At 33.5% G+C, this 288,358-nt stretch overlaps 19 protein-coding genes, 1 long non-coding RNA gene and 2 other non-coding genes across 24 annotated transcripts; 11 read left to right on the plus strand and 11 right to left on the minus strand.

Annotated features, from left to right (window-relative positions):
• Window positions 1-5,544: 5,544 nt before the first annotated feature.
• Window positions 5,545-6,999, plus strand: LOC149484831 (uncharacterized). Its single transcript, XM_089700799.1, has one exon. It carries the CDS (start codon window positions 5,563-5,565, stop codon window positions 6,997-6,999), a length of 1,437 nt encoding a protein of 478 aa, XP_089556925.1. The 5' UTR covers window positions 5,545-5,562.
• Window positions 7,000-25,227: 18,228 nt separating this feature from the next.
• Window positions 25,228-27,437, plus strand: LOC149484832 (tRNA (guanine(37)-N(1))-methyltransferase). Its single transcript, XM_089701201.1, has 2 exons — window positions 25,228-25,367; window positions 25,957-27,437. Exon 2 carries the CDS (start codon window positions 25,961-25,963, stop codon window positions 27,260-27,262), a length of 1,302 nt encoding a protein of 433 aa, XP_089557327.1. The 5' UTR covers window positions 25,228-25,367; window positions 25,957-25,960; the 3' UTR covers window positions 27,263-27,437.
• Window positions 25,228-33,265, plus strand: LOC149484833 (bifunctional FAD diphosphatase/FAD synthase-like). The gene is made up of 5 exons (XM_089701229.1): window positions 25,228-25,367; window positions 29,487-29,563; window positions 29,826-30,182; window positions 31,116-31,237; window positions 31,482-33,265. The coding sequence occupies exons 2-5, from the start codon at window positions 29,495-29,497 to the stop codon at window positions 31,681-31,683; spliced, it is 750 nt and encodes a 249-aa protein (XP_089557355.1). The 5' UTR covers window positions 25,228-25,367; window positions 29,487-29,494; the 3' UTR covers window positions 31,684-33,265.
• Window positions 33,266-33,581: 316 nt separating this feature from the next.
• LOC149484834 (GPN-loop GTPase 1) lies at window positions 33,582-36,870 on the minus strand. The gene is made up of 9 exons (XM_089701216.1): window positions 36,662-36,870; window positions 36,464-36,589; window positions 36,058-36,225; window positions 35,674-35,870; window positions 35,067-35,258; window positions 34,787-34,839; window positions 34,511-34,599; window positions 34,056-34,202; window positions 33,582-33,713 (listed from the first exon to the last, which is right to left on the minus strand). The coding sequence occupies exons 1-9, from the start codon at window positions 36,702-36,704 to the stop codon at window positions 33,631-33,633; spliced, it is 1,098 nt and encodes a 365-aa protein (XP_089557342.1). The 5' UTR covers window positions 36,705-36,870; the 3' UTR covers window positions 33,582-33,630.
• Window positions 36,871-42,384: 5,514 nt separating this feature from the next.
• omd (integrator complex subunit 5 omd) lies at window positions 42,385-54,516 on the minus strand. The gene is made up of 17 exons (XM_089701119.1): window positions 54,219-54,516; window positions 53,804-53,951; window positions 53,320-53,430; window positions 51,687-51,859; window positions 51,366-51,486; window positions 50,703-50,879; window positions 50,017-50,175; window positions 49,391-49,709; window positions 48,924-49,101; window positions 48,508-48,622; window positions 47,665-47,888; window positions 47,146-47,304; window positions 46,455-46,571; window positions 44,101-44,995; window positions 43,171-43,310; window positions 42,788-42,872; window positions 42,385-42,581 (listed from the first exon to the last, which is right to left on the minus strand). The coding sequence occupies exons 1-17, from the start codon at window positions 54,432-54,434 to the stop codon at window positions 42,442-42,444; spliced, it is 3,477 nt and encodes a 1,158-aa protein (XP_089557245.1). The 5' UTR covers window positions 54,435-54,516; the 3' UTR covers window positions 42,385-42,441.
• A 4,014-nt stretch (window positions 54,517-58,530) lies between these two features.
• Window positions 58,531-67,247, plus strand: LOC149484836 (uncharacterized). Its single transcript, XM_089701120.1, has 10 exons — window positions 58,531-58,825; window positions 59,377-59,692; window positions 60,121-60,367; window positions 60,661-60,986; window positions 61,416-61,582; window positions 62,601-62,729; window positions 64,676-64,787; window positions 65,944-66,084; window positions 66,513-66,671; window positions 67,144-67,247. The coding sequence occupies exons 2-9, from the start codon at window positions 59,401-59,403 to the stop codon at window positions 66,650-66,652; spliced, it is 1,554 nt and encodes a 517-aa protein (XP_089557246.1). The 5' UTR covers window positions 58,531-58,825; window positions 59,377-59,400; the 3' UTR covers window positions 66,653-66,671; window positions 67,144-67,247.
• A 4,943-nt stretch (window positions 67,248-72,190) lies between these two features.
• Window positions 72,191-76,163, minus strand: LOC149484837 (DNA sliding clamp PCNA). Its single transcript, XM_089701228.1, has 7 exons — window positions 76,031-76,163; window positions 75,660-75,784; window positions 75,279-75,385; window positions 74,596-74,753; window positions 73,950-74,066; window positions 73,105-73,280; window positions 72,191-72,390 (listed from the first exon to the last, which is right to left on the minus strand). Exons 2-7 carry the CDS (start codon window positions 75,771-75,773, stop codon window positions 72,280-72,282), a joined length of 783 nt encoding a protein of 260 aa, XP_089557354.1. The 5' UTR covers window positions 75,774-75,784; window positions 76,031-76,163; the 3' UTR covers window positions 72,191-72,279.
• Window positions 76,164-76,682: 519 nt separating this feature from the next.
• On the minus strand, window positions 76,683-78,519 carry Naxe (NAD(P)HX epimerase). Its single transcript, XM_089701227.1, has 4 exons — window positions 78,343-78,519; window positions 78,034-78,245; window positions 77,547-77,870; window positions 76,683-77,285 (listed from the first exon to the last, which is right to left on the minus strand). Exons 1-4 carry the CDS (start codon window positions 78,376-78,378, stop codon window positions 77,057-77,059), a joined length of 801 nt encoding a protein of 266 aa, XP_089557353.1. The 5' UTR covers window positions 78,379-78,519; the 3' UTR covers window positions 76,683-77,056.
• A 240-nt stretch (window positions 78,520-78,759) lies between these two features.
• LOC149484839 (transmembrane protein 115) lies at window positions 78,760-82,196 on the plus strand. The gene is made up of 4 exons (XM_089701213.1): window positions 78,760-79,299; window positions 79,594-79,789; window positions 81,171-81,347; window positions 81,721-82,196. The coding sequence occupies exons 1-4, from the start codon at window positions 78,762-78,764 to the stop codon at window positions 81,938-81,940; spliced, it is 1,131 nt and encodes a 376-aa protein (XP_089557339.1). The 5' UTR covers window positions 78,760-78,761; the 3' UTR covers window positions 81,941-82,196.
• A 1,525-nt stretch (window positions 82,197-83,721) lies between these two features.
• Window positions 83,722-89,312, minus strand: Hakai (E3 ubiquitin-protein ligase Hakai). 2 transcript variants are annotated; one of them, XM_089701215.1, is made up of 8 exons: window positions 88,851-89,312; window positions 88,319-88,506; window positions 87,949-88,023; window positions 87,488-87,589; window positions 87,191-87,292; window positions 86,269-86,421; window positions 85,288-85,417; window positions 83,722-84,337 (listed from the first exon to the last, which is right to left on the minus strand). In XM_089701215.1, the coding sequence occupies exons 1-8, from the start codon at window positions 89,059-89,061 to the stop codon at window positions 84,192-84,194; spliced, it is 1,107 nt and encodes a 368-aa protein (XP_089557341.1). In that variant the 5' UTR covers window positions 89,062-89,312; the 3' UTR covers window positions 83,722-84,191. The 2 variants fall into 2 exon arrangements, with proteins under 2 accessions (XP_089557341.1, XP_089557340.1); XM_089701214.1 differs by having other exon boundaries at window positions 85,288-85,420.
• Window positions 89,313-102,664: 13,352 nt separating this feature from the next.
• On the plus strand, window positions 102,665-102,783 carry LOC149484841 (5S ribosomal RNA). Its single transcript, XR_016316334.1, has one exon. It is a non-coding gene; the product is annotated as a 5S ribosomal RNA (ribosomal RNA).
• Window positions 102,784-111,290: 8,507 nt separating this feature from the next.
• LOC149484842 (uncharacterized) lies at window positions 111,291-111,718 on the plus strand. Its single transcript, XR_016316243.1, has 2 exons — window positions 111,291-111,566; window positions 111,627-111,718. It is a non-coding gene; the product is annotated as an uncharacterized LOC149484842 (long non-coding RNA).
• Window positions 111,719-139,135: 27,417 nt separating this feature from the next.
• Window positions 139,136-139,254, minus strand: LOC149484843 (5S ribosomal RNA). The gene has a single exon (XR_016316335.1). It is a non-coding gene; the product is annotated as a 5S ribosomal RNA (ribosomal RNA).
• A 30,669-nt stretch (window positions 139,255-169,923) lies between these two features.
• LOC149484844 (uncharacterized) lies at window positions 169,924-171,392 on the minus strand. The gene has a single exon (XM_089701121.1). The coding sequence runs from the start codon at window positions 171,359-171,361 to the stop codon at window positions 169,925-169,927; it is 1,437 nt and encodes a 478-aa protein (XP_089557247.1). The 5' UTR covers window positions 171,362-171,392; the 3' UTR covers window position 169,924.
• Window positions 171,393-173,689: 2,297 nt separating this feature from the next.
• On the plus strand, window positions 173,690-196,645 carry Lk6 (MAPK interacting serine/threonine Lk6 kinase). The gene is made up of 8 exons (XM_089701194.1): window positions 173,690-174,056; window positions 186,227-186,415; window positions 188,161-188,402; window positions 191,025-191,294; window positions 192,495-192,716; window positions 192,989-193,179; window positions 193,471-193,637; window positions 194,407-196,645. The coding sequence occupies exons 1-8, from the start codon at window positions 174,020-174,022 to the stop codon at window positions 194,526-194,528; spliced, it is 1,440 nt and encodes a 479-aa protein (XP_089557320.1). The 5' UTR covers window positions 173,690-174,019; the 3' UTR covers window positions 194,529-196,645.
• LOC149484846 (uncharacterized) lies at window positions 181,338-183,871 on the minus strand. Of its 2 annotated transcripts, XM_089701231.1 has the most exons (6): window positions 183,355-183,871; window positions 183,092-183,184; window positions 182,690-182,755; window positions 182,419-182,487; window positions 181,997-182,071; window positions 181,338-181,863 (listed from the first exon to the last, which is right to left on the minus strand). In XM_089701231.1, the coding sequence occupies exons 1-6, from the start codon at window positions 183,446-183,448 to the stop codon at window positions 181,727-181,729; spliced, it is 534 nt and encodes a 177-aa protein (XP_089557357.1). In that variant the 5' UTR covers window positions 183,449-183,871; the 3' UTR covers window positions 181,338-181,726. The 2 variants fall into 2 exon arrangements, with proteins under 2 accessions (XP_089557357.1, XP_089557358.1); XM_089701232.1 differs by lacking the exon at window positions 181,997-182,071.
• Window positions 196,646-198,437: 1,792 nt separating the features above from the next.
• Sec24AB (Protein transport protein Sec24AB) lies at window positions 198,438-213,515 on the plus strand. Its single transcript, XM_089701123.1, has 16 exons — window positions 198,438-198,613; window positions 198,778-200,092; window positions 202,304-202,406; window positions 203,296-203,422; window positions 204,570-204,757; window positions 205,038-205,191; window positions 205,525-205,682; window positions 206,970-207,043; window positions 207,394-207,545; window positions 207,916-208,069; window positions 208,403-208,578; window positions 209,231-209,341; window positions 209,589-209,767; window positions 210,529-210,728; window positions 211,786-212,022; window positions 212,622-213,515. The coding sequence occupies exons 2-16, from the start codon at window positions 198,789-198,791 to the stop codon at window positions 212,731-212,733; spliced, it is 3,429 nt and encodes a 1,142-aa protein (XP_089557249.1). The 5' UTR covers window positions 198,438-198,613; window positions 198,778-198,788; the 3' UTR covers window positions 212,734-213,515.
• Window positions 213,516-213,523: 8 nt separating this feature from the next.
• Window positions 213,524-215,739, plus strand: LOC149484848 (uncharacterized). Its single transcript, XM_089701125.1, has 3 exons — window positions 213,524-213,966; window positions 214,136-214,394; window positions 214,492-215,739. Exons 1-3 carry the CDS (start codon window positions 213,775-213,777, stop codon window positions 215,724-215,726), a joined length of 1,686 nt encoding a protein of 561 aa, XP_089557251.1. The 5' UTR covers window positions 213,524-213,774; the 3' UTR covers window positions 215,727-215,739.
• An 18-nt stretch (window positions 215,740-215,757) lies between these two features.
• On the minus strand, window positions 215,758-217,755 carry LOC149484849 (uncharacterized). The gene is made up of 2 exons (XM_089701124.1): window positions 217,318-217,755; window positions 215,758-216,916 (listed from the first exon to the last, which is right to left on the minus strand). Exons 1-2 carry the CDS (start codon window positions 217,443-217,445, stop codon window positions 215,758-215,760), a joined length of 1,287 nt encoding a protein of 428 aa, XP_089557250.1. The 5' UTR covers window positions 217,446-217,755.
• Window positions 217,756-219,730: 1,975 nt separating this feature from the next.
• Window positions 219,731-222,042, minus strand: LOC149484850 (UPF0728 protein C10orf53 homolog). The gene is made up of 3 exons (XM_089700800.1): window positions 221,871-222,042; window positions 221,121-221,206; window positions 219,731-219,955 (listed from the first exon to the last, which is right to left on the minus strand). The coding sequence occupies exons 1-3, from the start codon at window positions 221,953-221,955 to the stop codon at window positions 219,731-219,733; spliced, it is 396 nt and encodes a 131-aa protein (XP_089556926.1). The 5' UTR covers window positions 221,956-222,042.
• A 1,333-nt stretch (window positions 222,043-223,375) lies between these two features.
• On the minus strand, window positions 223,376-227,328 carry LOC149484851 (cytochrome P450 6a2-like). Its single transcript, XM_089701126.1, has 2 exons — window positions 225,925-227,328; window positions 223,376-223,634 (listed from the first exon to the last, which is right to left on the minus strand). Exons 1-2 carry the CDS (start codon window positions 227,276-227,278, stop codon window positions 223,459-223,461), a joined length of 1,530 nt encoding a protein of 509 aa, XP_089557252.1. The 5' UTR covers window positions 227,279-227,328; the 3' UTR covers window positions 223,376-223,458.
• A 3,734-nt stretch (window positions 227,329-231,062) lies between these two features.
• LOC149484852 (dual specificity protein phosphatase 14-like) lies at window positions 231,063-234,152 on the plus strand. Its single transcript, XM_089701127.1, has 4 exons — window positions 231,063-231,327; window positions 232,549-232,777; window positions 232,984-233,120; window positions 233,677-234,152. Exons 1-4 carry the CDS (start codon window positions 231,224-231,226, stop codon window positions 233,864-233,866), a joined length of 660 nt encoding a protein of 219 aa, XP_089557253.1. The 5' UTR covers window positions 231,063-231,223; the 3' UTR covers window positions 233,867-234,152.
• The last annotated feature ends 54,206 nt before the right edge of the window (window positions 234,153-288,358 follow it).

A 288,358-nucleotide genomic window follows, 5' to 3' on the forward strand; every position in this document is an offset into this window, starting at 1 on the left:
ATAATTAATAGTCTTCTTTTTTAATATTAGGTCATGGCGTATCATTTTCCATATCTTTCAAAGTGCACACACATTTTGATTAATAATTTTATAAAACAATATATAAGATACAGTTGAGAAATTTTTAAAGTAAGTATAGACGTCTCTCGCTAGTTCGAATCCAGCTTCGTGATCGAAAATTTTCTATTCTTTAAAAATTTCTCATTTATCCTTATAAATGAGAAATTTTTACTAGGTTTCCGCCCGCGGCTTCGCCCGCGCAGTCAAAGAAAAACCCGCATAGTTCCCGTTCCTGTGGGATTTCCGGGATTGCGTTATTTTCCCGGGATAAAAAGTAGCCTATGTCCTTTCTCGGGTATCAAAATATCTCCATACCAAATTTCATGAAAATTGGTTCAGTAGTTTAGGCGTGATTGAGTAACAGACAGACAGACAGAGTTACTTTCGCATTTATAATATTAGTATGGATTTGAATGCATTAAGTATCAAAAATAAAATAGTTATTTAGCCATGCAGGTTAAAGAGTAAGCAAACAGACCTAAAAGTCCCTTTGGTCCACTACAAAGTTGGTGTGTCAACCCTATTCAATGCAGTTCTGCCACAGTTCTGCGGGCTCCAGTGGAACCCGAGGCCATTGAACAACTTTTATTCACACATAAACAGTTTTCACTATATTTCTTATATGACACACCGTTACCGTGCTTTATTTCAAGTTCTTCGTACAAACTTTACGTTTTGTTGGTAATAAAAGTCTGTTACGTGATACCTAGAGGTGCTTATAATACACGACAAAATTATTGATCGTTTTCAATAATAATGAAATTATTATTCGTTCTAGAATATCTTATACTACGCCATATCCTGTATCTTTCTTTAATGGATCATTTTTGAGAGATCCTATATAGATAGATACTCTAATAAAAATACTTGAGTACCTGTATACTATGAGTATAGATGTTTATATCCACTTTGATGGAGCAATATCTAAGTGACATGTAATCGCTATGCTTCATACCTCGTACAATATCTTCTTCTTCTTCTTCTTATATATAAAAATGAATCGCAAAATGTGTTGGTAAGCGCATAACTCGAGAACGGCTGAACCGATTTCGATAATTCTTTTTTTATTATATTCCTTGAAGTACGAGGATGGTTTTTATGTAGAGAAAACGTAAATATGTACCACGGGCGAAGCCGGGGCGGACCGCTAGTATTTTCATAATTATAGATTATGGAAACGGATACAGAATTAATTAAATTTTTATTGAATTTTTTACGAATTCAAAACCTCCTCCTTTTTAATTTTAATTTGGTTAAAAATGAATAAGTTAAAAACGAATTTCAACACTCTTCTGACAAAATACAGAATACCTATTTAAAAAATACGATCCCCTGATTAAATATTGAAAACCGTTACAAAGAGCAGGTGACTTAGGATCATAACTTTGAAGACTCCATCGCCATAATTCGAGGATCAAATTGAATGAGGTATATTATGGGATATGGTGTAAATTGTAACGCGGTGCGAACGGCGGTCATTGCTAGCACTTGGGTCACTTGACGATGGCCATAATGTAGATATTCCGAGATTTTAATATTCTACAAACTTATGGAAAACTTGCAGAATGATAAATCACTTGTTATTAGTACTTTATTCAAATTGAAATTTGTTTAGTATCAAAATAAATTAATGCTTTTCAACATGAAGCATATAATGTAGTAAATTGTAATAAAAGTAATGGTTAAGATTATTTATAAATTTAAGATTTCACTATTTATAATTAATAATTTCTTTGGTACGTGAGTAGCTATTAGAATTTAGACAACAACCTATGCAAAAGCTCTTTGATAGAAGTTTCCTTCAAACTGTCCACGCTTGTTGCAAATTTTACAATGATACATTTTTAAAGTTCCATACTAATCTTTCGCGAGCACCCGGGGTGAGATCGCCCAGTTTCATCCTGCCCCCGGCGGCCAACTGACATTATTTATGCCCCTGAGGCACCCTAACGTGACATATTTTAAAGCAACCGTTTTAATAAGTCGCCGTGAACCTGCGACTTTCGGACATAGATTACGTGAAGAGATAATGGAAATAATGCTAAGTTTTGTGATTTATGTAATTTAATTCTCTATGGATGAACCTTTTTATTTTGAAAAAAGATTTGTATTGTGTTGGGATGTTTTATCCATTATAAAGATTTTCGAACCACGGAGAAAAAAGACACAGTCTCAGGTAATATAATCACCCAAGCGGCACCTGCAAACAAAATACATATTTTATTTTGCAATTCATTCACGAAATAAATATAACAAGGCAATTTATCGATGTCATAATACTGAAAAAGTAACTGATACATTTGTTGAGAATATAATATAAACATTAAAAGCAAATTTAATAAACCACACCGACTGGGCAAAATATTTAAAAAATCTTAAATAATTAATAATTACACATATTCCAGTGCACTAATTCTTCGTCGATCCGTAACGTGGTTGCCATATAACTTGCGTGGATTAGCCGCACCTCCTAACACCTAGAGGCATCTGCTGCTAATTGATGTTACCTGCGGGGAATAAAAACTGCCCCATTATGTCTAACCTTTATTATCTTTAACATTATTACCGGAATTTTGGGATAAAACATACTTAGGTAATTTATTTGAGTAATTATGTACTTCCGGACTTGGAAGGATACGATACTTGAATAATATTTGGGTAAAGTGTATAAGAAAGTCATTTTCTAAATAAAGGGTATTTTAACGTAAAAACTGATAGTAAGCTTTTGTACAGCTTTTGTAACCAAATATGATTCATAAATTATAAATAAGTATTGTTGTACAAATAACACAAATATTTAAAATAATTGTTTCTGATTTGAGCTGTTATTCTTTTTGGTAAGAGATTTCATAGGAAAAAGAAAAAGTATTATTTACTTTCATTATTTATATGAATCAATCACTCATGAACTTAAAATTATTTCCAGTGATGATTTTTCTTTTATTAAACCATATTACAAAGCAGATTTATCCGCGTCCGATGTTTTCACGTCTTAAATCTCACGTAGATGTTCGCTCCATCAAAATTTAAATCTGGCCACAACTTTCGGAATTTTCAATTGAAGTAAAATGGAATTCCCATCTAAGTTTCTTGTAATAGTTCACGATGCTATACAAACTATTTGTAAGAGTTACTCCCTTTGAGAGCTACTACATGTTATAAGATTAAAATGTATAGGATTAAAAAGAAAACATGTTCCTCCTTTTTTCCTTTATCTCTTACGTTTTTTTCCATATTATTCAGTAATGCATTTTCATGTTAAACATTTGACAAAACAAAGACATGTAAATATTACCTATATTGGGCTTTTTTGTGTAATCAAGTTCGACCGTGAATAAAGAATAGTGTCGGTCTTGCGTATACAATTCTAAAATCACTTTCTTAAATCTTAATTTCTACCTCAGGATATAGACTGTGTTAGCCTGTTAAATGATGATGCTTTCCATGTCTGCGTCTGCGATGCGTTCAATAAACGATTATATTTTTTTTTTTTGTATTATTTTTTACCTACAATAAGCAATCTTTATTGGTGCTTAAAAAAATTACACAAAATAGGAAAATCCTTTATCGTATTCAAAACACATACCTATTACTCACATAAAATTTATCTGCCGTCTAAATCTGATAGGATAATAATTAAAATTATACCATCACCAATTTTCATTAACAACGGCTCGTGTTGCTTACTGCATAATTTCCTATTTAAATCAAAGCCCTTCGGCATTTATGGTATTTTATTTTCCCGTCCTTGAAGACCTTTAGGTCAAGTTTGTTCAGGACCACCGCAAATGGTAAATTGTTCCAAAGATAAGCCATACGCTTAAAATCATACAAAAACCCTACTCAAGTATATTCAGGAAGTGATTTACTTTCTCTTTTCCATAATCCTCTAAACGGTATGTTTAAAAATATAATTTATTTAGTGATTTTATTTTGTAAATTTTTGCACTTACAAAATATTCCATATTAAGTGCGTTCTTACTTTCCAAGCGCCGCTCTTGAACAATGCATTCGTTCATATTCTCTAAATATAACGAAACATTTAATGAATTTGTTATAAACTGTTTGTATAACTTCTCTCCACAAATTCATAATCGTCTTAGCTTGCTGTATATTATAAAAATTAAATAAGTAAAGTCGCTAAGGATATTCATATCAGGAAAACATAAAACTCTATATTTTATACAATATGCAAATCTTATGCTACGGCCTCAAACACAAATAACGTTTATCGATGCTTTCGATACAAATTGATTCCATATTAAACCTTAAATCAAACTTAAATTATTAAAAAAATAATACCTTCCTATACCGACGTTCCCGAAAATTGGCAATATGGAGGTCTTCAAGAGTGAACAGGTACCTACATTTTAGGGCAGCGCGCTCCATCTTAGGCCACATCTCAGCTTACCATCAGGCGAGATCGTGGCCAAGCACTCCCCTATTGTACTGTAAAAAAAAATATCTTATTCCACTTTAAGCATTAGGATTGACCAACAATAATCGTATTCCACAGTAGAATAAAGAATTCCTTAAAAATGTAATTTGTAGAAATCTACGGGACTGGTACGAACTCCAGTTAACAAGTTACTATGACCAGGTGGTTACAAGTAATATTTTAAAGTATTTAATCCGAAGACAAAAGGTAGAATAGAACTTTTAAACTGATCTGTAACAAGTTCAAATGTTACAAAACCCTTAAGAAAAAGAAAGTTTGAAAAGCGCGGACAAATTTATTAAAGTATTTTACACTATATTTTGCACTAAATCTAAGTAATGGCTGATAACGTTCGAGCGTGCTGGTGAAAAGTTATTAATTTCAACTTGGAAGAAATATTATGGTTCTATTGTTGTTTTAAGTGCTGTTGTAATTTAAAAGTTGATCCTTTTATATCTAGGAAACTGTTGAATCTTGTCTTGTTTATCTTTTTCTTGATTACATTGAAAATGGGATCTGTAATCGACTTATAGGATTTATTTATTTTCTTTTTGCTCCTTTCAATGGATTACAGATTGCATGTAGCTAACGTACAATATTTCTACTGTTTTTCACCAACAACTACTAAACTTCTACAGCCGTACAAATAAAAACTTGCTTATTCAAACCTTATGCAATGCATAGATATGATATGGATATGATAAGAATAAATAAAGAATAAGGATGTCATAATTTCTTACAAATAAATTTGGAATAACGTCGATGTAACCATGGTCACGCTATGCAATAGGCGCGAAGCGGCAACGTCACAATTCATTCACAAAATTATGAAAAACATTGAAATTGTCTACGGTTAAGCCTTGGTGCTGTCATTTTGCTGACGCTCGTTTGACTTCGTCGAAGAGACTTTGACATTTGGCGTGATTTCTGTCACACGTGTTTGGGTTATTAATTTAGTGTTTTGGCTATTTTAACAATAATATATTCACTTTGAGCTGTTTTGTGTTCGTCTTTAAGTGTTTAGTCTGTGGTTATAGTGGTAAGTGTACTAACAATTCACTAATATGGGCCCTGATCCACCCGATCCTAAACCCCCGGACGTCCAGGAAAGAAGCATGGAATTGGACATCTCTCAGAATAAGAGGCAAAGGTGTCCGTCACCTGAGTCTACAGATGAATCTCCAACCAAACGCTTTGTTCCATCTGATCCCATTTCACTTGTTAATCCGTCTATATTTGTTGATCCTATTTTAAATAATCCTATAAGATATAGTGGTGATGAAGTTGGACCATACATTGTCCACGTATCTCGCATAGAAAACGATCCTTCTGCCGGCCTGTCCATCCGTCCGATCAAATTTGGATCTTTCTTATATAGCCAAAAAGTACCTAATATTTTAAGAGACGGAGTAAAATCTGTTGGCCGCAACAGGATATCGGTTGAGTTTGCATCAGCTGAGGATGCTAATAATTTTTTATCTTTACCTGCTTTGGCTGAAGCTAAATTTAAGGCATTCATTCCTACCTATCATATCACCCGCATGGGTATTGTAAAAGGAATACCGATAGAATGGACCATGGATGATTTGGTGGAGTGTGCAGAATTCCCTAACAGGCACGGTCGCATACTTAAAGCACGTAGACTTAACAAAAAAGCTAGCCTTGATGGAATTACAACTTGGGTTCCATCCCAAACGGTGGTTCTAACTTTCTTAGGTCAAGCAATGCCATCAAAAATCTATTGTAGATACACTTCACTTCCTGTAGAAATTTACCATTACCCTACCATCCAGTGCCACAAGTGCTGTCGCTTTGGGCATATCCGCGACCAGTGCCGCTCAAAAGAGAGGTGCTACAAATGTACACAAAACCACTCGGGTGACTCCTGTCCCATTCTTGAATCTCAAGCACTATGTGTCCATTGCAATGGCACTCACTTTGCCATTGACAAAAATTGCCCGGAACACAGCCGGCAAAAGTCAATTAAACTTTTGATGGCCACAGAAGGTATCTCATTCGAGGAAGCCTCTAAGCTTACCCCTTCAGTGTACAGACCCTTTTCGGAAACAGCCAGTTTCGTTTTTGCGCCTAGATCACAACAATCACCTGTTTTCCCCACCCCTTCTATGAAACAATCCAATAGTGTTCGTCAAACTCGTCCTCTTAATAAAACTTCATACAAAAAGACCTATTCGATACCCCCTCGCACTCATGCACCACTAGGTAAAACATATGATGTAGCTGCACACCGCCAAATAACTCAGGAATTACCCTCTACTCAACCGAATGGTTGCGCTTTATCCCAAAACCCAGACCCCCCGGTGGTACTTAGCTCTAATGTTGAGCTTTATGTTTCAGCCTTAGAAACTTTTCTTAAAAAAACAGATTCAATACCGACCAACGTTGCCCATAGACTTATAAATCTCATCTCCCTATTTAACAGTAATGGCCCTCACAATCCTCCAGTGGAACGCTCAAAGCATTCGTCCGAAATGTCATGAAGTACTTGACCTTATTTCAACCCACAACCCTATAGCTTTTGCCATCTCGGAGACATGGCTAGTTCCCGGAAGTCACTTTCGGATTCCTGGCTTTTTCTGTCTGCGAGATGACAGAGCCGATGGGTATGCTGGAACAGCACTTTTACTTAAACATTGTTTAAATTTCTCTCGTATTCTATTGCCTATGCATGATCAGCGTATTAACGCTGTGGCTGCAAGATGCAATAATGTCTCTATTATTTCTGTCTACATTTCTCATCCTCATCCTTCTATTATACCTGATCTTTCACTTATATTTTCCTCCGTACCGTCTCCTCTTTTAGTATTGGGCGATTTTAATGCTCAGCACACTTCTTGGGGATCTTCTGTTTGCAATACATTTGGGCACCTGCTAATGGATCTGCTTGATGACCTTGACCTCTGTGTAATTAACGATGGATCTCCCACTAGGAGAGTCCTTCCTAATCAGAGTCTCTCCTCTGTAGTTGATCTATGTATTTGTTCTTCCTCCTTGGCTCCATCCCTCACCAATTTAACTCTTTCTAGTACTCATGGTAGCGACCACTTTCCTCTTCTCTCTTCCCTTTCCCAGTCTGTTATCCCATTGACTTCCCCTTTCCCACCCCTACTCATGTATAGACTGTGTAAAGCAAACTGGCAGGATTATGCTACTGGTCTTGACAATCTGGTTGAGTCCCTTCCTTCCGTTTCTCTTCATAACAATTTATGTACTTATTCTGACTTTGTGGATTGTATTAAAAACGCAGCAGCGAATAACATCCCTCTTAAATCCGTTTCCAACTCTGGTTCTCGCAAAGTCTCTCCGCCATGGTGGGACGATGAATGCTCAACTTCTGTCAACTCAAGGAGAGAGGCCGAAATTCAGTACAATGCTTCCATGTCCGTTGAAAATTTTATACATTATAAAAGAATAGCCGCGCGTACCAAGCTTTTTCTTAAAAATAAAAAGAAAGCAGGCTGGCTATCATTTTGCGAGAGTCTGTCGCCTAGAACACCTGCATCAGTTATTTGGAAGAACATACGTAAATTTCGTGGCTCTCTTTCTTGTAACGACATAGATTCCAATGACTCCTCAGTGTGGCTTGAAGAGTTTGCTGATAAGTTCTCCCCTCCCTTTGTTCCTTCTTTAGATTCTTTTCCTATGGCCACTGGTCCGCTCGTCTCATCTCATGACAACAATATGGAAGCCATATTCTCCCTGGAAGAGCTAAATGTATCCCTTAGCGGCCTTTTAGACTCTTCTCCCGGATTAGATGGCATTCCTTATTCTTTCATACGCCAATCCGGTCCCATAGCCAAGCAGTACTTTTTAAACTTAGTAAACTCCTTTTATGAATTCGGTTACATCCCTGACTCTTGGAAATCACATCTCATAATTCCTTTACTAAAACCAGGTAAACAAGCCTGTTGTGCCGACTCATATCGACCAATCGCTCTTTCTTCGTGTCTGTCTAAGATAGCTGAACATATGGTTAAAAATAGACTCGAGTGGCTTGTAGAAAATAGGAGACTGTTATCCGGGTCTCAATTTGGATTTAGAAAGGGTATGAGCGTACTGGATTGTTTAGGCATTTTATCCACTGACATTCGATCGGCCTTTGAAAGAAAGCAGTATTTGGTAGGCGTTTTTTTAGATATAGCGTCAGCCTACGACAGTGTACTTCTTCCGGTACTCAGAAACAAACTGTTACAGCTGAGTATCCCAGTGAGGATGATACGATTTATCTGCAATCTTTTAATGTCAAGATCCATTCAAGTGCGTCATAACTCTCATATTTCTTCCACTAGGCTTACCTGGAAGGGGCTCCCTCAAGGATCGGTATTAAGTCCTCTCCTATATGCTATCTACACTTTCAACTTGGACACGACGGTCACATCATTCTGTGACATACTTCAATATGCAGACGACATAACCTTATTTGCTCAGTCCCATGACATGGATGAAATCACCTCGCGCCTTAATTCAGCTTTGTCGTATCTTCGTGATTGGCTGTCGGATCATGGTATGACTGTATCTGTACCAAAATGTTGTGTTGTAGTTTTCACTAAAAAGCGCCACATTCCCGCACCAACCTTAATACTGGGCGATGAACCAATTCCAGTCACTAATAAAGTTAAGTATCTAGGCGTTATATTGGATTCAAGGTTATCTGGTTCCCCACATGTTAACTACATTAGTCAGAAATGCGAAAAAGGGATTAATATATTACGATCTCTGGCAGGAGTATGGTGGGGGGCCCACCCATACTGTCAGAAACTTATTTATAATGCTGTGGTGCGTAGTCACTTAGACTATGCTTCTTTCATACTCGATCCATGCAATAAGACGGCACTGAATAAACTAGACAAAGTGCAATCTCGTTGTCTACGCTTGATTACCGGTGCAATGAAATCTACCCCGGTTAACGCCCTGCAGGTTGAGTGTGTTGACCCTCCCCTAGCTCTCCGCAGACAGTATCTGTGTGATAAATATTTTTTTAAATCCATCTATAACTCTTCCCATATCCTTTGGCCCAAACTCCATAATCTCCTTCAAATCTCCACTAATCAAAATCTCCGACCCTCTGCTAATTTTTCTTGTTTACTAAAAAGCTTCATAAGATTCACCCGTCTGCCTGATCCTACTGTTCAGTTTGAACTTTATCCTCTCTTCTCCGTTAACTTCCAGTCACTTACGTACAATCCACCCATACTTTTAAATTGTGGCATAACTAAAGATACAATTAACGCTAATGCTACATTTAATGAAATTGTAGCCAATAAATGGCCCAATTGGCACCTCTTTTTTACCGATGCCTCAAAAATGTCCGATATGTCATGTGTGGGAGTCGCTGTTTGGTACCCTCAATCCAGCATTATTCTCCAGTTTAAGTGCCCCCCTTTATCCACTGTTTACACTGGTGAAGCTACAGGCATTCTCGAAGCCCTCAATTTCATTAACTCTCACAACCTTGATAAAGCGGTTATATTTTCCGACTCATTAAGCTGCCTCCAAGCCCTTCTATCTAACCCTTTTCGATCTAAATCCTGTCACCCCTTGATTTTAAGAATACGTGTGGTGCTTCTAAATTGCCTCAATAAGGGTCTCCACATTCAAATCACTTACATACCAGGTCATACTGGTATAGGCGGTAATGAGATGGCTGACTCTTTGGCTAAGTCTGCTACGCAAGTGGGTTGCAATACTCACTTCAGTAATTATAGTCAAGACCTTGTTCCACTATCAAAACTGCGTTTGGATGGGAAGTGGTTGAATCTTTGGCAAGAGTCCAGCCGCACTAAAGGTAAATTCTATTGGGATATTCAGCCTACTATTCCACACAAACCGTGGTTTTTCCGTTTTCGCAAATTTGACAAACTAGTAACATCCACTATCTGTCGACTCCGCTTCGGCCATGCGTGTACTCCTGTCCACCTGGCGAAAATTAGAGTACGTGATCACTCTATTTGTGAGTGTGGTTTGGATGAAGGTACTACTGACCACCTATTCTTTGAATGTACCAAGCTTCGTTCTTCATTACTGGATGTCCTCCCTCCTGAAATCCCTCGTCCCACAAATTTTAAATGTTTGTTGACATTAGTGCCTTCCAAATTTGTTGAAATTCTATCTAAATTTATTTCCTTTAACAAACTAAAGTATTAACCCCTTATTATATTTATAAACTATATTAGTGTATCCTGTAGTCTGTAATATATATAACCTGTATTGTCTTATGTGTTTGTTCTAGCCGCTCCAAGTTGATCAAAATTTCTGCATTTTCCCACTCAGTTCCAAATGTTAAATGTCACAACCGAACAAGTCTAACTGGCTGAAATTTGAGTCCTGTCTCTCCCATATATACTGGACATTGGCGAAGTCCCTTTTTATTGGGTGGAGCCATTAATTAAGAGAAGAAGAAGACTTCGTCGAATTTGTTGTGAATTTCATCATACGATGTTCTGTTTATTTATTTTTTAAATATTTATTTGAAATAATTTAAATATATCATTAAATATGCAAGCAAATGAAAGAGAACCCTATCTAATATCCGGAGAACAGAAGATAAACCCACCTTGAGATAGAGAGTTGCCAAATAACTGGTACTCAAAACATACAACTCCAGGCTTAGAAGATTCATATTTTCAACGAAAGTGTATATTATTGTGATAAGTTTAGAAATAAGTTTTATGTATGTATGGTTTGGCGCATGTTGTAAATAAATAAATCATTATAAATATCAAAAGGGTTTTTCATAATTTCGTATATTTTGACATTTCATACAAAATTTTCCATTTCAATAGGTACGTAATGAAATTATTAATTTGCTCAACTTTTTCTACTTCTCGTATTACTCTCATTGCTATTATCTCAAATTAAGATTGAAAATTGATCTAAAACTTGTAAAACACAGCACAATGTACTAAAAGATATGTTATAACTCGGTTATGTCAGACTTATACTAGGGTGGTAGCCGTAATAAGGACGGAATAGCATTAGTATGAATACTTATTACGAAGTTATACTAGGTTACATTTATTTCGTATTTATTTGTATGATTTTTCCTTATTCTTAGTTTATTCTTTGCATAAAATGTTATAACTCGTTTATTTGTACGGCTGCTAGTATATTTGGTATATTTAAGTAAATTTCAATCCTTGTAAGTACGCCTGCTGTTTGATCTTGAATTAGATCCGTATAATTTAACCGAAACTATATTACATATATGACAAAGCTTCATATTTGCTTATTGCAATATCGTTGAATATTATGCTTAAGGTATCAGATGATTGTTCATTACTGATATGCCGTGTGCAAAGTACACCTTCATTATCTAAAGCAAAGACAAATACGTTAAGGCTGTGTACGCGGTCCGTGCGCTGTTTGGCTCAAATATGTGATTTTTCAAACCAGATTGTCCATCAACCACTTATCTTACAAACATATGAATTACTAATAATTTTAGGAAATTTTATTGTCTATGTAGTTAGTTAAGAGTTTTTTTCAATTAATACAGTATTTCTGAATACCATCAAGATAACTGATCCGATGATTACTTGATTTCACTTTTAGTGTCAATTTCGAAGCTAAAAATATCTGAAATTGCTGACAGATCTAACACACAATTATTTTTAACTAACTGCAAAAATCCTTATTAAAATAGTTAGTTAAAAGATTTTTTTATTTTGGACTCCTAACTTACGAAATTAAAATCCGAACAATGTGAATTTTTTTAGAAATTATAGTCGACAAAATTATTATTTTCACCAAGATATTTGACTTTATTGAATATAATTTATACATATTGCTATAAAAGAATGTCTTACTTATAAGATAAAATTTAAAAAATCAACTAAGGTACCTCTATTATTTTTCTACAATTTTTTTTAAAGTACAGTAGAACCTCGATAACATAAAAACCTCTGTAACTTCAAAAAATAATATGTTCCCTTCCCATCAGAGCCCAAAACCTCTTTAACTTAAAATACGCAACCTCTATAACTTAAATAAATAATCTCTGTATTGGCCCTCAGTAACTTAAAGAAATGGGTCCACAACCTTTATAACATAAAATTATTTGTCAATGAGTCATTTTGAAAGAGTGTCAAAACAAAAGGTTTCTGTATTTATTGCTTGCACGTGTTTACTATGTATTGTTAACGTAAACAATACATTACCTATTGTTTGATTTATCGAAATTCTTCAAAGCTTTGCGGCGGATAGCTTTATCACAACGACTTTCTTGCATCATAAGTTTTTGATAGTTGTCCTGGAAACATCTCTTTACTTACTGTGTGATAAAACTGGCTTAAAATGAGTCCAAAAAGAAAACTAACAACCCTCATCTACGCTGATAAATTAAAAGCTATAGAAGCAGTGAAAAATGGATAGACCCTTGATAACTTAAAACCTCTATAACTTAAAATATTTTGTGTTTCCCTTGGACTTTAACTTATCGAGGTTCTACTGTACTATAAAACACTGCGCGCGACCCGATTAAAATCAGTCGGCAGCGAGCCTTTCCAGAGAGAGGATATGTTGCTCGGCGCTCTCCTGTGGACCTATGCTGTTCATAGTAAAATGATAGCGCAAGCCGCGATCTATCGTAATAGATCGCGGAGTTTTTGACTTGCGTTAAATAGAATATGCGCTCTTAATTCACAATGCATCTAGGTATATTCTATGGAACCAAAATATATTGTTAACGTTACACGAAGTTGCCGTGAAATTGAAAAAGTTTTGTAACATTTTAATTGGTTTCGTGCGAGTAATAACAACTCATGTGGTCTGTGACTATATGCTAGTCTAGACTGTGTATAGTTTAGTGTTACAAGTTTTATTATTTCATTGCTCACGTATTTGTTTAGGTGTCTATCATTATCTCAGATCATCATCATTATTGAAGAGGATTAGGTAATAATTATACTCTAAATAACTTGTATGAAAAATTTAACTCGTATTAAATTTATTTAAAATATGGATAATATTCTCGTGATTATTGCTAGCAATTCAGTTCAAAAAGTAAAAACTTGAGCACAGTCGTGTTGAAATAACTTCAAGAAATTCAATTTTCCAAGTCGATTTCGAGATATTTTAAAGTAAACGAACTAGTATGAAAGTATATGGTGTATCCCAAGTCCGGGATTGTATGGGATTTCTAGGGATTTGTCCCCTTATGACGAGAGCGGACGGGATTTACTCAAATAGGGATCCGACCATCCTTCAGGAGTAATCTTGATGTATGGATACGCGTTATGTAATTGTATAAATTGTATAAATTGTTTACCCGATCTGTCTTATGCGACATTATTGAGATACGAATATGTTAGAGAAGCTTTGGGCAAGATGTTTGATATTGTTATTTATTTAATATTTATTTTTTGTAAGTAGCGAGCTACGCGTAATAGGCTAAATCCATGTTTACTACCATACGATATTCAAATTATTAATATTAAAAATATGCTTTAGTTTACGATTGCGTATAATTATATTAATAAATTGCGATACATAATAGTTAAGTAGGTATCATTTAACCTCAGGAAAAGGTGGGTTCACACTTGATCATTTTCGCGTATCAGATCTCCGTCGCGTAGCTGGTAGCATCGACGCGTATCATGTTACCTTTAGAAATTTTCAATAAGGTTTTAACTTTAAAGACATCTAAGAAATTTAAAGCCAAGCAGAGTTCCTTTTTCCCTAATATACAATACCTACGTAAAATAAACATTTTTACGTACCTCAAGAAAAATCTGAATCTACATCTTATTCAATAATTATTTGTTGTACATTTTCTGATTAACAATACAGTAACGAACTACAACAATACTATTCTGTAATCTCATAATCTCCTCGTATTCAATATCTTTCTTTACTCAGCTTATAATAAATTCAATACAAATTATACAATCGCGTTGTTAAAACAACGTGGCTTACACGTGGGCCACGTGACACGAAATGGCTCTGAACACATGTTTCCCAATTTTGTCTACTCTGTGCTGACCCATGTACGTATAGTATTATATTATCTGTGGCATTATTATGTTTTGTACCACAATTCTAGTTATTGTATATCAAGCTGTTGTACAGAGCAGAGTACGCTCTTAATTGAATTCGTGATGGTTGAATGTAATTTTTGATAAGGCTATTTTTTTATATCATAACTGCTTTTTCTTGAAATATATATACGTATATAGCTTTCTTATTATGAAAGAATTTTTCATATTGGTCCAGTAGATTCGGAACCTATTCAATGCAAAGTGCAAACTACTCTTTATAAAAATAATAATATTACACACAACTGTATTTTCGTGGCTCGCTCTTGGAAAGTGAATACATATAACTAATACATCCAAATAATTCGTATTAATGAAGGTAATTATAGATGGTTTACGTTCCATAATGAACGTTTCTGGGAAATTTATCAGTTGATGTAGCAGTATTTTGCGAACCATTATTACATTATTAATATTTAAATAATAACCGGAAATCTCGGGTATGTTTCCACAAATAAAGGGAATTGACTTTTAGGTTCTATAATATTTTGTACAATACTTACTTGTACTTCGTACGGGTAGTGTTTAGTACGTCATAATAAATTTCTTTTTTTGGTTACGCCACTCCAGGAAAAGCGTATAAGCTTTTGGATGTTCTATCCCGGTTGCCGATAACAACATGTTTAAAGGTTTACGCCAAATTAGTATATCAGTATGTCACATAATATTTAGCGACATATATCATCAGTTGCCGTCCATTATTTACCAATAATAATAGCAAAATGGAGGGTTACTAGAACTAGACCACTTAAACTAGGCAAAAATACAAATGATCATTGCTTTTTGGTAACGCTACATCAAAACACTTTAAAAAATGCTATATATTGAACATCGTCATCACATCAAATTCTTTTAAAATCAAATCAGGGCGCTGCGCGCCCATCGCAAAAACTATTCCAAAGCACGGCCAGAATAAATATTCGTTTCAAAATATTAATGGATATTGGAAAAGTTGCTCTAGTAATCAATATGTGCATGTTGGTAAAAATATTTGAAAACCAGTGACTCGTTTAGCTATCCATTTCGATATTAAAGTGTTTTCGTAAATTCAGTTTAAACGTCAATACTTGAAACTAAAATACGGTAGGGGAACAGGGCTACCACATGCAGGGATTTGGTGCGATCGGTCAAAATTTATGAACTACACGTGAGGTTTCGAAATGTTAGGGCTTCCAATACGTTATATATAACTCTAATAATATTTTATTATAAGAGCTTTTTTTAAGACAGCATAATAATTTATAATCATAATCGTTATAAAACAAAACGCATATCATTAAAATCATAGAGTTGTACACTTTTCTGTAAAAATAAGTCACATTTTTATTATCAATGAATTCAAATCTGGTAACCCTAGACGGAACTCACCTGCGGTTACAGTATATCTAGGTTTATTGGTCCAAACTTGGCTTATTTGGCTGAACATAGTGAGTAGTGACTCAGAGGAGATTTCAGAGTTTAGCGAATGTGAAAATTTAATTTATTCCAAATACGTAAATACTAGCCAATATAGAAAATAGTAAATGTGTTGAATTGATAAGAAGTCTAGTAAGGCATAAGTCAAGGCATGTTTTATTTAAGGACATAAACTAAGGACATAAAGTTCTTTTGATGCATTTACTTAAATAAAATGAAAGAAAATATGTATGTAATGAAATTTGTGTAGCATTTGCGTGTGAAGTGTGTGGTTATAGTAAATGCCTTATGCCAAAAATCTGGAAAATACCTATCGTTGAAGTAAAGGTCCATTTGTATATTACTAATTTGAATAATTTTTAACGTGAACCAGATTTTACCCAAAGTACGTTTCTAGATATTAAATATCTGAAATGATATATAAACATTTTAATACTAATATTTCATGCCTTTGTGGTTCTCGTTGCTCACAAACCTTTTGAAATCAGAGAATCCCTTTAGGTTTATGAAACTTTGCGCAACGCTAATCATATTGTAAGGAATAACCCTGAATAGCAAATCATATTCTTAGTACACAAGGTAAAATTGTATTAGGTAATATAAACTGTATAAGAACACAAATAAACTGCTCTAATCATGGCGTAGGTTAGTAGGTAGTTCAATTAAATAAAGGTAAACAATAATTAATAAAATTAAATAAATAATTTGGAAAATCCAAAAGTGCACGCCTCATAATTTTTTTTAATAAATATTTTTAATTATTATTTTTGTTTATTTAATAACAATTAAACCACATCGAATCAGACCCTGAAAAATGAAAGGGTTCTATTCCTGAGCATACTCAAGCGTAAGAGAAAAAAAAGACTCGATTAGTAAAGTATTTCGGTCGCTATCGTGTTAACAAGAAAAAGGATCCGCACATACAGACACACGGACGTCCAAGACAGAACTTTTTTAAACTGTTTTTTAACTAGTTTAAATAACAAAAATGACATCAAAAATATCATGAACGTTAAAAATAGTGTTTTTTCTTAATATGTGTGTGTATGTATTATCTTACAAGTGCAATGTATGATACATAAAGACATTTTAAGTTTGAAAAATCAGATGTTTTGCGCGAAGCGACAGTAGTACCCACCTCAACGCTTCGCTTATGAGGCGTGCAATAATAATACGATAAAATAAGAAACTAACAGAAAAAAGGATGCTAAATTAGGAGGAATTTTAGCGCAGGTATTTGTTTAATCTAATACAAATATGAATGTTACTGCGTCAAATTATCTCTAGTAATAAAATCGGATGAAAACAATGTCGTGTTAACTACACAACTAACGGAAATAAACAACACTGATACTCAAATAAATATCCAGAGAGACCTACGAGTGTTGCGTATAGATAATCATTTTGTCAGTCATCATATGGAAGTAACTACAGCATAACTGGATGGTCTACGATGTAAGTAGACCCGGCCGTCAATTTACTAGGCCATAAACATGCTTTACGAGGACCCTGACAAACGGACAGTATTTCATATACGGAAGCTGTTAACAACGTGTAACATTCCGTTCCCTAATTCGCGTTTGCGTAAATGTGCTTACGCGGGCTAAGACCATTTTCATAGCCAGCCTTTGCCATTTGAATAAATTGTGTAAGTGCCACTTGTTTACAATAAACGATCATTTCTGTATGAATATTTTTCTTATTTCTTAAGTCTACTCTACGAGAGTCATTCCTCATGCATTCAATTGATAAATACAAAGTTGTATAATAATGCAAATTTTATATCTAAATCCGTCCAATGGTTCAAGCTCAGTATCTATTATATACCTAACACAGACAGAATTACTGTGCATATAAACATTTTGACGGACAAGAAGATAGAAGAACCTAACAAAAATAAGCTGGAAATATGGGCTCCAGTAATGTATCAGAGAAAATCATACAAATTCTTTATCATTATATTATTATGAACTCTTTACGCATACGAAAATGACTAAATTCGTGCTGATGCTATAGCATTCATAGCTGAAGTCGAAGTAATTAGTATTACTTTTTAACATAATACTTGTCTTACCTATCATCACATCAGAAAGACCTTTAATAGCAATTCCTTCACCATTTGTATAAACAGCTATTGCAACCCAATCATTACAATAATTCAAGCGTTAGTCGAGCCCCGAACATAAATCTCAACTGGGAAATGGTAATAGAGATTTATTTTTATTTATTAGTTCCATTCGGCAACATTCGCTTACAATAATATTTACACAATATCCACAAAGGGCTGTTAAATTATAGCTTAACCCTCAGCCCACAAGTTGTCGATGGAGAACACTTCGAGGGCCCAATTCCCCAATTAATTACAGCCCGCAATGAAATTATTACGTACGGCTTGTTAGGGGACGTGGGAGCGTCCCGGCTGAAAGAATTAATAGAATCTTTATAAGGGTTATTAGTACTGCCTTGTTTTGTTCAATGTATTTAATAGCGGGAAACGTTAACACGCCGTTTTATCGCGTCATGTTCACACTGGTATTGTTTGGGCCGGGATAAGTCTAACCGTTTTTCTTAATTATTGAGTGCCAAGATTCCTTTGTTTTTCCATTTGTATTTATGTAGAGTGCTTAATAGAGAGCAATACTGAATCAGCCTACATAATATGTATTTATGTATTATATATATCGTACTGAAAAGCAGATCATGCTCCAGAAGTAGATCATAACATAACAGAAAATGTATGTAGGTATCTTTCGCACAAATTGTATCTGATGGGCCAATCAAACACGTGTCTTAAAATGTATTTATACATAAGAGAATACAAACAAGTAATGCTAACAATTTAATTATAATAATATAAACGTGACATGATTTCTATCATCACGAGTCGTGATCAACAAAGAGAAAGAGCGTTACATCAGAAAAAGTTCTGTTAATTAAGGTGACACAGCGCGTGCAAACTTTGTTGTATCGCTAATAGATAATGGTGATATGGCAGTTGGATCACGTGCGGACAATTTAGAAGGGAAAACGTAAGTTCCAGACGGGATGATATAGGAAGGAACTGCGGATAAACGCTTCTACGTGTTGGGTGAAGTACAGGTGGGGATAATTAACACGCTGACTTCTATCTAGCGTGAGACGTGATCGGGCAGGCTAGGCGCGGGCGGTGGAATTGAAAAGGCCTATTCAATTGGGTTTTTATTAAGTTTAGATAGTATACTTTGATTGGAATGTAAAGTTCAGGATGGTGATACCTACGCTACATGATATCTCGACATAGACTTCCTTCATAATTGTATTATCTTCAACGAATAATATTGATTGTTTATTAGTCACTTAGTAATATACCTATGTAAGAGATGGCTCAGCAAGACTATGGTATTCACCATTCTCATCTGCATATATTGTGCATGTTCAATGCATTTATTATAGCCAGAGTAATAAAAGTGACGGAAAAAAACAAAAGAAATTCATATTGCACTTAAATTTCTGATTTCTGAATCTACGCCGCGTAGCAGCCAGTTGCGCGTAAATTTTCTTACTGTCAAAAATAATGTTAAATGTGAAAAGCATATGAAAATATTTATTCGAGCGCGATGTATCGCAATAAAAACGGGCCATTTACATTAAAACAAAAGCGACTATGATTTTTATTCGAAGTTAATGGTAGTATAAATCACGACGATAAAATTTTGTATCAGATGTTTCTATACGGTAACATTGGATGATGTATGATTCGAGGTTTTTTGCACGAACATTACACAATTTAGGAGTTTTTATATTAGTTTTTTGTTTCGTTTAATACAACTTTATTGTTGTGCCTTTAAAAGCTTGTGAACCAGCTGTTGGAATATGTATTTGGAAATTCGAATCCTTGATTGATGCGTGTTAAGATTTTATCTGAGTACTTACCTACATAATATGCTTTTATTTATCCTGGCATGATGGCGCCCAATTTTGGTACCTAAAATTACTATTTTTAATACTCATTGTTTGCGAACCGGCTAACCATTCATACAAATGAACTCATTGAATTTAGCAAAGTATTTTAATCTGATACTACAGACACAATTGCATCCATTTCTCATATGTTTAGACATCGTCTAATTACAAAGCACCACAAATACAAGAAACACCGCTTAATCAATAATGAAGATACCGCATAATCACAATTTTGCTGCCCCATTGCACGCCGCGCAACCACCGACCGCAATCTTACAACTAATGAACCCTTTGCTGGGTAATGAAACCTGTAATTGTGCGTAATTTTACGTGGTCGACCTGTTTATATGGTACCTTTTGATATTCTTGCTCTTTAGTTCCTTCTAGTGTTTTTATTTCAAATTCTTCTAAACAGATTTTCTTAAAATTTAACATACCTAAATGAAATTATTAGTTGTTAGATTGTAACATGTTTTTATCCATTACTGGCTGCCCGGGTAAATGCTTATCCACCAGGACACATATTATAGGTATTACTTATGGGTATAAGGATTAGTCGACTACCCGAACCTTGACCTATAGAATATACGAAACAAATATTTATTTCGTACTTAATCATCTTTCATAAAAAGCCACGAAAAACTTAAAATTATATTATATTTCGTAGCATTTGCTACGAATTATAATATGAGAAACAATTAGCATTTCAAAGCAATGCCTGAAAGACTTACCTATATTATTATTGATGGCAATCAATACAAAATCCAATTAATTGTTATAAATAATAATATAGAATTATACCAGTTAATATTGTATTAATTTCAGCGTTTATCATCAACTAGTGGTCCACCCCGGCTTCGCCCGTGGTACATATTTCGCAATAAAAGGTAGCCTATGTCCTTTCTCGGGTATCAAAATATCTCCATACCAAATTTCATGCAAATTGGTCCAGTAGTTTAGGCGTGATTGAGTAACAGACAGACAGACAGACAGAGTTACTTTCGCATTTATAATATTAGTATGGATTAATCGAGACTATCATTCTAATAAAAAAATAATTAACGTTCCATATTAATCACAGACAATTACATATTTAAGGAGCGAAGTCACGTAATTCATTACATTGCCATAAAGACACGAATAGCTTTCCACAGCCACATATCGTTTATTTAGAGGAAACTCATACCATTGCAGCGGGCTTCGCAAATGTTGACATGGGGCAATATTGCCAGTCTCTTTTTGCACTGTTTGCCGCCGTTTATTGAAATGAATCAACGTTTTTACTACACGCTCTATGGCGTGTGAAAGTAATCGAAAAATTTTCAATTCTGAAGTCTGTGCATTTGCGGAAAATGTATTCTGTATCAGTTTGTTATTTCAAGATGATTCCATTTTATTTTTACTTGTAAAGAAGGTAGAGACGTTAGTCCACTTAGTACTTGGAGCAACGTGATCTGTGGTATAGAGTTTGAATCATAGACAAAAAAATACATAGATTTTTTTTACTCCCTTTTTTTTAAGTGAACTGTGGTATAGAGCTTGAATCATAGACAAAAAATACATAGATTATTTTTTTTACTCTACTACTTTAATTAAGTAAGATATACACAATACGTCTAACAATTAAGTATGTTGTATTTTATTTGAAAGCGCAAAGAATACAAAATTAAAATGTAGAACCGTATAATACCATTTTAATGTCATCCGTCTGTCTGTCAAAGTCCTGCCCCTTGAGATATGAGATTTCTCTTTGAAATAACAACTTGAAATTAATTTCATATACGTACCTAGCTGTAAGCTCTTGAACTTTGTTATAGCTATAACTGAAACTCTAAAATGATTTATTTCGTACGTGGAAAAAGTGTTTCATTCGTGTATATGTAGTTTTCATGATATTTTTTTTAATCTTCATCGCCGAATTAATGATATAAAGTAAACTGTAAACTAAAAGTTCGTTCAGTTAAAGTTCATGCTCTTGATGACGGATATGTAACTACTGTGACGATAGTTTTCGTTCTCGCGCTACTGGCTTTTAAAACCAGCCCCCCTAGTCAAGTGGCTTTCTGTTAGCGTAGCGTTCAATAGAATAGACTACGAATGTATGAGATTGACGTAAGCTGTAGATACGTTTATCTACAGCCTACGAATGTATGAGATTGACGTAAGCTGTAGATACGTTTATCTACAGCCTACGTCAATCTAATACATTCGTAGTCTATTCTATTGAACGCTACGCTAACAGAAAGCCACTTGACTAGGGGGGCAGATACAGGAAGTTTATGAAATTATTATACAGTATACTTAATCTCCTCTTCAAGCCAATACACGAACGCTGATGAAAAATCATTCTTACCTTACGTGAATTCTTTACAACATAGGTACCAATGGGAAAATGAAATCATTTAAGGAATCTCATTTTTACCTGCATTAGAAAAAGTATCAGTTTATAACCCACAATAATGGTTTTATAAACTTTTTTACGTTCTATCCCGTCTTTACTTCGTTTTATTAAGAGTTCCTCCGGTTTACTGATGTAGTAAACATTTTTATAAGGAAATTGGATACTTACGTGGCGTTCTGTTAGCATAGTGCTCACAGACCTTCCAACCTACTTAATAATAATGTGTAATAATAGTAATCTGGTGAATAATTTATAATTTTGGCTCTTATGCGCTCGATATTTTCTCCATGCAAAAGCTCTCGCCTGTTTCCTCCCTGAATATCGCGTCGATCATAAAGCAATGATTAACATAGAGAAAAAAAAATTTTGTGTGGTTTTATGAAACCACGGTAAAAGTGAAACTTAGGCACAAAATTATCGTATTTGTACGATAATTATCGTACGGTTCCGAACACTGCTTTATACCTACTCGGCAGCCGACCGTCACGCGACATGCGCTACACAGACCAAAAAGTTTGAGACGATGTAATAAAAGTTTCACTTTAATAATTATTATCTAATCTCTTCTACATTTTTTGGCGGTACTTTATTTTTAAGCACTAGAACCCTCGAAATTGCCGGCAAAGTCCGCTGTCAACAACGACTAAGTGTGCACTTTTCTATTATGAGTAGAATTAAAATTAGAAAATGAAACCTTTATAAGGACATAAATATTAAATACCACATAATATGATAATACCACACAGGATAATATTAGGTATAAAGTTAATTGTATAGCATTTTTATTCTGACTCAAATTAAGACTGATGTGTGTGTAGCTTGGTGTGTAGTAATTATTCATTTCACAAACTCTTTTATTAAATTCACAGTCACTACAATTACGAATTCCGCCGAAAACAACAAAAAAACACCACACAATTTCATAATTTACACATTGCTTACATTATATGTTGTCTATATAGCATTCGTTAACCGATGGAAGAGCGAAAATTTTAAAAATAAATAATCCGCGTACGTAAACAAACAGTGACTTTTCGATGCAGAATAAATTACATAAATTCGCGCCAAATTGTTGCGTAAATTTGGCACAGACGGAATAAATAAGTAATAAACGTGAATGCGAATAAAATCTGATTACTTTGTGCTCGGTACATTTTATAAAATTACACAACTCAATCATTTATTTAAAATTAACGATACATACTTATTATTATAAATACCTCTACGCATTTGCACGTAAACAAACTCCTAGATTCAAATTATCAAATGAGTTGTGAATCGAAATAATTTGGATGTTATCTATCATATAAATATATGCCTACAGTCCTATTTTATTATATTATATTATATCGTAATTGATATTATGTACACGATACGTACCTATATTTCAAGTTGAATAAAACAAAACTGCTATCTATAAATCTATTAAATATAAAACATTACTATTCAATGGAATGTTATCATTATGAGCGTTTCTGAGTAAATATTCTTCTGTAATTGTTCAATTTTATAATATTATGATGTTAAAACTTAAATTATTAGCACTAGTACCTACAGATGCGAATGGCTAAAACTTCATGTCTTCTTAGAAAGCACCAAGAAAAGCACCAATACAACCTTACCAACAAAATATATATTATAAACCGTACATAGGCGTTAACATAAATTGTAATAGGCTTAGGTAATAGGTAATTCATTCAACGCATTAAAAATAACAAATCAGAATGAAGTTTGTATTTAGAAACACTGTAACCGGTTACCGGAAACCACCCGGAAACGATACAGGGAAAAAAAATCTCATGCCATATTATCACAATAATTATTATTCACACCGCTAATCATACCTTAAGTATTTACATATTTAAATTACAACTCAAAGGGTACATATAGGTCTACCAGAATCTGATAGCATATTTATATTTATGAAATAAAAGATTTTCATGTGGCAACTTATTTGACAACTATCAAATTAGTTGTCAAATTATTTGTCTTTTTTGCAGTTGTTATATAATTTTTAGGATTTTGTCTAAAAAATCTTCGAAAATGTCGAAAAAGCCGCTGTGATCACAAGCAAGAGGTGTTGTTTATAATGTGTATAGAAAAATATTTGCTGAAGAAGGGTCAAACACATCACAATTTTCAATTTAGAAGATTTTATTGGTAAATTGGACTTACCCGCTTTGATACTTTCAATTAAAAATATTATATGTAGGTACTTAACTATAATATTGTTTGTTGATTGGAATATAATTTTATGAAAACTTATTACAGGAGTTTCCAATACGGCTATTCGTCAAGTCCAAGCTGTCCAAGTCAATTTTATAATGTGTGTATCTGTTAATACTTACGAAAATAAACATAGTTTTATTTTATTTTTATTTTATTTTATAAAAAATTATAAGCAGTCTAGTTTTCTATCGATATAACATCGATATTTTCACATGGCATAATGATAATGAACATACAAATATAGGTATGTGTAAATAATAATATGTATTACCTGTTTAAAAGTAATATGTATATTATACATGTAAGTATGTACCTACATAATATTAAGTGGATATCTCATTATTAAGTACAGTATTGTCCACTTATGTAATGTGACTAATGATATTGAGAACAAACTAAAAAATAAGCAGTATCAAGATCGTTCAGTCCATTTTCCCTAGGGTTGCACACTCAAAATTTTGATTTCCCTAATTGCCATCAGATTCTGGTTTACCTATAGTACATTTGTAAAAAAATATTTGTTACAATCATACACACAATCATACAATTGTCTACTATTTCATAATTATTTTCTTAGCAAGGTGGCAATAATAAAGTTAACTGTCACATTCTGTACAATCTGTCATTACTCATTTGTCAAATTTATACTCAAATCAAATTGACAAGTCGAAGTTTCACGCAAGTTCTAGGTTTGCTTGGTGTTTATTTTAAAATTACTCAAATAAACTTTATTTCGATCTTCTGAAATATTATAAATACAGTGTGTTTACTGTTTGACAAATCTTCAATGAGAGGCTGATATTAATCAAGTGTGTTGACCTTGGACTAGGTTAGTATGCTATAGTCTGTCCACTATAAGAATTGCTTTTTGACAGCTCGACGGGTGATACCAGAAGTGATGTTCAAAAGATTATCGATTGTGATACCATTTCAATTATAAATTCAAAATATTATCATAAATCGAATCAGGTACGTAAATAATAATTACAACGTAAACGTACTAATAAGATATGTAATAATAAGACCACATATCTATGCATTGTATGTTAAAAGTAAACTAAACTAATATTTTATTATTTATTGGTTTCTATCTTACAATTTGGTTGTCTTTACGTTTAAATTATATAACATAATAGAAGAGTTTTTCTGTATCGGATATATTTTACAGAGTATTTCTATCGATTATTTTAATCTATCGACCCATCATTGAATAATTCTGTGTAGGCATCACTAAGTGGGCGGGACCTGTCCATGAAGTACGATAATTATTTGTATGACATTTTAACATAGACAATACAATCCTACATAGGCGTGAAGCTGTCAAAAAGAAAATAATATAATGGACAGAGTATAACTGTTATATTCATTTGAGTTATGACCATAACCCACATTCGAAACTTTTTACGTTTTTTTACCAGCAAAATGTGCGAATCGAAGGTTTCATTGATGCCGGTTGGTGTTCGTGGTATGCGTGTTTTGGATCGTGAAAAGTTCATACAAAAAGTGCGTGTGCCAGTGATTGTGGTGACTGAAGACAAGATTGCCAAAACAAGTAAAATAATGAAGAATTATTTTTTCAAAATGGAAAATTTTAAGCCCGTACAAGACTACGTAATGAACGATTCGATTAAAAAAAAGAAAATTTTTTGCCATCCAGAAAAAATTGCACAATGGACAGACATATCTGAGACAGACAGGACTGTTCTCAAATTAAACGAAGTAAGTGAAGATAATTTATTATTTGAAGATGTTCAGCTCACTTATGACAATTTGAAGATTGATACAGTGTTTAAAGCAGTACTGCCAGAGAATGAAGAAATAGTCAGTAGTTTTTCTCAAATCGGGCACATCATTCATTTGAATTTAAGAGATCATCTGCTTGAATACAGGCAACTCATTGGTCAAGTTCTTCTCGACAAAATCAAGCTGTGCAGGACAGTTGTAAACAAAAGCAACATAATAGACAATACATATCGCAATTTCAAAATGGAGGTAATTGCTGGAGACGAGGACTTTCTGGTGACTGTAAAAGAGAATAGGTGTAGCTTTCAGTTTGACTTTTCCAAGGTGTATTGGAACCCTAGATTGGGAAAGGAGCATGAAAGGATATTGTCATTCTTAAAGCCAGGAGATGTTCTATTCGACGTGTTCTGCGGTGTAGGCCCATTTGCCATACCAGCGGCAAAGCGACATAGTATTGTATTTGCAAATGATTTGAATCCCGACTCTTACAAGTGGCTGGAACATAATGCAAAACAGAATAAAATTGACAAATCCCTCATTAAAATGTACAATTTGGATGGCAAAGATTTTATTTCTGATATCTTCAAACAATACATTATAGATTTATGTAATGGTACACATATATTAGAGAGCCAAGCAAAGATTCATGTCACAATGAATTTACCAGCCTTAGCTGTTGAATTTCTGAAGTATTTCAATGGTTTGGTTGATAAACAATTGTGTGAGAACATACCCAATGATATAATAGTGTATGTGTATTGTTTTGCAACTGGGGACAATCCAGTGAGCACCGCTAAGGAAATGGTATTAACAAACATTGGTGTGGACATATCGGAGAATATAATTGATGTGTTCAATGTCAGAAATGTTTCACCTAAAAAGGAAATGATGAGAGTAACGTTTAAACTCACTAAAGAGGTGCTGAGTAAAAAGGTTTTAGTGGATAGTGATGAGCCACCAGTAAAAAAACTATGTGTTTAATAGATATTGCTTTTTTTGAATTTGTGAAATATTAAGCATTTAATAGTGTTATAGTTTTAAGTAAGAATAATTAATTGTGCAATTAACTAAAAAAAAAGTGAAGAAAGATGTTTGGTAAATTTAAAGTTCATTAAAAATGAAGTAAATCGGGAATCTAAATTGGCTATAATTAAAAAAAATTGTTACTTTAAGTGTAAGAAATATTAAAATATGTTTCCTCTAACCATTTTCTTTAATTTAATCTCACACATAATATAATACCATGAGTATCTTGCATATCATATATGTTTTTGTGACTACCAGTGACTACCTGTTAGGAAATCTATTTTAAATGTAATAAAAATCCAATCAATTTAATTTTAAAATAAGACGATTATGAACTAAGATGACTTATACAGATTATTATATACAATGTAAAATTATATTCTGGTTTTATATACATAATTGTTATAAATTTTGTCTTAATCTGTGTGAAGGTTTTTAAATAAAAAATTATAAGTACATAAATTGAAAATGACCAAAAACCATGACAATATAAGTTAGATTATTAGATCTCCGAGTTCCACTTTTCCCACCTCTGCCTGTGTGTTGTATCCAGCTCATATCAGCACTCTACTGTTGACAAAATTTCATACGTCCAAAAATAAAATAAGATGTCATGCAATAGAATACTTAAATCACGTATTAAATAAATTATTTAATTTCAATTTTTTTTTTTCGTCAAATGATTTACTCGTGTCCATGGCCATGAAACTAAACTTATCAATTTCTATTACGACAATCAGCGCGTGATTTAATCAAATCCACGAAATTACAGACTGACATCACATACATAAAATCTTCAATCTGCTATCAATGAGTAATTTGACGTTGTACCTAATCTTGTATTGATAAATTTCAGGGAGGTATGAGATTTCTAATTTATTTGTAACCAACCGCGTGTTTGGCTTGCCGGTTGACCTGTAATGAAATGAGTAGGCCACGTACATATGGTAAAAGAATTATTTAAAGAGTAATTTTTTACTTAAATACATACATATATGCATATTATGTTATAAAATTATTTAAAAGAACAACTCCAGAGATTCTTGCCTGCTTCTTCTCTGGATATTTGTAAAAACTGCTTTCCGAACCGGTGGTAATCGATAAGACATGTTCAAAAGTGCAAATTATACACTTTTTTGTTGAAATTGATAAAATCTTATATATAAAAATGAATCGCAAAATGTGTTGGTAAGCGCATAACTCGAGAACGGCTGAACCGATTTCGATAATTCTTTTTTTATTATATTCCTTGAAGTACGAGGATGGTTTTTATGTAGAGAAAACGTAAATATGTACCACGGGCGAAGCCGGGGCGGACCGCTAGTATATTATATAGATAGTTTTTAGGAAATACCTAAATCGATTATTAAATTAATTAGGAAAATTATTTAATATATGTATACTTATTTATTTGCTCTATATCTCTTATTTATTTTTGAATCGAATTAATGTGTAGAACAAATGCACCAGAACTTATGCGATTTTTCACAGATGAAAATCCAATTTTACTAAAATTAATGGCATTTTCGATGTGATATGGTATTTTAACTATTTTTCTCGTGATTCCTTATTTCTGATAATGCAGGTAAATTTAGAACTCACGGATAGACGCACCTATATAGCTTCTTTTAGTTGTTTCAATAATAATGCGCTAAAATGTAATGCGTTCATGAAGATAATAGCATTAATTTACATTCTTATTAAGATTTCAATGCATGATGAACAAAAGTGATGAGTATTGAAGGACGTCCATTAATAGATTGCTTGCTTATTTTATAGTTACAGATATATCGACTGACGACTGGATCTGTGGAAAAGAAAATGATTAATCTTATCAGATTCCAAGAGCCTATATTTGAAGAACAGATAATGTGTTATAAAATTGCTTGACCTTCGTAGTTCTGCACTGAAAATCAACAGTAGCGGTTAAATAATAATTTGAAAAATACATGTCCTATAAATCGATGTCCAGGAGTAAACGTTAACTTTCGTATAAACGGCTGATTAAATCTTTTTTCTATAACGTTCTGGGATTGTTTTAAAAAAATAATCTAATCTAGATGCATTAGTCATTGATTTTTGGCGCAATGTTCATTTTAGTCATATATTTTACAGTTGACTGACGCAATGATCACAGTTTGTGATTCTTTTTGTAATAACAGTCTGGTATTTGTTCCAGTACGCAAAATGCCGAAGCGAGACGATGTGATTACAAATTATGAGGACACAGCAACTGTGATAGCAGAATCTGAACAGGTGCGTAAATTTTTAATTTTTATCGAAACTTAATTTAGAAATATCGAGCTTTAAGAGATAGCAAAGCTTTACGCTGCAGGAGCGGTTTTGTAGAGTCATGTGTTTTATTTTTTTTTGTATGAATACTTATAGATATGTAAAGATGATAGAGAATAGAGAAATTTTATCTCCATTGTTAATTACCTACTTATTGTTAAAAGAAGTTTTATTCTTATTGAATAATATTGTACTTGTCTAGTCTATGATACTTAGTTTTTTGCAGATACTAAGGCAATGCTTCTCGCAATTCAGGTTAGACGAAGTTTTCCTATCGTTCAACGGCGGGAAAGACTGCACAGTTCTACTAGATCTCACAATAAACATATTAAAGGATATATTTAACAAAGAAGAAGTAGCAAAAGATCTGAAAGTCATATACATGCGTTCAAATGGCCCCTTTAGAGAAATGGAAACGTTTATAGAAGAAATTGAAGCGCATTATAAAATTAAATTATTAGTGGTTGAGGGAGAAATGAAAAGCGTCTTAGAAAATATTCTAGAAAACGATAGAAGACTCAAGGCCTGTTTAATGGGAACGAGGAGGACGGATCCGTATAGTCAAAATATGAACTTTCTACAGGTATTGTTATTAGAATTTAGAAATATCCTTTCTATTGATGTCACGAATTACTTTGTAAAGATAAGGCAAATGTTTTGAATAAAAATAACTGCGTTAAAAACAACCGACTTCATAAACAGAAAAGTAAAAAATAAAAAAGATTTGATATTATTAATTACTACATATTATTTATTAAATAGGTTTGAAGTCGGTGCCAAACACTAGTATTAAGCCCGTGCAATAATAATTAATAATATCAAATCTTTTTTATTTTTTACTTTTCTGTTTATGAAGTCGGTTGTTTTTAACGCAGTTATTTTTATTTAATACTTTTTAGTGTTTTTATCAACACGAATCAAACGAGCCCAATCTCGATATAATTGAGTCAATATATTACTGAGTTCCTAAGGCCACCTTCTGATTCCATCATCAAATCAGCTCTATGTCTATGATAATGTTTCATCGCTATCCAATTTACATAAGTATACAAAATTTCAGCTCAATCGGTTACCGGGAAGTGAATCAAAGTTACTTGCTACATTTCAATGAAGTCATCGAGTACAGACAAAAATGCTCATAAAATAAAAACTACTGGGTTTATCCGAATAAAATTTTTATGGGACCAATTCGACACCATCCCGCATCGAACAAAAAAAGAATCACGTAAATCGGTTAAGAAACCTAGGAGTAATCGGTGTACATACATCCAAAAAAAAAAAATTATACCGGCCGAATTGATAACCTCCTCGTTTTTTTGGAAGTCGGTTAAAAACAATGAGATCATTGTCATTAATAATAATAATATCTAATTAATAATTATAGATATTGTAGGGGCTAATATTTAGTACACGATTTATCATTTATCGCAATTATACATCTAGTAGGTATGCAAACATAAGGTATTTTTTTTTCAATCGTATTATACCGACATTTTAAACCTCCTTAATTTTTCAGAAAACAGATCCATCCTGGCCTCAAGTAATTCGAGTATCACCACTGTTAAATTGGAGTTATCATCAAATTTGGACGTATATTCACGAGCGACATGTGCCTTATTGCAGTCTTTACGATATAGGGTAAGATATTTTTACTCAACGCTCCCTCAAAAATATAGATCTGATAAAAATATATATAGTTTCAAACATTCATTGGTTTGAAAAATTTTCACTGCCAAAATACTACGTATTAATGTGAATTTGCCAGAAATTGGAATAAAATCACCATCTATATTATTATTGCAGCAATTATAACTTAAATTAGCGTAGTTAAGATCACCAACAAACCCAGAATAATTTATATACTTACTGATATTTTTTTCAGATACACATCAATAGGTAATACATATAACACGTTGCCAAACCCGTCTCTAGCATACCACGTGAACGGTCACATAGCATATCGACCAGCTTGGTTGTTAACCGACCCCACACTAGAAAGAGCGGGAAGGAAGTCCACACAACCCAGTGTACAAAATGGTCACAATATACCTATTAGTAATGGTCAAACAGCACAGACATTATAGTTAAACCTTTGGACTGCCTTGTTTTTTGGCTTTATGCTGTATAAAATATTTTTTTTTTCTTGTTACACAATGTCACAACTTATGTATGATTCGGTAAATATGGTACCTTTTGAATAACTCTTTGTCGTGTTATAAATCCGTGCTTTTAAAATCTAGTGTAAAATATGTTTTGTCTAATACTTTGGTAACAAAACATATTGCCAAAGTTTGGTAGTTGTAAAAAAGGTAATAAGTCAAATCTACCTATGTCTAATGACTTATATATTTTTGCGAATTTGAAAATGAATAAACAACTTTTGAATTTGCCCATTCGCTTTACTTATAAATTGAAGAGGTAGCTTTAAATATATACTTCAAAAGTGACTTAATATACGTATTTTACGGAATATACCTGTATAATTAACCTGTGATACTCTCGCAATGTGTTGTGTTCTCAGACAAAGGCTCATATTATGTGGTACAAATTAATTTTTTGTGGTTACTGAGCCGAGATATTTTTGTAGGTCAATGATTAGTTCAATTTAACAAAATATACGCAGATTCGTTAAATTATACTGCACGTTTGATACGTGTTTAGTTATTTAATCGTACTTATTAAAATTTAACTGACTTATTTTAAGTTCTGAAATTGAGCGCGTAGGATCTGTTACAGTTCAAATTACAAATAAGCGATAGACATTTTCACCTTTGCCTATGCTTTTTGGAACCTGAAAATAACTGTTCTGTGTTGTGTACAATTATTATTATGATATTATGTTGCTATTCAACATTATTTTGTAACATTCAACTAAGTATCTACTTAAAATTGTTTTGCGAGTTTTTAAAAAAAAAATAGTTTTATAATATTACAGCAGTTTTCTTATCCATTCTGCCTTTGTTGTTTATTTGGTTACTAGTTTAACCGTTAAACTTATTTTTATTATTTAATCACACATTTAGTATCACATTTTTGTAACTACTCGGCCAACTAGCGTACTTATACTTTACGTTGAACAGGGATTTATTTTAATTACACATTAGTAATTATTTATTTATGATCACTTATTTTTTACTGATTGCATCCAATGTACCTTTATAATTTAGATTTAAATCACGCTTTGAATATTTAGCAATTGTTTGAATCAAATCCTAGTGATAGTAGATTGTTATTAACAATGCATTTTATTTTGTGTATATTTTAGTTCCAATCTCGAATTTAGGTTAGTTATAATTAGATAATTGTTATATTTATTGACAGCAAATACCATCAGAGATTTAAGGCTTCACCGTACGAATATCACAAATAGTTTTGTTTACTAATTCTTTATACTTAGTTACATATAAGACTCATAACATCCTGTCTCAATATATTGAGCTCAGAATAATTATAATTTTTTTGCATCACGATTTTTGTATTTTATTTACATTTAAGTATATAAGTTTTATAGAAATACCTATAAGATATTAGGTATCATTTTTTTCTTAACTAAATAAAATACACCTCTTACATTTCTGATGGTATTATCATGTATTATGCAAACTTAATAATTTTCAAAATCCAATTAATTAATAATGGTATATGCAATTTCCTATTATGCCTACCTCTCTGTGAGTTTTAATAAATATAATTTGACCGAAATTGTTGACTACTTATTTAAATCTTTTACAATTTACAAATCATATTTAACATTTTTTTACTATTTATTAACTAATACGCCTTCCAAAGTATTTATCTGAATTATTACATAATAATAAACATGTAACATTAGATATGAGATTCTTATCATGCCTTTATTTACTTTAATAAAACTTATACTAAATCTTCATATATTTTAAAGAACTAACGCTTCTAATGTCTATGCAGATGAAATAAATTGTGTTGAAAAATCATTGCAATGATAAAGTGAAAAGAAACTAAATTATAAAAAGACATTATACATATTTATTAACCGCTTATATACAATGGTTTTAAGTATTATTTTCACTCTGATTAGGTTTTACATGTTTCTTGATAAATTCTTGAAAAGCTAACACATCTTCTGGCTTGTCATCTGAAATTCGACAACAATTAATTACTTTAATTAAATACATTTTTAAATATTAAAAACAGATAATAGATATTTTGACATTTATATTTATTTACTAGCTGCTTGCCCCGGCTCCGACGTGATACGCCATTTTGGACCTTTGGTCAAACAGATTTACTAATTATATTTAGAAATGCCTGTATAAGAATTAAAATAACCAGCTTCAAATAGGGTGGTTTCTAATTTCAAATGTTTATTTTTTTGTATGTTCACCAAATTCATCATTTATAAGCCAGTCCTAACAATAACTATCAAACTATTACGTCTATACATCATAGAATAACATTTATCTATATAAAAACATACCCATCTCAGGTTTTTGGTCTTCCGTACCCTCTTCGTCACTAGAGCTCTCATTGGCGGGATGCTTTAGGTACATATCGCTTCTCTCCCTCCCAACCATCACTTCCTCTATGAGTTTCTTCTTGTCTATCACTGTGTCTTTGTCATCAACTAAAAAATAATGATGAAAAATAATAAAATATCGAAATTAAATTTATTCTTTAAAATATTATTCGTTGATGAAGCTTTTTAATACTACGAAACTAAAAATCTACGAATCAAGATAAAAAAAAAGACGGGTTGCACTCCGGGAGTGCCGGCAGAAGTGAAAACTTGATTATTAACGTTGAGCATGTTTGATATCCATCCGTCTTACGCTTTTTCGATCAGGCCACGTGTCCTGACGCGAGTTTAAGATTTTATACCCAACGCCGCTAAAGAAGTTTTCACTTCAAAAATCATAAAATTTTAAATCATACCTTGTTTATCCTCTTTCAATTCCTCCTCTTTCCTCTTTTGTTCTGCCAATTTTTCCTCTCGCATTTTCAGCCAGTCCGCTTTGTATTCCCTGCAATTCAAAGGAGAAATTAATAAATAAACTAAGTATAATGTATTTATCATGAAATATTCTCTATACCACTATAATAATATGTACATAATTGTCGTAATATTTAAATTAATAACCACTTTAGTTAATAATGTAAATTGTTGGAAAACTTTTTATATCATACCACTTATTATTATTAAGTATTTACCTCTCATACTCTTCAGCGGCCTCATCAACCAGTTTAAAGAACTCATCAATTCCCTTAAAATAGAATCAAAATATAACATTAATTGCATAATTCATATAATTTCATGATGATAAAAGTGTGGTTTAGAAGGAAACTCAAAATCGATTTTAACTTTCTTGTTATAATAACTGTATTTATATGTTAACGGTACAAATAAATATATTTTCTTTCTTTCAAAAATAAATTGTGTATGATGAGCTAATTAATATTTTTCTATAGCTTAAATAACAATAAATCTCACATCGCCAGTATGAGCACTAATGCCGCAACACCTAAGGTCCGTATAAAAGTGGTCAAGCGCGAGTGCCAAGGAGCGAGTCAAGTTGCCCACATACGAACTGCCTTCCCCTGACCCCTCTGCGTCTAGTGCTTCTTGGAACGCTTCGAAATCGCGCATCCATTCTACTGCGAAGGCATTGTCTACTACATCTGTCTGGAATTGTGGATGAGATATTATTTTAGCAATGAAATTTAAGAAAAATATACAATTTATTGTGTTATGTTAGTAAACAATATGGTAGTCATTTCTAAAATTCATTAAAATATGTTTTATAGTGATTGTGTGGTTAATTTACAGTGTTTTGAAGACTTGAAATTGTAACATGTTCAAATGAACATCAAGTAGAATGTTATAATTGGTAAGAAAATCATACTTCTTTGTATGGAGAGGCAAAAAAGTTCTACCACTTATTCCTATAGAAGTATATACAACAAAATAGTTGTGAAATACTTCCTATAAGCTTTTTATGCAAGCCAAATAAATAAATAAATGTTAGTTAATAATGAGTTATTTGTAACTTAAACAATCAGGAATAGTGTATGCTATTACATAAACAGTCAAGACTTACCTTATTCATAACAACAATAAACGGCAACTTCGTCTTATACAATATAGAGCAAGCATACAACATATTAGACATAAATGTGACTGGCGAGACACTCCTCACTGTGTCCATGACATACACAACCACAGTAGGACATGAAGACGCTAAGGTTTCTGTCAATATGGTGCCTGACGCTGACCATGTGAATACTTCTATTTGACCTGAATATTATGGAACAATAACAATAAATAATGTTTAAAATATATGAATAATATTATGAATGAATAAATGCTTAGCATTTAATATTATAGCTCCAAAATATTTGTTTAATGTCATTTGTTCCAAGCAATTTGCAATTCCTTTAAAATGAGTACAAACTTGAATAAAAAGAAATAAGCAAACACTTACCTGGTGTATCAATAACACAATACTTATGTTTCTTGCCAGCTTTCTCAATTAGTTCCACAACTTGATCAAACTTTGTAGTGAACAAGTTAAGAGCAGTCACAATACCACCATTAGGTCCAAGGCCATACTGTTTCATTACCTCTTTATAATCAACTGTGTCTCGAATATCTGAAATATTTTTTTGTTGAAACGTGCACCGATACGAAAGTTCATTAAAATTTGCAATCATTTATTAGATTATGGAAGAATAAATTCAAAAACAAACTTTACGAATCCTGAATGTGAATGTTTTTCACAGTAGCAATATTTGTATTCCTTTATACATCAAAAGGCCTTTATAAGTAGATGTAACAATATGTACTTAATATATTTTTGTAACGTAGTTACTTTTACATGTTTAACTTACCAATATTAGCGGGATATGGGACTTCACGACAAGCCGGATCCAAATTAATTAAATACGGTCGTGAGCCATTTATCACTTTACCAGCTAGTCGTCTGGTAAATGAAGTTTTCCCAGCACCAGCCATACCTATATAAAAATTGATTAAAACCAAAATACAATGTAACAAACACAAACATTCAAAATAATAACAAAACTAACCTAAAATTATTAGGCATACTGGTTTCTTCGCTTCTTCTTCCATAGCTTAATCAAATGAAATCCTCAATGGTATAAAAGATATCTTAAATTTTAATTTTGCATGGATTTCAAATTAAATGTAATAATTAATAAATGTTTACTAGAATATACATTTGCGAATCAACATCACATCAACATCGCAAATCGCAAACTTGAAACTTTGTTATTTTGAGTTTTGACATATGACAAGTGGAATGTCAGACCACAGATGATCAAAATATGTAATGTGTTACCAGTTACCACGCTAAATCAGGTGAAATTTTTGATGAAAAAGTAGTATAGGTCTACCACTTAGATCATTAAGTAATGGATAACACTCGCAGGCGTTTCCCCTTTTGCTGAGGTATAAGATTATTCGAATCGAAAAATCTTATGCTTTCATAAAAACTACTTGCGTAATCGATTACAAACACTCTGCGTATTCGTAAAACATCGAAAGGACGTCTGCGAGTGCTCCGCTAAAAATGCCGTTTTGCACTGTCAAGTCTTGCAGAAGCAATTCAAACATGTCGAATATTAAAAAAGATGGAATAACCTTTAATTTGTGTATATTTTTTTATTTTTTAACGTACATTTCTAATTAAATGCAATTTCTAATAATCGTCGATGTATCATTTAGCGATATGATCAAGACAAATAATCGAGTCATGTTTCGAGAGAGAAAGAGACGAGACTATCATGGAAAGAAAATATACAAATTTAATCTTTATCTACTAAGAGAGAAAGTTGAATTTAAAACGCGATAATGAACCGCATTCCTTACGAGACTATCTTTTAAAGAAATACAAATTTAATCTTTATGATCTAAGTTATAAAGTTGAATTTAGAACGCGATATTGAACCACACTCCCCACGAGACAACTTGGAATGAAATACAAATTTAATCTTTATGAACTTAGGGATAGAGTTGAATTTAAAAACTCGTCGCTTAAAAGGTCGTAAATTTTTACGACTTTCGTGACACAAATTATTTTTGTGAATGTGTGATTGTGTTTCAATAGTGTGAGTTGCCCTCCCCGCACCAAAATCAGCAGAAAGTTTAGTTAGAACATTTGCCAGCGTACTCCATCCATTACTTAATGATCTAAGGTCTACCAGAATCTGATGGCATATTTATATTTTAAAAATAAAAGATTTTCATGTGGCAACTTTATTTGACAACTATCAAATTGGTTGTCAAATTATTGTGTTGATGATTAATTTTTAGGATTTTGTCTTCAAAATCTTCGAAATGTCGATAAAACCGCTGCGATCACAAGCAAGAGGTGTTGTTTACAATGTGTATAGAAAAACATTCGATGAAGAAGGGTCAAACACATCACTATTTTCAATTTTAAAGCGCGTGAAAGATTTTATTGCTAAGTTGGACTTACCCGTTTTGATACTTTAAATTAATAATGTTGTTTGTTGAAAAATATAATTTTATGAAAACTTATTACAGGAGTTTCCATTCTTGGCTATTTGTCAAGTCCAAGGTGTACAAGTCAATTTTATAATGTGTTAATACTTACGAAAATAAACATGATTTTATTTTATTATTGTTTTATTTTATAAAAAATTATAAACAATCGTTAATTAATATAGTAAATAAGTTTTGATCTGCATTATCATTACATCCATATTTTCACATGCCATAATGATTTTTTTTTTTTTTTTTTTTTTTTTTTTATGTCAGAGCAAGCAAAGGAGCAGATGGGCCACCTGATGTTAAGTGGTCACCACCGCCCATAAACACTTGTAACACTAGGAGTGTTACAGGTGCTTTGCCGGCCTTTTATGGACAAATAAGCTCTTTTCTTGAAGGCCCCAATGTCGTAGTTGTTCGGGAACACCGCAGGTGGCAAATCGTTCCACAGTTTCACCGTACGCGGAAGGAAGTTGCGGGTGAAGCGGACAGTGGTGGAGCGCCAACCATCCAGATGGTGCGGATGGAACTGGTTTTTACGGCGTGTGGTCCGGTGGTGGAACTGTGCGGCTGGTAGTAGGTGGAACAATTCCTCAGAGCACTCCCCATAGTAGATTCTGTACAGTATACAGAGACACGCAACGTCTCTTCGCACTGACAGAGGATCGAGCCTATCGGAAAGCCTACGGTCATCGACAATTCGAGCTGCTCGACGTTGGATGCGGTCAAGAGGAAGGAGTTGATACTGTGGGGCTCCGGCCCAGAGATGAGAACAGTACTCCATATGCGGTCGCACCTGAGCCTTGTACAGCTGAAGTCGGTGGGCCGGCTTGAAGTACTGTCTCGATCTACTGAGCACACCAAGTTTTTTCGAGGCTAATTTAGCCTTCGCTTCCAAATGACTGCGGAATTGAACGTCACTCGAGATTTCGACTCCGAGGATTCCGATTTTCGGCGATATACTAAGGGGAGTACTCTTAAACCGAGGTTCTACGACAAATGGGGTCTTTTTAGCGGTGAACGCGCAAACCTGTGTCTTTAGGGGATTGAACTCGACAAGATTAAGTTCGCCCCAATCCGAGACTTCTTGGAGAGAAGACTCGACTTCAGACACAAGTTTGTTTCGACTCTCATTGAGGCTTTCCTTTGAGGTGTTTGCACGGCCGGGATAAAGAGCATCCCCCGTACTGTCGTCCGCATAGCAATGAATATTACTGATTTGTAACAAATCATTGATATGCAGAAGAAACAGTGTAGGAGATAGCACGCAGCCTTGTGGGACACCAGCATTCACATGAAGAGGCTTAGAGCAAGAACCGTCGATAACGACCTTAATGCTCCTCTCTTCCAGGAAGCTGGCAACCCAATCGCATAACCTCGCAGGAAGTCCGAAAGATGGTAATTTCGCTAGAAGTGCCTTGTGCCAGACCCGATCGAAGGCTTTCGCTACATCCAAACTTACAGCCAATGCCTCCCCTTTACTCTCAACCGCCTCCGCCCATCTGTGAGTGAGGTACACCAAAAGATCACCAGTCGAGCGACCACTACGGAAACCGTATTGCCGGTCGCTTAACAGCTGGTTCTCCTCCAGGTACCTCATGAGCTGGCAGTTAATAATGGATTCCATTATTTTGGAGAGTAAAGAAGTGATGGCGATCGGTCTGTAGTTAGACGGATTTGAGCGATCGCCTTTTTTAGGGATTGGGTGGACAAGAGCAGTCTTCCACGAATTCGGAACAATGCCTTTGGCGTAAGAAAGCCGAAAAAGACGCGTTACAACCGGTGCCAACTCAGGAGCACATGTCCTAAGCACAATAGGGGAGACTCCATCCGGCCCTGACGACTTATGGATGTCAAGGGAAAAGAGAGCATTTCGAACGGCACGTTGTGTGAAACGTATATCCGCCATTGAATGGTTACACCGCGGGATGGTCGGCGGTGTCTTTCCCCTGTCATCAAGAGTCGAGTTCCTAGCAAAGAGAGCGCCCAAGAGTTCGGCTTTCTCTTTAGCGGAATGGGCCAGAGAGTCTTCGTCCTTGTGCAAAGGTGGAAAGGATGAACGACAGAAGTTACCTTGGATGGCCTTGGCGAGGGACCAAAACGCCCGTGTTCCCGAAGGAAGTCGCGTCAGTCTATCGCCAAGTGCACCAATGTAACTAGATTTAGCCCTAGCGATTTCTCTCTTGTAGGATCTGGAGGCAGAGTTGTACTTCTTCCTGATGAGACCAGCGCTTGGATCGCGACACGCCGTTGCTGCAACCCAGGCTTGAAAAAGTTCCTGTTTCTGGCGAGACGCCATGTTACAGGAACGTCCAAACCAAGGCTTGGATCTGCCACCGACGGGCACAACAGAGTATGGCACAAATAGTTCCATACCCTGCAGCACCACGTCAGTGACAGACTCAGCACAAGCGTTGGGATCTTCCGAGGAGAAGCAAACAGGCCCCCATGGGTAGGAAGCGAAAAAACCACGCATTCCGTCCCAGTCTGCCGACCTGTAGTGCCACACACGGCGTCGAGCTGCAGGTGTCTGCTGTTTCGAACCCATAAGTGGCACCACACTCCGTATCAGGCAATGGTCTGATGACCCCAGTGGGGCCACGACGGAGACCTGATAGTTTTCGGGGTGTGTGGTCAGCAGAAGATCCAGAAGAGAGGGAGTATGGCCCTCCACATCCGGTATTCGCGTAGGCGATGAAACCAGCTGTGTTAGGCCATAGGCTAGAGCAAAATCGTGCACAGTTCGTCCCGCGTGGTCAGTTGTACGCGACCCGAGCCATTCAACGTGGTGGGCATTGAAATCGCCTAAAACCACAAGCTCTGCAGAAGGGAACTGTACAAGCAAAGTGTCGATCATCTCTTGGATGTGCTCAAATAAACGGTCGGTACCAGTATTCCCGCTGTGGGATCTGTACAGGCAAACATAGACGCGAGGGTGGTCGCCGCAGTCAATATGCAGCCAGATAATGGACAGATCCTCACCTTCAAGGGTGCCAAGACGTCGACAACAGATATCCTCCCTAACGTATGCGCATACCCCGGCACGCGGTGCAAAAGTATGCTCCAGCTTAAAACCAGGGTATGTGAGATAAGATACGTCGGCCGGAGTTGATATCTGAGTCTCAGTCAGGAAGAGCAAGGCCGGCTTAGCCGTCTCAAGATGGTAGTGGACGGCGTTTAAATTAGTGTGCAGCCCCCGGATGTTACAAAAGTCCACCGTGAGAGTGGAGGGGGGTGATTTTCTTCGCTTGCTCTGCGAACCCCTTGGCACATGACCGAGCGGAATTATGCCCGCCCCAGAATACGACGGGCTGCCGCAGCGCAGGCGCTGCGGGAGGGATTCTCCGGCACCGCAGGTGCCGGTACCCTCCTGGGGTATTCTGCCTGATAATACCGCGTTCATATTTGGGGGTTGTTTTTGGGTCTCCGGACCCCTCACTCACCGTACGAAACACGGTAGCATACTGTTAATATGCCACCATTTCACGCCGGTTTTCTGTGAGGGTGTGGTAACTTCCCCGGTGCGAGCTTGACCCATTTCGTGCCGAAGCAATGCTCGACTCCCACTATAAAAACCTATAATTACATATTATACATTACATTTATACCCATTAATACCTATATTTGAATATATGTATGATATACATATATTCAAATATAGGTATGTGTAAATACATAATATTATGTATTACCTTTAGAAAAGTAATATGTATATTATACATGTAATAAGTACCTACATAATATTACGTGGATATCTCATTATTAAATACAGTATTATCCACTTGTTTAATGTGACTAATGATATTGAGGACAAAATAAAAAATATGCAGTATCAAAATCGTTCAGTCCATTTTCCCTAGGGTTGCACACTCAAAATTTTGATTTCCCTAATTGCCATCAGATTCTGGTTTACCTATAGGTGGTACAATTTATAGTAGTTAAGCCCGTGGCTTCGCTCGCTTTCGAATTGTAAATCCAAAACCGATCTCGAAGTCACAATCAATACAAAAAATAAAATTGTGGAAGACCGTTGTCCGATTTCATGCAAATATTACTATTTAATTAATTAATTATTCTCATTTTGGAGAATTTGATTTGAATTTTAAGCAACGCACATGCGATCAAAGTCGCGGGCAATGCTAGTATGAAATACAACTCAAAAGTCAAAGTAGCTTAGTAGGCTGTTATGAAAAAATTAATATTTCCATATTTTAAGATTCAACTTTAAAATTAATTGTAAATCAAGAAGAGTAAATAAAACAAAATAGAAGTACTAATTACAGGCACTTTATTACTTAAACTACTAATTACAATATTTACAAAAGTGATGACTTAATTAGGCATCTTTTTCGAGATTTAAGAACATTATTGGATACATATGACCTAATTTTGATATTCTTTTTTGTATAATAATACGAAACGTATCCGTGTATGAGGTAGGAGGCTTGCATGTTGAGGGATCCCGCCAATGAAGACCTGTGAATAACAATTTAGTAAATTATAAAAATTAGTTAAATATAAAAATTTAGTTTTCTATCCAATAACACTAATTCTAGAGTTGTAGACTGTAAGAATTCTAAAACTATTTAAACAAATAGAGTAATCATTTTAATCTGTTATGATTATTTTATTAAATAGGCACTTATCATAAAAAAATGATTTAGGGATTTCTTTATGCATACCTGTAGCATCACAAGTAAATAATGCAGGCGACGGCACGTGATCCCTCGTGTAGTTCCATAAACAATCTCGCAATACTTGAACAAGCTAGAAAAAAAACAATCATTTTACTCGAGGCTTCTTAACAATTTTATCCTTTAATATAAAAAAAAGACGGGTTGCACTTGGGGATTGCCGCGGTAAAGCTATTGCATAGCATGCCTTCACTTCAGCCACACCTCCGTGCCCGTCGGAGTGGGGAGTGTGAGGTTTTTTTTCGTTACGGAATTTCTGGATTCGGTCCCCTACGCTCAAGGCCCACGATAGTAGCTATGCAATAGCTTAAAACAAAATTTTCTTAGGCCAACAATTATATAAAATTCTGTAATAAAATATCCTAACTAACCTCACTAGCTGTCAATTCTGGCGCCAATTCTAACATGTGACTCAGTGGGTGTGGCAACAATTGTCCAAGTGTCATTATTGACAGCAGTTCTGTCAACGCGGACAATTCGCGCGCCAACTCTGGTGATTGTGTATGCCGATCTGAAAACAAATGGGATTATAAATTATGAAAACGAGCAATGAATTCACTTTTCTCATAGTTTGAAGTGTATTTATTTTAAAAGTAGGTAAATGAAATTTGAAAATTACAAGCTTTGAATTCATTTCTCGTTTGAAGTGTAATTTTTAAAAATAGGTAAGGTGTATATTTATCTAGACACTAGCGGTCCGCCCCGGCTTCGCCCGTGGTACATATTTTCGTTTTCTCTACATAAAAACCATCCTCGTACTTCAAGGAATATAATAAAAAAAGAATTATCGAAATCGGTTCAGCCGTTCTCGAGTTATGCGCTTACCAACACATTTTGCGATTCATTTTTATATATAAGAAGATGTGTGTAGGAAATAAATTTTATTTCCTTCAACGAAAAAGGGAGGATAATCGACCAGTCCCTTTCTTGGTCGGCCAGTAAGACCCCGATTGTACATGTCGGGAACTTGAATTTGATATTTCTGGTTTTATAGAATTCAAATGCTTTATAAATATAGATTTAAGATTTAAAAAAGAATAGAAAAATCTCGCCCGCCTCTCGATCGAATTTTTCTATTCTTTATAAATTATATGTCGGGAACTTTTGATATAGGTAGAGTTGAGATGGGGGTCTTCAAGCGAAGAGTGAACGGGTACCTTCTAGGGAAGCGCGCTCCATCATAGGCCACATCTCAGCTTACCATCAGGCGAGATCGTGGTCAAGCGCTTCCCTATCACACAATTAAAAAAAAATCATTTTTAAAGTTCCCAAAAATGCAACTTGCAACACACAACACTGACCCAAGTGCGCCCGCAGCCTGTGCAGCAGCGTGGCGGCCGAGGCCCGCAGCAGCGCGGACGCCAGGCACAGCGCGGGGCGGGCCAGCGCCACGCGCCGCAACACACAACACACAACACTGACCCAAGTGCGCCCGCAGCCTGTGCAGCAGCGTGGCGGCCGAGGCCCGCAGCAGCGCGGACGCCAGGCACAGCGCGGGGCGGGCCAGCGCCACGCGCCGCAACACACAACACACAACACTGACCCAAGTGCGCCCGCAGCCTGTGCAGCAGCGTGGCGGCCGAGGCCCGCAGCAGCGCGGACGCCAGGCACAGCGCGGGGCGGGCCAGCGCCACGCGCCGCAACACACAACACACAACACTGACCCAAGTGCGCCCGCAGCCTGTGCAGCAGCGTGGCGGCCGAGGCCCGCAGCAGCGCGGACGCCAGGCACAGCGCGGGGCGGGCCAGCGCCACGCGCCGCAACACACAACACACAACACTGACCCAAGTGCGCCCGCAGCCTGTGCAGCAGCGTGGCGGCCGAGGCCCGCAGCAGCGCGGACGCCAGGCACAGCGCGGGGCGGGCCAGCGCCACGCGCCGCAACACACAACACACAACACTGACCCAAGTGCGCCCGCAGCCTGTGCAGCAGCGTGGCGGCCGAGGCCCGCAGCAGCGCGGACGCCAGGCACAGCGCGGGGCGGGCCAGCGCCACGCGCCGCAACACACAACACACAACACTGACCCAAGTGCGCCCGCAGCCTGTGCAGCAGCGTGGCCGCCGAGGCCCGCAGCAGCGCGGACGCCAGGCACAGCGCGGGGCGGGCCAGCGCCACGCGCCGCAGCGCAGCCCGCGCCACCGCGCACCGCTCCACTGCGCCGCGCATGTACAGCTCGCGCTCTATGCTCACTTGCTGTTCGTACCGAATTAATTCACTTTACTATACACGATTAACATGCACACCCAAAAAAAGGGATTAAGGGTGCGTATAAAGCAAAATTACCAATCTTCTATTAGATGATACGTGTAATATTCAAGACCAAATCTAAAAAATAAAATATATATCAAACTAGATGATATGTTCAACGATTCTGTTCAATCAAAAACATAAAATATTAAAATTGACTCGATAAAAAAAAATCACCAAGTTAGCTCTAATTTTCACACTTTTACGTTTTCTACTTGACATGGTAATACTTATTATGATTTTTTTTTCATAAACAATTATATTAAAACATTTGCAAGATATTTGTCAGAGCATTTTGTGTAATTACTTTAAGTTTTGATTTTATCTGCGATAAACCACTTTTGGCGCTCTTTTTTTCTCGAGATAAACGTTTGGTTTTGTCACGATAAAAGTGGTTTATCGCAGATAAAACCAAAACTAAAAGTAATTACACAAAATGCTCTGACAAATATCTTGCAAATGTTTTAATATAATTGTTTATGAAAAAAAAATCATAATAAGTATTACCATGTCAAGTAGAAAACGTAAAAGTGTGAAAATTAGAGCTAACTTGGTGATTTTTTTTTATCGAGTCAATTTTAATATTTTATGTTTTTGATTGAACAGAATCGTTGAACATATCATCTAGTTTGATATATATTTTATTTTTTAGATTTGGTCTTGAATATTACACGTATCATCTAATAGAAGATTGGTAATTTTGCTTTATACGCACCCTTAAGGGCTGATTTTTCAATACTTGGTAAAACTTATTCATCGAATAACGTATTAAAGTACCATTTCAAAAATGTTATCTAATTGTCCGTATATGACAGTTTACAGGCGACATTTTAAAATGTTCGTGTGTACTTTATTGGACGGATAAATTTTAACCAAGGATTGAAAAATCGGCCCTTAGATTTATAAAATAAAATATAAAAACAAAACTATTTTATCGGAAAGCTAGGACGTTACTACTACTACCAGACAGGGACAAAGTGACGTGTTAGAAGCGAGTCAATGTTTAGGTGAAAATCACATTAGACACGGAGCGCTTACGAGCTGAATTGAACTTTATTGCTTAGTTGTAAGAGTTCTTATTTTTATATTAATTGTTGCGCGTATTGGTGCTTCTGTCTCATTTTTCCTGTTGTTTATTGCAAAACGGTACAGTTCGTTTTATTTGCAGTAATTTTAATAAAATTATTTTGTTTTATTGCAAGTTTTTTTTTGTGTATAAAATCGAAATAATATCATGAAAATAATAGTTTATGATAAGCTAAAAAAATATAACTTTATTCTGGGGAAAATTCGCATTCTAATAACTCTCTTCCTCCTGTGTTGTTCTACTTCTGTTTCAAAAATCAAGTTTTTTCGAAGATTTTTTATTTTGCCTATACTTACATATTTATCTATCCATACATACCTTAGTAAAATCTTCATCAGGCCACGGTAAGCCATTATACATCACATCTGGCGACACTAACTCCACTAATAGTAAGGAAACTGACGTTGCTCCTTCAACAATGCCGCTGTTGCCATCCTAATGATAAAAAATGTCTAAATAATAAGTATTGTTACAGTTTTTGTATATACTTTGTGTTGTAGTAAATAATAAATATGCTTTACACGATGATATTTCATCACAGTTAAATTTCGTCGTTACTGAGTTTGGAATAACACGTTTTCGAGGGTCCTGTAAAACACTCGGGGTGTGTGTGTGACATAGTTATTCATCATTATTATCAATCAACTGTTTAAAAAAAAATAGACGGGTTGCACTCCGGGAGTGCCGGCAGAAGTGAAAACTTGATTATTAACGTTGAGCATGTTTGATATCCATCCGTCTTAGGCTTTTTCGATCAGGTCACGTGTCCTGACGCGAGTTTAAGATTTTATACCCATTACAGAAAAAGTGCTCAACGCCGCTAAAGAAGTTTTCAATTCAAAAACATTTCTGTTTGGTCCTTCGAGCCTGGACCCTTTACGGGTCATATGTTTTATGACGTTAATCTTTTATCAACAAGCCACAGCTTGTAAGTCATATTAAAATAAGCCAGTTCTAACCCAGACTACATTATATCTTAGCACCTAAATTCAATAGTAACGTAACTTACCATACAAGACATCAAAGCTCCCATCAAGAGTTCATTATTAGTAGTCAATATAGGTGGTATTTCGTTGTCATCTTGACTGCCTTGCTTCCTCACTCCCTTGCCTATTATACCAGCGTGGAATACTGAGGTGTGGCTTTGAGTTAATTGCGTTATTGGACCCTGGATAAAATAAATAATAAATATGCGCGTTGAGAGTAAAATTTCAAGGTCACGTCATGGCAATACCGTCACGTGATGGAGTTAAGGCGACGATATTGGTATCTTTGAATCTTTCCAGAGAAATTTCACTTCAGACTCAATAAAAAACTCAAAGGAATGATATAAGTACGAAACTGCATTAGTTTCAAAGCTAAATGGAGGAAATAATTTATGGCTTGTATAAAAAGGACTTTCTGACTTTGTTTTAGTAGCCTTTTTCTATCTTTTACATGAATATAAATTGTATATTGTAATAAATTGTGAAAAAAAAATTGTGACTGTAATAAAAATAAGGTTCAGTATAAAGTAAACAATACTCACATGTTTCTGATTCATATAAATCAATAAATCATCATTAGTCCACTCCTTCGAAGCGGCCAATAAATTCGGTATAACAGGTTTACTGCCGAAAATCCTGTCTTCCCTGAACATGGCAGTTTCTAAGAGATCCCGTAACGCGATCGCACGAGCTAGCTTGCTGTGAATACAGAGTTTCCGGAGTAACCGACTGGCGGACTGAACGCCGCGGAGTTTAGCCATTAGGTCTGAAATTTTATTTTTCTGTGAGAAATATTGTGTTAAATAGTGCAGGTAAGTGATATATTTATTTTATTGTAATTAAGATAATGGGTATATTCGGACATGTATTGTACACACATACATGTTAAATTGAATTTTTTAAGAAAAAGAGCAAGTAAATAATGTTGACTTTTCTTTATCTTCTTTATAAATAAAAATGAATCGCAAAATGTGTTGGTAAGCGCATAACACAAGAACGGCTGAACCGATTTCGATAATTCTTTTTTTATTATATTCCTTGAAGTACGAGGATGGTTCTTATGTAGAGAAAACGTAAATATTATGTACCACGGGCGAAGCCGGGGCGGACCGCTAGTTGAGTATGAAAATAGATAAACAAACTAGAATAAAACATTTTCATTTTCATATTGCTGTTGTAGCTGTTAGTATAGGTCAAAAGTAACAGAAATTGTCGCCTTAAATAACGCTCTGACTAAGAATTTGAAAATAATAACAACATTGTAGCTGTACATTTAACACAATAAGAGAAATCAGCGTCTTATTTTAGAAAATCATTCTTAGTTCTTAGCGTTTTAATAAATCTCATTACACATTCGAAGTTTGAGTAACATTCTTAAAACTTACCTTTTTCATGTAAACATCTGAAGAAGTATTTAACTACCGCTTGAACAACTTTCAAAATGACTTCAACACTAGGAGGAGGAGATTTCGTTCCAGATAGATCGACTTTATCCAATACCTGAAATTTACCACTTAAATAAGGACCGACTGACTTTGTTACATTAAAAGCATGCTTTCCTGTACATTATTAATGAGAAAACAACCTTTGTGATTTGATTATTTTAATAAAACGTAATATAAATCAAATGAGTATTTTGAAGTGAAACTTTTTAGACGCGTTGAGAATAAAATTTCAAGGTCGCGTCATGGCAATACCATCACGTCATGGAGTGAGGCGACAATTTTGGTATCTTTGAATCTTGCCAAAGAAGTTTCACTTCTGACACGTGTGCTCGGCATACACGCTCTTTTTTTTTTACCTGCGCAATAGCATGACAAGTGGGCATTTCATACAATGTTGCCATAGTGCAGGGCGTGCGCGCGCGCAGCAACGACGCGTAGTGTTGCAATGCGTCACCAATACGATATAAATTCGCTTCAACCGCGCGGCATATACTGCGTGTGCGCAACGCTGACACGCGGTTTGAGTTCTCCCACCTGTGTGAAAGTATAGGAAAAATTTTAATAGTGTAAATTTGGTGTAAAAAAAAAGGTTTTTGGTTACATATGAATAAAGTTCGTTCACTTTACGAGACGAAAATTGCCAAATTTAGCATCTTAAATCATTGTTTCACCTTTTTTTTCCGTCATTTACACTTTAGTAAAGGTGAAATAAAATTATGGTCAATGTCAAAATTAAGGAGTTTCAATTTTTTTCTAAAGTTAAAACAAATACAGTGTGAACATAAAAATAAACATTATTAATATACTCGATACATATACGAACCTCAACAATTTAGTGATATTCAAACAAATATGATGCATATACGTCTTCTGGTCGATCGACATTTCGTGTTCGTTCACAACGAAACACTTCTTAATCTGTTCGTCAGAGAGCATAGAATCCCGTAACGCATATTCGACTCCTGTTTTGATGAAATTCTGGTATCTTTCCGTATCCATATTTAAATCCGTGGAATCGTTTGGTGTATGCATTGTTATTGTACCAGATATTATACGAACAAGGAGCGATAATGTTGTGTCGTTTCGGGAATATTGGAGGAGGTAACTGATTGTAGTGACGAATTCGGATGGTTGAATGTAACCTAAAAGAATTAACTTGTTTTGTATTGATAGCAAATTAAAAAAAATCTAGTATAAAAAATTATCTTTATTCTGTTTATGAGGACCTAGTACAGTACCCTGTAGAACACCAAGATTATAAACATTGCACTATAAAGTAATCACTTAATAAATACTTGAAATAACATTTTTAATTTATTAACAAATACAATGATATGATGTGTTATTATTGAATACAGTGTCATATACAATTAAAATTATAATACAATCCATTTTTCAGCCATAGTTAATTAATAAAAGGCTTATATAAAATCATTCTTCAATACTTACAGACTAAAATGAGTATTCTAGCTATAGAATACTGTTCCAACTGATTTCCCACTAATAGCTTTTCTCTTACAATATTTATTTCTTCTGCAGTACTTGTTAATAACGGAATTGGCCGTTCAGGAGACATTACTTCAAATTCTAGTTTTTGTAAAAGGTATTCTAAAAACATAATATGTACATAGTTGGCATATTATAATAAGGAAATTAAAACTGGATTTAAAAATTCAAGAGGAATATGTTCGTTTTAGAAACTCCAGGTAGACTATTTTAAAATTTCTATATTATTTGAGGGTAAAATAATAAAATTTTTAAGTATTCATTGATTTAGACAATTTTACGATTGCATTGCTTTGATACGCGTTTTCGTTTAAACTTTATCACAATTTAATCAATCAATTCAATTAACAACAATTTCGAAACATTTTTATCTCAATAAAACAATATTACTTATTGAAATTGATATTTTTTGGTTTTATGGCATTCAAATGCTTTTTAAATATAAATTTATAAAGAATAGAAAAAATTCGATTGCTCTGGCGGGTCACGAGTGGCTGAATTGGTCAGGCATCCGCCCCGGAATGGCGCGAAAGAATGCGGGTTCGAGTCCCGCCTCGTGATCGAATTTTTTCTATTCTTTATAAATTTATAATATTACTTATTTTAAATAAAAGAAACTAAAATCTCACCCAACAAATGCCTACAAAACAAATTAGTCTGCGCATATTTCAGCAGCATCATAAAACAGTGAACATCGGTACGTAACAACAAAGTCACCAATGACGCTGGCCCGACCCCCTCCCATGAACCACTGTGACGGTATATCGAGCATATTGTATATAGTCTATCCATTACTGCGTCTGTCACTATAAAATAAAATTTAGTTAGTTAAGTTTTTGTCTGTCATTTATTTTTTTTTTATTCTACTAAGGGCCGATTTTTCAATGCTTGGATAAAACTTATCCGTCCAATAAAGTATTACACGATGATATTAAAATGTCACGTAAACTGTCAAATACGGACAATTAGAATACGTTTTTAAAATGGTAGTTTTATACATTATTCGACGAATAAGTTTTATCCAAGCATTGAAAAATCGGCCCTAAGAGTTACTTTATTTGTCAAAGTTTATGTAATTTATATTATGTAGGTATAGATATAAAACAAATATTTAAAATTATCCCCCCATCTAATTGTAAGATATTTGCAGTAAACATGGAAATATCAAAAATCCAGACTGCATTTAAATCTTAATTTGTTCACTATTTTTCCAAAATTACAAGGAAATAAACATTACTCTTCAATTCTTCTGTTATAGTTAGGTAAAAAAATAGTAAATGTCTATTACTTACAAGTTGTTTCTATGTCCTGAATGAGAGCTTTTAGTACGATATCAGACTTTGAAGCCAGATTTAATAAGTATGGGATCACATCTCTCTTTTTATCTGATTTTGGATCTTCTTTTATTGCTTCCTGAAAATAAATAAGGAAGCTATTATTTTAAATATTTATAAATAATTAGTGTTTGTTGTATGTGTATACATTTATGCAAGATAGGTGTTTTATACTGTATGTAATATCTTGCATGATGATAATTTGCCAAGTTTTGATTGAAAGTGATAACAAATTGTGTTTATTATTTTTACTTAAATTCCTAACTTAAACACACTTACTTGAAACAAATCAACGAGCGCAGCTCGAACATGCAACAACGCCGGCGGGTGGTTCGCCAAATGAGCGAGCACAGCTCTAGCTGCTTCTGCGCCTAGCGCTAGTGCTCTTGGTGCTACGAGACCGGGCTCCGCGCGACCCACCCACCCCACTGCCCAGGAACACGCGCGGCAACCTGTGAAAATGTAATGTCATTGAGTTACTATGTACTACGTACTAGAGAGGCCATCGCTACTACACTTTTTCTAACACGAGTTAGAGTCAATCGTCTCAAACCATTTTTTATTGTTACATTGATTGGTTTTAATTGATAAGTTTATTCATATTTTTTTAATATGATAAACAATATTTATTTGTTACATTGATTGGTTTTTATTTATAAGTAATAATAAGCAGAATATTTGCATATTGTATGACTCACTAGCCGCCCCGCGCCGCCGCGCTTGTCGCACAGATTTTGTTTGTGGTGTCCTCTCTATCATAATACCTCAATGTGTAATGTTAGTTTTTTAGCAACTCGTCAGGTTGTTGGCTACCTCCTTGGTACAGTGGTTGACGCGTGAGCGTAGCACCGAGTGGCCCTGGGTTCGATTCCCGGTGGAGACGAAGAAAAAAAAATGTCTTGGTCTGGCAAAACACTGCAGGCTGATCACCTACTTGTCCCAAAAGAAAATCGATCAGTGAAACAGATGTATAATGCATCTGCCCCTTAACCCACTAGGGGACATGGGACTTCACTTTTTACACAGGTTGTTGGGGTGTTATATACTTAGTATTTTATAGTATGTACTTGTTTTGTTGTGGTATGTGTCATTCTTGTATGGTAGAATATATAAAATTATTGATTTTGTTATTTGAGGAGCTTCGGAACAAAAACCGCTAAATCCACTTTCTAAGATTTTTGACAAATCGGAAAAAACGTTTTATTTCTTTGTTTTTTTAGGTAAAAGAGAGTAGAAAATCTTAATATATCAACATTAGCAACATTGTTTGGTGGCCAAAACAACAGATTCGTGTGTGAAGTAATAAACGAAAAAAAAAATAAAAAAAAATGGATATAGCGGTTTTTGCTTAGACTATCCGGATTTATCGTTTTTTGAAAAAATCAACTAAGGATTTATCGCTATGTGAAAAAACCATTAACATTTTTGGTTAAAACTAAGTATATGAGGAATTAAATAATTAAAAATAAAAAATTGATATATCGGTTTTTGTCTCAACCTTATAAAAATCTATCAAATTTATGTAGGATTTATCGGTTTCTGTTAAGATATCAATTTTCTTTTACCTCATCAGTGGATTTATCGGTATCTGTATAGATCATTTAACTTGAAGCGCATTTTTCTACTAGATTCATCGGCTTTAGAACAGATTCAATAAGCTTATCATGTAAAATTATGCAAAAGCATCGAAATTACAAAAAAGAAAAAAAAATACAGCATGTCGTTTATCGGTTTTTGTTCCGACCCTCCTCATTTATATACTATTATTCCTGCATAAATTTTATGCTCCTCATGATGCTCCTGATGTCAATATTCCCGATGCAAAAAACCTTTTTTATTCCCCAAGGCTTTTAATTTAAAGTTTTCTCTTATTCAACTAGCTAGAATTCATATCATTAAACAGAATTCTTACCTAACATCATATCAATGCACTTTGCTCTTTCTTCTGAGTTGAGAAGCATCAGATTCTGTGTTGTTATATCAAGTAATATCCTTACTGGCTCTGTGTTTTGTAGAGTTGAGTCTGAAAGAGGTCATCAAAAATATAACACTACACCATAATATACAGACAAATTTAATACAAAAGCATAACCACATCAGGAAAAACTTACAAATTTATTTGAAACTAGTGGTCCACCCCGGCTTCGCCCGTGGTACATATTTCGCAATAAAAGGTAGCCTATGTCCTTTCTCGGGTATCAAAATATCTCCATACAAAATTTCATGCAAATTGGTTCAGTAGTTTAGGCGTGATTGAGTAACAGACAGACAGACAGAGTTACTTTCGCATTTATAATATTAGTATGGATGAAGACTGTAGACATGGATAAACATTTCTATTTTGTATATTGGAATTCTTCTAGAATAGTACTGGAATTAGAACTGACATAACTTACTTGGTAAATTAGCTTTGTCTGTAGCAATATCCATAATCAAGGTAATGCACCAGGGAGCTACAAAAGGGGCCCAAGATTCACCAAGACTACATAGTTCTGGGCCAATCATACTAACAGCTTCTAAGGATCCATTGGTGTTTGAATCAACCTGAAACAAATAAAGTAAATAGCTTCAGATTCTCCAAATTAATATAATGAGTTTAAAAACAAAACTTAGTATAATAATGTGCCTCAAGATACTAAAGAATTCCCAATTGTATATTCAAAAAATATAACACTTAATGCTTATACATTTGAATAATCATTGAGTATTCAGTGTAAAACTAGCTAATTTCAAGTGAAGGTAAATAAGTAATGATTTCATCTATGATGTCAAATACTTAGGTACAAATTATGTGTATGGCAAAATACTTACTTCAAAATCAACTTGGTTCACTGAAATATTAACAGCATCATGAAAAACCATCGCAAAATATTCTAAAACGGCATCTCTAGCTGCTGGGAAGGATTTCAGCAAAGATATGCCAGTTTTTGTCAGTTCTGGAGCATTTTGAAAGTTTTTTCTTGAAACTCCATATATGAAGCTATTTAAATCACTGGACAGTGAAGTAGATTTTGTTGGGTTATTCATTTTTGTTGATTATTCAGTTAAAAATAAATAAATCCTCACGCCGACAGGCGACAACAAGTGATCGAGGCGATGTGTTAATATGTCAATGTCAATTTGTAGATGTAGCTTCAAGCTTGTCAACATACTGTCAAAAAAATAACGTTCATTAACAAAAATGTTTCTTAGTTAAATATTATCATATTTTCATAACTAGTTATGAAAGTCTATAAAGAAATTATTATAATATTGTCTGAACATATTTTATTATATATCTTTTTAATTTTACGGGTTTTGTTTAATTTCTAAATTCGTTCAACAAAAGCATACATATTTTGAATGTAAGGCGGGATTAATATCAGATCTTTAATTACTATACAAGCTTTTCGTATGCATATTGACATCAATTATGTATCATATTTATAATTAATTATTTTATACCAGAACAGTGAAACGGCAATAGTATTTTCGTAAGTGGAATGATAGCAAAAGCCAAAAATACCACCCTCACCACTTCACCTCACACTCCGCCTCGACGACAATAGGTGAAGTGGTGAAACCTGAAAGGTTACTCATTGCCACACAAGAACTATGAAAGTTTTGCAATCCACTCTAGACGTTTTATTTGACCGTTTGTGATGGAAAAGCACCTACCTACTCTATGTTGTAGGAACTTGAGCTTTAGCAATAAGTTGGATATTTTTATGTTTCGATTATTGATTAACAGGAAAATGATCTGTGAAAGATATAAATGATTTTCTTTTAATAAATCAAAACGCTTTTAGGTTCTGCTTTAACATTCTTATCGTGTTTTACTTTATGAGCCGTCACGGTAAAGTTGAATTACTTAAGTGTTTCTACACTTCGAACTTTCACACGATCGAAGGATCCTGGGTTTGATTCTTGGCCTTATCTAAGAGGAAAGTGACATTACTATCTGGCTAAAAACAAAAAGAGGATATGTGTCTGCCCTAAACGGTATACCATGGGGACTGTTTTTAGGGTTCCTTTTTGCATTAAAAACCTAACTTATGTAAGTTCCTATTTTACGGAACCCTCATGCCGTAAAGAGAAATACTCGAACATGCCTCTAATGACTAATCTGTAGACCCTGTAGTTACACACCATTATTATTTACTAGCGACCCGCCCCGGCTTCGCACGGGTGCAATGCTGATACTAAATACACTACAGAAAAACTGTGAACGTTGTACCTATATAAAAACATAGCGGCCTGCTGCCGGCCAGCCGCGCCGCGGCCGGTACCGCCGCGGCCGCAAACGCTACGTCCCGCAATTTTTAAATCTGTAATATCTTCGAAAATATTCACTTAAATCATACGGTGTAAAGGGCCATATAGATCTATATTAAATGAACAATGTATTCAAGGTATTTAATTGGTTAAGAATTAATGCTGTATTGGTTAAAATCGCATCGAAAATTAGCCATTATTTGTCGTAAAAAGTAAATGACAAAAAAAAGTTATTGTGGGTTATCCATAAGAGATAGACATATACCATCGCGGACTTTTCTGTAGACCTTTTCAATGTGTATAATACTTAGTACATTATTTTGATAAAACTCGTAGGGTTCAGCCTGCGTTTGCAATATAAGCGGAAAACATGTAATTTTTTACGACATCACATTAGAAACCTCAAAAATAACAGTACTTCTCCACTATTTAATGGATGTTATTATACATATAAACCTTCCTCTTGAATCACTCTATCTATTAAAAAAAACCGCATCAAAATCCGTTGCGTAGTTTCAAAGATTTAAGCGTACAAAGGGACATAGGGACATAGGGACATAGGGACATAGGGACAGGGAAAGCGACTTTGTTTTATACTATGTAGTGATTATAATACTCGCTGTGACTCGCTCGGCTGTTTCGAGAAAATTTGGGATAAATTAAAATTCTCTAGATGCTATACATAGAATATAAATTACTTATAAATTACTTCCAATTTAACACATTAGTAATCTAATGTCTAATTATTATAGAAAAACAAAAAAATATGTTTAATCCATATCAAATTAATATGATAAATACATATCTATAAATAAATTACCTTCAATCACTGCTTTTCCGGTACCTTCGCAAGACGACAATATCACAGTATTACAATATTTCCTATATTGTAATACTGTGACAATATCGTCAAATTGAATTTGTTTGCGCTAATTTCTGAATCGACTAAACCTGTAAAAATTTGTGCTAAGTATTTCAAGTAATGTAACGCGTTGTTCTTTGTACAATGCTAAAACACATCGAATATTTAATTTAAAACAGTAGATATAGGTACTTACTAACATACAAAAATAAATTACGTACTTATAGTAGAACTGCAGCAAGTTGATAAGTGATAACTTACAGCAAAAATTATTCGCCGAATTTAAACACGATTGCATAATATGTATGTGGATTTATGAAGATATCTATTAATAGTTATTCCACCCTATGGCCTGGGGGTGACGTTGATCGCGTGCGCAGAATTTATTGATTTCCCGCCCCCGCTCCCTGCACCCACGCATACCCCTGTAGTGACTGGCTTGCACTAACGCATACACCAATAGAATGAAAAATATTTTCACGATAGACTATTACGGATAATACACGACGAAAGCTCTATATGATTATTTTGATAAATTGCACATTGTAAAATAAGAAATGATAAAATGACCTTTTCAACTCAATCGATAAAAAGTAACCAGCTATTCATAGAATTTTCATAAATTATATTATGTCGAGTATTAATCAGAAGGTACGTGTGACTACATTTTAATTTAAATTAAGTACTTGAGTTCTCTTGAGTTTATTTTATATAAATCTTCTTCCGATATATTCATTACGTTTGTTACCTACAAAGCTTTTGAAGCACACTTTATTCTTGTTCTTATTTTCTACGTAATTTAAACGAATTCTCGGAAATAAAAAATAAGACACACGAAAATATAGGTATACACGCGCGTTCTTGCACCAAAAGACATCCTACAGCATGCTAAATAGTACCTACTACCTAGCTATGTTAAAGCTTTTTTTAACCATAGACCTACAGGCTACAATATATGTATTTACATTACATTCACATGTCGATATCTACATTTTATGATTTTGTTTTACTAGCTAACTACTATTAAGTATTCCGTGATTTTACCTTAGTAAATCACAATCCTTATTCCTTACGACTCTAATTTTGATGAAGAGTGAAAATAATAATTACCTACACGTATCTTATTTAAACCGGTATGAACACACTGAGCCGGGAAAAAAAGAGCTAGCTTGATCGATTTTCTTTGGAAATAACATCAGACTAAGATCAGACTTGAGAGCTTTTTGAAATTTAGATATCCTATAACTAATCATAGATCGTCAGTGCTTTAATGAAAACAACATTTACTATAATGATAACTTCAAAATAAAAATGTATCGCTATAAACAAAGCATTGCATTCGAAAATGTATCTATTAGCTTTCAGTGCTTATGCGTCTTTACCGCCTCTTGAAGTAAGCTTTCAGGGTTTAAAAGCTATCTAGATGTACAGCTGTTTAGTATTTACTAAAAGCCTTTTGTGCAGTAAGTACCTAGTTATTATGTCACTCGCAGTTTTTGGAGGTACCTATTTTGGAAATAAGTTAAGCATTGCATTAGTATCCTTTCGAACAATTTAAATTTATATTTACGCTCGCGAGTCAAAAAGAATGTAATTTTATTTTATAAAATTAGCTGGTCAAGTACATGATAAAACATTCAGAGCGCTATATTTTTTTCTTCAGGTTCAATGACCTTGACGCGTTGCGTCAATTTGAAAATCAATAAAATCTATCATAGGTAGGTAGGTAAAATGCATTGTGCATACATGAATGCAAAAGCGAAATTCCAGGAAGTGAATGTTATTCCTATTTGTTGAAATGTAGACTTTATGTCCAGAATTTTATGAATTCTCGATGATTCTATCAGTGACCCTATTTTCCGAGCTTTTGGTAAGAGAGTTTGCGCGTGAACAGGGTGGCTTCGGGTAGGAGCGCGGCGCGGCGGAAAGGTGGGTGCCGCGGCCGCGTCGCCGCTCCAAACCTATGCGCGGCCGCGGCGCTCCCCTAGTCTCTGCCGCATACGCGCACGCGCGCGCAACCGACGCTACGCGTAGCCCCTGCCGAGCGTGCCCGAATCGCGACGTCAACCGTGGATCGATGAGATAAACGCGCAACCCCGCTTTGCGTTAAATCAATACCATATCCATCGATTTTCACAGCCGCAGCCGCCGCACACCGAACTTGAGGGTCGCAAGCGGTGGTTGCGCGTGTTTTATCATTTAAAATGTGTGAAGCTGAAAATTGTGCTATAATTATGTTCATCTAGATCGCTGGTATTGCTATCGAAATGTTCGTAATATTCTAGATTCGAAGTGTTTTGAGGTAATTTATTTAATATTATGTTCATTGAATTAAACACATACGTATACCGTATATAAAGCATATAAGATCAGAAATGCTTTATATTGACATGTTATAATTTCCAACTTATTTTCACGATTGTTAAGTTTATGTTTAAATTCGTGCACTTTTTTTAAAAAATAATCGGGATTTATTGTTGATGTTTGCGACTTTGCGTTTAGAAACGTTACATAGATAAACCAATAATTATATGTTACAACTTATTCAGTAATTATTAATTTATTAAAACGTAGGTACATACATTTAAATGATTCATAAAAACATATATTGTAATTCATGCATTATATGAAATGAATTTAAATATTTTGAAAGTTAACGCTTTTGTTAGCAGAAGTTGAACATGTTTGCCGAATTGATAAACGAAATGAGAATTTTTTTTCGTTTGTCATTGCCTATTGGCGGGCTTTTCGATGTTTGCAGTGAGAATTGTTTTATTTTCTAATTAACTTATAATTTATTGAATGTTGTTCGTATACAGTTGGAGTGGAGAAAGATAATGTTTTTTGGTACAGATGGTGTGAATCTGAAGCGGCAAAATGACGTCAACTGATACGTATCAGTTAAAATGGCATTCGCACAGTTCACATTTGAACGGTTCTGTGGCGGCATTGCTTCGCTCGGAGAGATTTACGGATGTTGTTTTGTGCACGATGGATGGATCGCAAATACCGGCGCACAAGTTCATCCTAAGTTCTTGCAGCGTGTACTTAAGCACGTTGTTCGAAGGTCAGCGGTCGGTAACGAGAATGGGTGGCATGCTGTATGTCGTGCTGCCTTCGGAAATATCTACGAAGGCGCTGAAAATTCTTGTGGAGTATATGTATAAGGGTAAGTTGATCCGCCCTTTCATACTGATTTAACAAAATTATTTGTACTCCTGAGTCTTTTATAAAAATATCCATACATTAATATTTTTATATTCTACTAGCGGTCCGCCCCGGCTTCGCCCGTGGTACATGTTTACGTTTTCTCTACATAAAAACCATCCTCGTACTTCAAGGAATATAATAAAAAAAGAATTATCGAAATCGGTTCAGCCGTTCTCGAGTTATGCGCTTACCAACACATTTTGCGATTCATTTTTATATATAAGAAGAAGATACCTAATGGTAAACAAACTACATGTTAAATTTAAGTTAGTTTAGTTCAGTCTTAACTACATGCTTATAGCGATTTATTACTTATATCATCTTATATTCAAGGTCAAATATAAAAAAAAAACTACAGATTGTAATTATTATATCCATTTATTTCAGGTGAAACAACAGTATCTAATGAGGTTTTAGATATTGTACTAAAAGCTGGGGAGGTTCTAAAGATCAGGGGTCTCTGGCGACAGACAGATGAAGTTGGAGGAGATTCCACTCCAGCGGAGAAAACCACTACAACTGCAAACACTGCAAATAAACCACCAGAGAAAGCTAAAGAAGTGCCGAAAATAACTTTGAAAAAGGATGACAAGTTACTCAAAACTTTTAATCCTGTTCAAGGGCAGGGGAATAGGTAAGATTAATTAATAAGTAAATAATTAATAATAGCATTTATTTACTGATTATTACAATTTGAATATTTATAGAAACAGATGGGATTAATTTGATTTTTTTTTTACTCTTAAGTTTATTTCTTATACGTATACAGATATATTACAATATTATGCTAACCAAATATTTTTTTTTTCAATTTTTAATATAAATTAATTACTGTTAAATTCTCTTGATGTTGCAAGGTTTTTAGTATTTTTGTATAGAGGAAACACTACAAATCTACATTTAATAAAAATATATAATTTTTTCCAGACCAATGTTCATCGGCCCACCAAAGCTAGTATTCATCAAGACCAGTGACGGCACAACACAAGCAGCCATACGTCCAGGAGTACCCAAGGGTCAAACTATACTGGTTGCCCCTGCACCGTCCACAGAGACCACTTCAACTATCACCATGGCAACGTCCACGGTTACCATGGCAACATCCACGGTTACCATGGCAACGGATGATAATAGTGAAGACAGTATACCAACTAGAGTGTTGAGACGGAATGCTAATGAAAGGAAATATGGGAAGAAACAAAAGACTGACGCTGAAGATGGGAAGGATGATGATGCAGCTTCCACCAGTTCAAGTTAGTATAATTTGTATATGCTAATTTTAAGTTTGCACTTGTGTAAAATGTTTAGTATTAAAATTTTTATAATTATTTTTGATTCTGTGTACTTATTAATTAAGAAAACATATCTTATACATATTTCCGTATAAGATATGTACCCTAGACGTGACCATATATCTCAAATAAAACTTTTCTATATAATATTCAATATCAATATTAGCTTCTATTATTGGTAGATTAATAGTAATTAATTAATAAGTATAAGCTAGTATTTATATTATTTATCTTCCAAACACATCATACAATTTCTAAAAAATAATATTCAATATCCATTCAATAGTTTCTATTATTGGTAGAATAATAGTAATTAATAGTATTATATAAGCTAGTATTTATATTATTTATCTTCCAAACACAATTTCTAAAAAAATACAAACTTTACAGAGAAATCAAACCAAAGCAGTACCGTCGAAGTCCAAGTTAAAGAAGAACCAGATTGGGACGCAAGCAGTATTGAAGAGGAAGAACGGTCAATAGCCGAGATGTTTCAAGCGGAAATGAGTGTTAAATCCGAGCCTTGTGACGAGGTAGACGTCGAGGAGGAAGGACTGGTTAGTTATTGCTTTTAATTTTATTTTTTATTGTTGTATTGTTTGGCGATATCACAAAACAATTAGATATTAGTAACAAAAAAGAAATAGCTGAGATGTTTCAAGCAGAAATGAGTGTTAAGTCAGAGCCATGTGATGAGGTAGACGTGGAGGAGGAAGGACTGGTTAGTTATTGCTTTTAATTTTATTTTTTATTGTTGTATTGTGCGGCGATGTCACGAAAATATCTTTAGAAATAAAAAAGATTTTTGGTGACAACGCCAAACACATAAATTCAACGCCAAAAATCTAAGTATAAGTTTCACTTCTGACACGTTGCAAATTGTGACAAACGCCAAACACAAGCTTCAACGTGTCAGAAGTGAAACTTCTTTGGCAAGATTCAAAGATACCAAAATCGTCGCCCTACTCCATGACGTGACTGTATTGCCATGACGCGACCTTGAATTTTTACTTTTAACACGCCTAGAAGTTTCACTTCAAAACTTACTTTGTTTTGTCAAGTTATGTTTCAAAATAACATGAAAAAAAATAAATATAGAGAGATATCGCTTCTAATTATTCCTATAAAAAAACAATTTGTTTCCAGTCAATTTTTTTTACAAAATACATTGTTATAAAACAATTTTTTTTCAAATACACTGTATCAAAACAATTTTTTTTTATAAAATACATTTTTTTTTAAACAATTTTTTTTACAAAATACATTTTTTTTAAACCATATTTTTTACATAATACATTGTTTTAAAACAATTTTTTTTACAAAATACATTGTTATAAAACCATTTTTTTAATACACTGTTTTAAAACAATTTTTTTTTACAAAATACATTTTTTTAAAACCATTTTTTTTACAAAATACATTGTTTTAAAACATTTTTTTTTTTTACAAAATACATTGTTATAAAACAATTTTTTTTTACAAAATAAATTGTTATAAAACAATTTTTTTTACAAAATACATTGTTATAAAACAATTTTTTTTACAAAATACATTATTAACTAATTTTTTTTCCAGCTATACAGCCCGCTGTCCTGCGAGCTGTGCGCGGAAGTGTTCACAGTGCCGGCGGCGTGGGTGCGCCACGTGCAGGAGCACGCGGACGGCGACGGACAGCACGCGAGGAAACGCAAGCGGCGCTCTGCTGTGAGTATATATACCGTCCGTAGGGCCCTTCCGGCCTCCTCCATTCAAGCGACAGCCCAAGCCGAGGTTCGAGATCCCCGTCACAGAATACATAATAGTAGCTAAACGCTACAGAACGGTTACTCCGCTTCCCGCCAAAATTAAACACTTACCTCACCCCGCACGATCAGTCTAAAAATGGTCCACATTTTTCCACAGGGACGATACGCAACGAAGATTGACAACATTAGTCAAATTGACTTAAAGTAATTTTATTATTTTGGATTTGTGATTATCGTTTTTCGTAGAAAATTGTTAGATATTGTGCTGTTTACGGATGTATTTCAACAGAAAAACGCGAATTTTTTTTTTACGCTAGTTAAAAATGTGCCAACCATAAAGCGTTAACACACACATTTGCAGTCTCTACAGTCCGACTGTCAAAACGATAATTTTGTATGGAGTGTCCGGGGTGTGTCCCCGTGGCGAGGGGACGCCCTTGCACATGTCGCTACCAGGGTGAACATTCAGTTCACCCCCGCGTCCGCGTTAAAATGTAGAAGCCCTTCTGGCTAACATTGAGGAACACCACACAAAAAAAAATATGTTACATAATAATTATTAGCTCTAGGTAGAGCGAGAAGACTTTGGTCCCAGTGCTAGGTAGAGCAAGAACAGTTTACTTAGTCCCGGCTCTAGGTAGAGCCAGTGCATGCTATACATATAGACTGGCACTAGCACTAGGTAGAGCGAGAACAGCTTATTTATTACTGTGATAACATACATATTATGCGGTGCCGGCTCTAGATAGAGCGAGAGTAGCACACTTGGTCCCCACTCTAGGTAGAGCTAATATCAAACATAATATACTCAGTGCCGGCTCTAGGTAGAGAGAGAACAGCATACTTTATGCTGATAACGTGAGTACGGTGTTGCTCTAGGTAGAGGGGGAGCGGCATACTTTGAGCTGCTACAAACACGCAGTGTCGGATCTAGGTAGAGAGATGAGCATCATATCTTTTGCAGCTTACATAACATACATGCAGTGCAAGCTCTAGGAAGAGCGAGAGCAGCTTTCTTAATTGTCACAGACATACCACATGAGTAGAAAGACGGAACAGAGACTAAGCTTCTTAAGAACGTGCAAAATTGTTACCTATTTTGGTAGGGTTGTCACAATAGGTTAAGACAAATTAAACAAAACTACCTACTACAACCCAACCTAGGTATGTACACACTTACAATACATACATACATACTTACAAATGCTAAACTTGTAATAATAATGAAAGGTAAAAACACACCGTGTACAATTCTCATCTTATTAAAAAAGGACCTAATAAAATAAACGCAAGTAGGTACTTACTTGAAAAAGTAATAATCAAAATATTTACTCACCTATTGTACTCCTTGAGATAGTTCAAGTATGATATATTTTTAGTTTTTCTACTATTATTCATACACACAGTACAATAAACAACCATTTTTGACAATGAAATATTACGTTTTATATTAAAATATTCAAACTTGCAAGTTGCAACTAATAAAACAAACAACGTGCGTCGTATCAACCCTGAGACTGTCCTATGCCTGTGCAAGCGCAAACCGGTTTTTTCCAGAATCGCTGCGTACGTGACAAGCGGCCTGCGGTCACACACACATGCCCCGCGTACTTGTAGTAGTGCAATCGATTCTCGCGTTTGTTTGAAGCTTAGTCTCTGTTCCGTCTTTCTACTCATGTGGACATACATTAAGATGTTAATTGTACTGCTAACATACATACACGCAGAGGAAACTGTAAATAGAGCATCTGTAACTAGAGCATTTTGAGCGAGAGGAACATCTACCTTTTCGTTATTTTACAAAGTATTTGTATATTTTCCCGCTTGCTAATAGCAGATTTTTAATTCTTATACATCAAAATACGATTTCCTGCCCTGTGTTTTCAACTTTATTACTTATTTCAGAGCGACGACACAGAAGAAACAACAGCTCTACTACGTTGCGATCTCTGCCAGAAGCATTTCCCGAATCCAGCGGAGTGGGTGCGACATATTCAAAGCACACATACTGAGACTGGTGCGTGTTATTTTAATATTATATTTATTTTTAAAATTATTTCTATAACTAGCTGCTCAACCCGGCTCTGATCGGGTTATTTTTTATTTTTTGAAAATTTTAATTAATATAATAATCCAACCAAATAAACATTAAATCATCTTGAAATGTAAATGGTGTAATTACTACGACTTTCTTGGTCGAAATTAAAATTAGTAAACTTAGAGAAAAAAAATAGTTGATTAACGTTATTGAAGGTTTTTTTTTATATTATATAGCACATGCTATTAATAATAATATGACACTATTCTGATTTGATATTTGAATTAAGAGGAATTTTTTGCCTATTTACTAGTAGATTTTTTTTATGCAACGACCATTAGAAATTAGTAAATAGTATCTTACAATAACCTAGTTATTTTACCTACTTAGTGATTTTATTTTATATAAAAAAAATTGCACTTTCAATTTTTTTAGCAGTATCGTATTATCAATTAATCTTATATTTTATCCTATATTTTTTTAATTTATTATTATTTATTCACATAATATATAATAATCCTTATACAAATATTTTGGTATGTTCATAATATTATTTTCAGATATTATGATGTGCTACTAACTACTATATACCATTGTTATACTAACATAGCTGATTGATTGTTATGTATGTGGCTAATTCTCGACGGACACAACATCAACTCAACCATTTTTTTTTTATATTATAATAATAATAAATATATTAAAAACTCCATGCTATTCTCTATCTCTGGTTCCGTGTTTTATTTTTGCTATAAGTGTTTTTTATTTAGCAGCACAAACGCAGTCATGATAATCACTTCAGTTATGTTGACATTGTAAACTTGGAGTTTTTGTTTTGCAATTCATCGGTGTTGCCAATTTGCGATGTTTTTACCCCCAAATTACCTAGTTTTTTTTTTTAATTTTCTGTTTTTTTTCTCGGTGTAACCTGTTGAATGAATTTACTAAATGTTGTACTGCATGCTAATGCTTAAATGTGAACTCGCGCAAAAACGTCAATATTATTTTTTATTTTATGTGATTTTTTGTGATTTTCTATCGTGTAACGTGATTGGCAACGTTGATTGCAAGGCGGGCCCCATTAGTCCACATGATAGTGTATATCTAAGCGTCGGTTCGGTGTTCGGTTGTCCAGAATTGGCCATATCAAACAACAGTGCAGCACCAAAACGTCACAATCGTTTCACAGACGGCGAGCAAAACAAGACGTGTGGCCACTGCAACAAGAACTTCCCGTCGCATGCGTCCATGCTCATACATATGCGCACGCACACAGGTTTGTGTGGACTTTTTTCTATAAAACGTAAAAAAATAAGTTTAAAGTGAACATTGAAAATCGGTGAATAGATTTTAGCAAAATATTTGGGTGGAAATCAGTTCAATAAAAAACAGATTTTAAAAATTTTGGGTCATCATTGAAAATCATTTCAGATTTTTCATGTTCGAAATACCAAATTTAACTTTTTTAATTTAAAGTTCGCATACAGTAGAAAATTATAATAATGTAGTACCTACTTAAATCTAAGTTGTAAATTCACTTCATCATCTTTTTTTATGACTGCCTACTTTTTATTATAACGCGTACGCGACGTAGTCGCGTCACCTAAACACCACGCGTTATAAAACCGCCCATTTCTCCGGCGACACATTATATTTTCGATTTTTTTTTTATCTGTGGAAATATTTATTATATTAATCCTACAGGCGAGCGTCCCTTCGTCTGTGGGCTCTGCAACAAAGGGTTCAACGTGAAATCGAACCTACTACGTCACTTGCGCACTCTGCACAACCACGTGGTGAGCCTCGACGAGCCCGGCCCGTCGGAGCTCAAGCGGGAGGCCTGAGCCAGGGGAGGGGGGGCAGGTGAGCATATAGATAATAAATAAATATTCAGGACTATTTTCACACACGGCACGATCTGATCCAATACTAAGCTTTCGCTTGTGTTATGGAAACCAGATGGCTAATAAACATACATATATAATTTTAAATACCCGAATGTTCTGTAGCATTCTAGTTAAAGAGGTCTAGAGAAGTGCGAAAACTCTCTTTCTAGATATACATTTATTTAAATTATGGTTAACTAAAAATATAACTTTTTATAAAAGTGCATAAAAATGTATTAGACGTATTGAAATATGGATTTTTTAAGCTATTGCATAGCTTCTATCGCGCGCCTTGAGTGCGGGGACCGAATCCAGACGACGTGTGCCATCCGCCAAAAAAAACTTGGCTAGCGTGGTGGATTATGGCCTGTACCCTCATAGGAGGCCCGTGTCCCAGCAGTGGGAACGTATATGGGCTGATGATGATGATACTTTTGTATGTCTCACAGGTAGAGGGCGCGGTCGGCCCCGCTCCGCGTACACGCTAGCGATGGCGGCCGCCAACCGGCGCGCGAACAACAAAGCCGACGCGAGCGCGCTCCGCAAGCAGAGCTACTCGCTGTTCCTCAAGCAGCGCGCCGTGCTCTTCTCCGCCAAGAAGTGGAAGTAGTGCGCGACACGCTACCCGCGCGGCGCTTGACACGTTCCACGTTTGAATTTTGACGTTTCAGTTTTTTTTTCTTTTTTCTTATGTGCCAGTAATATTGGTTATGAATATCAAACCTGCTTTTGGTTGTATTTGATGTGTATTATATCCAACGATTATAAAGCGCGTCACACACGGTGAAGGTACTATAATAGATTCTCTAAGAGCTAGCGCGCACGAGCAACATTATCTCCGCAACTATTTTGTCTCTCCCATCAATTTGTATGGGGAGTTGCGTCGCTACGTGCGCGCACTTTCATACTAGCCCATAGGTGGCAGAGACAAAATAGTTGCGGAGACAAAGTTGCTCGTGCGCGCACTGTCTTATATATAAAATATTACAGTATCTTAAGGTATCCGGTATCAGCGTTCTGACCATCATTTTTCTTTTTGTCATTGCGTACTAAGACCCCTGTAGACCCAAAACACTGACACAAAATTTCGGGTCGATCATAACATAAAATATTATAGTATCTTCACCGTGTGTGACGCGCTTATGTCATGCGCATCGGCATGGGATGTTCTAAAAACGTACAGCACGTAAAGTTGAATGTCTCATTGAACAATAGATACATAATTAGTAGATACATACCATTTTACATAATAGTAAATTAAACTATTCCATAACTGTTGTTAGAAATTGTTCTAGCAAAATCATGTCAATATCAGAAAATTCATAGTTATAATTCTATTTACCATGGATGGAACACACGGCCATAAGAAAAAAAATCTTTGAAAACGTTTAAATGTGATTGGAATTGTGTCAAAAATAAATTAAAAGCGTCTATGTAGGGGTAGCAAAGTGTTGCGTTACTACATGTCCTGCCCTTCCTCCTTTAATTTTATTATTTTTATAAGAGTGTATTTATTTTTTATAACTAGTCTTAACTAGATCTCATTCTTTTAATTAAAGATTTAATTTTAAGTCAAACATGTAGTCAGTCGGACATACAAGCAAGTTTTAGGATTAATCATAGGTAATATTTCTCAGTATCAATATAATATTATGTAGCTGATATCCAAAGATAATTTGAGATTTTCTATGGGTTCATACTAAATATTCTTAGACCAGTAAACACACTTAAACCGCATTTTAATACATATGATAAGAAATTTCATATTTGGTTTTATTGTTCAATGATAATATCTAGTCAGTATGGACCCTAAATAACTTAAGTAGTAGTGTAAGTTTTACCGTTATACTTGCTTGTGATTGGCTAAATTTAATTGTAATTTTAAATAGGTTTTAGAATAGAAGAATAATTTATGTTATACCTCTTGCATTTATAAATTAATTTATTTGATTTGAACATTCCGTTTGTGTGATACAGTAATGTAGTTGCGAATGTATTTAAATACTCATGTGTAACATGGAGTCGGTATGATTAATGTTTGTACTATTTTATAAAATAGTATGCGAAGAATAAAATACTGAAAGAAAAATATTCGTTTTATTTTCTTAACCACAATTTATTTTGTTAAATGTATATGTACGTATACATTAAAAATTAAAAAAAACCCCCAACACAATATATGACCTTTAAAAAGTAAAAAACACGAATCCACACGAGTATATATTTTGTGAGCATTCAGTTTTTCTTACCCTTTTTCACCCCCCATAACTATTAATTCAACAAAATTGAAAATATATGTCTCAGGACACCCGCACACTTATGTGTACGCATTTAATGTAAAAAAAAACTAAATTGTAATCGTTTCAGTTGATCGTGAGATTTGATGCCACAGATAGACAAACACACATACACATGGCACACATCAAACTTATGACACCCCTCTTTTTGCATCGATGGTTTAAAACATCAAATATGATACATGGTCAGGACCGTCATAATGGCTGGCGTCCACTAGGCGGATCGGGCCGGGCCGCATCGCAACGCAAAAATACGCCGGCCTATGTTTTGTATGAAACATCGTCCATTAGCGACGGATCGGGCCGGGGCGGGCCGCAACGCATTGGTGGATATCGCTTCGCAGGCGGATTTCTGCCGGCGGTGCGGCGTCTTTCCAAACTATACAAGGCCAGTACGCAACGGTGTGAAACTAATCACGTATAGTTTGGAAATAACTTTTTTACAAAGTTCTTCCAATCTATACAACAGCAGTACGCAAATACTTGCAAATACTCGCGTATACTTTGTAGTGAAATAAGTAAGAATAGCGCTCCAAAACATACAGCGCCAGTACGCATGCGGACTAATCGTGTATGTTTCGGAGTAAGCGCGGCGTCTCTCCATTGCTCGCGTTTATATTATTGTATTGCTGTTTTGAAATCTATTATTAAAATGCATGTGTATTGTGTATGTAATGTTGCGTACTGATCGTATATTTTTTGTATCGAGGATGCTTGTGTCTTCGTTCCCGACTATACTGCACGACTTACAATTGACAATAGTGCTAAAATGTAAGAATCTAATAAGTCCAGAAGAAGACGGTTGCGAGGCGACGGAGTCCCGCTTCACGGGGCTCCTATTTTTGTGTAGTTAAAAAAAACACGAACCTAACCTAACCCATAGGTAACCCTTATATCTGTTACCTATTTATTTTTCTAAGCTTACGTAATAATATTTTTATTCCATATTTTACTGAATCAATCAAGAAGAATAAGGGCGCTTGTGCACTACAAGGAATTTTACTGTCCGGCATTCCGATTTTTTACGGTCCGGTTTGGCATGAAAAAACCGATGAATTGGCTTGTGCACCTGTCCGTCTTTACTCGGATCAGTGCGGTACAGTTCAAGGAAATTTGGCGGTATAATGCTATCATAAATGGTTGTTTTTGCATTTTACAAGAAACGAGTAAAAAATATAGAAGATGAAATATTTAGTTTATTACTTCGTTATAATAAAAAGTAAAGTTCCGTAAGAGATTTAAAATGCGTGTTTCACTTATTTATTTTAATCGGTGACGAGGAGCTAAAGCTATTCCCACTTGAACTTTAACTTACCAACACTTACTTAGATAATAATTATAGGTCAATGCTTGGTCAATGTATATAAAATAACAATACCGACTTCTCAAATCTCATTGCCAACTAAAATAAAGTAAAACAAGAGCTTGCTTTTAATTGGCATATGCAGTAAAAACAGTAAAATCCAAGCAAGTGGGCATTCGAAAACAATTATACCTACAGCGACTCGTAGACACAAAAAACCATCCGGAATAGGGAAAAGTAAAATGTCGGACAGTAAAATTACGTATAGTGCACAAGCTAGTATATAGATTAATGGCGTGCCATACCGGACCGTAAAAAATCGGAATGCCGGACCGTAAAATTCCTTGTAGTGGACAAACGCCCTAAAAGTAGATAGATATAGCTGTACAAGTCTTTGATTGTCTTTGATTGAAGTCTTTCTATATATTTATTATTTCGGTCAAGCGTAAGTGGTGTTAGCTATATTTAGTTATACATATTTTGCGTACTGATCGTGTATAGTTTGAAAAGAAGAAGCAAGCATCCGCTTTACAAAGTATACACGATCAGTACGCAAAATTCGTGTATATATTGTAATAACAAACTTAAAAACAGCATTACAAAGTATACACGAGCAGTTTCCTATGGTTGCGTTCTGGCTATGTATAGTTTGGAAATACGCGGCGGTGCGCTGCGGCCCGGCCCGCCCCGACCCGTCTAGTGGACGTAGGCAGGCGGATGTGAGCGGCGAGCGTCTGTTAGATAAAATCCGCCTAGGCGGTCCGCCGCGCCCCGTACAGGTGGACGCAGGAGCAAACAGCGCGTCCATTAGAGACGGCCCGTTGCGATGCGGCCCGGCCCGATCCGCCTCTAATGGACGCCTAGCATAAGACGTACTGGATATGTTAGGCGCTGTGGAGCTCCTTAGACTATTTTATTTCTCTTCAGAGATATAAATAATAATTTAAATTTTGGCCTTATAATATAAGCTTATACAAAAAAATTACATCTATTCATATCATGACCGAGTTAGTTTTGTTTTGCACATGGAGTAGAAACTATAACTAATGGATTTAAATTGAACTTGCAGCAACCACTTGAGTCCTTATATTGTTTGCACATTTTAAAAGAAAGTTAGAGTGCAAGTAATATTTTGGCTGGAAATTCATAAGTACCAAATGGCTGGATTCACTTTTTATCATGTGTGTCAAAATTAAAATTTATAGTAAAGCATGATCCACGCTACAACTAAATGAAACAATATCCATACTTTCAACAGCGTGTCCCGTCCGCGGTTCGAGCCACTTTCAGGTATAAATCAATACTAAAAATTATTTATGTAGCCTATGCGTTAATTCTTGATGTAAGCTAAATAACAAAATCAATTCATTGGTTTGCATCTTAGGTTTGCATATTACTTGGTTTTCGCGTGAAACAATAAAAATTATACGTTCATAATAAACTTTTACATCTGTAACATTAGTAGGATAACAACAATAGATCGTATTTTTATAAAATTTGGCACTGACTGATTTTTCATATTATAATGAATTAGTTTCGAAACGGATCAATAAGATTTTGCTGGAAGTTCATGCAACAAGTGACTTGCATTTGTAAAAATTGCAGTCAGTGGAAAGTTTTCAATTGATTTTATCAAGTTGAAGTTCCTTGCCAGTGGATTGTGTGTAGTAACTGTGATTGGCATTAGCCAATTAAATTTTAAGTTTGAATAAACAGCATTGCATTTATGAATGTATGAGGTATTTTCGATCTAAACATTCCTTTTGAACAAAAAAATTGTACCCTACAGCATACTGTAGTTGCGATTTTAATTGATTTAGTCATATGTAAATATGCAGTCTGTATTCTTTTCATTTGTACTTTGTAAAATAGCATGTGAAAAATAAAATACGGAAATTTGAAAAATAGTTTTATTATCTTAACCACAATTTAATTGTTATACAAAAGTAACATGATAGGCACATCGGTACGGAATATTAGATATTTTAGTTATCGTCTTCTTCGATTTTCGGCGCCAAGTAATAGCGAATATGGCCGATGTCTGGAATGCGGTACTCCACAACGAGGGGCACGTCCGCGGACATTGATAATTGCACCTGAAACAGAAATATTATATTTTTGATACATATTTTTATAATATTGTAATGAAAATGAAAAAGTGTGGTGATAATTAAGTGTAATATAATCCCAATTTATTTAATCACTAAATAAGAAATGCTTAATTTTTCTATTTTTATTATTTATAACTTTGTAGCAAGCAAATATACAGATTATTTTGTAATTCTGTAACTTATTGTTGTGAATGACTTCATAGCATATTATAACATACTAGCTTACCGCCCGCGGCTTCGCCCGCTTTGTCTAAAACCTAATAAATTATATACTAAAACCTTCCTCTTGAATCACTCTATCTATTAAAAAAAACCACATCAAAATCCGTTGCGTAGTTTTAAAGATAAAAAAAGCATACAGCAGGACATAGGGACAGAAAAGTGACTTTGTTTTATACTATGTAGTGATAACTACAGAGCAAGGAAATGTAAGGATTATTGTGTAATTCTGTAACTTATTGTTGGAAATGAATTCATAATATCCATTAGCTGCATTTATCAGTATAATTTAACATTTACAAAATAGTATAATTGCAATGTAATAAAACCAAAAATATTTTAAATATTTTAGTTTTGAATATATTTAAACTACTTCTACTTAAAAATATATCAATCTATAAACTCCACAATTATCTCCTATATTCAATACAAATCAAAATTATTTCTACATTCCAACTTAGTATAAAAAATATACATTACCTGTGGACTCAAAGAAGTAGCCTTAGTGAAATAGTTAAGATACTGGCAGGCGAATGTAAGTGTAACAGGTTCGTCCATTTCAATGATAACAGCTTCTTCCTCTTTATCGATGGACGCAGTTTGTGCTAACTTAACGTTCGCTGAACCGATGTCGCCGCTCGCTGAGAATTTTACTCCTGCAAAATGTGATTTATTAGTTATCTACTATATTTTGGCCGCCTCCTATATTTCGGGTTCGATTCCCGGTGGAGACAAAAAAAAAATGTCTCGGTCTGGTAGGACACAGAAGGCTGATCACCTACTTGTCCCTAAAGAAAATCGATCAGTGAAACAGATGTATAATGCATCTGCAGAACTTCACTTTTACTATATTTTAGTTCTTTTTTTGAAATAGATGATATTAATTATGTACTAGGAACATAATTTTAAAATAAATACTTTACAACTATTATAATAATATCATCTGTGTATTTTTTTTTCAGGTATTGTACAATATTTTTTTTATTTTATTCATAAAAGAATCAATAAAATGAATTGAAGAAAAATGTTATTAGTGAAAATATATTATGGTTTTAGCAAGTGCTGGTAAATTTTATAAAGTAACTAGCGGTCCGCCCCGGCTTCGCCCGTGATACATATGAAAAATAGATGTTGGCCGATTCTCAGACTTACCCGATATGCACAGAAAATTTCATGAGAATCGGTCCACCCGTTTCGGAGGAGTATGCAGACTAACATTGTGACACGAGAATTTTATATATAAGATGTTTATGTGGGATTTGGTAATCAAAAGCTATTTTAGTAAATAGAAAAAATAATACAAAAAATAGTTATAATAAACTTACCCTCCTTTGTGCAAGATATGACCATGGACTCCCCAAATTGTGAGAGATCTCTGCAGATGCGCGCAAACTCTGCACTCGGCATGCGGATTGTGCAACTGTATTCAGTTTCGGGGATTCCTGTAATGTAGAAAATTAATTTTATTACTTACTAGTGGTCCGCCCCGGCTTCGCCCGTGGTACATATTTCGCAATAAAAGGTAGCCTATGTCCTTTCTCGGGTATCGAAATACCAAATTTCGTACAAATTGGTTCAGTAGTTTAGGCGTGATTGAGTAACAGACAGACAGACAGAGTTACTTTCGCATTTATAATATTAGTATGGATTTAGATTATATGACAAAAACTTTGTTAAAAATGTGTTAAGTCCAGTAGATATAAAGATAGTATATATAAAAAGCAAATGCAACATAAATCACTGATTGATTGTGGAAATATACACTTTTAAATAATAGAAATATGAGGAAACATAGTTTTAGGTATTAATTTGGACGGTTTGTGTTATATTATTTAGCCCTGTCATATAAATCATGATATGGCCCCATTTTCACATACATAGAATTTTTAAATATAAATTAAACAAGTCGCTAAAATAAAAATACTACACAAGAAAAATTTTTTATACTTTAAATTTCAAAATATTCCTTACCCAAATGCTCTAAATCTAAATTCATGAGTTTCATTTCATAATCGGAGACTTTCTCCTGGTTGGGGCTCTCGAACACAAATGTGACGGTGTCTGCGTTGTCCTGCGCCTTCATGGTCACTGTGTCTTTGTCGCCCGCACATTTCAGGATTTTTGACATACTGAAATTATTAATGTTAATAATAAAATATGTGAGGTAATTTTTAAGTGGGAGTAAAGAAATGTTTCTTGGTTATAAACACGAAATATACAAATTACTATGAGTTACTAACATAGTTTTGCCAGTAAACAATAGGAACAAAGGAATACAAAAAAAATGTTGTGTGGTTTTATGAAACCACGGTAAAAGTGAAACTTTCCGAACACTGCTTTATACCTACTCGGCAGCTGACCGTCACGTGACATGCGCTACACAGACCAAAAAGTTTGGGACGATGTAATAAAAGTTTCACTTTAAAATTAATTGAGAATGATTGTATAGAATTTCAGTATAAAGTACTTTTATATTTATGAAGGTTATAAAGTATGTGTGTATAAAATCATCTGCACATCAATGTAGCTTGTTTCAAGATTGAGATTTCGCTGGTTCATGTTAAAACATTATCAAGAACCTAAGCTATTTATTTTTTGGTTACAATTTTTCCAATACATTTATTTAAGTTAACAGTCTTAACTATCTAGCTTACCTTCCCAAGTTCATTCCCATGGATATATTTCTGTCACATCTATACTTGTCGAAGCCATCTGCCCTCAGCGAGAGAGACACCAGTGAAACATGGGAGTTGTCCATAGCCTGGAAATTTTAGCATAATAAAATATGTATCAAACACTGCTTTACCAATTGATACTGATACTGTACTATTACAAATTATCATCCAAATTCATGGATACCAAATTTTTTTGTCTTGGGTTGTTTATTTATATTAAACTGCAACTGAAATGTACTATCAAATAAATATTGTAATTGTTCCATAAATAAATGATTCCGGGACTTTTCAAATAGATGTTGGTTGGAATCGTGAATTGATGAAATTGTATTGATATAATTCAGTTAATATGAACTATACCTGTAATTGGATACCATTGTCATCGCAGTCAAATGTAGCTTGTGTGAGCAGATCCTTAATGGCTTCGAGGACTTTCTTCAAAATGGAGCTTCGGAGTAAACGTGCTTCAAACATCTTGATTTATTCTGTTTCAATGAAAGATTCTATTTAAATAGTGCGAACAGTCACGAAATATTATTAAGACCACTGTTTTATTCTTTAAGTGAATAATACAAAGCACATAAACTGAAATCACATAGGAAGTTTAACGGTAACAATGTTGAACATGCAAATCGGTTACAAACAAACAAAAGTTTGAAGGTGGTCTGAAGCATGGGATGTCTTGAAATTGTTAAAACAATATGATTCATGTATATTATTAATGAACTTACATTGTTTATAGTATAAAGTAATATATTGGACGCTGGAAGCACTAAATACCGATAAGATTTTTTGAAATGCAAGCAATTATGTCGCTGACCTCTTCAAAATGTGACAGCAAGGCGCAAGCCGGCGACAGCGGGAAAAAATACCGCGAAACATGGAAAAACAACTGTCAACGTCAACTTCACAATCGGAAAGTCGAACTAACAATTCATTCGTACAGTTGATTGTGTATTCGATGATTACATTGTTTTATTTTATTTTAGTCTAAGATTTTAGTATATAAATTACTAGGTTTCCACCCGCGGCTTCGCCCGCGCAGTCAAAGAAAAACCCGCATAGTTTCCGTTCCCGTGGGATTTCCGGGATTGCGTCATTTTCCCGGGATAAAAAGTAGCCTATGTCCTTTCTCGGGTATCAAAATATCTCCATACCAAATTTCATGAAAATTGGTTCGGTTGTTTATGCGTGAATCGTGATTGAGTAACAGACAGACAGACAGAGTTACTTTCGCATTTATAATATTGGTAAGGATTTTATTTTCAGATTTATGGTAATTAAATAGTGGATTACTGCATGTATTATTAATTTATTCTTTATTTTTTTTTTATTAGTATTGTAAATCTTGTAATAAAGAATATAAGCGTGTAGTTTATCTTTTTTTTATTTTGGGCGCAAGTCAAATAAATCTGGATATTTTATAAACAAACAGATTTTAACAATATCTACGGCCGATGCCGGTTTTGAAATATATTAAATACAGCATCCTCACATAGAAGTTTACCAAATAAATATTCGAGCTTATGTTATATATTGAGCCTTAAGCTTAGATCAATAAGGCCTTATGCATATATATTATGAGACTTCAATTCCGAGTTAAGGAATTTAATGTTAATAAAAATGCATATTATAAACAATTATGAAAATTAATTCTTTTTTATCTTAGTACCTACTAAATCATCACCAATAGTTACATTGCACTTATCCCAATTTCAAACAATATACCAGCAATGTATTAATTAACATTTTTTTTTTTACAATTCTACAATCTGATCTTGACTAGGGTATGGTGGTAGAGTCAAATTGTATTTCTGCAAGATACCAGGAGGAAGAAATCGTCCCCCTAGATAATGTTTAGCATCTTGAATAAATTCTTTTTTTGCACATAGTTTAGGAGCTGACAGAGAAATCAGCAGAGCAGGTTTTAATGCATGGTTTGAGTCTGGGCCTTTTTCTACATCCCAACCACTTGGAATGTCTACACTGAAATAAAATGGCAAAATTAATGTTTTATTAATAAAGTATATGTATGAACTTTACATTTTAAATAATAATATTGTATTCTTTTCTAGTAGACATGAACTAGAAACTAGAAATAGGGACAGAAAATTGTGGGATTTAATATTGCTTACACTCTTATATCTTGAAACATGATTCTAATAATTGAAACAATAATAACTAAAATAAAACAATTAACAGCAGATAATTAATTATAATATTATAATATCCTGTATCTGGTCTTACCTACAAACTGGTAGCCCAGAATCAGTTAATGCATCCAATGCTGGCTTCAATGCTTCCCGCACAGGTGGTTTGAAACTAAATCCAAATAGGGCATCAACAAGAACTTTATATTGGTTCTTTAGTTCATTTGGTGGAGGTAATGAATCTACAATATTAACTCCGAATTTCTCACATTGCCATAGAAGGTTCTCATACAGTGGTTTTGGTGTGCGTTTAGGGTAGTAAACTGATACTGAATAGCCAAATAAAGTCATATGTCGTGCAGCTACTAACCCATCTCCTCCATTGTTGCCTGGGCCACATATTATTAATGCTGAATTATGACTGAAATAGTAAAAATACTCATGATTAATAATAATTAGAAACAGACATTTAGAAAACAGTTGTATTGTATTTTTACATTTGTTATTATGTAGTTAAAGCTACAAAAATTAAACACTTTTGAATTCTTAATCATTGTATTATTTTTTTAGTGGTTATAACTTACGATGTTGTTGGGAAAACTTTAGCAACTGCAGTAGCCACACTTAATCCTGCCAATTCCATTAACTGATCTACACTAAATTTGTATTCATTAAATAGGTCCTGGTCTAAAGCTGCTGCATTTTCCTGGCTTAGATATGTTATATCTCGTTTGACATTGCATTGATTTCCAGCGCAAGACATTTCGCTAAAACTCCAAGTATTTGCTACTCTTAACTAAAACATAACGATATAGCTATAAGGTAAGTCCAAACAAAGATTATGTTTGCTGGTGAGAGTAGTTACGATATTATTAATATGAATATAAACATACCAAAAAAGCAGTTCGTATAAACCGATTGAATAACATTTACTCCTATTGACCTATTCTTTTAACTTAAATATCTAACCGGCTTTTATTTAAACTATTTATTAACTAAACCTCTCAATATTATATTATTTTCATTAAAAAATAGCAACAAGAAATAAGAATCGACAGCTGATATTATAATTATGGCACCGATGACATTGATGATTGATTGATTGAATTGTCAATTATTTTTGCAACCGAGCAAATATTTTTAGAACCGAGACCGTGATTGTGATTATTAATAATAGCAAATTCGTAGCTTACTATTTTATTTTATATAAATAATTATAATATTCTTTTCCTATGTCTGTTTTAACAAAATCCAAATAATATATTATGGGCTGCATTCGCAGTATAATCTGTATGTTTTGACACTGTAGATTATGACATCACTGACATTTGTAGTAAAAATGGCTGCGCTTCGAGTGTTTAGTCGTAATATACCATATTTACGACAGCAATTTTCAGCATTATTAGGAAACACATCGCCATCAGTCAAATTTATTTGTGTTGTTGTAGTCATAGGCTATATATTATCGTTTTCCGAAGATGTTGTCAACGTACTTAGTGTTACTCCAGGCTACTTATTACCACCATCTTTTCAATTGTGGTCCACTTTCACGTTTTGGTTTCTTGAAATACACTTGTGGGAGGTGATTATAGACGTTATAACAGTTGGTCTTTGTGGAAAATTGATAGAACCACTATGGGGTCAAATAGAGATGATGAAGTTCTTTATGCTGACGAATATCGGAGTTGCGTTCTTGACGACGTTTTACTATTTGATTATATTTTCGTGGACCCAAGACTCATCGTATCTCTTCGATATACACGTTCACGGTCTTGCGGGTTATCTGGCTGCAGTGTGTGTTGCTGTAAAGCAAATACTGCCAGACCATTTGTTGATAAAAACACCACTTGGTAAGATTTTTGTGTTGCATACTTTTTGTTAAGTTATTACATTAAACGCTCTGTTTATATACTAAGATCTTCTCTAAGAGTAAAATTACAAAGGTATTTTACTTTGTATGTTTTATGTGAAGAATCAATGTAAAATCGAATGAAGTGCATGCAGCATTTTAATTAACTTTCATTTGATTAGATATTCATATCCTTGTTCCACTGTACACTTACTAGCATACAGATGTACCTTTAAGGCCAAAACAAAATAAGATGCACTTAACATGTATTCAATACTATTTTTGATTATTTTAGGTAAATTAACGAACAGATCTTTGCCATTGCTGATTCTGATATTGGCAATAATCTTCTGGGCGGTAGGAGAATTGGAGGGCACTTACCCATGCATGTGGGGAAGTGGGACTCTACTCTCGTGGATATACTTGAGGTTCTGGCAGAGGCACAGCAATGGATCAAGGGGCGATATGGCTGATAATTTTAGTTTTGATAAGTGAGTATTCTATGTGTCTATGAATATAATTGTATATTCTATATCCATACAAATATTATACATGCGAAAGTAACTCTGTCTGTCTGTCACTCAATCACGCCTTAACTACTGAACCAATTTGCATGAAATTTGATATAGAGATATTTTGATACCCGAGAAAGGACATAGGATAGGTTTTATCCCGGAAATCCTACGGGAACGGGTTTTCTTTGAAAACGCGGGCGAAGCCGAGGGCGGAAAGCTTATTGTAATACATTTAATATATACAGTAGAACTCCAATTATCCGAATTAATGGGGACCGGGACCATTTCGGATAATCAAATATTCGGATAATCGGATTTAAAAAAAAATATTGCCATTGGAGAGAATAAAAGCTACGTTTTGATATTGCACTATTTTTTTATTGAATTAAATGAAAGAAAAATGAAATTTTCACATGTTTTAAATATTTTTGCAATCATTTTTCTTATTTCCTCTAGTGACAACGCATCTTTATCATCATCATCCTCTCCATATTCTTGTTAGGGGAAGAATAATAGCGCACTTGAACTTTTTTTGGACAATTTTTTGTGATTCGGATAATCGGCGATTCGGATAGTCGGAGTTCGGATAATTGGAGTTCTACTGTATATGTATTACAATATGCAGTCGCAAAATTTAGGCTAATCTTGAAGGCTTAAATGATGGGAAATAAGGAGCAATGTTTTGCAAGAAACTGGCCGTAGAAACCTACTGAAGTAAAATGTCTTGCTTTGAGCTGTTATTGATGAGTTTTATTTTGTATGAATATTGTATTCTAAATATTGTTAGCAGTTGTCAGTCACTACTATCTAATTGAGTGTGAATTGAATATACCAATATCACACTTTATGAAATATGTTAATAGCTTGTATCAATTGAGGTTGTAGACCAATTACTAGGCAACCAAAAGTAGTTTCTGTTTTATTGATCATAAATTCGTAAAACTTTAATTTATATTTTACTAGCTTTCCACCCGCGGCTTCGCCTGCTTTGACTAAAACCTAATAAATTATATACTGAAACCTTCATCCAGAATCACTCTATCTAAACTAAAACAAAAACCGCATCAAAATCCGTTGCGTAGTTTTAAAGATTTAAGCATACAAAGGGACATAGGGTCAGAGAAAGCGACTTTGTTTTATACTATGTAGTGATTTAAAATCCCTACTGACTTTTTAAGTTACAAAACTAAAAATAAAAAATGTTGTGTGGTTTTATGAAACCACGGTAAAAGTGAAACTTTCCGAACTCTGCTTTATACCTACTCGGGCAGCCAACCGTCACGCGACATGCGCTACACAGACCAAAAAGTTTGAGACGATGTAAAAAAAGTTTCACTTTAAAACTATCTCGTTCCAGTTTCTTCCCAACAGTCCTGCAGCCAGTCGTGCGGGGTGTGATCGGGCCGGTGCACAGGTGCTGCGTCCGCATCGGCGTGTGCTCGCCGAGCCCCCGGCGCGTGCACCTCGCGCTCAGCCCGCGGGGCGTCACTATATCCATGCCGGGGGTCGAGCCGCAGGATATGGAGAGGCGACGGTAAACTTACTACCCTTATTTAATGTTGACTCTTAATTTTATGTACCAACATACTTTTCAAAATTATATAGCTGTTTAAATGTTTTTACTTAATTGACACATTTGTTGATAGAATTTCACGTATCTCGATGACACAATAACTAAAAAGTCATCTAAATACATGGATAATGAAAGTTAGGTACAATTTTATATACTTTTACTACCTGTTTCCTGCCAAAGTAACCACAACACAGACTTGATAATCGCTGGTCGTTCTTATTTGTATAGGAGACATATACAGACAAACTTTCAACTTTTCTAAAATAAGAAATGTCTGGCTGTCGTGGGCTCTAGATCTAATACTTTTAACCAAAAATATAAACTTACATTTTAGGCAAATAGCACTCAAGGCGCTTAGCGAGAGATTATCCAAGACATCCGAACAAACAAGGCAAAAGAACTTATCTACTAAAGTCAATATGGATGCAGTGAGGAAGATGCAAAGTTCACACGTCATTCCGCAATTCCCAAGTGAACCGGAGACCAACCCACCTCCCGCAGAAGCCACACTCGTTGATATAAATGAGCCACCACCAACCACCAAAACTTCATGATCGTCAATTAATTAGAATATTGAATAGATCGGTTTAAAATGTATCAGTTATTTTCAACTGTAATTATGACCTCTGTAAAACGATTAACAAATTTTAATAGTGGGATAGACTTAATGAATTCACACTTGAGTATTTATTTTGAGTTGTCTCTAAGTAAAATAGATTATATTTCTTTTTTTATAAATAATTATTTACAATTTATTTACGATTTTATAGGGGTCCTTATAGTAATTTCCATTATTAATCTCTGCACATATACAGGGTGTCCAAAAAAGTAGTAATGAACGGAAGCTGGGAGGTAGAGGACCTAGAGGGCTATCCGAATCACCCCCATGTATGTGATGCGATTTTTCGTATTTTCGGAGTTATGACATTTTTTCAATTTTTCATCTATCGCTGAGTACAATGAGATTTTTATTTATGGTAACGTGAATTATTGCGCTAGATGCTTGATTTTTTTGTGTGCTAAGCTGAAAGATAGGCCAATTCAGTATGGTAACATAACCACAAAAAAAATCAAGCATCTTCCGCAATAATTGACGTCACCATGAGTTAAAATATTTACCTATGTATTCACCGATTCGGATAGCCCTCTTGGGTCCCAGACCTCCCAGCTTCCGTTCATCACTACTTTTTGGGACACCCTGTATAAATGATGAATGACGCAAAATAATTGCTGTGATCATAGTCATTTGTTAGATACTTCCACAGATTCCTTATTTATCGAATAAGTTTACATATATCACAGTTTCAGTGTAGGAATGTGAGTGTTGTGAAATCATACAGGAATTTGACTGATAGGTTAAGTGAGCCCTAACGTAAATTTGGGGAGAAAGGAAATGTTTTGGAACTCATTGCTATGTCAATAATGCATTCAATATTTTATATAATAATAATAAATCACAAAATGTGTTGGTAAGTGCAAAACTCGATAACGGCAGAACCGATTTCGTTGTTTTTTTTATAATATTCCTTGTAGTACAAGGATGGGTCTCGAATCAAGATATAAATAAGCGAATGAAAAATGATTTGAACAAGTAGAAATTGTATTAATTATTAACATTGTTTATTAAATTGAAGTTGAATCGTAAAATAATACAGTGTAACATGTGTTGATATTTGATCTTTATGTATTTATTACATGAACTCAAAACTCAAACTCAAACATTTATTCATTCAATTAGACTTCTTATAGAAGCACTTTTGAAACGTCATTACATATTTTAAAATTTACCACCGATTCGGAAAGCAGTATCTACGGAGAAGAACCGGCAAGAAACTCCATAGTTGCTCTTTTAAATCATGTCAGTTTTACAGTTTTACAAAATACATATGTAACATCATAATAATGATACATAATAATTTATTGTTAGGTTCAGCAACGTTATACTTTACATTTATGAATGTCTGTAGAAGATAATGTTTATTAATCACAGATAAAAATTATATAATGTGTTTATAAATGACTTTACCAACAAGATAAGGATGTTTTCTTAATTTTTTATTAAAATGAGAGTAGGAATGAAGCTAACAAATATTTTCATGAAATCACAATTTAGTAGAATGCTTGAGAAATAAGAATAGAATTAAATCTTGAATTTCGTTGTAAGAACGAAAGTCCTACATTGCAACTGTGTTACATTTTGTAAATACTTTTCTAAACTGAAATTATTTATATTTCTGATACAGTTATTTGTGGTATTAATATTTTTGCATTTGTTGTAATGTCTGTTAATGGTATTTGTGAATGGATGTATGTTTGTAAATATTATAATATAGTGTTAAATAAATAACTAATTGATTTTAATGTATGTTTTATTTATACATATTTTAATATATGCATCAATAGTGATGCATTTCTTGATAAACCTTAGTATTTAATATAACATGGAGATATTTCTAAACTTAGAAATGGTTTATTTCATTTTTCTTTACTGCAGAGCAAACAAAAATAATTATAATTGAGTGAATGAGTTTATAAATTTTACGTATAAGTAGTCAACAGTCTGGAAGCAATCACATATCATTTTGAACAGTCAACGAATTTGCTGTCTTTTTCAAGACATTTCAAACAGTATTCTATAGTTTCAAAACTATCAGTGCACAGTACACAATTACAAACTGAAACCAGTCAATCTTCAGACGAACTTCAAGTCCAAAGTCCATCACATATATTCTATATATTGCCAACTGTTTCATACCACAATTATATCTATCCATAGTTCTCATCGAAGTAGTAATCGTCCGTATGCTACCTATAGTAGTGGTTCTGCGGCCACTGTACCGAGGCGGGTTGTTGGTAAGAGTCTGGCCAGCGGGAAGTGTCCATGTTGCTTACTGGCATAGGTACTGTTGGCATCGGTGACACACCAGACACGTTTGTTGTCATTGTTGTACCTGTTAGAAAGAGAAAATTCAAATTTATATGACTGAATAATAAATTGTGTGGCGAAGTTTTACCAAAATGAGCAGGTTAAAAACTGAATGATACAAAAGAAAATAAAATAGATCTGTTTCAGTATGTCACAGTCCGTATAGGACTGTGAGATACTGAAACAGACTACAATATGGACGATAGTATTTATACACCTTGAAAAAAAAAAATAAAAACACCAATGGCATATCAAAATGATAGACAGATTATTCACAAATAATATTGTCCTTTGCCCTTTAGGCAATATCTCCGCTCTCTGACTCTCACGCATAAATCAGATTGCACCTCGTTCGCTTAAAAGTCGGGCAATTACCCGAATTTCGTATTACCACTTCAGAGTGTGTATAACATATCTATGGCTTTAAAAACATTATAGGTAGAGATTGTCTAATCTAAAAATGAACGCCCCTCCACTGTGTTTACGCTCACATTCAAAGTACGTGTATAGACGCAATACACACAAATTGGTCTGCCTCATTGGTCGTTCAGTCCTCCAGTCCAGTCCATGCCCGAACGACAGGACCAGTTGGCCAACTAGTGCATAAATGACGCGATGCACGACAGAACGGACGTGTCATTCCGTACATAGCGCGCTCTCCCCGCCATACAATGCTAGGCACCTGAACTGATCGCCCGATTAGTTGACAAATCAGTGCGCGAGAGAGTCAAAGTTTGCAGTAGAATCGCAGCGCGCACACATATAAAGTGGTTCAATAATTATTTGTCCTCACACATTGAAACAATTAAGTTTAGTGGAGGGGCGTTCATTTTTAGATTGACAATCTCTACCATTAACAGTAACCTCTTTCAAACGTTTATTTATTTATTTATTCAATTAGGCTAGCACTTTTGAAACAAAACATAGTTTTACCAATTACACTTGATTCGGAAAACATTTAAAAATATCACATACCGGGTCCCACATAACTATTGGGCGGTGCGGAGTAGCCCGGCGCCGCGTAGTAGGGCGGCGGCACCGCCATGCTGTGCAGCACCGACACGCTCGACACCGGCACCGCGGGCGGCGGCACCGGCTGCGGGCTCTGCTAGAGATAACAAACATTTAACATAAAAAAATGTGTGCGTTTACTAGTCATACTAGTGTACACACGTAAGAAGTGAAACTTCTTTATGACCTTATTTTTCAAACAATAATTTACTATAATAATTAACATGCAACTTTACAGAAATACGTCAAATCACGCGTGGTAGGGATAAGAAAAAGATGGCGCGTAACGGAAAAATGTCACGCGTAACGAAAAAATGTTACACAAAATTTTTTTCCAACCCCGATAAAGAAGTTTCACTTCAAAAAAATAGAATAAAAAATCACCTAATAAACTGTACTTAAATACAATTTTTTTTTGAGAAAATAAAATTAGCATTTTTTAATATACAGAATCACTACATAGCTATAGTATAAAACAAAGTTGCTTTCTCAGTCCCTATGCCCCATTGTATGCTTAAATCTTTAAAATTACGCAACGGATTTTGATGCGGTTTTTTAATAGATAGAGTGATTCGAGTGGAAGGTTTAAGTATACAATTTATTAGGTTTTAGACAAAGCGGGCGAAGCCGCGGCTAGTACAATTTAAAGAGAAAATAAAATTAGCATTTATTAATATACAGAATAACATATTGATTGTTCATTTTGAGAATGTTGGTGCAAGATTTTAAAAAGGTTAACATTTCTCCACACAGCTTTGTGGAGTGAAATGGAATTGAAATGATCACATTGAAAAACTGAGAAGTCTTGACTCCTGAATTAAATTTTAAAGTGTAGCATAAATAGAAGTCATAGCTGGCAAAGCAAAAATAAAGCAGCGAAACAATGTCCATAATACAAACAATTTGATATTAATTATTAACAATTTGATACAATGTTTAACTAACCTGATAATAATTATAATAATTGTGCGGTTCATGATCATGTATAGGCACCGCAATGAGATTGGCCCTGGAAGCCCTTGGTCTCTCTGAATGAGGGTGTGCGTGTGATCCGATACTTGCGTTGTGAGATCTGGGGTCACCAGCTTTGTTTGGAACCTATAAAAATTATACTTTAATCTTAATACTATTATAAAGGCGAAAGTTTGTAAGTGTGGACGTATGGATGTATGGATGTTTGTTACTCTTTCACGTAAAACCTACTGAACCGATTACAATGAAATTTAGCACACATATAGAGGGTAACTTGGATTAACACATAGGATAGGTTTTATCCCGGAAATCCCACGAGAACGGGAACTATGCGGGTTTTCCTTTGAAAACGCGGGCGAAGCCGCGGGCGAAAATCTAGTCTTAATATATATAAATCTCGTGTCACAATGTTTGTCCTCAATGGACTCCTAAACCACTTAACCGATTATAATAAAATTCGCACACCATGTGCAGTTCGATCCAACTTGAGAGATAGGAGGATGGTTCTTATGTAAAGAAAACATAAACATTTACCACCGGCGATGCCGGGGTGGACCACTAGTATATAATGAGTTTTTTTAAACAAATCACTACATTGCATAGTATAAAATAATGTAACTGTCTGTCTGTCAAGTAACAACACAACTCTTTATAATAACAGAACAGATATTGATGAGATTTTTTAAAATAGATAGAGTGGCTATTTAGGAAGGTTTGAGAATATAATTTATCTCTTCTAAAAAGCGAGTGATGCCACGCGCGGAAATGTACTGTATTATAAAACAAAAGAACATTGACAACGAAAAGTTCTTTTTTTTTGTAGTCACCAACAAAAGAGCAAGCGAGTGACTTTTTTTTTCTTTCGAGTTCATGAAACATATTTTTTTATACTTACAGATAATGGTTTAACTAAGTTGACAGAGGTCTGTTCAGGCTCAGGTTTCGCTTCACCACCAGTAGACACATGCCTGTGATTTATGTGTGCTTGCAAATCCCTCTGGAATAAAACGTAAAATGGATTAATTTACTCTGACTTTTTGTACACAATTATTATAAAGGCTCAACTCATTCACAAATACATATATATATTGAAACTACAATCTTTAATACTTTAATTTCCATGGATTTCTTAAACAAAAAAAGGCAAACTCATTTTATAAAAAATTTATAAGTACACTAGTTTTACACATACCTGAGATAAATATGTCCTTCTGCAGCCAGTATTGCCGTACCTCGATCCTGAGTGTGTGCACATAAACACAGTCCCCAGACCTGTTTGCTCCACTCTCAATACCTTAAACACCATTTCACACATATAAATTACAGATAATGAAAAAAAAACAAAGGAAAATAGTTATAAATTCAACAAACTAATCCAGACATAAATAAGTCTAAAAAAAATGTTGTGTGGTTTTATGAAACCACTGTAAAAGTGAAAAGTGAAACTGTTCGAACGGTTCCGAAAACACTGCTTTATACCTACTCCGACCGACGGCAGCCGACCGTTACGCGACATGCGCTACACAGACCAAAAAGTTTGAGATGATGTAATAAAAGTTTCACTTTAAAAATTATTAAGTAGTATTTTTATAATTGTAGAATACACATCTATGACAAATATAACTTTAGATACATAAAAAATAAAATGCATACCTTTTCTCTACACCTTGGGCAGTGAGTGTGGTCCGCTCTCGCACATGTCAAACAAAACACATGCTTGCATGGAATCTGAAACAATAAAAAGCATTATCAGTATAATCAATGTAAATAAAAAAGAGCGAGCAATATTACATACTTTCCTCATATTTCTTTATTTGCTCATGGACATGGTATAAACGTGGTAACTTTGAGTGAACAGCATTTTTAGATGTTATTGAAAAACACCATCCAAATTTTTAAGTAAGTACTTACAAAAAATAAGAATGTCACATAGCTCTAGTTTGCCAATAATTAATGGTACTTAGATAAATCAATGAATGTAATAAATAAAACTCTACAAAATATAATTATCTGATATAATTACCATTCTCCCATAAATGAGTATGGGTTTAGAGCAAGTATCGCAGCAGTATATCATGGGGTTGAGCACTTTCTCCCCAATGAGGTTGGCTCGGTGGTCCCACTCTAGCCGCAGCATGGGCTCTGGGGGACCTCGCTGTATTGTTGTGAACACTGGTGCTTCTAACTGCGATATATCGGAGGGAACCTCCACTGGAAAAAGGATATTTATTATAGTAGATTATTTTTGTTAAGTATTAATGAGTGGAAATGTTAGCAGTTTGTAGAAATTATAATTTTAATATTGTACATATACATTATGCGAATTAGATCAAGTCGTAGTCTGTAATTACTTTTATTACATTCTGCAATTAATAGGCAAAGAAAATATTGTGACTTAGCATTGCATGTATAAGCTTTTCAACTTAAAAATAGTTATAATACTTGCTTGTTAGTAAATTTAATAATAATACATAACTGGACTCATACTCATTATATGCAAAAACAAACAACTACAAAAATGTAACAACTACACAATTCTTAAGAGTTTAACTTACATTTTGGCGGTACATTCTGTTCGTTTTCCTCTTTAACTTCCTCCTGAACTGGCTCTTCTTGTTCCTGTGCAGTTTCTTCCATGGAACATTCTTCTTCGTCAGAAGACATCACTTTGGGCACTTTCTTGCCTCGACCGCGGCCACGCCCTCGCCCACGGCCACGGCCACGACCCCGTCCCCTTCCACGGGCATTTCTCTTTTCACTGTTCATTTAGATTGATGAAACAGCAATGTTAACAAAATATAACAATAACCTCACTTGGTGATGCGTCTATGAAATATTGCTGCTATATGCGTAACTGCTGCAAGTTGCTTGATAAGAATTAAAAGAATTAGAAGCTAGAGTTTAACGTTTTAAGCTTCGAAAATCAGAATTTGTACATTAAATGAAGAATAATGTTAGTGAGACTCTTAAAAATGACAGTTTAGGACGCAACCATGGAGAAATTTTAATAATATTGACGTATGTCATATGTGAGACGTCAATAGGTATTCACAGAGTACAAAATGACAACTGTCATGACATTTAAACAGATAACACAGATTTTTAAATATAAATTGATAAAAATCACTGCTTCTCGAAAAGCTGCAATGTCTTCCCATCTTAGGGAGTATTCAGAGAGAAAGCTTGAAACTTATAAGCGCTTATCGGCGCTTGTCATGTTCATATATTTTCCTGCGCGGGTTGACAGCACTGACAGGAAAATATATGAACATGACAAGCGCCGATAAGCGCTTATAAGTTTCAAGCTTTCTTTCTGAATACGCCCTTAGAGTATATATTACAGTAGTATAGAGTGCGTGTATTGCACAATACGAGCGCGCGCGGCGGGAACGTCGTGTTGTTCCCACCTGTGCCTACTGTTCCCACTTGGTTGTTCGCACTCTATAGATACTATAATATATACTCTAAGCTTCCCATTCTCATTCAAATAAAATAAATGTATTACAATAAAACATTTTTAAGAAAGAAGAGAAACTTTAGAATAAAATATGTCGCGGAACGTTGATTGAATAAAATTATAGACAAATTAATAACATCTATTTAAAAGCATACTTACGTGCTTACAACCCAAATAAAATAAAAAAATTACAATCCAGTTCAAAGTAAGCACGATACTGGATACCCAAGTGGATACCTAATAAAAAATATGAACTCTGTATTTTTCCCGACTGCGAAAGAAAGAGTCAAAAGGGTTATATTTTTCGAGTGTATAGTTTGGCATGCCTTACATCCATTTTTGTTGGTTTTTTGTTTGGTCGATTTTGATTGGACGGATTTGTGATTTATGAGGTGTCGTTGTTATAAGTTATCATCAGAATTGTGGTGACTGACCTATGTTACATAAATTAATAGTGGGTTTTTTGTTTTCATAATAATACAAATTGTTTTGTAGAACTGTTCCTAATAAATATAATCTTGCGAATATTCTAATAAAAATGGATCACTGACTTGCTAGCTAGTCTAAGAGCGTATACGCACTATGCGGGTAGCCGCATTGCGGGTAGCCGTCCGGCTGACCGCAAGCACAATTATGTACGTAATATTCATTTCTATGCGCACTGTGCGGTCTGCGGTAGCCGCATCGCAGTGCGCATAGAAATGAATATTACGTACATAATTGTGCTTGCGGTCAGCCGGACGGCTACCCGCAATGCGGCTACCCGCATAGTGCGTATACGCTCTAAACGAATTATATTTTTAAATCAAGGTATTCTTCGATCGTACTACGGCTGAAATCATACCTTTTAAAATTAATATTGACGTTAATTGAGTTATAGAAACGTTAGTAATGGACCAAGGTTGAATTTACAGCTACCGCATAGTATTTTTAGAACTAAGTGAATTTGTCTATCTAAAATGATATAAAAGGATAGAAGGTACCTTACTACGTATTTGTGAAACTATATAGCCTCTCAACGACTCAACCACAGATTAGATACTAGGCTCTAGCTAGGCTCAACCCTGCTCCGCCAGTCGACCAGACCAGACCGAGACCGACCAGAAAATTCGAAACTAGAAAATAGGTAACTAGCATTATGTCATTGAGAAATGATGAAAACATTCCCTTGGTAAAAGAAGAAATTTCAAAATAGGTGAAAATGTTGTTTTTGGGTTTAGCCGTTAGAAATGTACTTACAAATGAAAATGTTTTAGCGTAGAATTTAACTCATTCGTCGTTTCAGAATCATACGTCTACTTATAGTTATGAATATGTATATTGTATTTCCATAATTATACACATGTATATTGCGTTTCATCACAGATCTAGTACAAGATCTGTGCGTTTCATTAAAGAAACGAATCTTCAATGGCGGCCAAAGCTGACACTGACGTAAGGTAGGGTCAGTAAAAAAGAAAATAAAAATAATGTAAATGGATAATTATTTTATTAATTATTTCAAATTGTTTGTTGACAAACTTTTTTGTTATGGTATTTGTGTATTTATATGAATTATCATATTTACGTATACAGAATGTAAAAAAATCCCCATAATATTTGTAATGAGCCCATAAAACTGAACAACTTTTCCCAAAGAACATATTTTGTCAAATTCCAATAAAATATTATTTACTTTCGCAAATGCATAATTGTCATTGTAAAATTATGATAAAAACTATTATAGGGAAAATCAAATATGTACATTTTAGTGATTTCATTTTTCCATTTTTTTTTGCATGCCGTACGGCCGTGTGTAAGCGAGAGGGAATGATAAGCGCCGCCATTGAAGATTCGTTTCTTTAATGAACTGCGTTATAATCATATCACGAAGTATTCTAACCCACACATCAGTGTAAAGACTAAAGAGTAAATAATGAGTAAATATCTGTATTACGTAAGTGACGTGCATCGTAAGAGGTAGATGGCGACCACAAAGCGGTCACGGCCGGTTGACGATCTCTGAAGTCGTTTTGTTAGGATGGTGGTACAATATGATCTTGTTCGATAAAGATTACAGGAAAGAGTTTCATAACAGACAAAAATTAAGTATACATTTTGCTTTGTTCCTTCTAGTCAGACAAAGATATATAATGGCCTAAGCTAATAAGCTAGATCGCCAATATTTTGTAGAACATCGTGAATTGGAGAGCCGAATATGATTAATTTTAAAGATTTTAATATTTTAATATTTTAACAGTTTTTCCAAATAAGGGGACAACTCATTTATAGATGTTGCCTTTATTTTTCTTTAGGCTTCAACGTATAAAATAACGAATCATCTAATGATTTGAAAACAGAGCCATACGATTGGTAAATATTCTATACTTCTATAGTACATAGACAACATTATAAACTAAAATATAATATATTAATGTATAGGTGGTTACCAACTATAGGAAGTAATCTTTATCAGTGGCCAGATGTGTACACAAGAAAAATTAAACTAATAATAGTCAGTAATAAAAATACGTTTTGGCAAACTCTCATTTCCTTGAACTGAAGAACATTCGCGAAGGAATAGTTCCTTGACTGTTTGGAATAATTTTTTATTATGATTGTATTTACAGTTTACACGTACATCCTACCATGAACACTGCCCTGTTTTGATCTGTTTATTATTATTATTTATTGAAATTATTCTTACAAATTATTACAATAACTTAAGTCTAAGTCCCACAAAACTGCACATGCAGTTTGTCTGTGGGATTTGCCTATAACTAAATATATTATACGAGAACTAAATACCTATAAGTAATAGCACAGACTAATAATAATATACTACGTGTAATAGGATGGCCGTCGGCCGATGAGTCATGGGCAGGTCATTTCAGATTTCAAGTGTTAAAAATCTGTACCATTTAGTAGTGGCACCAGTGGCACCTATGGCAGTGCCTACTACCTACAACAGCTAACAACATACATTTCACTATTTTGTATAGTTTTTTTGTCAATTTACTTTTCATTATTTACTAACTCTTTAATTTACCGTTTGCTGTCGACTTAATTATAGTTCGACACGCTATTAATGTAATATCATGTATTTAGACATATTTAGGAGAATTAGGTAATTAAGTGACATAAAAATATAAACATGTTAAATCAGTCATGTTTAAATGATGGTTGGCTAGGTGCGTAGGTACCTACTACCTAGTAGGTACCTACTTAGCTAAATAGCTAGGCACTTAATAACAGTGTTTCTAATGTTTAAAATAGAATACGTACTTTCTATTAATTATATTTTTATGCGATTATGTGTATGTATTCAGGTGTAGTATTTCTCATGCTCTTAGCATTAATATTCCAATGTCCTCATAGAAATAACTGAACCGTCAGGTGAGGTCAGCGCTCAGTAAAATGATCACGCAAGTTTGTTGACTGCTACCTACTAAACATTTGTTTATTTTTTAGCTCCATTTTAATTTCATTGTTAATAAATAACCAATTCACCAAAAATAGTTATAGCACATGACATGTTAGAATTTAAATACTCTGTATTAAGTACAGTGTTTCCTAGTGATGCATTATAAATCACTGATCTAATTTATTTTACGGATATGTAGGCGATTGGAATGCTATGACTATTTTTGAGATTGAAATTACCAGAAGATTCATAGAAAGTAAGTATCAAAATCTATGAAGTACCTATCTATTATAAATTGCGGACAATGCGTAGGACAGATCACAAATGTGAAGAATAAATACGATCCCTACCCAAGTAGGTACTGCAAAGATATCACGATTCACAAATGAATGAGTTGTTGACTATTGTAATGACCTTTAAATGAATAGCAATTAACATGATTTTCCACTCAAACGATTAAATTTCCAAACATATTACATCGGATGTTTTATAAATTTGGCGCCAGTCGGTAAATATTATTACTTATTAGTGCACTAAGTATTTAGCTTTGTTAGTATTTGATTTATTATTAAGTGGGAAATTGTTTGGCATTGGGCGAATAAAGTGCAGTTGAACTGTAAAATACCTTGAACCTAGTTAAACTAGACAAACACAACCTAAAATGCGATTTTGATTGTCTGAATTTTAATAATACCACGAACCACTAATAATATAATACCTACTATACTAGTAGGTACCTATAGGTACGTGATATCAAAATCTTTGAAGTTTATACACAAGTGCAATCATATTCACGATCATTCGTATACAGTATACACTTTCAGAATAATAAATAAGGAGAAATATAATGTACATAATATCCTTATTGTATTTTTATACGGAGAGTTGCATAGAGTAACAGTAAAGACTATACCTAACTACTAGACCGTTACACCGTAGAAAATAGAAATATACTAGGTATAATGGACAGTGGATATTGATATACATTTATGTGCTCCATTCTGAACTTTCTATCTCATAGCTAGTATCTTATCTGTGCTTATAGTTCATTACTACAGGTGCACAGTCACACTAACAACACTAACACTCGTATAATATAATCTATACATATAATAAAATCGTAGGAAAGTCAAAACTGTACATTGAATATTTTTTTAAAAGAATACATAATCCATGATCTATAATCGATATAGAAGCCAAAAACATAGTTTTTAGAATTTTTGTCTGTTTGTCTGTTTGTCTGTTTGTCTGTTTGTCTGTATGTTTGTCCAGGCTAATCTCGAAAAGTACTGCATAGATTGACTTCAAATTTTGCATGAATATTACTAACAGGTCGGGTGAGGCTTTTTTAAACATATTATCATGCTATCACCTCCGGGGGAGGAGCTGTGAACCTTTTTTTTTCTTACGTATTCCGTGTATTACGACAGCGTACAATCTAAAGACTCATGTTTAAATGTTGGTTTCGGGTAAGCCATGCTATTATCTAGCTTTACACAATAAAAACTATGTCATTTACGTAATTTGGGCAGAGAATCAGTTTAATGAATTTATTAGTATACAAATTTGAAACAGCGCCATCTATGAGATTTCGTAAAAATCAAATCAATTTACATGTTAACACTACTGAACACAATGTTAAAAATTAATAATTTAAATATAATTATGTTATTTATTTATTTAACTCTTTAACCCATATCTTCCCTTCCCTATAAGGTGCGCTTATAATTCGTGTGAATATACTACATTTTTAAAAGTGAGGGTAGATGTTTATTATTTTAAGTCAAACTAGACACCATTACAGTTAATCTAATATTGATTGTGTTCATTGGTTACATTTTTAAAAATCTTCGTGTTTTAAAAATTCGATAACGAGGCGGGACTCGAACCAGCATTCTTTAGTGGTCGAATTTTTTCTATTCTTTATAAATTTATTGTTTATGAATTTATATTTATAAACAATAATACAAAAAGGTTAGTTCGTTGATAATTATTATTCCATCATCATTTACATGTTGTAAGTAAAAATATACTTTGACTGTTAATACTTTTGTTCAGTATTTACCTGTATGATTATTGCTTGGTAATTAATATATTTTCATGTCGTATACCTAATTAAAAACATAAGTTTGATGTGAAACTAGCTGGATTTATTTTTACACACTCACAGTCTTATATTTTGTGTTAATGTTAAAATAGTATTAATAGTGTAAATCATAATATTTTTTCACAATTAAAAATATTTCCTTTTTTTGATGGTGTTGGCATCGAATTAAACCGCGCTGTCGTTTCGTTCACAAAAAGTGAAGTTATGAGGACCGAATATGTAGCCGCCTCAACTTACGGAAACGAGAGTAACCTGCGTTGTCTGTTAGTTATTGTATAGTCGAATTTAACGTTACATGGAAATTGGCATCTAATTATATGTATAATACTTATATTAAATCTGTAGAGGTCAATTCTGTACATGAAATATATTTCCTAAATAACTATCACGAGGTGATTAGGGATCGACACTGACGCCAAAAATTTTTGTCCATCTGTCTGTCTGTATTACCGTTATAGAAACAAAAACTACTCGACGGATTTAAACGAAACTTGGTACAATTATTTTTCATATTCGTGAGGAGAGCAGTAACTCCATTTTTAAGCTTTCGTCGCGTGTGCAACCTTAAGGGTTAAAGCTACACAGAAATCAAGTATAAAAGAAATGTTCTCCATATTATATAAAAAATATCTCCCGACATCATAATTAATGTCTATCTTTTATGGTTGAGCTTAGGAGTTCAAAGCTTTCTGATTATATTTGTCTACTAGCTGTGCCCGCGACTTCGTCCGCGTGGAATAGTGACTATGGGACCTATGACCATGGGCTCAGGGTGGGGCAACAATAATTGTTTTTATTTTCATGCTTCCACTCCCACGCCCACTCCCAGGCCCACGCCAACGCCCACGCCCACTCCCCTTCACAATTGGTACCTACCAGATCAAAGCCAGGGTAAGCGCCCCACCCAGCCCCACCGTGGCTACGCCCATGCTGAATTACTACTTAACATACAATTATTGAGTAAATACGTACTACCATAAATAATTAAAAGAATTGTTATTAAAATTTCTTACTAAACTGAGCTAAAAAACTTACGCACCAACTTATTAAAGAAAATCAAGAAATGAAATGCCTAACCTATACCAAATAGTTACTACATAATATTGTAATTAAAAATTATGATTAGTATATAATATCGAAAATCAAAAAAGAAATGCCTAACTAATTCTACGTAAAATTCCTTTTAAATTATGTCATATTATTTTTTAGGAACCAGGGGGGGAGAGGAGCAAATTCTATTTCCTTCCTTTCTTAAATGGATGTTTTTAATAATGTATGGTGTAGCCACTGATCAGCTTAATCGATACTCAATTTTTATCAAATCCAGCAACAAATCCAAATTAGATGTTTCCTGTCTCACGCACGTAACTAAAGGCTGAAGAGAGAGAGACGTAACTTAACCGTTTAGACGAAGAAAAGTGTATAGAAAAAGGAATAAATAATTTCATAAACTTCCCAACGATCTTTAAAAATAAATTATTATATCATTTTTTTCATTCCCACTTTTACCCCTATGTAGGTATAATAAGTGGATGAACCGATTTCGATACAATTTATCTAAGAACCAGCGTCGGAAAATATGCTGCCTAACAAAAAAAAGCCGCATCTAATTCGGTTTACCTGTTAGCCAGCTACGGTGCCATAGACAGACACACACACACACACAGAAATACATAGCAGTCAAACACATAACACCCGTCTTTTTGCGTCGGGGGTTAAAAATATAATACGACATAATTTAAAGGACATTTTGTGTGGAAAATTTACCTATTAGAAGTAACCATAATGTTAATTTGACCCCGCCCCCCCTACTACCTCAGCTTACCCCCAAACCCTTGGGGAATTTTGATATGATCATCTGGACATGTAAAGGAATAACTGTAGCGTATAACAGATAAATTACGTTTTATCGTACACTGTACAGTGTACAATAGAATGCCTTAGCAAATGTTCGCCGTGATTACTTATAAATTGTCATAACTTTTTTATTTATGAACCGATTGACATGAAATAAACACTAACTGTTAAATGAACATTACCACAATACATTAGTGAAATCCGCATCTAAATCGGATAAGCCTTTTCTGAGATTAGCGTGCACAAACATACAGACAAACAGACAAAAAAATTTTTAACTACAGTTTTGGGTTCAAGATCGATTTAATAATAACACCTGCTAATTTTTTTCTACATATTTTCATTGTACAGACATCGCTTTTCCACAATTTTATTATATGTATTGATGATGATGATGATTGATGATTATAACACTCTCAGTCCGTTTTAACTTAATTTTTATTTACTCGCATCAGTGCCACCTAAAAAATCTTTATATCGAAATTCGAGCAAAGCTAAGAAAATGAGAAATAAGAGTTCTCAAGGATCGTTAGAGGTAAGAGGCTTACTATTGACCGAAAACAACATATTGTGTTATGCCGAGAACCTGAAACCGCTTCACAACGAGAATTGCGGCTCACAGCTGCGCCGCGCCGCGAACGGCATGTACTATCCTGTGAGACCGAAACCTTCACTGAGAGGGTATAACGTCTCACAGCTGATCGGCCCGTCTTACTGTAGACAGATTTCGACAGTCTTAATGACTTAAGAGGTAAACATAGAAGATCAATCTACGAATTCGGTGGTGTGGTCCGACAAATATAAAAGTGGGTTTGCTTATAACCTCACAATTGATTACAGATCATCTTCTGTATAGGCGATATTAACGTAGTATGTTCTTTTTGTAATGCTTTAAAGAGGAGTAAGGAGTCGGCTTTCGTTTGAAGATACACCAGAACCTTTGAAATCACTACTTTTAGAGGAACATGTGCAATCTAAACAGTTCTTAGACAATATTCGCTCTTATAGTAGGGCGTTTTAAATGATCCTTTGGTGCTCAACAATTATCAGAGGATCCTTTCATGCTTACTTTTAAGATACAAGGTCAAGTTTATCATTTGATAGGATCCCTTTTGCCTGAAGGCCAACCTAAGTTTCTTCAAATATATTTTGTATTCGACTACAACGAATAGTCGAATACAAGAAATCAATATTTCTCGAATTTAAAATATTACAATTTTTCCTACAGTAGGGCGACGAATGTATTTTCTCATAGCAACGGAGGGGAACTCGCAGGGGGTCAAGTGACGCGGGCCACGTACCACAGTCCACAAACATGCTTAGTTTGTTGTACCGAGCGCGAAAGAAAGTCATCGTGTTTTTAGTCAAATTACTATGTAAACTAACGTAATTTAATACTTAGGTACATATTATATAATGATGCGCTCAAACTGTTAATCTACATTTAATTTAGATTATTATTTGAATTACTAAGTAATGTAGAATTTAAATCAAATTCACTCATGTTTTCCTCAGATTTTCGATGTCCTCCGATTTTAAGATTTTCTTATCAGAGTATTCAATTTTAATGTAGTTTATTTTTATAAGAGACAATTAAGAACATTCAAAAATAAAGTGTCACGTATTTTTTTTAAACGACGAATGACGAAAAACGACGTAATCGCGGACGAAGTCGCGGGCAACAGCTAGTTAAATCATATTAAGACCTGCTAATTGCTAAATACTATTCCCTAATAAGTAAGCTTAATTATGATGGATTAGCACATTGACTTCTCTGTAGGTAGGACCTACGTCCTACGGGTATTAGCCATTGCCTACCATGCGAATAAAATAATTATACAATAGGTATAAGGTAGGTAAAAATAACGCATCGCACGCCGCACGGGTCTACATTTTATGTAGGTATAAAGTTTACGTGCACTTGTCATAAAGGACATTTATTTTTGTGCTATAATAAAAATAATAATTCCATGTTTAAATTCTAGTAGATTTCCGGCACGCGGTAACAAAGTTCCGTCATTATTTCGTGAGAATAGCGCTTCTGAATGGGGCAGTCAAAAAAGAGTGTTTCAAAAAACTCCAGCTCATAACAACCTCGAAACAATACCTTACGAAGAGCACAATTTCGAACAACCGTATCCTACAGTACAAGAGCTGCGACAATTGTATTTTTTTTCTCTTTTATTACAGATTTATTTCAATTGTTTATGATTTAAAAGGCACGGTAACAAAAGAGAGGTAATTTAAAATGTAATCTGAATAATATACAGTTAGTGTTTTTTAGTTATTTTCAAAGTGAATTCTTTACAGTTTACGAGATATGTAAAAATAGTATCTACCTACTATTGATCTTTTTCCAGCGGTTCCAATTTAATTGTAAGGACATATTTTGTAAAAGAAAAGTACTTTTTCTGCGCTGCATTGTAATAATTGCATTATTGACTTGCAATGAGACACATCACGTCACGTTACAGAATAAAGTTATAAGTGCGGGCTTTATGCTGCGAATATTGAAATCTTTATTATTGTCAAAAGCTAGCTATTGAATGGTGAAAATTATAAGATTTGTTAAATAAACAATGCTTAAGGCTGCAGTCTAGCAAAATTGCGTTTTCAACAAGTTATTTGACAATTTTTTCCCGGCTAATGAAATGATAAACTGATTTTTTTTTTCTTGTTTATCAATTAGTGTTATATACGCAATGCGCGTGAATTTTTTCACATTTATAAAGTTACTTTATGTTACCTTAATCAGGCCTTCAAGATAAGTCTCTTTCCCCCAAAGACATTTCGAGCTAAGTTTGTGCACTCACTACGTTGCAACCGATTACAATTTATACAATCTGATCAGCGCATTATTATCCTTATATAGTCGTTATTAAAAAGTGCTGAATACAATTTCCAAAAATCTTATGATTTTCTTAATTAGAACGTTATAAATTCATTAAATTTCCCATTTTTTGCCTTACAAAATCTATTGATAAATACTGCTAAAAGTTATTTTTTCCATTAATTTATTCGAGTTGGTTGAAGACCAATGAGTATTAATCCTTTAAAAAATTTTTTTTTTGAATTTTGATAATTCTTTAAATATTAAAAAAATATTTAAAATAATTAGGAAAAATCCTAGCGAATTTCTTTAGTCGCGCTCCTTGGGCCGGAGCGTTCTGACGTGTGCTCTACGCTCGATTTTCCTTCATACCGAAGTGAAAGTTGCTCTACTTCATTAAATTTAATATTTTTGTTAATTGATTATTTTTATCTTAGTTTTGTGCAAATATTCGTATTTTTAAACACTTGATTTCGATATGGAAAATAACACGAAAAAAATACGCGTGTAACTACTAGAAAAAAAATTATCTTCGAACATAAAGTTAATGAAACCAAATAGATTGCAAAGGTGATTGGCAACAATTTCTTTATTTTACGGGGTGTCAGTAAAGGGATGTATATTTCTTTAAAACTAAAGTAAGCTCATAAATTTTCTTATAATATATTTTTTTTTAAAGTTCCAAAAATGAATAAACATTTTTGGAACTTCATTTTCGTTTCGTTTGAGAAATACGAAATATAATATAAACTTGTATTGAGAACTTGAACTTCCCAAGTTCATCCGGGGAAATCCTCATACGGGGAAAATGATTTGTTTACTCCAAAATTATATGCCGAGGTGTTTTAATTTTTTCTTCTAGTCATTTTCAACGTAGCGGCATGTTGTTTGATTATTAATTTTGTAACTTAAATACAGGATGTTGGTTTTATATTCTGATCTTACAGATGCGCTGACAAATTTAGTCCGCCATTTCTAGTTTAGTCCACCAACTCTAAGTACCAATATTAAAAATGGATTATCATCACATCATCAAAACTCAGATGTAATGGAAGATCACAATAACATAGAAAATTCAGTGGGTGATGAGAACTAAACAAACACAAGTAACAGAGACGCGAAGAATAAAAAAAGAGGACGAAAACGATAATTCGTTGATGCTTTCCCTTTTCGACGTATTGTTACTTGTTAGGGTACATTACATCACCAATCTGCAAAAAACAAAACTGATGATTCCCAATTGCTGATTAAAAATGAAAAACAAATAATCGACAACAGTGGTGAAAATTTGCTGATCACAATGAAACATCCTTCAGTGGTAGCAGATTTACTCATTTAAAATGTATCGGTGAACAGCGTAAAGGAGAGGAGGACAGGAAAACATTATGAATGTGGATGGTGGATTGTATACAGGGTGTAATCGTTAAGTATGTGCAGGCGATTATGACGTTATTATTGCAGGTATCAAAAAACTTAAAACTGATATCGAAATTACTTTACCTAATGAGCAAAATGACAATAATAACTTTTTAAAAGTATAACGAGAAATATCTAAAAAAATTACTTTATACACTCCCATATCAAAAAGGGAAAATGGGACTAGTAGAAGTTAAATGTCTAATTCCGGCAAAAGACATGAATGCGGAAGATGCGGTTAAAAATAAAAAAAAATAATATTTGAAATACAATGCAAAAAATAACACTTTTGAAATACAAATAAGCAGACTTCTGCTTCTGCAACTAGACGTTGCAGAAGCAGAAGTCTTTGCTGTTTGGACTGGAGTGAATCATTCGTTAAAAATAGAATATATAAAAAATTATGTAACGTTTAGGCAAAATAAAATGATGGACCATTATCAAGATTTTACATAAATTGCCTACTGTCAGAATTGATTGATTCGAGACTTCAGCATTCGATGCCCATCAAGGACCCATCCTATATCATTCAAGCGATTGAAAAAAAAAAGAGATAAATCCAGTGCAACCGATAAAGCATCAGAATGCTAGCAAAAGATTTATTAGGTTTATCAATATAAATCTATATAATATTATACATAATATAATAAATCTGTAGAAGACGCGAAGACCGACATCCGCGCGGACGGAGTCGCGGGCGGAAGCTAGTTAGAAATAAATATCTTTTGTTCTCATTTGCGTATTTTTCTATTTTATAATTTTTTAACACAAACATTACATTTTTTTATTATATACAAAATTTGTTTATCCGTTTTATTAGTTAAACTGAACAACTTTCACTAAGAAACTTAGGTCGAAAAAAATGTATAGAGTTATGTATTTTGTATGGAAAGCTTATTTTTTTTTTATATTTCGTCCAAATTTAAAAAAAAAAGTTGAAGATATCAATAGAAAGTATTCGCAAATTTTGTGTACTGATAAAAAAAATCACCCGGTGTAATTTTCACGAAAATTGTTTCAAATTGTCATTTTTGGTACTTATTACGAATATTAAATTATGCATACGAATGATTTAATTTTTAAAAATTAAGTGGAGCAACTTTCCCTTAGTACATTTGTATTATTTACATATAGGATGACAGGATGCATTTGTTTGCACTACTAGACCAAGCCCTTAATGCGTAACTTTTATTTCCTTATTTTCAGCTACATCTAAGTTTATGACGACGACGCGTCGTTGAAGTAAGTATTAACAATATTATAGTAGTCAATGTGATGATTAATTTATTCTTCATCATCGCCAACGTCCATACCACGTTGAATACACCGGTTCTCGTCCGATCACCGAAGTTAAGCAACGTCGGGCGCGGTCAGTACTTGGATGGGTGACCGCCTGGGAACACCGCGTGATGTTGGCTTTTTGCCATTTCATTTTCTTGAAATTATATATTTTTAAAAATCGTTTTATACCATCATTTTGTAACAAGGATTATTTATTTTAACAGTTAATGAGTACTTACAGACTACAGTTAGTATAAAATATCTATGAAGTTCATCGTGCACGACCGGCCCTGAAGTCAATAAACTATAAAGGTCTGTTCCTTCGTGTCTGTAGGTAGCCTTACAATCTGGGCCGCTAACCTATTCCTTCTCTTTAAAATTCATCAGATCGTTTCACGGAGTTTCAAATAAAACACTTTCTTCCTCGCAAATATAACTTCATAACACACATCTGGACATATTTGAGAAAAAATATTGCACGCCTCATAAGCGAAGCGTTGAAGTGGGTACTACTGTCACTTCGCGCAAAACATCTGATTTTTCAAACTTAAAATGTCTTTATGTATCATACATTGCACTTGTAAGATAATACATACACACACATATTAAGAAAAAACACTATTTTTAACGTTCATGATATTTTTGATGTCATTTTTGTTATTTAAACTAGTTAAAAAACAGTTTAAAAAAGTTCTGTCTTGGACGTCCGTGTGTCTGTATGTGCGGATCCTTTTTCTTGTTAACACGATAGCGACCGAAATACTTTACTAATCGAGTCTTTTTTTTTCTCTTACGCTTGAGTATGCTCAGGAATAGACCCCTTTCATTTTTCAGGGTCTGATTCGATGTGGTTTAATTGTTATTAAATAAACAATAATAATCTTATATATAAAAATGAATCGCAAAATGTGTTGGTAAGCGCATAACTCGAGAAAGGCTGAACCGATTTCGATAATTCTTTTTTTATTATATTCCTTGAAGTACGAGGATGGTTCTTATGTAGAGAAAACGTAAACATGTACCACGGGCGAAGCCGGGGCGGACCGCTAGTAATTAATAAATATTTATTAAAAAAAAATATGAGGCGTGCACTTTTGGATTTTCCAAATTATATTTATTTGTTGTCCAACGGTTTTCCCCATATGGTAGTTAGTAGTTACCAAAAAGAAAAAAATACTCGTTTTTTAATTGCATAATATTTATACACCAGCAAAAAATAAGCCTTTTTAAAATAAATAACAATATGCATCAGATGCAGCAAGTAGTTTTTGTCTTATGTTAATACACCAACGGTTGACTCGACGACAATGTTTTTTTGAAGTGAAAACTTCTTTAGCGGCGTTGAGCACTTTTTCTGTAATGGGTATAAAATCTTAAACTCGCGTCAGGACACGTGACCTGATCGAAAAAGCGTAAGACGGATACCATTCCAAAATATCAAACATGCTCAACGTTAATAATCAAGTTTTCACTTCTGCCGGAACTCCCGGAGTGCAACCCGTCTTTTTTTACATAGAGATAGGTATACACCTAGAGGCGCGCAAAGGCTGCTATTTGTCGCAAAAACTTACAGAGGCTGAAAAAGTCAGTAGAAACAGGCATGGGAAATGGTTGCTATGTGAAAATGATGAGATAACGTATAACAAACACACTCTAGCTACCCGAAAGCGTCAATAATACTGCAAGTTGCAATACTTCTTGCCTTCATTGGCCTCAGTATTAATTCAATTTGTAATTGTTCAATATTTATATGTAATCCAGAAAAAATATGTAGATTTTTTCGGTCTTACATCACATCAAAATATCAGAATGATGGAATACAGAGTGCTCTTGACTTTTCGCACATTCTATTATAATTATTGTACTTCATATTTTAACAAATTCTCTTGATACAATTCTAAGGCCTGATGATGTTAAGTCTTTGCCTATGTTGATTTTTGACCTGTGATTTAATTCAATTCAATAATTTATAAACCATAGATGGGTTAATTAAAAATGATCAGCCTATGTTATTTCCCCAAAACTGACTAAGTATAATAATTTATAATATTATGTCTGCAGTTGTTATCGTAGAGATAGTGTATGTTTATATATAAATTCAAAATGTTTAATAAAAGCTTCGGCTTAGTGCAATAATTTGATTCAATTGCAATATAGTTCCATACAGATAATGTTGTATTTTGTAGTTAACCCTAACTTGTCATGACCTTTTCTATATTCTGCCATCTGACGCAATATATTACTTTTAAATGTGTTTGCACCGGCCGCGGCACATTGTATGTTACTATCTAAATATATTATCGACATAATATTATAGCCTGTACATATAAATACGAAGTGGATGTAAATGTATGGATGGGATGTCTGCTTGTTACTTGTATACGTAGTATTATATTTTTTTTTTTATTCTTTATAGTATTATATTATGTAGTATATTAGTCTGTGTTGTTACTCTTTTAAGCGCAAATCACTGAACGGATTTTGATGAGACTTGACAGTGATGTAGCTTATGTATTATTGTATCAGAATAAATCCCGTCTAGGCTAGAATAATACACGCCTGTGAATTTTATCATTTTTACGGTAGTTAATCTGATAAATAGTTTAATAGACAATAGACATTTAAATTCTGATTACAAAATTTGTATAAGTAACTAATTGCCAACGTCCATACCACGTTGAATACACCGGTTCTCGTCCGATCACCGAAGTCAATTAATAGGAATAATAATTTTAACTCTACTCTACTCAAATAGAACTCAACGATAACAAATGAAATAAAACCGGCCAAGTGCGAGTCGGGCTCGCGCACAAAGGGTTCCGTAGCAGCAAATATAATAAATTACAGTTAAATCAACCTATCTCAAAAACTATAAGAGATACTTTGATCAAACCAAAAATCGTTGAAAGAGTTAATTAGCATGCATCACCTCTATTTTTTTTAGAATTTTATACCCCGTAGTTATAAAAATAGAGGGGGGGGGACATACTTTTTACGACTTTGAGAGCTGATATCTCAAAAACCGTTCACTTTAAGAAAAATGTTTTTTAGAAAACTTTATATCATTTTAAAAGACCTTTCCATTGATACCCCACACGGGTATGTACATCGAAAAAAAAAATTTCATCCCTCAGTTACATGTATGGGGGGCCCCACCCCCAATTCTTTTTTTTACTATTTAGTGTCATATTTTTGTAGCGGTTCATACAACACATATTCCCATCAAATTTCATCACTGTAGTACTTATAGTTTCCGAGTAAATCGGCTGTGACAGACGGACAGACGGACAGACGGACAGACGGACATGACGAAACTATAAGGGTTCCGTTTTTGCCATTTTGGCTACGGAACCCTAAAAATCTAAAAGCCTCGTAAAAACAAAACACATTCATAACGCACTTGATAATTTTCAGTTTATTTAATCATTCTTTGTCTGTGTTTACAGAAATGATCGATATTGAATCGATAATCCGACCGACATTGACCCACTTGACTTTCGAATTCCGATTATTTACATAAACACAAGTATTGGGATTAGGTAGGCACGCGCACGTAAGTAGGTAATTGTTAAAATTTCGTATTCGTAATTTACTTACAAAGGTAACTACCTAAATAGATTAGATAATAACTATTTTATTTTCTATCCATATTCCTTAAATAATCTAGATTAAAGACTATTCTGATGTTTATTTACTTATTTTCAAGAATTATTGAATAATGATGAGACATCTACAATGTCTGACTGTCTGACTGTCTGACTGTGACTACTCAAATGAACAATAAATGTATTGAATTTACGCCTTAGATTTACGCATATTCCTTAGCCGAATTCTTCACGATATCTTTCTAATTTGTTTCCTTTATTAAAATTTAAAAATGTGTCATAATACATTTTAGTGTAATTTTTGTAAATTTTATTAGAACACGCATTTACTCATTGCATTTTCCACCTATTTTTAAGAAAAACAAGATATTTTTATAAATATACAGTACCCAGGGTACATAGAGCATGTACTAGCACATTACGATTACGGTCACCTTGAATCTAAACCCGTTTCTTCCTTGACCCGATAACCGATTGTCGGCCATTATTGTTGTCGCGCACTGGTATTTAAGAAGCCATAAAATGGTCAGTCTAGCCAACTGAAGCAACTATATTATCTACGTCATGAATTAGTTTAATATACATTGACACGTTTTGCGAAAATTAAAAAAAAAATTATCTAGTTTTGAATCAATTTTTAAAACGACTTCAAAAAAAGGAGGAGGTTATCAATTCGGCTGGTATATTTTTTTTGTCATTAGATTCTTTTTTTCTTTTGATTCAGCATTAGAGGTAATAGGTATTAAGTCCTCATTACTTCTCCTTTGAATACATTGGATTTTCTAATCTGATAATACTTATGTAATCATTTAAGATTTTCGCGATGAATTATAACACAATATCAATTATTGATTACGAACACAATAACAAAATTTGGCTAGAATAACACAGCAATTTGAGGATAATTGGTACAAATAATAGTTAAAGAAGTCATTAAAAATTATAAAACACGCATTAACTAGGTATGTAAATGTAAAAAAGGCAAAATTACGCGCCACACTTCTTTCAATGGAATCCTGCGACGTAGGAACGTGTTAATAATTTATTAAAATTTATTCATGAATTCGCGTAAACCATTTCCGGCACGCCTTTTAAAAAACTGTTTACCTACTGTTTATATTACAGCAATTTGAAAATAAGCAAATATATTTATTTTTTATTTAATAATATTAAAATCCAACTGGACTCTTTTTATAAATAAAGCACAATATTCAAAAAGTTATAAATTTCAAGTTTGTTTGCAATTTCAAATGATATTTTCTGCCCCTTGCATTGCAGAATCGAGAAGTTATGAAGTATACAGTAGTTAATATATGAATGAATTATTTATTAATTCATTAATTTATGAATGGATGATTGTTTCATTCATAGACTACAAATATATAGGTAGGTACATATAATAGCAGTCTACCAGGATTGTCTGCCAAAAAATCGCACATAACGCGGGCGAAGTCGTTGGCGTCGGCTAGTACTTCATAAAAACGTTTCACAAGCATTTCACAAGAGTGTTTTGTAGGTTTCAATGCGAAAGTTTTAATTCCACGCCGGATCAAACGTGATATAGAGGGAAAACAGTTTACAGCGTAGTGTAAAAATAGGAATGGCACATGCTAATTCACGCGACTCGTTAATGTTTTTCTGTAGAACACGAAAATACATTGCACAATAATTAGTGGCTATATTACTTTGAGCATTTCTCTTATTCATTTTGTTTACAGTATGTTGTCCATCAGGAGTGAAAATGGTTTTGAGATCATTTATTTTTTTAATATTTTCATACTACAGACCTAGTTCAGAAATGGTGTCGAAAAGAGTATGAAAGTATAGGTAAATCGTACAACCAAGAATAATAATATTAAATTTCAGCAATAATATCAGTTTGATAGCCCCGTCTGTACTGTAATAGTTAAGTAGTAAGTACTATTATGACAAATGATGATGAATCAGCACAAATACGAAGAACAACAGAAAATTGCGTGTGATGGTAACATAACACGGCCCTTCGATGACCTCGCATTAATAAAATTTATAAATTATTCTCAAATGAATAATTTATATAAAATAGCAAAATATACGGAAACAATTTAATAATAGATTTCTATTTAACCCACAGAAATTTGGCGACAATTTATTTCACGCGTAGGTAAGCTGCGCAACAAATTTTGATTTGGAGGACATGTGTGCCAAAATAAATAGCTCTAAAAAATATCGCTAGATTAAAAAAAATGGATTTCCGTGTTTATTTTTGCCCCATAATCGCCAAACCGTATATTCGTCGCTGTTATATATTTGTGGTATGGTTACTAAAGTCGTAAATTTTGAAAAGTGACGCAACTTTTTCCCAGTTGAATTAAAGACGTGATTATATGTCGCATCTGTAAGGGTTTTCCAGTTTCTGAAATATTTATTACAGTCCTTCCCTTTGCCACAGTAATTCCTTCAGGCCAGGCAATGTAATCTTATATATAAAAATGAATCGCAAAATGTGTTGGTAAGCGCATAACTCGAGAACGGCTGAACCGATTTCGATAATTCTTTTTTTATTATATTCCTTGAAGTACGAGGATGGTTCTTATGTAGAGAAAACGTAAACATGTACCACGGGCGAAGCCGGGGTGGACCGCTAGTAAGTTATAAAATATAATACGTAAAATAAAACTATCGTGTTTCAACCGAAAAAAAGTGTTTATTAACGGGAATTTTCTTTTTTCCATTTCTACATTTCTTTCCAGTTTTATTTTCTGGAATCAATTTTCACCGGTGACAATATTAATCTCCATTAAATCTATACTTACTTACTAATATTATAAAGCTGAAGAGTTTGTTTGACTGTTTGTTTGTTTGAACGCGATAATCTCAGGACCTACTGGTCCGATTTGTGCTCCGCTCCTGTTGGTCTTAGCGAGGTGATATATAACTACTTCCTCGATAAATGGGCTATCTAACACCGAAATAATTTTTCAATAAATAATTTGAATTTGAATTTGAATTCAAATCGCCAGTCCGTAGTTACCGGGATTAGCGAGTTCAAACAAACAAACTCTTCAGCTTTATCTTAGTATATGTACATATAAATCTTGTGTCACAATGTTTGTCCTCAATGGACTCCTAAACCACTTAACCGATTATAATAAAATTCGCACACCATATGCAGTTCGATCCAACTTGAGAGATAGGATAGTTTAAACATGTAGGTACCACGGGCGAAGCCGGGGCGGACCGCTAGTCTTATATATAAAAATGAATCGCAAAATGTGTTGGTAAGCGCATAACTCGAGAACGGCTGAACCGATTTCGATAATTCTTTTTTTAATATATTCCTTGAAGTTCGAGGATGGTTTTTATGTAGAGAAAACGAAAGTATGTACCACGGGCGAAGCCGGGGCGGACCGCTAGTATGTATATATAATGTACCAACGTCCAACAGGCATTTAACTGAAGATGAATATAAACTAACACATACAACTAAAATAACTATAAAATGGTAGGATAATTTAACTAATTTCCTATCTCACCTTTCTTTTTGTCATGTTCCGCTTTTGGCACGGAATCATTGATCGATATATCTCGGATATTGCATAATAATGTCTAGAATTTAATGACAAAAAAATATACATATATTTCATCAGCTAATCTGCCCACCAGAGACTAAAGAGCAAGCGCGGATCCAGGGGGGGGGGTCACGGGGTCATGACCCCCCCCTAGATATAGGATAGGTCCACGACCTAAGTGGACCACTAATTTAATATTAACTTTTTTAAATTATTAACAAATTAATACTGTTTAATATGATGTTTTTATTGAATTTTGAGACATAAAAGTAATACCTATAGAACAATGAAATCAATTACAAACGGTAACGGAAGAGAATATAACAAATATTATAGAAAAAGTTTTATTAGGGTCGACCTGTGGTCGTAATTTAAGGACAAATAACAGGTTTTTCGATAAAAAAAACTGTAACTGCGGAATAAAGTGTACCTAATGGTAAAGTTGTATGTAATTAATTTTTTTTCTACAACTTTTGCTGTTACACTTTTCCCACAAAACCTCAAATATCGAAATATCCCAGTTCGTGGATAAGACATAAAATAGCAATTTTTTTTAAATGAACAATAGAAAATACAGTCAAATTACAACAAAAAATCGGTGAAGTGCGCGTCGGACTCGCGCACCGAGGACTCCGAGCAAACATATTTTTTCATTATGTTGTATCTTACAATTTTGTTTAAAGGATTTTTTTCTTTATCTGTGCTTGTAAGTGCTTAAGTCGTTGCTTTTAACCAAATTTCAAGACTGTGTTCACGGGAAGTACCTTGTAGGTTTTGATTGATGATTCCCTTGCAAGTAATTGCGAATTACAGAATATGCGGCTCTAATTGCTTTTTCTTCAGATTGCGTTGACATAGAATTTGAATTAAATAACAGATTTAAGTTATTATAGACCCGAGTTCTGATGTGAATATCAATTAAATACATGTAGACGTTCATGAGTAAAGGGATTGTAAGTTTAAAATTATTAAAAAAAATATTTTTATTTAATTTAATTAAATAATTAGGGTTTTCGCAGTTATTACTACATCTGTGCTATAACACGATACTTTTTACTCAATTTCAAGACTGTGTTTACGGGACAGGGTGCTCCCTGCAGGTATTGATTCCCTTGCTAATGTCGAAATCCTACAGTCTACAGTCCCTTGATGCTGAGAAAAATTCAAACGTTTTAGCCAACGCAATCAAAAGATGCAGCTGTAATTGCTGAAATGTTTCGACACTCCCTAAGAAATCAAAACCGGTAGTTCCCGAGTACACAGAGTCATGAAATTTAGTACAATCAAACGTCTTATAACGCAGACTAGCTTACCGCCCGCGGCTTCGCCCGCTTTCTCTTAAACCTTTTAAATTACATATTCCTCTTGAATCACTCTATTTTTAAAAAAACTGCATCAAAATTCGTTGCGTAGTTTTAAAGATTAAATCATACATAGGCACAGAGACAACGACTTAGTTTACTTATTGCGAAAAGCATGAATTTTTCCTTAGATTATAATATAACAAAAAATTTTAACTTAGAACCCTGTTACTCATGAACGCTGACATGTATTAACTTGATATTCATACCAAAAACTCAAGTCTATAATACCTTTACGCTATAATAAAATGAAACTTCTATGTCATCGAATCAGAAGATACAGCCGTAAATGCCGAAAAATTTCGCAAATTTCGACATTCGCAAGGGAATCAAAACTCAAAACCTACAGGGTACTTTCCGTAAACTCAGAATCTTGAAATTCGGTACAAAGCAACATCTTATAGTACAGATACAGGAATAATTGCAGAAAATATATATTTTTCAAGTTTGTCTGCCTGTCGAGACCTTTTTTCTCAGGAACGCGTGGAGGTATCAATCTGAAATTCATACCGAATACTCAAATCTACGGTTCCTTATAGCTGTGAAAAAATCAAACTTATAAGCCAACGCAATCAAAAGATACAGCCGTTTATGCCGTAAATTATCGCAAATTTCGACATTATAGCAAGGGAATCAAAATCTATAGGTGTTGTACTACTTCCTGTGAACACAGAGTTCTGAAATTTGGTTAAAAGCAATGTCAGCACAGATGGAGGAAAAATTGCTAAAACATACATTACATGCTTATCAACATTAGCAAGTGTTGCCAGGAAACAAAACCTACAGGGTACTTCCCGTGAACACAGAATCTTGATATTTAATCTTTATTTAATAGAAACTTACGTCTTATAGCACCGATAAAGGAAAAATCGCAAAAAGCATAAAATTAATATTAAAACATATAAAATTGTTTGTACGGAACTCTTGGTTCGCCAATCCGACTCGCACTTGACCATTTTTTTTAATCTACGCGTGTCTACGCATCAATTAAATTACCAAAATATAGCTTTTGAAAATTGACCACGTCTATGTGACCCCCCCTGGCACTAAAGCTGGATCCGCCCTTGCTAAAGAGCAGTAACAGCCCTTTTGTGATTTTTCGTTTTATTAGTGATTCTGAAAGCGGGTTTCTTAAGCTTTCTATTGAATTAACTTACTTATTTCTAAGACTATAAGAATGGTTTTTATTTAACAGTTTTCACTTACTGCAAACGAAAAAAATTAACAATTTGGCGTGATTTCCCAACTAAAATACAGTATAAATTATACTGCAGATTAAATTTTAAGGTTTCATAACTAAAATGCAGTAAGCAATATAATTTTACAGTTCTTTAGATAGTTTTATATTTCTGGAAAAAAATTAAAAAAAAAAATTAATACGCAGTAAAATTTACCGCCATACAAGCTATTTTTACTGCAAATTAAGAAAATACAATTTATTGTCACGAACTCCCAACTAAAATGCAGTAAAATCAAAGCTTGTCGCATTTTAGTTGTGAATACTTAACATTCTTTTATCATTATAAACTGACTAACACGCAGTAAAATACAGCATTACTGCAGATTAGTTTGGATAGCATAATGACACAGATATGATTATTCCTAGCTAAAGTGCAGTTAATGTTTTAAATACTGCAACTGTGAACTAGCTATTTTTCTTACTGCACTAGTAAATTGAACACTTTTTTCTTAAAAAACTAACTAAAATGCAGTATTTTTTTGACCTTACTGCATGTTAGTTGGGTTTCTTGACAAAATAACTGATCCAAACGCAGTAATAGGGCTTTTTGCTGCATTTTACCATGGACTAATAGAATCTAAAGAGGACTGATGATTGTCATACTAGAGATCGTACCCCGTAATTTCAGCTTATTGCTAGATGGCGCTCTCATTTGAGCTTATTATTTAATTTGCAGTTTTAAAAGCGCCACCTAGTGACCAATTTTAGAACTAAGGAAACAGCAAACTATCGATTTTCAATTATTACATCTAGAGGGCGTTGTTTTAAAAACTCCGGTGTTTTTGAATTATTATTTTAGTTTTTAGGGAGCATCTAAGGAAGTGAGTACCTCTATTACGATTTCGACACCCACTACAAACATTCGACATAGTGATCAGAGTAGTGTATATAATATAATTATATTATATATATTCTTTATTTTCTGTTAAAAAAATGTCTATATCTTTTTTCTTCTTAAGTATTCCCTTGTAAACAGTATTATTTATATGACCATAAAATACGGGAAAAGAAAAAAAAATGTGGATGTACAGCGATGATGTTAGTACTTTTAGAAACGATTAAAGTTTTTATGTAAATAAGCCGCAGTTCACGACAATAAAATTAAAACAATAGTTTTATTCAACGCTTCAAAAAAATACTTTATCGAGTTTATACTAACGATGAACGTTAAGTTTTACATTTATTACATAGGTAATATTTTAATTTACAAGACAAATGTGAAAAGTAAATCGTAATAAACATTATAATTCAAAATAAATAACGTCGAACAATTCGTCGAACACATTCATTCAACTATGACATATGACGCAGGACGCTTGCAAGAGAGATAGATATATGTGTCAAAACAGAAACTTTTACTTTTATTTCTATTTATTCGGTATAATTACGACTTAATAGTGATAAATATGATCATTATAAATACAAATAGGAATTAACAATATCACGAACACGTGACACAACTAGTATTTTACCGATTCCATACGTGGTCATACATGTTTCAAAAGAATAACTTTTACTATTATTTCAATTTATCCGGTATAATTAAGACTTAATATTGATACATAATATGATCATTATAAATACAAATAGGAATTAACAATATCACGAATACGTGGCACAACTAAAATTTTACCGATACCACCCGTGGTCATTCTCCTTTATGCTCTAATTGTTCGAGTATTTCTTTGATAAATACAGTTCATAGCAACGCGGTGGTGGAGCATCATAGAGTAACTTATATAGGATTGTGGAGCATCTTAAAGAAGAGAGTACCTTTAATAAGATTTCGACACCCACTACAAACATTCGACATAGTGATCAGAGTAGTGTATATCTTTATAATATAAAAATGAATCCCAAAATGTGTTGGTAAGCGCATAACTTGAGAACGGATTAACCGATTTCGTTAATTCTTTTTTTACAATATTCCTTGAAGTTCGAGGATGGTTCTTATGTAGAGAAAACGTGAATATGTACCACGGGCGAAGCCGGGGCGGACTGCTAGTCTTATATATAAAAATGAATCGCAAAATGTGTTGGTAAGCGCATAACTCGAGAACGGCTGAACCGATTTCGATAATTCTTTTTTTATTATATTCCTTGAAGTACGAGGATGGTTTTTATGTAGAGAAAACGTAAATATGTACCACGGGCGAAGCCGGGGCGGACCGCTAGTAATATATATTATTTAAATTCTTTATTTTCTGTTAAAAAAATGTCTATATCTTTTTTCTTCTTAATTATTCCCTTATAAAAAGTATTATTTATATGACCATAAAATACGGGAAAAGAAAAAAAAAAGATGTACGGCAATGATTTGAACCAGCATCTATCGGTTTTTAAGTACGAGACTCATCAATACAGCTACGGGCACCTATACATCTTACGTTGAAATTTATGTTCTAATTGTTCGAGTAATTCTTTGACAAAAACAGTTCATTGCAACGTGGTCCATGGTCTTAGATCATTAAGTAATGGATGGAGTACGCTGGCAAATGTTCTAACTAAACTTTCTGCTGATTTTGGTGCGGGGAAGGTAACTCACACTATTGAAACACAATCACACATTCACAAAAATAATTTGTGTCATGAAAGTCGTAAAAATTTATGACCTTTTAAGCGACGAGTTTTTAAATTCAACTCTATCCCTAAGTTCATAAAGATTAAATTTGTATTTCATTCCAAGTTGTCTCGTGGGGAGTGCGGTTCAATATCGCGTTCTAAATTCAACTTTATAACTTAGATCATAAAGATTAAATTTGTATTTCTTTAATGCCTCAGCCCCCGGAATCACAGACACAATAGAAAATCTATTGTGTCGTGGGCCGTGGTCCGATCGGGCCGCTCGGTGGTCAAGGGGCTAAAAGATAGACTCGTAAGGAATGCGGTTCATTATCGCGTTTTAAATTCAACTTTATCTCTTAGTTCATAAAGATTAAATTTGTATATTTTCTTTCCATGATGACGCATCAAATACATCGACGATTATTAGAAATTGCATTTACATAATTAGAAATGTACGTTAAAAAAATATACACAAATGAAAGGTTATTCCATCTTTTTTAATATTCGACATGTTTGAATTGCTTCTGCAAGGCTTGACAGTGCAAAACGGCATTTTTAGCGGAGCACTCGCAGACGTCCTTTCGATGTTTTAGCCTAGGAAAACGCAGAGTGTTTGTAATCGATTACGCAAGTAGTTTTTATGAAAGCATAAGATTTTTCGATTCGAATAATCTTATACCTCGACAAAAGGGGAAACACCTGCGATGATCTAAGTCCATGGTGGTCACGAAGTCACTCTCGAACAGCGATGAACGAAGTGACAAAAATAGGCGGTCCATCCTAAGGAGCGCTGGTGCAGTGAACTCCCATAAACAACTAAAAAAAATATATTATTATAAACAACTAAAAAAAATTACTAATACAGCTTTATTTAACGAGAAACGTGCATTTTTTAGTAAAAAAGTTAATGACCAGTTTACTAATCCACGTATGCTCTGGAAAAATCTCAAAAAGTCGCTCAACATAAATAAAAAACCAGAAATAGAGATCCCACCACATTTAAATAATCCAAATCTTATAAATGCGTCATTTCTTAAGGCTGCAGTCTAGCAAAATTGCGTTTTCAACAAGTTATTTGACAATTTTTTCCCGGCTAATGAAATGATAAACTGAATTTTTTTTTCTTGTTTATCAATTAGTGTTATATACGCAATGCGCGTGAATTTTTTCACATTTATAAAGTTACTTTATGTTACCTTAATCAGGCCTTAAAGATAAGTCTCTTTCCCCCAAAGACATTTCGAGCTAAGTTTGTGCACTCACTACGTTGCAACCGATTACAATTTACACAATCTGATCAGCGCATTATTATTCTTATATAGTCGTTATTAAAATCTGCTGAATACAATTGCCGAAAAACTTATGATTTTCCTAATTAGAACGTTATAAATTCATTAAATTTCCCATTTTTTCCCTTACAAAATCTATTGATAAATACTGCTAAAAGTTATTTTTTCCATTAATTTATTCGAGTTGGTTGAAGACCAATGAGTATTAATCCTTTAAAAAAATTTTTTTTTGAATTTTGATAATTCTTTAAATATTAAAAAAATATTTAAAATAATTAGGAAAAATCCTAGCGAATTTCTTTAGTCGCGCTCCTTGGGCCGGAGCGTTCTGACGTGTGCTCTACGCTCGATTTTCCTTCATACCGAAGTGAAAGTTGCTCTACTTCATTAAATTTAATATTTTTGTTAATTGATTATTTTTATCTTAGTTTTGTGCAAATATTCGTATTTTTAAACATTTGATTTCGATATGGAAAATAAACGAAAAAAATACGCGTGTAACTACTAGAAAAAAAATTATCTTCGAACATAAAGATAATGAAACCAAATAGATTGCAAAGGTGATTGGCAACAATTTCTTTATTTTACGGGGTGTCAGTAAATATTTTATTAAATAATGTATATTTCTTTAAAACTAAAGTAAGCTCATAAATTTTCTTATAATATATTTTTTTTTGAAGTTCCAAAAATGTTTATTTTTCGTTTGAGAAATACGAAATATAATATAAACTTGTATTGAGAACTTGAACTTCCCAAGTTCATCCGGGGAAATCCCCATAAGGGGAAAATGATTTGTTTACTCCAAAATTATATGCCGAGGTGTTTTAATTATTTCTTCTAGTCATTTTCAACGTAGCGGCATGTTGTTTGATTATTAATTTTGTAACTTAAATACAGGATGTTGGTTTTATATTCTGATCTTACAGACGCGCTGACAAATTTAGTCCGCCATTTCTAGTTTAGTCCACCAACTCTAAGTACCAATATTAAAACGAATGGATTATCATCACATCATCAAAACTCAGATGTAATGGAAGATCACAATAACATAGAAAATTCAGTGGGTGTTGAGAACTAAACAAACACAAGTAACAGAGACGCGAAGAATAAAAAAAGAGGACGAAAACGATAATTCGTTGATGCTTTCCCTTTTCGACGTATTGTTAGGGTACATCACCAATCTGCAAAAAACAAAACTGATGATTCCCAATTGCTGATTAAAAATGAAAAACAAATAATCGACAACAGTGGTGAAAATTTGCTGATCACAATGAAACATCCTTCAGTGGTAGCAGATTTACTCATTTAAAATGTATCGGTGAACAGCGTAAAGGAGAGGAGGACAGGAAAACATTATGAATGTGGATGGTGGATTGTATACAGGGTGTAATCGTTAAGTATGTGCAGGCGATTATGACGTTATTATTGCAGGTATCAAAAAACTTAAAACTGATATCGAAATTACTTTACCTAATGAGCAAAATGACAATAATAACTTTTTAAAAGTATAACGAGAAATATCTAAAAAATTTACTTTATACACTCCCATATCAAAAAGGGAAAATGGGACTAGTAGAAGTTAAATGTCTAATTCCGGCAAAAGACATGAATGCGGAAGATGCGGTTAAAAATAAAAAAAATAATATTTGAAATACAATGCAAAAATAACACTTTTGAAATACAAATAAACAGACTTCTGCTTCTGCAACTAAACGTTGCAGAAGCAGAAGTCTGCTTATTTGCTGTTTGGACTGGAGTGAATCATTCGTTAAAAATAGAATATATAAAAAATTATGTAACGTTTAGGCAAAATAAAATGATGGACCATTATCAAGATTTTACATAAATTGCCTACTGTCAGAATTGATTGATTCGAGACTTCAGCATTCGATGCCCATCAAGGACCCATCCTATATCATTCAAGCGATTGAAAAAAAAAGAGATAAATCCAGTGCAACCGATAAAGCATCAGAATGCTAGCAAAAGATTTATTAGGTTTATCAATATAAATCTATATATTATACATAATATAATAAATCTGTAGAAGACGCGAAGACCGACATCCGCGCGGACGGAGTCGCGGGCGGAAGCTAGTCAGAAATAAATATCTTTTGTTTTCATTTGCGTATTTTTCTATTTTATAATTTTTTAACACAAACATTCATTTTTTTAATTATACATAATATATACAAAATTTGTTTATCCGTTTTATTAGTTAAACTGAACAACTTTCACTAAGAAACTTAGGTCGAAAAAAATGTATAGAGTTATGCATTTTGTATGGAAAGCTTATTTTTTTTATATTTCGTCCAAATTTCTTTGTAAAAGTTGATCAGTTATATAAACATGAAGTTGAAGATATCAATAGAAAGTATTCGCAAATTTTGTGTACTGATAAAAAAAAATCACCCGGTGTAATTTTCACGAAAATTGTTTCAAATTGTCATTTTTGCTACTTATTACGAATATTAAATTATGCATACGAATGATTTAATTTTTAAAAATTAAGTGGAGCAACTTTCCCTTAGTACATTTGTATTATTTACATATAGGATGACAGGATGCATTTGTTTGCACTACTAGACCAAGCCCTTAATGCTCCCGGCAATAATGTTATTGGCATTGACATTATTCAGAAGTTCAGTAATTGTAGATATGGAGACTCTAAATTTGACATCCACACAGTTTCCCAAAATGAAGTAAAAAAGGTTATTGATTCTTTACATTCAAATGCGACAGGTATTGATGGTATTAACTTGCATATGGTAGCTCTAACTATGCCTAATAGCCTCTGTACTATAACTTCTATAATAAATAAATCAATTGAATCACACACCTTTCCAGAATTATGGAAAAGGGCTATAGTAAAACCATTGCCTAAAAACAATGAACCGGTGAATGTGAAAGATCTAAGACCAATCAGCATTTTGCCATGTTTATCTAAGGTTTTGGAACGTTTAGTGTACATGCAGACGATCTCATATTTGGAAGAAAATAATATTTTACCGTCACGTCAGTCAGGCTTTAGAAAGCGTCATGGTACAGCCACTGCACTCTTAGATGTTACTGATAGTTTGCTGACTGCTCAAGATCGCGGGGAAGGGTCCATCTTAGTACTATTAGATTTTTCGCGTGCGTTTGATACAATAAATATTAATCTGCTGCTTGCTAAATTGCATTTTTATGGATTCGAACCTGGGACTATTGAGTGGTTTAGGAGCTACCTGTGCGGTCGAACCCAAGCTGTGGAAGTTCGTGGAAGCGATGGAATGGCCGTTAAATCAGACCTACAGCCGCTTATTAGAGGAGTGCCGCAAGGCTCTATTTTAGGCCCTTTGCTTTTTATTCTTTATACAGCAGAGGTAATAAATGAAATTCAATATTGTCAGTATCATCTCTATGCAGACGATATTCAAATATATTTGTCCTTTAATCCTAATGATACATCCAGTGCCGTGGTAAAAATTAATGAAGACCTGGATAGGATAGCAGCCTGGGCAGATTCGGTATCTTTAGCGTTAAATCCTAGTAAAACAAAGTTCATGGTATTGGGATCTAAAAAACAAATAAAAGATATCGTCAGTAATAATTTGGACATAAAGGTACAAGGTGTTCCAGTGGAAAGAGTTTTAGAGGTTCGTAATCTAGGACTTATTTTTGATCATGAGCTTCGATTCGAAACCTACATACAAAATTTAGTCAGGAACTGTTTTTATCGTTTAAAAATTTTATATCAAATTCGTAATTTTCTCAGCACTGATATTCGAACTAGGTTATGCGAGGCTCTTGTTCTTTCTAAATTTAACTATGCCGACTGTGTATACGGGCCTCGACTTCTTGCAAGAACAGAGCGAATAGTGCAGCGAGTGCAAAATGCTTGTGCAAGATACTGTTTCGACATACCTCCTCGCACTCACGTGACACCTTACCTCAACGAGAGAAACATTTTAAAGATGTCTCTCAGAAGGGAACTCCACATTGCCACTTTGCTCTTCGGTATTGTGACCAGTAAAAAACCAACTTACCTCTACGAAAAACTGGAATGGTGCAGCGGTATTGTTAACACTCGTCTGGTAAGCAACCCGGCACTGCGTTTACAGCGGTATAGCACGGCGGCTTTTCGTGGTAGTTTTAGATACGTTTCGTGTAAGTGTTGGAATAACATTCCACCTCCCATTCGTAATTTAGGATCTGTCTATCCATTTAAAAAACACTTAAAAATTAAATTAAATCATCACCAAAATCAGTTTCCTCCTGGCTCACGCGTTCTTCCCACTTACACGGCGTATAATATTACATAACTGCTGTACCTGCTTGCTTCATCAGTGTCTGCATGTTGTCGGCGTATTTATTTGTTTCTTGTGTAGTTGATAGTAGTGAATGGTGCTAGTTGTATATATAATTATATATGTTTGTATGTATGTATATTATATGTGTATGTGTATATGTATTATGTACTTATAAGCGATTATTTGTTGTACAATATATTATATAAATACTATATTCGTTAAGGTTATATTGACTGGCAGTCGTGCTCTGTTATTTGAGCCGCAAGTTATCCTTATCACCGGTACTCACTGAAAACCAGTGTTACAGAAACACTCTGTAACTTTTGCTGACGTGGGGACCGTTTTGGCATCACACTAATTTTATCTTTTTTTTAATTTTAATTTTATTTTGTATTTCTTCTTTTTGTTTGTTTTTATATAATTACCTTATTTCTGTATAATGTGGTGCCAAATAAATGAGTTTGAGTTTGAGTTTGAGTTTGAGTTAAATAATTATAATAAAGTTGTGCTCATTCATTTAACAATTAATATATCTATAATTTTAAATTAAATTTATCGTATACCTAAACTCCAATACGAATATCAAATGCCTAAATACGGAATCCAATAAGAGGTTAAGAGAAATTTTCAGTCCTTCGCGAAACAAAAGATCACGTAAACATAGCGCAATCCATTTTATAGATCATCTTCATACTTGATAGTATTATTTTTTTACATTTTTATTGAAATTGATTCCAGAAGATAACTTTAAAAATTCATTTTGTTACTTTTATTAGTAGGTACGATCCTTATAAGTATTTTAGTGTATTCAACCAACTTAAAAAAGTGTGACTATTTTACAACAATTTGAATATGAATTGTATACAATATCGAAGCTTTTTAAGAAATGTATAAAATACTTTTTTAAGAATTATTATCATACATAATATTATGATACCGCCCCGGCTTCGCCCGTGGTACATATTTACGTTTTCTCTACATAAAAACCATCCTCGTACTTCAAGGAATATAATAAAAAAAGAATTATCGAAATCGGTTCAGCCGTTCTCGAGTTATGCGCTTACCAACACATTTTGCGATTCATTTTTATATATAACTAGCGGTCCGCCCCGGCTTCGCCCGTGGTACATGTTTACGTTTTCTCTACATAAGAACCATCCTCGTACTTCCAGGAATATAATAAAAAAAGAATTATCGAAATCGGTTCAGCCGTTCTCGAGTTATGCGCTTACCAACACATTTTGCGATTCATTTTTATATATAAGAAGAAAATTTAAGATATTACTTTGTTCTCATGCTTTGAGTTAAAATTGTACCGTAAAATAGCGTTTTTTGTTAAAAATCTGTAATAGCACCCTTATTGTGGTGCTTTTTTTTTGTAATGAATTTACTACGCTACTGTATTTTCTTTGTTTTAGACTTTAGTTCAATACTTAATTAAACACCCATACAATTTTGTCACGAGTCGCCTCTGGTCAAACTAACCGTTATTAGTGTTACGTTTACTCAAAACACAAAAATGAAGAAAGTATTATTTTACGCTTATTAAATCTTTAAAACTAAAACAAAATGATGTGGAGGTAGGGAGGTGGATTTCCTCAATCGAAAAAGGGAGAGAGTCTACTCGACCGGCCGGCCGTAAAGGCCCCGATTATTGATGGCGGAAAGTTGTATATATGCTCTGTAGCGAAAACATTTCGCTTGCGCGATTCAGAGCAAAAAATAACATTTAAATAAAAATATTTTTTTGCGTATTATATTTTACGTATTATATTTTACGTTATAGTTTACGTTTTTTGCGTATTATATTTTACGTCAAGATACTATTTGGCACATTGATTTTTTTTGTAGCGACATCTCTTAGCTTCATTAAACCGACTTAATGCTCTAAGGCGACATCTAGTTCTTAAACGTATAAAAAAGCTTATAAAAATGCCAAATGCTACTGTGAGTGACATCTATCGACAAAATTGGGAACTGAGAAACGAGTTACGTTTTTTACTATGGCGATTGTAAGTCTTCTTGAGTAATTATAGTCCTTTTCACCTATGATGATTCCTGTGACACTTCATCGTGTTCCGAATTACGTATTTTATGTTTAAAACGCCAAAATAATTTTACTGCATAATATTTTTATTTTATGGCGGCATTATTACCAAAAATATAAAAATGAAACATCTTAAGCTTATAAATCAAAAACAGTATTGTTAAGTTTAATATAATGAAAAATAAAATAAAATGACACAAAAATATAATACCTACGCAATTCATGTACATGAAATGGATCGTTGAAAAATCATAGAGTTGGAAAATCATATAATCGGCGCCCATCTTGTGATCGTTTGTCAATCGAGTCAATCGTCTGTACGAGTACGTCAGCCTTGTATACAAGTTGCATTTTTATATTTCTACTTTACGTGGTATTCTGTTATTGTTACTAATTGTTATTGTTGACTTTTTGTTGCTGTTGTTTGCTAAGTTTCCTTAGTTAATTGTTGGCGAAATGCCGAAAAAACTAATTTTGGTACTTTATTCAAATCGATTTCATTTCCATATAAAATATTATCGATTATCGGAAATAATTGATATGATTTCAGTATAGACATCTCTACACGTGTCAAAAATCGATGTGTCACAGGAATCATCTTAGGTGGAAAGGACTATAGTCTATGGTACTACTGTCACTTCGCGCAAAACATCTGATTTTTCAAACTTAAAATGTCTTTATGTATCATACATTGCACTTGTAAGATAATACATACACACACATATTAAGAAAAAACACTATTTTTAACGTTCATGATATTTTTGATGTCATTTTTGTTATTTAAACTAGTTAAAAAACAGTTTAAAAAAGTTCTGTCTTGGACGTCCGTGTGTCTGTATGTGCGGATCCTTTTTCTTGTTAACACGATAGCGACCGAAATACTTTACTAATCGAGTCTTTTTTTTTCTCTTACGCTTGAGTATGCTCAGGAATAGAACCCTTTCATTTTTCAGGGTCTGATTCGATGTGGTTTAATTGTTATTAAATAAACAAAAATAATAATTAATAAATATTTATTAAAAAAAAATTATGAGGCGTGCACTTTTGGATTTTCCAAATTATTTATGTCTACTATAATTGTCACTTCTCCCTCTGTGGTCGTTTATTTTATCGCCGATTCCTTGTAGGAAGTACACGAAGGATACGCGAATTGACAAAAAGCAATGTGTTGTACATATATTTATCGACTGCCGGCTGTGAGGACGCTTAATTTCGTTATTTTAATTGCTTGTACATATGTAAAAATGTGGTTCCTTAAACGGATATGAATAGTGATAATGAAGTGTAAAATCGACATTACCAATAAATAAGGGAATTTATTACTGTTTAAAGAGTGTAGTGTAGTTAAGAGATGAATGATTCCATTGTTCGTAGATAATTGTGCAGTGTAGGATGTGTTTACGTTTAGTGTCGATTGGAGTTAATTGAATGTTAAATGCTGCGCTATAAATGAATAATTGTTACGATTTTCATGGATATAGTCTTTATATCATATACTTGCGCATATATTCATTTAATTGAAAAGGGTTCTTAGCTATTTGGGTACGATGTTACATCATTGTAAACGTAGCTGTCATATTTTCAGAGGCATGCACATCCATATTCCCAGACTCTACAGAAAGATTTATTTTGATGGGCTTTATTTTAAAATGTATAACTTAGGCATACTGGTAATACATGTGCAAGGAACGCATAATAAGATTTATGCCAAAGGACAAGAGGTCATGTAAGGTTTTTCACTTTAAAAAACCAAAACTTGGCACGGTTTATTATTTCAAATTTATCTGTCTGTATGTACAGTTGGTAATAAAAGAGGGTTTGATTTAGATAGTCTGACGGTCTGTAGCCTGAACCTATTGTTTGAAACAATTGCTTTCAGAGGGATTCTAAAATAAATTGGGCGAGATAGCCTTTGTATACTTACTGCAGTACCGCGACTCAGATTTCATTGCGTGATTCTAAACAATGAACGCTTCACAGTGGTTTGTTCGCATTTTTGACACAGTAACACATGGTCGACCCAATTTCTAACATTGTTTAAAATGTGTACGCGGCGCGGCGCCTAGCCAAGTCTATTTTGATTTTTATCTACGTGTTAGCGCTCGCGCAGATCGATCCATAAGTATTTTTTGCAATGTTTATTTTCCCGTATAGTAAGCCAATATTTCGTGGAACGTGCAAGTCATTTTTTGTCATGATAATAAACGAGCTGTTTACACAAGTTCGTACTTCGTAGTGCATAATAATCACTGTGTAAATACTGTCAAGTAATAATGAAGAAACTATTCATAACATTGTCTAAAATTGGTGCAATGTAGGAGGACTGTAGGTGGCAATGAAGGTTGACTATGGAATAAGTGTGCACTTGCAACAGAACGAACCTCAACAATCCTGTTATTCTATGCAATATAGATGATAAGCTCTAGAAAGAGAAACATCAAATTGATTCAGACTCAGACTTGCACAGCACGGTGGATTACAGTCTAAAATTTCCTATGAGTAAATCAAATATGTCTTTTTCTTTCGGTTGACACTAAAATAAAACGAGTTAAATTACTTTGAATTTGAATGATTCAACAGGTGCGTTCATTGAAGAAACTTCTTAATATTTATAAGCCGCGGAGCTTTCTTGAGACCATGAAGTTTTAAGAGTAGACGACAAAGTTTTAAATGTAGATTTTGCCGTATCTACCTATGTAGTTAATAACTACGTTATACGTATATAAAGTCCCTATCCCCTAGTCCCTGCAATATCCGTTTTTTTGAAACATAAATTAAGAGTTAAATTGAAATAAATTTGAAAAATGTTTACTTGCTTTGCGACATTACTCCATTTAGATGTTAATTTAAAACAAAACTAATATTAACGGAATCTTGTTATTCATAAACCAGAGGTGCGCTTGGCATTGTCCCAGAATAATTGCTCTTATTATAATTTATAATACGGAATAATGAATATTATAAAGTAAAAATAATTTGCAAATGAACGAAATAACCAGCTCTAATCTACTTGGTAAAGTTATTTGTTTTGATTGTAAATTGTATTTGATTATAAACGTTTTGTAAAGCAAAATAGGGTTTGGGTGGTAAATACCAAGTAATAATTTCGGTTATAATAATGAGCTCTTTATTTGATTCGGTACTCGGAAAATATAGTATAGAGAAAGCCAGAGTAAATACACATCACATAATCACATAATTGTTGGATATCACTCGACTAGCATGAGTCAATAAATATAATAAATTATAAATGCTTACAATGTAAAACTCTCGCAGATAATTTCATAAAGAAATTAGTCTAGAGCCTTTGTAGCCGAGTTTCTTTACAATGGTAATTCGTGGCCTAGTATTATTCGAAAATATAATAAGAGATATTGTATTATTTATCTGTTTACCAATTCTCAGCCAAATACACATTGTAGACTCTGCCTGAAAGAGCAACCAATTGTAATAATATTAAGGAGTAGGATTAGTAGGACAAGAAACATAGATCGTAAGATCGATAATATGTACATTGTACAAACTTGATGACTATAGTGCGTGCTACCACCTCTTTAACTTTGATGTGATTTCTGGGTGAATATGAATTATTTCACGTGTGAAATACGTGTGAACATATTAATAAACCGGAATGCTAACGAAGTAAGGGAAATATTATACCTATCTGTAAAAATTAACTGGGCGTTTACAGAATACTATTTTAGATTGAACGTCACAAGGACCAGAAATTCAGGTTAAACACGCTTGTTTTACGGTATCTTGTAAATAACGACCGTGTTCTTGCCAAAACCTATCTGATTTATTCGATATAGCCAGGCCTCAAAGATATATTGCATGAAGAGATAGCAAAAACATTTCTTTTTTTTGAAGAAAAATAAAATGTAAAGAAGAATTGCATGTTTTGGTTTATTATTTACGATTTGTTATTAAAATGTTAGGAATTTCGTATCAATCCAGGACAGAACAAATTTCCATAATATTTTAATTTATAAAGATTGGTGAGAAAATGAGAAATAAAAAAAAAATTTGCGCGTGTACTAGTGTTATTGTGTACACACGTAAGAAGTGAAACTTCTTTATGACCTTATTTTTAATATATGCAACTTTATAGAAATATGTCGAATCACGCGTGGTAGGGATAAGAAAAAAATGGCGCGTAACGGAAAAATGTCACGCGTAACGAAAAAATGTTACACTAAATTTTTTTCCAACCCCGATAAAGAAGTTTCACTTCAAAAATAAAGAAAATCCTCCCCTATGAGAAAACGATCGCCTGATTATATCATATCATCATATGCCTATATGACTGAGGGAATTTACTTGACCTGATTATGATTATGTACCTAGTTACCCAGGTCCAAGTACATAAACTTATCCGATGTTTACTGCTACATTTTAAACATAAGATATCTATCACTCACAAGCCCCAAGACTTTACAAGAGGAGCATCCCTATTCCATAACAGACCCTGAGATCCACAGTCCGCGTTATACATTACATACATTACCACATGAATAGTAGAATGAATTATGTAGACTGTCTGAACTGTCACTTTTTTGACTTGCATTGTAACTATTTATATTAGTGTGCTTGTACAATGTAATGTGTTATTAAAAAAGTGATTGACAATAGGTAATGTTTGAGACTCAGTGGTAGTGTTCTAGAATTCGAAGACGTGATCTGTTTAGGAAAATCTTTTTGTTTAATAAATAAATGGTAATTTAGTCTCCGTATACACATCGTTCTCTCTAATGTTCGTTTGAGTGATGAGCTTGGATCTTTGCCCAGCCAATTTCAATTTTGCGTCAAATCCATTTGTGTACGGATGTATTGAGCTTGAGCCTCTCGTGGTATCATAAAAATATTGTTTGAGAAACTTTCCTCCAGGGAATTAGATTGTTTTCATATTATCGTACGCCGTTTCCCGTAAATTTCCACCCCCTTTCACCATCCGCATTTCAATGTTAAAATGAATCCGATTTTTATACTCTGAACATTATAATTTTTCAATTTTTTTCCTGTTCAATGTTTAAGTTACATGTGGTGTATTTACTCTGTAAAGTATATTTTCATTACATTATAAAAGATGCTAAAAACTAAAACCAAAAAGTTTTATTAACTTACTCTGTATACGGTTAGATACCCTCATAGGAGGCCCGTGTCCCAGCAGTGGGAACATGTATGGGCTGATGATGATGATGATGATGATACGGTTAGATAGTAAGTACGTACCTATAGATACTTTTACATTTAAACATATTACAACCTATTCTAATATACAATAAGAATTTGTTATTTGTTGTTCTTATTTGTTACTACCGCCTCTCCATCTGTAATCTGCTATCTGCCATCCATCGTGGTATATGTATGATGATGCTACACCAATATATAATAATTAATAATAAATGGTTTGAAAATCTTCCTACATTGTAAGTGTCAATATCCTACTGAATACTTGCAGACCGTTTGTCTGTAGACTCTCGTGGAATCCATCCAATATTCTCGTGGTAAACATCAGAATTTGGTCTGCCTTAATACGAAGACATGGTCTGAAGGCACGAAGTCTAAAATAGTAGACTGAATAATGCTTTAATGCAAAAAAAATACTCATCAGACCAATGAATTATAATTAGTTATTTTGAATTGGGAGTCAAATAATTGCAAACTGTAATATTTATTTTTGCACTTGGCACATAGCATGTCTTGTAGGTATGGTACGTTAAAAAATTGTATGCAGTGCATTAATATTGATATTGGTTCAATACCAATCTATCGAGTGTCTGTTGCAAATACAAACAGTTCACTTTGTTATGAAAACCCACGGATTCGAAGAAGAAAAATATATTTAGTAAGACTATTGGGTATCTTCCAAATAATCCAAGTGTTTATTGCATTTATCCGGATTTCCCTTACCATGAGGTTTACACTTCACGCTATTTGATAAATATTTGTATGCCTTATACAAAATATACATCGTGTTTCTCGCAAAAAAACATTTCAGAGAGTTGTTTAACATTCGTACAAGATACATTTCAAATAGTTTACTGTTTACTACTCATCGTTCATGATAATTACCATCCGTTTATATTCAAGTTACAAACAATATTTGTTTTGTAAATATTTTGAGCTCTCAAAATCAAGCGCACGAAATCTCGGCATGATAGATGATAGCATGATCTCGATTATTACCAGAATAAAATCTTAATTGTGTTTACAAGAATGTAGTTTTCCAATGAACAATATTGTTCAGTATTGCTACATGTCTTACACACCAGCAGTTAAAGTACCAACTTCCTGCAATTTCCAGAAACGATTGGCAGAAAGCCACTGGATCAACGACTTTGTAATAGACCAGTTAGAAAAATCTATTTTAACGTAAGTTCATTTGAGATGTGTCGATGACTGTGTGTCATGGACCTGATACAATGAACTGTATTGTGTAATCTATGTACGTCCTAGATGCATGCATGTTAAGGATCTCTGGGTTGTTGTAGCTGTGATAATATGCATTGGTTTTAATTTAAAAGTTACAATGAAAACGCATACGTATTCTTAACTATATGAATTGGTAAGAACGAAGAATAAAAATGTATTAAAATAAATACTATCAAATATATCTTACATGCTTTTAATTTAATATATGAATTTAAAATACAAATTACCTTATCTTTCATGAACATGTCCATAAAATGGTTAACACACCTAATGGTTAGGTTTGTTAACCATTTCATAACTTGTAATCAAGGGCCTGATCAATTTAACAAACTCTATAATAACAGTTTTCATGGGCAAGAACAAGATGGTCAAAAATCCTAATAATTACGAAGAAATGACAAAGTTTCATTAGCATTAACAAGAAGCAGATGAGTAAACAGCACCCAGATTGAGTTGCAGGAACCACTATTTTCTTAGAAAAAGAAGTTGCCAACTTTCTGTGCGTAGGTAATACGTGTAAGTATTACGTATCCTATTATAATAGTTCCGAAGTTCATACATCAAGGAGTAATGTACCTATTTACGTCTTAGCAACTGTCCACAAAATAAAAATTTTAATTATTCCTAAAAAGAAACTTTCCATATCTCCTGCAGCGATATTCGGTGCCAAAGTTTTAAGTCTATTTCGGAACATGCTCTGACGCAAATCTTCGGTCAAAGCTCTGTGATGTCTATTGGTTTCTTGGAAAAAATAGGATTAGTACAATATTATGTGTGTCTAATGTATATTTATTTGAAATAACACAAGAGACATAATGTCCACGATTTCTGTCGTGTTATGTGTATTTTAAATTCTAAATCTTCAAGAGAAAAGACAGTATCTACAGAGCGCATTACAACGATGCCCAATGTATAAAGAAATTCACATTTTTTATACATGATATATTTTTTATAGATGAAAGGCGGAATGACAGAAGGCATGGGAAATAGATCGTATATTATAGTAGGGGAGGCCAAGAGGGAATTTTGGGATTTACTCGAGCGCGTCAGATTACTATAAGGGACGGTACCTTAGCTATTCATTAGTACCTCTAGTCAATATGAGCAGTTATGGTTGGTGGGTGCGCTCAGGGGCCCCGCTGGAAAATTTGAATAATCCATAATTCCCTAAGGTTGAGCTCGAATCGTCAGATTAGCGAAATGCGATTAACCCCCCCATATATTAATCTGACGTGCTCGAATAATATTACTTTAATTTTTTACCCTTTCTTCATAGCGATTAAATCGCCACTTAAATCGTCAGATTAACGTATACTTTTTTTCAGTGACGTCCTGGAGCATGCAAAATATCAATATCTAACGCGCTTGAGTATTTCCAAGCCAATTTTTTTCTTTTTTAAATTAAAAAAAATCAAAAAACCCTTCCCCACCGCTAAAAGTGAAAACATTATAGGACCTTTTTTTCTCGCTATGGTCTAATCTACCAATTCTAATAGGTTCCCGTGACGCTCGAGTAAATCCACATTTAGCATCCTGGGCTCCCCTACTATTATCTTATTACTACATAGTATAAAACAAAAGTTGCTTTCTCTGTCCCTATGTCCCTTTGTACGCATAAATCTTTAAAACTATGCAACGGATTATGATGCGGTTTTTTTAATAGATAGAGTGATTCAAGATGAAGGTTTTATATTATCTTAAATTTAATATTCTTCTATTAATAAGAATAGGTACTACACTTTCTGTAACCAAATTGTCGTTCTGCAGAAACTGCTTGAACAGGGAAATATACAGGTAAGTACCAGTAACTGAACTTACGAGTTACGTTTAGCTCGATCATCTGTGCGTAATTTTATTTAAAAATATAATCTTTACCAATTAGTTAAGTTAGTTTAAACTTTAAGGTGATTTTTTTCTCAGGTAATATAAATTAATCATTATAATCATATTTAGCTCTAACGTAAGTAGTTTAGTAGCTGTGGCAGTAGGTACCAATTGATTATAGCCTTGCAGCAAATAAATTGACGTGACTTTGTTTCTAACCAGTTAAATTGTGTCCGAACGACTTAAAACTAGTTAGATTTATACTTACATAGAACACTGAAATTCCAGCATCCTATTAAAACCAATTGTTCCGATATATTAATTGAAATGCATCATCAAAATTTGATGTGATTGAAAGTAAATTGAGTAATGAATTATCACAGATCCGATACCACCTATTATGACATATTATTTTCCATCAACTAAATTAACAAACGCACTTCTTATTCCTCGTAAAATAATAGCTGAATACTCTTTTTTTACAATCGGCGTAAAGATTGGCAAAATAGAAAATTATAGATAACAAATGTTTCCTAATTATAGCTTTCTACGTCGTAGATTTGCTTATAAAAAAAGCAATAACAATTCGAAGTTCGATGGCGCGTGACACTCCCAGGCTCTGAGCCAATACAACGTAGATGAGCTTGCCCTGGTTTTGATTTGGGAAAATGGATAGAACGCACTGTAGGAAGACCAAACTCGAAATAAATAATAAATAAATCTCCTTGGGTCTTCGAGAGTGATCATCCCTGTTTTCCAATGCGATGCAAACAAATTTTAGCAAATAATCCACGACATTTTAATTGTTTTTGTGTGATGATCATAATTTATGTTGAGTCGGCGTAGGCGCGGGCGACACCGAGTCTGACGCAAAACGAAAGTATGTAAACATGACTGTCTGGTAGGATTTTGTCAAAAATCAATGTGTTGACTTGAATTGTTTCATTAATTTAGAAATTAAAAACCTTTACTGGAATTATTGTAATTTTAAACAAATATTTAAGTTCTTTTTTAATTGATATACTTCTTTAGGCGCGTTGAGAGTAAAATTTTAGGTTCAAGGTAGCGTCATGGCAATATCGTCACGTGATGTGCTCGGCACACACGCTCATTTTTTTTATATTATTTCTACCAAAAATTCAAGGTAGGTCTTAGAGGTAGGTACTTTATGTATTTTATCTATGCTACATCATGCAAGATTAACCCAAACTTCAGTTTCAAGGAAATGACTAATTAAGCCTACGTACACGGTACACCTGTGACATCATACGGTCATTGTCTCTACTCATGAGACGAGCTGGGATATAAACAAGTGGGCGGCTAGACGATTCATACGAACTCGAACATGACTATTCAATACCTCGACTGAGTAATTACACGATTCGGTTTAAGTTGACTGAGCATCTAATTTTGCATACCGTTTCATGTGAATGTCTTGTAACTGAAATATGAGATTTGTACATATGACGATGCTTTGAAAATGGGGAAATATAGCTGATATATCGCCGTCCCCGGAGAATAAAATGATAACTGCAAAAACACAACTTTTCAGGAAAAATAAAAAACCGATAATTGACTATAACTTGCCAAGCAATAGACGTAGAGAGTAAAAAACATATTATGTTTTTTTTGATGTCGTATTCCTGTAGCTATGTTTTTTTCCCATTTATAATTAAAAATAATATAATTGTGAGTGAATGAATGTGAAGTGAAAAGTGAATTAAAATCTGATTATTAATTTAATGTAAACTTATTGGACATGCATTAAATTAAATATGTACCCATGAGCATGGAAAGCAATCGATTCAAGATAAATTACAATGGAAATTGCCTCGTTAATTGTTATATATGAAAGCATGGAACGAATCTGTAGAATGATAGATAAGTGAAATTCCAGTTTTATTGCATCACTTATTAAAAATGTTTAAAAATCAATAAAACCAAAACTATGTATGTAATGTGTATCAAAGTGTTAGTCATAGTAACATTTAATATAGCGTGATAATGCTCACATTTTTTAACTTTTGACTCATGCTGTAGCCTGTACAGTGTAGAAAATTAATTTCTTTCCAACGTTGTTGAGTCATTCGAACGGTGACGGGACATTGCAACTAGATAGGTGGTGGTGAAATAATTTATTTTAAAACTAGGGGTATAAATAACCTATTTCATAATAAACCTTGTTTATTAAATAAATTGAATAATAAAGGTTTCATTTTATTCAATTTATATATTAAACAAGTATTGTACGTTCGTTAATGCAATTTTGTTCGTTATTTCGTATTTTTTGTTTGTTCATTTTGCACGCCTCATAAGCGAAGCGTTGAGGTGGGTACTACTGTCACTTCGCGCAAAACATCTGATTTTTCAAACTTAAAATGTCTTTATGTATCATACATTGCACTTGTAAGATAATACATACACACACATATTAAGAAAAAACACTATTTTTAACGTTCATGATATTTTTGATGTCATTTTTGTTATTTAAACTAGTTAAAAAACAGTTTAAAAAAGTTCTGTCTTGGACGTCCGTGTGTCTGTATGTGCGGATCCTTTTTCTTGTTAACACGATAGCGACCGAAATACTTTACTAATCGAGTCTTTTTTTTTCTCTTACGCTTGAGTATGCTCAGGAATAGAACCCTTTCATTTTTCAGGGTCTGATTCGATGTGGTTTAATTGTTATTAAATAAACAAAAATAATAATTAATAAATATTTATTAAAAAAAAATTATGAGGCGTGCACTTTTGGATTTTCCAAATTATTGTTGGTAGGTATATAGGCTATAGCAGAAGTTGATATCACTAAATAAAGAAATACGATAAAAGTGGAAAAATATTGTAAATTTACATATTTTCTGGAAATAATTTTAAAGGCTCTTTCTTACTGCAAACTTAGAACTCTCGGCTCTACATTCATTGCGAGCTACAGGCTACAGCAGGCGCTGTTCTCTTGAATACATTTAAATTTTTTTCATGTGTACATTTTAATATTATGTTTCGCTTATAATCTTTATATCCAGCTATAAAACTTTATTGATTTTATTTGCAGCGAAAAACAGCCATGAACTTGCTAAAATAAGGTCAATGTTTTCGCCTGGTATATAACTGTGTATGCTTGTCATATTATGTATGTATGTATGTACGTCATTACAGTCTACAGATGGACGAATTTGTCCTTATACATTTATAAGCTTTTTGTTTACTCTGGAACTGTAAGCGTTTCAAGATTACAGTGCTAAAATAGAATGTGATTTCTTTGATGTTTTAAATACTTAAATAAATTAAATAAAAACACTTTATTGTACAATGCACAGACACACAATGTTTTATTAATTTAATATTTTATTTTATATATAAAATAATTATTATGTAGTTGTATGTATGTATATATATGTATACAATATGCACATATTGTTAATTGAAAGAATATATCCTCGAACTGTCTATGTGTCATGTGACTGTAATTCCTCTTTTATATGTTCTGTGGTAATTCCTATTTTCGTCTATACAAAGTAGTAGGTATAATATAGAATATTTTTCTTGTAATCTACCATTCTGATTGGAATTACTAAATGCTATAAAACAAATGGATGGATTAACAACGATTAACCCGAATGCCAGTGTTATCAGCCATTCAGCCAATAATTCTACCTAACTGCGCAGTAGACAAACAATTATTTATTATTAAATAATAACCAGATAAATAATATATTCTCTTGACAACGAGACAGCTGATATTATCAGTGCTTTATTGAAAATTTGTCATTTTAATGGTTATCGATAGCGTATTTCAAATTAATGACGATAATGAATTTAAATGCATTTTAGATTCTAAATGTGGAGATTCACAAGTCTGAAGATGTAAATAATACGGAGACGGAGTCGTTCTCATTTAAAGTCGGTATTTAAATTACACTTGCAGTAAAACGTTTAAAAAATTAAAGCTATGAAGCAGTCCTCTGCAGAATATTTAAGTTTGAATAATTAGCTCACTGCTTTTTTATTTAGGATTTTAAGATACGCTGTACGCAAGAAAATAAAATTAAAGTACAATAATTGTACCTACTTAGGTAGTTAAATTATTAATCTCTGATGTATTATGCAACGTCTTATTTCTTTACATTTTTTTACCAAGTAAATTAAAATTAATTTCCCGTCGTTGTCTTTATAAATTAAATAAACATGAAACAATTTTCCAAACAGTAACAGTTTACCGCATTTTGCAAGAACATAAAACACAGAAACTTCTGGATTCTTCAAATGTTTCACCTCAATTTCTTAAGAATCGATATATGTATATCTAACTATATTGTAATAAATTGTAATTGTAATTGTATGTATGTATGTTTAATAATAAATAAATTTGATTTGAAATAAATAACTCCGACCTTCATCGTTCAGCGAGTATTGAAAAAAATGTGCTAGTTATACATGTGTGCCTCGATGGTAAGGCCAACTAACCTCTTGCCAAGCAATACTGCGAAAACATTACGGATTTATTTCTGCAAAACGTGTAAGTGCGCATTATTTAGATGCCTACAATCAAAAGGAACGTGTTTAAAAAAGGTTTAAAATAATCACGCTCTATAAATTTAGGTTTACTTCATCATTTGACTTGAGTCTTGAAAAGCGACGAATGAAAAGTTTTGATGACCGATTAAATTCTAATTGATTGCAAACTAATTAGTTATTACTTAAGATTTGATATTAATTCTCAGTCTTTACAAGTCTTTAAAGATATTAGTCATCGTTCTTGTTTAAAACCTATGAAATATTATTACGTTTGTGATTAAATTTGCTAGACAGTTAACATTTGATTATCGTGTGTAAAAAATATTTAATCACCATTATTTACCAATTGAAAACAGATTGAAATTCAAGTACATATTAAGAGATAAGTGGAAAAGTACGGCGTACGCCAAACAACACACGGACATCTAATTCAATATTTGGAGACTCGATTGTTTCCGCACCGTTCAATATTTATGTCGGTTAATGTGCCTAGAAACAAATATATTATGAACCTCAAGGCTTTATAAAATATGTATATTGAAACTAGTTATCCACTCGGTTTCACCTGTCGACCCTCGGTTCCGTAACGCTCGGCCGCATTGGTAAGTTTTTTCGACTTTCTTTTTTTTTCGACGGGATAGTATGCCTAATTATCAGGTTCTTTTATTACGGACCGCCTAAAAAAATGTTCTAAGGACTCTACAAGTACGATGTATTAGAATCTGGTAGTTACGAAGAATATACAGCAATTAGGTAATATTCAACTTTATATCATCTTCCATAAAGGTAGTTTAGGTAGATTTTGTTCAGTCAATTCTGGTTGGGTTTTAGAAATGTAATGAAGAATCTTAAAGATATGTTATAAATTATTATAGTCATAAATATATTGTGGACGTGGCTATCAACACACAAAAACTGACAGTAAGTAATTACATAATTATTATGTTGTGTAACAAACATTATTTTATGGGTTAGGTTTAGGGCGTGAACACGTAAAATAATGGACAAACAGAGTAGGTATTATTTTTATTTGAAGCTAGTGTGCCACGTGTGGTGCCACGCGATCTATTTATAATAATAATAATATGTAAATGGTTGTTTTTGAAGAATCGACTCTATATGTATAATAAATAACCGGATAAATCAATATGAACGATGACGAGAATAAATAATTTAAATTTAACCACACTAACCGTAACATGGATTTACATATGTATAAATGTATACATAACCGGTCTTGAGTTCATCATTGTAATTATACCAATTTTGATTAAGCATTCGAAGATTCTCGAACATTATTAGCATTAACCAACATGGCCGTCGCCATATTTGCACGTGACCTGCAATAAAAACTAGACTAGCGTGTCCCTTGCCAGAGTAATGACACGATAAGTACTGTTTATTTACCTTATAAAGAAGTATATAGGTATCATATAGTGCAAGTTTTGACAACTATTCTACATAAAAAAGTTGTATCTGTGAAGTGTGAGTAAGAGTTGTATATTTTAGTGATAATAATATTTTGTCTTATCCGCCAGGGTCGCATTTCTAAACCTAATAAATCTGTAACAAACAGTTTTTTCTTAGAAGAAGCATTTTTGTAAATTAATAGCTGACTTAGGACTCAGGTCTCTCCTCTACTCTATCTACCTCATAACAATATTTAGCTTGTGGTTATAGATCACGAAATAGGTAGCTATAAAAACAAACATTTACTTTCAATAAACTCCACTCTAAAAATAACTGTTCCTATTTCTGTGGCCTAATTAATACGATGTGTTTTTGATTGTATTATCCAACTCTATGCTTCATGATGGTGAAGTTTCCTCACAATTAGGTGATGGGCGGTTGTTGAAATATAGGTCATGTCCTCCAATGAAAACAGCAAGGTTTTGCTTTTCGGATTTGTGTATGAGAAATTGTTCCTATAATCAAATTTTTAATATGGAAATACAAATTTAATTTTGTGGTACATATATATTATATACGTTTAATTACAAAGGGTACTTATTTCATAAAATAAAATAAAATAAGTATAAAATTAAGTTGGCTAAAAAGGCTCGTTATATTTTTCATTGAAATTTGTAATGAAGCAGCGGACAAAAGACCATGAAATTTTCGGAGTATTAGAATTCTAAAATGAATGCAAATTCCTATTGTGTTCAAATTGGACAATGACTGTTACTTGATTACAATTTACAATTCCGTGCCGCGACACGAAATGAGTCATGTGGGTGTTATGAACAAACAATGAATGAACATATTTATTAATTTACATTTTATTTGTGTGTATGTACAGGTGTGTAACAGGTGTAAAATTCGTGAAGAGTTGGCCATTTTTGAAACAACGTGTACGAATGTTGGCTCTAGCCTCTAGGGTGCTGGAGATTTTATGGTAGTTTAAAAGCTTTCATTTGTGGCGGTTAAAGTTTAAACTATACATCTCACTATTTTATGTAGTAACACATCAAGTTCAATTTGTTCAGACGGGATACCTATTAGTCCACGGTAGACCACTGTACCAATATAGTTCCGACTTAAAAATTAACTTACAAAATTAACTTTAAAACAAGTCTGAAGCCAGATAAAAGCTTAAATAAAAGTATACGAGATGTGATAAACATCATTACCTAATTAAAAGGAATTTATAGGTGTGTAAACCTGCCATGCCAAAATGTCTGAGAATGTAGGTAATTTGTGTAAAATTATCACTTCGAGATGATTCTTGCTTCTAAGTAATATATCTGATATTCAATGTAATGCCTTAAACGGTTGTGTGAAAAATATTGGTAATATTGGTAAAATTTGCATGCCATTATCATTTACCAATCAATCCAATATGTGACACGCAAAAGTGTGACTAGAAAGAAAATCAATAAATCCGTCTCTGTTGTTATCAGGACTAGTTCAAGTGGCGGACTAAAAAATGAGTAGTTTGAGAAAATAATCAAGGTGTCCAATAATCGCATTGTCAAGGAAAATTACAGCATCACATAACATTTTCTCTTCCAAGCACAGGTCTTGAGTCCAGACTGACTATTGACTAAGGTCCAAGATGCTTCGCGCTTCGGGAGGCTGCTTGCTCTGTGGGGATTCATCTATTGAGAAGAAACGATAAATTGCATATTGACCTAGGATTTCGATGATTCTAGGTTTTATTTAACATTTACTTGCAATTACGTAGAATTTATAAATTTTATTTTTCAATATGTCTTTATTAAAATGTTGTTAAATAATTGAGAACAGTAGTTAGTAGTTACAGGTGTATCCTACTTAATATAAAACAATATTATTATATTCTATTGTAGAAGTAAGCAGAACTACAATCTACAATATTGTAGGTCGATGTCACTATATAAATAATTATATTATACAGTATAAATAATTTGAAAGTACCTATGTATTATCATGGACTTATTTGTCTATTATTTAATTGTATCTATTATTTAATTCAGTGTTATCTGTCTATTATTTAATTCAGTGTTAGACCGAATACTTTATTAAAAACTAGCTGCACACTTTATTAAAAACTAGCTGCGCTCCGCGGTTTCACCGCGATGATATATAGCCTATTATAGCCTCGATGAATAAGCTATCTAACAGTGAAATAATTTTTCAAATCGGACCAGTAGTTCCTGAGATTAGCGCGCTCAAACAAACAAACTCTTCAGCTTAATAATATTATTAGTATTATTACTATAGATTGTGATAACATAAAATTAACTTCACTTTCTTCTCTCCCATTACAATTTTTTTACAACAAAAAGCCAACAGCACGCGGTGTTCCCAGGCGGTCACCCATCCAAGTACTGACCGCGCCCGACGTTGCTTAACTTCGGTGATCGGACGAGAACCGGTGTATTCAACGTGGTATGGACGTTGGCGACAGCCTGTATTAAAAAAATGTTCAGATTTTTCATTTTGATAAAACCACGTGACTAAACTTATCATCTCAAACTTAATTTTTTCATGGTGGATATTCTATGAAAAATATAAATTTAACGATTTATTTTCATTTCTGTCCATCTAAATTAAACAGTATACTCACATACAGTAGTGAACAATGTCTATGATTTGATATTGATTTCATGTTTCTAGCTACTTTAGTTAGATATTATTAAGGTCGAATTTAGACAACTGGAGGACTTCTACTTTACGTAAACAAGTTATGAGTGCTCAAATACTGGTTAAAAAAATTCCATAAAAAATATACTTACGCTAAAGCAATAAGCATAGAGCGACGAAAACATTTCAATTAACACATCATGGTTCGATGCATTTCTATTTGTAAGAGGTCGTATTTTAGTTTTTATTTATTCTTTAGTAGCTGATGCCCACAGCTTCTGCCTGTCCGACTGTCTGTCAGTTTCTTTTTCACCTCTAAACCACTTTTTTAATCCTATCCTATCCTACTAATATTTTAAATGCGAAAGTTTGTGAGGATGGATGTATGTGTATGTATGTAGGTTTTATACTCTTTCAGGCAAATACTACTGAACCGATTGCAATGAAATTTAGCACGCATATAACACATAGGATAGATTTTATCCCGGAAATCCCACGGGAACTGGACGGTGGACCTGTGCGGGTTTTTCGTTAAAAACGCGGGCGAAGCCGCGGGCGGAAAGCTAGTATATTGTAATATCTTTATTTATTTATTTGTTACAGGTTAACACCTAATTTGAGTTCTTTTATAAATATGACAAATTGTATCCAGAAAGATCACTGTTATCGATTGAGTATTTAAACATCGATACTCGAATCAAACATGCTAATATTGACATAAAGAATATGTATTCGTGAAGATACTTTACTACTTTTCATATATGCCAAAGTGGAACTTACAGAGAGTTTTACAGCTTTTCAAACTACTATTTCTAGTTCACCTTTTTATTTTACTGTTGCGCTGCAACTTTTGAAGATTTTCTTTGTATATTTTTGGGATGTTGAAAATAATGCATAATACATATATGCATACTCGTAGAACTTGTTTCTGGAATAAAATAATTAAGCCCGTAAAGGACTTTGATAGTTTTCATAATAAAATACCAATGCATTTGGTACAAAGTACTTACGTCCGCGTCGTACGTATAATGAATTTTGCCCCATTATATTCAACCTAACCTTTAACTTTTATTATTAGGTAAGTTCAATAAAAACGACATTTTAAAAACTCCAATTATAATAAGAAAATTATTTAAATGCTAATACATATCACCTAATATATTACAATTTACAGCCATACAAATTGATCGAAAATTCTTTTCCATTCCACCGCGTACACAAATTCGTTAAATATTACCTAGTAAGAAAACCTTGAAAATTTTCCATTACAAGCGATACTGATATATCATGCTTAACTTACGAATTGCTGGCATTTATCTATTTTACAAATTAACAAAACAACAGGAAAGCCACCTGCCCCTACGAATGTGATGTTAACTTTTACAATGAAAAGCGAAAGGTGCGATCCCAAAACTAATGCCGCATTTTTAAACAAATATCTTGAATTGTTATCTGCTTCAAATAAAGTAAATACACATTATTCAACTATTTTTGAGATATGCTGAATGATGTAACAGAGAAAGAGTTTTGTTTTTAAAAATAATATGTAATATACCTACCTATTTTTGACTAATTTAGATGGTCTAGAAGTGAAATCAGGTAATAATAATATCAATCAGCAATATTATAAGTTATAACATTTTCTGCAAAGCGAGGAAAAATTTTCTCATTCAACCAATATAATTACTTAATTTTACAAATACATGTTATGGTATAATTTTTGTTTTACGCAATAAAGTTGTTTCCGTTCATTCTGTATATTGCAGTCGATTATCATGACAGTTTAAAAAAACTACGCCGTAATACCACGTTATACTTTGTCATATTAATAAGTTTCACCTTTTTAACTACATACTTGTATGTTTGTTTGTACTTTTCTTTTCTGGACCGAATGTAAAAATTCGGCTAAACTATTCCTGATTGATAAACCATGTATGTATAAACCATTGGATAAACCATATTTATTTTATTTTCATCCCGGTTCAACCCTTAGGCAAGGCGACAAGCATATTACATAAAAAATATGTTCTTAACGAAAAATTAAATAATAAACAAAGGTTTACAAGGTGAATAACACAAATAATAACATGTAAACAAGGCCGTGCGTACGTGATCCCGACAACGGCTACTCGCAGTAGGGTGACAGCTTCATTATAAATGGGGTGGTAGCTGAGACCGCGCGAAGAAAAATGTGTTTTACGAGTGTATTATGTATTTAGCCACTCATAAGGACCAGGCACTGCTGGGTATTACACTGGGGATATTATTATAGGGATACGCACACAGCTTGTAGAGAGAAGGGATATGAGAAAGGAAAATACATTGTCATTAGAATGGGAAATGTTGCATGCAACTGACATTTTAAACAAGTATTTCGTTCTACGCATATAATAGATAGAATCTCAACCTCATTAGTATCAAATATATTTACTTAACAATAATAAACAATATAATACCATGGACTAATAATACTTATGTATAATTGAAATTATTTTGTTTTTTTCTGGTAACACGAGTTCTCACCTGGTACTTGTGTTATTTTAGTACATATACAATATTCTTATATGCTTATCTCTACAACTAATTTCGATTATTTCGAATGACAAAAATGAAAAAACATGAAAAATTAAAAATGATTACGTTGTTGTCCCGTGTTTATCTTAAAGTGTTGTTACACTATTTGACCTTATTCAGCTGATGATAGTTCACTTCAACCCACTAATTACTTCTGTAATTTGTGACGGTATTGCAATGATAGATAGGCTTTAAGGAAAATACGATAATATTGCATTTCATTGATAACACATTTTGTAACTGTGTTATTTTTTGTAGTACTTTTAAAGTCGTTAAGAGAAAAGGTCACTCACCTTGTGCTGAAATATAACGAAATGTACATTTATTTTTGGCGTCGATGAACGAAAGCTTTGTTTAAAAGTTTAAATGATGAAATAATATACATGTACGCTTTTTGGGAACAAGATGACATTACAAAAAAGTAAAAACATAACACTTATATATAGTACTTAAGTCTGTATATGAAACCATTTACTATATACAGCGAATTCACTTCCCAAGTAGTTCCTGAAATTGGCTCGTTCAAACAAATTCTTCAGCTAAAATAATCAAAAAGATAAGTAGGGATAAACTTGCAAATTTTACAATTCTTATCATATCATCAACATTATATTATCTATCTATTGTTATACCTATAGGTATTTATACCATAATATTATCAGCATGGTGCACAGATCTTAAGTTTTAAGCAAACATTTCATCATTTTGTAAACAGCATGATGGATATAATGTGTCATACAGTACCTATAAACGAACACAAATCACTACCTACATAGTATAAAACAAAGTCGCTTTCTCTGTCCCTTAGATCATTACTTAATGATCTAAGCTATGTCCCTATGTATGCTTAAATCTTTAAAACTACGCAACGGATTTTGATGCGGTTTTTTTTAATAGATAGAGTGATTCAAGAGGAAAGTTTTAGTATATAATTTATTATGCTTTAGACAAAGAGGGCGAAGCCGCGGGCGGAAAACTAGTATAGTATATTTTAGATATTTCCTTCTCAATTATACAGACATAACTAATATTTCATTATTTACGTCTTGATAATAATACACACTCAAGATATATTTATTTGACCAACTTTTTTATTTAGTTCAAATCGTTTATTTATGCAATCAGTGGCAGAAATAAGGTATGATTTTTTTACCATTTATTGATAGAAATTAGAAACAAATAAACATACATTAAGCATACAGAAGAAACACCACATAAATCGACACGATTTGATCGTGGTACTGTACGCATGCATTCTAGACGTCAAACAAATGAAATTACCATGAAATTTTAACAATACACAATACATTGAAAAATACATATTTTATTAATTTACAGGAGTTATGAAAATGAATGTAATTGAATAGTAAGGTAATGGTAATGTAAAAATTCGCAACTATTACAAAGTTTATAATTTATATTATAATTCGTGTATATATGTAATATGTATATAATATAACCTATGTCATTATGTTACAAAAAATTTAAACACTGGCATATTGTTTTTGTTGATTAATGACCATTGATAGCGACATGCATCGTTAATTTATCGTTAGTGAAAAATAAAAATATATAGTCTAAATTCGATACCTCCGCTAAAGATTTAAAGGAAAACTTGAATATTATAATTATTATTATATAATAAAATATTAAAATATCCAGATAATAAGCAAACCCCGTTCACCTGACGAAGGGTGCGGGTTCGTTGTGCTCGTAGCCTCGAGGTTGTTGACCTCCAACCGTCAGCTGTTGCACACAGCTACATGCGTTTGACCCACTTCGCACACAGACAAACGTTTGTTATGTAACTAGCGTATTCATCAGCTGGAAACGTGTCGAATTAGATTTATCTTGGGCGCTTGGAAAATTTTGTTCATCGAAATAATTGACCTCTTATTTTTGTCATCATGTGAATATAATTGATCGTTTTTGGGCAGAACGAATGATTTTTTAATTATTTTTTTAGTACATATAAGATTACGTTTTCTAAAGAAAAGAGTTTCCAGTGAAGAGATTTTTTAATGCTGGTCCAAATTCGGACACTTAGAAAATCTTTCATAAATCTTTATATCTGTTGTATTCAGTATGTACTGATAAACACTAATAAATTTAATACATCATAGCACTATTGCTAATCATTAGATTATAATTATTTCGATAAACATAACAAAGCAAGAAAATATAGCACACAGGTGACACGTACGTGCCTTAATTATTTTGCTTCCCCAGGCCAGGGCCGGATTAGGGAATGTCCGACGACCGCAGGGCGCAGGCTGTAACCTATATAGAAAACTGATAATACATAATTAAAATAATTAAATATTAAAAGCTAATTAGAATTAAATAAATTTAATTTTTACAAGGGCATTAATCATTGATTATTTATATTCTTTTTGACGTTCATTTATTCACATTTTGCATACTTAGTTGAAAAGAAGTGAGCGATAATTTTTATTCTTTTATTTTGGATTCATACATTCAATTTTTGTGTTCTGTTTATGACTTGATAATATATAGGTAGCAACAGGAAGCAGCTTGCTCAATGATGTCATAAAATTTAAGAGCCATTTCAAAAGACCAACTGCGTTTTCCTCAACGTATTTTAATGAAAATATCTTAGCCCCTCAGAGGCCCCAGTTAAGCAGCGCCTTCAGTTGCAGACTGTCATTAAGATAAGACATAATAAAGCTTATTTTATTGAATAACGGATAATATGGGACACACGTAATACATGTATGAGCAAAAATGAATAAACCATTTTTGCTCTAGTGATCTAATTCCTACATTATTTTAAATCGCTAGTCTTTCACTTAGAAAACCTAGAGGAGCAAATTAACCTGCATAACTAACGTTCCTTTTTAATACAAGATAAATTGTGTTTTCTTTTGAAACTGCATCGGGTTTATTAATTTCAAAATAAGAATGAGTTATTTTTAACAAATTTTTAATATCTGTTTGTAAACATGTCAATAATGAGTGGCATGTTTTCATAACTTTAAACAGGCGGTTATTTTGCGGATGCCCATAGGCGAGTGCACGTACTGCCATAAAAATATATTAAATGTTCACCCAGGTTCCTCATTATCAACGTCCAAATATAGCAACACTGCGATATAATGATTATATCTTATCACGATACGCCGGTTTATAATATTTTACTTATATTTTGTACGTATGATGAACGTGTTTGTTTCTGTGTGGTTCATAACATAGACCGGGAGATACTGACACAAAATTTCGAGTCATTTGTAACAGGATGGCGGTTCTACAGGGTTCTTAGTACGCAATGACAAAAAGAAAAATGATGGTGTGAACGCTGGTACTGGCGGCTTAGTCGCGTGGGCGTTAGTCGAACTCGTCGGAAAATAGCGAAAGTCAAACGATTTGTAACAGTATGGCACTTATTTTTCCTGTAAGTTTGAGGATCAACGAATATAAATACAAAATTTCAAAGATCTAGGTGTTGGAAATCTTCACTTATATAAATTAATAATAAATTTATTTTTCAAGTATGACAGCACTTTTTCCCCCTACTAGAAGTATGGCAAATATAATAATGGTCACATTTTATCAAATACTCTCCAAAAAGCCAAATGCAATACTGGTACAAAAAGATAGGCGAAATAAAAAAAATTTGCAGATTTTCGGCGGTATGGCGACCATTTGGAATCGTCCGAAAAGTATGGCATGGCGATTTTCGTAAATGGCTGCACGACGATGGTTACCTGTGCAAAAGTTAGCTTGGTACAAATGGTTGAATAATTGTTTTTTTTAAATCAACACATTCGCGTCGGTATGGCGGGCTGTAAGTCATACCGGAAAAGTATGGCATGACACTACCGCCTACTTCTTTTTTATGGGCTATCGGTAAATTCTAAAATTTTTGTGTTACAAATCGTTTGACTTTCGCTATTTTTCCGACGAGTTCGACTAACGCCCACGCGACTAACCCACCGGTACCAGCGTTCACACCATCATTTTTCTTTTTGTCATTGCGTACTAAGACCCCTGTAGAACCGCCATCCTGTTACAAATGACTCGAAATTTTGTGTCAGTATCTCCCGGTCTAACAAGACTTAAGACGCGTTTTATACGGCTTTTGGTAATAATTATACTATTTATATGTACAATATTAATATGTATAATATTTATATGTACCTACTACAGAATTGTAATGATTGTGCTACGTAGTTGGAGTTTATATTATGCATTGGTAGTTTTGAAACTAAAATCACTTGTTATTTAATTCAGCAAGTATGAAGCACTTATAGTAGTAGTACTACAAATGCATGAAACTAAAATGTGGCTCCAGATATTGAATAGACGGGTCCACACAGAGCGAGCAGCCTCGCGAACAAATTATTGCAAGAAGCAGCTCGGTCGGTGTGGACGTGGCTCGGCCGAGGAAACCGACCGCAGCGGCACTAATTATGTTTTTCTCGGCCCAATCACGTCCACAGACCACATAACCTTTTTACTCTTTGTGGACCCGGCTATTACCATTATACCTATCACACGGTGTTTATTTCTTGAAACATATCTTGTCATCCCAAATGACTGATACGAAAAAGTCGCCTTATTATTAGGATGGCTAATTATAACTTGTCGATTATATAACAGTTGTTTTCGTTACATTATAGTTATTGCTTGAAGGTCGAGCATGATAAAGTATTAACGTTTGAATATTATTATTTACGTATATGCACGTTATCAATATTTTGCGTACAGTAGGTAACAGGAATTTATTAGAATCACGTTTTATAAAACAGATAATGTGAAGCGTTGTTACAAACTATTAAATAACAACCTTTTTGGATCAGAAATGTACCTACTGGTAGTGCTCAGTCTGCTCAAATTAAAAAAAAAGGTGCGATTTGATGTTGAAGAGAACGCTTCAGGATGATGAGATGACACTAAGTGATAGGTATAAGTATAAAAAAAATGTTTAGAATTCGAACCATTTGTTAGATATAAGAAATTGATGAAAATTCAGCCTAGATATAGAAAGTGGATAATGATGACTGTCCGAGAAGACGATACTTTATAATTAAATTATATAAGATTAGGTGCCTTAGATACAGACCAACAATATCGAACATTAAATATTACTGTCTGTTAATAGAATGTACGTTATTTGAATTTTGAACTGCTGCTCAATAAAGACCTGCTGATATTAGAAATGATATAAAAAATGTTCGAGTTTATTCCCCATGGTCACTCGAATGGGTGTGAAAATCTAAAAAAATGTAGTCCCATTTCTTCTAATATTTATGTTCCCATGTTCACTCGAATAGTCACAAAGTAATTTAATGTCACATAAAGAAGCATTATAAATCCATGATTCCGCACTGCGAGCATCAAGGACATCCGCACAACACTGAGCTAAATGTAATTCTTGTTTAATTTGATCTTTTGGGTCACGCCAGCGTTCATTTTTAACATTTAGCAAGCATTTAATTTAAACAACGTATTTAGACTATTTGAGTTTGAAAACGGATGTGTAGGACGCCTTCATAACTTCAAATTTATTCGAATTCCGGCATTATATTTTTCATAACACTTCATCCATTTAACGATAATATTCTAGTAGTCTCTACGAAGATTGCTATCAAATCTAGGGATGTCAAGAACAAGAAGGCTAAATCAAAGAAACCGAGAAGAAGAATTCTTGCTAAATAAACGATCTGAGTGTTATAGTTGGTTTGATTTAGTGACACACAAGTAATTAACGTCTTCGTCGATAATTACAGATCAACTACACTAGGATCGTGCAACATAAACAACATGCCTCCAAGCGGGTCAGGGCCTGTGCGTCTGCGCACACGCACACAATGAAAACCTAAGACGCTTATACGTGAGGTGTTTAATGGATCACGTTCGGTTACAATGTTTTTAAATGAAGCCAAGCGTGTCATTTTTAACCGAGTTAAAGACGGTAGTTTTTCAATTCCACGTGTATTATTCTTTAATTTTTTGCACCTGTTTCAACCGTTTACAAACCTTTACACCGAGTCTTAACCGTTTCAAGTCAGACAGTTTTAGCAAAGTTTTTACAGCAGCTATTCTTCTATTGCAAACTGCATAATAGATGCAAGTTGGTGCTTAGCACACAATTTGCCCGAGCAAGAGTCATACCTCGTGACAACAACAGCTATGATTGCAAATGTATTTTTAAAGTGATAATAATCATGATTCAAAGATTTGGGAAATCATTGATTTTCTCTAAATTTAATAAGAATGAATGTTTAAGTATACCATGATTCCTCTAATACGCAGAAATATGAAGAAAGAATCTAAATTCAGCAATTATGATCAACCAGATCTTATCATAGTGATATGACTTTCCTCTGCACGAATTTTCTCTGCAAACTGAAAGCAAAAAAATATTATGGTATATCTTCCAACCATTGAACCATTATTGTTCTTATTGCATTTGTTGTGTTTCTAACCCATTGAGCCCCGAACGGCCAGATCCGACCGCGACACAATAGATTTTCTATTGTGTCTGTGATTCCGGAGCCTGATGGGGAAAAAGATTCATTACCAAAAACATAACATTAAACATTTTAGGTGCCTGATATGTCCTATAAATGAAAAATCTATTTTACGTTCGCCAAAACGAACTCAGCAACCCCAAAGACTTCAGTAACCATTTTCCGAATGATATAATCATTCGTGATAACGTGATGCAAATTCAGTACATTGTTATGTGTAGTTATTTAAGGAATAGGTTATCAGTCAGGCCAGGTTACCGAGCGTTGTAAGCAATTACCTACATTCGTGTAACGTGTTTATAATTTATTCTATTCAGATTATGCTGTTCCGCTTTATGCTCGAAATAAAAAGAGATATAAAAAGCCACAATATTTCAATAAATAAAATATAATTTCACAAATTAACTTATAAGTACTTCATAGCAACTTCATTATCGCACGTACCTCACAGAATTTGATTTTCGTAATTCGTATTAAATTTAAAAAAAAGACGTGTGGCACTCGGGGACTGCCGCGGTAAAGCTATTGCATAGCATGCCTTCAAGCCACACCTCCGAGCCCGTCGGAGTGGGCAGCGTGAGGTTTTTTCGTTACGGAATTTATCGATTCGGTCCTCGCGCTCAAGGCCCGCGATAGAAGCTATGCAATAGCTTAAAAGCCTACGATAGAAAATATATGATGTGAATATAGAAATATTATGATCAGATAACACTTCTATTCGTATAGGAGCTACCAACGTTGACAAGAGAGCATTTTAGTATAGTTGGTTCTTTGATATACTGTTCCTCTTGCTATTTCGGTTAGAGTCCGGGCTGTCTGGCTGGTCGCAGTGGTTGCGTTTTTTAGTGCGCATCTCATCTGCACAGGATAATTTCCCTAATTTGAAGTCATTTTTTAACGCGTAATTTTTAATATTTTACCTTTAGATAGATCCATCAGACATAATTTTTTTATTGCAAGACGTTTTTTTCGTTGTTAAATAGGTACCAGACGCAATTTTTTATTTCGTTTTTATAAAAAATTCAAATTATTTTAGAATGTCTGTAAATTTCATATTATGTTCTTCAAACATAATATAATCTAAAATTAATTAGCCAGACGCTAATTCGATTGTTAAGTATTAAATAATGTGTATAAATAAAAAAAAGTAATGAAGCATGCAGCTCATCAGCTAGTGTATTTTAACTTTGCGACAGGAAATAATTGCAAGAATACAATATTATTTACACTTGTTCTTATAAATAAAAGCTAAAATGAAAAAAAAAAACATAAAAGTGAAAAATAAATTAAAGTTACCATACATTGAAAAGAATGGAATAAAAACTATATCAATGAAGGTTAAACAATTACATTGTTAAATTTAAAAAGCCATCTTCATAATCATCATCATCATCATCTTTCCTCACACTGTCAGAATTATTTATGTTATCGTCTAAGGAATTGTTATTGTTTTCCAATATTCCATCATCTGTAAACAACTAGAAAGTTTGTTTCAATATTGATGTACACACGTACACACACACAACACACACACACCACACCACACACGACACACACACGTGAACACACACACACACACACACACGCATGTTTAAGTTTGTATTGAATTTAACTAAAGTTAAACTAAATACTTTAATTTAACTTTAACTATATGGCCTTTTACACATGGATTTAAGTGAATATTTTCGAAGATATTACAGATTTAAAAATTGCGGGACGTAGCGTTTGCGGCGGTACCAGCCGGCCGCCCGGCTATATCTACACTAATATTATAAAGAGGAAAGCTTTGTTTGTTTGTTTGTTTGATTGTAATGAATAGGCTCATAAACTACTGGACCGATTTTAAAAATTCTTTCACCATTCGAAAGCTACATTATCCACGAGTAACATAGGCTAGGTTTTATCCCGGAAATCCCACGGGAACGGGAACTATGCGGGTTTTTCTTTGAAAACGCGGGCGAAGCCGCAGGCGGAAAGCTAGTATTTTATACCCGTGCGAAGCCGGAGCGGGCCGCTATGTTTTTATATTCAACGTTCACAGTTTTTCTGTAGTGTATTTAGCGATTATTGCACCCGTGCGAAGCCAGGGCCGGGCGGGTCGCTAGTTAATATTAGATATATATTAGAAAATTTAACTTGTATTGGCAACACTGTATTTTGTTTGTGGTTCTTTTTCTTCTTGTACGCGGTGTGTAATGTGTGGTATTAGGCAATGTGCTATTGGAAACAATATACATAAGTTTATGTAATCGCTGTTTTCATTTAAACCCATAACTTAATAGATAAGTAATAAAAAAATTGTTTTGTATAGAAGATTGTTGATGTACCCTAATAGTTTATTTTTTAGCCTAAGGAATAAAATGTACCAATGGAAGGTACTTGTTCCCACAACACAGGGAATCCTAGAGTAGGAACAATTCAATTTCTATGCATCTTAGGTATATTTTCGAAAAAAAGAAGTTATTTTTTATTGTTATTTAATTTTCGCGGCTGACCCTTTCTATCTCTCTTGCACTTTAAACTATCTCTCCATATACACAATCATCAAATTGTTATACTTACCTACTTTCACTACGTTTTTATTTGTACATATTTAATACTTAACAATCGAATTAGCGTCTGGCTAATTAATTTTAGATTATATTATGTTTGAAGAACATAATATGAAATTTACAGACATTCTAAAATAATTTGAATTTTTTATAAAAACGAAATTAAAAATTGCGTCTGGCACCTATTTAACAACGAAAAAAACGTCTTGCAATAAAAAAATTATGATTGATGGATCTATCTAAAGGCAAAAGTTTAAAAATTACGCGTTAAAAAATGACTTTAAATTAAGGATAATTTCCTGTGCAGATAAGATGCGCACTACTGAACGCAACCACTCCGGCCAGCCAGACTGCGCGGACTCTAACCGAAATAGCTAGAGGAACAATATATCAAAAAACCAGCTATACTAAAATGACTTCTTTTTCAACGTTAATAGCTCCCGTACCATATAAAAAAGAATAAACTTCACTTCAAGAAGTGCACCAAATGCGTCAAACCCGTGAAGCGAAATGGTCGCATTTCATGAAATGGCCAACTTAGTTTGATCAGATCGTTAAAGCTGGGTATCGACTTCGCGCTCCTGGCGCGCGCGCCGTGAATGACCGCGCCGAGAGTGCGTTCCGCGGAGCGCGTTCCAAATAAATGAAGTATATCAACTAAGCGCGCCTGGCGCGCGTGGCAACTGTTCCAGTGTTTGACCGTTCATCATGGAAGCTAGTCGTGTACGAGCAGCAGCAGCATTTTTTTCTTTAACTCCGGCACAGGGACTCCCATTTCACTACTGATTTCTCTCCAACCAATAAATCGCTTAGAGAAGATCTCTAAGCGATTTATTATGATGCGAAGAAATTTTACTGTTCCACAAAACTTCTTTCGTACCATATAGCTGAATTAATTTACGGCAACTTTGTTTATTTATATGTATATTATATCCATAATTATTACTCGGAGCGCAACAAACACAAAAAATACGACAAACCCGTCTCCATTGGCGCGCGCGCCACGTTTGATGCGCGGTAAAAAACCGACACCCGATGGAACGGACCGCTCCGCGTTCGACCGCTCCAACGAACATTTTGGCGCGCGTTCCAAACTGGTATCCATTTCACGCGGCTGGAGCGCGCGCCAATGTTCGATCTCTTGGAGCGCGAAGTCGATACTCACCTTAAATCGTCAACGTTTCACGATTTGGCCATCCACATTTGGCCAGATCGTATAAAATATGGAGAAACCATAAAATATAAAAAAAAATCAGAATATTTTAAGAACTTGTTTATTGTCATTTAAGTTAGTGCCGCGGCAGCGGCAAGTGAATGCCAGAAGCGAATGGTTTTTGCAATAGAAAACAAAACGCACGAGCCGAGCGAGCAAAGCGAGCGTGCCGCGGCAGCGGCCGCCGCGGCCGGCCGGCGAGTGCCAGAAGCGAATCGATTTTTAAAAAAGAAACAATGATAATAATAATATATATAAATATAGTTATACAGAGGATTTTAGACGCATTTTTTCTTTGATATAAGATATCCGCATTTTCCATAGTACTCGAACCTCTTCGTCGTAAATTCTTTGCTATGACTTTCTTCATATTGTTATTAAACGAATTATGAAGTTTTTAACTGCGAATAATTACATTTATCACATAAACACAGCCCTTGCAGCGCCTCTACCAATGATTAATATAACTATTTTACGATATGATCAAATAATTTTGAAAAAATAAAAAATATATATTTGAGCAATTGCTTCGCGAGGCTGCTCGCTGTGTGAAGATCAGCCTATTGATATTCTTAATAATTAAAATCATCATCTAACATTTACAAACTTGTTGAGATTAGATTTTGATCGATTACTGTACGTCGGCAAGAAACAATTCTATATGAATTATAAACTATTGTTAATTAAACAAACATTTTTATCGGTCTTGGCTCACCTTACATAACGTAAAAGGAAAACAGCATTACATAACTCATTAGGAGATTAAATAACATTACTTTACCTACTTTTGCGTCGCCATACTTACATTTCTAGAAACGCATGTGCGGAATATATCACTAGTTAGTAGTTACCTACCTTCATTTATATTAATTTTAACAATACATATATCTATATATCTATAGATATGTTTAGACACCTTCATGCCACAGAATCACAATAGTTTAAATTGATATCAATTAAATTTAATGTTACGACATTTTTCTATAATATGTACTGCCAATTGCCATCATGAAATGATCTGTCCGAACAATTTTAATTAAACAAAATGATTAAAATAAAAACTATTTATTTTCTTCTATTAATATAAAAAATAGTATAACAGTATAACAGTAAGCATCTGATAACAAATAACAATTGAAACAGCTGCTTCCTTATCGAGTGAAGACTGAAGATTATCACATGAAATATTAAAGTAGGTCGATCAATTTCATGAATATGTATGTGTACATTATTATAGTATTTCGTATGTGTACGCAACACTCAAAAACTAGTAAGTTTCTATCAATTTTTTTTACCTGTATTGTTGAGCTCTATAAATTATAGGCCAGTTACAACTTACAACTAACGAGCAAGTTGTTGTTGAGTTGACAAGACATTGGTTGAAATAAAAAAGAAACTACCTAATTATTCTCTCGTACTCTCTTGGTTCATTTTCATACATGCGCGTGGGTATAATATCACTATTACAACATTCGGGAAATAAATAGTGCACGCAGAATACCTACAATTCATACATAAAAGATTACACTATCACTTCAGCTGATTGCTCGACTACAAAATATGTTTCACATTGCCACATCAATGAATTACAAGAATGTGCCTATTGATCTTTTATTTTTGTTGCTGTACGGAAACAATAGAGGTATTATTGTTTTATGAGACAGCTTAGGCTTTGCTTAGGCTTTGAAATATGTATGAATAACTATTTTATTTTTATTTCTAAGCAATTTTTAGGTATGAAGTTAGGTACTTAATGCAGGTGTAGTTTATAAACTTATTATACTATAGCTGTACAGAAAATTTTCTCAAAATAAGGATACGTGAACTGCGTGTAGAGCGTGCTGCGTGCAGCTTTGATGCTCCTGAGACCTGGTGCTGGGCGCATTGGGTCAACCATGGCTAGTAAAAGTAATAAAATGTAATTAACTGCTCTTAATCACATTTTTCAGAAAGTATTTCGATAGGTATATAATATTATATGAACTTAATTATTATGATAATACCAAAAAAGCCATTAAATTTATTTATATTATTACCTATGCAAGTATAGATAAATATGCTGAATTCTTTATTACGTAATTAAGAAACCGAAAATAAAAATAATTTGAATATTATTAACATTTATACATATTGGCATTAAAATGCTGATAAGTAATTATGTAAATAATAAATTAACTTATAACTTTATCTTCGTTCCACTGATTGTAGAAGATCGAGACATAAGTTATATATCAGGAGTCACAAAAACAAAGCTTGATAAATATTCGAGAATAATAATATAGAAATGAAGTAGGTAATAATTCGATTAGCGTAATCTTTGTTGTTATTTAAAATATATCCTTGATCGAAATCGACACGGGACCGGTTGATACTGTAAACATTTTATAAGACTCGCTTATTATTTGGTGCTATCAGTGAACTCGTAACAATTACTTACCGAATAAGGTAGATTTAGATCTAAAACAATCCTCGAGAACCACTATACCGTAAAAAACGTCAAAATCTATTGCGTAGTTTTAAAGATCTAAGCACACATAGACAAACAGCGGGAAGTGACTTTATTTTATACTATGTAGTGATTATATAATATATTGCATATAAAAGCTCATAAGTGAAGTCCCGTGTCCCCGTAGTGGGGTAGGGGGCAGATGTATTATTCATACATCTGTTTCACTGATCGATTTTTCTTTAGGGACAAGTAGGTGATCAGCCTTCTGTGTCCTGCCAGACCGCGACATTTTTTTTTTTTCGTCTCCACCGGGAATCGAACCCAGGACCCCTCGGTTCTACGATTATATAATATATTGCATATAAAAGCTCATAAAAGTCCGCAATTTTCTGGTACTAACTGAATTTTACCGTGCTAACTCATTTCTTTTTATAATTCGCTCGGTCTATTCAATAGTCGGTAAGTGTACTGCTGCAGGCCGCGATTTAAATTTCAAATGTTTTCTGAATGCCCATGGATGATGGAACTTTCCACTTGTGTATGGTGTTTACCAATATGTAACGATAGCAAAACATACGCACACTCGTTAAGTTATTCTAAAATGTTCCCGTAAATTGACAACTTCTTGCTTAAACGTAGGTACTAGTAACGAAAGTTTGTGAAAATTATTTGTCTTGCTGGCTTGTTGGATTCCGATAGACGAATTGGTAAATAAGTTATAATGAAGGGTCTTCAAAAGTATAAAATAATTTGGAAAATCCAAAAGTGCACGCCTCATAATTTTTTTTAATAAATATTTATTAATTATTATTTTTGTTTATTTAATAACAATTAAACCACATCGAATCAGACCCTGAAAAATGAAAGGGTTCTATTCCTGAGCATACTCAAGCGTAAGAGAAAAAAATAATTTGGAAAATCCAAAAGTGCACGCCTCATAATTTTTTTTTAATAAATATTTATTAATTATTATTTTTGTTTATTTAATAACAATTAAACCACATCGAATCAGACCCTGAAAAATGAAAGGGTTCTATTCCTGAGCATACTCAAGCGTAAGAGAAAAAAAAAGACTCGATTAGTAAAGTATTTCGGTCGCTATCGTGTTAACAAGAAAAAGGATCCGCACATACAGACACACGGACGTCCAAGACAGAACTTTTTTAAACTGTTTTTTAACTAGTTTAAATAACAAAAATGACATCAAAAATATCATGAACGTTAAAAATAGTGTTTTTTCTTAATATGTGTGTGTATGTATTATCTTACAAGTGCAATGTATGATACATAAAGACATTTTAAGTTTGAAAAATCAGATGTTTTGCGCGAAGTGACAGTAGTACCCACCTCAACGCTTCGCTTATGAGGCGTGCAAAAGACTCGATTAGTAAAGTATTTCGGTCGCTATCGTGTTAACAAGAAAAAGGATCCGCACATACAGACACACGGACGTCCAAGACAGAACTTTTTTAAACTGTTTTTTAACTAGTTTAAATAACAAAAATGACATCAAAAATATCATGAACGTTAAAAATAGTGTTTTTTCTTAATATGTGTGTGTATGTATTATCTTACAAGTGCAATGTATGATACATAAAGACATTTTAAGTTTGAAAAATCAGATGTTTTGCGCGAAGTGACAGTAGTACCCACCTCAACGCTTCGCTTATGAGGCGTGCAATAACAGTAACGAGGATGAAAACGAGCATTATTTAATTCTTGCCTTTTAAAGGCCTACCAGAACACTCGTTGGTAAATGATAAATCTGCCCTTATTTTGTTGTTTTATAATCATCGTAATTGTAATAGGTAGAAATAATCCGAACATAAATAACTGAAATGTTAACACGTACACCAACAATCTTCAAACAAGTTAATGGTAGGTACATCAAACATTTACTTGGCTGTAATGAGCGATGACATCATGTTCTATTCTGGCCAAGCTTCTTATGCTGATTGTTGATCATGAATACACAGTTATAAATATAATTAAATTTATATTATCATCTGTGCACTGTGTTTTACATTCACGTGGGGATTATACATACATGTGTATAAAAGTGTATAAAAGTTATTAGAATTTAGAAGTACTTACCTCCAAATTCCAATACGTCAGCGGATCATTTGACATTTCGATTTTCGACGTTAGTAAACAAATCAATTTGGCTAGATTTTAAATAGTATCTCTAGAGATCTTGAATTTGGTATAATTTATTTTAAAGAATACAATTTTGCATTCGTAATGCGTCTATTAAACGATTCTATATTATATTTTATACATATAGTACTCCAGTCAGTCTAGACATTCAATTCACAATAATTCCAAAAGTTTTCAAACTTCAGTCAAGTGAATGGTACATTGGGACGACAATAAATCCCATTTTGCAACCCTGTCCGTAGTCCGGAACTGCAATTAAATTATTTTTTGCTGTATGGTCCTCAAAAAAATTCCAAAAGTTCTGCAAACTTGGGGAAGTTTTCGATATAATATTTCATATCACGTATTAAATTTGCAACCAATCTCAGTGTACGGAACATCTTTTAATATTGAATATTAATGTTTTTTTTTTTTATTAAACTGAATGAGGTTGCAAATTTGTAAATGCACCAGAATAGATGTTTTCGAAGTTTGCAACCAAGTTACAAACATTTTGTAATTATTCCGAGACCACCTTACTCGAAAAAATGACCACGAATTAAAAATAATTATAAATAAACATGTTCCGGTCAACGAAAAAGGTTGCAAATTTATACAACCGTTCGGTATATATTTCCGATATCTGTGTTAAGTTTGCAGAACTTTTGGAATTTTTTTCACGACCATACAGCAAAAAATAATTTAATTGCAATTTTAACAATGTTCCGTACACTTAGATTGATTGCAAATTTAATACGTGATATGAAATATTATATCGAAAACTTCCCCAAGTTTGCAGAACTTTTGGAATTTTTTTCACGACCATACAGCAAAAAAATAATTTAATTGCAATTTTAACAATGTTCCGGATTGCGGACAAGGTTGCAAAATGAGATTTATCGTCGTCCCAATGTACCATTCACTTGACCGAACTTTGAAAACTTTTGGAATTATTGTTAAATTCTCGATTTTCAATGTCGATTCTGACTGATCTATAGGTAGGTATCATAATATGAATTAAAACAATAGGTACCTAAGTATAATTTTTAAAGGGTAGTATTTAAACGAGTGACTGTAAATTAAAGTTTTAGTTATCAAAAATAATTAATTGGGGTAACAGAATTACTAAGTGAGCGACTGACTGCGAGCGATGAAAAATTAATAGATCAGCAACTAACAAACATTAATTTGCGTTACATAAAATACAAAATGAGCAGCTTCATAATATTTGAGCGACCTAATATTAATTGTTTGAGTGACAAAATTACGTCTTGTATTATATTTGGCATATGATTTATTTATACTGAGTGGCATTTTATCTTAATCGAGGTATTTCGAATAGAAAAATAACTTTGAAAAATACTATAATGGACAGAGTAGGTACTAATCAGTTCAATTTGTTTTAAAAGTTTTATCAAATAACTATTTGAACAATTTATTCTAGTGTTTTTAGTCGCTCTAGATGAGCGTAATTTAGTCGCTCACTTAGTAATCTATTCGCTCAACTAGTAATTTAGTCGCTCATATAGTAATGTAATCACACAGTTAGAATTCTAATATATCAAATGGATTAATCACAATCCTCCTTTAGTACGCTCAATCTGTATTTTATTATCAACTAATATTCGTTGCTTGTTTAGTTTATTTGTCGATTACTTAAATTCATACCGCTCAAGTTATTAAATCAGTATCTCATAATCAGTCGCTCACTTTATTTTCAGTCGCTCGTTTTATTATTCCCCATATATAACATTTATAAATTTTGAATCTACTCTGAAAACATTTTAAGCGTAATTATTTATGTAAACGATTTTGTAATATGCATTTAGAATTAGTATTCGTATCTGAGACAAAGTAGAGCACAAAAGTGCAATGTCATATCCATTCAAACCAGTTTATTAAGTAACACCGAGTAAATGAGATAAAATTTGATATTATCTTATGAACCGGCATTCAAAACAGATTTCTGTATAAGACTAGATTTTTTCCCGTTGCCAATTATAATTTTAAACGATTCAAGATTCTACAATATGTAAATACCTAGTTAAATCATAAATCCTTATAAACAATCTGAGTAAACCTTAGAGTAAACACTTTCTGTTTTATTTTTCACGGTCAGTATCATTCTTGTTATTTGTATAACTAGGAATTAGGAATATGTTTCTTTTTTCTTGAAGTTCAAACAGCTTTAAATAAGTAGGTAGGTATAGTTTAAAAATCTTCAAATTTGAAATTATGATACGATGTTATCTGCTCAAAATTTGTTCGTTGAATCACTTTCACGGCCATTGAACTGTATTTAAATTCCCCCACAAATGTTTTTCATCTGAAATTCTAATATCTATTGTCCTTGACCATAAGATGCTACAATAATACAGTTTACAGGTGAAATAAAACTGCCAAGCGAGCGTTTGATATGATCAGTGAATATTCCGTAGGTATGCAACATTAAAAAGTAACTGGTCAGCTAAACTTTTCCTTACCGTATTCGGTATCTATGTACATAAGTACCTAACTGCCTGCTTAGAATCCACCTGGTTACCAGAATAAAAATAATGTCTTCCTAATAACGTTAAGGGTGCACTCACACACATCAGTCACCGTCAAGTCACCGATGACTGATCGGTGACGGTTTGTGTACGTATCCACAAACACCAGTCACCGTCATGTTGTCCGTCAGTCACGTCGCCGGTTTGACTGAATCGTTGAACACATACATCAGGTTAGTCAGTGATTAGACGTGTGTCACGCTAGAGAACATGTAGCAATTATTGACGGTAGCACGACGCTGACTGAACTGAGACGTGACGGCACCGGGTGAGTGGGGATAAAAGTATGATACATGTATGGAAAGATTATTTGACGTGCCTGACCGGTGACGTCACTGATAGATTTCGTGCCGGCGACTGTCGTGTGGGAACAGAGTCATACTAGAACTATTGATACATATTTTTTTTTAATCCTGTCCGGTGACGTGCCGTGACGGTGACTGATGTGTGTGAGTGCACCCTTAATGTCTTAAAAATAACTTACAACAATCAACAACATGTTTTTTTGTCTGATTATTTGAGTAGTCTACCTATATATTACAGAAATTAATAAACTATATGTTACAATAGAAGTTAATATGATAGAACCCTAAAATGTGATATGATGTTTAGATTCATATGTCAACATAATATGAACATAATAATACCTATGTTATAGATCTTCATGAAAACAAACCATTTTGGCCAACAATTTTCATGATAAAGTATCAGCAGTAAAAAATGAAAAGAATAATGTTTTGATCCCAAATGCTTAACATCATGTTAACATGTAAAATCTGAAACAATTGATAATATTAGATATAGATAATAATATGTCAAACAAAACAATCGAGACGTGAGCACTGAGCGTGTAACGGCAATCAATAGGAAAAGTTTTGGAACTTTGTTGTAAACATAACGAGGGACGTTGACATCAAGGACATAATCTAAATAAATAAACACTAATCGTGTTATAAATTTATTAACCGCAGTATAGGCTTAAATTACACATTTATCGCTTGCTAATTAATTATTTGTACCGAGTCGCGGTTTACCACCACAACATGACCCGTAATGATTATAATATTATATTGTCAACTACGCAGTTACCGTAATCATTATTGTATAAAGACGTCATTAAAACTGTATACAAAGTGAAAACTGTAGTATAAGCTGTTAAAGATAAATAGAAATGATCTTATTCTGTAATGTGATTTTTAACCTTATACTTTATAGGTGATCTTGATTTCCTTTATTTATTTTTATACTCGTACGTGCAGAATGAAAAACCTATTTCCCCGCTTGACTGTATTATTTAATGAACAATGGGCAGGAATGGAAATGTTCTTAGCCTACTAGTTATTATTCTGTGGCTTAGATATAATCAATAGGTTCTAAAAAATAATGAAAGAGTATTTAATTATGAACTTATCTTTACAAAATAGGTATACAAATTATGATGTGATGATCAAAACTTATGAGATGTATGATTACACTTATTGTTTTGTACCAATGTGGGATCCTTACCAGATACGCTAGAATCAACATCTTTGATGTGTTAGAACTTAGATGCCACGTAGGAACCAAGGTAGGAACATTGCATTGTTAACAGTATAGAAGGACGTTATTGTTTAACGCTTTTGGCAATGTCTAATCTATTATTGTTTATATTCTGTTTTCGCGCAATGCAGTTGCCAAGTCGTTGACCTCAGCAATTATCGATATAGCTATTATCTGAACAGCTATAATTGAAACTTCGTGCTTGTTCTGTAATTTTCATTCGTAGAATTCATTAAAATTTACAATTTACTAAGCAAGTCTTCATTTTTTATTACAATCACAGAATATAATTCCATGATTATTATGTATATAGTATTACAATATTGTTAGTAGTTTATTCTCACTACTTCACCATAGTTACCTAGGTAGGTAGTTTTTCTGTGCTACTGCCCAGTGCCCTGTATATTAATTGATAAGTTAATGATCTTCAAAGCTTACTTGATTTAATATTCATGAATGTTTAGATAAATTTTTGATGGCTGCCTTTCTTTTCATTATTTGCGGCTATAACAAAGTATTTGTTTTCGAGGAAAATAAGACAAAAATTATCTATGTTTATCGCTATTTTTCATGCATTATATGATATATCTAACGGCAGCTTCGGCTGTATACCATTTATCGTGTTTGATAATTTATCGATAACATGGCTTGAGGGTTGATACACATAGATTTTCAGTAGCTAAGATTTTTTGTAGCTTTATCAAGCTAGGTACTTCTTACGATACAGAGAATAGGTAGTAAGTAATATAATTTAATAATTTGATTCATATTTGCAATTTGTTCGCGTAATTGAAATATTTTATAAGTATTAAGTACCTACTTACTATAATTATAAAATATTTTAAAATAAATAGTTACTCTCAAAGTAACCTACAAAGTTTCCAATATAAAAAAGACTTCCTATCGAAGAACCTACATAATAACTTCGCAGTAACATCGGCGCTACTTCCTTGCCAATATTACAATCAAATGACGTTTCAACAATTATTTCGATTGTATTCCTACAAACAGTTTTAAGACGGTGCCAGTCTGCGTTCATACAAAAAACGAATAAAGATTAAGCATTTCTCCATTTGTTGCTCGCAATTCCCAATGGAAGACTGCCCTAACTCTAAAATTATTTAGATGCTTGCCACTGAGGTTGTCGGCACTGGTATCTCGACTCATATTATGTTTTAAACATTAGTGGGTTCCCGCAAAAAGTTCAAATCAGCAATGCAAATATGTTTTTCGTTAACCTTGAATGTGAAAAGAACACGTTCAAGCTACAGAACGTTTTATGTTACTAGGTACATATTTATTATTGTTACGTAACCATTATCGGATTTACAAAAACTTACTGATTAACATACAATCGAAGATGGCTTCACATACTTATTACTTATCTATGTTTATCTTTATACATCTACGCCGAATTTTTAGCGAAGTTTTCGTTTTCATTTTTACATGAATATCAAATTGAGAAATAAAAGTAAAATACTCAAATCGTTAACAAAAAAAAAAATCATATATTATTTGCTACTCTGTTAAGGCTTCCACTGAACACCGACCTATAAGTATTATATTTATATCACTTACTATTACCACGCTATGCTATTACGATTAAACTAAAGGTATTTACAAACAGAACAGACTGCATAATATGTTCAATCTTATCTGACCTTGATCACAATGGCATAACGAAATGTTAACACAAACTGAACAATTAGATTTGCATTCCACAATTATTTGCATTCATGTTTTGTGATAACTCCCCGCCAACTAGATTGTAAGACACACTGGAAAAGGTTACATTAAAATGTAGAAATAATTCGAGTCAGCAATAACAGTTTCTTGGTAACGAATATTATATATTATTTGGTAATTAAACAAACGAATTTATTTGAAATCGAAAAAATATTTACCTACCACTTTTCACTTAATCTGAAACATAATTTCTACCTACGACTACATTGTACCTTGGTAGTTGGTACTAACTGTTCACAAAAACACCAAAGAAAACACCTTATAGACCGGGAGATATTGACACAAAATTTCGAGTCATTTGTAACAGGATGGCGGTTCTACAGGGGTCTTAGTACGCAGTGACAAAAAGAAAAATGATGGTGTGAACGCTGGTACCGGCGGCTTAGTCGCGTGGGCGTTAGTCGAACTCGTCGGAAAAATAGCGAAAGTCAAACGATTTGTAACACAAAAATTTTAGAATTTACCGATAGCCCATAAAAAAGAAGTAGGCGGTAGTGTCATGCCATACTTTTCCGGTGTGACTTACAGCCCGCCATACCAACGCGAATGAGTTAATTAAAAAAAAACAATTCAACCACTTGTACCAACTACCAGGCTAACTTTTGTACAGGTAACCATCATCGTGCAGCCATTTACGAAAATCCCCATGCCACTTTTCGGACGATTCCAAATGGTGGCCATACCGCCGAAAATCTGCAAAAAATTTTTTTTTCTTTCACACCATCATTTTTCTTTTTGTCATTGCATACTAAGACCCCTGTAGAACCGCCATCCTGTTACAAATGACTCGAAATTTTGTGTCAATATCTCCCGGTCTATTATCATAATTGCAATGAATTCCACATTATTCCACTTCATTTCACATGTCTCTTTTTTGCTTTTATTATTCATAAACTGTACTAAAAATAGATGTGCGTATGGTAACTAGCTATGCACTGCTGGTTTCTATTCTTATTTCTTAACTAGCTTACCGCCCGCGCCCCGCGGCTTCTCCCGCTTTGTCTAAAACCTAATAAATTATATACTAAAACCTTCCTCTTGAATCACTTTATTAAAAAAAAACCGCATCAAAATCCGTTGCGTTATGCGTAGTTTTAAAGACATAGGGATAGGGATTAGAAAGCGACTTTTTTTATACTGTGTAGTGATGACTGATGATGATGATGTATTTAGAACTAGGTGTTGCTATATTGTGCTAATTATTGTACCTATGTAATATAGCAAGCAAGCATGAAAATGTGAATGGTGCATGTTTATTTTATTTTTGGTAATATAATATCTCTGTGCTAAAATATTTCATTCAGATCCGAATATCCGTTTTTGCGTGAAAGAGAAACAAACATGCATCAATGTCCCCTAATCTTGGCGTTCTTCTCTATCTTCACGTTAGAAGTAGGATTGGCAAAACAATTATTTAAGTAATTACTTTTTCGTACGGGAAGATGTTTGTCTTTGTCCTACGTTTAAAAAAACGTGTACTGTGCGAAAGCAACAAATAAAACAAAGTATTCGGTACTGTGGTATTAGGTACTAAAACATTAATATAGAAAAATCCATGTTCGATTTCCAAGGTATAATGAGTAAGGAATAAGGATACTGATGTACTTCATAAGTTTTTTCGTATGAATTTACTTTTTAATTCCTGATCGGCTTTGTCCGGTTCTTATAAAAAACTGTAGTAAACATAATTTTATTTATTTTTTGCTTATACCTACACGGTTCCATGATGTCTTCAACTCTTCACCATCTCGCAATTTTATTAGCTTTTATTTACTTATAGCTTAACTAGTGGTCCGCCCCGGCTTCGCCCGTGGGACATATTTCGCAATGAAAGGTAGCCTATGTCCTTTCTCGGGTATCAAAATATCTCCATACCAAATTTCATGCAAATTGGTTCAGTAGTTTAGGCGTGATTGAGTAACAGACAGACAGACAGAGTTACTTTCGCATTTATAATATTAGTATGGATATAACAGCTATTATTATTTATTCGTAAAAATATACTACGGTACACACGGTTGACAGTCTAATTTGATATACTTGTACACATTATATTGATTATTGATTGAGTATAATAAGAAGTCATTGATAAAGGTTAGAATTGCAAAATTTCACAAACTTAACCGCACACGGCACACACAAACATACTGCGCTCATCGAATAAATTAAATCCTCTATTGCACACATTGCGTAATAAATTCACTCTTCCCTTCATATGAATTAAATTATTGCCTAACGGCTGCCGACCGTACCAAAACATTGAGTAACAAAGAAACAAACCCTATTGCTTTGTCTTAGAATTCAATTTTATTTCTTAACTTGTGCAAATGCTACAGGAGTCGAAAATTGCGTAGAGGTATTGTCTGGCTAACGAAAGATGAGACTGGAAAAAGGCGGCAAATTCAAAAAATCAACATATGGCAACTTAGGTTATAGTTGGAAATATAGTTTTAATACTTTTATTTATTATTTTCTTTTACGAGCAAAAAAAAAACAACAAACTCTTCATCTTTATAATATTGTTTTATGTAATATAGTACAGTTAAGTGATACTTACAGATAGACAAAAAAGAACACCGAATGAAAGCAAGAAAAATACAATTAAAGTTTGTTTAATCAACATAATCATATTAAATCTAAAAATTCAACCGCGAGTGAATAGTAAGAATCACTATCATTATCTTTGACTCTTATTATGAACTCTTCCATTTCTGCAGTTATTCCATCTCGTTTTTTATACTATCTTCAACACGAATAACATGGTCCGGTCATAGAAGAAATCTCGTCAAGATACTGATTTTGTGTCTTTAAACATTTTGAACGAAACAGATCATTCAATTTTTTTTTATTGTTGCTTGAATAGTTTATAACTGGACTATTGGTATCATCCATGTTACCTGCAAAATAATAAATATTAAACAATGCAATCAAAATGAATAGTATCAAAATATCAAAGTCACACTTAACAATGCATTGAGATATTTCACGTAAACACTCTTGTTTTTCCTTGAAAACTACATCTCTTTCAACTTGTTTCTTTTCAAATTTACTAATCATAGTAAAAAGAACCTTTTTTAAGTGGCTTTTCAATGTTTTCGTCTCGTTTTCAATTAGAAATCACTAAAATCGCGGAAATAATTTTCACTTTGACACATCAACAACTCAGGTTTTAATGACAATTACGTAATTATAAGTGTTGCCATATAAATTTTCGAAATAAAAAGCCAGTCTCATCTTTCGTTAGCTTTAATCCTGTAGTTAGTTTTAATCCTGTAGTAAAATTTTTTTGTTCATCCTCAAAAAGGGTCTACTTCTTCTTCTTCTTCTCTTAAATAATGGCTCCACCCAATAAAAAGGGACTTCGCCAATGTCCAGTATATATGGGAGAAACAGGACTCAAATTTCAGTCAGTTAGACTTGTGCAGATTTGACATTTAACATTTGGTACTGAGTGGGAAAATGCAGAAATTTTGATCAACTTGGAGCGGCTAGAACAAACAGATAAGACAATACAGGTTATATATATTACAGACAACAGGAAACACTAATATGATTTATAAATATAATAAGGGGTTAATATTTTAGTTTATTATAGGAAATAAATTTAGATAGAATTTCAACAAATTTGGAAGGCACTAAGGACAACAGACATTTAAAATTTGTGGGACGAGGGATTTCAGGAGGGAGGACATCCAGTAATGAAGAACGAAGCTTGGTACATTCAAAGAACAGGTGGTCAGTAGTTCCTTCGTCCAATCCACACTCACAAATAGAGTGATCTCGTACTCTGATTTTCGCCAGATGGACAGGAGTACACGCATGGCCGAAGCGGAGCCGACAGATAGTGGATGTTACTGGTTTGTCGAATTTACGAAAGCGGAAAAACCATGGTTTGTGTGGAATAGTAGGCTGAATGTCCCAGTAAAATTTACCTTTTGTGCGGCTGGATTCTTGCCAAAGATTCAACCACGTCCTATCTAAACGTGATTTTGATAGTGGAACAAGGTCTTGACTGTAATTACTAAAGTGAGTATTGCAACCCACTTGCGTAGCAGACTTAGCCAAAGAGTCAGCCATCTCGTTACCCCCTATACCAATATGACCTGGTATATAAGTGATTTGAACGTGGAGACCCTTATTGAGGCAATTTAAAAGAGCCACACGGATTCTCAAAATCAAGGGGTGACAAGATCTGGATCGAAAGGGATTAGATAGGAGAGCCTGGAGGCAGCTTAATGAGTCAGAGAATATAACAGCTTTATCAAGGTTGTGAGAGCTGATGAAAGTGAGGGCTTCGAGGATGCCTGTAGCTTCACCAGTATAAACAGTAGATAAAGGGGGGCACTTTAACTGGAGAATAATGCTGGATTGAGGGTACCAAACAGCAACTCCTACACATGACATATCGGACAATTTCGAGGCGTCCGTAAAAAAGAGGTGCCAATTGGGCCATTTATTGGCTACAATTTCATTAAATGTAGCATTTGCATTAATTGTATGTTTAGTTACGCCACAATTTAAAAGTATAGGTGGATTGTACGTAAGGGACTGGTAGTTAACAGAGAAGAGAGGATATAGTTCAAACTGAACAGTAGGGTCAGGCAGACGGGAGAATCTTATGAAGCTTTTCAGTAAACAAGGAAAATTAGCAGAGGGACGGAGATTTTGACTAGTGGAGATTTGAAGGAGATTATGTAGCTTGGGCCAAAGGATATGGGAAGAGTTATAGATAGATTTAAAAAAATATTTATCACACAGATACTGCCTGCGAAGAGCTAGGGGAGGGTCAACACACTCAACCTGCAGGGCGTTAACCGGGGTAGATTTCATTGCTCCGGTAATCAAGCGTAGACAGCGAGATTGCACTTTGTCTAGTTTATTCAGTGCCGTCTTATTACATGGATCGAGTATGAAAGACGCATAGTCTAAGTGACTACGCACCACGGCATTATAAATAAGTTTCTGACAGTATGGGTGGGCCCCCCACCACACTCCTGCCAGAGAACGTAATATATTAATCCCTTTTTCGCATTTTTGACTGATGTAGTTAACATGAGGGGAACCAGACAACCTAGAATCTAATATAACGCCCAGATACTTAACTTTATTGGTGACTGGAATTGGCTCATCGCCAAGTATTAAGGTTGGTGCGGGAATGTGACGCTTTTTAGTGAAAACTACAACACAACATTTTGGCACAGACACAGACATACCATGCTCTGATAGCCAGTCACGAAGATACGACAAAGCTGAATTAAGGCGCGAGGTGATTTCATCCATGTCATGGGAATGAGCAAATAGGGTTATGTCGTCTGCATATTGAAGTATGTCACAGAAAGATGTGACTGTCGTATCCAAGTTGAAAGTGTAGATCGCATATAGGAGAGGACTTAATACCGATCCTTGAGGGAGCCCCTTCCAGGTAAGCCTAGTGGAAGAAATATGAGAGTTATGGCGCACTTGGATGGATCTTGACATTAAAAGATTGCAGATAAATCGTATCATCCTCACTGGGATACTCAGCTGTAACAATTTGTTTCTGAGTAACGGAAGAAGTACGTTATCGTAGGCTGACGCTATATCTAAAAAGACGCCTACCAAATACTGTTTTCTTTCAAAGGCCGACCGAATGTCTGTGGATAAAATGCCTAAACAATCCAGTACGCTCATACCCTTTCTAAATCCAAATTGAGACCGGGATAACAGTCCCCTATTTTCTACAAGCCACTCAAGTCTATTTTTAACCATGTGTTCAGCTATCTTAGACAGACACGAAGAAAGGGCAATTGGTCGATAGGAGTCGGCACAAGAGGCTTGTTTGCCTGGTTTTAGTATAGGAATTATGAGGTGTGATTTCCAAGAGTCAGGGATGTAACCGAATTCATAAAATAAATTTACTAAGTTTAAAAAGTACTGTTTGGTTATGGGACCGGATTGGCGTATGAAAGAATAAGGAATGCCATCTAATCCGGGAGAGGAGTCTAAGAGGCCGCTGAGGGCTACATTTAGCTCCTCTAGGGAGAATATGGCTTCCATATTGTTATCATGAGACGAGACGAGCGGACCAGTGGCCATAGGGAAAGAATCTAAAGAAGGGACAAAGGGAGGGGAGAACTTATCAGCGAACTCTTCAAGCCACACTGAGGAGTCATTGGAATCTATATCGTTACAAGAAAGAGAGCCACGAAATTTGCGTATGTTCTTCCAAATAACTGTTGCAGGTGTTCTAGGCGACAGACTCTCGCAAAATGTTTGCCAGCCTGCTTTCTTTTTATTTTTAAGAAAAAGCTTGGTACGCGCGGCTATTCTTTTATAATATATAAAATTGTCAACGGACATGGAAGCATTATACTGAATTTCGGCCTCTCTCCTTGAGTTGACAGAAGCTGAGCATTCATCGTCCCACCATGGCGGAGAGACTTTGCGAGAACCAGAGTTAGAAACGGATTTAAGAGGGATATTATTCGCTGCTGCATTTTTAATACAATCCACAAAGTCAGAATAAGTATGTAGATCATTATCAAGAGAAACGGAAGGAAGGGACTCAACCAGATTGTCAAGACCAGTAGCGTAATCCTGCCAGTTTGCTTTACAAAGTCTATACATGAGTAGGGGTGGGAAAGGGGAAGTCAATGGGATAACAGACTGGGAAAGAGAAGAAAGAAGAGGAAAGTGGTCGCTACCATGAGTACTAGAAAGAGTTAAATTGGTGAGGGATGGAGCCAAGGAGGAAGAACAAATACATAGATCAACTACAGAGGAGAGACTCTGATTAGGAAGGACTCTCCTAGTGGGAGATCCATCGTTAATTACACAGAGGTCAAGGTCATCAAGCAGATCCATTAGCAGGTGTCCAAATGTATTGCAAACTGAAGATCCCCAAGAAGTGTGCTGAGCATTAAAATCGCCCAATACTAAAAGGGGAGACGGTACGGAGGAAAGTATAAGTGAAAGATCAGGTATAATAGAAGGATGAGGATGAGAAATGTAGACAGAAATAATAGAGACATTATTGCATCTTGCAGCCACAGCGTTAATACGCTGATCATGCATAGGCAATAGAATACGAGAGAAATTTAAACAATGTTTAAGTAAAAGTGCTGTTCCAGCATACCCATCGGCTCTGTCATCTCGCAGACAGAAAAAGCCAGGAATCCGAAAGTGACTTCCGGGAACTAGCCATGTCTCCGAGATGGCAAAAGCTATAGGGTTGTGGGTTGAAATAAGGTCAAGTACTTCATGACATTTCGGACGAATGCTTTGAGCGTTCCACTGGAGGATTGTGAGGGCCATTACTGTTAAATAGAGAGATGAGATTTATAAGTCTATAGGCAACGTTGGTCGGTATTGAATCTGTTTTTTTAAGAAAAGTTTCTAAGGCTGAAACATAAAGCTCAACATTAGAGCTAAGTACAACCGGGGGGTCAGGGTTTTGGGATAAGGCACAACCATTCGGTTGAGTAGAGGGTAATTCCTGAGTTATTTGGCGGTGTGCAGCTACATCATATGTTTTACCTAGTGGTGCATGAGTGCGAGGGGGTATAGAATAGGTCTTTTTGTATGAAGTTTTATTAAGAGGACGAGTTTGACGAACACTATTGGATTGTTTCATAGAAGGGATGGGGAAAACAGGTGATTGTTGTGATCTGGGCGCAAAAACGAAACTGGCTGTTTCCGAAAAGGGTCTGTACACTGAAGGGGTAAGCTTAGAGGCTTCCTCGAATGAGATACCTTCTGTGGCCATCAAAAGTTTAATTGACTTTTGCCGGCTGTGTTCCGGGCAATTTTTGTCAATGGCGAAGTGAGTGCCATTGCAATGGACACATAGTGCTTGAGATTCAAGAATGGGACAGGAGTCGCCTGAGTGGTTTTGTGTACATTTGTAGCACCTCTCTTTTGAGCGGCACTGGTCGCGGATATGCCCAAAGCGACAGCACTTGTGGCACTGGATGGTTGGGTAATGGTAAATTTCTACAGGAAGTGAAGTGTATCTACAATAGATTTTTGATGGCATTGCTTGACCTAAGAAAGTTAGAACCACTGTTTGGGATGGAACCCAAGTAGTAATTCCATCAAGGCTATTTTTTTTGTTAAGTCTACGTGCTTTAAGTATGCGACCGTGCCTGTTAGGGAATTCTGCACACTCCACCAAATCATCCATGGTCCATTCTATCGGTATTCCTTTTACAATACCCATGCGGGTGATATGATAGGTAGGAATGAATGCCTTAAATTTAGCTTCGGCCAAAGCAGGTAAAGATAAAAAATTATTAGCATCCTCAGCTGATGCAAACTCAACCGATATCCTGTTGCGGCCAACAGATTTTACTCCGTCTCTTAAAATATTAGGTACTTTTTGGCTAAATAAGAAAGATCCAAATTTGATCGGACGGATGGACAGGCCGGCAGAAGGATCGTTTTCTACGCGAGATACGTGGACAATGTATGGTCCAACTTCATCACCACTATATCTTATAGGATTATTTAAAATGGGATCAACAAATACAGACGGGTTAACAGGTGAAATGGGATCAGATGGAACAAAGCGTTTGATTGGAGATTCATCTGTAGACTCAGGTGACGGACACCTTTGCCTCTTATTCTGAGAGATGTCCAATTCCATGCTTCTTTCCTGGACGTCCGGGGGTTTAGGATCGGGTGGATCAGGGCCCATATTAGTGAATTGTTAGTACACTTACCACTATAACCACAGACTAAACACTTAAAGACGAACACAAAACAGCTCAAAGTGAATATATTATTGTTAAAATAGCCAAAACACTAAATTAATAACCCAAACACGTGTGACAGAAATCACGCCAAATGTCAAAGTCCGGGTCTACTTTATATAGAGTAGTCACGTACGCACCTGACAGTTGACACCTTAAAATAATAATACGATTTCTCTATACGTTTGTTTTCAATATAATTCAGGTACAAGTTACAACCATGGTACAACCACGTAGTATATTATTATTAGTCTGTGGTACAACCTACATGTTTTTTTAATTATCCATAATTCTAATTAATCTCTACAATACATTTGAAAGTATACAACTAGTAACGACTGAGTTACAGATTTGGATACTTAATTAATTATAATAGTGTAAACACATTTGTCGAAGTTTGTCGGCATTGATTCGCATATTATCAATTGAGAAGTTTGTAGGTACCTATCTATCCATTTATAAAAGGGTTTCATTTGGTCACGTAGGCCCAAGAGGCGAAACGAGCACCAAATAGTAAAGTGCGAGCGAGACGTGAGACCGTCACCGAGCCTATGTGGAACAAGGAGCTTGAATTCGTGCACAGCTCAATGAAAGAGCGAGACGGAAGAGTGGCGTGACAACAAACATGGCGACGCCGGTTGCCGGTCAAACCGGTTTGCGCGTACCACGTGCGTACTGCGCCGTATTTACCTACTGCTCCCGAACATTGTTTGTCAACAAATGCCCAGAAATATGAAGGTCACAAAAGGAGAAGTAAATGAAAGAGAAGGATTAAGTGACGATCGTACACGATCGTTACACAAGCATACATAAATTTAACTTAGTTACATTCATAATAATTATTATAACATAAAAATTAAATTAGGTCCTACCCTGTCCTACCATTCTACTATTCAAGAATGCACTATTTTATTCAAAAGATCATTCAATAATAGGTACAGTATGGTATGTAGGTAGCAATTAAAATATATGTAGGTACGTTTCTTTCAAATTCAAAGAAGTAGGTAGGTAGGAAGCATAGAGATAATAATATTATGTAATGGTAGGAAGGTACCTATGCCTGTGCCTACTGCCTATGCACTGGAAATAGGTACATATATACGTAAAAAAATACCAAATTAAAATGTAGGTAATGTAAGAACTTTAATTAGTACGTAGGTACCTAGTACCTACTACCTACATTGCTATTAAAATAATGTAACAAAGTTGTTTATGTGACTGCACGTAGACTTATAATGCTAGCTCTTCACTCTCGTCGAGGTTAGGCGAGGCGAGGTTTAGCGAGGTTAAGCAAGGCGAGACAACACGAGGTTGTATCCATCTTCACTCTCGCCTTCGTTCATTTCTCTCTGTGTCGCGAGCATAATGGACGTGCTCGAAGTGACACGTGCCGCAACTCTATGCGTCTTTGCGTATATGAATTTTGTTAAAGTATATCACACTTAAAAAGTTAAAAAGCGTTGGAGAAGAAGGCGATGGTGGATAAAATCTATGCATGATATAACATCTATATACTGATTGACTGAACGCGAGAATGTGGACGCCGCACCTCGCCTCGTCTGCTCTCGCGCCTCGCGTCCTTTGACTCGCGCCCAAAAACCGACTCCAGACGGAGACCAGACGAGGCGAGACGAGGCACGGCGATGTGACGCGAGGGCTCCGACTACACTCTTGTGCTCGCGCTCCCTCGCCTAACCTCGACGAGAGTGAAGAGCTAGCGTAAGAGTTTACCTATCATTTATAGTTTTATTATTTATACCTAGATAAGATAAAATTTGCCGTCTATATGTGTCTTACGATTCTCCATAATCTTCAAAATATCATTTTGTATGCTACATGTAAAAAGAATAATTTATAATCCAACAAAGATGATGCAATGCAACCATAATGCAACATGAATAGCTGAAAATAATAATATTACCTACCTAGGTAGGTATTATGTTTTAATATGTACTTAATACATGCATGACGTGTTACGATTTCTATAATTAGTAGGTAGGTATACCAAAAAATGAATACCTATTTATATTGAGTATCCTAAAGTTGATGATATAATAATGTTTGTATGTATGGGAATCTGAGCCATACCACGCCACACATCTTCATGGCATAACAACGAAAAAATTAACGACAAAAAATGTAAACACGTCAGCGGTGTGAGCGAGTACGCATGCGCGGCTCTAGAACCACAACAACGCACTCGCGGGGGAAAGAGCGTGGGGCAAGGGGTAATGCGATGTACGCCGCGATCTGCCGATGTCGAACCGAACCGCCGAACCGGCGATTCTTCAGTTGGATTTCAGAACATCGAACGGGCGGGCGTGTGTAGGATGGAGCGCTAACGACACCAGTAATTTTTAATTCCGCCTTCTAACAGTGTTTGTTTATACCTTCCGGCACGTTTTCCGTAAATCCTTCTCGACGGTGGTGCTTTATCAACTTTTTAGTTTCGGCCTTTATTTTCCATTATCTTCAACAAAGCGCCGTTCCGATTTCTCGTCGAGAAGGCGGCCGCACAAGTTTGAAAGCGGCTTTTCAAGAGTAGTACCACCTACTCGATAATTTTGTTGTCGTTGTATATTCAGGAAAATATCAATATCAAAATGGTGAAAAAGATCTCAGAAGAAAGTGTAGATAGCGGTAAGTTTAATGAATTATTTCTTTATGCTTTAATTTGTTTCCGCACTACGGGATTTTTATGTTTGTTTTCGATTGTTGTAATTTCATTCTACCCGCTGCATATTTTGTCGAACGATTTTTTTATCTTATAAGAAAAATAATCATACATGTAAAAAAAGTTATTTATAAACTTGTACAATCTCTTACTTTGCATAATTTCGACCGGTTTCCGATCTTTGACTAACGCGTAGTAGCTGGCGTCATCTTTTAGATTGGTGCTTTTAAATTGCCTATTTATAAACACTTTATTCGTAGAATTGTTGTATTTATTGTAATATGTGTGTATTTGACTATTTGAAATAGCGTTGGAGAGCGTTGTTTTGTAGTCATTTGGTTTATATCTTATCAGCATGTATTTGATGATCATTGATAAGAAAGACTGCAGTAATTCCAAAATTTTTGTATTTAAAACATACCCAGTAACAATCTTATTTTTATGGGATTTCGTGTATTCAAATGGTTTGAATATGGTTCACACGTGGGATAATAATGTATTTTTAACCGACTTCAAAAAAAAGGAGGAGGTTATCAATTCGGCCGGTATGTTTTTTTTTTATGTATGTACACCGATTACTCCGAGGTTTCTGAACCGATTTACGTGATTCTTTTTTTGTTTGATGCGGGATGGTGTCGATTGGTCCCATAAAAATTTTATTCGGATAGGCCCAGTAGTTTTTATTTTATAGGCATTTTTGTCTGTATTTGTAAATGTTGCAAGTGCAAGTTTGAAGTCGGTTGTTTTTAACGCAGTTATCACTTGTGTAGTTAAAGGTTGTAAACCTGACCACAGGCACTGAAAATTGCATGCAACGTTACAGTGACGCAAATCTTATTGCAGTTCTATTTAGAAATCCTTGAAATGAGCTTTCGTGGCCAGTTATGGATATTACCTACTAGTCGTGAGTCATAAAGCGTGCCGGAGTCTTATAAAGACTAAATAAATATCGTCTTATGTAATAAAAAGTTGTTTTTATGTTCATGATAATTATTATCCGTTGCTCTAATGCAAATGGTACTAACTAAATAAAATAAATCAATCATATTTAGTTGCAAATTTATAATATTTTCTGCTAGTTATCTTCAATGAGATCAATACGCCTATTAGCTATACTTACCTACCTAAATTTTTATTTTGTAGGTTCACAGGTACATACCTATTCGGTAAACAAATTGTTAGATTTGTAGAGATTTGTGTTCTCTAAATTGATATAGGTAGGTACCTACCTATATCAATTTAAGAGATATACCTATATGTAGTAGTTCCTACTGCAAATTATCAATTTAAGTAGGTATACAATGATTGACCATATAAGTATCATGATGAACGGATATCTTGTCGAATACAACTGAATTTGATACAATTTAAAATAACAAAGTTCACGTTAGTGCGGACTGCGGACGTTGACCGATTTCGTAACGTTGATATTTTGAAACGACTGTGCATGTGTTTATAAATACAAAATGTAAATATTGCTAAATGAGTTTACCACAATACTCAAATTTCATTTATCATGTGTTATTAAAATTTAATATATACCTACGTAGAAGTTTTTAATTTTTATTACGCTGCTGTTTTAAATAAGTTCATAAATTATCAACTTTAATGTTTCTGTTTTATCAGGTTTCGATAAAAACGCGTAGTTTTAACGTGTTTTCTAGCAATGGAACGTTGATTTGCAATGTCGAGTCGGTTAATTTTATGCAATTTCATTATTCTCACCATTTAATTCCAACATGGCCGCTGGAGCGCGACGCCCCGTTCATTGTCAAGGTCACCTAACACCAAACTGCGCACTAAGCTTGTGTAAACATAGCTATAATATATATAAGTACATACGTGGCACATACTTACAGACTGCTACATACTGTCTATAAAAGCGCCTATTTACAATGCAAAGCTAAGCGTTTGAACACAAATGAGCCGTTTATCAAGTCTGTGATAATGTAGTATGTACCTACGGGAATATAAAAGATCACGTGGTTTATTTTTATCTTTTGAACGAGGTTTTGCAAAAGTCTGAATTATTGGATATTGTTTAAAATTCTGATACTGTTAACTTTAACTGCGAAGATCGTGTTTATAAAATAGCATAAACATCCAAATATTATTAAAAATTACAAGTTACTTGTTAGTTTACTTTGGATGCAATTCACATGTGAAATAAACTGAAACTACAATTAAATTAATGAGCAACCTTGACCGTTACGAAATCTACAGCTGGCTATAGTAATAAGCCCACCCCCTCGCTAGTTTCTACCCCTTTGTAAATCGATTCTCGTGCGAAGTAGTATTTGCATACCAACTGTAAGCAGTTGCTTCAACGATACAGGTATATGTTCATCTAAATATAGGCAATGCAGGTTATACTTATTAGTTATTACAAACTGCGTTTTTCTTTATTGAATTGCTCTATGTAGGTGCTATGTAGTTGTTCAAACAAAAACATATTATATCTTCGTAGTGAACAGTATTAACAGATACGCTACTGGAGTGAAAAAATAGTTTAAGGGTGCCCCAAAAGCGAGAAAGGACGTTAAACTTTTAACATCTGTTTGTTATTTGGTGCCAGACCTAGTTGGCAAAATGTTTGACAACGTTTGTCGTTAACTACCCACAGAGTTACTGCTGTACAATATGATCTGCGTAAACGCAAATATTAGTGTCAACTGTCAACTCAAATCGTTCTTGTTAAACGGCACATGTATTCTTTGAACAGGTTACATAACAGAAAAGCACAAACTACAAAGCATAGACTACCTATATCTGTACCTTAGCCCGGGCACACATAAATTCGTTGTTCTTTCTTTACACCTATATTTAGAATTTTACCATAACTTCATTGTTTAAGGAGAAAATATCTTATTTGAAAGGACTCTCTTGAAGTCTGTAGCATTTTATTTTTAGGTTTAAAATATACATATACCGTCTTACCACAAAAAACTTAAGACAGGGTTTAACTTTAAGAGCTGGTTTTCTTTAACCCATTGAGCCCCGAACGGCCCGATCGGTCCACGAGCACGACACAATAGATTTTCTATTGTGTCTGTGATTCCGGGGAGTTATTACAGATCCCTGGTTTAAAGTTAGACTGTGTTTAAATTGTTTTGTGGTATAAGAACAATTATATTTAATCGGATTTTTATTGTGTCAATAAAATTGAAACTAAAGAAAAATGTAAGGTTGGTACTGTGCAATAGCTACAGTTCAATGCATTAAAGTGAGATTAGAAAGTAGAAATCAGTACGCCGTTGCCAGGGCGAAATACCTTGTCGTAAGCAAATTAATAATTTATAAAAATTATTTTGCAAGTAAAAGTATCTACTATAGATACTCCATTCAAATAAATAAGTAATTTGATTGCACTAAATTGGGAAAATTTTCTCATTACAAAGTTGATGTACAATTCAAAAAATATTTGGGTAAAATTTAGAGTAGTTCAGTCTCGATAGATTTAGGTTTTATTTAGGCAGACATGTTTTGTAATTATTGGTGTAGTTTTTACGTAATCAAACGCCACGTGGTGAGCTTACAGTCGTACATAACTATCACGCGGTGGACATGTGAGGCATTATGTGTTTTAGATAGACCTGAGTATTCACGCTGAGTATTCACTCTTGACCAGACAAAATAGTATAATGTAATACTTTATCTGGTCAATAGTGAATCTTAGACTAATTCGCACAGTGAAACCAAACCAATGGAAATAATTCTTGCTAAATTAGCGAACTAATAATCTAAAAGAAACATAAATTACTATTATTTGTACCATAACATATTATTTAGTACTATTATTATTTATTATTAGAGTCATCAGTCATGCAACCATAATATTGTGATAGTAAGAGTTGCAAAACACTTGACCTCTGTTATGTTCTTGGCATTTGATGTGAAAGTAATCATTCTCTTCCCCATTAAACCTAGATATTTTATGTCTCCGATAAATAACTTCAATGTCTTGATTGTGGGGTTTGTACGAGAGATTAATGACTATCGGAAATTGTGATATGTTGATCTTATAATCAGTATAACATAATCATTTACAATATTCCAATTTCTAGTCGATATAACATTCATAAAGCCCCAAGAAATACAAAGCGTAAATGAAATAATTTAGCACGTATTATTGATACCCGCATCTATAGAAATTTAAAGAATTTTTGGCAAACTATCTCATGCGTTTGACACCAATAATCTTGATTGACCTCATTCGGCGAGATAAGTCTCCAGGTGATTAAGTACTTTATCTTTTATATCACATATTGCAAATATTTGATGTAAAACAAATTGTGACAAATACCACCATTTTGCTCACCTTTTAAAATATCCGAAATAGCTCATGTGTGTAATTTTAGATATTTTTATTATGATTTGTACCATACATTTAATGTTTTAATGTTTCAAAATTCTTTGTGATCTACTCTATTTTCATTATTCACTGTCCGACTCTACGATAATACATTGACCGAAGATTTCGCGAGTAAAATCGTTAAATATTCCCAAGGTGATACGTGGGTGGTGTTCTTAACGAGATAAGAACTGGGTTTCTGTATCACGCAGAGTGACGTTTTTAGATTTTGTTCTAGCCTGACGCATAGTTAACACGAATTTCCTGATTCCACTAAGAAGTATTAGATTGATATGGTTATATCATGTCTGAGAATAGGACGGAAGCTAATAGTTTTATACCCTAAACATGAATATTGCGGATTAATACGAATAGTAAAAGATTTCAAGAAACATTAATAGATACATGTACTCTGAAAGTACAAACGTATTATTTTTAGACAGGAAGCAAAAAGCTACGATGCTTAATGCTCATCACCTTAATTGTATTTTTTGCGTTATGTATACTAAAGAAAGTAAATTGAATCGTATAGGAACAATAACAATTGTTGGCTAATTAATTCAGTCCACAAATAGATCTATTGGTATATTAACTAAGTAGATATACTTGTAAACAGGAAGCACATTGAAATGGGTGACTGTAAGTGGGCGTGCCTACGCCTGATTGTGACAATCGCGATTTTATTGCGCGTTTGCTATTATATGTATCCTGTTTTGTATGAATTACAGCGACCAATGGTTTTATGCTAATTTCGCCTGTTTTTTATTCGTCTAGAGACCATAGTTGTTTGACGGTTACGTCATGTGTTATCGATGACCAGGGAGGCCCGTAGCGAGGTCAGTTGTAATTAGCGATTAAATTTCGAGTCTGTTTTGACAACATGTGCTCATACCAAAGTTTGAAGCACGAAACTTTATACTAACTGCGGATATTATTGCAATAATTTTGTAGTTAAGGACAAAACATACAAGTTTTAGTTGATGTTCGAAGTTCGAGAACTAATATACCTATACAAAGTTTGGTTATTAAATTGATATAAAAAGTCCTAAGACATAAAGAGGAATAGTGATATAAATAACCTGTGCCAAAGCATAAAACTAATTTAAAAAGATTTGATTAGGTCGCGCCCCTTATGAGTTACAATTACATCATACAACCAAAAGTGTTATTCATATTTGTTTATACTATTTAATAAGTTCAAAACGGTAAAGGAATGTGTCCTTTGAGTCAAAGCAAGTAAAACAGCATTGTTAGTAAATACAACACGAGGCATAAATACTATCGATACAATATTGGCATACCTAATTATTCGCTTATCACATAAAATTAATGGTAAATGGGACTAAATTATTAAAAGTCACGCAACGGCCTTAATGTTCTATTACAAGACTTGTGTTGTGTTAAAGTGAACTAGTAATTGATTAACGATTTAATCAATGTTTCAATTTTTTTCTATGAATAATATTTAAAGTAATATTGTATAGAAAACTATTGTTTCATTGTTATCAAACCTTTTTCCATTTAAACCAACGTTCATGAAAGCGCATTTTGGTAATTGTTAATACCTATATGAATAACATTGTTTTCTACAAAGCAGTAATAGCTTCACAGTTTGCATTGCTTTTGAATCATTATAAGTTTATATCTTTTGTTATGTTGTACCTTTTACACGAAATAAAGCATATGCGTTCATTGTTATTCAAGCCCGTATCTTCTTTTGAAACAAAGACAGCTAGTAGGTGATGCATGTCGTTAATTCTTGTAGAGGTTTTTGGATTTATACGTATAAAATAAAAGTAAGTAATTCAATACTTTTGTATGTAGAAATCTTGAAGAGTACGTACGTCGTCGCTCAGTACAAGATATGATCTGCTTTTTGATTTCTTTGATACTTTCTCATATTATTTACAAAACTTGTATCTAATTTGATTGAAACACTCATAAACATGTTAAATAGAGAACTTAATGACGATGTTTATTATTTAAAGGGTACACGTCTAACATTGAGACGTGTTTGCTTGAAATTAGAATCTATGACTATGGCCCTGCAGTCGAGTGAACGCGTAACGTAGGTAGGCGCTCGGCGCATACGCAGCGGTGGGCGCGGCTATGGGTCGTTGAACCGGCTTTGTTTGCCAACTCAGCTGCAGTCACGTATCAGAATATTATCATTTGTGACGGCCGCTACTCGTTGATACAAATAGCTAATTGTTCGAGGGAACGATGAAATCAGGCTGAAAATTGTAAACATCTGTTTTAACAGATGTCGTGGCGCTTTGTGTATAACACACGAGAGAAAATTATCCCGTCATGTAATATAGCTTAGGTCGGGATCGTCAACGTTAATATTAGACGTTAATATTAGACTGAAAACAGTTATTTGTTTTTTCCGAGCATCATAAAATATACTTTTTAAACAGTGAATCATTTCGTAATATAACGCACAAATAATAATGTATTGTGTTTCAAGTTTTAAAATGAAAGTTTTACACAACAGGGCAGATACTCGTTACAATATGACGAGAATGGTTTGGAAATAAATACAGGGATTTAATATTCCAACTCGTACACGGTGAAACCACAAAAACAATGGCCCAACGCAGAAAGCGGTGAGAGCTATCGACCACAGATTAAGTATTAGTTACTACGTAACAGATGCGACAGTGATGTTTTCCATAGTTTCAGTTGGCCAGTTGTGGCGCTGCTGTAGCCTTATCAATTTTGACAGTAATAAGTAGTGTTGCCTACCAGTTCGATATCTATATCTGACTATCGATACTTTAGTGAGGTGCCCATTGTATCGATAAAAATACTACGTACTAGCACAGATTAAGTACTAGATATTAAGTAAGCTCCAAGCGTTATTATTGCGAATAGGTATTAAAAATAAAACAGATTTCGTTTTCAATGTTTATTTATTTAATGCTCTTTTTCTTAATTTATTTGTTTTATATTTCATTAAAGCAATTCTATGGATTCCTGCCATTTTTTGCACATATCTCTCCTCTATTTAAAATTTTATTTATAATATTGCTCCAGTTATGGACATGAACCCTAGCAATATATGTTAAAAACATTTTTTTTAAACACATATTGTGTGTTTTCTGACACCCTAACCAGGAAAACTCCAAATCTTGAATTTTTTCTCTTATATTTGCCCCAATTTTGTTTTGGATACAGTTATCGTTTAAATAATTATGTATTATACAACTTGCTTCCCTGTACAACACTAGAAGTTTGGAACTTGGATAAACTAAATTACTATTTTTTAAAATAGTAATTTAGTTACAATACTTCATTATTTCCATAGGCAGCAGCCTGTTTAAGATTTTGTGTGGTTGTTTTACCCAAACTATCAGCAGTTATTTTGGTTATTTGCTTCATAAATTTTCTTTTCTTTGGGCAATTTTTTTTCATAAAATCTGAAAACAAAATTTATGTTACAATTTATTTTGATGATTCATTGTGGTGGTGTGGTTAATAATAATAATTTTATCACTGAAAGAGATGTGAAAAGCACTTGTAATGTACATTATATTACTAATAATAAATTACCTTTACGCTTTTGTATGATACTCTTATTTTCATGAGTAGTTTTTTCTTCTACTGTGGGTTCAGTTAATATATTTCCTGAAAATAAAAGTTATTTTAGTATTTGTAGTGAGCCCATCCATACAAAGACAATTCCACAGTTCCTATTCAAATGTTATAAGCCCCAGATTTAAACAATGGCAGTTTAACTGTGAGATTGATAAGTCACATACAATAAACATATCTAAGTAACCACAAACTTAAAGATAGTGCAAGTGCACACTATACATATTGTGTGATCCTACATGTGTTAGTATATAATTTATGAACACCACATTTTTTAGCATCTGTCAACCTTAAAAAAAAACCTTTTTCTAAATCCCATGTCTCTTGCAATCTGCACTAATAAAATCAAAGTTAACCAGTAAATAAAACCAAATACTAACCTGCATCTTCACAAAGAGTATGAAATTCTATTTCTTTGCTTAAGGAACATGAAGTTTGGTCTGCCATATCTGTAAATCGGTAACAAAACAATTACTTTTAAATATAAAGTACCTACAAACATTACATACATATGAAACTTTGAATCTAATAACAGCTAATGGAATTCTCTTAAAAACAGCTTTAAAGTAAAATCTGAGAACATGAATAAAAAACTTACTAAAATTTACAAACATGGATTTATCAACCTATAAACTATCATAAATCACATACCTGTAGGTCTTTTCGTAACAACTGGAATAGCTGGAATGCATGATGGATGTTCATGATAATCATCACCTAAAACCAAAGAACTTATATAAATCTATACTATATATTATTATACTAATATTATAAAGCTAAAGAGTTTGTTTGTTTGTTTGAACACGCTAATCTCAGGAACTACTGGTCCAATTTGAAAAATTCTTTCGGTGTTAGATAGCCTATTCATCGAGGAAGATATAGGCTATATATCACCATGCTAAGACCAAAAGGAGCGGAGCCACGCGGGTGAAACCGTGGAGCACAGCTCGTAACTTATAAAATCCTATCCTGATTACTATATTATAATTTATGTTAAATATAATACCATATTATAGGATAGCTTAAATAAAAATTTGAGTGCATAATACATACCTGCCCTTCCAATGACCAACATATTATCTGTAATATTTTCATTCTCATCTGATTCCATTTTGTGATAATTGTGATCACTCAGAGCATTTTGTACTGTAACAAGTAAATACATATGTAACATTTAAAAATATAATTCAAACACAAATAGAAGGAATGTAAAGTATGTCAAAGTATTTGTTTGGAGCCATGAAACCTGTCTTACCAAATATCAGCTATTTACATAATTTTTAATCATGTTATTTATAGCTCCAGGTAGAACTCACCAGTTTCACTGGAAGACAGGGGCACGCCGTGCGCGTATTTCGTCATCCGTAAATAGGCATGGGTATGAATGCCTAAGCCTCTTGCCTTCTTCATCGAACTGATATCTATCGAAGTGTTTCTCACAAACGCGTTTGTGTCGAAGTTGATCTTTCGACAATCCGATGAGGGAGGAATTAGTGGGCACCAGAAAGGACATCCACAGGTTCCTCAAATAATCATTCTGCGGAAAACAAAAAAGCCGATTCGTCGCATTGGTTGCGGTGCCACCACCGACACAGCACTTTAATAGTCCCATAGCAAATTTAGCACTTCTTTACAGTAGAACACTAGTCTATTATATTGTGAAAATCGAGAAAAAAATAATTAAATTATAGACACAATGGTCGTTTCATTCAAATAAATGTCAATTGTCATAACATGGCTTCTCAAAATGGCGCCGTAGCCGGAAACAAGTAGAAACAAAAAAAAAAGTACAGGAAGTAATGCAGCGCCACAACTAGCCATTTTGAAACTAGGCTGTCAGGGCCCTGCTATCGACACTTATTGTTTTCGATACACGTAACCCTAAACATGTACCGATGATAAAATGGCTGCGAACTATGGCTGTGCGATTTGAAATGGTAACAGCACAGTATTACCATTATTTCCTACAGTAGTGCGACGAATATACTTGTGCAGAGAAACGGAGGGGAACTGGCGGGGGTCGGGCGACGCGGGCCGCGTAAAGCAAACACGCTTAGTTTGCTTTACCTAGCGCGAAAGGATGACGCAGTCGTATTTTTTGTGTAATAATTTTATTATACATAGGTACTTACATATTCTATTATGGCGCGCACAAACTGTTCGGTTTACGGATGTAAATCTACATTGAAATCCCAGAAGGAAACAATATTTCAGAAAGATTGTATTAATTGTATCTGTTGAATTAAAATCAAAGCTATGTATATGCTGTCCTCATTATTTTCTAATCAGATTGTACATCCCAATGCGAATGCATTACTTAGTTAAATGTTATAATATACAATTAAGAACATCCAAAAATAAAGTGTCCACGTAAATAATATTTAGCAGTGCAATATCTGTAATTATATATTTATGAACAAATAATTACATCAGATTTAATAATCGCAATTATTTTGAATGTACATATGAATAAAGATTTCATCATAATATTAATAATCACAATTGTTTTATTTCCCATTTGTTGCAACCCTAGCGTATTTTCGTGTTGCAGCGTAATTACCTACGCTGGCGGCGGCATCGCGCGACATCAAAGGCGATTCCTTACTGTAGGAAATAATGGTAATACTGTGGTAACAGGTTTGCTTATTACCGCGCATAATTTACTGGGAGTTCATAATGACAATCATGTTACAATTTACATCGTGGACATTAACACGAACTGCATTGAAAGTATGCGCATTCTAGGCTTATTCAATGAGAATTTCATAATTAAACTGTTAACATGTTTATGTATTGGTTTGATTTTGTTTTAAATGGTCTACGTTGATAATGAATTTTTAGGGATACGAGTTTGTAAAAATTCTTAAGTTTCCAAGATTTGTGAAAACGGTGAAAGTTGGACGAAAGTTTAGATGGCAATTATGTTAAAAGTCTACTCCTATGCCAAATGACAAACAAATAGACTGTGACTCGCGATTATATCTCACTATTGTGCTGACGCGACGTCCGCGTCGCCAGTAACAGTTAATTAAAACTAAAAAGTAAAGAGTATAAAGACACTTTATGTTCTAAATCGGTAAATGCGTAGTGTGGTAAGGGGCACATGAAAACATCTGCTCACCACTCCGTCGTTAATCGTTTAATTCCATAACTATTGCAATTGGATTATATCTGCAGTCGCGTGATTGCATAGACAGTGCACGTTTACCAAGAAAAGCAGATAATAGCATAACAGTCTATTTGCGGTAAAAGGACGTGTTCTTAATTAAGTTTGTTTGTGGTCCAGTAAAACAATAACTTTTGTGGTGTAGTTGTACCAACCTAGATTTTCAACTAAAATTCTATAAAAGTCTTATAATATTCAACCAATGTGTTCAATGTCTATTTCAGCGTTCGTGTTTTATTTTTACATAAATGTTTATACGGCTACTATAAATTTTTATCGACCTCGTTCAAAGTTTCAATAAGGTCTTCTATTTTTGTTTTATGGATTTACTGGCTAGTTTCAATTTACCAAAATTAAGCATGAGATTTATCTTTCCTGTAATCGATTTAACCTTACAGAATGCCATATACAATTTCGAAAGTTTGTTATCCGTGTTTGAAGTTTGTGTAGGAACATAAGCATCGGGTGAGGTGTTCCCTTGATCGAATTTCAAACGCCATACCTATATAATTGGTTAGATGAATAGAACCAGAATTACAAGAAACAAAACAAACAATTTACGAGTTCGAAATTCGTTACAAATAGTCTTATATAGCGATATATATAAAGAAGCGTCTTTATTTATATACTCATTGTTCGTGTTGCCATTGTTTTCATTGAATGTTTGTAATCACTCGCTGCTAATTAAAGCTCTTTCTTGTTCATAATTACGCGTTTTCTTCGTCTCCTGTATCCTAACAGTAGTAAGCTAGAGTAAACATGCAAAAGAAAATAAACAAAAACAATTCATTAATAACCCTCGAATAAGTTCTTCGTTTGTCCTTATCCAAACTATAATCTAATTCTCTACAAATTACATACAAATCCAAACAGCTGTTTTTGCGACAAAGAATAAAAAAACATACATGGATACAATCTTACAACTCGCAATTTTAAGCTAATTATAGTTGTTACGCAGTAATTATTTAAGTATTTAGTAATCTGTGGTTGAAGAAACTAATGTTATGTTTCCTTTGCTCCAGGCGTGGGTCGCGGCAGCAGTCAGTCAGGCAGCGAGCGCGAGACGGAGGAGGTTGTGAGGGGCCCGGAGGCGTCAGCGCCGGTGCCGATCCCCGACAGCGAGGAGCTGCAGCGCCGCAAGGAAGAGGCGCGCAGGAAACGCCGCAGGAAGAAGCGCTCCGGCAGCTCGGTGGTCACATCATGTTTCCAAGGTATGTGCATGTGAAACTAGTCCCTATGTTATATAGTTGGTAGCGTGGTGACTGGCTACATCGTGGATACAAGGTTATACGGGCCTTATATGTGTTGGTCTTAGAGCATCTTTGTGTGTAGGTAGATGTAGGATGCAAAAATAGATAATACGTGTGGTATTAGGGTAGTAAATGCTTGTGTGATCATTGTCTCCAGGGTTTGGAAATAATAAATAATCATTTGAGTAGTTCTGCAAGATTTTAAGATAGAATAGGCAGTAAATATATGTATTTAAATATGATAAAGTATAAAATACAATCATATTTATCCGTATTTAATATTTATTATTTATTGATATCCTCGAAGTGTTAATATGTCGGGAAATAATACAATTAAATAATAATCTTCTCGAATTGGCATTACATATTTATTACGATGTGCTGCAAATTCTAGGATATACAAATAACTTGAATGAATGTCAAGTTAAGCTCATAACTTGTGTGTAAATAATGAATCATTGCTAAAAATGAACCTTATATATATGTATATGCAAACGGAAAATAAGATTTGCTCAAATGCTCAAACATATAATTTTAACCATGATTCCTGTCGCGGTTTTACTGGTTTACTTAATCCGTGTTCCTTATTGAAATCGATTTTTTGTATAAGGTTGTTCATGTAAACGCCTCAGCCACGTTCAAAAATAAACTAAGTTATATTTGGATTTGGAACAACAAACACTATAAACTTCGGTCGGGGTTTTATACGGTTCGCAGTTTTTGGAAATTTGATTGAACTTTTACGTAATATTTTTAGTCCAAAAGCGACACAATGTACTCAAGAAGCAAGTTCATTTGAAAGGGTCACGGGCGTTGCAATGTGATAACAATGGCAATAAAATCTTTGTTTTACAGCTACCCGCCTTAATTGAAATGTTTTCATACGTTCAAGGTTAACTTTATTTGTGCCGCGGATTATGTACACAATTTATATCATTGTCATATAATGGAACTTTGGCTTTGTTATATGATGATATAGTTCTTTACAAAACATCAATAAAAAAATATGTTTCGTTTTATTTTTGTAGAAATTAATTGTATTTATGGACACTATTGTTGTCACAAAGGAAAGTCGTCAAAGACGTTTCTTAAACAGTAAATAATTATATGAAAACAATCTTTGGATCGGAGGCCAACTTAATTGAATTATATGAACAATTGGCACTAATCCATAAACATCACGCTAGCTCTGACGAAGCGAAAACGTCGACGAACTAAATTTACATATTAATCAAACAAAAGTCCAAAGCAAGTAGAATTCAGATTGCTATAGTACCGTTTTATATTCCACCCTAACTATCTAATGGCTACCCTTTGTTGAAGCCGTTTAATTCCCCTTTATTTATTACTGTACTTAAATGAAAGACTGCCCTTTCATGTACGTACTTACATAATGTTATGAACTAAATTAAAATCGACTTATTCAAGGATATTTGGTGCGTCAGGATTGATAAAAACTGAATCAATTCCAACGCACCAAATATATTCACCACTTCTTTTTGGATGTTCTTAACCTGGTGAAAAGAGACACAAGAAATCAAATCCTTTGTAACAGCTTAACTCATAAGCTCGAAAATCAGCAGGAAACTACACGATTGAATAACATCCTATACAGCTTTTACGCCGAAGACATCTGCTAGTGTCCCGTATTCCTCTGTAGATTGTAGCATATTCCACACATATTCATTTATATAATTCCTTTTTAGACTTGTACAAGTTAACCGGCGAGGTGCTCGGCGAAGGCGCGTACGCCTCGGTACAGACATGCGTGAACATCTACACGGGCCAGGAGTTCGCCGTCAAGATCATCGACAAGGTGCCGGGGCACGCCCGCGCCCGGGTCTTCCGCGAGGTGGAGACCTTCCACTACTGTCAGGGCCATCCGAATATAATCCAGCTCATTGAATTCTTTGAAGACACCGACAAGTTCTATCTTGTCTTTGAAAAGGTGAGTGTCGTATACCGTAGTGATTTTTTTTATTACACGCTTTATATTAGCTTCACCTGTATGTTTGTAACCGACTTCTTTGGGCGCGATTTTGACCCACTTTAAACGGCCAGATTTCGTTCAAACTTTGTAGATTTATTGAGGACCGATGACAATGCACTAATTTGATAAAATTTTCTATTTTTTAGTTCGGTTTTCTATAAAAAGTGTGTTTTTTAGTTTTTAAACTATTATTTTAAACTGAGTTATAAAACTGAAATATTAACAAATACCTTACCACATCTTCGCTTACTAGGCGCGCAAGTCAAGCAGTTCCTTATAGTTAAGCTGTTCCATATAGTATTAAATCAGATCTTTCTTTTGATACTTCTTACAAGTTAGTTGTTCCATATAGTAATAAAAAAAAACACCTTGCAGTTTTCAGTTAGCTTAGTGATAGGATATGTGAATGAACGGAAACATTATTATCGCATTGGGGCTATTGTAAATCATTTGTAAACAGATAAACAATATAAACAACAATCGATCATACATAATGCAGGTAATCGAATGACGAATATTCTTTATCGGGAAAATACAACAAAACAATAATATTTGTATACGTATTATTTGTTGGAAAGTAGATTGGATTATAAGAAATTCGATGACAATGATATTTGTCGATAAAGATGTATTGATTGTGTCGTCTGTCGTTTGTTGACGTCAGCTACGTTGCGGATAGTGTAACAATATTCTAGAATGTGATTTAAATTAAATGCATGAAAATGAAAGTGTTAATTAATTAAATTCACTTGTGCATTAAATAATTCAGTAATTGAGATACTTTGAAAAAACAAAAGAAATAAAGAAACAAAACATTATTTACTTAATAGAAAAAAAAAGTAATTGTAACAACTATATACACCGCAAGTAGAACAAACAGTTAAACAAAAATAATAGATATTTAAGCGAATTGAATAAGGCAAAAGAACCACGCTCGACTACAAACTACAAAGTAATACAAAATATATTCAGAGTACAGTTAATGTTTTCCAAAATTATATGCAGGATCGGTTAAGTTTCACAAACAGGAACCAATGTTGAATTCCTATCATGTTTAAAGGGTGGCATTAAGGTAGCATGCTAAGTGGCGACACAAGTAAATCTCATTAAAATTGAATACATCAGATTTAACTTGTAAGGCCTCTGGTAACCAGAGCATCGATATTCACCGCGTCATATTACAATGTTGCAATTTTTCATACTCAGCACGCTTGAATGCAGGTACCTATTGAACATATTTTTTTAACACTAAACAAATACATAATTGCATAGTAAAAATTTAAAATTAAAAGGCAATGACTTTATATATTTTTGTTTGTTAGTTTATGGTTGTTGAATTGAAAAATGCTCACAATAAAATGCAATTTTGCAAGTACTACATATTTTAATTGAAGTAGGTATTATAAGAAACTAAAGTGCCATCCGACTGCGGAAAATAATAATCGGCTAAAAATAACAGTTCGAGTTGTGATGAAAATATTTGTAAATATTTTTTTATGATAAGGAAGTAGATACGAAGGAGCTGTGATTAAATTGATGGGTTTATCAATGTTTGGATAGAGAGGTCAACGTTTGCGCAAGTAAGGGTTACGCGATCATCTCATGATTTACTTGTATATTATTTTTAATGTAAATATTTATCAGTTCATACCAGATAACGTTGCTTACTAAAAATAATTTATATGACGTGGATAGCAACACTTTAAATTTAAGGCAAAGAAACCTTATTTCTGTTCAAGAAAATGTTTAAAAGAATACTGTATTAGCAACTAAGATGTTTAAGGTCTCTCGATCAAGGTAGGTAGCATAATATTACTAGATAACTGTATACGATAAACAATGAATTGAAATTTAAACATATCTATTCCAAGGCTACATTACATTTCAATATTCATTTATTCTAAGAATCAATAAAAACATCTCTAATATAGAACATTTATGGAAATTGTTACATTAGCCAGTCGTTCACAAGTAGATCTATTGATAATAATAATAATAGATATATAAGAGCATTATCATTAATTACTTGTCCATACAAGGTAGTTTCCTAGTTTCCTCTTTGTGCAATAGTGTTGACAATAAATTAGATGTTCTTACATTTATAACATCAGTAGGTATGCGTCAATGCGTAAACGTGGCGTCAGCTTAATTGGATTTAATATTAATTAATCGAACAAAACAAAAAAAATATTTAAATCAGCTGAGTCATTTTCGAGTTTAGGTCAGACTAACGGAAATTAATTATATGTATTATTCTCGATTACGTATTTAATTTTCGCGTTACATTTTACATTGTGTTTGAATAAATAAAACTTTAATTACATATGTGTTAATTTTTAAACAAAAGAAATTGAATAATATAAATTATAATCACCATATTTTTTTATAAAGTATTTGTGACTTATAAAATAATTATGTACTTGCTACACTTTAAAATACAATGTTACAATGGTACCCACACACATAAATCTACCCATATAGTTTACCCACATATTACAGCATCTGAATACATATAGCAAAGCTATGACCACCTAACGATCCCATAAGTTACAAGATCTATAAATGTATTCTTCCTTGCAGATCAACGGCGGCCAGCTTCTATCGCGCATACAGGAGCACCAATTCTTCTCAGAGCCGCAAGCAGCGGAGATAGTGCGGGAGATAGCGAACGCACTGCACTTCCTCCACGGCAAGGGCGTGGCCCACAGGGACCTGAAGCCCGAGAACATTCTGTGCGTGTATCGGGACAGGCTCTGCCCTGTGAAGATATGCGACTTCGATCTGGGCAGCGGGATAAGCTTCACGTCGAGCCTCGCTAGCCCGCTGGCCACGCCTCAATTGATGACACCGGTGAGTTTTTAACATATGAATGAAAAAATAGAACTCAGAAACTGTCAATTACCTATTTATAACACTGTTTATTTCATATACTGACTGTTCACACACTTTGTGACTGTCTTATTTAGAAAAATATTACAAAAACCCTGTTATTAAAACATACTTATTTATAATTGGAAAATTTACTTACCTATCTTCGCACTAGGATTTCCTATGTCGTGTATAATTTCTAAATGGTTCTAGTGTAGAAATAAGCACAAAAAATTGTTTTCACAAAGTTTTATCGCATAAGAAATATCGTGTTTTTAACCCCAACGACCCCAACATATCTTTTTAACCTCAAAGCTAACATGTGTCATATTGCTAAATTCGGTAAATTATTCGTACTCATATTTGGTAGCTGCTAATCATGATGATAAGTGAATAATTTTATTATGGAATATAAACATTAATTGACTTGTTTATAGCACGATATTGTACACATAATTACATGAAATGATTTAAAAAAATAGAGTATTAAATATGACGGTTAATTGTGTTTACAAAACTGTATTCAATACAGTTAGAAGCTGAAAGTTTTTGTTCAAAGTTGAGCTATTTATTATCTCTGTAAACATTTTAGAATGTTGATAAAACATCGAAAGCTAGAATGTTTGTGTAAAGAATAAGTAAGCATCAAGGTTGAAATATCAAATGAGGTCAAATTGTGCGAGATAGCAGTCATTTAACAATAGATTGATTCATGAATAATTTACAGAGTTGTTGTCAGTAAATGTGGGAGGCTTTTTTTAAAACATATTATTCTAACTACATTTATTTATATTCAGATTTAATAAAAGTTTAAACTTAATTTCGGCAGTCAGTTACTACTTATTTCTTTCACTACTATTAATAGTCAGTCAGTACTAATATTATTATATTAATTATATCAATTTACATAATATTTTGTTAAAATAATCACAAAACGTCTACAAATGAACAAACAATCCTTACATTAAAAAAATATCTCCCAGTTCAACAAGTTATCAATGACATTTTTCCACTTCAGATTCTGCGTTATTTATCATATCTATTTATTTATTTATTTATTAAAAAGGTTCATCACCAGTTGTTACATATTATGTATCATTCACGTAAAACAGTAACATAGGATTTACACATTATTATGCACAACCATCTAAATTATCTAAATAATTTTGTCCGTTGTCACAGGTCGGCAGCGCGGAGTTCATGGCGCCGGAGGTGGTGTCGCTGTTCGCGGGCTCCGCGGCGACGCACTACGACAAGCGCTGCGACTTGTGGTCGCTGGGCGTCATCGCGTACATCCTGCTGTGCGGCTACCCGCCCTTCCGCGCCAACTGCGGCGCCGACTGCGGCTGGGAGCGCGGCGAGAACTGCCGCGCGTGCCAGGACCTGCTCTTCACTTCTATACAGGTACTGTGTATGCAGGTGCAACATGTGGCAGTTAAGTTCTAACTAGCTTTCTGCCCGCGGCTTTGCTCGCTTTGTTTAAAATCGAATGAATTATATTTAAAAGCTTCCTCGATAATCACTCTATCTAGGAAAACGCGTTCAAACCCGTTGCGTTTTGTTTAATATAGGAACAGTTAGACAGCGACAGCGACTTTGCTTTATACTATGTATTGATATAATTTTAGTTTCTCTGAAAATCTTAACATATAATAATTGCTATGTTTTTTCAACAGGAGGGCAGATATACATTCCCGGACGAGGAGTGGGCGGGCATATCGCACGAGGCGAAGGACCTGATCCGGCAGCTGCTGGTGCGCGAGGCGTCGCACCGGCTGAGCGCCGAGCGCGTGCTGCAGCACGGCTGGCTGCGCGCCGCGCGCACCGCGCCCGCCCGCCCGCTGCAGACGCCGCTCAACATCAAGCGGTGAGTGTGCACCAGCCTTAACCGCGGACATATAGATACAACAACGCACAATATCATGAATGTGCACCGGCCTTTAGAACCAGCCGTTACTATACCGCGGACGCGAGGGTACGGCAATGCACAATATCAAGTAATGAGAGTGTAAAGTCACACTCTGTCAAATCTTTAGTACACAGTTAATTACTTCTTTACATGAAACGACTTCACAAATTAGTTTATATTATTAAATACCTATTAGTTATAATTTATTTTAAATAAAAATAATAAATAATAACAACAACCGTCCAACAGGAACATGTCGGCGCGAAACTTATCGAACTTCGCGGAGTCAGCGATGGCGGTGAACCGAGTGATACAGCAGCACTTCTCGATGAACTACTCGTACATGGAGCGGCCGCCGCTGCGCTGCACCAAGTCGTGCCAGCCAGATCGACTCATCGAGGAAATTGAGCGGGCAGGTGCGTTGTGAATGATGGCTTTATTAAAGTAGTTTTATAGACTAGGTTTCCGCCCGCGGCTTCGCCCGCGCAGTCAAAGAAAAACCCGCATAGTTCCCGTTCCCGTGGGATTTCCGGGATTACACCATTTTCCCGGGATAAAAAGTAGCCTATGTCCTTTCTCGGGTATCAAAATATCTCTATACCAAATTTCATGCAAATTGGTTCAGTAGTTAAGGCGTGATTGAGTAACAGACAGACAGACAGAGTTACTTTCGCATTTATAATATTAATATTAGTAAGTATGGATGAAACTTTGACAAAGATAATCAAGATAATTTCCTAATTGGGTCCAATATAAAATCATTTCTTTTGAAGTTTAGTTTACAGTCAAGTCAGGTCCTTATTATAGTAAGCAGTACAGCTTGTTAATTAATAGTTTTGCTAAAAAAGTACCTATTACAAGAAACTAAATTTACAATGTCGAGATCTTTCTTGTAATTTTATCATTCATTTTTGTAATTTTTTGAAGTGAAACTTCTTTATCGGGGTTGGACAAAAATTTAGTGTAACATTTTTGCGTTACGCCGTACGTCGTACGTGTGACATTTTTGCATTACGCCGTACGCGTAACAGTTTTGCGTTACGCCATACTCGTGACATTTTTAAGGTCATAAAGAAGTTTCACTTCTTACGTGTGTACTTTAGTACACGCATACATTTTTTTTCATTTTAGTTATGATACAAATAATATTTTGGACATTATTTTGATACAAGTCTGTCTTTCTAGGTGTGGCCCTGCAGACTATGGCGGTGAGCGGCGACTACTGCGCGCCGCTGGGGCTGTCGCCGCCCACCGAGTCGCAGCTGCTGCGGCGCCGCCTGCAGGACAAGCCGCTGCCCGTGCACTAGCCGCCGGCTGCGTGCTGGCTACTAGCCGCCAGCTGCCGGCTAGCCACCGGGCACGTGCTGCTAGCTGCCGGCTAGCCACCGGGCACGTGCTGCTACACGCCAGCCGCTGGACACCGGCGGCCCGCTGGCTGATATCCGCCAGCTAGTTGCAAGTTGCTAGCCGCTAGCCGCCACCCATCGGCCATGTGCCGCTAGCCGCCAGCTGCTAACCGCTAGCCACTTGTCATTAGCCGCCTTCCGCTGGCCGCTAGCAGTCAGCCAGCAGTCAGCCGTCGTACTAGCCAGCTGCTCCCGCGACGCCCTAGCTTCACTGAACATTGATGATAACTAGTGTCTGGACAGATGAAGACGAAATATTCATTGATTTAAACTGTTCTATGCAGACGGTGAATTGAAAATAGAAATATTATTCAATACATAATATGTAACAGTTGAAAAACTAACTGTACCTGAAATAAAGTTCATGTGCCTTTAATCTTCTGACTTGTGCCTAAACAAATAGAATGGGACACACTGATTTTGAACACAGAAAATTTTATCCGTGATGACGCAGCAGAATAGTGAAGCTAGGGTTCTATAAATAAATGCGTCAACATCGCTACGTTGTTAGAGCGAATCTTAACTGTAGAGTATCTACCGTCGCAAGATTACCGACTAGCCCGACTCCGGGCGGCCGTCAGCGCTCATTTTGGTTAATATGAAAGACTAAAAATATACTAGATCACCGAGTTTATGGCCAATACTGAGCGTCTGATCCAAATTCACCCTGTAAGCCGAGTGTGCGCAGTATTCGGCGAATGTTGAAGCGATGCGGCGAGACGCGGCTGTGCCCGTCACATTCCATCGAGCACACGTCCAATGTGATAGCGAGTGACTTGCGATCCATCGTGCCACGTGACGCGATCCATCGTGCCACGTGACGCGATCCATCGTGAAACTAATCGACACGCGACGCGCCAGTCGCACTCCGGTCGCACGACCCGTCGCACGGCTGTGGAGTCGCATGTAGACTGTGCCAATGGTTATATCCACCAGTGATAGATCCGATCGCAATTCTACTGTGAACGGTACTTAGAACTGTAACAGTTTTATTTGAGCCTTTTAAAGATATATTTTTATGAATAAATAAAAACGACTGAATAGTTTTTATCGATGTAGAGTATTTTGTGAGTTTATGTTGAGGCGGCCCGCCGCCGAGACCGTCCCCGGTCGATAAAATCGTATTATATTGAGATAGTTGTGCTGATCTACATACTTTATTACTGCTACAGATAAATATTTTTTTTTTGGATTTATGAAATCCGTTATGAAATTGAGCTTGTGTGATTGCCTTTTGTTCGTGGCCTATCCAGCAATAAAATTAAATTTTTGTTTACTACGATAGCGTTTTCGGATACTAGTCTGTATATGTGATTGTTTTTGCATTTTTACCAACGATGGAAAAACCACATCTCATTAAGTAAGATTCAATCAATCTAAGTTTTTTATATGAGAGTTATAAGGACAATAAGTGACATTGATGCCTTCGTCAAATATTGTATGTCGTGTTTTGGTGCAATACTGCATTGCTTTATACATTAGAATATTAGTCCCCGTGCGTACTAACACTCGAATATGTAAAGGAATGTACGACGATCAAATAGTGGTTGTATATTTGGCGGAGTTTACGGAAGGTCAGAGTGTAATTGTGCAAATATCTTGTGACGTGATTTCGTTTACTTTGGGCACTGAAGGGCTGTAGAGATGTCATATGTTATTGACTTATACTGTGTTGGTTAAGTGTTGCATGGGGTTCCATGGGACTGCCATAATATTGTGATCAGTTTGAATACTTTTATATTGCTGAAAGAATGAAATGTTAAGCTAATGTTAAGATAGACATGCTAGATTGTAATCCTGCGTACACTGATTGGAAAAAGTAACACGTAGCGATATATTGTTGATATTGTTTTATATAAAATTATTGTCATTATTTTTCTCAAGTAAAATTTATTTACCCAACCCGGTGGCTTTATCCAATCAAATCTAATTATTTACGCAGAACTTGTTAAATTTTTTGTTTACAACTAAAATTTTGATTTAAAACTGTCATTGAAATACAAAATGTTTGAATTTCATCCTGTTTTTTATTTTAACTGTATTTTTCCTATCCTAAGTACCTACAAAATTCAATTCATTTTGAAGTTGATCATGCCTTTTTTTATTACTTATTTAGTTTTAGTTCTATAGCATTAAAAATAAAACAAAATGATTATAAATATATGTCTTTGAATAAAATTAATGAAAAGAATAAAAACAAAATGAGTCCGCGTTCGAACCTACCGAATTATAGACATATGGCCGTTCTGTGGCGACGCCTGACTACCTCTGCCACCCATGATCCCAATAATAATTTCAAAATTAATCAATAAAATTATTTATCAAATCAACCATTAAATCTTCTTATATATAAAATTCTCGTGTTACAATGTTAGTCTGCATACTCCTCCGAAACGGGTGGACCGATTCTCATGAAATTTTCTGTGCATATCGGGTAAGTCTTGAGAATCGGCCAACATCTATTTTTCATATGTACCACGGGCGAAGCCGGGGCGGACCGCTAGTAATATATATAAATTATAAATCCATAATAGTTAACCACCTAGAAGGTAAAACTTTTATTCTTCCATCTTATTATTTATTTATTGCATCTTGGTTTTCCTAAATCCCTAGTTAGCTTGTTTTGACTTTTGACTACCATTTTAAAGCAGTACCTATATTAAATAAAGGCTTTTTTGGCACTTGATTGTAATTGATTTCAGCTAATGTTTAAGAAATAGTAAGCAAGCAACAATTATGGATTACTAGCTGTTGTGCCGCGGGGTTTCACCCACGGACGAACCCGCGGCATTAGCATGTATTAATTCTATGTTAGGTACGAAAGTCGAAAGATGAACAAACTTATATGATACATAGTAATTACGCAGTACGCGCCACGAAAAAAGTATACAAGTTGGCTTCTTAAAATAATATACTGTATTGCCAGTATTATGTATGTATTTTTTTATTTTATTCAAATACCCTCATTCTGAGGAAGTTCTGAGCGAAGCACGAGGGGAGAATATACGAGATAAGGGTTATAGAAAATACAGCTTCATTGCTTACTTCACGCTTACTTGCTCTGTGGCGTTGATTATGGATGTCAATTTATATATTGAAGTGAAACTTCTTTATCGGGGTTGGAAAAAAATTTAATGTAACATTTTATCGTTACGCGTGACATTTTTCCGTTACGCGCCATCTTGATTGGACGTATTTCTGTAAAATTGCATATAGTAAATTATTTTTTGAAAAATAAGGTCATAAAGAAGTTTGACTTATTACGTGTGTACAGTGTACACGCACACATTTTTTATTTTTTTTTTATTCAAGAGTATCGAAAATATTAAGATTATAACTTTACTCTATTAAGTATTATTTTAAATGGTTTATCAGTTTTCATAGTTTAGTTAGTAATGGTGGTGTTGGTGCTTATGTTGGTGTGTGAAGTGTGAATTATCCAGTAGTATTAGCAGTATTGTTCGTTACAGAGAGCCTATTTTTACTATAGACATAGAATAGTTAATACATATAGAGTTCAACTTGGAAGACTGGATAGAATATAATATACTGTATACTGTTATACTCACTTATACTGTTAAATCAAAATAAAGAAGTCAACACACGAAAGAATTATTAATGGTAAAATATGGAAGAGTTACGATAAATATTATTAAACATACGAGTGTTTAATTATTAAATGAGACATAAAACTCAAAAAACTTTAAAAATATTATAATAGTAGTTAGTAGTCGGGACGTTATTGCGTCAGGCAATACATTTGTGAAATGAAACGCAATTGACATGACAACCTAAAAAGTAAAATCAATCTCGACCTCCGGTAGAGGGCGTTTTCCTTCGCTCGGCCACGTAAGTCAGGGTCGAAATTTCCTTCGTATTACAGATTTATCGCTTTATTTTTACGTGCTGTGGTAATATGTGAGAATGGTATAGCAGCAGAAAAAGTGTAACAAGTTTTTGTGTTTTTTCACCTCATCCCGTCAGTGGTAAGTTGGTCAGATTACACTTCTGTCATCCTTAGTGAATTAGCGTTAATTAAACATCCTTGTCGATATCGGATTCATTATCTAAATACAAATAAATCCATTGTCATTAATAGCGCGTACTGTCGTTTTGCGAGGTTCATCACTGATTTTTGGTTAATTTTCAGATCAACAAACCATGTCTAACATACCGACGTCTTACAATAGTAATTCGGGACCACAAAATACAAATTTAGGACCCTACCAATTCAATCAAATACCTCCTGGCCAATTGCCTGGATCATTGAAGCAGGATGCTAACTCAAATAATCCAGTGCCCCAACCTGGGTTCAACAATCAACCTAATCATTACAATCAGAGTGCAAATAGCTCGCCAGCCTTCAATCATTCGATGATGATGCCTCCACCCCAGCCTAGCTTGCAATCTTCGCCTATAAGACCTCCTATGAAAGCAATAAGTAACCAAAATCCAATTCAAAATATGCAGAATATCCCATCAAGCTCCACCTACCCAATGTATACCACTTCACCATATCCTCCTAACCAGCCACCACGTCAAATAAATGACAATGCTCCACCTCTCATAGCATCTAGTCAATATCAACCTGTTATGAATGGCCCACCTCCAACCTCTAGGCCGCCAATTAATCAATATCCGCCATCCAGTGCATTTGGACCTCCACCTCAGAATATGCTACCACCAGTGAACCCAAACAACCAAAGACCACCATTTCCATTGACTTCTATGTCACCTGCACCTTTAACAAGTCAAGCTAATGTTCCATTCAGTAGCTCTGCAGCGGGGCCTCCTAGAAACAGTCCGTTAATACCTCCCTTGAATGCTTCCATGACTGGACCGAATATAGTTGGCCCACCTTTAGGGCCACCTAGGAGCAATGCAGTTAATGGACCACCTATGCCTGGTCCTCCTGCAACTGCAATGCCTGGTCAAGAGCAAGCAAAAAATCAAATGAGTGGGCCATCTTCAATGCCGCCTATGGCGCAACAAATACGGCCACCTGTGAGCCAGCCTATGCCACCACCTCCAGCTATGGGATATACAGCACCACCACCAGTCAATAATATGAGCGGGCCACAGAGTTTACCACCTGGTCCTTTGCCTCCAATGGCACAGACAATGCCTGGCCCGCCAGGTGCAAGGAGTAATATGCAAAACAGATATCCACAAATGCCACCTAGTAATTTCCAGCAGCAAAGCATGGCACAAGGAATGCCACAACCAGGAATGCCACCTCAGGGAATGCCACCTCAAGGTCCTCAGATGCAAGCACAGAACAGAATGCCTGGGTTGACACAACAAATGGGTCAGTTAAGTGTGACTCAGCAAGGTTTCGATCAGATGTGGGGTCATCAAATGGTTGATCTGATGCAATGTAAACATATTTTGTCTGAATACCCCGAGGACCCACCAGAAATTAGATTGGGACCTCAGTTTGCGGATGCTCCGAATTGTAGTCATGAGTGAGTACCAAATATTATTATAAATCATATTATAGAATAGGTAAGGAATGTAATAAATAAATGTTTATTGCTAGTAATAGTCAATACAGGAAATTCTTCTAATAATTTTTTAAAAATAATAAATCTCTATAGTCTATATAATTAATTTAGGTACCTACTTAACCGTATATTATCAACCTAGATGAAATGAATATTTAACAAGCAATTAAACTAAATACTGTAAATAAAGGTTAATGTATATCTTTATTATTTTGCTTTTAATTTGCTGTTCTCATATCTCAGTCCAATGAGTTGTCATAATTTATTTTTAGTGACTGTTGATTCAAATTGTATTGCTTATTTACAACTTCATATTGTATTTTATACTGAAACTTGTATGTTATCTCATTATGGATGCTGTTCATTATATTGATTTATTATTATAAATAAAAATATTAAATTTAAAAAAGGAGCAATTTAAAGGTTACAAAAAGTAACATAAAAGAATGTATATGAGATGTTTTACTGTTATCCATGCTGCAGAATTAGTTAATTGTAGGTTTTTTTAATTCATTGGATTAGTTTTTCTTTTCACATTTCTTAAATATTATAATACACAGGTACATTTTTGGTCTAATTATCTTATATCTTATATTTAATTATCTTATATCTAGCAAATTGCTGTTATTATTATATTCCAAACTAGCTTTCCGCCCGCGGCTTCGCCCGCTTTGTCTAAATTATTACTTAAAACCTTCCTCTTGAATCACTCTATCTATTAAAAAAAACCGCATCAAAATCCGTTGCGTAGTTTCAAAGATTTAAGCGTACAAAGGGACATAGGGACAGAGAAAGCGACTTTGTTTTATACTATGTAGTGATGAGTTTTTGTGACACAATCAAAATGAATAACTGCAATAATTCCTAACTTAAATTACACTCTTTACACTCTATTTTTCATAAAGCAGATGGATAAATTATTGAAACAGGTGCTTTGCCATTACCATTACAATTACACAATACATAAGTATATTTTATCTTTTAACTGGATGATAAAAATCTGTCACTTTGATACAAGTTTGATTATCTGACCATGAAGTGATTTTCGATTAACAAAATTATGGTAATATTTCATGTGAAATTTAATTATAGCATATCTTTGCATGTTCTTTCCAATAAATAAATAAAAAAAAACTAAAATCAATATGTAATTTTTGTTGATAACATATAAGTTATGTTCTATGAAATTGGATAAATAATAAATTTAGATAATGTATCAGATCAACATTGATCAGATCTTGATGGCATTTAAAAACTAGATATATTATTCATTTATTTATTTGTTGAATATAAAAATAAACTGTCTTTTATGTAATAAAACTAAGCTTAGAATTATTAAACAGTAGTCATACTTTACTTTATCTAAATCAGTAGGAATAATTTTTTAATATGATATAACAACAAAAGTAATATTTAAGAAAAAAAAATTGACGTAAATATCAAAATTTGACTAGCAAATAACGACTAAAATCCCGATAATTATAGTTCATGCATCAAATTTATTCTGTTTTAATTTCGTAAGTAACTGACCTTTGTTAAGGTATTAATAACCTTCTAGATACATTGTCTCGCGTTACCTTCCGTTCATGTATTTCCCGTATTATTTATCCTTAAATTCAACTAGTGTCCATGGTTACCAAGGTAGCTATTGGATATAGATATATAATTTTAAATTTTAATGCTGAATAGAAAGATAATATTGGTTCATCTAGTTTTAACTGAAGTGTGTAATTAATTGCGTTAATATTTAATTATTTCAGTTTCACTTACTATATTTTTATACTATACTAGCGGTCCGCCCCGGCTTCGCCCGTGGTACATCTTTACGTTTTCTCTACATAAGAACCATCCTCGTTCTTCAAGGAATATAATAAAAAAAGAATTATCGAAATCGGTTCAGCCGTTCTCGAGTTATGCGCTTACCAACACATTTTGCGATTCATTTTTATATATAAGAATTACTATAGTTCAAGTATAAAATTATATCAATTTTTGCACACACATTAACATTAAAAGACAATCATAATGGTAATATACAAGTCAAATATGTACAAATTGCGATCTTATCACTTTCACACTGCCAAATGTGTTTAATTAGAACAAGATATTTAGAAAATAATATTATATTACATTATATTGTATATAATATTTATATGGCTCTTTATTTTACAGAATATTCCGGTGTACCATAAATCGGATACCAGAGAACAATTCACTTCTACAAAAATCGAGATTACCTTTAGGAATTTTAATACATCCTTTCAAGGATTTGAATGTGAGTATATTTAGATTCTAGATCTATTATGTTTGGATATAAGCATTGTTGGCAAATGTTGGCTTAAATAAAATTTATAAAGGATACAAATTATAATTGATGTAATATGGAATTTCTTCTATAAAAATACTTATTTATAATTGAGTTCACTTGTGCTCTTAAGTTTTAATATAGAGCTTTATACAAAAAAGTATATACGTATTCAAACAGCTCTTTCAATTCCTTTGTTAAAAACTTAAATAATTTACAAATGTTATATGTATTTATTTATCAATAAACACTTGAAATAAAGTGAAACTGAATAGTAGAATGCTTTTAATGGCACATATAAAGCAATTAAAAAGCATAATGTTTGAAATTTTTGTACAAAAAACTATTTACTTATGTAATTTGACGCTCATTTGTGTTGTTGATGTTTGATGTCGAGTGCATTAGAATATGGAAAATTATTCGTCATTATTTTTTTATTCTTTTATGCTTCGACGCAAGCTTCAATATTTTTGATGTTATAAACATTATTATGTGCATGTTTGTGAAAACATTTACATTCTTCTGATGTAACATAACTAGGTAGTTGTAGTAGTAGTAGGTAGTTGTATAAATTTGAAAGGAGATTAGCATTTATTTATGCATTGCATTAGCAGTTATATGATTATTTAATTAAATAAATTATATAAACGGAGATAACTAATGTTTTATTAGTTAATATTTAATATTTATCAGAGCATTATATTTTTGTAAAGAAAAATAGTTATATGTAAAATAGTTGTGGCCTCCTTTTTTATCAACCTTTCAAACTATCCTTAAATTTATAAATAGACTTTCTAATCTATTTTTTCAACCACATTTTGGTTCTTTTTCATAATAAATAACACAATTATTATTTTAGCACCTGCCTGTGATCCAATGTACGACGATAGTGCGGTGCCGTGCGTGCCGTACGTACATTAACCCGTTCGTGTACTTTGTCGACGCGAAGCGGTGGAAATGTAACCTGTGCTATAGGGTTAATGATTGTGAGTACACGATGTATAGTAATTAATTTAATTTTTGTTGTTGTTGCTTAGAATGTAAGGGTGTTTTTCAATGATGTTATAAATGTATGTCGTGTATGTTCATCAAATTAATTTGTGTATCAGTTGTTCTAGTCAGGTTCAATCCTTAAGAAATATATGACTAAGCTGATTAAAAATAAATAAAGATGTGAGTCACTTCCAGAGGCGGCTCGTGACAAAATTTTTGGGTGTTCACTTGAAATAAAACACTGAAAATTGACTGGCACTCCAACAAGGGGCTACTGAAAATCAGCGCTTCACAACAAGTGCAGCACATGCTGAGTAGCGACCCTTTTTAGCACCACACTGATTAGGAATAAGTCACTATTTTTATTTTATTTGTTGCTTTTGTTTAGTTTGTATATTTTTTTTTCTTTTATTATGTGTGTGGTGTTAAATAAACTTTTCTTTCTTTCTTTCTTTGAAAATACATGGTGTAAAGCAGTACATTTATCAAAAAAAATACTTATATAAAGGAAATACATACGTCTTTCTTTTTGGTGTGCAAAAATATCTATAACTTAAAGCGACAAGACATTCGTAAAGCACTAGCTTTACGAATTAGAAAATTCCCGAATTTGCATTCGCGCGCGTGCATTGAACTGACTCGAGAGTCGAGTGTTTGTTTATAATATAGGACTTAGGAGTGGCAACGTCGCGCGCAATCGCTGTCCTGTACGGGCGCCCAGGCGCGGCGGTAAAAACGAACCGGCAACGTTTGCGGGAGCGGCGCTCCGTATTTTGCTATTTTTCCATAGAAAATCTTCTGTTTCACGCGCAGGGCACTGGCAAACCCTCTCTTTCACGCCTATTGGATTTCGTATTAGGAAATGTAATAAATATTTTTTCATTGGAGCGCAATCGTGAGCGCTCCGCTTCGCGCGTTACTGTATAATACAGTATTATACAGGTGTATGGAATGATGGAATGATGAATATATTCATTGGTATTGACAGTAGTTTTTTACGATTACGATTGATTTTAAATAGTAATAATTAATATTAATAATGATAGGGCGAGCCGCCTCTGGTCACTTCCCAGTCAATCGGCCAGCCATTTATCATTCCTATTTATCCACAATAAACAACCAAATTTGCCACTATTCCAGTGCCCGAAGAGTTCCAATACGACCCGGTGAGCAAGTCGTACGGCGACCCGACCCGCCGGCCGGAAATCAAATCCGCGACCATCGAGTTCATAGCGCCCAGCGAGTACATGCTGCGGCCGCCGCAACCGGCCGTGTATCTGTTCCTGTTCGACGTGTCGCAGATCGCGAGGGAGTCGGGGTACTTACGTGTAAGTGTCTTGTGTAAGTGTAACACTACACTTTAGATGTCACATTAAGTCAAATGTGTCAAAATAATGACTTTGTCTTTGTGAACAAAGACTGTTTCATAACTCTTATTAAATTTATGATTACACTTTACTTTAACGATTGAATTTATTACCCGTTACAGATTTTTTATCAGCGTATTATTACAGCCACAGATATACTGCTAAATGTAGTCGCAATTAACATAGTTTTTGAGTAAGTAAAAATTGTGTACAAAATTTAATCTATTTGTTTTCTTTCCAGATCGTGTGCGACGTACTAAAATCGAACCTGGACCAATTGCCCGGCGATGCGCGCACGCAGATCGGTTTCATTTGCTACGATGCGCACATACACTACTATCTGATGAGCGACGGTCTCACTAAGCCTAAAGAAATGACGGTGTTGGACATTGACGGTATGGGCTTCAGATTTTTAGACTGGAATAATAAGGAAGGGAAAATTTGTAGAAACATTTTTTTTGATATATATTTTTTTCTGTTTTAAATATTACTATTATTATTCGTGCTTACTTTTTGAGTCCGCGAAAAAAATATATTTATAATTAAGCTACTGCCATTCAAATGTGCTAATTTTTGATTAAGAACATTTTTCTTGACTCATTTTACGCTCATTAGAAAACTCTGCCTAATATATGCGGAGGCAGAGTTTTGCCCATACAATTTTTGTGAGATTTATTGTAAGTCAATATTAATATTGTACGTCAATATTAACCACATATATGTCACAGAGGTGTTCCTCCCGTCCCCCGAGGCGCTGCTGGTGAACCTGGGCGAGCACCGCGAGATGGTGCGCGAGCTGCTCTCAATACTGCCCGACCGGTTCTCTGCCCCCGGAGCCCCGGCTTCTGCCCTCGGAGCCGCTCTACAGGCAGCTTATAAGCTCATGGTAAGGTGTTTTGAACCTTATCTCTGTCTACACAGAGTTCATGGTTCCTGCCGTCCTTGATCCGCGCCCAGCGCCGTTACAAGCGGCTTATAAGCTCATGATGAATGCAAGACATTTTGAACCTTATCTCTATGGATATAGAGTTCATAATTGTCTTAATGGTACGGCATAGCGAAGCTCATATTGTCATGTTTTAGTAAGTAGCGCTCTTACGGATGTTGCGCACCGTTTCTCTTTCATTGAGAATTGACGGCTGTGTGCTTCGCAATTTTCAAAACATGTTTTGTTGTATAGGGTGTCTCAGCGCCGATTTTAAACTTTAAACACGAATTTCTCGGCAACCTGCGGGGTTAGCTGGAGGGGAATGGTAGCGTTCGATAGGTGACGAGTGCGGATTTTTTTGTGGCCATGGCGCAGTGGTCTGGTACGCACCGCGCGTACGCAGTCGAAGCGTACTTATGCAATACGTTTTCGTTGAGTGAAAAACGGTGTAAATTTGTAGTCGCTATGAAATCCACCGTTTGAGTGATGCCCCGAGTACTCAATTAATTAAGTCGTGAGGAGAGAAGTTTAGAGCGACAGAATGTTTACTAAATCATTCAATTGGACCATGAAATAGACCTGTGCGATCGATTGAACACATCGACCGCGTCGCCGCTGCGGTCACGGAACATCCAAGACGCTCACTTAGACATCATGCTGCCTCTTTAAGCCACCATCGGTAACTTTTTTGTACCTCAGCTGCAAGAAGAGGATATTGACAAGTCTGATGTATGGTTTCAGCAAGATGGGGCCACAACCAACACTGCTAAAGACGCACTAAATACGTCATTTCCGGGAAAATTCATAAGCCGCTCTGGAGACATATTGTGGCCACCCAGATCTCTCGATTTAACCCCCGCTGACTTTTTTTTTATGGGGTTGTCTCAAAGCAAGAGTTTTTGATACCCCTCTTACAAATTTGGAGCAGTTGAAGACTAAAATAACGACAGAAGTGAGAGCCATTTCAGCGGACATCCATTTGGCGCGTCTCGGCAAATTTGTGTGTCCGATTTGAAGAGTGCATTCACCATGATGGAAGACATCTTGACGGTGTAATATTCTGTACATAAAATCCGCACTAATACACTTAAATTTACTACAGTAAAAATATTATGAATACAATTTGTTTTTTTTTATACAAATTTTCAAAGTTTAAAATCGGCGCTGAGACACCCTGTACATTACAAATTAAACTATACTTCTATATGTCTTTCGTAAATACATACATATTTTTTATGTTTTTAGGCTCCTACGGGTGGCAGAATAACAGTATTCCAGACATGTCTACCTAATATTGGACCAGGAGCTCTCCAATCTAGGTAATTTTTATCATTATAAAAAATGCTTCGTAATTATGGATTTCGTTAGAAAAATGTGTGTATATCTATGTTTTATATGTAGCGAAAAAAAAAAATCAATTGACCTTGATAATTCTGTATAATTTTATTGAAAGTAACACCTTATTTCATGACAGTAAGGTTCAAAAACCTGTAACGTAAATATATCCAACAGAGAGAATATCTGCGTGGCGTTGTATAAAACACAAATTGACACCTTATTTCGTGGCAGTAAGGTTGAAATTCTGTTGTATTGAATCTGTCATAATTTTTCTGAAATTGTCACCTTATTTCGTGACAGTAAGGTTCAAAATCCATCGTTCTACCAACAGAGAGGACCCGAACGCGCGTTCGTCCAAAGACGTTCAACACTTAAGCCCAGCGACGGACTTCTACAAGCGACTCGCGCTTGACTGTAGCGGCGCGCAAGTGGCCGTTGATCTGTTCCTGTTGAGTTCGCAGTACTGCGATCTGGCTACGTTGAGTAAGTTGTAATTTATAGAAAAAAAAAAAATACGCAAAAGGTTTGATCTTGATGAATTTGGTTCCTGCCATTTTAATATTTGATGTTATTGATCTTCCATATGCAATTTCAGTTACATAAGGCACTGTAGAATGTAGTTGAATTGAGATTTGAGCTTTTCAGATTCAATTTATTTATTTTACAACAAATATTTAATTAATCTATCCTTTCAGTTGCACGTAATTAAATTGTCATAATCTATTCTATTAAACTTTACGCTAATAGAAAGCACTTGTCTAGGGGGCAGGTCATTTTATTTCTTTTCCGTAATTTTTTTTAACAAAAGAGAACGATTTCCCTTCATTTAGTATAATTAATCTATCCTTCCCAGGCGGCATGAGCAAGTTCAGCGCGGGCACAGTATACCACATGCCTGTATTCCTGGGCGCTCGAGCTTGGCAAGCGGCTAAACTTACCAACATGTTCACAAGATATCTAACAAGGAAGATCGGCTTTGAAGCGGTTATGCGTGTACGCTGCACTAGGTATGGTTAATTTGAAGATTTAAGGATAAAAAAAGACATTAAAAAACATAAAGAGGGCCGGTTTCAAAGGCGATTTGGGTATATAAACTGATGATTGTATAATTTTGAGTAATGCTAAATGGGTAGTTTTGCAAAATACACCACTTAATTTTTGAAGTAATTTTAACGGTGATATTGCCTCTATTGGATGAGGTAGAGCGTAGAATTTCAGCATTTCTGTCGAATTGATACATACTTCTTTCTGCAGCACAGCTGACTGCTATTGATACCTTCTATTTTTTCAAATATTAAGAAGTTAGCCTTTTATAAAATACATATTATGTTTAATTACAGAGGCATATCGATCCACACGTTCCACGGCAACTTCTTCGTGCGGTCAACCGACCTGTTATCTCTACCGAATGTATCGCCAGACGCAGGTTTCGGTATGCAGTTGGCGATCGACGAATCGCTTGGAGACTTGCAGCATGCGTGCTTTCAGGCGGCTCTGCTGTATACTAGTAGTAAGGGTGAGTACACTTAGAATTATACGTATTTTTGAAGTCTAAACTTCTTTAGGCGCGTTAAGAGTATAATTTCAAAATCGCGTTATAGCAATACTGTCACGTGATGGATTAAGGCGACTATTCTGTTTTTTTTAATCTTGCCAAAGAAGTTTTTACTTCTGTCACGTGTACTCGGCACATACACTTTACTCATTCGAATTTGACCCACTTAAAAATCAGGTGTTATTCAAACTTGTACACTTATCAAGAACCAGTGACAATACATTTATTTCATGACATTAAACACAAAAAATAAATATTTTGCATAATTTTTTAGTTGATTCTATCATTAAAGCGTGTTTAAAGTTTTTTAATGTAATTTAACATTAATATTTAATAGACTTTGATTAATTTCACGTTTATGTTTGAATGTAAAGGAAATTTGAATATGTTACGGCTCACATAAGTATTAAAGAAGTGTGTAAAATAGTACATGAACTAAAAAATGTTGTGTGGTTTTATGAAACCACGGTAAAAGTGAAACTTAGGCACAAAATTATCGTATTTGTACGATAATTATCGTACGGTTCGACCGTCACGCGACATGCACTACACAGACCAAAAAGGTTGAGACGATGTAATAAAAGTTTCACTTTAATAAATGTTTATTGTGCAGGTGAGCGGCGGATACGCGTGCACACGATGGCGATCCCGATAGCGAGCACGCTGCCCGACGTGCTGCACGCCGCCGACCAGCAGGCTATCATCGGCCTGCTTAGCAAAATGGGTGAGGAATAAGGGATTTATCTTTAAAATAATACGGTGCGGTCGCGTCGGTTTTGACTGTCGAAACGTATGAACTCTATGGAGCGGTTTAGCGTGCACGGCCGCTTACAAATTAGCGCACCACCCGCGACGGTCCGCGTGCAATCAACGTGACTCTACAACCTTTAGAGAAAGTGCTTGTTATTTATTTTATTTATAAATGGTTTACAAATTTTTCATACATTAATCAATTATGTTGTACCTTCCAGCGGTGGACCGTTGCGTGTCCGCATCAATGTCGGAAGCGCGCGAGGCGCTGATGACTGTGGCGGTGGACGTGCTGGGCGCGGCGCGGCTGGCGCACTCGCTGCCCGGCGCGGCCCCCGCGCTGCACGCGCCGCACGCGCTGCGCCTGCTGCCGCTCTACCTGCTCGCGCTGCTTAAAACTGTGAGTGTGTTGTACTCTACATGTTGTATGTAGAGTCGCTCTACATCATTAATGATAAGCTGTGCGCGTAGGGACGCACTACCTGCTCGCGCTGCTCAAGACGGTACGTGTGTTCAGGGCTCTATACGAGAGAGATAGAGTCGCTCTACGTGCTAGCGCTGCTCGACCACTTTAGCACAAGTTGAATGTAGAGTCGCTCTACCTGCTCGCGCTGCTCAAAAGTGTGAGTGTGCTCAGCGCTCTATACGGGAGAGATAGGGTCGCACTACGTGCTAGCGCTGTTCGGCCTATTAACACAAGCTACACAAATAATGTAGAGTCGCTCTCCCTGCTCGTGCTGCTCAAAACGGTACCTGTTCTACTTAGTTCTACTCTTCATGTGTTATGTAGAGTCGCTCTACATCATTAATGATAAGCTGTGCGCGTAGGGATGCACTACCTGCTCGCGCTGCTCAAGACGGTACGTGTGCTATAGACGTTAAATGTAGAGTCGCTCTTCTTGAAATTGTAAGTGTGTTCTACTACTTTAATATCTCCTACATAATAATGTAGAGTCGCTGTCGCCATTGATAATTTTATTTATAATAGAATGTGTCTTCTACAAAATTAACTACTCAAAAAGATACGTGAGCTCTAAGTCTGGAATGTTAAGCCATGAAAAATATAAATAACGTAAAATGACATACACTACGTGTAGCGCTGCTTAAGACCGTATGCATGTCCCTCTTACACTTGATCAACTTTATATTACTGTATTGCAGAAAGCGCTCCGCACCGGCACGTCGACCCGGCTCGACGAGCGCGTGGCGGCCATGTGCGAGCTCAAGTGCCTGCCGCTGGCCCAGCTGCTGCGGCTCGTGTACCCCGAGCTGTACCCCGTACATGCGCTCGCGCACCACGTGCCGCGCGACGAGCCCGAGCCAACGCCCGACCCGCCGCGCTTGCAGCTCACGTCCGAGAGGTAGCTCTGCTCTATACACACGCTCTTTAACATAAGTCTCTACCACCGGCTCTACACACACGCTCTTTAACATAAGTCTCTACCACCGGCTCTACACACACGCTCTTTAACATAAGTCTCTACCACCGGCTCTACACACACGCTCTTTAACATAAGTCTCTACCACCGGCTCTACACACACGCTCTTTAACATAAGTCTCTACCACCGGCTCTACACACACGCTCTTTAACATAAGTCTCTACCACCGGCTCTACACACACGCTCTTTAACATAAGTCTCTACCTCCGCGAACAGTCGCCTCCTTGCTGCCGACACTATCTATGCAAACAGTCGCATCCTTACTGTCGACCCTACCACCGCTTACGGTCGCTTTTTTACTGCGGACTCTACCTTTGCAAACAGTACCATATAGGACAGCTTACACATGTCTCTAGCGAGGTCTCTACTCTCTCTCTCTCTGGTCTCTTTGTCTGTAACTAATGAATGTACTGATGGCTTTTATGTAGTATCTATTTTATTTCATATAATATATCTGTGGATTGGATAGACACTTGAATCCATTTGCGGTACAATCTTACGTAATATGTTCACTGTACTATTATTTACATGGTACAATATAGGTTTTTCTATATACAATTACAGTATATTATGCAGAATGTGTACTTTAACCTTAACAAGTTATTTTATATAATTAATTTTATGTAAACTACATAAACGATGACATACTTTGAACCTTGACTCATCATACTCGTGGAAGACCTTGACATAATAACTTTAATTGCATCATACGGATTTTGTACTCTGAACTCAACATGCAGTTATAATTTTCAAAAATTGCAAATCATACTGACGCTACATTTTTTTATAAGTACCCACTTATTTTTTCCATAAAATTAATACTCCAATTGATGGAATTGAATTTTATAGTTTGAGATTTTAAGAATAAAAAACACTCAAATAACTATTCTTTTCCATATTAAAAAATGATCTTGCTTTATAAGAAAAAAAAATAAAAAAATAAATTTTTAAAAAATAATGCTTAACTATTTGTTCTAGGATCAACCTAAACGGCGCCTATCTCCTAGACGATGGAGAAACAATGATAATATATATTTGCAACGCGGTTAGTCCCGCTTTCCTCTCAGAGGTATTTGGTGTGACGGCATTTTCACAACTACCCGACGAAGCGACAAGCTTACCCAAGTTAGAAAATGAGGGTAATGCGTTATTACACGCGTTTATAGAGAAGCTTAACGACGATCGTCCGTACCCATCGAATATTGTTATACTCAGGTATGTAATGTAGTATGATTTAGTTGGATATAAGTATTTATATTTAAAATTAGTATGAAAATGCTCACATTCATTTGAAACATTTAAAGAATAAGAGACAGTAGAAGATAACTGTTTTCCACTTACAATTATTTATCTTGCATGTACCAGTTTTTGTAGTAAAATAACATCAATCATTGAGTTTACCACAAAAACTACTTTGTGGCTTTGCAAGGCAAAGCATTAACTAAGTTGCAATAACATAGTATGGGCTGAAACCACAGCTGAAACATATTTTTAGTTTTACATTCAAAACTTATTATTCATATAACATAAGGAACAATTATCTATGAAATTAATAAAGTCATCAAAATCAGTTCACTCTGTCGAAAATTCTGTCAGACTCAAAAAAAACGAGCGAGTGTGTGCCGAGCACGTGTCAGAAGTGAAGCTTCTTTGGCAAGATTCAAAGATACCAAAAACGTCGCCTTATTCCATGACGTGATGGTTTTGCCATTACGCGACCTTGAAATTTTATTCTCAACGCCCGAAAATTTCAAAATGATATTTTTTTTAAGTTGGTCGAAAATTATATCTAAATGTACAATTTATATTCACAGGGATAACTCGCCAACAAGAACACGATTCACGGAACGTCTTGTAGAAGACAGAGTCGAGTCTGCGTTCTCATACTATGAGTTCTTACAACACATCAAGACGCAAGTGAAATAATATAGTGTACAGTGAACAATTGTATGGACTTAGTGAAATGTGTTGTGATTTGGTGGCATCAAGATTTTATTATATGTAGAGATGGTGAGTTTTGTCGCTACAAATTCATGCTCTAGTTATGAAATACATACTTACAAATTTCTAACACTATAGTTTGACCTCCGTTTGTAAACTATTGTGTGGAAATTTTCTATATTTGATCAGCTGTTAAGTTGTGAATGTGAAATAGATTAGAACCTTTTTTGTACATCACAAATTTCATCTATTTGCACATTTAGAACCCTCAGTTTATCAATGTTCAAGTGAGATTTACTTTTACGACAATGAAATGTACTAAATGTTTAGGAATAAAGGAAAGAATTACAAGCAATAATTATAATATTCACCATTATATTGAATTACATAAATATTGGTTATTCATTTTATTGCTCTTTATCGGATTTAACATAATTTTGAACCTTTCAGCTTGGGATCACACATATTTATTATGAAAACAATTAAAAAAAACTCAATTAAAACCTAGCTTTTTAGAAAGAAAATTCCAAAAAATAAAGTATAAGTTTGTTATAAGATATCTCTATTTATAATAAAAACTTGATGTGTTCTAGCCAAGATTAACTGATTTCGAGTTGACAGAGTTAACTATATGATATAAACATAAAGACTCCTTAGTTTGTAAACTACCCTTTATACATTAATTGTAAAAGGGAATAGACTGAGTATTAGATAGGTACCTATCGAATTTTAACATATTTATTTAGCAATAGAAATGTTATTTAGATTAAATAGGCATGACGAAAGATTTTGAAATCCTCTTCCATAATGTGTGTTTACGTTTACTGAACAAGAAAAACCCTATATTTCGGTAATATACTTAAATTTAACGAAGATAAAAGCCATTTTTCAAAAAATATTTATTATCTGTGCAAAAACAGCTCGCAGGTGTCATGGCGTCGGCGTGACGTCAAACTTAGGTAAATACGTCAATATCTGTACGCTTGTCCAAGAAACTAAACAAAATATGTTAATTCATGCGTTAAAATGAATTTCAAATCTTATAAGTGCTGTGCGGTACCTCAGTGTACTTCCACATCAATAAAAACGCCAAACAAATTATTTGTACACGTTCCAAACAAGAAATTAATAAGGGGAAAGTGGTTAAAGCTCGCGCGGCGAAACCCCAACGATGTAGTTACGAATTCGCCACTTTATTTCTGTGAAGATCACTTTGATGTGAGTATGTTATCATATACTTATAGATTTTAAACTAAAAATGTTTCTATAATGTTAAATAATTGAAATTTGGCAGCTATAGATTCATTAATTTATTTAGGTTAAGTTTGTTTTGATAATGGCTATGATTCTTATTATCAATAATTCTAAACATTTCCTTTTCTTTCAGATGCTAAATGATATGGAAAATTATATGCAGTATCATGTGATGAAATCAGTATCACAAGTACGTATGAAACCAGGATGTATGCCCCATAAGTTTACATGCCAATCTGATAGGAAATCACGAACATCTGACACAACAGAGCGACCATATATAGGAAAGAAACGAAGAATGATGATTCTTGAAGAGTGTAAAAAGGAATTCGAAGAAAAATGTATAGTTACAAAACAATCAAGTGTTGAAGAAATTACATCCATTAGTTCAGGTATTACCCGTATTTTATTCTTATTGTTGCATATGTACTTAATAAGTATTTGTAGTCATAATTATAATATTAAAATAACAAAATATTTGTTTTACAGTTCAGCAGAATGTCGATGAACTTCCCCAATTGGCACCAAGAGTGTTGGATAAATCAGTTCAAGTAAACATATACAAAAAATACAGAAGTAAAGCTAACCAAACAAAAGTCAATTTGGTAAATCAGATGACATCACCATCAAAGCCATTTCAACATTCTGTCTCTACATCTCCATTTCAAATCAAGCATCACGGTCTTAATACTAACCCATCAAGGTCTAGTGGTAATTATTTGAGTAAAAAAGTTAAAAAAATAGAACACTCAGATAGTGATGCTTCTTATACCCCCTCTGTGACTCTAACAGAAACCTCAATACCTGTATCAATATCTGCTTCGGATTGTAGCGAGATGGTAGAGGATGACAAAAGAAGAGAAAATTTTAATGCTTTAGAGTGCACCTTGAAGAAAATTAGAAAAAACCCCCGTTCCTATATTGGTGTTCCTTTAAGTTGTTTTTATTTAGTTAACTTAATTGAAGAACAGACAAATATACCATTTAATCATATTTTACTATGTCTAAAAAAAATTAAATTAAATAATTCATTCCGTGAACTTGCTGATGATTTTGGAATTGATAAAACTTATCCAAGCAAAATTTTTTTGAAAAATATACCTATTTTAGCAAGTGTAATGCGTCCTTTTATTGTTCCATTAGTTAAGAAATTGATTAAAAAAAATCTACCAATGGCTTTTAGACATAAATACAATAATGTGACTTGCATAATCGACTGTTTAGAGATTGAAATACAGAAACCTTCAAATGCTTTAAATCAAGCCCTTTCCTGGTCTGATTACAAGAAAGCTAATACCATTAAGTACCTTATATCCTGTACACCTAATGGTTTGATAAATTATATTTCTAATGGTTATGGAGGCCGAATAACAGACACATGCATTGTTGAAACTTCTGACTTTTCAAAATGTTTGCAACCCAATATGTGGGTCATGGCAGATAGAGGATTTAAGCATGTGGAAGTATATTTAAGAAGAATGGGTGTGAAATTAGTACGGCCACCGAGTGTTGTATCTGGATGTAAGTTATCTAAAGCAGAAGCTAAAGAAACCAAACAAATAGCTAGTTTGAGAATTCATGTAGAGCGGGTGATAAGACGGATTCGTGAATTCAACATGTTAAAACCGCATGCTTGTCTTAACTTAAGTTTGGTTAAAGTTCTTGATGATGTTATAACTATAGCTTGTGGTTTGATTAATTTACAGGATTCACTTATTAAATAAAATATTAATTAAATTTCTGCATTTTTATTTACTATTCAATACATTTATATAACAATGGATATATATTGCATTTCCAGAATTTAATAATTCTTTCCAGAAAGCTTTTCATAAAATTTTCATCATAAGCGATGCAAATAATTTCTATGTTATTGTTAATTATAAATTCTGGGTCAGCGATGCAAAAGTAACAATTGTTTTTACCACTTAAGTACATTTGCAATTGCATCTGGGCAAAGCACTTCTTGTTTGGTTTACCATTTTTAATATAATTTTCGTAAGTTTTTCTACTGATGGGACATTTTATCTCCACTATGCCACCTGAACATATTCCATCGGGAGAACCAGCTAACATGGGATGTTTTTGGGATATAAACAACCCTGCATCGTATATCTCTTTCCCTAGTTTTTTGCTCACCATTTGTCTAACTTCTATTTCTAAATCTCTACCCCTTTTCATTGCTGGTGTGTCTGGTATCTTCCCACCCATTATAGAAGCAATCAGTGTTCCATCATTGGTCTGACACCGACTCACTTCATATGCTCTTGAAGCAGTCACCCTTCCATATCTCAGTTCGAACCAAAGATTACTTTTAGATTGGGCTCTCGTTTCAGCTTCTATCTTGTTGATAAGATCAATACTTAAATTAACTTTACTTAAAAATAAGTCACAACACTCTTCCTTATATGTAAACACAAGTTGGTGCATTGAGACACTAAGTATTTCATTACAAGTAAAATTTTCTTGATACTTTAGTATCTCACAGTTGTCTTGTTTTCTCTTTTTTCCTTCTTCTAGAAATTTTTCAAGGACTGTAGCGTTTAATGACATCATTGGGCTTCCTTTTGAAAGATCCTTTGCTGACAAATATTTTAAGGTAGTACCAACCCTTGATAGCCTTGATTTCTTCCAATAACATTGGACTTCTGTGCATGAAGGTTCTTCACTTCGCCTGTGGATCCACATAAGTAGCGCTATTGCATGCTTACATCCACCCTGGGCAGCAACACAATCATGGCATTCAATAGACACTATTTTCTCTTCTTCTTCATCAATAATTAATGTAACAGCATATAGTTTTGAGTGCACTTTATGCTCTGGGCAAATTTTGCACTTTACTGTACAAAGGTTTCTTTCCCGATTCAGTTGTACATAACTGATTGCATCATCCCCATATGATGGTCTTGAAGACCTGTAAAATAACCAAATTATATTGATTTGCTAAAAACATGATATTGATATACCTACCTACTTTATATTAATTTAGAAAAAATACATAAACATTGACTATTGCGATTTATAAGATTTTACGTGTTTACTTTGAGAAAAAGTGTTACTTAAGTCTCTAAAGAAACCCCTTAGTCGGTGCTTTTCTGTTACAGAAAATGTTTTCGGGTATTAACTGTACAACATTGTAGCAACCTACAAGCTGTGAAGGAGCTAACCTCAAAAGTAAACAGTTGCAATATTTATCGTAAAAATAACCTATGAAAGTGAAATAATATGAAACTAGAAATATGTATAATTACTTCTTGATTATATCAAAGTTGGTTTTATGTATGGTAAAGATAGATAAATACAAAATTAACTTACAAGGAAGTTTTCACATTTCTAAACTCAGACGAGCAAAATTCCTTATTTGTTGACAGGAATTCTCCCAACATTAACACGTCAATCCTAGGCAAATTTGAGCTATTTGCCTTAATAAAGCTCGGATCCATTATCAAAATAGATTGAAAGCGATAAATCACACGTAAAACAATATAAAATCAATCAAAATGCGTATGCACACAAACAAAACACACCTGACATGAAATTATTTGGATAAACTTTACGTCACGCGTTGTGATTGGTGTTTGAGTCAAAATGGCGGACTGTGGTATTTTAATGTTTTATTTTATTAAAAATATCAATAATCTTATTGTTTTAAATAAAAATAAGGCAGTATTTTAAAATTATTTAACATAAAGTTTCACCTAAATACACCAAATCGATCATTTATTGATACTGTCGTCATGCCTATTATACAAGTTAAATTTTATATTCTGGACTTTTTAGTTTTAAAGTTACTTACTGTTTTGTATCAGTCTGTTATATAAATTTAATACTGAAATACATAAAACACATAAAATTCTCTAAAAAATAAAATATAAATGATTGTTTAGTAGCTAGCTTTTCACATTGAGATGTGCTTGGAAAAATTATTATTTTATTAATTATGTTTGGGTCTCTTTTTAATATACAATATTTTTTTCTCCTTTTAATCTAATAATTTATACTTGTATTGTGATCACTCACCTTTGAGTAAGCAACTCGGTCTATTCTCTTATATTGTAAAATATTTGTATGTATTTGGTTGGTTTATAATACAAAAATGTGCTTTACTATTCAAAAGTTAACGATTTGGTTGCAGCTCATGTAAATTTCAAGGTGATGTATGTGTTTTTTTGGTGATTTGTTACTATTTATTTATTTTTAATTGGTACTTTCAAAAATCGAATGAATATTTGCTAGGATTGTCTATGTATGCGATTTTTTTAAACCACAGATATTCTATGAGTTCTTTCCAATATAGTTGTTTAAATGGTAATTTTAACGGAGTATTCCTTGTAAATTTATTATCATGTTACAATTTAGGTAATTGTTAATTAGGGGGTCTCTCAACCTGAATCTGTAGTAGTTAATTCATATTTAAGTATATTGTAATCATGTAAATTGGCTGTTTTAGAATTGTCAAGTACAGTATTGGTCGACAGACACCCTAATGCACTGTTCGTATATTATAATACTTATGAGTATGGATATTTTATCTTAGAGGTGGAATATATTGTACAGATTTAATGCCGTACCTAATAAATGGTCTATTTATATACATTTACGTTTTATTTCATATCTACCTTTAGAATAATTCCTTTTTGGGATAAAATCATTATTTTTTATGCAACTATAGAAATAGTTGTAACCAACATGAAGGTTGCTTCTACGTGTTTCAACATATTTCATGGAAAATTCTCGTTACAATTCTATAGAATAATTCACTGCAATCAAAATGTTATTAAATAAAATGACTATACAAGTTTATATTCCGACTAATAGTAACAAAAAATAAAATATTTCAAAATTTCTGCTTGTCATGCCTGATTTGCAAATATTTTAGGAAAGGCCTGAGTCCCAAACCTTAATGTTGGAATCTACCGGTACCTACGTATAGAGATCAAAATTAATAGAAAGATTGATCAGTGAAACAGTTAAAACATAATATTATATGATAATAGTACCTGTTCTATCATACCACTGACTTATAAAGCATTTTGAGCATTGGCCATTACATATAAAAATTGGATAATATGTTTGGAAACGGAGCTTTTACCTGTAGGTATATCACCTACAGAGTAATGCTTCAGGAATCTAAGAGCTAGCGCGCAAGAGCAACTTTTTTTGTCTCTCCCATCAACTCTATAGGGAGTTGCGTCGCTACGTACGCGCACCTTATTGATGGGAGAGACAAAATAGTTGCGGTGACAAAAGTTGCTCTTGCGCGCTAGCTCTAAGCATCTTCTTGTATTTCAACATTCAGTATAATTTGCTCAAAAAAATGACTTGTGTACCTACTCATAAGTGTCTTGATAATCTTTTAATTACTGGCTTTGATAAAAATGTCTGACGGGCTTAGTACGTAGTAGTCGTAGCACGTCGTAGTATATATTTTTATCAAATGGTGTCAAATGACCGACAATATTCAAGTACTTAGGTACTATTGTTTGTCGTGTTTACAAGATAATGGGTTCAAACAATAAGTACCTATTGTTAGCTGTCTGCCCTTACTTTAAATTTAATTATAATTGCTTCTTACTCCGATGACCTCGTGATGAAAGGAACAGCTGCAGAAAATAATAGCAATTCTTTTCATTGAAACTGATTGAACTTAAAAAAAGCTAAAGTAGAAGAAGTCTGTAAAAATTGCAAACAAATAAAACTAAAACTGGAAATGTATATTCATAAAAAATCATTTAACATTTAAATTGTCATCAAGAGCAAACGGCCAATATTCTTTTGGCGCGAATTCGCTTTTAAACACAGAGTCGTCAATGTAAGCCCATAACCACATGTATGTGCGAGCTCGAAGGAACTTTCCAGAAGATTCTACGACCGCGTTGATCGCGCGCCGGCACACGGGATCTTGTTCTGAGGGGGTGTTGAAACAGAGGTTTTTGATGTTGCACCTGAATACCTAAAACATATCTTATAAATACTAACCATATCATTACCTGAATGTTAAACGTACTAAAAGATTTATAACATTTTGATTTGTTAGTCGCTAACTCGTCAGTAGCCTTCTAATCATTTTATAATTATTAGGTACCTAGGTATGTACTAGAAAAATTATTCCGTGCTACATGACGTGATTCAACATTTTAGTGACATATTAATACTGTGATAAACAATAGGTATCTAATTTGAATAGAAACAAGGTAACGTTAATTAATATCTGTTCTAATGATCAACGTATTATAGATATATTATTATTCTTCTTATTCTTATATAAACATAATTACGTATCTATTGTGTTATACCCTTCAATAACACATATAAACACCATTACCATTATATATAACTTTTAATACAAATACTATATAAATTTATATTTTAGGGCTCAAGATAGAATTATTATATTTTATGCTTTATTTTCATAATACGTAGTAGTACCTATAGGAATTACCGAATTAGAATCAATTAGAATCAGTAGGTAATTTAATATTATTTTTCGTAAATTATTCATCATAATTCATACATTGTTTCAAGTAGGTATTGTGTGAAACACATATGATATCATATCGCATATAATTGCTTTTTAAACAAAGGAAATTTCCTGATTTACAATTTGCACAGTGCACACTTTAAATCTAGATATTAATTATCACATCTAAATGTTCACATTCTCTACATTATATTATAATGGGCACATATTTGTTTATATTATGCATATTATGATAGTCTAATCTGTTACCACTACCAATTTCGCGAGATAATGCAGTACCTTCTACCTACCGATCTACATTTAAATAAAATTTACTTTTATTTTTATTGTGGAGTAAGAAAATAATATTGTTTCCATATTATGTAATTCGCAAATTATTTATATACGTAATACGACAACGATATGTGCACTGTGTTTGTAATCACAAACATTACCAATTAATTAAGTACGAATTAACTTAGTTAGGTATATTTAAATTATAAGGAGAAATGCAAAATTAATCAATTCTTATAATCTTTACGCCCGCTTGAAATGTAGGCATTATATCACATATTTTAGCTAGCTTAAAAGGCTTTATCTACTTTAAAAAGGTCAAAGAGAAGAAAATTCATCATTTTCATAAGAAAGGCGATTTTACCTCATGACCACACATTTCTATCATGCAGTAGTTCACGAAGTCCACGGGTATCAAGTCCACACGAAATCCCAATGTTTGCAGATATTCTATTTAAAATAAAGTATTTTTAATATCATAGCTTAATCAGTAACTTAGAGGTAGGATATATTTTCATTATAAACCTGAGTAGGTTTTATAGAAATCGTCACATTTTTCTATTCATAAACATCATACCTACATAGTACATACCTACATACTACATTTTCATACACATAGACATTTTTAATACTTTGATAAATACAAACTACGCACTATCTCACAGTAATCTATTCACACGTCGCTCTATTTCGAATCATCACACCGTTATAGGTAGGTGTAGACAAGATATTATGCATGCATTACATGCATTGAAGCATGTATTATATGCTCTTCCATAATCATACATTGATTAGTAGAATTCAAAGGATTGGGTACTTTACGGCAGGATAAACAGCATGTGAATATTATAATAATTATTAAAAGCTAAAGAGAGGACTTTTACTTCGGCGAGCTCTATTTCTAAAACTACAACAGACAATATTCAATGCATATAATATCATGTACTGTAGGTACTTGTGTATTTAAATGTAGATACATATACTTAGTAGAAAACGTTACCCAGGAATGATGGGCATTGCACATTCGAATATTACTAAAAAAAAAGTATCATCTCTACACTCTGCAGTATAATAATATGTATTACAAGATAATAATATTACTTTGCTCTGGTACCTCTCAGGCCTCGCAGTTTTTGTGGTTTATGTGACAACGTGAAAAATGTATCACAAGGTCCGTAATATATTCGTACATATTGCATTGAGATAAATTATTTGGTTGTAAATGTTTATAAAAAGGTTAAGAAAAACTTTATAAAATCGCTCTATCGCGAGATGGAATTGAAAGATGTCATATTTCGGAGATAGAGCGAATAATTTATGTACAGATAAGCAATATAATATAATTATGGGCTTGGGAATATATATTACTTTTGAATGCATTTTTTATTGTACTCTAATAAACAATACTGAAATTTTCAACTGATAACATTAACCTTCACATAGAGAAAGTCAAAGACGAATAAGAAACGAGAAAAAGTTATCCATGCGCGCTCATTTACCTAATAATTACATTACCTTGGTCATTACATAGGTAAATTTGACCTAAGGTTGCCTGGAAGAGGTCGTATAGATCGTACCTAAATATATAGCACAAAATATAGCGCTCTAGGTGCGAGAGTATGCTCTGGCATAATTTGTTGTCCACGCAATGAATGATTTGCCGTGATAAATAGTTGTAGGTTACAGACTTCCTCGCGCTTATTAAGCGCGTCACACACGGTGAAGATACTATAATATTTTATCTTAAGATACTGTTATATTTTGTATTACAGTATCTTAACGCATCCGGTATCAGCGTTCGGACCATCACGCTGGTCATGATGGTCCGAACGCTGATACCGGATGCGTTTAGATAATGTAATATAAAATATAACAGTATCTTAAGATAAAATATTATAGTATCTTCACCGTGTGTGACGCGCTTTAGTGTTGTTTAAGATACAAAGTAAATATTTTGAGAAGTTTTAAAACAAAAAGTAGCCCATATCACTCCTAGGCTTTTTTTTTATTGGTAATAGGGAAGCGCTTGACTACAATCTCGCCTGATTTTTCACTCCACAGTGAAAGATAAACAAACATACTTCCGCATTTTCAATATTAGTAAGGACCTTTCCTTTTCCACTTTGGGTACCAACATATATTTTTTATCTATGTAGGTATTATCATTTTATCATTGAAGACTTGTTTGATTGCTGTTGTTATCACAGTGTTATTTTTATATTTTATAAAATGTAATTAAGATAATAATTTTTCTGTCTTAAGCCTTTTATGGCAATAGAATTTGTTTTGTTTACCCTTGTATTGTAACTGTGATTGTAACCTTTGGAGAAACAAAGAAAAAAATATGATTAATAATTCGATTTAAGAGCTTAGGTTTCATTATTAAATGATTGAATGTTTTTTGCCTTGAAATGCAAGTTAATATGTAAATGTTTAAAAGGCTAAATATTACTTTGACTTAGTAACAAAAAAATTGTGAAGAGTTTAAACGTTTGAGAAATATAATAATACCTATATAATGCAAAGCTTCGATTTTTAGCAAATATAACACAACCCAAAAACTACGGTTATCGACTATCGCTAACTAACTTATCATATATAGGAAAAATAAAATAAAAATTAATAAATTAAAATCATTTATTCCTTATTAATATACTTAACGAACAGCAAAAACTAGTGTTCGTCAAAAATTATGATAAAACTTATTCCTTTTTTCTTAAAGTCAATTTAAGGGGTATCCCCCCCTTTATGCCTTGTACGACATTCATCCAAGGGTTAAGTGGTAGTTCCAGGGGGGTATTCTCTGCTGGTTCAACGGAGAATCTTTGAAGAATTGCTGCCAGACCAGCTAAGGACTGCATCTGGCCCAAACGCGCACCTGTAAGGAATATACATTATTTTGGCAAACTTATTGTTATTTCGTAACTCGGGATATATCTTCTTTACCTTAATCGTAATGGAGAAAAATATGTCAGAGTATTTTTATTTTCTAAGACATTTTCTTGAAAATTCAAACAAATAGAGCTTATGCTCTAGGGTCTACCTGATATATTTTTTGAATATAAGCCTAAAGTTAAAATTATGGTTAAAATAAACAACGTCTTCTTAAGAATTTTATGATGTATCAAATTATTAAATACCTACCTAGCATATGATTTATGCTGATGTTGCATCAAGGTTATTAGGCTTTACAACTAATTTTTGACGATCTTAAATACATCGTAATTTTTTATACTTCACTACATAGTATAAAACAAAGTCGCTTTCTCTGTCCCTATGTCCCTATGTATGCTTAAATCTGCGGTTTTTTAATAGATAGAGTGATTCAAGAGGAAGGTTTTAGTATATAATTTATTATGTTTTAGACAAAGCGGGCGAAGCCGCGGGCGGAAAGCTAGTATGATATAATGATAAATTATGATATTGTACTCAACGTAAACAGTGACATTGACCATTATTGTCCTTTATATTATCATTTAAGTTATCATTATCATATATTAACAAAAATTTTACTCCTGGCTTAATGATTAGGTTTAGGTATCTTCTTTTTTATTGAATGATATGAATACAGTAAATACATAATAGGTAATTATTGAAGATTTATAAATTATTCGATGTCTCATTAATTATAGTCTGAATCTAAATGTATTTTATTTATTGTTCGAGTTAATTCTATTTTAATTTTTAGTAACTATACTTGAGCTTCACCTAGGGTTGCCAACACTTCATCATCAAAATATAGTATTTTTCAAAATAAGGTGTAAAAAATATAGTACATTTAAAAAAAATATAGTATTTTATGGGAAAAAACAAAAAAAAAAAAAAAAAAAAAAAAAATAGACAAATATATATTTATTTTTATAAAAACTATATTTTTTTGCACTTCTTGCACTGTGTAAGGGAGCGTCCATAAATTACGTGAGGTGTTTTTGTCCATATTCTGACCCTCCCTCCCCCTCTGGTGAGATATCATGAGATTTTATTGAACCCTCTCCCCCATCCCCCCATCTCACGTGAGATTTTTCAAAATGTGGGTTTCGTTTATTTGTCATTGTAAAAAGAAAAAAGAAATTGCTTCGTGCTTTTGTTTACGACTAGTTAAAAATAGTAATTAATAGATATTGCTGAATGTTATAACAAGGTAACAATAGAATATTTAAATCTTAACCGTAACATTAAAATCTTAAGCATGTTATTTGGATTAAATGGACCAAAAGAGTATAATTTGTTTTGTTTCAATTTAAAAAAAATTGCGTGATATTTGCTGACACTCCCCCCCTCCCCAACGTAAGGTTAGATGAGATTTTACTCGACCCCCTCCCCCCATAGACATATCATCACGGACTTTTCTGTAGACCTTTTCAATGTGTACAATACTTAGTACATTATTTTGATAAAACTCGTAGGGTTCAGCCTGCGTTTGCAATGTAAGCGGAAAAAATGTAATTATTTACGACATCGCATTAGAAACCTCAAAAATAACAGTACTTCTCCACTATTTAATGGATGTTATTATACATATAAACCTTCCTCTTGAATTACTCTATCTATTAAAAAAACCGCATCAAAATCCGTTGCGAAGTTTCAAAGATTTAAGCATACAAAGGGACATAGGGACAGATAAAGCGACTTTGTTTAATACTATGTAGTGATGATACACTATGTACTTGTGTTTCTTTCTTCTCGCCACTGGTATATGCGCAATAGGTTACATCACTTAGCCATCTTAACAATTAAAAGGCGCGTTTTTTTTTTTTTAATGAAGGATTTGTTTGTAACATTGTCGGTGTTGAAAATATAGTATTTTTGCGTACTATATATGTTTTCAACAGTATATAGTACGCAGACCCGAAATATAGTACAATACTATATATTATAGTACGGTTGGCAACCCTAGCTTCACCTACAATCTACATGTTAAATTTTCATGAATTGATGATTTTGATGGCATATTAACATGAGCTTTTTTTTGGCTTCAATTTAACATAAAATAATATTATATAATCTGTATATTTAGGTTCAATGACCTTAAATAAACATATCACTCGCGATACCATGATAAAACTTGTCTGTACCTAATTTATAATTTCAAGCCCATATTGTATTTAATTTGAGTTAATTTCGCGTAAAATTCAATTTACTTAAAAATTACATGTAAATTAACTCACCGATACAATTCCTCGGACCAGAACCGAACGGTAAATATGTGAATTTGTTGAGATCTTTAACTTCTGTTGCGAATCTTTCCGGCCAAAACTCATTGGGCCTATCGAAGTATTTCGCATCCTTTTGTATTGCTTGTATCGGGATGATCACTCTCACACCAGGATCTATTGTAATTCCTAACTGGGAGATTGTATAACTTTTAGTGCAAACCCGATTTAATATTCCCAAAGAAGGGAACAATCGCATGCCCTCTTTGAATGCCATATCTAGAAGGGTCATTTCTGCGATAGCGTCATAACATAGTTTATTATTATATTTCGATAGAACTTGATCAATTTCGTTTTGGATTTTGACCTGTATGTCTGGATTGAAAGCAAGTTGGTGTAGCGTGAAACTGGTGGCCGAGGAAGATGTTTCGAAGCCAGCGGCGAAGAACACAAAAACTTGGGCAACAAGAATACGGATATCCATATCTAGCTCCGCAGGTTTCGGCGCACCGTTCTCATCGAAGTTCTCAATAGAATCTCCATAAATTTTACTTTTCTCAGATAGCTCCAATAGAAGGTCTATGAAATCGTGTCTACCTGACGGTTTGTAATTCCTCTGTTCAAATATCGATACAACAATATTAGTTATAGCTTCTTCTATATCCTTGTCCGAAAGATATAATTTGCTTCCTAGTTTTGGAAACAATTCCCAAAGACCTAACACAAGAATGTTGCGTATGGATCGCGTAAACATTTTTTTCCCTAAAGCTCTAAACGCGGAATGTTCGTTGTTAATGCTGTCCATTTCAATGCCGAAACCGCAAGCTCCAATGAATTCGGTCGTAAACCGCGCCATCAATTCTCTAACATCGCAAATTCCGCCATTTTTCACAGCATTATCACCTGCAACGTGCAGTTTCTCTGCACAATTCACAATTAAAGGAAACATAGCCTTTAATTTGGCCGTAGTGAAAGCCGGAGTCAACCTTTGACGCAGTAATTTCCACGCATCTCCTTCGATATGAAACAGACTTTTCGATAGAGTTTCTTTATCTTGATTTTTCCCAATACCTCTCACATAAAAGTGATTGAAATCGACATTGAGGATGTCTCGTGCGATGTCCAAATCTCGTATGATCAATTCCGGAGCAGAACCTCTGTAGTAGCCGACCACTTTCTCGTTTGGATATTTTTTGTACAACTCTCCAGATATTTGCGTTAAACTTTTGTATCCGAAGAGATTGTTGAAATGATTTCCAAATATCGGCAACGGTGGCTCATGTTTCACGTTTCTTTTACTCCAGTATCGATAATTTTGTGTTAAATATAATAAAGCAACCGCGATAAACAATAACACGAATATAAACATAATTAGACCGGTCGGCCTCGAGGCTGGTTCTACACTGCACGATTCTCATTTATGTTAGCTCTACCTCTACAGATAAGTTGCGATCACAGATTGAATCATGTTGCAGTGAAATAATATATTTTGCCTTTTGGTATAACGCCTTATATATACTATACCTATATATCTATACCACACACCAGTTACCACACACTAGCCAGTCCTTATTTAAAAGTTACATATTATAAATCAAAGACGTTGCCTATACCTGCGTGCCTGTCTGTATATTTATTGGCTATAAAATTGAATACTATTGCACCTATTTCCATTTTCAGTTTTTATAGGTACTTAGTTAATTTTTAAGACTCCATAAAAAAAAATTTTCAATTTGAATATTTTCATTATAAGCCAGTGTCATACAGTGTCATACAATGTTTTTTCCTGACTTTTATAATTATTTTTTTTGAGCCAGTTCGTTTCTTAGGGTTCCGTGCCGAGGTGCCTACCGAGAAAATGTGTAACAACTAATTCTAAAAAAAAAGATTAAAAAAAAATATAACAAGTTTGAAACTAAAACTTGATTCATTTTGATTCTTGAAATTTTCACACAATCTTTAGAAAATTCCCTTAAAATTGTAAAAGAATAATTAAATGAGAATAAATCAAATATTTAAGATTTATAAAAGATGATAATTGTGAGATCTATATTAGATAAATTATTTTCCTGTTCGTGTTGTTCTTAAAAAAATACATAGAGGTCAGCCTTCAGAATAGCTTATTCAATATTTGTACGGAATCCTTAGTGTCGTGAGTGCGATTCGTACTTCACCGATGTTTTTGAGTGATTATATTCATAATATAAATGACTACGGTCGGTACCTACCTTGAAATTAATATCATATAATTATGTTGCCAGACTCCTACACAGTTACGAGTATTATGGTTGTAAGGTTATTACTAGTCAGTTTGCTGTTGTTAATTTTTTGTATTTTTGGTTATGTAAAAATTGGGTTTAGATTGGCTTGTTTAAACGATGGAATCATCGTGGAATCATCCATGTTAATGAATGCAAGAAATAATAATAAATAAAAAAAAAACACAAAGGATGCAGCATCCAATTTTTATGGGCATAGAGATTACTCCCACTTGTTGTGGGAAAAAATGGTCTCTATGAAAAATGTAAATACCTACCTAACTATTTTCTCCTATAAAAAATTATTTTGAATAGTTAGCATATATGATAATAACTATCAACATTTATTGATGTTTGATTTTAAGTAAGTAATATATATCTACCTCCTCAAACCTATGGAAAATTTCAATTTTTAAAGTCTTATTTAAAATAGTAAAATAAAGTTTTATTAAACTGTACATAAATAATTTTCAGATAATTAATGGAAAAGACAATTTATTTTTTGTACCTACGTTCGTTTGGTGAGGAACCGCCGACTTTTTACACGCTTTATATTAGCTTCACCTGTATGTTTGTTTGTTTGTAACCGACTTCTTTGGGCGCGATTTTGACCCACTTTAAACGGCCAGATTTCGTTCAAACTTTGTAGATTTATTCAGGACCGATGACAATACACTAATTTGATAAAATTTTCTATTTTTTAGTTCGGTTTTCTATAAAAAACGTGTTTTTTAGTTTTTTTTAACTATTATTATTGAGTAATATGTGACCTCTGTTCCAAATTAAGTTAGGTTACGAAATATTTACACATGCTAAACATTAACATGGCATTGATGTATTCATAAAAATTATAATAATAATAGACGGCACGTGTTGATTAAAGTTCGCTTTTTAATGTACATTGATATTACTAGGAAAAACACACAACATATTTGCGTAACTTTCAATAAAACCCTAGGTCAAAACATGTGTTTTGTTAAAATGCCAAACAAATATTACAAATAGTTGTAATGAGTACATAATTTCTATGCATTATATTTGATTATACTTAGGCGTATAATATCTCAACAATAGACGTCGTTAGAGAATTACATATATTGTTTATAAATTGATGATCATAAATTCAATTATTAGAACACTAACAAATGTTACACTTTTTATTATTGTACTAGGTTTGTGACTTTGTGGAGACGAATGTTTGTTAGTCGTTGACTCTACAGTCTAGGTACTCTCTAGTTGTTTCGAAGATTAGATCGAACAGATAGAAATGTGTTATATGTAAACAAATGCATAAACAGCTACAGTAGATAATATCTAAAATTGTTTATTAACACTTGTTAGCAAAATGAGTTTTGTCACACTCTCTTTTTTTAATTTAGATATAGAGAAAAAAACAAACATTATAGAATCCGTTTATACAGCAATTACATAGGCACAATTTCGCATGACATACCCGAGACAATGTTATTTTATATATTTGTGGGTATATACTGAATAGATAATATATATGTGTAGTTAAAATACAATAACAGTGCCTTTTTCAGACTGTAATGATTATCGTTTTTGTAGAGTTTTCAAATAACCGTCATTATAGCCTAAACCCACTACTCGATTCGGCAGGTATCTGTTTTTTATGATTTTTTTTAAATTAATATTTAGGAGGTAGGTACACAACGGATTAGTGATAATTTGCTTGTAAAAAAATAGCTGCAAGTATTTGTAATTAGTTTAATCATTTTGCTTATAGATATAAATTGCACTTACAATTGTAAAATTAATTATTAACAGTCATTTTTGTTGAATATAAATACATTTTTTTCCAATTACATATTCACAGACTTATCGCTAATCCTCTGTGTACAATTTTAATTTTAAATTAATTTTAATAAAAAACAGATACCTGCAGAATTGAGCAGTCAGATTTCAGGGTATAATCACAAATGGTCATTTAAAAAAAAACTTTAGATAATTATAATAAAATTATAATCTTATATTATAAAGGCAGCGTAAATTAAATTCACCTCAACTCATTTACCATTTAGTATCATCAACAATCGGAATGATATGAAAATAACATCGCCTGCAGGAATATAACTGCAACTCTCTGTCTGCTGTTTCATAAATAGCTGCTACTATAAAACCCACAGTAAATATTTTTAAAACTGTAAAAAATCTGAATTTATCCAAGCCATAAGTACATGTGTTTTTTATTCATGACAAGATTCAAAATATTTCACACTATTTTTTTTACTGCCACCTAGGGGTTACCATGATATTTTAAAGCAGTATTAACTCCTGTATGGGAAAGTGATGGCGCAAGATGACCTGTGTCATGTTATATTCTGTTATTTTTCCACACTGGAAACACACTTCCACAAAAAGCTCTACTGTATATACTGTTTTTGGACTTGATAGCTGAGAGTACCCCTGAAAGGTAAGTAGGTACCGACTCTTAAAAATTTTGGAAAGAAAATTTTACTCAATGAAAACACTCCAATTGACAATTATAAAAAACATGAAACCTGCATTCAAAGATGCTGATAGTATAAAGAAATATTTCCAAAATCATTAAAATATTATGTATAATTTTTAATCTTCGCAAGAAAACACGTAAAAAAAGTTAACAAACATGTTATAGTTTGTTTGACCACATAAACTCATTCGATCAATTATCAGGCAGGTAAACTTACATAAATTGTAAAGTTCAAATGTTATCATCGCTTATGAGTTATGAAATGAGACCCATAGACCCATACAACTAGAATCAGCAACAAAGTCAATAAAGGGCAAAGTAAACAAAACAAGAGTCACCGTAGTACAAGAATAACCCTGGAATGCCGGATATTGCAGGCATTCGAGATTTACAGGTGTTCATATTCTTGCTTCTGAATTCAGGCAGCAGGCTGCCAGTACGCGTTCACATGCCGGCGCGTACGCACGTGCCGATCGATTCGAAGTAGCGTTGTTTACACGATACGTAGTAAGACTCGATCGTGGATGGTGAAAATTGTGTGAAAGGAGTAGATACAATAAATTAAATAAGTTTTAACACCGAGATGAAGGTACTTACGGTAGAAGATAAAGTTGTTAGTGTGGGGAATGAGAGAGAGCCTACTGTAGACGTTGAAGTTCCGAAATCTATAAGGGAAGAATTAAACAGGTGAGGGTCTAGGATGCAAAATATTAATGAAAATGAAAATAAAATTAGTATCACATTGAAATTGTAAAGTAGACTCTTCCTCTCGCAAATAATTGACAACAGGTGCATTGTTTATAGTCTAGATTTTTTTGAAATAATAAAGACTAAAGTGTTCCGATGTAGAGGAATGTTAATTTAAAACTTTTACGTATTAGATAACATAAAAACTGATTTTAAAACATTGGAAAAGAAAATAATTGTAAGATATACAAAAATTTAACATAAACAATAACTCCAAATAACAGACCTTAATTTAATTTAAAGAAACGTGAAAGCTTTACTATAAGAAACATAAAAAAAAGTTTAAGAGAGATTTTAATTGTGTGATGTGATTGATGATTGAAATAATAGACGATTGAAAATTATTAAGACAAGTATAGATATAAGATAATATAATAAATCAGCAATACCAAATAATAATAACCATATCTGCAAAAATTTCATAAAATGAGTTGTATATAAGCAAGTTCGTTAGGTCAGACGCTCTTGGCTCTTCTCCAAAATGATACAACCGCGTGGTATGCGCTGTTTACGCATTGTTGATGTTTTTCATAGTACCGATAATGGAATGCTGTTTAATTCATTTTAATTTTAACAGAAATATGTATAATATTGTAATATTATACGTTATCATGAATGCTGTTATATATAACATTATAAAATATAATATAAAATAGTTAAACATTTAAAAATAATTGCGATCTATTGATGAACGAAATCATCTGGAATGTGTTTAAAAATACACAAAAAAGCATAGCTAATCATTAATATAGGGAAGATTACATGTGTGACGGCACAGCCATTGCGAATCCCATTAAATAGATAAATTGGTACGAGATCAAATTAATGTGACAATCATGTATGAAGACTAGAGTCGAGCTTTAAAACGATAGAGTATTATTCTAATCCAACGATATAACAGAAATCCCTTGTTGATGTATGACGATTTGTTTACGAATTTATAGTTCATCTTTGTTGGCGAACTTTCTCTTCAATAAATAATTTTGAGACACCATTTTTTAATAAAAATATTAAACAGTCTACTCTGCACTAAATAAATACACATCGACGGTGATTTATAAAATTTATCTTAAAGGTTAAATTTCTTACCAAATTAATTAAGGTTAAATTTCTTACCAATTAAGGTTCTGAAAATTACCAAATTAAATTTATTGTCTACAGAGGTTGCCCCTTGGGAGTGTCCCGTGTGATCGACTCAGTATACATATGTGGTGCCCATGCGTTGCCTGGAGCTGTGAAGGCGTTACGACCAGGTCTTGTGGTCAATGCTGCACCAGAACTACCACCGCCACCAGAAGACTATGTTCCCAGGCATTATGTACCACTCCTGGACACACCTAATTCAGATATGCATCCTTATATGGAGAGCGTTGCAGACTTAATACATGAAGTGAGTAATTTTCTGTAAAAAAAATCATAAATTTACTTTTAATAGGAACATAAGGCTAGCGTAAAATAACAGAAAACAGTATATAGTTTAAAACAGTATCAGATTCAATAGTTTCACAAAATACCTTTTTTTGTTTACTTTCAGAAGATTACCAGTCAAGCCATATCCACGTGTGCCAATTATATAATGACTAATATTTGTTTCAGGTAGTTGCAAGAAATGAAGAGGTTCTAGTACATTGTGTGGCGGGAGTATCTCGCTCAGTCACCCTTTGCTTGGCGTATCTGGTGAAATGGCACAAGATGACCCTGAGGGACGCCTACCATCACATGAAACGAAGAAGGTAAGGATTGTATGTAATTTTGTATTTGATAACTTCATTAGGTGTTTTACTACTTTTGGTGGTTAAGTTATCACTTGTCTGATTGTAGTGTGGTCTGAAGAACAACGCATTCTTTATGTAGTTTGCCAATTCATTAGTTAGAAGTAGACCATCTTACCCAAATCATACCAAATTATCTTAATTTCATACATTACGCAAATGGTTCGAAAAACGATGAGTCATTCCTATCTGCATCAGTATCTGTGCATCTGAACGGATGGGTGACCGCATTTTTGGTTGCTTTGGTCTTAAAGATATAAATATGTTAGAAGTGAAGCTCATAAAGATATTTTAAATACCTACTGTTGATACATAATAAAGGACAATGTTGCCCTTTTAAAATATGTTATAAAAATTGAAATTGTCCAAGTCAAGTCCAAGACATCTGAACAAATGAATGATTCAGAGAATGTTAACGACATAGACCTTGTTTATATTAGGTCAATTATAGACGGAGTATTACAAAAGCAAAACATAAAAAATTGTATAATTTCAGCTAGATTACGGTATTTTGCAGGCCACAAATCCGACCGAACACAGGATTCTTCAAACAGCTCATAAAATACGAAGAGAGACTATTTGGAGAGGCGTCAGTTAAAATGGTGTACTGTGAAGCGATTGACAAAGAGATTCCTGATGTATACGAGCCAGATTACAGCGGCATGACGTGGTTCAGACAACGGTATGGACCTATTGAAAATAGCTAGCTGTAAACCAGTCGCGTAATTATTCTACGATTATAAGGCACTGATGTAATAGTCTTAAGTTGAAATGCTTGGAGTAATTGGGTTATGCACGCTATTTATAAGACTGAGGAATGAGTGTGAACGATAATGCCTAGTTAACTTTTAGCAATTAAGGAATTATGAGTTATGTTACGTTTATAAGAAGCGTTGTAAATTATTTGTGCTGTATATTAAAATTGTGATAATTTATGTAATTTTGTGTAAGCAATATTATGTTAAGGGACCAAATAAATGGAAATGATTTTTATGTTTGTATTTTTATTTATACCCAAAGAATACATAAATGATAAATCCAAAATTCACCAATCAAAACACTTTATAGATAGAGACTGTTTCTGAAACAGTTCTGAAAATGCAGCCTTGTAAAGAAAACTCATTGATTAAATTTGCCTTGATCCAAATATCATACTTACCAAATAGTAAGGGAGTAAAGAATAATGACTAATTCCATTGAAGCAATGTTGTTGGCCCCGTGGCATTGAGCGAGCGTTCAAAAATACATTGGCGCCGAAGTTAGGTACGCGTGTCATTCAGAGCTAATAGTAAGCTATTGTTTTTAAGTTTTACCCTTAAGTACTGGAAAATGAATACTGAAGAGCAGTTTCAGCAACGACAATAGCTTTAGTTGGAAGTACACATTGGTTTTTAGAGTTAGTAGGCGGTACACAAAGGGTCAAATTTGTATAATAGCTTGTGTAGCGCACGTCGTAGAAGCCTACATGACTTCTATTAGGTGCTACATACGATACGATATAGACCATTGTTCACAAATATGCGCGATTGGCGTCATTTTGTTTCAATTTTTTTGGTGTCAATAAATAAAATGTTCTGTTTGAAGTAAGACTAAGACTTAATAAATTCAGATCATATTACATACAATTCTTGAATTGGATCTAGTCTTATTTTCTAGTAAAATAAATTTTAGATCATACGAAACAGTCATGTGTTTCTTCATTATTTTAGTCTATCCTGGTTGTTAAGAATTTTATATGGATTTTTTTGAAGGATGAACATAAATTAAGGTTTTTATTTAGTTTTTAAAATGTGTTTATGTGAATGTTTTATAATTATTATGGGCACTGGGTGTTATTAATGTTTGGATAAAATTTAAGATGTCTGAATTGTGTTTAAATTTTAAAAGCTCTTAAGTCTTTTACTGCTGTATTAAAATCCTATTGGAACACATAGTTAAAGCATTGAAGTTTGAACATGTAGATGATTTAGATAAAATATCTAATCGCTACGTAGTATAAAACAAAGTCGCTTTCTCTGTATGCTTAATTATTGAAAACTACGCATCAAATTTTTGATGTTTTTTTTTATAGATAGAGTGATTCTCAAGGAAGGTTTTAGTATACATAGACAAAGCGGGCGGAGCCGCGGGTGGAAAGCGAAGGTAAAATATAGCACTTTAATTGACAATTACACGTGTACGACTTTTTCAGTACTAAATATAATTTTTTCAAGCAGTCTTCGCCAAACAAGTACAATGCGTATCCCTTCTTCCACCCTGTCACATAGATTTTGACCACTTGCCAGATTGATGTGGTATGTCACATTTGACATGTTAATTTGGGAACTATGATTTATTTACAAAACGAAATGTGGTCTTATCTTGATAACAATAAGTACTTATTTTGCTCGGTCATACTCACGTGACTTGGCAATGAAAATCAAGTTCAATGTTTTTGTTAATTAGCCATGCCACCCACATATACATGTCCATAATTAGAAATTGGCAACAATTTTAAAGGACCTTTGCGGCCAGTGACACCCTACAGTTGTTTTAGAAAAGTAAAAATACAAAAATGACATAGGAAAGATCAAAGAAGTTTGTAGAAATTAATTGTATTGTTACCCTTAATTTGTACTGTTGTAACATAACATGTCCAGTCCAGATAATATCATTTGAATGAAGTCAGTCAGCGTAAGTACTGTGCTGTTTTACAGACAAATTTTAGTTCAATCTGACAAATTACGCTGCATTTTATATTTACCATTGGAAATATTAAAAACACGCATATCCACAAAGCCGCGAACATTAAAATAAAATTAGAAAAGTAAAGAAATTTGTCCCACTTTTCCAATTTATGACACCTTTGCGAATAATCATCGCCCTGGATTAAAGAACTGAAAGATATAATTGCGGCCTTGTAGTCATTTGATGTGTATACAGATTCCGGCTTATTATTTGGCAAACGGCACATACCTTCGCGAAGGTAACCAATAAATTGTATCTTGGATTAGTCCCAGAGACCTTGCCCTTGGCGGTAATTAAGGGCTCGTTACGGGACTGGGCTTGACAACGATAGTATTACGTTTTACTTTTGCTCTTAACTCATCACCATCCATACAACGTAATAGCTACTCTGTAATAATAATAATAAACACTTTATTGCACACACAAACAAAACAAAATCAAACAAAAAATACAAACAAAGTAATATAGAGCGGTACAAAATAGGCGGCCTTATCGCTAAGAAGCGATGTCTCCAGGCTCACTCTGTAATAAAGACATTAGGAATAAACACCACTAGACAAAATATGATAAATAAATTGGTCTCTTCTAAAAAATGAAGTCTGGTATTCCTATGTGGTTAGATACATTTTACAACCGTATCAATGATATGCGAAAAAGTAGTGCTAGATCAAGAGGGTTGAAAAGTATTAGATAGGGCACATTTAAATACATCAATAAATCAGTAAATAAAATGCAATTTGACCTATCTTCATTCACACATTGCTGGAAACTTGTTTATATAAGAGTTTCCAACATGTGTCCATTGCAAATTAACTTTTATTATACATTTGTCATTGAACCACTATAACTGATCAAAGATACAGATCAAGGGGTCAACCTTGCATAAATCAATCGTTTAATATAGCCATTAACCGTCTTGATATCCAGTCTAAAAACAAATCAGAAATGACCTTTATTTTGCGAATTCTTTACGTTTTTCCCGGCATCTTTATTTAAATAACCTTTATTCTGTCATGAGAAATATGAATATTTTTCAGTTTATTAACGAGAGAAGAAATGGAGGAACTGTATAATTTAATTTCAGCCTTAAAATGTTTTAAAGTGAGACCATTCAGTGAAATCCTTCCTAATAATATTATAAATGCGAAAGTTTGTGAGGATGTGTGTGTGTGTGTGTGTTTGTTACTCTTTCACGCAAATACTACTGAACCGATTACAATGAAATTAAGCACACATATAGAGGGTAACTTGGATTAACACAAAGGATAGGTTTTATCCCGGAAATCCCACGGGAACGGGAACTATGCGGGTTTTTCTTTAAAATGCGGGCAAAGCCGCGGGCGGAAAGCTAGACGTTGATAATTCAATTATCACTGAAATTATTAGGAAGTCTTGCGGAAAGTCGATAAGAGAACAAATGAAGTGGATGTGTGAAATAATATGATTAGCGTACCTCTACGCTTTTGGTTCTTATTTTTATTGTTACAGAACAGTAAACTTGAAACTTCATCTCAATAAAAACGTTCTTAAAATATCGCAAACAACAAACAAACAAAAAAGTCAAATATATTAATATTTATTTGTTTACTTTGATTTCATGAGTTGTGTCTTTATTCGTGGGACGATTAAATTGTTATTCTCGGACTTGAATACAGAATAAATTTTCCTTTCTTGAAAAATTTCCACACAAATAACCGTTCGACTCACAGTAATTGTTTAACCTAATAGTGTATTCAACCTTGAATAATTTTACAAGTACCGTCAAAATCACACAAACAAATAACACCTCACTATTTCATACAGTCTTCCTCTGTCTTTATAAAGAAAAGCAAGAAGACCACTCAATGTGGCCGACATACCTTTCTACATTCCGCTGTATTTATATCCAGCACTTAAATCGCTTCTCACAGCGACATTCTCGAATATTTTTAAAACGTCTTGCCTACTATTTGTATATGACATAATAGCGACGAGGAATGTTACGTGTCAACTATGAAAATTATTATTAAATGTCTGCTGATGGAATTTTAATTACTGTCAGTGCAGATGTGACACCTTCGCAATGCGCGTGAATTATCTGTTTCGACTGGAAAGATTAATTTGACGTATTCGTGATCAATTAATTTGTTGTTTGGTTACTGATAATCAGAAACGTTGGACAGATTTTTGGGTTATTCGATTTCTTCTGAATAGCAGACAATATTATACGGTAAATGACCTGCATTTAATATTATTGTCGCATTTAAGAATTATAATATAAATCCTTTTTTCCTGACGATATCTCAAAACTCAACACCGAAAAATTATTCTCCTTTATCTCCAATTATTATTTTTATGTGAACATTCCAAAAACAAAACCAGCTTATTGATGTTCAGTTGTTTTATTTTTCCGCATTTTCTTTAACCACAACAATGAATAAGTAAAATAGAATGCTTAAGAACTTTCTAACCACATTTCAAAAGCAACCGCGATCGCTGACGTGCCATAATAAAAGCGGAGTGCTGAAAACATATACTTCAAAGAGTCCAATGTTTTGTTGATTGTGATTTACGATGAAGGGACAGGGATTGTTTTATAATAACTTTTAATAGGGAAACAATATAAACTTCTTTCATAAAATGAATATAGAGAGCAAGGTGACGATTGTTGTTGATCAAAATATTGATGACTAGTAAAACAGATTTTGAAATGTCCAGCATGCATATAAAGCTCGGAATTCATGTTTGTGTACTTCTACAAACTCTTCAAAGATCACGATAACATAATTCCATTGATACACCAGATCATAATATGAATTTAAAACTATATCTTGATAAAAAGTAGCCAAAAAGTCCGTCTGCTAACAGAAGAGAGCATCTTATTATTTAATAAAAAATATGAACAGGAACTAAAGACACCGCTGTATTTGATCTTCATTAAAAGTAGCCAAAAATGTCCGTCTGCTAGAAGGAGAGATTCAATTAACAATAAAATATTATTAGTCGAAATGTTACCTGTCTGACGTTTGTACTGCGTATCTCAACCCTCACTGCGGTATGTTGGCAGATCGCCAGGATGACACGGGCCGCAGGAATGTTATATTGATATCACTGAAATGTTAATGATGGCTCGAAAGTATGAGTGTGAACTATGGTACTTCATATGAAGATTTGGTAGATGTATAGGAACTTTTGCCTATAAATGTTTTAAGAACCGAACCATCTTCTAACCCACGCAGGGTTAGAAGATGGTTCGGTTCGGTTCGGTTCGGGTTCCTAAACCCAAAAATTTAAGTGCCTATACTTTCCATTTTTCCTAGACATAATATTATTAATAGTGAGAAAATTTGGAATAGCAAATTGAAATAAGATTGCTTAGTTCTTCTGTGCTTGTGTTTATATTGGTGAAAGTTGGTGTTTATATTTTTTGCACATCAAATTTAAAGGTGCTTCTTTCCTACGTTTTCTTCGTGTTTTACTATATATAGAGATGTTGATTGCGAAAACTCTACACGTACTCATTTATTTATAAAGTCCACAGATTATGCTTGCGAATGGTTCAGAATAATTACTGCAAATGTTTTCGAAACATTCCATATGAAAATCAGAGACGTGTTTATTTAGAAACGCTTCAATGTTACCATTGATAATTCCCAGACTCGCCCTATTTCAAGAACCTTTGAGGAATTTCATATACAAAATAAACCGTTGCGAATATCAAAATTAACCAGGGCATTCACCGGCAAATTACATACACGTGACAAAATTAAACAACTGTTAATGTAAAATAGAACGTTTTAAACTATTTATTGACTTGGCTAATGTCGTACCGATTTTTTGAATGGTAGCTCGTTGATGATTTCCAGTGCACCGATCGAGATGGTTGAGTTAACGCAGATTAATATAAGTATGACGTTCTGAAATATAATTGCATTCGTATAATTAAGTGAATGCTATAATAAGAACGAGATACTTGAAATATCAGATCATTGACTACACTTGTACCGTAACAAACAGAAGATGGAAATGACATTTGGTGGGATGGATTTAAATTATGATCGTTCAGAAATTGCATGCTTCGTAACGTCTTAAATAATGATCCATAAATATTAAAGATATAGGTACCCGTCCACAATTCAAACGTTCTGTAATAACAAGAGTAAGATGTACATTTATTATAGCTTCGTCATTTCAAATATCACTTCATATCATGCACCACTCCTGAGCTTTTCTGAAACACAAGTGACATAAGTTTCCTGCAGTCGGTTAGTATATTTCATCCAAGATATAATTAGGGCCTTGATAATATGCAGGTCGAGGAATGTGTCGCATACCTGTTGATCGTATTTGGGTCAGCGACGGAATGCGTAAACATTTTTTTTACTATTTTTGAAGTTATTAATGCTGCCTGTATTTACGGAATGCATAGAGCTGTTCAGGCGGCTGTTGGATTAATATTTCTGGTCAAATTTTGGTACTGATTTTAGGGGGTGAGTTACTTTGCTATAATAATAATTGTTATATTTGTATATGAAAGCAAAGTTAACAGCTGTTTAATTAACGTTATAATCAGCTCTCTGAATTTACACTAAGGGCAATCGGGGCTAAAAATTTATTGTAGACTCTAATCTACGATAAGTTTTTAATTTTTGGCAAAATGCGGAGGAGGTTAAATCCGCAGAGGAAAGCGTTCGTTTAAGGCCAACAAAACCAATAATTTGGCCACCAAAGGGTACATAATAAACAATAATTCTAAACACTCATATAGAAATTAAATATTTTGCATAAATTTGCTCGAGTTGGATAATATCTGAATTTGAACACCAACACTGTTGAATATGAATTAGAAAGGACAAATCCATTAAATGCGAAAATAACACTATCTGCTTCGTTTCGCATGTAAAACAGCACAAATTTTTACCATTTTAATAATACGTATTGATGACAGCTCAGCTCAAGGAATGATATGGATTAAAAATTTTCAAGGTATGAAAATTTATTTCGGGAAACATAAAAGGTTCAGGTCTCCCGAATTGAGAACTACTACTGGTATTTATAATGAAACATGGGAATTTCAGTATAAGTATTATTACTTTAACAACGATAAATTATTCAATCAATCAAAACCTTCGCTTAGCACACGTCATATCAATCAACACATATCGTCATCCTTTTCGTCATCGTATGGATCATCACGTTTTTTAAACCAAAACTATGAAAAGAAAATACGTAAAAAGCATGCGTAGTCCTGTCCGTTAGTCCACATTCCTTCTCAATTTAGACTCATGTTATTAATTTGGCGCTGGCGCCGCATTTTATAAACAATATGCGTTTTTATAATCTACATGTTTATGAGCTTATACAACAGAGAACTAATAGTGTTTTATGGGTAATTTTACAGGAAAATTACTTAATAGTTTCATTCAAGTTGTAACAACACTGGGTGTTGATACGATTCATGATCTTATTGAGGTTGTAAGAAAATACTTTACTACTTAAACACTTTACGATTTCTTTGTTAAATTTTCCTGTTGTACGATAAATTTATTTGAGGACTATTTTTGTTAAAACTAACCCAGCAGTCGCGAAACATAAATTTTATTCGTACTAGAATCTGCACAATCATGTAAATGTATCATTGCGACCTAATTTTATGCGATTTTTTCTGAAAATAATTGACCTCTTTTCACTTTGGTCACTCACTGGCGAATTATTTATTTTCACTGGTTTGTTTAAACTGTTATTTTCTGAACTTATTCTTGATTTTTTAAGGTTTAAAGGACGAGAAACAGATGATTTAAGGAGTTTATTCATTTTATGAAGGTCAATACTTTGGAGCTTTTCAAAGACTAAAAAATAAACAAGCGAACGACAGGTACTGAATATGTATAAACTTCAATATACTAATGGATACAATTTTACTACTATATTGAATGCAAATGCAATGCTGGGTCATAGTTAGTACTTACTAATTTCTACGGTTATAAAAAATATTTCATATTCTATTTAAATTGAACTTTTTATATTTCCTTTTTATTTTAAGTTCTCGCCTTCGGTTCTCGCGCATTTATTTATTATTAATAAATTATCCCACTTTAACCAATTTATATAGAACAAAGACGTAAATGAGGTGAAAATAAAAAGGTTTATTGCGTCGCTATTTTAAAAGTGAAAGTGGACCTGAAAATTTATAATGTTCTTTTACAAAAAACCGATTGTAAATTTGTATTAAGTGGTCACAATTATACGGATGGCTTCGTGTTATTCGGTGATGTCATGTTAATGGTTATTGGACATTTGCATCAGTTGGCGGGAATAATTGGTAGCATTTGTTTATCGGTCACGAGGTGATGCAGCCAAGATTTACTTCGAAAACGTTTTGTAGTGCAGTTGCTGTTAGCATCAGTATCTTTTCGATTTGTTTTTGTTTTAAATGGGTGTGGATGGATGGATAGGATGGTCAATTTGATAGTGATTAGGGTTCACACAATGCGGGCAGGCTGCCGAAGCAATTGTTGCGCGAGGCAACTCGGTCTCTGTGGACGTCTCTCGACCGAGGAAAATTATGTATTGTATGTGATTGGTATCTGATTATATGGAACATGCCTCAATATTTTTACTAAAGTACTTTTTTATTATCTAACTTTCCACCACAAATTGTATATAATGGTTTCAATGAACTATTTTGTAGATGACTAACATCTTAACAGATAATGTATTTTAAACATTTTATGACAAATTTTGCTCATAATTTTTTTTTTATAAATAATTTACTCTCGGAAATGGTGGTAGTGATAAATTGTGTTGTTAAAGCACCTAATTGATGATTTACGGTGCCGCATATGACCGAGTTTCTTTGATAGTCGGGTCCCAATGTGAACTCGTTAAGTCGGATATGAAATATTAGTTTCGTATTTTAATATATTTGGAATTTGGCAAATTAAATGTTAATTATCCGTACGTTAATTTGCCGAATTATTTACGGCTGGAGAAGTACGCTATTTTCGAAACGGAATTTTTATTATAGCACACTAAATATACTACCTATACAAGTAATTATAGTTTGTTTATCGTTTGTAATTTGTAAATAACTGGCAAAAGCAGGCGAGACATAGCCACACAGTTCTGTCTTTAGAATGTATGTACCCTGTGTACTTGAAAATCCATAATTATGTTAAGTGAGAAAGTTTGCGTCTGTTCGGTGTGAGTGGATTTAACCACGAGGCAAAACTACATTACAATTATTCACGGAAGAAATGATATATAGACTATGATTATTCAATGCAACTGCATCCTTCAAATATTCTGTTTTCTTTTCTTAATTTTTGTGAATTATAAATTAATAAAACTAAGATGAGGAAGCCAGCGGTGATCTACTCGATAAATAATTACGTAATATAAAATCGATTTAAAAATACCCAGTGTTAATACGTGATCTTTTGCAGGTATTTTGTTTAGGCTCTTCTATTTTAGAAAGCAAGTGGGTGGTACATACTTATGTAAGATTTATATATCTACGCACAAACAACTGTTAACTATTCTTAACTGAGACCCAAAAGTGGTCGTTGACCTTTAGTTTTCTGAATAGAAAAACTAAACTGTAATAAAATGGATTGGAGAGGAAGAATAATCTCTCTATCAATGACAATTTTTACAAATGATTACCTATGTGTTTTTGTAATACAGCACATTCGAAAGGTGAAAACAAAATATTTTACCGTAATATTTGATTATAAATAAATAAAATAAATAAAAATCGTTTATTTAGAAACAATACATACACACAAAACAATTTAGAGACCACGATCGCCTCAACTAGGAATACACCTGTGCTAGAGACGATCGACGCCTTCCTCTCCAGACTTAGCCAGTTTTGATAATTTAACATAAATACTATTATATATTTTTATAAAATAGAGAATTATATATTATACATTCTTTTTGTCATGAAACCTACGAACACGGCAGTGCTCTTCCTCTTATTAAAACATCTTCACGAGCTCGCTATGCATACCTACCGAGGCAGCTATAAGTGGACTAAATTGCATTATATTTCGAGCAACAATAAAAGCGCGATGAGATCACTTATCTAAACGTAGTGGCCGATAGTATGAACTTCTGAATGCCGGCTATTCTCGAGTGTGAATCACAATGCAAGCGCGCGGCTGAAACTTCGGTAAATGCAGATTGCAGGTGTAATAATAATTTGTATGAATTTATTATATTTGTGTGGTTAAGAGGCTTTGTGTTGCGTTTCTAGAATTGCCCCTTTTTGGTTGTGAATTTGAAAAGTCATGTAAAGTAAACATATAAGTATGAAAGGTCAGTAGTAAACACTGGAAATCAGTGTCTCACTTCCGACCTTCGTTGTCTGATAATATCTTTGTCTTTTTTAAAAAAATGGTTTGTTTTATTTTATTCACATACTTTAGCTTACCTTATACCTTAAGGTTGTTAGGTTAGATTACTGTGAATTTCCATATAAAAATAAACTGTATTCCACGGCGTTTTGAATGATTTAACACTATCCTTCAGTTTTGATGTTGTAATTTTTTTTTGCAATATTATAAGTATAACATTCTACACCGTAACATACCTGCATCAAAAAGTAATATATTATTTCACCAACCATCCCGAACTAATATGTTTACATCGGCGCTTAATTTATATAATGGCCGCATAATAGCACTTATTTCTATTTTATTATCACCAATTAAATCCAAGATTGCAAATGAATGTATATCGTAATTTACTTTTGTTTTGATGGTCGGTCGAGCCAAGGGTGTTTGGGGCGTTCTGAACTATTTCAGTATCAAGAATGAAAAATAAACACATTTACACCTATTGCGTCGTGTTTACATGGCTGAATATTTTGGCGCCAAGCACTAAGTCCGTTTGACGTTTTTGACATTTACCACAGACTATTGTAACATGGGTGTCAGCTGCATGAATTCTTTGTAAAATGCGCAATTTGCGTTTTTAATCTACTTTTATATAGTTAATTCTGTGGAAACAAATATCGAGTAGTTTTTAATAATATTTGCTATAATAGAACTTTGAGACTTGAGAGCATCATCAAATCTCACACGTATTATGATTGAAAATCACGCAATTGAGTCAACTCTTTAACCTTTATTATTTATTTTATGTTGAAAACGAAAACACCGCCGCACATAAATGTTGGACATTGTCTAATGGATATGAACCCCAAGTAACCTCACTAATTAACGATTTGCTGGTAATAGTGACGGTGTATTTTTTTATATAGGCTTAACTAAATAGTCAGTTGCTTAAATTGTTAAATTACTTCACACTGTAAACATATGGGTATATTGATAGAAAATATAGGATACTTAGGAAGGAATTTTCAAGGAAATGAAGTGAGATTTACATTTCATAAACTTTTTATATTGTTACCATTTCTCTATTATTTATGAATAGCAAGTTATGACTAATATTACGAATATTATAGCTCTTACAACTGTGAAAAACATTTTACGAGCAAAGTATCCATTTAGACATGTCGACTACAATAATATATTTTTGTCATTTAAATCTAAAAATATTTGAACGTATTTCAGTCGCATATCAAAAAACACGGGACAGCTAAGGTGTGAGGAATTTGGCATGGATGCAAGGACACACATACATATTGGACAGGCGTGCCGATTGATATAACAACTATTATATTATATGTCATATAACAATCAGAAAGACGTAATACACAGGTGCTCTTAGATATTAGTTACCAGCTAATCCTAGCGCTATTCGCTCGGCTAAATTTCGTTATTGAAACGCTCTAAATACTATGTTCTAGTTGGAATTCTTGTGTGATAGTTATCGAAAATAATTCTTATTAGTTATTCAGAATTATAATATAATGTATAAAAATTATGTTTGTTAATATTGCAAATTGACTCATTTTCATCTGGAGACATAACGACGTTTTGATTAATGTTTTGCTTTGTAAATAGATAAAACACGAGATGTTTACAGAAAATAAACGAGTTTAAAGTTTCAGATTTATTATGCCTATTATATTAGCGTAAATATCACATAAAATGCGAATCGGCGATCGCCGACCAACCGTCGCTCATAATAACTAAAAGAAAATCGTTGATATCAATTTAAATACAGCTTATTCATTAATATTAATTATTAATTCTTTAATTTATTCCAAAGCAGATTAAAATTCAATAAAAATAATTATTAATTTTACGATTTATTAATTACATTTAACTCACATTTAACTCTATAATTATAATAATTTATATCTGAAAGGCATAGACTCCAAACTAGCTTGTTTTTAAGTTTTAAGGTTTTTGCCAATCTTATCGTCATATTTTTAATCTACTTAGATAAAAAAATGTTTTAATTTATTTAAAGGTAAGTATATGACAATGACTTGGACAATTAATAGAAAACATCATCAGCAACAATAATAAAAGATGAAACTTAATATTATAACTACCCTGGAACGCGACTTTTACGGTTTTCGCACGAACATAAGAACCTAGCAATAAAACTATTTAATTGAAGTGCCAGAACGACCGCCAAGATTTGGACATTAATATTTAATACTAGCAGTAAACTTGGGAATTTGCACCTCGTGTTCTTTTGCGGATTATCTGTCCGACGGACGTTCGGAAATAAGCGCCAATCTTATTTTTATTTTCTTTTTAGAGATCCGCTTCAATAGAACTACATCGTTTCAATAGTATTTTCTAGTGTTTGATTTGACGCGAGTATTCATTTAGAAATTTAAGATTTTTTAACGGATTTTAAACACGGTTTATTCATTATATTATTTTCCCGACGACCTGACCGGTCTCCCTATGACCCCGCTCGCTGAGTTCGAAACGTCGGGAAAATAATATAATGAATAAATCGCGTTTAAAATCCGTTAAAAAATCTTTAATTTCTTCTTTCATTCTAAATTTACATCGTTTCAAGACAAATATAAAAACAGTTAATTAAATATTAAGTTAATAATGAAAATATCACAATTGAACCAATAATTATATTCTGATTGTTTTGTAATAAATTGATTGATGAACGTTTGCAAATTTCCATGGCTAAAATGCCATTCGTTTATGGTTTTATTAAATTAAAGATATTTTATTTGCATATAAAATGCATGCTCATAGCATTTTATAGTTAATTATGTAACTTGAAATATAAATGAAATTATTATATCAATGTTTATTCTTGACATCAGTAGGTATATTTTTTGCAACTTCATCCAAAATAATACGAACGTAAATAAAATAAATCGTTACTTTGAACGCATCGTTAAATTTGTAAAATTTTGGCAAGGTTAGAAGGTTTTTGCATTAATCTTTTGAGGATTTTTTGAGGACGTTCAACTCTTAATAACTTTTTATGTTCTAATCTTCATAAGGTATTATACACAAATACAAATGCACATATTATGGTTTTAAAAAATGAGGTAATAATATTTGAAAGTGTAAACCTGTAAATAAATAAGCACACCTTTGTTTAGAATCATCATATAAATTATAAGACCTTATCTTATTGAACATCTTATTTAGCAATTTTCTAGCCAGCGTTTCTTAAAATAAAACAAAACAAAAAATAGAACATAATCATAAAAATTATCTAGCTAATTACATTTTAACTATATAAAAACAGTTATAGTTTTTTCAGATATTACTATCTGTCTGTTTTGGTTTGTTATGGTTGAACACTTGAACCGCTGAATTTATTTGGTTGATATTCCATTCATAAATAAGTAAATCTCAGGGAAAGACATAAAATAAGTGGAAGGGGATTTAGAGGGCGGCCTCTATTACTTACACATATATCATTAAATTACAAGAAAAATAATTGTACGGGTAACGGACAGCGCAAGAAAATCTGTTTTATAATATTTCTTTGATAGTTGCATATAAATTAACAGCTATTGTTGAAACTCACCCGAAATAACGTTACGAGCTATAAAAAGATTCTGCATGCATTTAGCATCGGAAATAAATCCTGGAGCAATTTCGTGGGCTTTGTAGTGAGTCAGCTGAGTTGGCACTTACTGGGGAATATTTGCGCATTAAATACTGAAATATTTCGTGTGGACAGTGTGAAATGTTTTATTTATACTAATATTATAAAGCTGAAGAGTTTGTTTGTTTGTTTGAACGCGCTAATCGGGTCCGATCGAAAAATTCTTTCGGTGTTAGATAGAGTAGACCATTTATCGGAGGAAGGTTATAGGCTATATATCATCACCCTAAGACCAACATGAGCGGAGCAATGCGGGTGAAACCGCGGGGCACAGCTAGTTTAAAATATTAATACAACAGTATTCTCGATTTTGAGGACAACGCTTTAGTAGAAGCACCGAGAATATTGCTGGATAAAGTCGTAAACATCCGTTTGATTATGGTATAAATTAAACAGCTAAAGAAAGTGTTAAAAGGTTCGGTAAAAACACTTCATTAATGTCAACGTTTTCAATACCTTTCCTGATATAATCAATGAAAGGGAAAATATTAAGAAATTCAAGTTTTATAATATTTAAACAATTTTGGACTTCGTGAATTTTCTTATAACAACACAAATACCTATGTTGCTACAAAACATTAGTTTTATATCCGTATTCGGTTTTAGCATTTGTATTCTATTTTAACCAAACAGGAGTAAGTGCTATACAAATGCTCCAAACATTTTCAGACCTTATAAAAAATGTAACAAGAATGAATTTTAGTTTTAAAAGGACATTTAAAACGTCATGTGCGTTAAGGAAAAGTGCTTTAAAAGCTCCTATGATTGATAATTATTTAATACCTCATAGAAGTCTCATAGTAAAGACGTTAAAAAACGTGAAATAAACGCGTTTATTTTTATAGTTTCCTTTCAACGAGTAATTACATTGACGCACCGTTGTTACGTTAGTCGTTAATATTTTTTGTTCCTCCCACTTCGTCACATGATTGAAGTGAAAACAACAGTTTAAAGCGTTTTACATTACATTTTTGTAAATATTATAATGTAAACTAGCTGTGCTTCGCGGGATTGCTCGAGGATCTGCATTGTTCCGCTCTTATTGAACATAACGTGATGATACCTATACCTATAGCATCATAATATAGCCTTCGTTGATGGCGCTATCTGACACTGAAGGTTTTTCAAGGTTTTGAGATTAGCGCTTTCAAGCAAACAAACAAACTCTTCAGCTTTATAATATTAGTATATCGTAGTTCGAGCGTTTATCTCTTTCTGAGTGCACGTGTGAATTGTACTATTGTATTATACGTATTTCTGTGATAACTAAATACCGCGTTCGCGCGAGATTCGCGTTGTGCGCGAGTGGCATTATGCGCCTTATGAATCATGGCGGAGAGCACAGAATGCAATGTTGACCTACCTAGTAATGAGAATTATGAGTTGAATAATATGTTTGCTATTGAGGACTTACACCAATCGAACGACGAGAGGAATGTGGTTTTATTACAACCGACAAAGCGTGGAAGAGAATCAGACAATGAACAAGAGGAAGAATGGACCCAAGTTTCGAGAAAAATTAAAAAAAAAGCATTAGAGGACATACAAATTAGCGTTACGTGCAAGGAGAAATTTCCCAAGCAGTATGCATTAGCGAATATATTTAAAGATAACTGCATTAAAGGTATTTTACGAATAAAATACACGAATCCGTACAAAATTATAATTACCTTCTCTACGGAGAATTGTGCAGAAAAATTTTTGAGCTGTGAAGCATTTGTTGAGATGGGATGGAGCTCGTCGAAAGTGTGGGAGGTTGGGTTTTCGTATGGAGTTGTAAAGGACATTGACGCTGATCTACCAGATGAAGACCTACTTAAATCAATAGATAGCCCGGTTAAAATAGCTAACATCAGGCGATTAAACCGGAGGTCTGGTGATGAGTGGATCCCCAGTGAATGTGTTAGAATTGGGTTTGAGGGTCCTACGCTTCCGCCTTTTATTTACATATACGAGTTGAGAGTAAAAGTGGATACGTATATATTCCCTGTGACTCAGTGTACGCATTGTTGGAGGTTCGGACATACAAAAAAATTTTGTCCTTCAAATAGAATAATATGCCCAAAGTGTGCAGATCATCATGAAAATTGTGATAGTACTATCTTCAAGTGTTCTAATTGCAGGGGAAGTCATACGGCGTTCTCTAGAATATGTCCTACCTACGCGAGAGAAAAGCGGGTGAGAGAATTAATGTCTGAATTTAACGTCACTTATAGAAAGGCTTTAACTATGTATGTCCCTCCTACGCCTATCCATAGAGTGGATTATAAAAAAATTGACGACACGCATGAAGACAAACTGGATAATTCGGTTACAATTAATCTGAAAAATGACGAGTATGTGGCGTCGTCCGCTAACAAGTCAAATAAAAGTTATGCGGAAGCTCTTCAAACACCGAAACATAATATTAATAATAAAAAAGGAAAATCATCTTATAAGAATATTGATATTATGGATGTACAGGAAGTAGAAGAAGAAAAGGAGGATTTTGACTGGAATCAATTTGAGTCTGACAGTTTAAACGAGTGTAGCATTAATAATTCAAAAAATCATAAGGACGGTGAAGGTACATCAAAGGATAAAAGCCTTTTTAGAGAGCTTATTACTAAAATTAAAACGATAATTTTTAATCAAAGAAATAGTTTATCTGATAAAATTAAGTGTGTAATTAAGACTGTGATTGAGTGGCTGACTTTAGTAGTAGTAGACTTTTTTTCGGATTTATCAATATTTAAGAATATTTGCAATATGTTTGTTAAAAATGGATAGCTTACCAAACAATGTAACATTGAATCTATTTCAGTGGAATTCTAGAAGTTTAAGACCTAAGCTTAAGTCCCTGGAGTTATTGTTAATTCAAGAAAATGTACATATTGTAGCGTTATGTGAATCATGGCTACAGCCTGGAAGCCTATGCAAAGTGACTAACTATAATATGTTTCGGCAGGACAGGGACTCATCTTATGGGGGCGTAGCTATTTTAACGCATAAGTCAATAGATGCATACCAGGTACCTATTAGTGATGTTCCGTTGGGTTTAGAAATAATACATGTTAAAATTAAGAACTGTTCTATCGTTGAAAATATTTATTCCTTATACTGCCCGAGTAATGTTACTATTTCACAAAATGATTGGGAGTTGTTATTCGCTAGGATGAATTATAAGTCTATCGTAATGGGCGATTTCAACGCGCATCATTCCGCTTGGTCGAATAAGACCGATATGAGGGGCGTAAGACTGTTTGATTCTTTGATTGATAATAATTTAGGTATTCTGAATGATGGAAGAGCTACTAGATTTCAATTGGTTGAGAATGTTTTACGAGAATCTTCACCTGATGTTACACTTGTTTCGAATGATATTTATTTGAATTTTTCTTGGAATGTAACGAATGAATGTATGGGAAGTGATCATTTAATAATTAAAATAAAAGCCGTCATATCATATGTACCTAAAAATATTAAGCGTAGAAATTTTAAATTGGCTAATTGGCCGGGTTACACAAATTTTTTGAGGAATGAATTTTTGAATTTTGATTTTAATATTGATTATGATGTACAACAATTATATAATCTATTTATAAAAACAGTCAATGTAGCTGCAGATAAATTTATACCATTTACTAAAATTTGCTTTAAACCAAAATCTAAATTCGTTCCCAAACCATACTGGAGCCCGGAGCTATCGAAGGCAGTTGCTTCTAGGCGTCTAGCCCTTTCTAAATTTAGGCGTAATCCGACACCAAGCAACTTGGATGTTTTAAACAATGAAATAAGAATATCACAACAACTTATTAGGAATGCACAAAACGAGCATTGGAAGAAATTTTGTTCTTCTTTTGATGACGTTTGTTCAGCACGTGATATGTGGAATAGAATGAAATGGTATAAAGGTATTCCAGCCAAGATAACCCATGTTGACTCACAGAAAGCTGAAAATCTTTTAAATGTATTGTGCCCCTATTTTGTTAGCCCAGTTAAACCAGATTTCTCTTCCTTTAATGAAAAAATTGAAGCAGAAATATCTTTACATGAGTTTGAAAAATCTATTAAGGTTAAGGATACTGCTCCAGGTCACGATGAAGTGTCATATTCTATGATAAAATATTTGCCAAAAAGGGGAAAAGAAATTTTAGTTAATATTTACAATAAAATTTTATCTTCCAGTATTACTCCTCAACAATGGAAAGATATTCTATTAATACCCATACTTAAGCCTGGAAGAGACCTGAATGATATGAATGCTTTACGCCCTATATCACTTATATCTTGCTTGTGTAAAATATTTCATACCATTTTAAATAATAGAATAGAGTGGTTTCTTGAAAAAAAGAGATGTTTTTCAGATGATACAATTGGTTTTAGGAAGTCCAGATCAACCTTAGACTGTCTTTCTAAGCTTGCATCCCAAATTCAGTTAGGTTTTACGAAAAATCAAGTAACGATTGGTTGTTTTTTGGATATTGACAGTGCCTATAATAATGTAAATTTAGCAATTTTGACAAAAAAATTAGATCAAATAGGGGTGGGATCAAAAATATGTAATTACTTATGGTGTTTTCTTAATTCCAGGAATTTAGTTGTGAAAGTGGATGATTCTTTTATAAAACGTAAAACCAGCCAAGGTTTAGCTCAAGGGGATTCATTATCCCCATTATTATTTAACGTTTACACATTAGGTATTTGTCAGGTGCTCAATAGTGTTCATATGTCCCAATTTGCCGATGACTTTGTACTTTATATTACGGAGAAAAATATAGATATTGCTAAGTCCAAATTACAGAGTGTTCTAAATAGTGTTATTTCAATGTTTTATGATATAGGCCTGGAAATATCCCCAAATAAAAGTAAGATTTGTGTGTTTAGTAAGGGGTGTAATAAGAAATCTATTTCTATTAATATTGATCAATTTAACGTGCCGCTGGTTAAAGAAGTTAAATATTTGGGCTTATGGCTTGATCAGTCATTAAGATGGAATAAACACATTAATGAAACTATCAGTAAAGTGTCCAGATTTGTTCAATTATTTAAAGTTCTGGCAGGCAGTAGCTGGGGTGTACACCCAAAATATCTACGTACATTATACATTTCACTGATAAGGAGTCGCTTAGATTATGCTAGCTTCTTGTATGGGGATGGTTGTAGATCCAACCTGTATAAGTTGGAAAAAATTCAAAATTTAGTTATGCGCATTATTGGAGGATTTATTAGAAGCACACCTATCCATGTAATGGAAAGTGAACTTGGTTTACAACCATTGCATATACGGCGTCAATATTTATCTGGTAAAACTTTATTAAAAATTAAATCTAGAAATGATAATCTATTGGATATTTTAAACGAATTATCGATTGCATGTTCAGACAATAATAATCTTTGGCGTAGGAAGTATAAACCACTATTGATAGAATCTTATACATTGTTTAAGGATAAGGTGATGTTTTCTAGCGATGTCTTAGGGCGATATAGTCTGGATACTTGGATAAATCATATTAACCTAGTTGATGCTATTAAAACTAATATTCCATCTGTAAGCAGACCGAAAAATAAAATAGATAGAAATATTTTGTCTACCATTTGTAATGATTTTATTAGTGGGGGGTATACGAATTATTATAAGGTGTATACGGATGCATCCAAACACAGTTATGGTCTTGGTGCCGCCTTTTATGATGAGCAGACTCTAGAGTTTATGAAGTTTAGAATAGCTGTGATAGATAATGTTAATATTTCAACCATGCATCTAGAGTTACTCGCCATTGTTGAAGCCCTGTCCTATGTCTACTCTCTTAATACTAAAAAAACGGTTATATACACTGATTCAAAGAGCGCCTTATACCACTTGGCTCAATGCACCTCTTCAGCAAGAGGTCTCCCTGCAGCCTATGAGGCTTTGAAAATAATCTATAATTTTCAATTAAGTAAAAGAGAAGTCATTTTGCAGTGGATTCCATCTCATACGAACATTATAGGCAACGATAAGGCGGATGAATTAGCAAGATTAGGTGCTTCTGACGGCATGGTTTTGAATATTATACCTTTCTTTACAGAGTATCTACCATACCTACAAGGAACGATTCAGAATTTGTGGAAAGATTACTTTGATCGTAGATCTAGAGAGAAGGGTATCTGGTATAGAACCATGCAGTCGGAACCTTTAAGATGTCCTTGGATCTGTAAATGTGATTTTAAAAGACCCGAAATTGTGATTGCTTTACGTCTTCGCTCCGGACACATTCCATTGAATCAGTTTAAATATCTTATGCGTAAATCGAATACAATGAATTGTGCACAGTGTGGAGTGGTTGAGGATGTCTATCATGTCTTGATGGAGTGTGTCCGGAACCAAACTGAACGGAAAAGAGCCCTACCAGATGACTATTTAACTAAGGTTGGATTTTGTAATAGCTGTCTAGCATTTCCGATGTCGGACAATGCAAGACAGCTATACAAGCTAGGTAATGTGTATTTAAATCAGAGCTAATTACATGTTTTTGAGGACATACGGAGCGACATAATCGACTTCCGACTAAGCTCCTTAAATATAGATTAAAAAAAAAAAAAAAAAAATATTAGTATAGATTACAAAATTCAACGAAAAAATACGGATTGTTTCGTGCACAGGTTTCATGGTAATCTTTGAATTTCTGTCTGTACAGTGTACACCTATTCTATTCAGTTTTGCTAACCGTTGAACATTTTAACTAGGTATGTAATTCCAAGGTATATTTATACAAATATCACATCTCCAGAATACCTCCGACTGGCCTGTGTTAATAAATTCTTATAATAATAAATAATGATGATTAATCTTGAATTCCCCAGTCTTACTTCAAAATGAATAATAGTTATTTCGGCACCGAAAACAATTATGAGCCGAACCATAACATAAATATTTATATTTTAGTTCAAGCAAATTCGGAATCCATGAATGAATTATTCATTAATTCGAGTGTGTAGTCTCTCTTAAGTGACGTAAAGTTTCGCCTACGTATTGTACACAAAAATTGGCAGAACGATTTGCGTTTTAACAAAAATAGCAATATTCGCCAAGAAAACAGGTGGTTGCGTGCGAGGTATTGCGTAGTATGCGTGTTTCCATTGAATAACGGGAAATAAATATGAAGGTATATACAATCTATATCTATATAATATATAAAAATGAAACCCGTTTTCCTTGGTCACGGCATCACGCGTGAACGGGTGGACCGATTTCGATAATTCTTTTTTTATTATATTCCTTGAAGATATAATATAAGAGGATGGTTCTTATGTAGAGAAAACGTAAGTATGTACCACGGGCGAAGCCGGGGCGGACCGCTCGGACAAAGAGGATTCGAAGAATATTTTTCATTGGAACTTGTCATCGAGATGAATCAAACTTGAAATGGATTGTTTTCGATTTACATTGCAGAAATTTACCTCTTAATAATAAACAATACATTCTATTATTGATTTTTAAATTAATACAAATTAAATAAATAACCTACGCCTACGTCTATTGATCCTTATGGACTGAGCTAAATAATCCATTCAGTTATTCACTATTTACAACAACACAAATGCACTAAGTACCTAATTAGATTAAAATATATGTAAACTTGTTTTTTTTTCTATTTTGGACGACGACGAAGAGAAAAGTATATTATAAACGTATAAGAAAAGTACCTATGTAACCATATATTTATCACCATACGTAGCATGGCAAAATAAGCACAAAAGGCTCTCTCTTATTTCCTATATCAATAAATAATGAAAATTGAAAATCGTGACGCATCTTACAATGGACCACGCCTTTCGTTGATGTCTGACGCGCGAATTTTTAACCCGTCGATAAACAAACCGAATGAATGGATTTACATCATTGTGTATAATATTTCCCGCGTCACATTACCTCAGTCATATTTGACGAGATATTTTTATTATCTTATATCATTAGTTATTTATTGCAAAAGCAATGACGAGGAAAATTCATCGATATACATTGTTTGCCTATTTTGCGTTGAGTGATTTTGTTATTATTTATGCTTTTAAGGGCCAATTTTTCAATCCATAGTTAAAACTTATCCGCCCAATAAAGTATTACACGATAATATTAAAATGTCACCCGTAAACTGTCAAAGACACATTTACATTACATTACAAAGAATACTTTTTTGAAATGGTAGTTTAGTACGTTATTCGACGAATAAGTATTAACCAAGGTATGAAAAATCAGCCCTAAATAATATTAAAATAAAACGTGCTCTGTGACGTATCTTGTGAATTAACACTGAAATCTGCAACTATCTACTTACTAACTTTATATACCCATTTACATGACACCTTTTTTGTACATTCAAGGGCAATAATTAATGAATTAAATACTAGGCGCACTATTTGCCTTTAAATAATTTTAAGCAACTATTTACACGCGGGTTTCAGCACAGATAATGTAAAATGAAAACAGCAAGATTTTTTAAAAACCAAATCTTGTGTAACAAATCAATAATGTTATTATAACTGTAATAATATTATGATTACTATTAATTGTTACAATATGATTTACTTTTTTTGGATTTGTTGTGCGTGCCATTTTGAAAATTAAAGTTGCGGCAAAATAGTTTACAACATTATAATTATTATTATAACGTAAATTTTTCACATTCAATAAATTCAAGTGTACATAATTTTGTTTTAAATATTTAATGCTTTAGAAAAAAAATTAAAATATTATTTTAAATGCTGTTATTCAGCATTTGGCGCCATCTACACAAATGTCATCGTAGCGCATGCTGCATCTCATTCACTCCTGAAATGCACCTCCTGAAAACTGTTAAGTTAACGCATTTATTTCAGAGATGGCGCTGTACTTATTTTAATATAAGTTATTAAAATGAATAATTTTTTAATTATGTATTTATTATGTGAAATATTTATATTGAGAAAACTTGTACTACTTTAGTTAATCTTTTCGATACAATAAGATGTAAGTGAAAAATATTAAAAAGTTACCCTTAAAATTTATCAAACTGTTTCTAAAGGCCCGACGAACATTAAATTCTACATGTTTAAATAGTCAATTTGTCAAGGGTAATCTATTATCCAGGAAAAACCGTTAAACAATATTAAAAAGGCACAATGTATTAGCGTTTCCGACGAGGGAATTCATTAGGTTTTCTTTTAAAATGTTTGAATAATCCGACCAACAATGGCCCTTTATTATTTATACCTTCCCCGTTTTTATGTTTTGTTCATTTTATATGCAAATCCTTTTGTATTCTCTTTTGTCCGATTGGTATTTTTACTTGATTTTTTATAAATTGTTACAATGTATTTGATGGTTTATTGTGAATTGTGCCGATGTATTTATTTTAGGGAATCCTAAATTGATCTGCCTTTCGGGTTATTTTTTGATTTCTTTGCATGTAAATGTTATGTTTTAGTTGGCACTTGGCATACAAGTAATATCGAAACAATATAATTAAGAATAAATGTAAAATTATTTTATTAATTACTTAACACATTCTGCTTTGCTAATACGTAAACTTTATGCTGTTCGACTGCTACATAATATTATATTGTAGCAAACCGTAGCAAGCTACAGCTCACAGGCAAGTTCTATAAGCTCAAATTCTACTGTAAGTCGACTGTTTTCTATACGTGGTTTTGTTGAAAAACTTATTGTATCGAAAGTTATTATGTGCTCTTCTATAAGTATTAGTAAAGTTCCGTTTAAAAAGTGGAGCTACAGCTGTGTTTTCATTTGTTCTTACTTATATCGACAAAGGAGAGCTAATAAAAACAAATGATCTTCGAAAACAAATTAACGGCTGTCAAACCAACGAAGCCTTATTAGTACAATAAAACAGGGAGTCCGATACAATCAATTGTTTTTGCGCTTTTGTAATTACTTCTGTGATTTATTGTATTGTTAAAGAAAATAAGTAGAATAAATATTTATAAATGTTAAAGTGAGTTTATTAAAAAGCTCTAAAATAAATAAGGAGTTATTATTACTATTGGTTATCATGATGGATTGGTAGATTAATAGATACATTGTAGTGTATAATGTTAAAGAATATGTACCTACGTGTCTCCTAAATTATTTCGTTGAAATATTACTTTATTTTTTCTTTCTTCAAGTCTTAGTAATAAAAAGAAATATTCGGCTAGACATGTTTTCCGAATTGTCACATAATAATTATTGTTGTGTTTACATAAAAATTTGGAACATTCTAGTGCCCACCTGCATGGCGTGGTTCCCAAGTTGCTCGTTATTTGAAGGGTCCAAGGACAAATAGTGTAGAGTTAGGAAGAAATAGACGTTCCGTTATTTAATAATTTTTGTTTACTTATAATATTCTTTAACGTAAGAACATTGATTTAACGTTAACCAAGGATGGAAGGTTAACCAAGGATATTATTGGTATATATTTGTTAATGCATTTTTAGTCTGTGGTTATTCGTTCAATGAAATATGTTTCTTTCAATAAATAGATGTTTTATTATTGCCGGTTGTTACTTATTGCTTGTGATAGTTACGTATAATATGAGATCATTAATTTTAACGAGTTTCGGAGAGTATAGGAGATTGTTTTATCTATTAAATCTCGGTCGAAATGCAATCTGATAACTAAATTGCTCGTTAAGAAAGTTCATTAGTGAAATAAATGTTAAAGCCTAAGCTAAAAGAGGGCTATCTTATTAGATAAATAGCAGTGAATATAACATTTTATCAAGCAACCAGCAACTCACTATCACATTGCTCATAATTAGGTTCAAAATCTCTTTATAACATACGTTGCTATGTGAGAGATAGTACTGGTCAGTCGTTACATACACCATACATTCCAAAAGTCTTCATTCAAAAATGTAGCCTATGTAATTCAATTTTAAAGCACTTTTTCAACAACTCCAGTTGTATAGCAGCTTTAGTTAAGTAAGTGCATTTTCGTGAGTGCCATTTCCACAGTACGGTTAAAAAATTGAGTGCTACGCAAAATTGAAAATTATCTTGCAAACGTGACCTAAAAATAGTTTTACATTTTCACATAATTTTAAATTCACTACGGAGAGGCAACCTAATTTATACGAGTCATGTTTACCCTTTTGTAGTGTGTATTTACTATCATAGGACTACATGCAATATTGTATTGTTTTATAATAATTCTATCGAATATTATGATACATATTAGCTGTCATTTAACTTCATATAATTTCTATTAAGTATTGTTTGACTAGTATTCTAGAGACCTATTTTACTCAGGATAGTATAGTATGTACTTTATTATTAATAAATATTTACTTAAAATAATAGATTGATTGGAATACATCCCTTAAAAATTGTCCACATTTTTAATGATTTACTAAAATATTACCTGTCTAAGCTTTAATAACTCTTCACACTGTGTTCTCAGCTATTTGTCTCAACATAGATTAGTGTAAGTGATGTCGTGCGTGCACACCTGCGGTCCGTGTGTCAACGGAAGGGTACAGTGGCCCTTGAGGAAGATTTGCTATATATGTTAACAGGAATTATGTGGAATGTTGGTACTTTGTGATTGGATGAATGGAAAACGCTCTATTGTACAAAATTTTAAAGTATGTGAAAAATTATAATACTTAACGAAATAATAAAAGGAGAGAGAGGCAGAGCGTGGCTGTAAAGCTGATAGCGATCTTCAGGCAACCCAAATATTAATGTTTGGTAAATAGTATTCATATGAAGATATTGTGTTCGTTTGATGATTTAAATGGAAAAAATAAATTGCTTGAAAATAAGAATTGTTGTGGCGTGTAACATTTTAACTAAATCCAACTAATAAAAATACTCCAAAATCCGTTGTATGTGTAAGATTTATTCAAAAACTATTATCTAGGGTACAGTCACGTAGTTGTCGAAAGTCTAAAAGACTCTTAACTTGTAGGGTTTAGCGTCTAGCAAGTTAAAGACGTGAGCAGCCTAATATAAGTTAGTGTTAAAAGGCAGACAAAACGTTTGACTATAATTCTTTGGTCTTATAGTTTTATCGATAGAAACTAGATTTTCATTCCAGGAAGAGAGTACTGTTTCAATTAATAATATTTCAGGACATTTATAGACCTTGTTAATGAGTATTATTCCATTACAAGTATTATTATTTTCAGTAGGAGTTTTTATTTTAAACACAGACGCTACGCGTAAGTACTACGAAAAACATAAATATCTAAATTCTGCCCATTTGTAACATATCGTTTAACTTGCGTACTTATAATTTATTTACCATCGGAATTGAGCATTTATTTAACACTTATTTCATTATATTTTAGCACAGATTTGAAGCAAGTTTAAGGTTTAATCGAAATTGAAACGTTATCTGTATATTCGTCTTCCTCAGCATCAAAGTGCACATCCAATATCAGTTTTATTAAAATGCAATCATTCGGAAGCAAGCTCGAAAGATATTCGAAATTATCGTATTACGATTCGACAAATGTGTTAAATATTTGGTTCATGGATATTGGATATATTATTACATATCTCGTTTTTGAGTTCTATTATATTATTATTAGTAATGTTTTCTATCAGGACACGTGTTTGTTAATTGTTCCAATGAGGCTTGTGCTAATAGTTGATATCTCATTCAAAAACTAAAGAATCGTCTCGGGTAAAATGTTCAAGTAGAATTTTCTCTGTTGCTTTAAATTCGAGTTCTACACTAGTCAAAGCGAAATTTTAATCAAACTGTTGTTTAATCGGTTAAAAAATAATAACATACAATTGCTAACATACAAATTTATTTATACGATATTGATTAAGCTCCTACGAGTACCGTACGATTTACGCCGCAGCAGGATAGCATACAAGACTCTACCAACTACTCTACCAAAACTTTCTTTGTTATATAAACGTTCTTTGTTGCTATCCATACTAATATTATAAATGCGAAAGTAACTCTGTCTGTCTGTCTGTTACTCAATCACGCCTAAACTACTGAACCAATTTGCATGAAATTTGGTATGGAGATATGTATTTTGATACCCGAAAAAGGACATAGGCTACCTTTTATTGCGAAATATATACCACGGGCGAAGGCGGGGCGGACCACTAGTAAACTTATATAATTATAATTTCACAACAAAACTCAGATTGTCAACTTGGTAATTCATCTCGGTATGTAATAATCCAAAACTGTGTACAATTTCATGATAATATGTGCTAACTATGGTAAAGTTTATGACGTTAAAGGCACGCCTTTGAAGTGGTGAAATGCCTCAAGTAATTAGCAAGGATGTCCCTTACAAATGTCTTGTACATGTGATGTTCAGTTTTAGACTGGTTTTAGATGATTTATTGTTATATCAATGTGTTACGGTATACTAAAGCTTCTTGGTTTTGGCCGCGATAAAAAGTTTACATTTATTAAACGTAAAATTTTTATCAAGGCAAAAGAGTAACCTATGTTTTTGTGTGTCATACTCGTATTACCTACAACTATATTTATCTGTAAAACATGCATGTATCTATCAATAATCTATATAAACCAAACAAGAAAATTTTTACATTTTTACAGTCAATTTAAAGGTTTATTAAACTAAATATTAAGTTGAGTAGATCTACAAAAGTTGCGTAAAAAACACTATTTAAAAAAGTTAAATTTAATCAGTAAAAGATCAGAGATATAGTACTTGCAGCTTAGGTTAAGCGATTGGAAGTAATGCCAGCCAATTTAATATGTATTTCATGTTACCAACGCGAGATTACATAGTTTCCGTTGTTAGGGGACTCTCTACATTTATACGGTTTCGCATCGCTATAGTTTAAGAACAATGCTTCGATAGTTCCAAAACTACGTTGAAAAAAATAATGCAATCTAGATGTGGCACAAAATGATTCACTTTTCAACCTTGCAAATAAAATATGTATATATTCAAAATCAAATATAATTGAATTTGAATTTTAAACATTGAGAAATTCGAAAAAGGAATAAATAAGTAATCATCTGGACAAATAGTTCAATGCATGGCTTGCAAATACATAATACCAAAAGGTTAAATATTATATAAGAGTTAACTGCGAATTCTATAAGAAAAGCTATCCCTAAATAGGGTATATTTTCTCTGGGTGATGTTATCAAAGGTACGTTAGATGTAGATATGAATGGGATGTTCATTAAAATACTCATTCGTTGAATTATCAATCGAATGAGAGCAGCAGTGTAATAAAAGCTAACTTGAATATATGCCATCAATAGCGAGTGTGAAAGCTCTGACCCAATTCATCTCGAAGTATATCTCGTGTTTCAGTAAAACATGTTATGTAAACAAAAATATTTACTCCATTTAGTTGTTATTTATTTTTCCATTACATATCGAGGTTGCGTGTCGCACTTACAGTTATATATTGTCCTAGTGATATTTATCTAGTGCAGATTATTTGTCATGTTTCCAAAAATAATTGTTATTAAAATATGATAACATATAATTGTCATTTAAAATTAAATCTCTTCGAAAAACCTATTGAATTTGACTTGGATAAAAAGAAGCTACTTGTCGGATAGTGCTCATTAGTTAACACTAATGAAACGGTATATTCAAGTATGTAAATTGTAAACCTGATTAAGAGGAAAACTCCTAAGCATAATAATCAGTTTTAAAAAGTTTTTTCTTTCGTATGTAAAAAACTGCCTGTATATATGTAGGTACACATTGTGATTATTGTAAAAACGCACGCTTTAAACAGAATTCTAATTGAATAAGTGTTTGTTCGAGTAAGTCAGTTATTGCCTTTTGTGTAGGTAATAATATCAACAGAATCATTGTTAATTGATAATATAGCTTCAAAACTAACTTACAGTTGTAAGAAAAGCAGCTTCAGCAAAAACAAAGGCCCTTGCAGGATATTGAAAAAAAGTGTTTCGGTTAGAATTTTAGCGATCACTAACGTCTCTACGTCAGATATTCTCAACGAATAAGTGTGTATCATCCCACTACTAGTACCTGCCACTCGCCATAAATCGGAGGCACTGGCAACTGTCGTCGAACCTGCAATATAGGAGAATTATAGGCCAGGAAATTAATTCTGTCGAGCCAAGTAGGGTTACACGGGAAACGAGGGTGGCAACACTGTCACGCATTTGTACGCTTTTCAGTGAAAAGGTTGCTAGCTATTTCAATTATTTTTCGTTTTTTTAAGATTGGTAGTGGATTCGATGGACAGTTTATTGTATTTTATAAATGGTAGAATTATGAAACATTATTACTTGAATTACACCCCAATAATAAATTCGTTACTCTGATTAATTAGATCGGAAAAAAATGTTGTGGTTTATATCTTGTTTTGCTGCAATGTATCGGTACAATACGAGAAAAGACACAGGCTCAACTAGGTAAGTATATACATTTAAATAAAAAATAAATTATAAAGATCTTTTATATTATATAGGTACTCTATACTTATTACTAATATTTTTACTTATATTGTACATAATATAATACTGTTATCAGAACTGATGGTTACACGTAAATACAACGAACGTATCGATATTTCCCATAAGTAGACTTAGACAGGGCTCCCACCCAATATTAACTAATATATTTTATCAAAAGGTTATCCATAGTTATATCTGCGCAAGATATATCTTAACTTTACATTTTACGACACGATATTATAAAATTCCATTTTTTTTGTTTTATGACATTAGGTTCTACGAAAAGGTAAATTAACACGACAATGGACATATCCTTTTGAATCATAAGTAAATTACAATTTTTTTTAGTTTTGTCAGTAAACATTTGAAAATATTATGCCCCTTAAATGCAAGTACATTTTTCACATAATTCGTGACATCGGCTATCGTATCGGACAATGTAGAAACCTTAAATCTAAAGCATCCTAAAGGAGATGCTTTTAAAATATCTATGGTATTCATTTCAACCGAGATTCCCAGCATTTTACATTAAGACGACGCACGGAAGACAGGCTTCTAAGGGTGTTCTTACATTTCGCGAAGCGTGTACAAGTACTGGAGTCTCTAGTGGTAATATACACTGTGGCCATTAGGAGGAAATGTTTTGAGAATTCTTAGAAAGGCTCTGTTGTAAGTACTCTGTGGGAAATTCTAAATTGCGTTTACCTTGTTAGGTTAAGTTGAGGTGGATGTAAAATTAAGTGTACGTAGAGGTAGAGCTTCTAAAATAATATTATTCTTGTTCGTATAAATTTACAAATGGTAAATTTATGTTTGTCTGAAATCTTACGCTTAATATTTTTGAGTTTATTTACTACCTAGTAAAATTTAAAACCATATAATTAGGGCACTACCTTGAATGACTATGTAAAAAAGCTTTATCAAAATCGTTCAAATATTACACTCAAAGAAACATGAGACTATATTTATTCATTTAAAACCAATGACAGTAGGTACCTAACAATAATATTCACATATTGTACTGTTTACTAATTCTGGTTCCAATAACACGAATGAGGCGGTACCACTAACTCGAGAATGTGAATTCATTTACCATGAACGTTTCATTTGAGTGACAAACGACTGATTTAACAACTATTTGTGATTAAATTGAGGAGGTGTGCTGATTGCTTTCATATAGCGCTGTGGTGTTTGGATTGAGTTAAATGATGTTTAAATATATTGTTCTGAATGAGGTTTCATTGTATTTGATGAAACTTCTCTCATTATTAGTTTTCGATTTTGATTATCACTTTCATCCTACTGACTCTTGCTGTATTGTTTCGAAAAGAAAACTTCTTGGAAATCGCTTCTTTACGTGTCTTTACGTTAGTGTTAAGATAAATTTCCATAAACTTAATCTGTAAGAACTAATAACACAATTTCTTTTGTCAAAGTTATGACGTATTTTACCGACCTAATGTTTATTTAATTTTACTAGGTTTCCGCCCGCGGCTTCGCCCGCGTAGTCAAAGAAAAACCCGCATAGTTCCCGTTCCCGTGGTATTTCCGGGATTGCGTCATTTTCCCGGGATAAAAAGTAGCCTATGTCCTTTCTCAGGTATAAAAATATCTCCATACCAAATTTCATGAAAATTGGTTCAGTAGTTTAGGCGTGATTGAGTTACAGACAGACAGACAGAGTTACTTTCGCATTTATAATATTAGTATGGATTAGTAAGTCGGTATGTAGAAAGTGAGAATCTATGAATTAAAACCTAGCTAAAAGTTAAATGTCATATATATATGACATAAACTAAGTTCCTTGTATAACTAATTGAATAACGTTTCTATAACTTTACGTAATACTTAGCAAGATGCGATACGTGACCCAAGCAAATGACATCTCGTGAACTTTGCAAACAAACCTAGAGGGTGAGGAAATATCAATCCAAATTCGGCCCTAAGAGGGTCCCTTGAATGGCAAACTCACAACTTGTCTAATGATGCATTACTGTGATTCAATGCTTCACTATAATACAATCCTGAAGTTTATATTATCAGCCAATCGATAATGAACTTTATTGACGAGGAATATGATAGGGAATTGAATGATGATGTACGCACTTAGGATGTTTTAGAATCGCGTTGTCAAAACCAGGTGGTTTGTAAACTATTCCGAGATTCATTCTTATCATGATGTCAAATTCAATTTAGTAAGGTTTGGCGATATTCGCAGATTGTACTTGAAGTTACAGAAGATAATCTTTGCTACGGCTCGCTACTAGTTTGTTAGTGGTCGTGAATGGGAAACTTTTTAAGTGTTTCGGTTCTGATTGCGGTTTTTAGAATTCGCCCTGAATAGATGGAATATTGAATGGAATTCTTAACGAGAATGTTCGTTTGTTATTAAATATCGTACATAAATTTCAAGTTTTTCGTTTATTTTTATCGAGATTTTAACTGATTGAATTGACTGTACTTTTTGGAAGATTTTGTATTAAAACATTTTCTTATTAACCAACTGAATACCTAAAGGTTTGGAATTATTTCTATTTTCCTTTCCGTCGATTGAAGTTGATGTTCATTGGAATTTTTGGATTAAGAAATTTCGGAAATATCTCAATCAAGAAATCTTTGCTGGCATTCCTGAGGCGGCGGTCATTTGCAGCCACGGCCCGATGGACAAATACTGGCTACAAAATTGTAGCTTTTAGCCTAGATGTTATGAAGTGTCTTTACACAAAAATAAATTACAAACAAAAATAATTTTGAAATAGTTATTACGTTATTGTCATAAATAGGATCAATAATATTTATTTACATACAAACATTGTGATAAAAATTATAATTAATAAAATACATATTCGGTAACTCTAAATTTCATTTCCCATGTATAATGAAGAAGTAAACTAAGAAGCAACTTCTGGCATCCTTCACGCTTAATACAGGAAATAATTTAGCAAGACGTTAGTACAAGACGGTATCGTAGTTCCTAGACTCGGTTAAACTGTAACTAGAAAAGTTTGTGCTTTACAATCTATTTCAGGACTATATTATTAGATTTAGGAAACCTTATATAACCCAAGTTTGTTACAGCTGTTACCGTGAAAAGGTACGTCTTGTGGAGTTATTTATTTATTATAGTATAGTACCTAATACTTTAGGAAAGTCCATTAAATACTTAAATATCTTCAATGGTAGTTACGTATGAAATTTTCATTTCATATATGTGCTTTCTACTAAGAGAAATTTACACATTAATTGTATTATTTTTTCTTAGATAGATTTACAAGATATGAAACTTCTTCTAGATATTGTTGCAACAAGAGGTTGTTATATCTTGCCTATTATTGCAGTGTTTATTTGCAACGTATTCTCGGGACGAATTGTGCATAAATAGACATTATTTACAACATATTCTGGATAAGAATAGAAAATAAATTCTATAAAAATAAAACAAAAACGTATCACATTTGTAATATTCATATGCGTTACAATATACATAAAACGAAGCCCCAGTAATATCGCTAAAACGTGCATACATTTAATCAAACCCTACACTGCTTCACTTTTAATCTATGTTATATTTTATACAAAAAGCCATCGAACCCTTGCTTGCTTGTGAGGAAGAATGGGACAATAGTGACATTCCGATAGATGAAAGGTTAAGACTGAGCGGGAAGGGTAGTTTTGTCCCTTGATTGGCGAATGCACACCTGTCACCTTTCGGAAAACAATGGAAGGATGATGGTATAAGGGTGAGCGATTAGCGAATTTGCTTGGGAAATTTGAAAAAAAAAAAACAAAATAAATTTCTACGGATTGGGAACCTTTTTGGAAAAGGTTTGTTGAACTTTAGTGTGTTTTTGGGAATGTCGGTTGAAAGACTGTGGTCTCGATAAAGTATAGTACGATATTCTGCCTAATATGCCTGAAACACCTAGGTATCTATATCATCATAAATATAAGTGTTATAAGTAGCTTTGTTTCTTATAGAAATAAGGTTAATACTTAAATCTAAATATTGCAAAACAGATAAACGGTGAAATAAATTAGTAAGTCGGTCAGACTAGATTTATGTACTCTAGAACATTATAAATCTCGTCTAGCACATATCCACTAAATTCAAAGCTCTTCTGAAGTTACATTTCAGAATTAAGATGTAGTACGAATTATATTTTATTCTATGATTTAAAGTATTTTCTTATTTTTCATGGAAAAACTAGGGAATAAATAAAAACTCAAATTTCAGGATTATAAACATAACTAAAAAACAGTAGTTATTTATTTAAATAAATATATATTTTATTTTAAATTAAATACCAGATATTTTTGCTCAGTAAAAGCTTAATGAATTAAAGCAAGTATTGTGGCACAGCAAAAGTCGACAGGTGCGTAGGATTGTCGACGTCACTTGAATTCATGATGCAGGGAGATCGCGCTTTCACCATCAAGTGCTAAAGAAATAATCGAAATCCATTAACGGACCCTTGTGTGAAAAACTTTAAAGTCGCAAACGAAACTTTTTAATCTTACGTGTTTATGTGAAGTATTTTAGTGCAACTTATACCTCGATATAATACAAAATACCTATGCTGAAATAAATCATACACTTTGCCTACGATATATTTTAAAAATTGATGGCTCTAGAATATGTTTCACTTTGTTTATGTCTAACTAGCTTTTCGCCCGCGGCTTCGCCCGCGTTTGAAGAAAAACCCGCATAGTTCCCGTTCCCGTGGGATATCCGGGATAAAACCTATCCTATGTGTTAATCTAAGTTACCCTCTATATGTGTGCTAAATTTCATTGTAATCGGTTCAGTAGTTTTTACGTGAAAGAGTAACAAACATCCATACAGCCATACAAACTTTCGCCTTTATAATAGTAGTAGGATTGAATCTATTGTTTTGAGATACATAATATACTAGCTTTCCGCCTGCGGCTTCGCTCGCGTTTTCAAAGAAAAACCCGCATAGTTCCCGTTCCCGTGGGATTTCCGGGATAAAACCTAGCCTATGTTACTCGTGGATAATGTAGCTTTCGAATGGTGAAAGAATTTTTAAAATCGGTCCAGTAGTTTATGAGCCTATTCATTACAATCAAACAAACAAACAAACAAACAAAGTTTTCCTCTTTATAATATTAGTGTAGATGAATAAACTTTCAATTAGTACATTACGCTTTAAACATTTGTCATGTATTCCAAATTTTCATACAACCGGTGACTCGTGCGGAGTGATGGTGGTTTACAAATTGACTAAAAGAGCTACAAATTTTCACTTTAAATAGCAACCCAGAGTGCAAGGTACCCTTCATTATGGTAATTACTTTATTACCTACCGCACAGATGTTCTTACACTGTAAATGTGGCTCAAGGGTTGTTTTGGAGTTTCAATTGCGGAAGGTACATAATGTATCAATAGAACGTTAAATATTTTAAACTATACGTATACATTTGATATTTAAGTTATTTTGTATGCAATAGAATGGCAATAGGTGTCATTGTTGTTAATTTAAGCTATAAAAAATGTTCAGATCAAATATTAAATACCATATAAATATACCAACATAGAAATCGATGTTTTTAACAAAATACTATTTGCCTGGAACATGGTATGGAAGCAGAGGGAATTGGAAGGAAGGAATTTAAATATAGAGTATCTAGACAAGCTCGTTTTAATCATGGAATCCCTAGACTACGAGTAGAACTAAGATCCAAGATACCGACATAAATTATAAATCTTATATTTTATAAGTTAATTTTATTATGCAAGTGAAAACACTTAAATAAGTTATTATTTCTGCACGTTAATAATAAAAAAAAATAATAATAAAAAAATATTTTTCAAGAAACAGGTACAGCATTATGTTCAGACCCTGACCTTCGAACTAGTGGTAAACTGTGTTTCGAAGGCCAGTTTACCAGTAATACTTGGCCAGTAATACTTGGCCAGTAATACTTGGCCAGTAATACTTGGTTAATTAGGATTACCATGTGTGCATAATTTTTAACTAAAGATAGGTTTTTATCTCGTACTGTTTGCTTTTATTTTGAAATGGCTTGCTATGATTTAAGTCTGTTCTAGACATGTTTATTATAATGTTATTTATCGACTTTATTACTCACTGCATCACACACTCACAAGCATCTATGTGACAAGATGTATATGTATATCTACTGTATAAGTATTAAGTACTATGGCTAGAACAGAGGGGAATTTCGCGGGGGCAACTGAACATCCTGTATGTCAATATTATTGGGGATCAAGGACGTTAACGCAATTATCAGCCTTAGGACCCATTAATATGGATCAGTTTGGCAATTTGACGGCGTAACGTGAAATGTTAAGCTTTGTTCACATTGTTGTTCTGACTCTAGCAAGCAGAACGGTTTAGGGCGAGTAATTTTTTTCTTTTCTAAAAAAGAAAAATCCTTTCTTTCTTTTCATTGAAGGATAGAGGTTTAGAAATGTGACAGCAGAATTTACGAGTATGGAGTGTGTAAATTAAAACATTTTTTTGCACTATAAGCGTTGATAGCTTTTGATAGTGATGAGACGCCTTTGATATGCGATAGTCGATACAATATTTTCTTATTTGTGTCCAAACTCCAACTTAAACCACTTTTACAGCCACTGTCATGGCTTGTCGACTTTTAAGCTGTCAGTTAAAATTACAACATTTATAATTTATAAAAACTTTCTTCAAAAAGTGTTAAATAGGCTATCTAAGAAGCAGCAAGCGGTAAAATCGTTACTATTTAACCAAGGTAACTGACATACATTTGAAACCCTTTTGATCATATGCATCGCATCCGAGCCATTATACACGCGCCTTTATTCTTGAAATATGATAATCGCTTCGCTTGATGATGGTATTCATAGTTTGCAACCAAAGAAGGAAGCCTTATATGGGCTGGGGGAAAATTACTGTGCATTTTATGTCGGAAAATCGTCTGGCGGCTTATACAATATTATTAGGCGCTATTCAGCCGTGTTTTTCAGGTATATTGTTGGATACCTGGTTATTAAGTTAGTATAATGCTTAATTTATGTTAATTATAATTAAGTTAAGTGAAAACGTTTTTAAAACAACGCTTGTTATAAAATTGGTAAAACCGGTAAGTAAACACTTAATATAAAAGATGCAAGATTTATCAAAATGTAGGATATATTTAAATCAAATAAAATACCTACAAAAGATTCAAACGTAAACTTACTTATTTTGAAAAATATTTATTTTTTAATTCTAAACATAATATCACAAATTATATCGTACCCAGAAGCGTGAAAAATTCCTTTGGATATACTTATTTTCTGTAAGCTGTGGTTTCCCACGTGAACGATGTTATGGTTTCTAGTTTCATGTTAAAATATCGTTAAGCAAATAATCCTAACATATAAGCTGATTATAACAATATTTCTATTTTGTTTACCTATTATTTTAAGTACTAACATGTTTATCTTATAATATTCGGTTTTAACATTAAAATGTGTTTCTAATTGATATTTTCTCTACTTCTTTGTTTAAGTGGAAGCTTATCTTATTCTTATTTTTGACTGTAAAATTATATTTCATAATATTTATAACAATTACGTTAAGTCTTGTTTTTTTCAAACAGTTGCATTATTATTTTAATTAGAAATTTCTAATATGATGAACCATAACCACTTAAACCAAGTCAACAAAAATTACGATTAAGAAAAATGAAAGTAGCTTTGAACCTATCAAAGCTAAATCATCAAGACATAATACACACTAAAAAACAACCTCTTTATGCAATAATTAAAAACGAAAAACCAAAAATAAATGAACATTCAAACACTATTCGATTGCTAAAGATATAACGTAACAAAAGTGCGGAAAAGCATTCGGTTTCTGGTGAAATTGTGTAAAATGAGACATAATTAGTTCAGCGCCTTCAAGAAACCCGCACAATGCGGACAAACAGACGACATCGCATCTCAAGAACTAGGAAATGATGGGAGACTATGTCTTCTTTTAATTAAATGTGTTCATTGAGTCGAAAAGTAATTAAAATATGATGTTTGGATAATAGATTGTGTGCATGTTTGTATAATTGTTGTTTGATTTTCGTTACGATTAAGACTTCAGAAAGAGGATAACATGAATAAAACAATAAGAAATTGTATTTGTGTAAATGACAGTAGACATATATTAATGTTTTATTAGTCATAATATGGTCATAATAAATCAATCTGGTTTCACCAAATTTCACCATAATAGACTAGAGTAGATAATTTTTGAAACAAAAAAAAATCGCAGTCGGATGAAACCCATTAGAAAAGAAGGGGAATATGATAAAAATGTAAGGAAAAATAAATTACGGTCAATCCGAGTTCGGGAAGTGGGAGGGGGGAGCTTTTAAGAGAAAAAAATGGTTTCTCTCGATTTCCGACAAAACTACAAGTCCTACGGAAAAAAGTTCAATGGCAAAGTTGTAGGTAATAAAAGGATCTACAACTTTTGTACTAACAATTTTTTCACATAACCTCAAAATTTAGGTGAAAAATTCAAAAAACCAAGTTTTTGGTTTTTTATTTTTATCTACTTCAAAATTTATTGTTTTTCTACGAAATTTGGTGGTAACTTACTTTATTATGTCCCATATACACTGTAATTTATTTGATTGAAAATATTAATTTTTTCGCCTTATTTTGAATTAATACCAAAAAAACAACCTAATTTTCAATCGAAAAGTCACCCGTCAAAATATCAGCTTTTTTCAAAAACTTGGGGTGCCTTTTATTCATTGAAATCTCTACTTTCATATGGTGTAAAAAAATAAACACCACCATAGTAAATGTTCTCAGGAAATGCATACAAACAGTGTGATAATGAGCTTTTACTAAATCAGGCACACTTCTCGAACTCTATATCTTCTCTTGTATCGGCTTTTCGGTAATATTTCAAAAGAAAAATAATTATCTGTTCTAAGTTTAATATTTTACAGCATATTCAAAAGCAAAATGATGTCGATAAAAACATTTCAGGTAGTTCGAGAAGTGTGCCTGATTTGGTAAAAGCTAATTTTCACACTGTTTGTATGCATTTCCTGAGAACATTTACTATGGTGGTGTTTATTTTTTTACACCATATGAAAGTAGAGATTCCAATGAATAAAAGGCACCCCAAGTTTTTGAAAAAAGCTGATATTTTGACGGGTGACTTTTCGATTGAAAATTAGGTTGTTTTTTTGGTATTAATTCAAAATAAGGCGAAAAAATAAATATTTTCAATCAAATAAATTACAGTGTATTTGGGACATAATAAAGTAAGTTTCCACCAAATTTCGTAGAAAAACAATAAATTTTGAAGAAGATAAAAATAAAAAACCAAAAACTTGGGTTTTTAAATTTTTCACCTAAATTTTGAGGTTATGTGAAAAAATTGTTAATACAAAAGTTGTAGATCCTTTTATTACCTACAACTTTGCCATTGAACTTTTTTCCGTAGGACTTGTAGTTTTGTCGGAAATCGAGAGAAACCATTTTTTTCTCTTAAAAGCTCCCCCCTCCCACTTCCCGAACTCGGATTGGCCGTAATTTATTTTTCCTTACATTTTTATCATATTCCCCTCCTTTTCTAATGGGTTTCATCCGACTGCGATTTTTTTTATCTTTTCATTATTTTTAAAGGCTTCTACCCCAGTCTATAAATCCAATGTCAGAACCTGCACTGCACAGTTGGATTTAGTTGCAAAATAATATTTTATTAAAATACAAAAACATCCACTCTTCTATCTGCGTTCAAAATAACGTTATTCCGTATTTGCTCAACAAGGTTCCGCTATGTAGAATATTATAGTGCCACTAAAAATGAGTTCCAAGGAAACATTTCGTAGTTCGTTCAGACTCTCAGGTGTTTTTATTCCCAAGGCGAGGCGTAATTGAATTACGTAGAAGTTGGCTGCTAGAATGGAAAGGGTAATAAAAAACAGTATGCAGGCTTCATAACTTATTGAGGGTTCGGCTATCGTCGGATTAGGCTTATATTTGTTGAGTGAAATAAAATATCTCCGTTACCTGAGAAGTTATGGGATTATACGAGTTGTGTTACATGCAATTATGGTTTCAAGGTCCGCTTTCTTGGCGTAGTGGTGAAGGTGCGAGTGTGGTGTAGATTGTACTTGGTTCAACTCTTGATGACGACAAAAGTAATGTATTTTTTGAAGGCTGATTTTATTCGTGGGAATCTAGCTGATTTCATCGATATATTAATTTTATACTCAAAAGTACTTTTTGCATTTCTATTGACTTCTTTTATACATAAAGAATTATAAATTTTATTAATGCAATGTTGATAACATTTTGTCTATTTATTATGTACATTAAACGTTGTATGTTCAGACGTTTAAAACAGACGCATATTCCATTTATCAGTAAGTTACGAAACTATTTTAGTGTTCGTAAAATTCAGTATGAGACAACACAGACTACATCGGATCTACACTATCTATAAAAATCGACTATTTGCCTCTACTCGACTGAGAAGTTCAATCCTGAATAGACTTACAGTCAACTACAAACACTAAGCTGGTCACACTCCTTACAGTAAGCGGATAGTGTCATGAATAGCTGAAGTTATGTACAGTACTTCCTGCAATAAACATGCCTCAAGGACATGAACCTCCGTCACGCTACTCAGACAATTTACGAGTTTATGGCCTAATGAGGCTATTCGTTTATGACTTAAGACTGAAAGCGGAATTAATTACTTCTTATCCAAGGTAGTGTTCATTGTTTGTTATTAAAAATTGTCGGTCTAATGTTCCTAAAAGTTAAGGATTGAAAGCTTTCTTATAGTTTAAACTTCGAAGCATTGAATTCAATCGTGGTGAAGGAACTGCTTCTGTTTATCATGAATATAAAAGCACAAGTTATTACAGCATATTTAGAAGAGCTCCTCAAGACAGTAATCTTAGGTGCAATAACTCTGGGTCCTGTGATCAAAGGATCCTTGTTATTGCAGTAGAAAAAATCTTGATAGTGAGCTGTGAGACGCTTCTGTCTTTTAACAGCACCAAGTGAAGTATGATATAAGATACTAGCTGTGCCCCGCGGCTTTAACTGCATTGAACTTTCATGATTTTCGTGCGATGATATATGTATAGACTTTATCCTTCCTCGATAAATGGATTAACAGTGAAATAATTTTAAGACCCGTAGTTCCTGAGATTAGCCCGTTCATGCAAATAAACAAATTCTTATAATGAGTAAAGAATATTAGCTTATATTAGTATAGATATAATATGTTATGTTTCGTACTTAAAAATAAAAAAGTCAACACGAAAAGCCAAAATTTAATTAAAATATGTTACGATTTACTTATGTTATGTAGCTTTCAAGAGGAAACGCTAGTTTTGGGAAAGTAATATGGTGCAAAATAATCGTTACTGCGTAGTTTAGTGCAAGGATACTAATGCTTTGATAGTTTTAATCAGTTTAAAAATCAAAAGATTTTAAAAGTGTTCATGTTGGCCGTAATTGGACGTAACAAATTATTTTTCATGATTTAGGAAGAATCGTCTTTTTATGAGATACGTGTATTAGGCATTATTTTCATATACATTTACAATGAAGTGAATTTATATGAAGCAAAGTTCAACAAATTTGATCCGCTTTAGGTAAAAAAGGCTAGTAAAAATCGAATAAGACGAAATTCTAAATTATCATAATAAATATTTGACTGTAATTCAAATTTGTACCATAAATATTTATTGACGCAGACTAAAACGGTCCCCTGGGATGGCAGGGGCAAAAATTATGTAAATGGCGACTTCGGTCACACAATTACAATGATTGCGGTATAATTAATTTTGCTTCCGGATATTTTTAAATAATTGTGGAAATTCAAAGGAATGTTAATAGGTAGAATTATTTATATTTTTGTATGTGATTATTTAAAAGATTTGTGAGAAGAATTAATGGCGAAGGACACGAGACAGTCAAATAAAACATTTAAATTTTACATATTAATTCCTTAAAGCATTATCGAGATAATTTGATAGAGGCAACGCTATAATCTATTTAACTTCAGAAACATACTATGAACATTTGAAGAAATAATGATGCAGATCTAGATAGTTTTTTGATAATAATATAAACGTAGACTTTTCTTATATTTAACAACGCTTGTGTACGCATATAATTCTAATCTCCGCTTGCCCGCGTACCATGACGTTATTAAGCAGTATTATTTCCAGTGTGGAAAAATGATAGCGTTTTATAGGCCCTCTCCATCACGTCTGGAAATAATACTGCTGTAACACGTCATGGTGGAGATCTTCAATAACGCAACTTATCTATCAACATAGTGGATACAACACTATTAAATACTTCATGAGACTCTTTAAATTAATTAACATTGTGCACATTTTTAAGAACATTTAAAATCGATAGCTATGAACAGTGTTGACAAGAACTTAGCAGGCATTGTGCGAAGCTTGAAGATGTACCAATAAGGGCAAGGGAAAAGGCTAGCTTGCAAATTGTGGCTCTGTTCCCTCTATTTGCGGTGTGCCTTTACCGAAAAGTCGTTGTCATGGTGACGTTAACGTATTTGGGATACATGTTTAATTTTTTTGGCTTGTACTAGGTCAAAAGAAAATAAAATTGGCTGAAAGTTAACTTCATTCCTTTTTATTTTAACGGAATATTGAATTAAATAACAGATTGGATTTTAAATTATCATAAGAACAAGTAAGTTTCACCATATCACATAAATCTAAACTGCTCGTTTAATATTTTTTCAATGTAGTAAATATGATTACAAGTGAAGTTGTCAAATACACTGATATTAACGGGAATGTGTTCTTAATCGGCGATTGTTTAACGTAAGCATTAAACAGCGCGAATTGTCAATATTTGCAAACAAGAGGGAGCTGTAATCCACCGCTCAGCAAATACTCCATACCACTGCCCTCTTTAATAGTAGCTCTTTTGATTTATTTTCAGATTATAGTCATTAGAGAATGTTAGTTCACATAACTAAGGTATTGTCTATGTCTGTATTGGCCATAGACAAAAAAAGAAGATATTATTTTATGGACCCTCTTCACAATGGGCAGCCTTGGCCCAACAAATGATCGTCGATGTTTGCCGCCATTATGACGATTATGAATCTAAAATAACTACAATCTTACTCGATAATTGAACCAAGTGTGGTATAAAAGTAAAATTGACAATAGAACTTCATCGTATGGTTTTGTGCTTTCATTTTTCACTTCTTTTTTACTTTTTTCGGTAAGTTGAGAGCTTGAACAATTGAAAATTAAATTGATCACAATGCTTTTAAGTATCGTATTCCTGTGGCATTAATGGTTTAATTAATGCCTTCAAACGCGGAGAACAGACAGATTCTTATAAAAATATATTTCGAGGAGGTTTATTTTCTTGTGACATCACATTTTCTTTCCTCTTGCATAAAAAACAACTTTCCTTCAGTACATCAAAGCAATGTTAATAATGTAGGCCCTTTGAAGTCGTCATAACATATTTTAACCGTCTCCCAAAACGAGTTAATCAGGTTTTTTTGGTGTATTAATTTTAATTGCATATTATATTTCAATATATTAATATTGTTTACTATTTAGCATTATTAAAAAATCCTTTTCTTGTGGTTCTTAATTATATAGTTTCGAGAAAGTGAATCATGATAGCAAATGTTTATTTTTTTTTAAATATTGAAACATGAATAGTGAGCCTTTTTTGATGTGAAGGGCTAATAAAGGTGACGTAGTATGAAATATTTGACACCTAGAGGCGAAAATAAAGGTTCTCCAACTGGAGAAATGGATAAATTTAAAAACCACATGCCATTTATCATTTTGGGAATACATAACTAAACAGCAACAAGGGGCCAAGGATGCACAGAATATAACGAAAAGTGTCGAAACCTATCCCTTACACAGCCATATATCAAAACAAAGTGTGAACCTACAAGATATATGACGGGTCAGAAGTGGTTAACACATTTCTTGGACATTTTTGTTTTTAATTTCGGTAGGTAGGTATTTTTTGTAGTAGGTACGTGGTTTAGGGGTGGTTGTTTTTTTATGGATTGGTATTTTCAAATGAACATTTTTTTATTTATGAGTGTTAAGGCAATATTTAAGAAAGGCAAAATTTCATAATTATTTTTAAAGTTGTTGAAATTGTTAATTTTTCATCATATTTTAATCGATACGTTTTCAAGCTTATCATAATATATCAATATGTTCAAATATTGTAGAGCTATTAATTTATGGGATATTGTCTATATAATAAGCTTACATTAAAAAAAATACTCCCATGCAAAAAATATTTTTTTTTGCGTTTGAGTTTCACATATTATAAGTGATAAAACTTGGAGAACTTAGAAATGAGATCTTCTAAGTAATTTGCAGGCGCGTCTGTCGCTGAGAGGTGCGATTTCAATAATTTATCTACTTTAGCCTAACATTGCTACCACGCTTCCATTTTTATATTCCATCTTAGTATAATTTGAAAGTTTTCTAGAATAAAACGTAGAATAAAATAAGGTTTATGACTTATATACCATCATTATTTTATTATTTCTTGTTATTTTTCGTTTTTATTGTAGCATAGACATTTTATCTATTCCTTGTCTGAGGAACGTCCTCTCTTACCGAGCTGCTGCGCGCAGCAATTGCTTTTATTCACTATTAAATGCACAAACACAAATAAATGTTGTTTATAAACATTTGACAACATATTTTATGTAACTGTCAAGTCCTTCCTAGACTAATCTATCGTTAATAACCTAAAACAAGAACTAACCTAAAATAATCCTTATTTATCCATTGTTCCCATTAATAATTACAAGTATTTCATTAATATATTCCTTGCGACTGGCTCGCCAGCCATGTGGAAGAAATCGTTGATGCATCACCCCCACACTACATTTAACAAGATAACCTCTTGCTCTCACCGCTGTGACGGGCTGTGATTTAGGTGTTTCATTCTTGAATATCTTAGTTGTGAGTCATGTTATGTTAATAGTTGGCACGAACTTAGTCTTTAGATGGCAATCATCATCATTTTTTGTATATTCTATATCTTCGTAATATATGCAAAATATTACATTTTTTTAATGATAAGCTCTTTAACTTCTTATCAATCCAGGTGGAGAACTATGCAAAAGGCTGGGTAATAATATTCGGTTTCCAAAATTTCCGATGAACGCCCAATCTTAGTAAACAATCTAAATTCTAAACTATATCTACGTAGCGCGCTCTTCGACATGCTACGAGAGTTCTACGCGCTTACGTTGTAACCGATGTATACCTTTTCCATTCATATTATAATTATTTAATCCTTTTTCAATCAAGATTTTATTATAATATGTAATTTCACGTTGTCCTTAATTTAAGCCCAAAATTAAATTACAACCGACTTTTGATAAAATTAATAATTTTGCCACATTATTGTCATAACAATTGTCTTTTGGTTGTTAATTACACAGGTTATTACCATAATTATTCGTAATTACTGAAAATTAACGACAATTATAATGAAGATAATTAAAACTTATATATAGACTTGTAACAGTATTAATTAACTCGAACAAAGAAAACCTTTATGTTTCGTAATCGCCAAGAAAATTATTTTTATGTAATGTACCGTCTTATGAAATTTTAAAGGAACTTTTAATTTTGATTGTATGAAATAATACCTTATTATTTGCGATCTAAAGTTGCTTTTTGTATGAAAACTTTGAGGTGTTAAGTTATACCGTTTTACTGGTAATAATAAGTCTAACATCGACATGTGTGGGGTCTTATTATTGTGACAATTCTATCAATTTTGTCTTTGAGTAAATGTACGGTATTTTAAATCAAAGAGAATACTGCCTTTGTTGCTCTAGACTAACAATTTAGCATATTATAGACCAAAATAATAGAGGGTTTAAAAATATATTTATTTGATGGAATAAGAAATATATATTTAGTTGTATACGACTCTGTAGGTCAAAGTAGTCTATAAATCTATATTTTGTATATAAAACTCAAAGGTGACTGATATAGTGATCTATCAACGCACAGCCCAAACCACTGGACGTATCGGGCTGAAATGCAGGCATGCAGGTAGGTGTTAGGACGTAGGCATCCGCTAAGAAAGGATTTCCCGAAATTCTTGCGGGAACGGGGAAAAACGGGGATGCACGTACAAAGTCGTGGGCGGAAGCTAGTAATTGATATATAGGTTTTGTTTTCTGTAGTTTTAGTAATGACAACATTTTAAATAATGGAGCAAATAAGTGTTTGGACGCAGATGTATTCATGAGAAGTTTATAAATTAAGTTAAATTTTTGCTTTTGAATATGTTTCAAAAGCAAAAATTTAACTTAATATTTTATTGAACACTAATTTATTAATTATATGTGTACATACAATTTTATCCAAAGATTTTTATAACAACCAAGTTTTAATATGAAAATTCTTTCATTCTTTCATTTAATTTTTATTTTTTTAAATTTAACTTATAACAACAATCCACTTGTTATTAAAATCAAATCGATAAAACAAGCCTTATAATTAATTAAACTTTATTAAATACTTTTTCTTCTGACGCTACAATATAACACGCCCAGTAATGCGAAATATCAGAGTGGTGACCGATTTAACGTCGCGACGAACAGCTGGGAAAATTCCCTTATTATATATTTAAATCTATCAGATCGTTTGTACTTTCCCATTGTGTGGCTTAAGTTATAAAAGTGACTAATAATAATTCGAATTAAAAAGGAATATTTAAAAATAACTTCTTTAGTATGAAGGTCATTGAGTGGGTTCTATTGATATGCTTGTATTTAGGTAATATTGCACGCCTCATAAGCGAAGCGTTGAGGTGGGTACTACTGTCACTTCGCGCAAAATATCTGATTTTTCAAACTTAAAATGTCTTTATGTATCATACATTGCACTTGTAAGATAATACATACACACACATATTAAGAAAAAACACTATTTTTAACGTTCATGATATTTTTGATGTCATTTTTGTTATTTAAACTAGTTAAAAAACAGTTTAAAAAAGTTCTGTCTTGGACGTCCGTGTGTCTGTATGTGCGGATCCTTTTTCTTGTTAACACGATAGCGACCGAAATACTTTACTAATCGAGTCTTTTTTTTTCTCTTACGCTTGAGTATGCTCAGGAATAGAACCCTTTCATTTTTCAGGGTCTGATTCGATGTGGTTTAATTGTTATTAAATAAACAAAAATAATAATTAATAAATATTTATTAAAAAAAAATTATGAGGCGTGCACTTTTGGATTTTCCAAATTATTTGTAAGTAGTTATATTTTTCTTACAATTGCGATAAATATGAACGAACAAAAATAAAGTCTTTGAGTAACATTTAAAACACTTTATAATACAATATATTTTAGATATACCCTGTAGACTAAACGTTTTTTAAAAACAAATTGCTTTAAATTGTATTTATGCAATTATTACTCCTGAACTGGTAAAACATTATTTAAGTAAGTCTACGTCACGTAACACTAAATTCAATATGACGTCCTCCAGAGGGAAGTTCATTGCTTTTTATCCCGCATTTTTTGACGTATTTTACTATTTTTAGTTGTTACACATATTTTTCAATTTATTTTTACACTGTTTTACTTCCTAGATAGTGATGTATATTACACGAAATAATTATTCTATAGGTATTTTTTAAGTATGTAATTATCAAAGTAAAAGTTATTTTTTTATTAATAACATCAAATGAATTCGCAAAATGCATTATTAAACTTTTCACTTGCACCTTTTATTTTAGCCGCTTAACAGAAAGCACTTCTTTTAAGGGATTACAGATTGACCTCTCAAATCTTAAGTCTCTTAAATAAACCCAACAAGAAACTTACATTTTACGATTTTATTTATGCAGTTTCCACTTATATATAGATTATATTCTAGGAATGTAAGTAAATTTCTGAAATATTGTAGAATAATCTATTAAATTGACAAAGAGGAAAATTATGTAATTAACTAAGTATTTACAAACAGTACCCGGTACGGATGTTGTAGATTTTTAGGCTGGTATTTGGATCATGTACTGTAATTAGTAAAATTGGATATGAATAATTTGATGAAAAAAAAAATCAAATATTACGCTAAAGTTGAGGGATTGTGAGCAACATTATACACCACATAATTCCATTTAACTATGTTAAAATGTTAACAGGCTCAGTCTTTTATTCTATATATCACCATACAAACAGGCTTTAAAATCGTATCCAGCAAAAGTATTGTATATATTTAAATGTCGTACGTGAAAGGTGTTATCAGCGTAGTCACAGAACATTCACTGTTTTGGTGACGTATTTGAGAGTTTTGAGACCCCAAAGTGCTAAAGGTTTAGTTTTATTCCAGATTGTGAAACAGGTAATAATATCATGCATGGTCACAAGGTGTAAATAAGCAAAGCCTCAAACAAAGTCGCGATAGTGCAACCATTAACAACTCACGACGGTTGGACTGATTATAATATTTGATTTGATGGTTTTCTAAACAGCGGGATACCACATAGGGGAAAATTAATTAAAAAATAATAATTCGATAATTCTACTATATAATGACTATTCTAGGAATAATATGTAAATAATGAGAATTGCTTATTCTACTAACTCTATTTATTGTGCGTTCCGGGCCCTTAAATTTAGAGGCCCCAAGTAACAACCAGTACGAACCCAAGCCAGCATTCAGTAAACGTAACACAAAGGAAAAGTTGGGCGCCAAGCGCATTGTTTACCTGGACACAGGAATGCTTTGTGGAGTTAATTAACAAATTACTGGATACGTTTCACGAACCACGGGAATTTTTGAAACATTGGAACATTTGAAATCAAATTATTTTTTGAGAGAACATATCGAAAGAGAGAAATTTCATGTTACTTTAATTGAGATTTGTTCAAAAGCTTTTTAGGGAATGAGAAATGAGTGATATCATACAGTGACCAGTACAAAATGTCTTAAGCGATTATACGAAAGGCTAAATACAATTGTCCATTGTTATCGTCATGGATTTGTCCGGTGATGAATCTCTGGACACTTGGGCCTCGTAAGCTTGCCTTACTTGTAAAAGTAAAGTCCTTAAAGTTCATATTCAAACTATTGACGTCATTAATTTTATACTAGGTTTAAAATTGCTCCATCCAGTAAATTTATATCCGCAAAGACGTGTTTTGGGCACAGAAGCGAGCGATAAATTCAGCGCTTTGTATTCTTCCAGTCCAGCCGTGGTTTTTACACGGCTTTCATACGTTCACGTGCAGATCCTATAAATTTAGTTTTTAAAACAATCCTCTGGGTGTTTGTCTTGATTTAGTGCGCTTGTGATTTTGTCACGCCTTTTGTTTAACAGTAGCCGCTAGTTGGAATAAACAATAAAAATTATGGTGCATTTTTACATTATATATTTGATAGAATAAAATATGTAATCGTACTAAAAACGTAAGGTTTTACAGTAACGAAATCAAAATACATAATAGAAGAATTAAAATTCTTTTCTTTCGTAAACGATAAATATTCGTATCTTGAGTCACTCTGTATAAAAGAAGAGATCATAAGCGTAGGTATGTAATCATATACAAATTTTTTTTACTATCGATATATTCTAGCAATTTAAAAATATCATAAATACATTTTCTTTTATATTCTGTTCGATCCGAGCAATAAACATTCATATTCGCGCACAATAGTTCGCATTTATAATAACGTGCGTCAGCTCAAACGCCTCAAAGAGATACAAACAGAAGGCATACAAAAGTATTGAAGGTTTATTATTTTATTTTACATAACAGCGATGGATCGCATCAATCCAGTGTCACAAAGAGGCTCCCCAGGGTGCACAATAAACTAGATACAGGGTTTCATTCTGCGACAGTATCTCAAGGCTTTGTATCTTGATGCAGTTTATTTGTAGATTATAATACGATTGTGAACTCTTTACGATTAATATAAAAATAACGATGTTAGGTTTCAACCCATTGATACATACATTATATCCATGCATATCTAATTTTATAATTAAAAAAACGTATTATATGTTTTTGATCAAAGTCCCATCTAGTACAAAAATTTTGGCAGGCCTGACTTCGATAAAAAAATACCTAGTCTATATTATTTACGAAAGTAAGTAAAGTTATATTGCATGTGAATTAGTTAATCATAAATTGACGCATTTACAGCATGATATAGCTACAGACTATATTATATTATAGATAATATCGTCGCATTTGCGAGTTAATAATGAATGACTGCGTAATCTGTGGTCATTAACACATGCGTTAAGTAATTATCGAATTGCAATTTAAATACTCTGATTGAAAAGGGCTATTTTGTACAATTAATTGCACTGCATTTTTCCCATTTACATAATATATATATTATGTAGTACCTACCTGGTATTCAATCTCTATACATTTAAGTGACAATATTACAGTTGAACTATATTAGAAACTAGCGGTCCGCCCCGGCTTCGCCCGTGGTACATGTTTACGTTTTCTCTACATAAGAACCATCCTCGTACTTCAAGGAATATAATAAAAAAAGAATTATCGAAATCGGTTCAGCCGTTCTCGAGTTATGCGCTTACCAACACATTTTGCGATTCATTTTTATATATAAGATTTAGGAACCTGGGTCTATTTGTGTATGTATTTTATAACGGTTTAATAATATATAATAAATAATTGATTAAAAAATTAGTTGGTTAAATCAAATTTCAATGTGGACAAAGATGTTTTTCAGAGCAAATTAATTAAAAGTCATTCGATAAAAAGTACAAATTAATATAAAATCGCAAAGCATAATAAAGGATACAAATATATTGACAACTATTTTTATTAGATTTTTACTAGTTCATAAAGTGCATTTGGTTTCTCTAAATCGTCTAAAACGCCCCGGGCACAGATAATATAATACTATGGGTCTCTCCTTTGAGTTAAAGGCAGAATATTTGAATGTAATTAGTAATAATTGAGTCCGGTGTCGACTTACCTCTTTGTGTATTAGCACTTCGAATAACTACTGCCATATGCATTTATAAATATTTAATATCACTTTGTTGGTCTGAAGCTATGATAAATTATCTGTTGAAATTAAAATATGATATCAATCTTTCTAATGCTTTGTGTTCAAGAAAGAGCTATTTTAAAATTTAACAAATTTATAGATTAGATTTAATAGTTGATAAGTAAATGTGTATCAACTACAATACAGATACTGAATTATGAATCGATAGATATATTATATCCTTATTATATCCTACTAATATTATATAAATGCGAAAGCTTGTGAGGATGTGTATGTGTATTGTGTATGTTTGTTATTAAATTAAATTAATTTGGAACGGGAAATTTGCGGGTTTTTCTTTGAAAACGCGGGCGAAGCCGCGGGCGGAAAGCTAGTCGACAATATAATATCATGGATAAGTAATTTTGATTTAATAAGTATAGCATTTAATAAGCATTATAATAAATTATTCGCTCATTTGCATTTAAAATCAAATAGGTTATAACTATGGAGGTATATCGTCATAGCTTTGTCTGAAATTTTCATGTCAATTATTTGTCTATGAGGCGTGAAATCGCGAGTCTATAAAAAAATCCAATCTGCAGTTAAGATTCTAATCAGTACAATAATAATTATCGTGAACTAATTAATCATTATTTTTTTATTGTTATAACAATTAAAAATTCCAATAATTTAATTCCCTAAAAGGGTGAAAAATGTGTCAGATTGAAGCTTTAAATACGTCCATTAAGCACGTCGGATCAGCATTCACAATGAAATAAAACATGTAATGAAAACAAATTGAGCGGAGCCGAAAAACAAACTTCTGGTGAGGGCGCGTTTCATTGGAAACGTTTATTTTTTTAATGACTGTAAATTAAAATAAATTAATAGTAAAATATTGTGTTTTTAATTTACTCCAGAATTACGATTCCTCAATTTTAATGAAAGTACCCTACATACCTTGTGCCATCTATTTCTTCGTTCATGTTATTATCATGAATTTAAAAAAAAAAACAACATATTGAACATACCCGCTAATATGTTATTTGAGAACCAATTAAATAATATTATGTACTTAAATAAAAATCTTGTAAAAAACGAACCTTCTAATATGTCTATTTTAATTCTACTTATCTTAAAACAAACTGGTATAAACCACACTTTATTCAATAGAATGTAACCATTATAACTACCCTTTACTAAATAAACGTAGGCATAAAACTAGCCGTGGAGTTTTGACTCGAACAAATTAAATCAATTAAAGGAAATCCCCTTTTTGTCCCGTCCAAATGTCCCATTTGTTCAAGTTAAGCTGACTTTTTATTTTCACTCGCTCTTTGTTGTTTACTCTATTTAATTACGTACATTTAGTTTGTAGTATGATTTTATTTGCTATTGAATTGAAATAAAGACTAAAGGCACAGAATATATAATAGTACTTGAAGGTAAAAAGATTATCTGTACTGTACATTATGATTATCAATAGATACATATACAATATGTATTGCACGCACAGGTTGTTGGAAATTTTGCCATAGATAAACCTAGTGACTACAAAAATTATTATTACTCAAATACATACTAAATGTAGACGCCAGACTGTTAAAAAACATCTTAACATGTTATGTTTAGCTTATCTGTCAGTAAAACTGACCATTAATGTATGAAATAAATAAAAATAATGTAAGAAATAATCCTTGTAATATTCACGAATATTATCAGTATTAAAAACAAATTTCAGTTGATTTTATGACAACGGATAAACCGACGAACAAACTCGAAGATTTACAACGTAATTCGGGTATATTTTTTATAGATATACGATGTATATACCGGGTGTAATCGTTAAGTGTGCACAGGCGATTATTTTATAACTAATACAGATACCAAAAAACTTAAAACTGATATCGAAAGTAGATTACCTAATGAGTAAAATGCCAATAATAACTTTTTCAAAATAAAACGGGAAATATCCAAGAAAGTTACATTAAACACTCCCATACATTTAATTTCCCATACATTTTGTGTTCAAAGCAAATGTTCGAAGTGACGTCCTTGTTTTGGAATACCATTATATTCCACATCGAGCTCTATTTACAGTTTCTAAATGAATTGTGGTAAATGTTAAAAATACTATGTAATGACGATTTGAAAGTGCTACTAAATAGTAGTCTAATTGAATAAATGAATGTTTGAGTTTGAGTTTGAGTTTGAATTTTTATTAAAATTTACGAAGTAATTTAAGCACAAAACCAAAAAAATAACCAAAATTTTTCATATTACATGTTTGGGATAGTCATATCATATAATACATAAATGTATAGGAGAGATTGATGTAAAAAATTTGGACATTTCTCGTTTTATTTTTAAAAAGTTATTATTGTCATTTTTCTCATTAGGTAAAGGGCTTTCGATATCAGTTTAAAGTTTTTTGAAATCTTCAATAGTAATGGAATAATCGCCTGTTACGATTACAACCTGTATAATAGATATCAATAAAAATAAAATTGTTCAATAAGTCCTCTAATTAAACAAACATGCAAATGCTGATTAAAATTCAGCAGCTGAAAAACATAGTTGGAGCGAAAACCGATGTCCTCAAACGAAAGCCGGCATAAAGCTACAAACGCAACTTTGTCCAGATCTCGGGCTTTGTTTCAAAACTTTTTGTCCACTTTTCGTCTTTTTGTGGATGCAGTGCGCAGAAATGGCGCGGAAACTGCAGGATATTTTGTTGTTACGAAATGAATTTCTACGAAATTAAATTCATATTTTTCACGTGCTCTTTTCGGAATAAATAACAATTATTATGATGTGTGGATTCAATTATTATTTGTGGCTGTATTAATTTCGTGTTTTTATTTGAACAGTGGACTGCGTGCTGCTCAATATTCGTATGTTTGCTGAAACTCAAGGAAATAATTAATGTGATTTTCATTGTTAATCCGAATAATGTATGAACTTAACTAGTAAACTGATCTCATTGCACTTTAATTTGATTGAAAACATTGGTTTAAAGTATATATTTTGGACTTTGAGGTACAATAATTTCGTTATGATTATGCCGGATTCAAAGTGTTAGAGGAGAGGAATATTTACATTATAAAATAAATAGATAAGTATACTATCAGTACAAACTTGATATCTAATTACTTATGTACTTAAAATAATTATTTTTTTTTCATTTTAAAACTTAATTTGTTGTCACTGCCTTTATATCGTTTTCTTTAAAAGCGTCAATGATTAGCAGCTAAAGAAAATCGATGGATCATTAATCATAAAGAAAGGCTTTTATAGAAGCAGAGCTAGTCAACCTTTGACAATTTAATTTTTAAAACTAATGCGATATTAGAATGAGAATAAGACTCATTTTGTTGTTAATCTTGGTCTGTTGTGTTCGATTTATTTTATTTTTCTTTCAGATAGATAGTAGATACTTCTAATGGTGAAACGATTATGTTAATCAGTAGTCTTTGAGTTCAATTAAACTAACCAGAAAGCACGTGAAATATCGAATATCTAAGATGTTCCAAATGCGTTTATTTATTTTAGTTACTTGAAGGACCATACGATAACGTCACTTGCAACTTTGTAATAAAAAAATATCTAGATGAAAAAAAAATCATACCAAATGTTGACAACACAATATTGATAAGACCTTAGCTATAAGGACACTGGCGCCAAAGAGTCGCCTGTTTTTATATCAATTGTAATTTGTTTGCGAGATGCGACGGACCGTCAAATAAAAAGCTCTTTTTCGGTCGAACTACATTGACCCATCAGTATATTTTCCTTGTACATCAATAAGGGGAATGTATACGGAATATCCTGTTATATAAGATGTAATCATTTAGTCGATGCATTTACTTTGTATGTTATTATATATATGTATTATGTATTATATTAACTATATATCTTAAATGGCTCTACCCAATAGGGGGTTACTATTTTTAAAAGTTTACATGAGTGTTTTAAAATCTTAACATAATAGATTATTTTATGCAAATGCGTTAAACATTTTAAAAATATTTATTATAACATCCTGCGTTTCT

This window comes from Colias philodice, chromosome 11 (genome assembly GCF_061535455.1).
Source record: "Colias philodice isolate Cphi_HAF_F1 chromosome 11, ilColPhil1 Martin Lab GWU primary, whole genome shotgun sequence".
In the NCBI taxonomy this organism is placed as follows: domain Eukaryota; kingdom Metazoa; phylum Arthropoda; class Insecta; order Lepidoptera; family Pieridae; genus Colias; species Colias philodice.

Coding starts and splice junctions, on each gene's coding strand:
- omd (XM_089701119.1), bottom strand. CDS start 54,434: ATGAATAACCCAACAAAATCTACTTCACTGTCCAGTGATTTAAATAGC. Junction 50,880..51,365: donor TCAGGACATAGAAACAACTT/GTAAGTAATAGA, acceptor TTTATTTTATAG/TGACAGACGCAGTAATGGAT. Junction 47,889..48,507: donor CAGATGTTTACATGAAAAAG/GTAAGTTTTAAG, acceptor ATAAAATTTCAG/ACCTAATGGCTAAACTCCGC.
- LOC149484844 (XM_089701121.1), bottom strand. CDS start 171,361: ATGGGCCCTGATCCACCCGATCCTAAACCCCCGGACGTCCAGGAAAGA.
- Sec24AB (XM_089701123.1), top strand. CDS start 198,789: ATGTCTAACATACCGACGTCTTACAATAGTAATTCGGGACCACAAAAT. Junction 208,579..209,230: donor GCTGTATACTAGTAGTAAGG/GTGAGTACACTT, acceptor TTTATTGTGCAG/GTGAGCGGCGGATACGCGTG. Junction 212,023..212,621: donor TCGAATATTGTTATACTCAG/GTATGTAATGTA, acceptor TTATATTCACAG/GGATAACTCGCCAACAAGAA.
- LOC149484848 (XM_089701125.1), top strand. CDS start 213,775: ATGAATTTCAAATCTTATAAGTGCTGTGCGGTACCTCAGTGTACTTCC. Junction 213,967..214,135: donor TCTGTGAAGATCACTTTGAT/GTGAGTATGTTA, acceptor CTTTTCTTTCAG/ATGCTAAATGATATGGAAAA. Junction 214,395..214,491: donor AATTACATCCATTAGTTCAG/GTATTACCCGTA, acceptor TTTGTTTTACAG/TTCAGCAGAATGTCGATGAA.
- LOC149484846 (XM_089701231.1), bottom strand. CDS start 183,448: ATGAAGAAGGCAAGAGGCTTAGGCATTCATACCCATGCCTATTTACGG. Junction 182,488..182,689: donor TGTTACGAAAAGACCTACAG/GTATGTGATTTA, acceptor ACCGATTTACAG/ATATGGCAGACCAAACTTCA. Junction 182,072..182,418: donor TACTCTTTGTGAAGATGCAG/GTTAGTATTTGG, acceptor TTTTATTTTCAG/GAAATATATTAACTGAACCC.
- LOC149484852 (XM_089701127.1), top strand. CDS start 231,224: ATGAAGGTACTTACGGTAGAAGATAAAGTTGTTAGTGTGGGGAATGAG. Junction 232,778..232,983: donor TTGCAGACTTAATACATGAA/GTGAGTAATTTT, acceptor TATTTGTTTCAG/GTAGTTGCAAGAAATGAAGA. Junction 233,121..233,676: donor CATCACATGAAACGAAGAAG/GTAAGGATTGTA, acceptor GGTATTTTGCAG/GCCACAAATCCGACCGAACA.
- LOC149484839 (XM_089701213.1), top strand. CDS start 78,762: ATGACATCACTGACATTTGTAGTAAAAATGGCTGCGCTTCGAGTGTTT. Junction 79,300..79,593: donor GTTGATAAAAACACCACTTG/GTAAGATTTTTG, acceptor TGATTATTTTAG/GTAAATTAACGAACAGATCT. Junction 79,790..81,170: donor GATAATTTTAGTTTTGATAA/GTGAGTATTCTA, acceptor ATCTCGTTCCAG/TTTCTTCCCAACAGTCCTGC.
- Naxe (XM_089701227.1), bottom strand. CDS start 78,378: ATGTTATTCAATCGGTTTATACGAACTGCTTTTTTG. Junction 78,246..78,342: donor TTATACGAACTGCTTTTTTG/GTATGTTTATAT, acceptor GTTATGTTTTAG/TTAAGAGTAGCAAATACTTG. Junction 77,286..77,546: donor TCTGGGCTACCAGTTTGTAG/GTAAGACCAGAT, acceptor ATTTTATTTCAG/TGTAGACATTCCAAGTGGTT.
- Hakai (XM_089701214.1), bottom strand. CDS start 89,061: ATGAACAGTGAAAAGAGAAATGCCCGTGGAAGGGGACGGGGTCGTGGC. Junction 88,024..88,318: donor TACTCATTTATGGGAGAATG/GTAATTATATCA, acceptor TTATTGTTTCAG/ATTCCATGCAAGCATGTGTT. Junction 86,422..87,190: donor ACTTAGTTAAACCATTATCT/GTAAGTATAAAA, acceptor TAATTTTTATAG/GTTCCAAACAAAGCTGGTGA.
- LOC149484834 (XM_089701216.1), bottom strand. CDS start 36,704: ATGGAAGAAGAAGCGAAGAAACCAGTATGCCTAATAATTTTAG. Junction 35,259..35,673: donor TTATTGTTGTTATGAATAAG/GTAAGTCTTGAC, acceptor CCACAATTCCAG/ACAGATGTAGTAGACAATGC. Junction 34,203..34,510: donor ATTGAAAGAGGATAAACAAG/GTATGATTTAAA, acceptor ATTATTTTTTAG/TTGATGACAAAGACACAGTG.
- LOC149484831 (XM_089700799.1), top strand. CDS start 5,563: ATGGGCCCTGATCCACCCGATCCTAAACCCCCGGACGTCCAGGAAAGA.
- LOC149484850 (XM_089700800.1), bottom strand. CDS start 221,955: ATGCAATATGTACGAATATATTACGGACCTTGTGATACATTTTTCACG. Junction 221,207..221,870: donor AAAACTGCGAGGCCTGAGAG/GTACCAGAGCAA, acceptor TATTTTAAATAG/AATATCTGCAAACATTGGGA. Junction 219,956..221,120: donor TAGAAATGTGTGGTCATGAG/GTAAAATCGCCT, acceptor GATATGTTTTAG/GTATTCAGGTGCAACATCAA.
- LOC149484851 (XM_089701126.1), bottom strand. CDS start 227,278: ATGTTTATATTCGTGTTATTGTTTATCGCGGTTGCTTTATTATATTTA. Junction 223,635..225,924: donor TGGTCCGAGGAATTGTATCG/GTGAGTTAATTT, acceptor TATTCCTTACAG/GTGCGCGTTTGGGCCAGATG.
- Lk6 (XM_089701194.1), top strand. CDS start 174,020: ATGGTGAAAAAGATCTCAGAAGAAAGTGTAGATAGCG. Junction 188,403..191,024: donor TCTATCTTGTCTTTGAAAAG/GTGAGTGTCGTA, acceptor TCTTCCTTGCAG/ATCAACGGCGGCCAGCTTCT. Junction 191,295..192,494: donor CGCCTCAATTGATGACACCG/GTGAGTTTTTAA, acceptor CCGTTGTCACAG/GTCGGCAGCGCGGAGTTCAT.
- LOC149484836 (XM_089701120.1), top strand. CDS start 59,401: ATGACGTCAACTGATACGTATCAGTTAAAATGGCATTCGCACAGTTCA. Junction 61,583..62,600: donor ACGTCGAGGAGGAAGGACTG/GTTAGTTATTGC, acceptor TTTTTTTTCCAG/CTATACAGCCCGCTGTCCTG. Junction 62,730..64,675: donor AACGCAAGCGGCGCTCTGCT/GTGAGTATATAT, acceptor TACTTATTTCAG/AGCGACGACACAGAAGAAAC.
- LOC149484833 (XM_089701229.1), top strand. CDS start 29,495: ATGCCGAAGCGAGACGATGTGATTACAAATTATGAGGACACAGCAACT. Junction 29,564..29,825: donor TGATAGCAGAATCTGAACAG/GTGCGTAAATTT, acceptor AGTTTTTTGCAG/ATACTAAGGCAATGCTTCTC. Junction 30,183..31,115: donor AAAATATGAACTTTCTACAG/GTATTGTTATTA, acceptor TTAATTTTTCAG/AAAACAGATCCATCCTGGCC.
- LOC149484849 (XM_089701124.1), bottom strand. CDS start 217,445: ATGGATCCGAGCTTTATTAAGGCAAATAGCTCAAATTTGCCTAGGATT. Junction 216,917..217,317: donor AGAAATGTGAAAACTTCCTT/GTAAGTTAATTT, acceptor GTTATTTTACAG/GTCTTCAAGACCATCATATG.
- LOC149484832 (XM_089701201.1), top strand. CDS start 25,961: ATGTGCGAATCGAAGGTTTCATTGATGCCGGTTGGTGTTCGTGGTATG.
- LOC149484837 (XM_089701228.1), bottom strand. CDS start 75,773: ATGTTTGAAGCACGTTTACTCCGAAGCTCCATTTTGAAGAAAGTCCTC. Junction 74,067..74,595: donor TTTAGATTTAGAGCATTTGG/GTAAGGAATATT, acceptor TCTACATTACAG/GAATCCCCGAAACTGAATAC. Junction 73,281..73,949: donor CATATCTTGCACAAAGGAGG/GTAAGTTTATTA, acceptor CACATTTTGCAG/GAGTAAAATTCTCAGCGAGC.